General features: G+C 43.7%; 6 protein-coding genes and 2 pseudogenes across 9 annotated transcripts; 3 read left to right on the top strand and 5 right to left on the bottom strand.

The window, feature by feature from the left end:
* Nucleotides 1-659: 659 nt before the first annotated feature.
* CORO6 (coronin 6) lies at nt 660-15,547 on the top strand. Of its 2 annotated transcripts, none has more exons than XM_074189113.1 (11): nt 660-706; nt 2,045-2,244; nt 5,437-5,559; nt 6,466-6,595; nt 6,878-7,059; nt 9,826-9,945; nt 10,757-10,861; nt 11,315-11,460; nt 12,149-12,206; nt 13,033-13,263; nt 13,655-15,547. In XM_074189113.1, exons 2-11 carry the CDS (start codon nt 2,047-2,049, stop codon nt 13,787-13,789), a joined length of 1,428 nt encoding a protein of 475 aa, XP_074045214.1. In that variant the 5' UTR covers nt 660-706; nt 2,045-2,046; the 3' UTR covers nt 13,790-15,547. The 2 variants fall into 2 exon arrangements, with proteins under 2 accessions (XP_074045214.1, XP_074045215.1); XM_074189114.1 differs by having other exon boundaries at nt 661-706; nt 13,658-15,547.
* A 1,461-nt stretch (nt 15,548-17,008) lies between these two features.
* ANKRD13B (ankyrin repeat domain 13B) lies at nt 17,009-44,349 on the bottom strand. Of its 2 annotated transcripts, XM_074189111.1 has the most exons (15): nt 44,170-44,349; nt 31,469-31,604; nt 30,966-31,090; nt 30,754-30,799; nt 29,465-29,608; nt 28,653-28,842; nt 28,487-28,553; nt 27,365-27,446; nt 21,828-21,892; nt 20,543-20,673; nt 20,182-20,339; nt 18,988-19,140; nt 18,438-18,598; nt 18,073-18,149; nt 17,009-17,360 (listed from the first exon to the last, which is right to left on the bottom strand). In XM_074189111.1, the coding sequence occupies exons 1-15, from the start codon at nt 44,275-44,277 to the stop codon at nt 17,141-17,143; spliced, it is 1,863 nt and encodes a 620-aa protein (XP_074045212.1). In that variant the 5' UTR covers nt 44,278-44,349; the 3' UTR covers nt 17,009-17,140. The 2 variants fall into 2 exon arrangements, with proteins under 2 accessions (XP_074045212.1, XP_074045213.1); XM_074189112.1 differs by lacking the exon at nt 18,073-18,149 and having other exon boundaries at nt 17,174-17,360.
* A 5,684-nt stretch (nt 44,350-50,033) lies between these two features.
* Nucleotides 50,034-75,936, top strand: GIT1 (GIT ArfGAP 1). 2 transcript variants are annotated; one of them, XM_074189108.1, is made up of 20 exons: nt 50,034-50,133; nt 64,032-64,165; nt 64,715-64,827; nt 65,005-65,110; nt 65,661-65,878; nt 65,990-66,084; nt 66,462-66,504; nt 69,316-69,364; nt 69,906-69,978; nt 70,841-70,938; nt 71,325-71,436; nt 71,682-71,815; nt 72,021-72,173; nt 72,310-72,540; nt 72,615-72,668; nt 73,236-73,322; nt 73,477-73,550; nt 73,766-73,948; nt 74,107-74,170; nt 74,339-75,936. In XM_074189108.1, the coding sequence occupies exons 1-20, from the start codon at nt 50,082-50,084 to the stop codon at nt 74,549-74,551; spliced, it is 2,286 nt and encodes a 761-aa protein (XP_074045209.1). In that variant the 5' UTR covers nt 50,034-50,081; the 3' UTR covers nt 74,552-75,936. The 2 variants fall into 2 exon arrangements, with proteins under 2 accessions (XP_074045209.1, XP_074045210.1); XM_074189109.1 differs by lacking the exon at nt 73,236-73,322.
* Nucleotides 75,937-78,883: 2,947 nt separating this feature from the next.
* Nucleotides 78,884-83,467, bottom strand: TP53I13 (tumor protein p53 inducible protein 13). The gene is made up of 7 exons (XM_074189110.1): nt 83,381-83,467; nt 83,200-83,265; nt 83,062-83,103; nt 80,228-80,356; nt 79,866-80,066; nt 79,247-79,754; nt 78,884-79,145 (listed from the first exon to the last, which is right to left on the bottom strand). Exons 1-7 carry the CDS (start codon nt 83,423-83,425, stop codon nt 78,997-78,999), a joined length of 1,140 nt encoding a protein of 379 aa, XP_074045211.1. The 5' UTR covers nt 83,426-83,467; the 3' UTR covers nt 78,884-78,996.
* Nucleotides 83,468-85,240: 1,773 nt separating this feature from the next.
* ABHD15 (abhydrolase domain containing 15) lies at nt 85,241-94,831 on the top strand. Its single transcript, XM_074189106.1, has 2 exons — nt 85,241-86,487; nt 88,858-94,831. The coding sequence occupies exons 1-2, from the start codon at nt 85,556-85,558 to the stop codon at nt 89,384-89,386; spliced, it is 1,461 nt and encodes a 486-aa protein (XP_074045207.1). The 5' UTR covers nt 85,241-85,555; the 3' UTR covers nt 89,387-94,831.
* Nucleotides 94,832-97,296: 2,465 nt separating this feature from the next.
* Nucleotides 97,297-168,213, bottom strand: TAOK1 (TAO kinase 1). Its single transcript, XM_074189105.1, is given in 20 exon segments — nt 97,297-106,040; nt 106,043-106,415; nt 113,942-114,124; nt 118,146-118,358; nt 126,188-126,427; nt 126,684-126,887; nt 129,102-129,230; nt 130,152-130,388; nt 132,492-132,629; nt 133,915-134,118; nt 135,470-135,637; nt 139,299-139,380; nt 142,422-142,515; nt 144,939-145,030; nt 147,323-147,436; nt 148,311-148,407; nt 148,968-149,013; nt 151,105-151,206; nt 156,202-156,273; nt 166,265-168,213. Coding segments are annotated over 20 exon segments (3,609 nt in total). The 5' UTR covers nt 166,397-168,213; the 3' UTR covers nt 97,297-105,351.
* On the bottom strand, nt 115,276-116,374 carry LOC141487965 (protein Wiz pseudogene; annotated as a pseudogene).
* On the bottom strand, nt 115,945-117,505 carry LOC141487957 (protein Wiz-like; annotated as a pseudogene).
* Nucleotides 168,214-243,793: the final 75,580 nt, after the last annotated feature.

Below are 243,793 nucleotides of genomic sequence, written 5' to 3'. Positions count from 1 at the left end.
CTCCGGGGGACCAGGGAAGAGCTGAGGAGGGGGGGCCCCGCGGAGCTGGGGGGCTCTGGCCCCCCTTGGGCCGCCCCTCGCCGCCTCTGGGCGGGATGGGGATCCCGACGCGAGCCGGTGGGGGGAGGGTCAGGGTGACCGCGGTCCGGCCAGGAGGAGCCCCGCCCCGCTGCGGCCCGCCCGGCCCCGCCCCGCACCCCGGCCCCGCCCCGCACCCCCCCCCCCCCGCCCCGCGGAGCTAAATCGGGAGCGCGATCCGGGCTGGAATGCGGCGGCGGCGGCGGGCGCCCTCGGTCCCTGGCGGGTGGCGGCCCCGGGGGCCCCTCGACGCGGACCCCCGGACCCCCTGGGGGGGCCGGCGGCTCCGGAGCCCCCGCCTCAGTTTCCCGTTCTGATCAGGGCTGAGCGCAGCCGCCGGCAGCGGGAGGGGCGCCCCCCGCCCCCCAGGGACCCCCGGGCCGGGCCAGGGTCGCGCTAGGGGGCGGGGCTCCCGGCCCCGCCCCAGGCCCCGCCCCGGCCCGCCCCGCAGGTGGGGGGCAGCGGCAGCTGACACCGCGGCCCAGGAGCGCTGCCCGGCCCGGAGCGAGCGAGGGGCGCCGGAGCCCGGACCCCGGAGCCTGGACCGCGGCCCCGCCCGAGCCCCGCCCGCAGAAGAGCCGCAGCCGCCGGGGCCCCCCCTCCCGCTCCCGCGGCGGCCCCGCACCAGGTACCGCAGCGGCCGGGGCTCCGCGCCTCTGCTGGGACGGCGGCCCGGGCCGGGCCCGCGGGAGGAGCGGGGGGGGGGGGGGTCCGTCCCGCGCCCCCTCCTCCACCCTGGGGGGGGGCGGGTAGCCCCGAGACAGGCGCTGGGAGAGGAGGGGGCCGGGGGGCCCGGGCCTCAGAGGGGCCAAGGGGGGGCGGCAGCCCAGAGCCGCCTGGCTGCGGGGCCGGGCCCGGGCGCCGGAGCCGCTTCTGCCGCCCGGCGACCTTGGCCCAGTCACTTCCATCCCCCGGGCCGCAGCAGGGCGGGGGCTGCTGGGGGAGAGCCGCCTTGGGAGAGGGCCCGGGGGAGATGAAGGAGGCGAGGAGGAGGAGGAGGAGGAGGAGGAGGAGGAGCGCAGCCCGCGGAGGCCTCCAGCGAAGACGCGAGGCGCGGCCAAGTCCAGTGACTCGCCCAAGGTCATGCCACCGGGCAGCCGCTTTTAGAGCGCAGAGTTTTAGTGCAGTTGGGAGAGAGCAGAGCGGAGGGCCAGGAAAGACAGGGCATGAAGGGGCCTGGGAAGAGAAGTCCAGATCCGGGTCTTTGAGCCCCGGACGACATCACGCATCCCTTCTCCGGGCCTCAGTGGCTCCATCTGTAAGGCGAGGGTGGGCCGGGGGAGCTGCCTGCCCGGCCCCTGGCACTGGGCAGCCGAGAGGCCACAGCCTCCGCCTGCTCCTCAGAAACCCCCGTTCTCCGGGAGGAGGCCTGGCCTTCCGGGCCTGAGGAAGCCAGATCCTCGGGGCCTAAGCTCTGAGCCTCCCCTCGAGTCCCGAACGGAAGGCTGGAGTGCAGGGGCCGATGCCCCCCGGGCCGGAACGAGTGGGCTGTGTGGCCTTCCCACTAGAAAACACGCACACAGAGAGCAGGCCGGGAGCAGAGCCGGGAGGGCGGGAAAGCTCCTCAGATGCACAGGGGGCTCCCAGCCCCTTCCCCTTCACATAGGGAGGGAATTTCCCAAATACATCACCGAGGGGAAACTGAGGCAAGGACCTCCTCCCGCCCATCTGGATTAGTGGTTGGCTCTTTGGGCCAAGCTCCGAGACCCTTCCTAGCATCCGCACTATGATGCCACACACGTACCATCCTCATTCCCTTCCCCCTCGCCTCCCAGTGCCCATCCTCAGTTTCCCCTCTCTGGCTCCCTGTCCTGTTCGTATTTCCTGCTACCCTTCTGCCCCTCCCTCACGCCCCAGACCTGTTATAGAGCCCTCTGGCATCAGGAGGGTAGAGGAAGGGAGTGGGGCCTCCTGGGGGGAGGGGAAGGCGCTAAGGCCCCCCCACCTTGTCTCCCACCCCTCCCAGCCATGAGCCGGCGAGTGGTCCGGCAAAGCAAGTTCCGGCACGTGTTCGGCCAGGCCGGGAAAGCCGAACAGACCTACGAGGACATCCGGGTGTCCAAGGTCACCTGGGACAGCTCCTTCTGCGCTGTCAACCCCAAGTTTGTGGCCATCATCGTCGAGGCTGGTGGGGGCGGAGCCTTCATCGTGCTGCCCTTGGCTAAGGTGAGGGGGCCCCAGGGAGCTGGTTGGGCAAAACCTGGGAAGCCCGGATTGGGCTGTCTGCAGAAAAGATGAGGAGATGCTCAGGCACTGGAAAAGTCCGTGGGGACGGGCTTGTAGCAACTGCTGTGTCCCCTAGAACCTCCTCCCCCCAAAGAGAGAGGAAGGCTGTTGAAGGAGCATTTCATTTAGACTCAGGAGACCGGAGTCCCAAACCCAGCTCTGCCAATGCCTGTGTGTCATTAGGTAGCGATTCCAGGCCTAGGGAAGAGACTGGATTGCATTGCTATCAGGGACTCCTAGGAAACGAAACTCCTTCCACCCTCCACTTTGCTACCTGGTCATGTCCTGGTCAGGGAGGTCAAGTGACTTATCCAGGGTCACACAGTCAATGGCCCAGTAAAAGAATGTACTTAAACCCAAGTTTTCTTGGTTTCAGTTCTAGCTCTATCCATACACTGACTCTAGAACCTATAACTATATTCAGTTTGATAGCTAAAGATGCCCCAGTGCTCTGGAACACAAGCCTTCCCGGTCCTTTCATCCTTCAGACTTCCAGAAGAAAAGGCAGTTAATTGGCACAGTGTCGGGAGGTTGGGAGTTTGAATCCAGTCTCAGACAATTGCCATTTACTAGCTGTGTGACCTTGGGCAAGTCATTTAACCCTGATTGCCTCACCTCCAGTTGTCCTGATTCCTATCGGGCCACTGGATCCAAATGGCTCCAGAGGAGAAAGTGAGGCTGGGGACAGCCCCCCCCCCCAAATCCAATTCATGTGTTGTCATGGCTTTGTGGGCTTCTTAGAGGGAAAAAACCAACCAAAGGAGATAAGAGAATCCTCTGGGTGGTGTTACTTTGGAGGAGATGGACTTGATGCCAACCAAATTCCAACTCTCTGGGTAACTCTCCTGAGGCACCCTGGGGTCTCAGCAGTTGGAAGGGGTTAACACCAAATTCACCCCTCCGCATGTCTGGCAGTCAGGGTCCTAGGAAGCTTTCATCCTCACTTCCTCTGGGAAGCAGGGAGAAGGCGGCAGGGCTAAACCGACATCCGTGCCAGCCTGCTCTTGAGATGGCCTGTCTGTCTCTCCTCTTCCTCGGGGATTCAAGAGGAAGAGGCAGGACCATGGCATCCTGGGCACCTTTAGAAGTTTCTTTTTCCCAGTTGGAATTGTTCGATGAAGTAGAGCCCAGGGCAGCTACTGAGGCTGGGGACACTCCAGAAGACCAAAGGGAGTGTGAGGGGAAGGATCTTCAGCCCTTTCATGGTCAGAGGGTGAGAAGGCCTGGTGACCAGGACTGGAATTTCCAGCCCCTTCCCTCTTGCCAGGGCCAGCCTCCAAGCCCCAACCACAGTTAGGAACAATTGGGAAGCCCTCATCGCTGTCTCCTTTGTATAGAAAGTCCCTTTCCCGCCTCAGGGAAGTAGCCCCTGGGCCTTGGGGCATGGCTGTGCCCAGGCCTAACCCCCACCCCCACCCCGCTATATGGAGATTCAGCTTCCCAAGGGCATGCCCTTGACCAGGATTCCAGCTCTGTCCCCTTGGGGGGAGAAGGGGGGAGAGTGCAGTTGTTGGGGGGAGATGGAGAAGGGGGGATGCAAAGATCTTACAATAACCACTGACTCACATGTGGACAATGGAGTCACTGGCTCCCCACAGTTGGAGCTCAGGTTTCCATCGGGTAAGAGCCTGTCCCTTGTCCCTTCTCCCCCTCCCCCCACACCAATGTCCTGCCCAGGCAAGACAGCTGCCTCTCCCTGCCCCTCCCTGACGCCCACAGAGAGCCGCTGACCTCCCCTTCCACCCCTTGGCGGAGTCCCAGCCGAGGATGAGAACCCATCCCTTCTGGTACAGTGGTCAGGCATAGGACCCCTACCCAAATGCTTGTGTTTTTGGAAGGGACATAACTGATGATCGCAGTGGGCAGTGAGGCGGAAAGGATGCCGAACTGGGGGGCAAAAGCCCTGGTTTTGAGTCCCCACTCTTCCAGTAATTAACTACACTATATGACTTTGGCCAGGCCACTTGCTCTCTCTGGCCTCAGTTGCCCTTCTCTGTAAAGCAAGGGGAATTGGACTCAATGGTCTCTAAGGTCCCTTCAAATCCTTTAAGGGACTTCTAGAACCTGCCTACTTCTTATCCCCAATTCTCACTGGAGCTCCAGAATCCTCCCCCACTCCCCCCCAGATTACCTAGGCTTTGGGTCTTGGATGTTAGTTTGGGGGGGGGGGTTGATTTTTGTTTATTAGTTTGGGTTTTTTTATGACAATAGGGTTAAGTGATTTGCCCAAGGTCACACAGCTAGGTAATTATTAAGTGTCTGAGGTCGGATTTGAACTCAGGTCCTCCTGACTCCAGGGCTGGTGCTCTATCCACTGTGCCACCTAGCTGCCCTTCGTCTTGGATGTTAGAAGGACCGACTGGCATTATAGAGGCAGACAGTCCAAAACCTACCTCTATTAGTTATATAACCCTGACTTCTCTCCACCTCAGTTTGCTCATCTATAAAATGGGTCCAAGAATAACAATACCCACTGCGCCAGATTGTTTTGAGAAGCAAATGACATCTGTCTATTTTTCAATCCTTCGAGCACTCTCTAAATCCTGGCTGGTATCAGTTAGCTGCGTGCCAGATCAGACAAGATGATCCCTTAAGGTCCCTCAGTGTTCTACCCTTCAGTCTGATTGTGATTCCTTTTTTTGTTTCCTTTTCTGTGATGGAAAGGGTGCTCACGCCAAAGCAGGATGGGCCCCCTGAGGGAGGGAGGTGAAGTTCAGAGAGTCAGGGGAAGCTGTTTGTGACCTGAAGATCCCATCTCTGAAGGTGAAATGGAGGAAGGTGGGGACAGATGGAGCCCTCTGGGAGGGAGAATTAAAATAGATCCTGTCTCACCCTATTAATCCATCAACAGGCACTCATTAAGCAATGACTCTGTGGGCTGCGAACTGGGGCTATACAGGCAAAAACATAAAGCAGCCCCTGCCCACACGAAACTGCCATTCCAAAGGCAGAGCCGAGCTGTCTTTTTAGATAAACTGAGAATTATACAAAACGAATACAAGCTTGAGAGGGAAGGAGGCTCCTTTCTGGAGAAGGTTGCAGTTGAGGTGTCCCTTCAGTGGGGCTTCTGGAGGAAGGGCAGCAGGTGGGCCCATATGGACCAACTCCCAATTGGTTCCTTGGCTTCCACAGACAGGACGTGTGGACAAGAACCACCCAACGGTCAATGGGCACACGGCGCCGGTGTTGGATATAGATTGGTGTCCCCACAATGACAGTGTGATTGCCAGTGCCTCCGAGGACACCACCATCATGGTAGGGGCAAGGCCTCTGTCTCAGCCCCGAGCAGCATGGGAGCATGGGGTGGCAGGGCGGTGGGTGTGGCATCTCAGGCAGGGGAGGTAAGCGAGGTGCTGGGTCCAGGAGCCCCCAACAAGGCTCAGGAGCTATTTTGAGCACTCCTCCTCCCAGAGTGCTCCAGTCAGCACTAATTATATCCACAGCCATGGGGTGGGGGTGGGGAAGGATGTGTAAGGGGGAGCGGAGCTCCGCGTAACTGGAGCCAAGCGGAAGAGCTGGACAGGAGGTGACGCAGAGGAAGGCACCTGCCTCCGCTGGCATCCAAACCGTCCTCACCCAGCTCCTGGCTGGCGCCAAGGGCCCTTACCCAGAGTTCTATTCCCTCCTGGACTGGGGGTGGGGGTGATAAACAACCCCCAGGAGACCTGAAAGGTCAAGAGAAGGGTCTGTCTCCTGCCCTGCTCGTCTTCTCTTTGTCACCTCCTTCCTTAGAGGTTGTGGGGGAAGGGGGCAGGAGAAAGAGGGGAGGGGATGAAATCATTGGAGCTGGGCGCATGTCCCAGTGTCTTGGCACCAGGGAAGAAAAGGGAGCTTCAAATCCTGCCTCAGATTCAAGCTGTGTGGCTAGGAGTCAATGTCCCCATCTGCAAAATGGACTAGTGGGAGGTGTATAAAGTCCCCCCAAAAGAGCTGCATAAATATTAGCTATTTCATTTTTCACTCTAGTATTACACAGTTCATTTTGTTACTAAGTGGTTATAGGCCAGGTGACGTGGGAAATGGGGGGGGGGGGTGGACTCGAGGACTTCCAAGGTATCTTCTGCTCTCAATCCCCCTTTACCCCCGGCCTGCTCGCCTTCTGTGTCCAGAAACTGTTGGGGTGCTCACTCGGGCTGCCGCCATCCTCTCTTCTCTGCCCAGGTATGGCAGATCCCCGACTATACACCAGTCCGGAACATCACAGAGCCCATTGTCACGCTGGAGGGCCACTCCAAGCGTGTGGGCATTCTCTCCTGGCACCCCACGGCCCGGAACGTCCTGCTGAGTGCAGGTATGAGCCCATGGGAGCAAAACCGGGAGTCCTGTTGCCCCTGCCTTGGAGTAGCCCTCCACAGGTGTAGGGGGATCACTACCTGAATCAGGTAGGACCCAGGGAGCTGGGGAGGAGAGAGCCCCTGCTCATTGTGCCCCAGACTTCCCCTAGGAGAGGAACAGCCAACTAGCCATCTCCCTCTGACTTTGGTGCCTACTAACCCTGCTGCCCCCTCCCCTCCCCCATCCTCCCCCCCCCCACAGCCTTGTGTTGGTGACAGCTGTGGCTCCTCTTGGGCAGGAGGGGACAATGTTATCATCATCTGGAATGTGGGAACAGGGGAGATGTTGTTAAGCCTGGATGACATGCACCCGGACGTCATCTACAGTGTCTGCTGGAATACCAATGGGAGCCTGCTAAGCACCACCTGCAAGGATAAGACCCTTCGGGTCATCGACCCCCGAAAGGGCCAGGTGGTGGCGGTGAGTGAGGCAATCCCCAGACTCTAGGACCCTCTGACCCCCTCCCAGGCTTCTAACCCCAACCCCTAGTTCCCTGAACCCCCATTTCCCCAAGTCACCAACCCCCACAGCCAGTCCTCTGCCCAGCTAAGCCCATGATCCTTTGCACACAATGCCCTGACCCCCCAGTTCTTTATAGCCTCAGCGCCCTATCACCCAATCCTTTTCTGAAACCTCTGGAATCTTAGCCTCTAGCATCTGACACCCAACTTCTCTAACACTCAATCCCCAGTCCTCTGATCTCAGAACACCCTAATATCTAGCCTCCGGGACCCTGATATCTAGCCCTTTTCCCTATCACACTTAGCCTATAACTCCTGACCCTTGTACCCCAGTCCTGGTCTCTGACCCTCAGCTTTCTCTAGCAGCCAGTCCCAAGGCTCCTGATGCCTCCCCAGTATCAGCACTCCGACCCCCAGTTAACACCACCAGCACCCAGACACTCAGCCCTCTCCTCCTAGCCCCTGACTCTCCCCAGATTCAGCTAACTGGGCCACCAGATTTCTCTAGCACCCACTCCCCTAGGCCTTTGACCTTCTCAGTCCCTTTAATTCTCAGCTCTCTGATTCACACAATACCCAGCCTCAGATCTCTATTTTGTCATTTCTCTGACCCTCCCAGCCTTTGCTAGGGCCCCCAGACCCCAATCTCTGTCCAACTGACCCTCTGCCATCCCTCTCCTCCTGGGACCCCTGCCCTGAGATGCCCATAGAGGAGGAAGCCCAGGATAATGGAATGATCTCTGAACCTGAAATCCAGACAACCTGGGCACCCCAATCCTAATTAAACAATCTATTCTGAGCCTCTTTCCTCATCTGTAAAGTGGGGGTGCTGATGACTGTGCTCCCACACACCTTGCCCAGCAGGGTGCTGGGCGAAGATCAGATGAGACCTTGAAACATTCTCTAAGCATCAGAACTGTTGGTAGAACAAAGGAGGAGAGGTTTGCTACCTCTGGCCCCTGGCACCACTCCAGGCCCCCCAAGTATCAGGAGTGATATCAGGAGCCCCCAGGCCCCATGATTCCCTGATCCTCTAAACCTGGGACCCCCTTAGCACCTGGCCTTAGTGCCCTCCTTGTGTCAAATGCCCCTGCCCCCGGCACCCAGCCTCCTGACTGTCTTCCTGATGTCCCCAAAACCCAACCCACTGATGCCTCTAGCAGTCTTCTGCCCTCCCAACTTGAACCCAATTTTCTGACCAACAGTTCGCCGGCCCCTGACCCTCCAGCTCCCCAATGTCCTTAGTAGCCAGATCCTCCACCTTCCTTTTCCCTAGTCACCAACCCCTGACCCTCAGAGCTCCCTGACCGCCAGGTCTCTGTTTCCCTAGAGCCCAGGCTGCTGGCCCACTTGGCCCCCAGCCCCCCACCCTCAGCCTTCTCCTTTCCCTTCCTCTGCTCCCTTCCCCAAAGGGTCATTTTAGGTGAGCTGCTGGGAGGAGGGAAGCAGGATAACGGTAGCGCTTTGGGGGCTCGGGAAGGGGAGGAGGAATTTCATCAGACACCCCCCCCAGCATCCAAGTGAGGCCAGCAGCCCAGGAGAGCCTCCTCTCTGACCTGAGCACCACACGGCCTCTCTGAGGGGTGGGGGGTGCAGCTCCTGGGAGAAGTCCCCCCCCCTTGGCTCCACCAGCCCCTAGCCTGGTTCCCATCAGCCTTAGCAATTGAGACTGCCCTGGTCCTCAGTCCTGCCTGCCCAAGCCTTTTGGATAATTAGAGACAGAGCAGTTAGCTTGACCTAGAAGCAGGAGAGACCCGGGTTCAAATGCTGCCTTTGTGTAATTGTGCACCAGTCACTTAAGTGCTCTGAGACTCAGTTTCCTCATCTGTAAAATAACCAGTCCTACCTCACAGGGTTGTTGTGAGAATCAAATGGGTAATGTATGTGAAGGCTTCTTGGAAAGGCCCCAGCTGTGTCTGCTCTGCCTCCCGGGAGGTGCCTGGGTCACTGGCCTCATACATTAACCCTTCTCATCAGCGTGCCCATGTGTTTGTCCATGCATGTATGTGTAGAGCAGCGTGGCGTGTTTCTCTGGGATGTCTTCATGCTTCCTCATGCATGTCTGTGTCCGTACTCAGGGGTCTTCGGGCTTGTGTGTGAGTGTGTCTGGGGCAGATGCGGGGACTGGGGGGGCGAGAGGGAGGCAGGGCAGGCGAGCTGCTCTAACCCCCTAACCCCGCGAGCAGGACCGAACCCGGCCTCACGAGGGTGCCCGCCCGATGCGGGCCATCTTCACCACCAACGGGAAGCTGCTTAGCACCGGCTTCAGCAGGATGAGTGAGCGGCAGCTGGCACTGTGGGACCTGGTAGGATAAGGAGAAGAGGTTTGCTACCTCTGGCCCCTGGCACCGCTCCAGGCCCCCCCTCCCCGCTTCAAGGGGACCCTGGGGACCATGATAGCAGGGCAGAAAGGACAGTGCCAAGGCACCAGGAAAGAGTCTTTTGCCCCCCCCTGCACTCAGGTGAGCAGGAGGGCCATTGGGCCAAAAGGCACCCCCCTCTGAATCTGATGTTCAGGGGGATCCTGAGGGATCCCCTGCCAGAGGGACCTGCTGCTGGGGGATCCCGTGGAGTCAGCCGGAATTAGATCTTCTGCTGGGGGCTCTCTTCCCCACCCTCCTCGTCTTTCCGAGACCTCAGGGTCCTTTCTCCCTCCCCTCCAGTGGTAAGCTGGATAACACTCTGCTCCTGTCTCCTTTCCCCTTCCCTGCTCCCCCCCCCCCAGGAAAGGTTTGCTGCCCATGAAGGGATGAGGCCCATGCGGGCCGTCTTCACACGCCAAGGTCACATCTTCACCACGGGATTTACCCGCATGAGCCAGCGTGAGCTGGGCCTGTGGGACCCGGTAACGCAGCTGGTGGCATGGGGTGTGTGCCCCAGGGACTGGGCATCTTGGGTGGGCAGGCACACCTCCCCCTCCTGGGGCTCTGGGGGCTCCAGATACAAGCACCTAGATCCTCTGAATGTCCAGTCAAAGGATCTGGATTCAAATCCTGCTTCTGCCACTCTGGCCTCTGAAGTCCTGTCTGGTCATAAGCCTCTCTCTGGGCTTCAGTTTCCATTCTGTAAAATGAGGCCTCCTCGGCTCTACTTCTGACTGGCTCCAGCTTGGGCCTGGCGCCTCCTTCACATCCTCTCCGCCCTCCTTGGTCCCTTCGCTCCAAGGGATGGGATGGTGGGCCCTCCCCTTGCCCCCCCCCCAGGTCCTCTGAGGGCTCAGTGTGGCTCAGCCCTCCTCCAGGCTCCACCTGCCTGGTGATGCCGAGTCCCCAGGGGATGGCGTGATGCTGTCTGCATGGAGTGGGGCAGGGGGAGGAGGGGGCGAGCAATGCTGGCAGTTGGTGGGGAGGACAGTGAGGGGGAGACCCCTGCCCAAATGCCAGCCCCTTCCCAGGCACCAGGGAGTGGGCCGCGGTCTCCTCTCTGCAGAGGCCGGCCAGCGGGCGCTCCTCCCCGTAGCAGCATGCTCGGGGCCCTGGGTGGGGGGTGCTGCTCCATGCTGTCCTCTGGTGGTCGCTGGGAGCCTTGCAACTGGAGCTACCGCAGGTCTGGGACACCCACCCACTGCCAATAGGGCAGGGGCGCTGATGCCAAAGCGGGAACAGGTGGCCCAAGGGGCGGGGCGGGGCGGGTCACATCCCATGTGCTCCACCCAGAACAACTTCGAGGAACCCATGGCGCTCCAGGAGATGGACACCAGCAATGGCGTCCTGCTTCCCTTCTACGACCCGGATTCCAGCATAGTCTACCTGTGTGGCAAGGTGAGCAGCTGGGGGCAAGGAGATGGTGTGCAGCTTGGTTGCAGGGCCATTTATTCCTCAGGCAACGCGTGACCCCTCTTGTTTGCCTGGCACCTGGACCCTAGGGATGCAGACAAGAGCAACACTCCCTGCCCTCCCAAGGACTAGATCCCCTCCAGGGGTCAGGCTTATGGAGCTCCTGCCCCCCCCATCTTCCTAAAGACCACTCTCTGGAGCACCTTAGCATAGGGGATTCAGACCCACAAGGCTGACCTTGAACATGTCACCCTACTTGCCTGAATCGTAGAAAAATGAGAGGGTGGGACTGATGAGAGCAACCTGGGGCCTCTTACACACCCACAGGAGGGGGACAGTTTGGGCCTTCTGGGCATCGAAGTGGGCTGTGGTCACAGTTCTGTGAAGGGGGCAGCTTGGAGGGAAGAGCCTAATCCTGATCTGAGGTGGGCTTTGCAGGGGGACAGCAGTATCCGCTACTTTGAGATCACTGACGAGCCCCCCTTTGTCCACTACCTGAACACCTTCAGCAGCAAGGAGCCCCAGCGAGGCATGGGATTTATGCCCAAGAGGGGCCTGGACGTCAGCAAGTGTGAAATTGCCAGGTCAGCCCTCCCCACCCCCAGGATGCCCAGCTGGAGAGCCCCAGACTCTCTCTTCCCTTCTTTTTCGGTCCTGCTTCATCTCTCTCTCTTCTCTTTCCTCCTTTTTCTTCTTCTTTTTTCAATTCTCTCTCTCTCTCTCTCTCTCTCTCTCTCTCTCTCTCTCTCTCTCTCTCACACACACACACACACACACACACATACACACCCACCGCATGATACAATAAAATTTCAGATGTAGACTCAGGGGGCCTGGGTTCAAATCCTACCTATGTGAACTTAGGCAAGGGATTTAACCTCCCTGGACCTCAGTTTCCTCTTCTGTAAAACAAAGGGCTAGCACTAGATGATTTGAGGTTCCTTCCATTTCGAAAACAAAAATGCCCTTATTTTGTCGCCCTTCAGATTCCTCTATGGTAAAAATGGGGGTGAGGCATTGGACGGAGGTATTTGACTTAGGTCACACCCGGATCATTCAGCAGCCAGTGATTAAGTGCCTCCCATACTTCATGCACCTCCTTAGGGGCTAGCAATATGAGACCCCCAAAATGGAACAGTCCCTGGTCTCGAGGTCCTCTCGAGGGTTCCCCCCTTCCAGGAATAACTCCGTGCAGAAGCTGAGCTGGGGGATTGGGTGGGGGAGGCTCTCTGCAGCTGGTGAGACCTCCCCCTTCCCTTCCCCATCCTCCAGATTCTACAAGCTGCATGAACGGAAGTGTGAGCCCATCATCATGACTGTTCCTCGAAAGGTGAGGGGTCTGGGGGGCTTCCTTGGACTGGAGAGGGGGATTCGGACACTTTTCTCTCTGAGGCTCAGTTTCCTCGCCTGAAATACAAGCATGCCAGCTGTTTCTTCCTAGGCTAATTGGGAAGAAATGCTCCATGGATCTTTGTGATGATCACGAGGGAACTAGCCACATCACCTTGGCAGCGTTCCTCTTGGTGTCTGGGGCCACTCTCGGAGACCAGGAGCTTTTATCTTGGGACACATTTGGGGGTGGGGGAGACAGAAAAACGACATCTTTCTTTTCCATTAACTTCTCATCGAAATTTCCTGTTTCCTTTAATGACGGATTGTAAGAAGCCATGATTTTGGAAAGGAATGCATGATCCAAAAAGAAGCACCCCCAATCTAAGGAACATGGTGCTCTTCTGATGCATTCGGGGGGGGCTGAGCGCCTTGTGGGGGCTCCTTAGAGACAGCTTGACCTTGGCTGCCTTCAAGTCCCTAAGCGCAGAGTCCGAACCCTTCTGTGGCTAGTGGTCCTGGTAAGATACTTAGCCTCTTGTTGCCCAGGGCTCGCTCAACCTCTCATTGCAGAGAAAAGTGGCGACCTGCCTCGGTGGAGGGAGTTCTCTCTGGTCCTGAAGTCAGATGCCTAGTGCCCTTCTCTGCCCCTAGCCCCGTAACCCCGGGGACACTGCCCGGGGCTGTGGGACACTGGAGAGAGCTGCCCGTGCTATGCAGCCGGAGGCCTCGGGGTGATTGGTGGGGGAGGGGAGGGGTCCCGCCTTGGCATGGCCGGCTGCAGGAGCCTCACTTGCCCCTCCACACCCCTCCCCCATCCTGTGTAGTCAGACCTGTTCCAAGATGACCTGTATCCTGACACGCCAGGCCCTGAGCCGGCCCTGGAGGCAGATGAGTGGCTAGCGGGCCAGGATGCAGACCCCGTGCTGATCTCGCTGAGGGATGGCTACGTGCCCCCCAAGAGCCGAGAGCTGCGGGTCACCAAGCGCAACATCCTGGACGTCCGGCCACCCGCTGGCCCCAAGCGCAGCCAGTCTGCCAGCGATGCCTCCTTCTCGGTGAGCTTGGTCCCGTGCACGAGGCCCCGATGACTCCATCCTTATTCTGGGCTTCCCTTGGCTGGTCCCGCTTCCCTAAAAATCTCAGGAGGCAGCATGGGACGTAGTAAAAGCACTGGTTTGGGACGCAGAGGACCCGGGTTCAAATCTTGCTTCTGACCCAAATCATAGTCTTCTGACACTTTACTCTTAGGGTCTCAGTTTCTTCCTCTGCAAAAGGGGTTGGGGGGGGGGGGAGGCAGGAGCTCGATTGAAAGGGACTCGCTTCCAGGAGGAACACCACATGGGGACCTTCGCTACCAGATCTCACATTCAGTGCTCCCACAGACCACTTCCTGCCTGGTCCCTCGCCTCTCTAACACCCCACATCCTCCTCACCTTCCCCCCCCAGCAGCAGCAGCAACAGCAGACCCTGGAGACGTTGCTTGAGGAAATTAAGTCCCTCCGGGAGAGGGTCCAGGCTCAGGAAGAGCGAATCACAGCCTTGGAGAACATGCTTTGCGAATTTGTGGAGGACACTGACTAGCCTTGCCTCACCCCCAGCCCCCATCTCCTGTTCCCGCCTCCCTTCCTCTAACCCCAGGATGGGAGGGGAGAGCCTGGGATAGAGTCGGGGACTCCACCCCACAGAGGGGAGGGTGAAGACGAGTAGAAGGCTCCCCCCAACTTTCCGATGGGGAGTGGGGTGTTCACCTGAGAGCTCAGTCCCTCTCAATGGAACACGCACCCCCAACTTTGCATGGGGGGGCTGTAGGAAGGCAAAACTACACCCCTCAGGTGGGGGGTTGGGGACTTTGTTAGCAACCAAGTATTGCATAAGCAAGCAGAAAAGACAAAAATGAGACTATCCCTGCCCTCCGAGAGTCTGCATCCTTCTGGGGGAGAGGGGATATGAACTGAGGAGAAAGGAAGGACTGTGGGGGCCAGCAGTGTGCAGAGTAGAAATTTTAGGCAAACCTTTGTGCTAGAGGCAGGGGAGAGGAGGGGAGACAAGACACCAGGACGCACCTTTGGGCAATATAGTGGTTAGTGGGAAATGGCCCTTTCTGTCCAATTTTTTCTCTTCTCTTCCCAGCCACTATAGGGGGGCAGAGGAGACATGTGAGTGAGGTTTCCATTAGCTAGGCTCCAGAGAAAGGGGCTTTGCTCCAACCCCACCGAGTGAAGGGGGCTCAAAGAGGCAGGGATTTTCTACTTCATCACCGAGGGGGTTAAAAGATTATTGGGGTTCTCCCTGGGATGAGCAGGTGGAGGAAACTCCCCCAAGGAAAGGGCAGTCCCCTTACCCACATCTGAGTGCCATGTTCTCCATTTTTCTCTCCATTTATCTCCCCAAGAGCACTAGGGGTCCTATGCTGGGTTGTGAAGACTGCCCTCACATACACCCTCACTTCACACTAGGCCAGGTGTGAAGATATGGCTTGAAATGGAGCAGATACATCACACCCTCCTCTGCCCCTATCTGTCCCTCGACATACACTCTGCTCTTTAAAGAGGAAATTCTGGAGGATGGAAAAATTAAATATTTTATTAACTATTCAGCCTGGCTCTAGTGCGTATGTGTATGTCTGTCTGTGGACCAGAATTGAGTGAGATAGAGGGTTTGGGCTGGCCTAGGACTGAAGGCCAGGTGCCTCACCCCCCCCCCCCAGCACCCTGAGGATCAGGGGACTCCTGCCCTTTTGTCCACAGTTGCTGCATCCCCTAGGGAGAAATGCAAAAGGAGCCACAATACCTGGTCGTCCCCACCACCCCCAGGTGCCCATGAAATGTCCTTTCCTCCTCCTTCCACATCTGGGGCATTGTGCTGGGTCCTCCATTTTAGGGAGGACAAACTAGAGGCACACCAGAGAAGTGAGTACATTCGAAATCATGGGCCAGAAGATCCCCCAGAGGGAACAGAGGCTTGGAAGGGAGGAAAGACATTTATCTTCACATCTCTTCAAGGTTTTCATATGGAAGGGTACAGCTTCCCTCTGCGGAACCCTAGAAGTAGGAGCAGCTGGTGGCAGATAGAGCAAAGCATTTTTAAAGGGTTCAACACAATCAATCCGGTCCCAGGATCCCCAGGGGGAACATTGGGCTCCTCTTGGGTCTGGGTAGAGATGAGGACCATCTGCTATGCCGCCGCCACCACCAGCACCATTCCCTAACTGGGCAGTTAGATTGAAGGGCTTCTAAGTTTCCCTCTCCTTGAGGAAGAGGGTCCCTACACACTTGGGGAGAGTCCCTGCCTCCTCCCCCACCTCCCCATGGCTTTCCCCAGTAAAATCAGTCTCAGAAGGAGAACTATTTGTTTTAAAGCCTTTTTGTTTGTTTTGTTTTATTTGTGTCTCTTCTGCTGGAGGTCCCTGGCCCAGGGTGGGAGAATGACAGGGAGAGGAGGATGGGACAGGAGGGTTCAATCTTGTTGCTTTTTTTTTTGCCGTGTGTGTGTGTGTGTGTGTGTGTGTGTGTGTGTGTGTGTGTGTGTGTGTGTTTAGAGTTGTCTGGCTGGGCAGGCCCTTCTCACAGTGTGAGCCAGTCCTTTGGGAATGGGAAGGGGGCTGTTGTGTGCATTGGGACCCTTGCCCGGGGGTCTGTGCTTCTTGGGGCTGGGTGGGGAAGGGGAGAGCAGGGAGGAGTTAGCACCATTGGGTGGAAGGTTTCTGTGGTTGCACCCTCAGCAGGGGTGGGATGGGATAGCAGCAGCTGGTGGGGGAGGGGGCTGGGGAGGGGGCATGTGGTGCCAGGGGGCATAAGGAGAGCTGGGTGTGACTCCCTCACACACCACACCTCCACCACTACCAGGTCAACCCCAGGTCTCCTGACCTGGGCTCCTTCTGGAGTCCCCTCCGCCCATCCTCGGAGACACCAGAAGGCAGCCTGGGTCCTCCCAGCACTGAGGAGGGGACACCATGTAGGGTGGGGGTGACACTTTGCCCTCCTCCCTTGCTCTTGCAGCCCACGATGGTGAGGGCAGTACTGGCCCCCAGGCATGGGTGCCAGCGTCATGCTCCGCCATCGGGGGCAGTCAGGGCCACCCTGAGAACCAGGAGGGGTGGGGAAGGGGGAGCTGGCTGCAGCGCCCCAGGCGCCCAGACTCAGCTAAGTGCACTTGACTCAGGGAGGGGTCGAGGAGGGCCAGGCCCCTCCGAGGTGCTGGTTTGTGTTGGGGTGGAGCGGAGCTCCCCTTCCCCCAGGGGGTGGGCCAGATGTTGGAGGAGGGGCTAAGAACGTTTCCCCAGGGCAGAGAAGCAGGCAAGGAGTCAGTATGGGGGCAAAGGGGCCAGGGCTCCCAGTCTCCTGCTCGCCCATCCCTGCACCTCTCCAGGGTCCCAGCACCAGCTGCCCCTCTGGTGCTGCTCTGGGAAGGGTCTTTGAATCAGGAGTGGAAGGGGGAGGGAGAAGATGTGGGGGGAGGGGAGAGGGCAGGACACAGCCAATGAGGAAGGGGTCAGAGCCACACGTGTCCCAGGTGCCCCAGAGCCCCTTCTGCTCCTGCCCTCCTCAGCCGACCTGGCCCTCGGCCCCCTCCTCCATCCCAGCCCCCAGGCACCACCTCAGCATCCTCTTCCCCTGCGCTGTCCATGGTACCCAACCCAGGCCCCCAGGGCTCAAGCATTTCCACCAGAGGCCCAGTTCGACCCCTTCCCACTGCCCTCCCTCCCAGGGGCCCGATCTGAGCATCGGGGCTGAGGTGGGGGGAAGGTCCTTCCCCTCCCTTTCAGTCTCGTCCCCGCCCCGCCCCGCCCTCCACCAAGCCAGTGGGGAGGGCTGGTCCCGGGCTCTGGGGATCCGCAGCCCCAGCACCCTGCGGAACCGTCCCCAGGAGGCTGGAGGCGGAGGTCCCTGCCCGGGGAGTGGAGGGGTCGGGGGTCGGAGGGGGCCACGGGGGCTACTGCTCAGTCAGTGACAACTGAAGGATCCGTTTGAATTCTTCCTCCTCTTGGCGCTCCCGCCGCTCGGCCTCCTCCTGCTCCTGGGCCGACAGCTCCATGGCCAGGCGCAGCTGCTCGTCGTAGCTAGGGAAGACGTGGCCGGGGCCGCCAGGGCTGGGGTCGGACACTGGAGGGGCCGGGGGGCCGGGCTGCCGCTGGGGAGTGTGCTGGGGGGGCCTGTGGGGAGAGGAGAACGGTGACACACTCCAAGAGATGGAAGGAGGGGGACCACTGACCTTGCCCTTCCAGCTCTTTCCCTGGGGGAAGGTGAGGAGGAACAAAGACCAAGATCACAGGTGGGGCACTGCCGGGAACTTCACGGGCCATTTTACAGAGGAGGAAGCTGAGGCCCAAGGAGGTCTGGAGGGAAAGCTAGATGGGAGCTCAGTGACCAGTTAGTTCAACTCCCTGATTTTACAATCGAGGAAACTGAGTCATGGGAAGAGGAAGTGATTTGCCCAAAGTCCACTAGCCAGGAAGCAGGAGAAGTAGGATTTGAACCCAGACCCTCTGACTAGCATCCCATCCAGAACTCTCCCTTAAACGCAATTCTGACTTTTACCTAGGCTTGGGCAACTTGTCTGACTTGCTTTTAAGAGGCTGCCCCAACCTGAAAAGGTGTTTCCACCAAAAGCCTTGGGAAGGGGGACCCTACATCCCCAGCACCTGGGCTTCAATGGAGCACAGTCTGCCTAGGGTATGGAGAGGAGGTGCCCTAAGCCTCTAACCCCTTTGCCCTCCCTGTGGGCAGGGAGTCAGGCACCCTGGAGGGTCTGGGAGAGAAATCCCCAATCCCTCTCCCCGACCTTGGAGCCACCCAGGGCTTTGGTTGAAACCCCAGAATTCCCACTTGACCCCACCTGGTGCCCTCTGTCCCTCTGTCACTGACCTGTCTGGCCTTCGGCCTTCCTGGGACATGGGGTGGGTGCCAGGCTTGCTATTGGTCAGCGCTTCCCAGATGGTGACCTGGGAGAGTGGGCACCGGGCATGTTAACCTGATCCTGAAGTCACCCACCCCCCCAAAAAAAATCACTACTCCTTTTCCATCCCCAGCATAAGGCCTTCTGGGCTTTTCCCCTGGGAGGGGTGGGGTGGGTGAAAGGTGGTGAGAAGGAAAGGGCAAGGATAGGGAAGGACTGACCCACTCAGTCCCTGGGTTTCAACTGATGGCAGGTGTGGCCCCATTGGGTGCCCTGACTCCACCCTAGTCCCAGTAAGAGGCAGTCAGAAGTGTGCACTGCCAGCTGGGCACACCTGATCGTATTCACTGCCCGCCTCTAACAGGCTCTGCTGGATGGCAAACTGCAACAAATCATCTTCTTCCTCACGGCCTGGCTCCCTCTGGCTGCCTAGGACACTGTACCCTCGGGGGGCCTCAAATAGCGAAGGTGCAATCTCACAGCCTCGGCATGATGCTTGGCAGGGGTGGGATCAGGTGGTGGGAAGACAGAGAGAGAGACACACACACACATGAGTGGAAGAAGGACCAAGATGCACATGGTTAGGGATCATTCTAGTCCCACCCCTTCATTTTAGGGAAGAGGAAAAAGATCCAGAGAGGGAGAATCACCATCCCATGTTAGAGTAAGAATTTGAACCCAGTTCCGGGGTTCACTTGACTATACCACCCTGGGAATCCCTGCTGATGGGGGGTTCCTTTGGTGGCCCAGCTTCCCTTAGATCCATCCCAACCCTAGGTCTGGGATCTTCAGGGTTTTGGCCAGTGAAGACCAGGGCTCCTTAATTTGCCATGATGAGGGTGAGGCAAGGAGGAGGTGTGTGTGGGGGGGAGATGCCATCTCACTCATGGAACTGGAGCTGCTGATGCTCGAGTTGTCACTGCTGGGGGAAGGGGCTTCACTGCTGGGGCTGCCTCGGACGGACGTCACTGGCTCATCACAGCCGTTCAGGTTCCCAAAGGTGATGCGGGCATTAAGGATGTGGAAGATGGGGATCTCTGGGGAGGAAAGGGAAGGACTGATGAGGGCGTCCTCTCCAAACAGTCACAGCTCCCCCCACCCCCCACAGCTGACCAGTATGTCACAGCCTTGGCCAGATGCTGACCAGAAAGGCATTTCATCATTCATTCAGAGAACATTCCCATAGAGGGGAACTGTTTGGTAATGTGGAGGCCAAGGCAGAGATCCAAACAACCCCTGCCCTCAAGGAACTTACATCTTCCTAGGTCCCTGATTGAACTAGTTCATAAAACAAGGTGGAAGGGACCTTGGGGGTCCTCTATGAGCTCATTAAGGAAACAGACTCTAAAAAGAGAAGCAACTTGCCTAAAGTTAGAGAGGAGAAGGAAGGAGAAGGAAGAACAGGAGAGAGAGAGAGAGGGAGAGGGAGAGGGAGAGAGAGAGAGAGAGAGAAAAGAAGAAGAAGAAGAAGAAGAAGAAGAAGGAGAAGGAGAAGGAGAAGAAGGAGAAAGAAAAGGATGAGGAGAAAGAAAGAGGGAGGAAGGAAAGATAAGAGGAGAGAGAGGAAGGGAAAGAGAGATAGAGACAGACAGAGAGAAGGGAAGAGAGGAGACAGTGGATAAGAGAAAGGGGAGATGGATGGAAGGAGACTGAGACAAAAAGACAGGAGAGTAAAAGGGGAGACAGATAAAGGAGGAGGGAGGGATGGAGGAGAGAAAATAAGCAAAAGGGAGGAGAGAGAAAGAGGAGATTTGGGGAAAAGGGGAGAAAGAGGGGAAGGAAGGAGAGAGAAAAAGAGAATAAAAGAGTAAAAGAGGAAGGGGGAGAGAGAGAGAGAGAGAGAGAGAGAGAGAGAGAGAGAGAGAGAGAGAGAGAGAGAGAGAGACAGAGAGAGAGAGAAAGAGACAGAGAGAGAGAAGAGAGAGAGACAGAGAGAGACAGAGAGAGAGAACATTAAAATGTTCAAGGAATGGAAAGTAGTGCTTAGAACTCCCCATAACCCTGTAACCTCAAGCTGGGGAAAAGAGGGCAGATTTGAATGGTCAAATTGACAGGGGAGAGAGGGGAGGCATACTCACCGATCTTGACAGGAAAACCGGGAGGCAGGCGCAAGGTGATGAAATCTCGGAGCTTGGCAAAGAGGGCATTGCTGATGGCCATGAGGTCTATGATAGGAGCCACTTGCTCACATAGGGACAGTGGGTGTTCCTCACACAGCCATAGTTTAGCTTTGAACCTAGGGTGCCAGACCCCCAAGGTGAGGTGGGGGGTGGAGATCTTAAGGAAGGAAGGCTCACCCCCTCAACTTATCCTCCCTCTTCCTCCAACCCTTCCCTGCTCATCTCTGAGCCCACTCCTCTCCTGCCCCATGTCCCTTCTCAAGGAGCCAACCCCCCGTCTCCTGCCATGCTCAGAGCCTGGGAATCAAGGTGTCCTCACTTCTGGGTCTTGGTGGTGAGCTCCATGGGCCTCCCCATGTCCCGGTTACCAAGCTCAAAGCTGGGGTTGAAATATTCCTCTGCAGTGATGGCAGTGGGGTTGGTATGACTCAGCGTCTGAGTGATCAGGGTCTGTGCCAGGAAATCAATTCAATTCATACCAATTCAAACAGCATGTACATAGGATCCAAGGATCCTGATGCCAGGATTAGAAAGAACCTCATAAGCCATGTAGTCCAGCCCTTTCATTTTACTGATGAGGAAACTGAGGTCCAGAATTGACTTCCCCAGGAGCACACATCTAATGTGTCAAAGGCCGAATCAGAACTCTGTTCTCTGATGCTAGAGTCAATGCTCCCTCCAATTCATGGAGCCATTCTCAGTTCTAGATAGGACAAAATAGTCCCAGCCCTCAAGGAGTTTGTGACCTACTGTATGTGAGGACATAGAGGTAGAAGATGGAAGAAGCAAATACAAAATAAACGTGCAAGAATTTGTGTCAGCAACCAGGGGAATCGGGAGTGGTTTCTGATGGAAGTCAAAGCGTAAGCTTGAGGGAATAGGGGTTTCATCACGACGGGGACTTTAAGGAGGGGATGGCAAACAACCTATACAAAGAGGGCACAGGGCACAGTCTATACAAAGGAATAGAAGTAGAGGATGGAAGGTGACGGGTGAGGACCAGCCTATGATAGACAGCGAATGGCCAGACCGTCCAGGGCATAGATCAGTGAGGCCAGAACACAGTGCTGGAAGATGAGGAAGTAAGCATGTCGCAGAAGGAGTTAAAAGTCATAGCAGTAGGTATTTGATCCTAAAGGCAATAGGGAGCCATTTATGTCTCCTAAGATCGGTTGGGTGACTCCATGGAGGATGAATTGATACAGCAGACAAAAATCCTCCCTCCACCCACCATGATCTCCAAGCATCCCCCTTAGTTTACTCATGGGCTAGAACTCCCGTCAGCCTCACCCACTGCACAACTAATTCATCAACAAGTATTCATCAGGCTCTTACCATGTACCAGACACAGTGTTCAGTGCCAGGATACAAAGAAAAGCAAAATCAGTCCTAGCCCAATCCTGCTCTCCAGGTCACCATCAGGCTGACATAGCCTATAGGTATCCAAGAGTTCTGGAATTGAGGGGAGGGGAAGAGTAGGATCTCGGCAGGCTGTCAGGGGAGGAGAGGAGGCCTAGAAGAGTCTCCCCACTACTTCCCTTCTGCCCTGTCCCCACACTCACATGGTCACTTCCAGTCATGCCCCTCCCCAATATGGCACTCACCCCATTATTGGGCCCCCCGTGCTGCTCAGCGATGCCCAGGAAGGACTGCAGTGGGGTCTTGTTCCCTGCAAGAGACAGAGGTCTCATCACATAGGCAGGTACCACCTGTTCCTACCTGCCTCCCTCAGCATCCAGGATATGCAAGGTCCATGGCAAGACACCAGGACCAGAATCACAGCCAAGGAAGAAGATAGAAGGGCTGCCAAGATCCCTCTCAACTCTGCTATTCTATGGTTCTAGCCCATGCTGGGCAAGGCAGATCCAGGAGCTGAGCAGGATGCCCTGGGGCTGCCAAAGGGCCAGGAGAGAACTGAAAACAGCCACCTTCCACCTCCCCAGAACTAAGAGACAAAAATTATCATCATGATTTTTAATGATTGTTGACCATAAACAATGAAACTAATAACTGATGGACATAATGCAACCTGAGATAATGGACAGGATGCTGAACATGATAATCCAAAAGACTCAGGTTCTAATCAAGCCCCATACATGTGACCCTGGGCGAGTCATTGAGGAAGGGTCTCAGTTTCCGCATCTGTAAGTCAGGAATAATCGTCTACATCACAGGGTGGATATGAGCACTTTGCAAACTTTAAAGTGCTATGTATATGTCATCTTTTATCTGATGGAACTTCATAAAGTAATGGTTCTTACTACTGTTCTTTTATATTTTCTGTCTGTCCATCTATTGTGCAGCTGAGTAAAATTATTCTTTTCTATAACTAAAGAAAAATATCAGGAAGTCATTAAACCTTTTTCTTTCTCAGTTTCCTCCCAGAGTTGATTGAGGGCCAAATGAGGTAATATTTAAACAGTGTCCGATATATATATAGCAACTATTTAATAAATGCTTGTTTCCTCCCTTCATCTTCCATCAGTTCAGCAAAAGCACCCTCAGGACAACCCCAGTGGTAGAGAGGACAGGAAACTATATGCACTTGGTGTTTCTATAATCATTTGGATCACTTCTGTGAAACATTTCCATTCCTTGTCATTTGGAGATCATGAATATTCAATGAATTGATGGTTACTGAAAATGTTGGTCCTGAATTTTTATGAGTCAGCATTATGTCTACAGGATGGTGGGCAATGGTCTTATCTGGGGTGATCCTCCATGCCAGTACAATTTATTTGACTCAAGAATATTTGGGGTGGGGGCAGCTAGGTGGCGCAGTGGATAAAGCACCAACCCTGGAGTCAAGAGGACCTGGGTTCAAATCTGCTCTCAGACACTTAATAATGACGTAGCTGTGTGGCCTTGGGCAAGCCACCCCATTGCCTTGAAAAAAATTTAAAAAAAAAAAAGAATATTTGGGGGACTGTATTTGAAGTGCAGGGATTTGTCATTTATTCAACTCTCTTGGCATCAGTTTTCATCATTTTTAAAACAAAGACTTGCATTTCTATTGGAAAATATTGTGTCCAAGTGACTGTGAACAATGGCTCTATTGAGGTCGGCCTTCTAGTTTCAGTATGGCTATTTATTTATACAATTATATACCAGAAAACTGCAGTTTTATATAATTCGGGTAACTTGATAGTATCTAAATATTCAGAATGCACTAAATAGCATCTCCTTGCAAAATCTGTATCTATCTGGATAGAGCACCAGTCCTGGAGTCAAGAGGACCTGAGTTTGAATCCAGCATCAGCCACTTAATAATTATCTAGCTGTGTGACCTTGGGCAAGTCACTTAACCCCATTGCCTTAAATAAATTTTTGGGTGGTGATGCCTGAATCTTTTATAATAATTGCAGACTCTGTTTCTGAAAAAAAAATTCATGGAACTTAGCCACTTCTTTATTACTTCTTTTCTTTTCTTTTTTTTTAAGTTTTTGCTAGGCAATGGGGTTAAGCAGCTTGCCCAAGGCCACACAGCTAGGTAATTATTAAGTGTCTGAGGCCGGATTTGAACCTAGGGCTGGTGCTTTATCTACTGCGCCACCTAGCTGCCCCCATTGCTTCTTTTCTGATAATATTTTTTGACTGAATTTCTGTGATTATCATCCCTGGAAGGTCTTTTGTATCCACACTTAGATTTCAGTCATTCTAAGCTCTATCCAAAGATAGCCTATTTCTTCAAGTTTCAAACTGAATTGGCATGCCATCGGAGCACTTTTGTCAATCCTCCTCCTCCTCCTCCTCCTCTTTTTTGACAAAGACCTGTTCATCCTTCTAAAACTACCTTAGAGTGGTAAGCACTGTGATTATGAACACTGTACAGGCTTTTGTTCAGCTCATTTTTCAACCTGTTGTGCATTTTACTGTTCTAAAAGCGTGCCATGACTTAAATTGCAAAGGTGTTCATTGCTCTAAAACTGTTTTTCCTATTGAGCTTCTGAGTAAGGATAATAGGAACCAGAGATTGAGAGCTGGATGGAAGCTAAAAACCATCTTGTCTGATCCTCTCACTTTATAGATGTAAATTCTGAGGCCTAGGGAAATTTAAATGACTTAGAACTTTAGGCTTATGGATCTAGAACCAAAGGGGACCTCAATCGTCCTTGTCCATTATCCTCATTTTATGGTTACGGAAACTGTGGTCATGAAAGATGAAGTTATTTTTCCGATGTTTAGCATGTATCACTTCATTCACTGACCTCCATATTGAAGACAAAAGCTTTGAATCTCTCTTTTTCCTCATCACGCTTTAAGAATTTTTATGCTCATTCACTCCAAAGATCTTTTTCTATCGCTGAAGAAAAGGTCTATGCAACAAAGAGACTGTAGAATGGGTTTTTTCATAGAACCATATCGTGGTTCCATGTACGTCCAATTATTATTATCATTTCCCACTCTGCTCTCCAGAAACTTGAATCCCAGCTTGGGTAATCTGGGGGTAAATCACTTCATTCCTCTAGGCATCATCCATAACACGAAGGATTATGAGAAGAGATGTGAGAAAAAATGCCCATTCCCACAATTGCCGAGGTCCACAAGTGTTACATGCTTCTGCCTATGTTCCAAGGAGTTATGCTAGGAGTTTTTTCTCTTTGTTAAAAAATAACATTTGTGACATGGAATTGTTCTTTGGAAGGGAAAGTGAGGATAGTGGGAGGAAAATGTGATCTTTTTCAAAAAAAGGACACCAGGGGGCAGCTAGGTGGCATAGTGGATGGAGTACCAGCCCTGGTGTCAGGAGAACAATGAGTCCACATCCAGACTCAAACACTTAATAATTGCCTGTGTGACCTTGGACAAGTCACTTAACCCCTTGCCTTAAATAAATAAAAAAAGGACACCAATGAAATTTTTTAAAAAATGAAGGAGTTGGACTCCAATGACCCTTTTACCTTGAAGTATTTGATCATATAATTCTCTGACCTCACATATACATATACACACATGCATACTTATGTAAAATGAGGGCTTTGAACTCATCGACTCCTAAGATCCTTTCCAACTTTAATTCTAGAATGCTGTGTTGGTATCTGATTCTCAGCTTACTCTTGTGGTATAAGGACCACGAACAATAACATTTTAAAACTTCAACTACAGCCCAAGTGCTGAGGTGTGTGTGGGGGGGCGTTCAGCTAGGAGGGGGAAAAAAGGCAGAAGAAGAGCAATCCAGACTCCCCGGTCAAAACTGTTCTATGACTTGAGGAGATGGTCTCTGAAGTCAGCCTTCTGAGGAGTCTCTCTGGTCTTTGGGGGCTGGTGGTTGGTCCATGGGCCACAGTCAAGGTGACACTGGAGGCCATTGCAATTAGCAAAGACCTACCTAAATTTGCCCCCTGCCAGCATAGCCTTCCAGACCAGCCATTATTATTATTATTATTATTATTATTAAGATTTTTCAAGGCAATGGGGTTAAGTGACCTGCCCAAGGCCACATGGCTAGGTAATCATTAAGTGTCTGAGGCCGGATTTGAACTCAGATACTCCTGACTCCAAGGCCCGTGCTCTATTCACTGCACCACCTAGCCACCCCCAGACCAGGTGTTATTAACCTTTTATTGTGTCCATACTCCTTTGGCAAATGGTTACTCATGGACCCCACCTCAGAATAAGATTTTTAATGTATAAAATAAAATACATTGGGTCAGATAGGTGGCACAGTGACTAGAACTCTGACCCTGGAGTCAGGAGTATCTGACTTTAAATCCAACCTCAGACACTTAATAATTGCCTAGCTTGTGTGACCTTGGGCAGGTCACTTAACCCCATTGCCTTAAATAAAAAAAAGTAAAAGTAAAATAAAATACATAGGATTACAAAGAAAATCAATTATATCAAATGAATGTTATCAAATTTTTTAAAAAACAAGATCATATTTGTATGACTCCCTTGCTCAGATTCTTTCCATTTGGACCCCAGTGACCCTTTGCTGGGATGCTAGATTGATATGTTCTGCTGTGTAAATGGCAATGTTGTTTTTTTCCTTTTCTTATTTTGAATTTAAGTGTAAAAAAAATTACAAAAAAATAAAAGAACCAAGCTCATAGACCCCAAGATCCCTTGTTGGAGAGCCATGATAAGGGAGGGGAATTTCATGGTAAAAAGAAACTTTAAAATCTGATATCCCTTTAGCTCTTTAAGGTTGCAAAGCATTTTAGGTTTTCAGGGTTATGTTTGTTTGTTTGTTCTTTGCAAGGCAGTGGGGTTAAGTGACTTGCCCAAGGCCACACAGCTAGGTCATTATGAAGTGTCTGAGATCGGATTTGAACCCAGGTCCTCCTGACTCCAGGGCCGGTGCTTTATCCACTGCGCCACCTAGCCACCCCCACAAAGCATTTAAATACATTATCATCTTCAGTCCTAGACAAAGTCCTAGTCTGTAGGCTGAGCAGTTCTTACTTTACCCACTTTATACAAAGAGCTGAAGAGATTTGCCTTGGCTTTTGTGGTTACTAAGTACCGGAGCCAGGACAGAAATTCAACCCTCTGGGTTTCCCTGATTTCCTTTAAGGTTCCCATCTTCCTCTCCAGGGACACTCTCCCTTGTCCCTCTTTTGTTATGTCTTGTATGTATTTGTGATTCAATCTTCCCCATTAGACTGGAAGCTCCTCGAGGACAGGGACTGCTTTCTTCCCTGGGTCTTCCCAAGGCTCAGTCTGCCATCCAGTAGGCACATACTAAATGCTCGCAGACTGGCTGACCAGGCTAGGATCCCTCATTGTCACATTCCCTATTTGCAGTCAGGATAACTGAGGCTTAAAAGGGACAGTCGTCGTTTAATTCGTCAGCGGTAAGGCTGAGGCTGCGGCCAGCATCTCCCTGCATCTCCCTGAAGTCTCGCTGAAGTTGGTGTGAAGGCAGGGGACTGGACCTTATGACCCCTCCAGGTCCCTTCTAGCCCTGTAATAAGGCCACTTGTTTCCTCTCCTTCAGGAAATGAGTGGAGAGATTGGGTTGGGAGAAGAGGGTGGAAAGCCCACTTGAGGGGGTGGGGAATTAGGTGACTCCCTTGCTCAAGGTCTTTCCACTGGATCACAGTGACCCTTTGCTAGGATGCTAAAAGATACCACCAGAAAGAGCAGTGGGGACCCTGCCCACCTCACCCAGCCCCCCCCCCCCTGCTCCCCCCATTACCTTTGATTTTGCCTTTGTGCTGTTCGGACAAATGCTCTGTCCGTGTTCTGGTAATGAGCTCCACATTGGAAGCACCATATACCTGGAAGAAGTCAAAATGAAGGGTCAGAAGCAGATTCTCCCACTCCCTCATCTTTCTCCCCACAAAGTGAGCTTTCCATCCTTTTCTCCCCATCCAATCTCTCCACTCACTTCCTGAAGGAGAGGAAACAAACGGCCTAATTACAGGGCTGGAAGGGACCTAGAGAGGTGCTAAGGTCCAGTCCCCTGCCTTCACAATATCATCAGCAACTTCACTAAGACTCTAAATTCCTGGAAGGCAGGGACCTCCTCTTGTTTGTGCCCAACACTTAGCACAAGGTACCTGTGATTTCAGCAAGGTGGGGAACGCCCCGGTAATGCTTAGTTTTGTTGAAAGAATAAATGATCTAAACAATGAAGCCTCCCATATGTGGGTGCAGGAGCAGCAAGGTAGACAGTGCAAGCAGCACTGGAGTCATAAGGCTCAGCTACATTACTTATTACTTTCCTTGAACAAATCTCTCATCTTCTCTGGGCTTCGGGCTCTCATCTGAATCAATGGGGTTAGACCAGATATTTGCTAAGGTTTCCAGTTCTAAAATCTATTCTCTGGGTCATTATCCCCACTTTATAAATGGGAGAAACTGAGCCAAGAATGGGAAAGTGACTTGCTCCAGGCCTTGTATTTAGTTAGTGACAGGAAGAAGAGTCCAGGTTCCCAATATCCTGCTTACTACCTTTTTTATGAGATCATGAGATCTCCCTGCCCTTCATCATTCGATTCAATATTCATTCAACATTTATAAGAACTTACAGGTGCCTATCACTGTACGAAGCACTGGAGAAACAGTAAGAAGCAAGAGACACAGGGCAGCTAAGTGGCACAGTGGATGAAGCCCCAGCCCTGGAGTCAAGGGGACCTGAGTTGGAATCCAGCCTCAGATACTTAATACTTACTAGTTGTGTGACCTTAGGCAAGTCACTTAACCAAAAAAAAGAAGCAAAAGACAGTCTCTGCCCTCAAGGAAGTCCCTCTCTTGCCCGTGCTGAGGGTAGCCACCAGGTTCCCCTTCTGTGCCCAGTCACCTGTGTGCCCCTCACCTTGGCCTCATAGCCATTCACCATTTCGGTCTTCTCACTGCGCCAGCCCAAGATGCCTGTCTTATTCCTGGAGAAGTAGAGGGTTGTTGAGACTGGATAGAGCCCCTGAGTTCTGGGGGGGCCTGAGGAGCCCCTCCCCCTCCCACAGTCTCCCCCCCACCCCCACCTCTCAAAGGAGATGTTCTTGGTGTCCAGCTGAGTGGTGACAACAGGCGCAGTGAGGCGGCTGAGCACCTGCTCTTCTGTAGGCTGGACAGCGGCCAGTAAGACGTCACGGTCGTGGGCAGCCAGCGCCAGCGTCTCTGTGTAGACCACTCGCCGGTCATGATCAATCTCCATCACCACTGCACTTGTGTCTGTACCAGGAGTTGGAAGAGACAAAATAGCAGCTTGAGGAAGGAAAGACAAGGAAGGTGAGAGTCTTCCCCTCCTTCATTCCCTTCCCCTTGTGCCTCTCAGATACAGAAGAGGACACACACCGTACCCCTCTACTACAGAGCCTCCATCCAACACGCATTCATTATAAATTAATTTCATTCATTCATTCAGTGAACATCTATTAAGTATTTACCATGTGTCAGCCCTGTTAGATACTGGAAATCAGACAAAAATCAGTTTACCCTCAAGGAGCTTGCATTCAGGAGGGCCTGAGTTCACATTTGACCTCAGACACCTGATATTTACTAGTTATATGACTTTGGCCAAGTTACTTAATACCATTGCCTCACAAATACCAAAAGAAGGAGAAGAAAGAAGAAGAGGAAGAAGGAGAAGGAGGAGGAGGAAGAGGAGAAGAAAAGTATGTCCTAGGGATGGGTTAGCCAATAAACTTTTTTAATAAGCACTTAGCTATGTGATAGACATGTGCTAAGGACAGAACTATGCAAGTGCAGGGTCTTCTGGGACTTAACTCTAACGTTCTGCTCCTCCCCCATCTCTTTCCCTTCCTGACCCATACCACTCATCCTCTTGCCTGACCTTGGCCCCTAAAGACGAAGCTACGGTTCCCCCGTTGCCACGTCATGTGGTCAAAACCGAGGAGGGTGGTGTCCACTCGAAGGTTCTGTCCACTCTTCCAGACCTTGTAGGTGTCACTGGGGCAGATCTTAGACACCAGGGGCACTGGGGAGAAAAGGTCCGTCTTTCAGGAGGTTGAGGCTAGAAGTTTCCAAGTCACATTCCCCCTCCCTCCTTGAGTATTTCTCAAGGCACAGGGCAGTAGACTCTTCCCAGAAGTAAACAGGAGGTAGATCCTAGCTTTTATGAACCCCTCCCCACAATCCAATCCATCCATCCTGAGCCAAAATGGCAGTAGTTAGGCTTGGGGAGAGGGGGTGGGAGGGGGTCGGACTAGATAATTTCTGAGGGCCTTTCCAAAGAGGTTAAGCATGAAAGAACACCCCCCCCAAATGCACTTACATCACCTTACCCAACTGGATTGTAACTAATAGAAAATGCTCCAGAGGACAGGGAACCTGGGTTCACATCTTAGCCCTGGAATCATTTAACCCTGGGTTTAACTTCTCTGGGTATCAGATAAAATGAGGGGGTTCACCTTCTGATGGTCACAAAGATGGCGGTGGACCCAAGATGCAGAGTGAGACATACGTTTTTGAACATAGCCAATATAGGAATTCATTTTTTTTTGACAATGCATATCTACAAGTGTTTTGCTCTTCTTTTTTTCAGTTTAATGTATTAATGAGAATTTATTATTTAGACATTCATTTATTCATTTAACAAATGTTTACTAAGCATCTTCCATATCTAGACCAGGACATTCCTTACACTGTTACAACACATAACACTTATGTATTATATAGTATAATGCACTAGAATTATAGGGTCTCTTCCTTCCAGTGAGGGAGAATTTATTAATTTTAAAAAGGGGAGAATAAAATAAAATGAGGGGATTGGACTAGATGCCACCAGTGCTTTATCTCTGATTCTATGAATGAACAATGAACTTGGGGATCAGACCCAATCACGGGCTGATGACCCAGTTCTGCTACTCTCAAGTTGGCAGGTTGTTTCTGCCCTCTGGGTGATTTTACTCCCCTATAACAATAGTGGTTGGCCTAAATGATTTGGAAGGGCCCTTTCAGTTTCAATGTTCCCTGGCGCCAGGATCCTGTGATTTGATGCCCTAGCTGCCAGGAGCCCAGAAGAAGGCCTCGGGACAATGGTCTGTCCCTCGCGTACAGGAATCGGGGCAGGCAAGGTGATGGGGCCCTCCCCCACCCCCAGTCCTATATGGTGTGACTCACCCCAGCTGGTGAATTCCCATTTCATTTCCACGTAGAAATCCTGGGCCTGGGCCAGAGAAGAGAGGAAGAGACAGTGGGTTTGTTTAGATGAGACTGGCTGGTAGGAAGGGGAAAGAGGAAGAAGGGAAGGAGGGAATGAGCAAGGACGGATGGAACTGGGGAAAACTAGAGGACCAAACGGGTAAGGCCCAGGAGGGCTGGAGTGGGGTTACCTTCCGGAGTTTCTCCAAGAGCACAGGTACCCCTGCCAGCCTCTTCACGGCCCGCTGGTAGTCCCGGTATCGTAACACAAGTTGTACCAGCTCTAGATCCCGTGTGCTCACGGCTTCCTGCAGCACTGGGACAAGGGCAAGCACGAGAATCACTGGAGGTTCCAAGGATCCTAAGTCTAGAACTGGAAAGGCCCTCAGAAATCAGCTGGTCCGACCCCCCGACCCCCCTCCCCCCAAGCCTAACTACTGCCATTTTATAGATGAGAAAATGAGGCCCAAGAGGTTAAGCAATTTTTTCAAGGTGTCACAAATGGTAAGCAAGGACTGACTCCAAACCTAGGGTCGTTCCCAGACACAATTCAGATAGGAACACTTTCTGGGTCAGAAAGTGAGGGCTTTGAGGCAGAATAGTCAGGTCGAAGAAGGGGCAATGGCTTCTAGGAGTGGGGCAGTGAGGAGGCAGGCACCGTGCTAGGAAAATGGAAGGGAAGGAAGGAGCTCACCTGTCCAGCCACTGCGATTCTCTCTGCCCACGTCTGCACCGTGAGCCAGGAGTACCCGGGCACACTCCAAATGTCCCAGCGTGGTGGCCAGATGCAGAGGAGTTCGGCCCCGTGGGTCCAGCTGCTCAATGTCCACCTGAGAACAAACGTGGGTTTGGTCACCTCTTTTCCCAGTCACCTCTAACTCCCAAGTCAAGATCCACCATGTGGGGAGCAGGCCCTGAGTGTTCTAGATTTGGGTCCTAGTCCCAGTTCTGCCTTTTAATAGTTGTGTGACCTGGAACGAGCCCTTTCCCACAGTGGAGTCTTGGTTCCTTCAACTGTAAAATGAGATAATAATTCCCACCAGGCTGACCTCACAGATTTGCAAAAACCAAATGGATCAGCAGATATCTCCATGCTTTGAAGAGTTACTCAGAAAACACAAGAGCAGGTGAGCATAAATTAGATATAGACCAAATGAAATCTCACACCACATATTAAATAAGCTGCAAATGGACCCATGACTTAGAATTAAAAGGTGACATCATAAGCAAATTAGAGGAACACAAGGAAGATGTTACCTTTTTCTTTTCTTTTCTTTTTTTTAAAGTTTTTGCAAGGTAATGGGGTTAAGTGGCTTGCCCAAGGCCACACAACTAGGTAATTATTAAGACATTACCTTTCAGTGCTACAGCTAGGAGAAGAGTTCAAAACCAAACAAATAACAAAGAGGATCACAGAAAATTCTGGTAATATAAATTCCAAAAGTTCTTTTGCACAAACCTAATATAGTTGGAAGGGAAATTAAAGAAATGTTTATTTAAGGAATCAAATAATTAAGAAATCTGATTCCTTAAATAAACATTTCTATTGTTTAATTTTAAAAGTATATAAAATGATGCCATGTATGTCACCAAGTTTTTTTTTGTTTTAGAGATAGTTATTTTCGAGAAAATGTATTATTGATGTTAATATAAAATGGGAGTATTGTTATTTTAAATATTTTTTTTTATATTTTTTGCAAGGCAAATGGGGTTAAGTGGCTTGCCCAAGGCCACACAGCTAGGTAATTACTAAGTGTCTGAGACCGGATTTGAACCCAGGTACTCCTGACTCCAAGGCAGGTGCTTTATCTACTATGCCACCTAGCCGCCCCTTAAATAAATATTTTAAAAGAAATAAAATTAGAAGGGAGTCAGGTAACTGAGAAAAAAGTTTTTTCAGTTTTTCTGATAAAAGTCTTATATCCAAAGATATAAACCAATTCAAATTTATAAGACTAAGAGCCATTCCCCAATTGATAAATGGTCAATAGATATGATCAGATGGTTTTTAAAGGAAGAAGACCAAGCTATTGAAAACCATGTGAAAAAAATGCTAGAAATCATTCATAATTTGCAAATCAAAGAACTCTATGATATGGAATGGGGAACTATCTTGCAAAGATGACAAAAAAGGAACAGGACAAATGTTGGAGGGGCTGGGAGGAAATTTGATCATACTGGAATGAAATTTGGAGCTATGTCCTTGAAGTTGTGACTTTGACCCAACTATTCCCCCCTCTTAAGCCCACACTCCCAAAGAAAGCAAAGAAGAAAAAGGATCCATACTGCAAAAATATTCGGAGCAGTTCTTTTTGTAGAAACCAAAGTTTGGCAATGAAGGAGGTGCCTACCTCCTAACTAATTATGGTTTGTGAATGTAAATGGGAAATAATAATGGGATAGAGAGTTTCTGAGGAAATTGGGAAGACCTTTATGAACTGTCAAAGAAGAAACTGAGCCAAATGAGAACAATCCATACAATGACAACAGAAAAACAACTTGGAAAGATTTTAGAACTCTAAATGTTGCAACGGCAAATCCAAGTTCATAAAATTGAAGGGGAAACAGGTCTCCCACCATCCTGCCAGAGGTGATGGATTTTAAAAAACAAAAGACAAAATAAAAGAAAAAAGATAGATTTTAGTGAAGATCTGTTTTGCAGGATCATATATATTTATCAGGAGGGTTTTTATCTTGTGGGAGGGAAAGATAATAAATGCTTGTAAAAATAAGGAAACTGATTTTTAAAACCATTTTTTAAAAAGTCCATTGTATGACAACAGAAAAGATTGAAGCAAAACAATCTATCTAGTCTGTCCCTCCCCTTCACCTTGGTCATGTATCTGGAGTAATTCCCTCCCACACTTGGGACTTTTCAGTAATGGATGTGCCCCCAGATTGGGAGCTACCAGGTTGAGCCATTCATTCAGCACCGATAGTGAAGAGTTCTACGGCACTTTAAGGTTTACAAAGAGCATGAACATTAAGTATAAAACTCAGCGAGGTGGGTGCTATAATTATTATTAACATTAAGTATATAACTCAGCAAGTGCTATAATTATTATTATGATGTCCATTTTGCAGATGTGAAAACTAAGAACAGGAAGGTTTAAGTAATCTGCCCAGGACTCCACAATGAATATGTGTCTGGGCAGTATTTGAACTAACTTGAGTCTTCCTGACTCCAGATTCACTGCTTCATCCACATCAGGTGCTCATTCATTCATGTCATACATACATACATACATGTATTTAACAAATAGTCATTATATTTCTGTGTATGAAGAACCATGGATACAAAGATAAAAACTAAATACTTGTGTTTCTTTTTTGTAACCTTTGTTACAAAGGAAAGCTTGCTGTGTAGGCGTGCAGGGGTATCTTTGGAAATGATTTTGATGTAAAAACAAAAGTCATAAGTAACTTTTTCTTTTTAAGTTTTTGCAAGGCAATGGGGGTTAAGTGGCTTGCCCAAGGCCACACAGCTAGGTAATTGTTAAGTGTCTGAGGCCGGGTTTGAACTCAGGTACTCCTGACTCCAGGGCTGGTGCTCTATCCACTGCGCCACCTAGCTGCCCCAATAAGTAACTTTTAAAAACATTAATGCAGGTAAATATTGTTTCTTCCTCAAGAAACATATTCTATTGGGTGTGACGTGTATATACATACAAAGTAGCAGGGGGTTCAGCTAGAAAAGCCCCCCCACACCTTGAAGGAGATAAGAGTGGCAAGAGGTAGAGATGAGAAGGAAGCTAGGCACAGTGGACAGTCTGGGCAAAGGCTTGGAGATGGGAGATAGAATCCTGTTTACTAGGAATAGCAAACAGGATAATTCAGTTGGACCATAGAGGTCATGAAAGAGAATATTATGTAATCAGCCTAGAAATGGAGCCAATCTGTGCGGGTTTCCAAGGCCAGACAGGGGGTTTGTATTTGAATTTCGGAGCATTAGGGAGCTCTTGGAATTTCTTGAGCAGGGGGAATGACTTGGACCCATGCTTTGAGGTCACTCTGAAACCCCAGCTGGGGCAGCCCGGGATAGGACGCACTCTGCACTCTCTTCCAGGCTGTCTGGCATTCTCTGTTGTGCCCTCCTCCCACCTCTTGAGGGCCTCCTGAGGCTGAGGAAGGAACAATGCCTCCTCCACCATTTAAGATGGAAAAAGACCTCTATTCATTGCCCAAGGTCTGTGGCTAAGTCTGGGTGACCAGGATGGGGAGGCAGGAAGGAATCTTACTCTGAAGGCATAGAAGGGGCTCCCCACTACAGGATCAGTAGAAGGGGTGATGCTGGTTCAGGGTGAGGGGCACAAGAGAGGAAGGGGAGTGGCCAGAGGGCAGGAGATGCCAATGACACCCACTCTTCCTCCTACATCTGCCTCTCCCTTCTTTCTGAACAATTATTCACAAACCCCCATTGCCTTTCTGGTCCTGGCACAGCAGGGCACCAACAAAGTCCTGGAAAGCATGATGGGCATCTCCCATGTCCCAGCTGCCAGGCTGCTCTGCATCTCAGGGCAGCCAGCAGCTGGCAGTTGCTACGTTGAAGGCCAGAGGCTGATGCTGCCCACTCCTGAGGGTGCCAGGATGAAGCCTCCAAAGGACCCCTTCACCACTGCCCTAGGGAGGGCCCAGGCCCGGGCAAACATAGCCTGGCACTGCCTTCTCCATGAGCCTGTCCCTAGACAGAGGCCAAGGAAACTCTGGCTAGCTCTGAGTTTTGAAAAGATCTCCTGTCTTCCCTTGTACCCCTAGAGTCATCTAGGCTGTATCACTCATCACAGAACTCACTCCCTTTCCAGTTAAGAAGGATGACCCTGCCCCAAGCCCCTGCAGGGCAGGAGGACTATTCTTCTGTTCAGTCATTCTGCTCATCTCCAAAGGTTTTGATGTAGGGGCTGAGCTCTGCCAGGCTGCAGGTCACTAGATCTCAGCCTGGCATTTTGCAGAGCCACCACATCCCCACCTTGCACCATCCCCATCCTGCCTCGCCTACCAACCCCCTCCCAGAAGGCAAAGGTGCAAACATGAGGGGGCGGGGTGCTCAGAGGAGCCCTGATCAGACTGATCTGAGAAGAGCAGAGCTAACTGTGGAAATGCCATCTCACCCAGTGCCTAGGTGATAACATTCATTAAAGACTTCTACAAAGCCAAAGAAAGATATTTAATTGCCAGAATAAAAAGATTTCTGGCAAGATGGCACATCCTGGTCTCTCTGTTGCTGTTCAGGGGAACAAGGTAGGAGACCCAGTAGGGAGACCCTCTCTCCTGGGCTCTCAAATCATCTCTCTCCTTGAGGAAGTCAGAATTTTTGCAGTTGGAACCCTTCCCTAAGACATAGAAGGTGGGGTCTGCCCACTTACCCACACAGATCTAGAGCCAGAAGTCAGCTTCATTTTACAGAGAAGGAAACTAAGTCCCTTTCAGGGATTCAGCCAAGGCCACTGAACTGGTAAGTGTCTAAAGCAGGATTTGAATCCAGAACTTCATGACTGTTAGGGCCAGTGCCACCCACTAGGCCAGTGGAGTGAAATTCACACACAATGCCACAAACTAACATTATCTATGTTCTGCTGCATGTTTATTTCTTTTGCTAAGTATTTCCCAGTTCCATTTTAATCTGGTGCAGGCTGTATTTCCCCCTTCTCCTCCCCTTCACCAGCCACACATAGTTTTCACAATACACATATGTGTGTGGTGGGCACATGAACCTGTACAAACCACACATTCAATCCAACATGCATCGACATGGATGCTCTATGTGTGATCCAATATGCCACAACGTGGAATTCTCAGAGGAAACATGTATGTGCATATTAATGCAGCAGGTATGTGTGTGCCCTCATCACAAGGCAGAGACACAGACCACCCCATATATGTACCAGCACAAAAGACCCAGTATGCATTTGCCTAGCCCCCACACATGAAGGTTCCAGCACATGGAGTCATTCCTAAACACCTTTTGAGAACATACCTTTCTACAGAGAACACAGACTTTGAATCGGAAGCACCCTTGGAATTTTCGACTCCTCTCATTTTACATTTGAGGAAACCGAGGCACAACACAGAGAAGTAATTTGTCCAAGCGGAATCAACACCAGAATTTGAACCTCTGCCTACAAATCCAGGGCTTTCCACACACATACAGGTGTGGACCATGCACTGTCACGTGTGCACGTGTGCACTGTGTGATGACCTGCCTGTCATAGCTACACATACAAAATCCTACCGAGGTGAGTTGTGGGCCAGCCAAGCCTACACCACACTTATGGCAACACAATGTACTATATGAATACATACATGACCCACAGAGACAAGTACACATGTATATGGCCCAACATACATACAGGCTTATTTCAATAAGTCTATAAGACACAGAGAAGCATATATATAAGCACACATATCTATGACATCATGGAGCAGCAGGTGCAAGCAGGCACAACACCTGAATACAGATCATACATCCCAGAATCCACGCTGAGTGTGAGTGTGCACATAGTCACACAGGGGGTGCCGCCCTGCAAAGGACGGAGCCCTGGGCCTTGAAGGAGACACCAGGGATCTAGTCTGGGTTTTGCCACTGGTTCAATATGGTTTTGGTCAAGTCACCTTTCTCTCCTGGGCCTCAGTTTCCTCTTCTAAAAAATGAAAGGGTTGGATCATACAAAAGACAAGACCCCACCTAGATTCTTGTCTATGAACACAAAACAGCAAACATGCTTGTATGTACACTGACATGTGAACATACAATGCTCTTGACACTATATGTGATCTTGGATAGGTCACTCACCTCCCTGAGCCTCATTTTCCTCAACAATAAACTTGGGGTGGAGGGAGGTAGATGGCAGTCCCTCCTGGCTTTATTTGTGATTTGCTCCTGAGAGGACCAATTGGAGAATAAAACCAGCCAAACCCCACCCCTGAGACCCAGGCCCATCAGTCCCTGAGAGAAAGCCTCCGGGGGCAGGCTGCCAGGTCTCCTTCCAACCCCATCCTGGGCGGGAACTGACCTAGAATTGTCAAAGCTTCTATCTATCCCTTGGGAAGTATCAGCCAGCCTGGCCCCATCCCAGGGTTCCAGTGGACTGAAATACCTCAAGGCCTGGGGCAGGGGAGGGAGGGGAGGGAAGGAAACCTTACTCATCCTCTCCCAGGAGAGCTTCTCCTATCCCTCCTCACACTACAGTGTGATTGCCACACCAAAAGTACTATTGAAAGACTATTCTTTAAAGCCTAGGGTCTTGGGAGAAATCGAAGTCTGTACAGGTGAGAAGGTAACATGGAATTAAAGTTATTAAACATTTATTAAACACTTGCTGTTTGCATACTACTATCACTAATAATAAGGCTTGATTATGGCCCTATAATTAAATGGTATCAAAGCAGGTCCTTGAACCCAGGGATCATTTCCTAGTTTTGACTCTTTCCTAGAGAAGGAAAGGAGATGCTCAGGGGCACGTAATATTAACTCCCATTTATATTGTGCTTTAAGGTTTATGAGGGAAGTTGTTGTAATATCCGTGTCCCCATTTTACTAGCTCTCAGAGCGGGTAAGTGACTAACCCAGGGTCTCATGGCTAATAGCCATAACCGGAGCTTTATTGTCTCCATTTCATAAGTGTTAACTTTAAAAACAAAATCTTTAAAATATAGGTCAGACAAGAAGTTTTATTCTCTGGGATTTTCCATTAACCTAGAGGTGGAAACTATCTAAAGATGGTCACATTGAGGTAGGGGACAGGTGAGCAAACTAAGTGATTTGTCCATGGTCCTAGTCACCCCAAAGGCAGAACTAGATGGAAGAGACACTAGGAAGAATTCTCTGATTGGTCAAGAGTTGTTGTTTATAAAAACTGAAGCCAAGACTGTCTATCTGGTTTGGGCGTGACTCTGCCCTGGAGACACTGGGGGGCTCTTTGGACATGCCCCCCCAACTCATCATCCCCTTTCATCTCCTCTTAGTCAGATAGCCTGTGGCTGAGAGATGGCACCTTGGTGCAGCCTGGCCCATCTAAGAACTGACTCTGTTAGAAGGGGGGCAATAAGGAAGATTCCCCCTGCACCAGTCAAAATAGAGACCCAAATTTCTTAAGGAAAGGGAAAGACAATAGGCAGCGGGGAACTGGGGGGTATGGGTGTAGGGGGGTTGCTCACTGCTGACTTCTCCACCCCCAGACCTTCCCAGCTTTGCTATGCTGACTCCCAGAAGCACTGCCCCAACTAGGTACATTAGTCTGTTTCCTTCCTTCCCCAAGGTCCAAGGGGACATTGATTTTTGGTTTCTGGGGTTTGTGGCTGGCTCCCTCTGACCTCCTAGCTGTGGTGACAGCTCCAGACCAGGGTTGGTGATTAGGATGCACCCAGCCCCACCAGCCAAGAGTCTCATGGGTCAGAGGGAAGGGGCTGTATTGGTTCATCCTCCTCCCCCACTGTATATCTCAGATAGTTAGAGGGCCCAATCAACATCGGTCAACCTACTAAGCCAGAAGAGTTAATAACCTCTAGAGTAAGAAAATACTTATAAAGTGATTTACATGTTATCTCAACAGTCCTGGTAGAAAGGATCTGATATTATCTCCATTGTACACATGAGGAAACTGAGTCAACCAGAGATCAAATGAATTGTCCATGGTCCCATAGGTGGACGGGATTTGGATTTTTGAACTCAGGTCTTCCTAATTCTAAGGCCAACTCTCTAGCAAGAAAAACCAGTATAGGCAAGAGTTGGGGTGGGGGAAATCTGAGAGTGAGTTGAGGGCACCTCCTTAACCACCCCATTTCCAAAACTTCTTCTATGTGTGTTCAAGGCAGGGTGCTGGCCTCTGGGGAAGTAAAGACAGAAATGGAACATGCTCTGTCCTTAAGAAGCTTCTATTCTGTGTGTGTGGGGGGGAGGGAGTTGGGGTTGGGGACTAAATTATAAAGGGAGAATAAGAAAACTTAAGATAGTCTGGGAAAAAAAGAAAGAACAGCTAGAGAGATCAGGAAAGGTTTTGAGTGGGAGGAACACCTCCCACTCAGAATTCTAAGGAGGCAAGTGAGGGGGAAGAAGGGAGAGCATTCTAGGCATGGGGACTATCTATATAAAGGCAGGAACCCAGGCTAGCTCCCTTCATCCCTGAAATGGGGTGAGGGTGGGAGGCAGAGAGAAAGGGAGACAAAGGAAAAAGAAAGGCAATGAGATGGAAGGGTCAGAGAGAGGAGAAAGGAAGAACAAGGAAGAGAAAGATGGAAAGGAGAAAAAAGAGACAGAAGAGAAAGGAGAGACTGAGAGGGGAGGGATAGAGAGAGGAGGAGAAAGGAAGAACAAGGAAGAGAAAGATGGAAAGGAGAGAAAAGAGACAGAAGAGAAAGGAGAGACTGAGAGGGGAGGGATAGAGAGAGGAGGAGAAAGGAAGAACAAGGAAGAGAAAGATGGAAAGGAGAGAAAAGAAACAGAAAGGAGAAAAGAGGAAAAAGCTCTAGGAAGGAGAAGGAAGAGACAGGGGAGAAGAGACAGAAAGAGAGAATAAAGAGAAAGGGGAGAGGGGAGAGGGGAGAGGGGATAAAGTGGGGGAGAGAATGGAGAGACAGAGACAGAACCCATCCACTGTAGGCCTCCTGGCCCTTACTGAATCTCAGGAGAATTGGACCCCTTCCACCTTCCCCTGGAGCAGTCCAGTGCTCCTTTCTCCTGAGCATCATTAGGGATACAGTCTAAGGAAAGTTGGCATCTCTGTTGCCTTCGGTCCTGGGATGGGCAACTTGGCAGGAGTTAAGTCCTTGCCTTAGCTATGGTGCCAACTCTTCACTCACCCTTAACATCCATCCTGGTGCCAGCCAGGGTGAAATGGACATGCCAAACCATCCAATCAGTCAGCAAACATTTACAGCGTCACCTTTGAACTCTACCTCAGACCCCCATTTATATCCAGAATTCATTAATTTAGGAGACAATCGTGGGAGAGAGGGAACAGGACTGGATTTGGAGTCACAGGACCTGGATTTGAACCCTAAGTTCCAATACTTACCAGCTGGAGAACTTTGGACTTGTCACATGACCTGTCTAAGCCTCAGTTTTCTCCTCTGTGGACGAGATGACTTTGAAGTCCCTTCCAGATCTCAAGCTAGGTGTGAACCAAATCTCAAGACTCAGGCAACCTTTCTCTCTGCTCCAAAGCCCATCATATCTTCCCTTCCTTTTCCCTAGGGAGTTGCCAGGCCTAGCCACAGGCTGTCCCTTGCCACTTGGATTTTCTTGGAGCCAGGAGGTGTCTGTTATGCCAAATTAGAATGGGGAATCCCTGTAGTTCTCTGTCCAAAGTGGCAAAGGCAGGGGCTGTCCCTCAGTGGAAACAAGGATGGCGGAAGTTAAAATTGGAAACAAGGGCTCTGAATCAGGGATGGAGAAGTTGTCAGTCCTCACCAGAACTCTAGAGAACACCAGGAATTTCCCACTCCAAAAAGCCATCCTGGGCAAAGTGAAGTTGGAGGGAGCTACCACCTCACACTGGGAGACACCCTTGGGTGACAGGTAAGAAAGGAAAAAACCCTGGTTGTGATATGAAAGCACTTGGGTTCCAATCCTGCTCCTATCTCTTACTACTTGTATGACTTTGTGTAAGTAATTTAACAGTTTTGAACCTCAGTTTCCTTTCTTGTAAAATCAGTAGCATGGATTAGATGACCTCTAAGGTCTTTTCCAGTTCTATATTTACGATCTTTCAGACATTATGTGGCTTCTGAGGGAAGCCTGCTTCAGGTAGGGGGTCCCACTGTGTCTGGGTGGCAACATGCCAAGCCCTGATCCTGAAGGAGGCTGGGCGTCCTGCCATGTCCAGTGTTCCCCTGGAGACGGGTGAGGGTTAGCCTCCCCAGAGTCACCTCTATCACCTGCCCCATATTTAACTGGCCTTGGAAACTGGATCATCAGCTGGTGTCCATTTCAAGGAAACAACAGCTCAGAAAGTAAAAGGGAGATCTTGGCTGTTTCTGAGGGCAGTCCTGGAAGAAGGGAAGAGAGTTAGGGAAGTGCCACCAGTGGACTGTTCCCTCCAAATGAGCTCCTCCATGCTCCCTGCTAGCACTGCCCCCCAGCCCCAGACTAGGGGGGCGTCAGTCACAGTGTATGTGGTCAGAGATGAAAGAGGATCAAAAAGATAGAAGTGGCAAAGCCATACCAAAATGCTAACTATGATTCCCCAACTTGCCTTTGGTCAGTTCTTGCTGAGTCTGCCTCCCATCCCTCCCACTGCAGCTCCTACCCTTGTCTTGCCAGGCAGAGAACAATCTGGAGCCTCTATAGAACCACCCTTCCAGCCTGCTGCCCTCCAAGCTAAGGCTTTTCACCAGGAGAGCTTGTCTTCTCTAAGGAGGTCGAGGTCTGGGATAAGGCCAGGGCCTTGACCCTGGCTGGGGCCTGCCCTTATAACCCATCCCTGGCTTTGAGGCCTAGCAAAGATCACCTCCCCCTTTTCTCTCTTCAGCAGGATGCTATTAGGTAACACCCCAATTCTGGGATTATTGTTGCCCAGATGACCAATTCCACCCCCCTACACACACACACACACACACACACACACACACACACACACACACACACACACACACAAACACACACACCTCCCTAGCCTGGGCCCTTAGGGTCCTGTTGTTCATGAGTTATCCTCTCCCTGGGGAAGGCTTTGTTTTTCCTACTGGAGGAGACAAGGAGAGAGGGCAGGCCTCCACCTGGATCTCAAATGGAGCTGAAGCCCAGGGACCTTACTCTTGACTCGACTTCATCCCACAGATTGCCCCAGGAAAGGCATGACCAGAGACCTGCTTCTAGGTAACTCTTCTGCCATAGTGGGGCTAGGCTGTCTAACTTTGGGGTAACTGAGCCAAGCCCACCCATCTCCCATTCAGAGGCCTAAACAGGAGCTGCACTGACAAGCAGCTAAGGGTTGGGGGTGGTAGCAACAACTGCTCCCCCACAACTCTCTACTGTGGGGGGGGGGGCATTGATTAAAGATGTAAAGATGTGTCTAAGCCTGGAACCGTGGCCATAATCTCTGTAGGAAAGGGAGATAGATGCCCACCTGCAAAAGGGAACATACCACGAGGAAGTCAGAGACATGAGCCCCTGATCTACCCTCTCCCCCACACCTAGCAGCTCTGTGGCCTTGGTGGTCACTGAGGCGGAGTTCTCCCTCTCCGTTATTCTAGTACCCCTCTTTTTAAGGTAGGAAGAAGCGTCGCGAGAATCTGAAAGCTCAGAGGGTTCCATCTAGGACTGGAAGAGGTCTGGATCTACCCCGAAAAACCACATCCATTCACTGCCCTGGCCTTGCTCTGTCTCTGGGAGTAGGGGAATTCAGACAGAGCTGCCCTTTCCCTTAAGCACTTGAATGATGCCAGAAATCGGGGCGGGGAGGACTCCCCCTGGCCCTGGAGGGAAGCCCTAAGACTCATGAGAAGGTAGAAGGATCTGGGGTCTAGGTAGACCCTGGGTGTTCCTCTCCCACCAAAACTTGAGAAGCCAGAAACACAATAGAGGGAGGTCTCTAGAGGGACCTCCAGGAGCCCCGCCCAGTCTCTCTCTCTTGACCTCTGACCCTGTCCACACCCAGAGCATCCATCCAAGCCCCGGCGTGGCTGGGTGAGGAGACCCAGCCCCAGCAGGTCCATCTGTCTCTGGGATCTCAGTAAACAAACGGGGAGGGGTCCCCTCTGCATGAACCCCAAAGAGCTGGAGGAGGTGAGGGGACCCAAAGGAAGGGACAAAGACAGAGGAGGGCCAGGCCGCCGACACCCCCCACCCCCAACCGTTGTCGAGTTGCAGCCTAGGTGCTGGGGGGCTCCTTCCGCCCTAGCTCCACTCCGGGCTTCAGGGGGTGGGAGAGGCGAATGCAAGCCTCACCGTGGGAGATGAGGGGCACGGGGTAGCCTGCGCCTCTCACCCCGGCTTCTGATGACTTGAGGGTCGGGACCCAGACACCCGCAGACAATCGGGGCGGGGGCCAGAATCGGAGTGAGGCCTAGGGGTCCTGCTCAGAGGGCCAAGGAGAAGGTCCCCGCAGGCGCCGGGCCCCTTGGGCAGCTCCCACGGGCCACGTGGGGGCCCAGGCCGGGTTTTCCGGTGTAAATACGCCGGCTTCCCCGGCCGCCTCTCCAGCCGCAGCAGCGTGGCCCGGGCCGCTCCCCAGACAGCCCCCTCCCCCTAATAAGCGCACACAAAGACCAGTCGCTGGGGGGGGGACCCTCCTCCCACGCAGAGGGACCCCCGGGACCCCGGAGCGCCCCGGCCCCGCCCCGAGCCCCAGACGCCCCGACGGCGGCCCGGCCCGCACCCCCCCCAGCCCCCAGCCCTGCGGGGCGCCCGCACCTGCTGGCCCTCCTGCCATCCCCCCCCTCCCGCCCGGGGCCCCCACCCACCTGGCCGCCGCGGACCTCTCCCTCGAGCTCCCGGGGGCGGTTGTGCCAGACCAGGTAGTGCAGCGGGTACCTGCTCTCCGGCCCCTTCCTGGCGGCCGAGGCGATCATCCTGCCCTCCGCATGCCGGGGGGCGGCCCTGCAAGCCCGGCCGCGGACGGCTGTGCGGGCATGTGCTGGGGAGGCGCCGGCCCGGGAGGAGGAGGAGGAGGAGGAGGAGGAGGAGGAGGAGGAGGACCCGGAGAGGAGGGGGAGGCCGGCCGGGGGCGGGGGAGCGGGGAGGAGAGAGGGGAGGGGGAGGAGGAGAGGAGGGGGAGGAGAGGAGAGGAGAGGAGGGGAGGGGAGGAGGAGATGAGGGGGAGGAGAGGAGAGGAGGGGGAGGAGAGGAGAGGAGGGGAAGGAGGAGATGGGGAGGAGGAGATGAGGAGGAGGAGGAGGAGGAGGAGGAGAGGAGGGGGCGGAGAGGAGGGGGCCGCGGCCCGGCGGCCGGCACTAGGCAGCGCTGCTCGAGTTCTGCGCCTCTCCTCCCACACCCCTGCACACAAAGGCTGCGCTACCAGGATGGGGGGGGGGGATCAGGCGCCCGGAGGAGAAGGAGAAAGGAGGAAGCAAGCGGGGGGCTCAACCCCGGCGGGCCCGGGAGGCATCCCAGCGGGTACAGAGCAGCCTCTCGCTTTGCCCAGACACACGCCTCCTCTTGGCATGGCCGGCGCAAATGCCAGCCCCTGCTTCGCCCCCCTCTCTCCAGTGGCAGTGGGGGGTCGGGGAGCCCCGGGGTGTGGGTGGGGAGGGAAAGGGGACCCTAGTACTCGAGCCAGAGCCAGTCAGAACCAGGAGTCCGAGGGCTCGCTGCATCATGGGACTTGTAGTCCGCGCTGTTCCCCCTCCCCCTTTAAGCTGAAAGGCTGGCAGGTGAAGGAGGGGGGAGGGGGCAGCGGAAATCTCTACCATGCCAGCCTCTCCTCCCCTTCCCTTCCCTCCTGAAAGCCTTGCCCAAGAAGTGGGCATGGAGCTATCAAGCATATCACCGTGTGGATGGATAAACTAAGGTGGGGCCCCAGGATTTGGTCCAATATTCCAGAACATCTTGGCATAAGACCGTTGTGCCTCCTATTCCTTGGGGACAAACAACACGTTCCTCCCGAGTGGAAGTGGAAGGTCATTAAACCACAAACCTGAATCTTCATCATTTAATTCTGCTCGGAGAGATCCAGTGTTCAAATCCTACCTCTTGGTGAACCGCACTGTGTGACCCTGGGCAAATCACTTCCCCCCTCTCAAACCCCTGGGCAACTTTCTCAAACTCCATGGAGCAGAGAAGGTGCCAAATTGCTTTGATGGAGGGAGTTTCTTCCCCATTACTGAGAAAATCCCAAGTCCAAGCCTTTTTTGGTAGGCCCTGCCCTGGAAACTAAACTGAATATCATCAAAATTATTACAATCAAAACTTCTGGGGACAACTTAGATTGGAGATTTAGTACTGGAAAGCAGAATGTAAAGGGCAGATGGTCCAAACCCACATTTGATAGATGAGATGACAGATCCAGAGGGTGTAAGTTAGGTGGCAAGGCCAGTCTGTCCAGAGGGCCGGGTAGACAAAAATTTGGTCTCGATTGAGTCTGGGAGGAGGGAAGGAGAAATCAGGGTTACTAGAGTTTAGAAGAAATGGGACTGGGCTAATAAAGATGATTGGTTGGGGGTCCATCTCTAGCCAGTGTCTCAATCAGCAAGCTTATATGAAATGCCTACTGTGTTCTCGGCTACTCTTGGGGATACAGATGCAGCCCAAATGAGCTTTGGCTAACCTCTCTTTTTAGAGGGCAAACTCCAAGAGGGCAGGGATGTGGCCTATTTTTATTCTAAGTCTTCCCCGTAGGGTTCAAAGATGGATTTTTCACATAACAAGCATTTCAAATTTGTCGAATTGAACGAGATGGACAAATCAGTCCCCATTTCCAACATCTCATTCAGAGCAATGTGAGTTTGGGACTTGCTAGAAAACAACGCTGGCATCTTCCATCCCATCAATCTCTCCCTTGCTGCTCGGTACCCCACCCCCTGGTAAACCTGGCACATCCCAGGATGCCACACCACCAGGGGGAGGGAGGGAGCAGTCAGCCTCCCCATCCATCTATTTCCCTGCAGAGGACATCCTGCTCCCTGCCTCAACCACAAGGGGTCAGCAGAGGGTTGTACCTGGACCCTAAGCAATAGGAAAGGGGCTGAGAAAGGGGAGAGGGTGCCCCTGGCTGGCAAATATGGCTGGAAGTGAAGGTGTTGCCTGGGTACTTCCTCTTGACATGGTCCAGACCTAAATAAGAGACACCTCCATCAAATCCCCAGACTGTGTATCTGCTCCTTATGCCCCACCCTTCCCAAATGACTTTGTATTTATTCTGTATATTTTGTATCAGTGTAGATACCCTTTCAGTCCTGGTAGATCCTAAGTTCCCCAAGGACAGGGACAGTTTTTGTCTTTTACTTCACACAGTGGCTTCCACTCGTAGACATTCCATAAGTGTTTATTGAGCTCAATGAACCCTCTTGCCTCAATTTCAGGACAAGGTACAATTTGGGTGAGGGAAAGGGAATGGTGGGAGTGTAGGGGTTGGAGAGTGTTGGACTTGAAGCCAGAGAGGTGGTGCAGTGGATGGAATACTGGTCCTGGAGTCAGGAGGATGGGAGTTCGAATTTAGCCTCAGACACTTCCTAGCTATGTGTCCCTGGGAAAGTCACTTAAGTCAGATTGCCTCACATCTGGGGTCATCTCCAGTCGTCCTGATTCATAGCTGACCACTGACTCTAGATGGCTCTAGAGGAGAAAGTGAGGCTGGTGACTTAGCACAGCCCCCCCCCCCCATTCAAATCCAATTCATGTGCTTGTCATGGCATCACCTCCCTGGTGTCATGGTTTTCTTGGAGAATGAAGGACAAACATCAGGAAGACCAGGGTTCAAATCCTGCTTCTGACACTTCATCTGTAAGAGTTGGACTAAATAATGTCTGAGATGCCTTCCAGCACTAGTTCTATGATTCTGTGATTCCACACACCCCCCTGCTGTCATCCCAGTTTACTGAGGGGCTCCAAGGAGTCACTTCATCTTAGTTCTTGGGACGCCCTCCCCAGGAGACACAATCCAATGGGGAGGCTTTGACTGAATAGGGGGAGGCATGCCAGGCACCTGTCTGTTCTCCTTCATGCTCGCCAACCCTGGGCTGCCACATGCTCTCCAACTCACCCACACAACCCAAGAAACAAAGAAAAACAGACCAGGCAGCTGAGAGCCGAGTAGACATTTAATAAATGAAATTCCATAGCTGGGAGAAGGGTTGGATCTCCAGCTCCAGTTCCCACCCCCAGTCTTCATTCCACATACATGCACTCACCACGAAGCTGGAAGACACAAGAGGAGGAGGGGTAGGGTGGGGAAAGAGCCCATCTCAGCATCCTCAGCCTTGAATGCCAGAGTGAAGGGATGGTCCATCCTGGGAGGGAGGGACCAGCTCCTCACATGCATCAGTGGGTAGGTGGGGCTCTTCCAGGAGACAAGGAAAGCAATCAGCACAGGTGATAAACTAACAACTGAGGGACTGCATTGGGGGAGGTGGCAAGGCAGGCAGGGAATGCTATAAGCTAGCAGTTCGGGTTTTTTTTTAGTGTGATTATAAATATCCTCAGTGGACATACACACACATTCGAACAAACTTGTCAATCCAGATAGAAATAAAGTCAAAGGAGGCAGGTCTCACCGTATTTGGGGCATCATGACTCATGGGCTGCTGCTGTCTCTCTAGGAGGGAGCTAGCCTGCCCACCCACGAGCCCCTGCCATAGATACACTGAACATTTCTGGCACCTCTCCCCATGTGAGTGAATCTCTTGCCAAGTAGAATCCCCTCTTTGTCTAGACAATCCACCTGCAACCTTTTCACTTCTGGAATGACTTCAATCCCAATTCCCATTCTCAGGCCCACCTCCCCAGAGGCAGAAGCAAAAGGGATAGGGGTTGCCCCAACAGCAAGCAGAGGTTAGCCCATTTGGGGTAAACTGACAGGCACAAATGAAAACACACATGTATGATGATGCAGCCTGGGGCCAGGGCTACTGAGCTCTCCAAGGCTTCCCTCTTGTACAATTTCTGCTAGAGACCTGCAAAGAAAAACCATCCCAAGAACATAGTCTGGGTGTGTATATGTGGATTCATACAGTCCAGATATGCACATACACGTGAAATGAAACAGGTGAGGGCTGCATGTACCCTCAGCCCCTCCCCTCCAGAAACATGGATGGCAGAGGACCAGCCAAAAGACAGGAAAGGACCCATAGGAGTAGGCGGGGTGTTTACACAGTCAGACCTGTCTCCTCCTCCAGCCATCTTTAGATGTGGGCTGGATTCTTAGCCAACAGGAGCAGGAGTTTAGGTGTGGCCTCACCTGCAGGCAGTGGGTGACCTCTCTGGCACCCTACAACCTAACCTTTTAATTCAGTTCAATACCAACTGAAGCACCCACTAGGGTAATCTAGAGCTGGAAGGGACCTTTGGGAAGTCATGAAGTCTATCCCCCCCCCCCCATTTGACAGATGAGGAAACTGAGACGTGATTTGCTCAAGGTCAGGACGCTCAGGTATATAATAGCAAAGTGTGTTATGGGTGTAAATGACTCAGTCCCTGCCCCCCCCCTTAGACTACCTCCGGGAGGGAGCAAGGTGGGGGTGGGGCTACAAAGTTGGACGAGCTTCAGGAAACCTGAGTCCCTCTTCCTCACGTGAGGGTTCACCCGCCCTTCCTCCCCCCACTCCTCCTATTTGGGGGAGCTGGACTTCCAGCCTCAGACTAAGCTTAGATGGATCTAGGGTCCTGGAAGGAGCCCCCAGGAAGAAAAAAGGCCGATGGGTAACCTGAGGGCGTTGTCTGGGCCAGGGGGCACCCAAGAAGGTGCCCCCGGCTGCCGGCTCTCTAGCTAGCCCTCGAGATGCTGTCGTTAGCCCCACGTGTGGGGGAGCGCTGCGGGAACCCCCAGAGTTAAAGAACGTTCTCCCTCACGCAGATAGCAGAGTGAGGACACGGGTAGGTGAATTGTAGACGCGGACAGCTCCGAGGATCCTGGAGGGCTTCGATTCTGCTTTCCCTAAAGGAATGCCTCACCCCCATCCCACTGCCTTGTCACCCCCCCCGACATTCTTTGGCATCCTTTCCTTGGCATGGGGCAGCCTGCTAGGTCACCCCGCAATTGGTCTATTGACACATAAACCAAAAGCGTTTATTTTATAAAAAAGAAACCTTAGCGAGGCAATAAGCGGGGCCCCCTTCATTTCTCACCCCATTTTCACTGGCTGGTCCCAACGCTCTCCTTCTCTCCCCCCCCCCCCCCGCTGCTGTAAGGATGACTCACCACCAGCTTTGGAGGCAGGAAGGGGAAACTGAGGCAAGGGGCCAGGACTGGAGGCGAGTCCTCCTGTGCCCCATCCGGGATGGGAAGAGGCTGGGGAGGGGGAGGCGCCAGCTCGGGGACTGGGGAGGCGGGGAGGGGGCAGAAGAAAGGGGGGCGGGGAGCGAGGCCCTCCTGGCCCTTTAAAGCCCCCCCCAGCCCCTGGCGCCTCTTCCTGCGCCCCTCCCCGTTTCCTTTCTCCAGCTGGGAGCGGGGCGGGCCCGGGCCCGGGCTGGGGGTCGGGAGGCGCGGCCCCTCCCCCGGCGGCCCCTCCCCCGGTGGGCCGGGCCTGCGTCGCTTCCTGCAGGAGCAGCTGAGAGCGAGCCCAGCCGCCTGCGGAGAGCCAGGGCGCCAGGGGCCGGGCCGGGCCGGGCGGGCAGCCGGGACGCGCGGCGGGGAGCCGGGCCAGCCGCAGGGGACCCCCGCCCCGCCCGGGCCCCCGGCCGCGCGCTGGCCCAGCGGGCTGCGGCCGCCTCGCCGCCGAGGATGTCCCGGAAGGGGCCGCGGGCCGAGGTGTGTGCGGACTGCAGCGCCCCGGGTAAGGCCCGGGCCGGGGGGAGGGGGCCCGGGGCGGGGGCGGGGGGCCGGGACCCCAAGACCGCGGAGGGCCGGCGCCCGGGCCGGGACGCGCCCCCCCCGCGTCCGATCGGCGCGCCCTGCCTCCGATCGGCGCCCCCACCCCGCCGATCGGCGCCCCCTCGGCCCGATCGGCGCCCCCCCCGCCGATCGGAGGACCCCCGCATCTCCTTCCCCCCTCCCCCCCGCAGAGGGCGGGGGGCTGGGGGCTGCGGCCTCGGCAGCCACTGCAGAACCAGGTGTCCTTGGGAGGGGCAAGGGGGCGCGGGGGGCCTGGGAGGGGAGGGGAGGGCGCAGCCCGCTCCCGGCCCTGCGGCCCCGGCCAGGGGGCGTCTTGCCCCCCCCCCGGCCAGCACCCCCCTCGGCCCCCCGGGTCCGAGCTTCAGGAAGGACGTTTCCGGGTGCCTTCTGCGTCCCTGGGCAGCCCCCGTGAGCGGCTTTGCTAAGCTCCCCCCCGACGGTGGAGAGCTGGGGGGAGCCGCCCCCCCTCCCAGCTCCCAGGCGCAGAAGGGCTGTGGGGGAAGCGCGAAGGAGCTTTCCTTGGGGGTGGCAGTGTGTGTTCTGAGTTTGTGTCATGGAGTCTCGGCCGCCTCCTCCTGTCTTACACCTGCTGCTCACACGTTCCCCGCCGCCCTGGAGGGCATCTGTGGGCAGAGGGGGTGGTCAGGGGCTCCTGCCCTCACCCCCTCCTCCGGGAGCCCCGGAGCCCAGCTCCCAAGCCACTGGCCTGGAGAGTTGGCACCAGTGGTGCTTGGGAGGCAGGGGTTACCCAGGGAGCCTTGTCTCATTCGCCATGCTGGCAGCCCCGGCCTGCAGCTTAGAGCTGCGGAGGGGCCCGGACCCCCCATTTCCCTCTTCATGAGGACCCTCCGGGTCCTGGGGCTCTCACACCACCATGGCAGGCCAAATGGAAGCCTATAAACAAAGCCTGCTGCCGGGGGGAGGATGGACAAGTCGGGGGCTGCCGGGGGCTGCTGGGGGCTGCCAGGGGCTGGGGCTTGAGTTGGGGTTATCCTTCCCCCAACCCCCACTTGGTGCCCGAGGGAACACAGGTCAGTCCCTATGCAGGTACCTAAGGTCTGTGAATAAGCAAGAAGGGGAAGCATGGTATGGAGGACCCTGAAATCAAACCACACCTGGATTCAATTTTCTCTGTAGGTCCACTAGTCCCTTCCCTTCCCTTCCCTTCTCTATAAAATGAAGGGATTGGTCTTTGATGGCTTCCAAGGTCCCTTCCAGCTTTACCAGGGAGACATGGGGTCTGAGGCCAGCTGCCTCGCCTGCCCCCCTGCCTCTGCTACCATGTTGACTGGTGTTTCCCCTTCTGCCCAGAGACGTGGAGTTCCATTCCATATGGGAGTTCCCCACCTCTACCTGCTTTGGCCCCAAGGAGGAAATGAGGGGACAGAGACCAGAGGAGCTATTTCCTTCTGGTGTGGAAGGGGTGGATTAAGGAGGCAGAAGGAGCCCTTCAGATCTGAGCAGTCTGTTGGGGTCATTGGCTGGGGAGTCCTGATAGTCAGAGGAAACCTCTCTGAGCCTCAGTTGCTTCTGGAAAATGAGGGAGATTGGACTCCAGGACTTCCAGAAGCTCCTATCATTTCGCCATGTTAACCCTCTGACTTCTTCCATTGGGGAGAGAGATCACCACGTGCTGCCACCCTCTTTTCCAGTTCCCACTTAGGTTCTGGGTTACAGATCCTTCTGGAAAGTTTCCAGAAAAGCCCAGAAGGCATGTTTTGAACACTTTGGGCAGTTGGTGCCCAGTGAGTCCTCTAAACTGGCAGAAAGGATCTGGGGTGGGGGGAGGCTTGTTTATGAATTTCCCCCTCCTCACTGGGAATCGCCATTGTTGCCATTAGCTCCAACGATCATTTCGAGATAGGGATGAGGGGCATCCTGGCATCCATGTGGTTGCCCAACTCTGTGACCCTCTGTTGACCCCATTAGTATCAGAGGGTTGTCTTTCTTCGTTGACTAAGTTATCCCCAGGTTGGCATGGGACTCTGCCCTCAGGGCCCCTGTTCTGCCCTGATCATCTCTTCTGGAGAGGCAGCCTGGCATAGTTCATACAGGGCTGGGCTTAGAGTCTGGAAAAAAAGGTTTAAATTCTGACTTAGGCACCAACTAGCTCTGACCCTGGTCATACCAATCTCTTTGAACTTAGTTCCCTACTCTATTAAGATGTACTGATAATACCCATAGTACCCACCTCCTAGACTTTTAGATTCCAGGAAGATAATGATCACGCATTAATTAATCACCTGCTCTGTGATCCAGGTGCTGAGAATGTAAAGACAAAAAAACCCTGAAAACACTCCCTGCCTTCAAGATGTCCCTAAGAGGTCTATAAGGAAATAATAGAAATATTTACAAAGCAATCTCAGAAAGAACTTAGCTGCAACTGGAGGAATTTCCCTTCCTCCATAGGAAAGGTCTTATGGAGAAAGTAGCATGACATTTTAGCCGAGATTTGAAGGAAGTTAAGGAAATTAAAAATGCCTAGGGGGAGGAGGGAGAGCATTCCAGGCTTGGGGAACGGTCTGTCCAAAGACTTGGCGATGGTGTGGAAGGATGCCTAGAAAGAGCTTTGCAAACTTTCGAGTGAAGGAGAAGTAGCCAAGCCAGGACTCAGAACTGCCAGGAGCTCCCATCAGTGACTGTATCAGACCCCTGAGAACCCAAGGAAGACCAGCTTCCTGAGTGGCTCCAGGCAAAGTTCAAATCTGGTTGTTGGAGCCCTGGCCTGGGTACTACTCTGCCACAGATGCACGATATGGACGACCTCTAAGAAGATCTCTAGAATTCGGGTTCTTTTCAGGTGGGTTGGATTAGGAAGTCAGAAAGCATCCTCTTTCTGTCCTTGGCTAAGTCAATCACTTACTAAAGGAAGGGCTGGGTGTGAGATGCTCTCTGTTGTCCATTCTAACTTTCATTGCTCTGATCCCCTGAGTCCCTGATTCTCTGGTTCTGTTTTTGGAATGAGGGGACATCATTGAGGTAGATGACTAGAGCTAGAAGGGATCTCGGAGGCCATCGGATCTAATCCAATCCCCTCGTTTTCACAGATGAGGAAAACGAGGCCGAGAGATTCAGTGCTCAAGGTCACTCAGATAGTGAGCTTCAATTCTCCTTTCTTGGTTCTTGATCTCCCTTTTTTCTGTGACCTTGGGGACTCTTGGTATAGTGTTGGGAGACATTTATTTGGAATGCTAATTTGGAGGGTTTTGATCATGATGATGGTAGTGGTGGTGATGATGATGATGATGATGATGACTAACATTTATTAAGCACCTACTTTGCACTGTGCTAAGTATTTTACAGGGTTTAATTCGGCTCTTTAGATCCTCATAACTGCTCTGGGAGAGAGTTGCTATTATTATCCTCATTTTACAGTTGAGGAAACAGGAGACAAACAAATTAAAAGGCCTGCCTGGGAGCACATAGCTAGTAGGTATCTGAGGCTGGATTTGAACTCTGGTCTTCCTAGCTCCGGACCCCAGAGTCTATCACTGTACCATTGAGGATCCCCAAATCAGTTCTCACTTACTAGCTTTGCGTCTTCATTCTACTAGGCTTGTTTCCTCCTTTCCACAATGAGAGGGGCTGGACCAAGTGATCTAGGTCCAGGATCCTATGAGTTGGGGTTTTTCTCTTCCCCACCCCATTCCATCTTAGTGGTTGCCCCCAACAGACAGAGAGGGTTATAATAGTCACTGCCAATCTGTGTTTTGGTTGCTCACCTTGGGCATGCCCCATGAGTGGATGGAGGAAAGAAGAAATGACATTGAGGATGAGGAACAGCCAGGGTGTCAACCTGTGGCAGGAAGTGAAGCCTCTTCTTGCCATTGCTGATGCCAGAGGGACTGCTCCAAGATTCCCCCCCGCCCGCCTAGGTTCTGACTTGGAACCAGTTGGTCTTTGTCTTGGTAGTCCCAGGATAGTTCTGATGGGCGAGATTGCCACATCGTAGCTTATGGGGAAGGAGGAAGGGGCTTTGGGGAAATAGTTTCTAAAGTATGCAAGATGTGATAGGAAAAACTCTGGTCTCCAGTCTAACCATCTGGGCCAAGTTCTTTAGACAAAAAACTTTGCCTTTGGGAACCTCCGTTTCCTTGTTTGTAAAACAGAGATGAAAATACCTGTACTACCCACCTCATAGAGTGATGGTCACAAGACTCAGATGAAAGTATATAAAGTGTTTCAGAGACTGAAGCACTATACAAATAGAAGTTATTTAATATGACATACATTTTTAAATGATAACAGATTCACTTGCATGTAGCACCTACAGGTTTATAGAGCGCTTTACCTATGATTGCCTTATGATTCTTTGGAAATCTGAAGCCCAGCCTTGAATTAGCTCAACTCCAGTCAATGAGCCTCAGTTTCCCCACATTTAAGGAGGGAGTTGGTTGGACTAGATATTTATGGCCAGCCCCAGCTACAATCCCTAGTCTGACAATGTCCTGCCTACTGAACATTTTGGCAGTCTTACCTCCTCAGGTTGCAGCTATTCCCCCCCCCATCCTTACCTTCTCTGATTCCTGAGGGGAATGAATCCCCTTCTCGTGTCACCCCTTTCTTTCCCTTTCCCCTGTAGAGAGAGTGCCCGCAACCTTAACTAAAGGGACATGCGTGGAGATGGTGTCAGCGCAGATGTTAAAATGATATCATGAATGAGGACTGGAAGGTGGCAGTCAGTCGTCCCCCTTCTCCACAGAAAGGGGCTCTGCCTTTGTCCCTTTCTTCCCCCAGAGAGTACCATGGAGCGGAGGCAGCAGGCACCAGTGCCAAACTGTGCAGCTGGACATGGCGTAGTTGGCCGTGCCACCTCTTCAGGAGCCATCTGTGCCCATGTCCGCCCTTGGGGTGTCTTGGAGATGGGCAAGGGATAGACTGGAAGCAAAATGGGCCTTCCCTCTTTTCCTTTCTTTCTTGATGCCATTCTAAGATGGGACTTGGCTCTGGCTGAGGGTGGCCCTGGCCAGCTCTTTGGAACCACCAAGGCCAAAATTGCTGCCCATTTTCAGGTCACATGCTTCAGCAAGCTGGGATGGACCACATGTCTGACTCTGACTTGTCCTCCTCCCCTTCACCCCAGCCCCTGCTGTTCACCCCTATGTCCTCCTGTAACCATCTGCTCCTCTGGCTCCCTGCCCCCACAGCCTAAGTCATTTCTGTCTTGGGCATAGAACTGAAGGGCCCCTAGCAAGAACAGGGCATGGACCACGATAGGAAAACAAGCTGGCCTCTGCCCACTTTCTGCCAGCTCCTCTGGCCAAAGGGAAAGTGCCAGTGGCCAGTCATACTATTTGGCAGAGGCTAGATTTTTGTGGCCCTTCCTTTCCTGTTCGCATTGCTCAGGAAAGGGAAACTGAGGTTTGGAATTCAGTTTCTGGAACATAAACTCCTGTCACATCTCCCTGGTCTGTTTTCAGATGGGGAATGTAGTTAATAAATACACTCCAGTAAATGACCCTGCCCCTCTCTCCATCTAGTATCTGGTTTCCACCCTCTTTCCCCTTCCCTGCTTACCCACACCCAGAAGCCTGAACCCTGCCCTGATTAAAAAATGCCAACTCCCCTTCCCCCCAGTTGCTCAGGTGAATGCCTATTCTGAGGGACAGGATAGGAAAGTGGGAATGGGGGAAGGGACAGAGAGGAGGGGATCCTGGGGAACGGTAATGATTGACTTCCCAGATCCCCCCCCCCAATTCCTTTCCTCCCTGTTCCTTTTCCCTGCACCATGAGCAATGTCTAGCCTCATTGAGTTGGGGGGGGGGGAGATTTTATACATACAGACTTAAATTCTGCTGAATGACCTTGGGTGAGTCCCTTTGCTTGGAAAGAAATGTTGATTTGCAGAGAGGCTAAATGTGGCACCCCTATGAAAACCTCACCATATAATATTTACCATCACTAACCACTACCCCCCCCCCAGTTTCAGAGCCCTGGTCTAACAGGTCTTATCCCAGATTTGCCTTCTTGAACATCCCCTGGGCTCTGGTGCACTCAGAATATTTTGTTTAGGGATAGGGATGAGATGAGAAGGGGGTTAAGGGGCACAGTGGATAGAGCACTGGCCCTGGAGTCAGGAGTGCCTGGGTTCAAATCCGGTCTCAGACACTTAATAATTGCCTAGCTGCGTGGCCTTGGGCAAGCCACTTAACCCCATTTGCCTTGCAAAAACCTAAAAAAAGAGAAGGGGGTTAAGGGATAGGAAGTGGGGGGCACTGGGGGGGCTTGGGAAGAACTGAACTGGCAAACAATGGACTCAGACTAAGCCTTCCGCTTGACCATTGTTCAGTTCTGAGGCTTACGTCTCTCATTCTGTCTCCCTCCCCCCACAAGGGACAGGAGGGACCGCAGAGACCTCCTCTGGTCACCCCAAGCTCATATTCAGAGTGCTTGTGGCCAGTGTTTATGGTTTTGCCCACCCTCCATTCCTCCCCCAAGGACACTTTCAGACCCAGACAGAGCAAACCGGGGACTGAAGGTATCTTATGTGCCAGTCCATCATGTTCTTGCCCTTGGATCAGAGTTGTGGGTCATCCAGCATTAATATGCAGCAGAAAGTAAATGTGGGGGCAAGAATTCTCAGAGGATTTGGGGAGGACCCCCCCCCTTGGACATAATCCCTATCTGCTCTCATCTTTTCCCCCTTACCCTCTTAAACTGACTTGAAAAAAGTGGGGTAGAGGCTATGATCAGTTAGAGTGTATGGTTTGGGTGGAGGACCTCGCGGTTCCTATAAAACTGCCCCTTACTGTTGGGGTGCAGGAACCAGGGGATAAGACCATTAATCCTCTTGGCTCCACATTATGGCCAGAGAGTCCAGATGGGTGGACATAGATGCCTGTCAGTTTTTCCACTGTCTGGGCTTCATTCCCAAGTATTAGGTGTGTTGGGAAGGGAAAGGGAGGGGATGGCACCTATTGACACTGAGGCTCCACAGCTTACCTGGAAACCAAAACTAGCCCTTCTTACCCCGAGCAGCTGCACAATATTAGGCTCCACCAAGCATGTTCATTGGATAATGCTCAGGGTGGCATTCTTTGCCACTTTTCTAAGTATGTCTGTGTATGTGTGTGTATGCGTGTGTGAGAGACAGAGGCAGAGAAAGAGGAGAAAGATGGGTCATTATCCTAAATCCTAGATGGGGAGAGCTGATGTCCAAGGTCTTAGTGGTGAGTGAATGGCAATGGGCAGTAGGTGCTGGACCCATTTATCAGCCATTCACATGTGACATCTCTCAGGTCTCACCAGAATCGGTGACTCTGCAATCAGTCCCACCCATCACTTAATTACTGGGTGACCTTGAGTAAACTACTTTCTCTTCCTGAGGCCTCAGTTTCCTCATCTGTAAAATTGTCTCATTGGCCTCTGGGGTCCCTTCCAGCTTTCAGTGGCTGATCCAGATCTAGGTGGATCTAGGTAGTAATTCTGAGACTGAGACCCTGGTTTTCTGGAAGCCTGCCGGAGAGGAACTCTGACTGAGTCATTCTCAGTTTCCTGAGAATGGGCTGGCGGCTGGCCCCTGACCTTGATGGGCTTTCAGAGTAGGGCTCCACCACACCCAGATCAGCCCCCTCCCTTCCCCCCTTTGCCCCCTGGGACTGGCCGCTGACAGTTTACATGGTTTACATAGGACCTGCTCTTCTACCTTGGCTGAGATCACTGTTGTGCTTCCATTGTTGCCTCCCTGGGATACATTGGCCTGGATGAAAGACTGTTCCAGAGGAAAAACGCAAGCTGACCATGTGTCAGCAGGGCCGGTGACAAGGGCTTTCCAAAGAATATCTCATTTGATCCTCTTAACATCTCCAGGAGGCAGACGCTGATACCCATGAGGAAACTGAGGCATTCAGAGGTTAAGTGACTTTCCCAGGGTCACACAGCTAGTAAGTGCCCGAGGCTGGCACTTGTATCATCCAACAGTTTTGTGACAAACAGGAACTACACCCCTGTGTCTTTTGACTCCTGAATGAGGACTGCCTCCCTGCCCTGCCCTCGAAGTCAGCCTAGCCCTGACCTAGCACAAAAAGGAAGGGGATGAGATGACAGGAGAGTGTCTGACCCACTGTCCCCAATATATGGAGGCATCACCAATGACAGAACTGCCTGGCTCTGAATTCAGAGGATGTGGATTCCAGCCTCACCTCTGAGTCTCGTGACCAGTCACTTAACTTCTCTGTGCCTCAGTTTCCCCATCTATAAAATGATGAGGTTAAACTGAATGACCTCTGACAGCCCTTCCTGTTCCAGAGCTCTAAGTCTCTTTCAGAGTCACTACATTGGGAGGTCTAACCTGGCTCCCTCCTGCTCCCTTTGGGAAAGAGCCCCCCATTCTAGGTGACCCATGTCACATCTTCAAGTGTTCCTCCCATTGTCAATCTGAGTAAAGTTACACTGGGGGAGAGGGAGAGGAAGAGATGGGGGAGGAAACAGAGGGAGAAGGAGGAGAGAGAAAGGTGAAAGGAGGTAAAGAGAGGCAGAGAGAAGAGAGGAAGAGAGGTGAGGAAAGATAGCAGGATCAGAAGCATAGGAGAAGAGGCAAGAAGGAGAGAGGGGAGAAAAAAGGGAATGAAAGAAGAGAGCATTGAAGGGAGAGAGAGACCAAAGAGTCAGGGGTCCAGAGTCCTCGTCAGACCTCATTTCTCTGAGCATCCCAGCCCTAGAGGTTCTTAATCTGGGCCCGTGACTTTTATTTAATATTTTGATCATTGTATCTCAATGGAATTGACTTCTTTTGTGATTCTGTGTATTCCATTTTAGATATTTAAAAACCTGTTTCTGAGAAGGATTCCCATAGACTTCACCAGATTAGTCCAGGACTCAAAAGTGGATCTGAACTGGTCCAGATTGGACTGTAGTCTAGCCTGTGTCTGGAAAGTGCTTTGAGATCCCCGGATCCAGTGTTGTGAGGGAAGGTCAGTCAGGGGTCCTTAGCCTTCTGTGTGGTGTCAGGGGAGAGATCTCTCTCCTTCCCCTGGAGGGAGAATTCCATGGTTTAGCCTCTTTGGATTTAGATTTAAGAGTCACATCAGCCATTGGTCTAACTTGGCCCATTTTTTCCATATTAAGTCACTTGGTTGGAGAGGCCAAATCACTTGTACAAGGTCCTAGAGGCAGGAAGAGATAAAACAAGGCATGGAACCCCGATCTCCTGGCCCCTCTCAGCCTCTTCATGCTTCCCCTTCTCTCCTGCCTGGTCGCTGTCCCACAGGAAAGGGATTTGGCCATGGGGAAAAATGCAGGGCCTGGCAATAACAACTCATTGTTCTAATTGTGTTCTAAGGTTTCTTCTGACATACATTATCCCCATTTTACAGATGAAAGAACCAAGGCTTTTGGGGGGTTGAGGGCTTGCTTGGAAATTCAGTGTGGTAGATTTGGGGGGTCAGGGAACAAAAATCTTGTTCACCCCTCCCAAGTCTCCATTTTCTCATCTGTAAAATGGGGGTGTTGACATTTGCCTTCATCTGCCCTTCAATCTGGAAAGGATTGAAGAGTGACTGGGAGTCAGAAAAACCTGGGTCTTCGTACTTACTAGCTATGTGGTGACCAGGATTGGAATCTCCATTGTCTGTTTATTGTCTGTGAGCCAATCACTTCACTTCCCTGGGTCTCAGTTTCCTTTTCTGTAAAAAGAGGGGGTTGGACTTTAACGAGCTCCAAGGTACCTTTTGACCCTAGGACACCCCCCAATGAGAAATGTAAGGCTGATTAATTAGCCTGGGACATTTGGATTTTCTCTTTCATGGAATGGGGCTATGATTTCACTGGTGTAGGGAGCAGCTCCCTTTGCCCAGCGACTTTCAACAGGGAGAAGTGAGGTGAGTGGCCCAGGGTCACGTAGTCAGCAGGAGTCAGAACCAACACTTGGACCCAGATCTCAAGTCTTTTTAACACGGAGGTCTGCTCTTGCTATGGGAACTGCGCCTCCCTGTCCCCCTTCCTCACCGGCTCCTGGGATCTGCCATTTACCCATTAAGAGGCAGAAGGACTGAGGCCCAAACCCGGCCCGCTGAGTGAGTCAGAGGAAGAAAGGGGAGAACGGGGCCTCGCCTGCTGGGTGTCTTTGCAGGGAGGGCACTGGCTGGCTGCCTGGGGGAGGGGCAGGAGGCAGAGTGGGGTGACCCTGGATGGGGAGGGAGAGGGGGGACAAGAGAGGCCCTGCCTCTACTCTGGGCAGGCACACAATGGTGGCTTTCTCCCCTGTGACCTTTTCTCAGCTTGTGTTCAGTGCAGCTGTTCCAGCCCCCGCTCCCTGAGGGCCTGGAAGGGGCCTTCTTTGGAAAGGAAAGTGGGGGGGACCCCCAAACCAATCCTGACTGTCCCCCTCCAGGCAGCATATCCCGGGGATGTCAGCACTGGTGTGCCTTTCAGTTTTGTTGATAGCCCCCACAGATCTTGGTAGGATTAGGTCCTGGGCCTCCACCCCCGGAGGGGTCCCCAAGGCTCCTGGGGGGAGGCAGAGGCATGCAAACAAAGAGGGGATGTTGGAGCTGAAGTATGATGAGAGACTGTGGAAGGGTGAACTACCCTTCCTCCCCATGGAAGTGTCTTCTGGGGGTGTTCTGCACCAGAGACAGGGTCCCACAGACCAGCATCTCCTCCTTTCCCATCCTGCACCATCTCTCTTAGCTGGCAATCTGGGGTCAGGGGAGTCGGGGGAGGCAATTAGGGCGATGACCTGGTCACAGCAATGCTTCCATCCGAGACCCCAACCCAAAGGGTCCCACCCCTTCCTACTCATTCCCATTGGCCAAGATACCCACAAGCTGGGCTCCTGGACTTCCCTGAAAAGAGGACTTTAGATTCCCTACACTTAACACAGTCCCTGGCACATAGTAGGTATTTAATAAATGCTCATCCATTGGTGATGCTCCTAGGTCTGAGGAGAGTGCTTCGTACGCAGTAGGTGTTTAATAAATGCTTATTGGCTGGTTGTGCCTCTGAGTCTGAGCACAGCACTCAGCACACATTAGGTGTTTAATGAATGCTTATTGGTCAGTTGTGCTATTAGGTCTGAGCACAGCACTCAGCACAGAGTAGGTGTTGGTCAGGGGTGCCCCCAGGTCTGAGCTCAGGACCTGGCCCTGCCATGGATGACATGACTCACTCATTTAGTTGCCATCATCTCCTTTTGGTTTTCTTCTCCAGTGTAGACCCTTGATCTCTTTGGGGTGTGAGAATATGGGTAGGAGGTCATCGGGAGAAGCAGCATAGACCTGGAAGGAGCCTGACAGGCCATTTTAGAGATGAAGAACTGAGGCTCAGAAGGCTTGCGACTTACCCAGGACGTGGCTTGGTGTTTGAGTCAAGATTTGAACCCAGGTTCTCACAACTTTAAGCCGCCTGTGGCCATAGGGACTGTTCCCTTCCACGAGGGGCCAACCCCAGGACAAGGGGTGTGTGAGTGTGGGTCTCTGATTAGTGTACTTCCCAGCCCAGTGGGATTCCTATTTAAAACCCCAATGCATTGGCATGGGTTGGGGTGCCCTAGGCTGTGGAACCCTCTGTATTCTGAAGCAGGTCATAGAATCCTAGATCTCCAGCTAGTTCAACTCCCTCATTTGACAGATGAGGACACGGAGGCACGGCCAGGCAGTGTGACTTGCCCAAAGTCACCCAGATAGCAGCCATGCAGCAAGGATCATAGATGGTATCAAATTTGAACCCGGGTCTGATGACTTTTTTTCCTTTGCACCAGTTCTTCTGGAATCTCCAAGTCCCAGAGACTCAGAGCGTGCCCCAGGATGTGGGAATGGGGGGAGGAGGGAAGGGGCCTGGGGAGGCTGGTACGCCAGAACTTGGTAGAGCAGAGGGATGATCTGGAGGTGAGGTGACAGCTTCACGCCTTTTCCCAAGAGAGAAGAGAAGGGAGGAGTGTGAGATCTGTGTGGTGTGGCCCATCTGCTGGCCCGGTGGAGTGGCCACCACCCACCCTCCTGAGTTTCCCAGGCCTCCGAGCCTAGGGAAGCAATCCTTCTTGGTTAAGGTACGCGGGCCGATACCAGGGACAGGGAGTGGAGGCTGCCTTGTGGAACGTCCATTTACAAGAGTTACCGTTGCTATCTAGGGGTCAGAGTCTGAGTTGGAAAGCAGAGGGATCCCCAGAAGTATCAAAACAATCAATTGTCTCCCAATCTCTGGAGAGAGGAACTCTGGGTAGAGAACGCTGTATACGCTGTCAGCTATGGTTGCTATGCTGGCTTTGCTTGTTACTCTTTTTCACTAGGGAGGGCTCACTGGAGGCGAGGGTGGGGGGAGAATGTCCGGAAATAAGTGATAGAAAACAAAAGACATCCATAAAACATTGGGAGAAATGGAAGGCGTGCCCCACCACAATGGCAAGCTCCATTTTGGGGGCCGTTGCTCATAGTGTGAGGTCAGGATAGGGTGCCCTACTTACCCACCGGGGCTGTGGCAAGGGAGGGGCAGGAAGGAAGGGGACCACCTAGATTGCTGGCTCCCTCTTCTCTCTCTCTCCTCTGAGGAAGAAGCCCCCTGAGGCCACTGAAAGGAAAGGGGGATGTTGGGTAGACTAGATAAGTGGATGGATGCGAGCCTTACTTTGGAGGGTGGTTCATTGGCATTAATTAATCATATCACTTAGGGAAGGAGGGGAGTTCAGAGGCCCTGTGGGAGCTAGGAGGAGGGGAGTGGGGTTTCTCTCCTATGATGCCAGAGCTGGGAGGAAGGGACTTGAAAGCTCAACCAGCACGGCCCCCCTCTTCACGATAGAGAAGGAAGCTACGGGGAGGGGCTTCCCCACGGCCCCTCAGCCAGTCTGGGGTTGAGGCAGACCTAGAAACCCGGGCTTCCTGGCTTCCCAACCAGGATTCTCTCTTGTCTCATCCGCAGCTCCTCCTTTAAAAAGAGGGATGCTGGAGGTCAGCCCAAAGAACCGGCCTTTGAAGAGCTCTGGAAGGAGAGCCTCAGTCTCTTCTGAGATGAACCCACTCCAATCAATAGATATTTATTAAGTACCTCCTATGGGCTAGGCAAGGTAGCGGGGATTTCAGAGGAAGAAGACCATGCCAGGGTGGGCGTCCTGCCCGTATCTTCACTTCGGTCACTCCAGGGAAAGCTTTGAGAAGAACTGACGTATTCCGGGGGGGGGTGGCAGGAAAAAGGCAGGAGCTGGCGCCTGGGCAGAGGGGTAAGCGTTAGACCCTGACTCAGCTTCCCAAAAAGAGGAAGACCAAAGGTCCTTGGGCTGAGACACATGTCCCTCCTACGGAAGAACTTTTCTTGATGTCCCTTCCCAACCACTTAGTGAGGGCGCTGTCTCCCCCCTCTCACACCCACAATTCCTTTGTATTTACATTGCGTATGTTTTAGATTGACTTATACACATAGTTTTCAATGGAATGTAAGCTTGAGAGCAGAGTGATTTCATTTCTGTCACCATATGTCTACCACCGACAGGAACGCCTTTTTTAACTCGAGCTATGATTTCTTTGGTGCAGAGATGTCCCCATCCCAGCACTTTCTCTGCGAGTTGCCTGGGGCTCCAGGGGCTTGCCTGGGGTTCAACAGCCAGGCGATGTCACAGGTGGGCTTAGATCTCTGGCCTTCTCGGCGGTGAATTCCCACTCTGCCACGCTGCCTGTCTCTTGGCCTGTACTAGATCCTTAATAAATGACGGTTGATTGATTTCCCAGTCTGGGACTACCAGGGGACTGCAAGGACGAGATCTGAGCATCTTGAGTCCTGGCTTCTCAACCCTGCGTTGCCAGGTCCAAGAGGGTGGCCCGGAACCAACCGAGAAGAGGCATTGGGCTCTTGGATGACTTCGTTCCCTCTGTTGTTTTTTTTTTTCCCCTCTGTCACTTTTGGAAACTCCAGATCCTGGTTGGGCCTCCATCAACCGGGGTGTGCTAATCTGTGATGAGTGTTGTAGCGTCCACCGGAGCCTGGGCCGCCACATCTCCATCGTTAAACACCTCCGACACAGCCCCTGGCCTCCCACCTTGTTGCAGGTAAGGGTACGCCGAGGAAGGGAAATAGGGAGATGGGACATTAGGATCGAGTCAGAGAGAAGTCATGAGGCAGATGGAGGAACAGGCTACGTAGGTCTGTGTGCCCTTAAGCCCCGACTCCTTACTCCTGCAGGAAAATGCCCAGTGACCATGGGCCCTCTATTTCCTGGAACCCTCCTCGTCTGGGCATGTCCAGTCTTAGGATCATAGATGGAGAACTGGAAAGGAACTAGGGCCATTCATTCAGTCTAATCTCTTCACTTTACAGATGGAGAAACTGAGGCCCAGGTAGGCCACATGAATTTAGATTCCTAGATTTAGAGCTGGGAGAAACTATAGGGAATAAATTTTCATTTTACAGTTGAAGAAACTGAGGCCCAGGTAGGCGAAGTCAGTTGCTCAAGGTCATATGGAAATAGGCATCATAGGCTTGATTTGAACCCTGGTCTTTTGTTTCTAGAGTCAGTGCCTATTCGGATATTCTGTGCTGCAGAATGTAGCGCCAGCCTGGGAAGTGGCCTAACTTAGCTTTTTTTTCTGCCACCCCAGATGGTACATACCCTTGCCAGCAATGGGGCCAACTCCATCTGGGAGCATTCCCTTTTGGATCCTGCTCAGGTGCAGAGCGGCCGGCGAAAGGCCAACCCTCAGGACAAAGTCCAGTGAGTGTGGGAGTTGGTGGGAAGGCAGGGGGTGAGCATGGTTGAGGGGAGGAGGCCTAGAGCTGACGTTGGCCAAGGAAGGGAAGTATGGAACAGGGTTGGGGACATTGAGCTGGGGGGAAGGTGTCCTTACTTGCTCTCTTCCTTTCTTCCTCCTCTCGTTCCCCGTCTCCCCAGCCCCATCAAGTCAGAATTCATCAGAGCCAAGTACCAGATGTTGGCATTTGTTCATAAGCTACCATGTCGGGATGACGATGGCGTCACCGCCAAGGACCTCAGTAAGGTGAGGAGGAGGACAGAGCTTGGGTTTTTTTTTTTTCCGTGAGGGGGAGGGCTTCCCTGAATGGTCCCTGCCAGTCTCAGCAAGATGGTTGCCAGTGCTGGGGCGGCTAGGTGGCACAGTGGATAGAGCACTGGTCCTGGAGTCAGGAGGACCTGAGTTCAAATCTGGCCTCAGACAATAATGACCTAGCTGTGTGACCTGGGCAAGTCATTTAACCCCCATTGCCTTAACTAAATAACCTTTTTTAAAAAATGTGATTGCCAGCAAACCAAGTTTGCCCATCCTCTTCCTGTGACTTTGAGGCATCAGGTTTAAGAGCATCCCCTCGTACCTGTGGTTGATCCAGTCTGGGACCCCAGATGAGGACATCTCATGATGTTCTCCTCCCCAGCATACACCTTTAACTGGCTCCTCATCCTTTCCAGGGGCCCTTTGCTTGAGGGTGGATGGAGCAGGTTTGCCCTTCATGGTTGTCCTACCCTTGGGATGGGCGTGGAATTGGTCCAGAACCCTCAGAATCCCCTGAATCTTTTCTCTCCTCTTTGGGCAGCAATTGCACTCTAGTGTGAGGACTGGCAATCTGGAAACCTGTTTGCGCCTGCTGTCCCTGGGTGCCCAGGCCAACTTCTTCCATCCTGAGAAGGGCACAACCCCTTTGCATGTGGCAGCCAAGGCTGGGCAGACGCTGCAGGCAGAGCTGTTGGTGGTGTACGGGGCTGACCCGGGGGCCCCTGACATCAACGGAAGGACTCCCATTGACTATGCCAGGTAAGTGTTGGGGGCTAGAGGGCCTGGCAGAATGGACATTTGGGAAGGGAGGGAGGATTCTGGGTGGAGGTGAGAGGTCCTGAGCCTTGTTCTCCATGTGCCCCCCTGCAGGCAGGCTGGGCACCAGGAACTGGCAGAACGTCTGGTCGAGTGCCAGTATGAACTGACTGACCGTCTGGCTTTCTACCTATGTGGACGCAAGCCAGGTGAGTCTGGGGTGGTGAGAGTTGGGGGATGTCCTCCCTGGTCCTCACCCCAGCAGCTGGCTCCATAGCAACAGAACCAGCTGGGGAGTACCGTTGCTCAGCAACCAGCTCCTGTGAAATTGCCTTGGGTCCAGACTCCCTGGGAGGATCAGAGATGAAGGGGAAGGTGGGGGGGGAGGGCAGAGCAGTGTGGTAGGTACAGCTTCCCAACCTCCCTGGACCCTCAGGGCCCCAGCAACTGCTGCTCCTTCACCTTCCCCCTTCCGTATCTCCAACCTCTCCTTCCCCTTGATCTGTTGCCCCCCCCCAGAGCCTTGGGGTCCAGGGCCAGCTGTCCACACCCCCACTGGTAACTTGGCATTTCTGGTTTTACCCAGATCACAAGAATGGGCATTATATCATTCCACAGATGGCTGACAGGTGAGTATCAAGCCCCTGTCCGGGAGATGAGCCACCCTCTGGGAGGAGGCTGGGTACTCTCTGCCCCAGGACCCCTCCTCTTTTACACAGGAGGAAGCCAAGGCCCAACAGGTCCCATAAGGTCCATAAAGACTTAGAGGGATAGGGAGGAGGCTGAGGAAGGCCCAGACTCATAGACTGGACCTAGAGGCTTCACTTCCTTGTCTAAGGAGGCGAAAACGGGGGCTTAGGGCCCTGGCCTCCAGCTCAGCTGCTTCTGGACCCTGACTTTGTGCAGCTCCAGTTTTATTCTTCTCTGACATTTCAAGATAGTAAAAGTAAATCAGGCCTTCTTCATCAACCTTGGGCACCAGGGGCCCTTCCAGGCCCGCCCAGGTGTGTCCAGTCTGGTGACTGCCTGTGGGCAAGTCTGCTTATCTGTGAAATGGCCACTTTCAAATGAAATGATAATAGCTAGCATTTCTATTGCATTCACTGTGTCCTAAGCATTTTATAATTGTCATCTCATCTGATCTCCCTCCATTTGGAGACACGGCTAGTATGTGTCTGGGGCCAAATTTGAACACAGGTCTTTAGACTTCAGTCCCTGCACTGCATCCTCTGTGCCACCTCCCTGTCTACATATTGCCCATATAGAGGGCTATGTGACATGTCATGTAGAAGATGATATAAATAAAGCGCTATTTAAATCTGAAAGTGCTCTAAAAATTGGAGTCATGACTGGGCTGTAACCTGAGAGGTAAGTCGGGTCCTGCTCCTCTGACTCCCTCTGTGATCCACCTGGGGCAACTCTTTCAGTCGCCTAGGTTAAAATGAGAAGATTGGACGGGTTGACCTCAATGAAGTATCTTGGTATAGCAGAAAGAACCCTAGCTGGAGAGCCTGAGGACCTGGGTTCAAATCCCACCTTTGGGGCATAATAATGTTTGTCCTTCATTCTTTTTTTTTTGCTTGTTTTTGTAAAGCAATGGGGTTGTGACTTGTCCAAGGTCACACAGCTAGGCAATTATTAAGTGTGTGATGACAGTGATTTGAACTCAGGTCCTCCTGACTCCAGGGCCGGTGCTCTATCCACTGTGCCATCTACATCAGGGAGGTGATGACATGACAAGCACATGTATTGGGTTTGAGTGAGGGGGATACTGTGTTAAGTCCCCAGCCTCACTTTCTCCTCCCGAGTCTTCTGGGTCCGGCGGTCAGATGCGAATCGGGACTGTAAATGGATGTGAGGCAGTCAGGTCCAAGGTCACATGGCTAATTAGTGTGTCTGAAGATGGATTTGAACTCCCGTCCCCCTGACTCTGAGGCCGGTGCTCTCTCTACTGGGCCACCTAGCATAATTACTATCTGAATGACATTGGATAAACCACTTAATCTCCTTGGACCTCAGCCTCTATACAGTGGGGTTGCTCTAGAGGACAACTTAGTGGCACAGCGGATAGTGCCAGAGCCAGAGTCAGGAAAACCTTCCAGGCTGAGTGTCCCTGGGCAAGTCATTTAACGTGTTTGCTTCAGTTTCCTGGGTATGAAATGGGGTGTTGTGAGGACCCAGTGAGTTAACAGATGGAAAGCACATTGCAAATCTTAAGACGCTAAATGCATGCTAGCTTTTATTATTTTTGTTGGTATCTATTCGCGCTCCAGTGGCCTAGGGGGTGACTTTGGGCAAGTCACTTCCTTTCTGGGCCTCCCTTTCCTCATCTGTGCCACGTCAGGTCAGACTCACTGGCCTCTGGGGACCTCCTAGCTCACCATGTGACATCTCCTAGCCTGGCTCTGCCATTCTATCCTTTCTCTGCACCACCTGGAAGCTTCTCCCCATCTTGGGCTCTTCCTCTCTCGTCCCAGTGTTAGAAGGCCGCAACATCCCAGGGTTTCTTTCCATTTGCTCCCAGAAGCCTCTCTTCTGTACCCACCTAGCACAGACCAGTCCCTGGTGGTCAGGATGCCCCTTTCCTCCTCCTCCTCCTCCTGGGCTGCTCCAGAGCCCATGAGGAGGATGCTCCTGCCCTCTCGTGGCAACTTTCAAAATGGCAGCCTTCCCTACCGCCTTGGCTTCAACTGCTGATCCCCAAAAGGGGAGGGGGATGCCCTGGTTGCCAATTAGTGCTCTGATGCCCCAGGCCTCCTTGGTAAAAGGATTTTTCCCCAGAACACCCCATCGGGTCATGGTGGGGCGGGTTTGTTGCCCTGGGCTTCCTTGGTATAGGAATATTTTCCTAAAATGCCCCATCAGGTCATTGGGTGCGGGGGGTGTTTTTCCTTTGATTCTTCCATTCAGATGTGGGCATCTTGCCCCTGACCTTAGTGGGTGAGAATGGCACCCTCTGCCTCCCAGACCGCACCCAAGTTCTTCAGTGGATCCCCTTTCTCTACTGCCTCTTACTCCCTCCTCTTGTGTCTACTTTGTGTTGGGGGTGGGGAGAGTATGTGTGGCATGGATGCGCATGTGGCATGATGGGAGAAGCCTTCGCCTTGCCGCTCTGTCCTCTGCCCGGGTAACCATTGCCTCTGTCCTGTTCTTTCCTCTACTGCCTTCCTTTGGACTTAGATCTCGCCAAAAGTGCATGTCTCAGAGGTATTGTGCCCAAGGGCCAGGCGTTTTGCAAGGGACTGGGTGGAAGGGTGAGGGAAATATTTGGGGTTCCCCCTTCCTTGGGTCTAGACCTCCCCACCTCCTGCACTTCCACCAGGGCCCCTGCATGTGAGGGAAGTCAATGGCAGTGGGGAGGGTACTGGGCTGTGCCTTAACTGTCTGTCCTTTCTTTCTCATCCTCAATCTGACTTCCATTCCCCACCTTCCACTTGAAGCCTGGACCTGTCGGAGCTGGCAAAGGCGGCAAAGAAGAAGCTGCAGGCAGTGAGTGAGGACGACTAGGCCTGGCCTTGCTGTGCCCCCTCTACTTCCCAGGGCCCTTCTGAGCAGCCCACTTCCTGCTCCCCATCTCTAGCCCCCTAGCCCACCCGTATGGCTCCATCTCCACAATTGGGGGCCCTTCTTCTTTCTGATCTTTTTTCTTGTGCCCACTTATATCTCTAGGTCTCTTCTAAACACAGAGCTGCCCTTTTCACCATCTCCACCTTCCTGGCTGTATAATCTTTGCCCCACACCTTCCTCCCACCAAGGATGCTTCTACTGCTCGCTTTGCCCTCATCCATCCTCTGCCTCAGCAGTTAGTTGCCTGGCCCAGTGGGCAGATGCCAGGGCAGGACTGGTGGGGCCATAGGGGTCTGTCACAGTGGGGTTGCAGGAGACCTGACAGGCAAGCAGGCAGCTATTTGCTCTCCCATGTCTAGCCGGCTACTTCCTTGCCTACCAGCAGTTTCTGGTTCAGCTCTCTGGGTGGGGAGGTGGGGGTCCCTCTGGCCTCTCCAGCCTGGGACCCTCTTTTTGTCTACAGCTGAGCAACCGCCTGTTTGAGGAGCTGGCCATGGATGTCTATGATGAGGTTGATCGAAGAGAGAATGACGCAGGTGTGTCTGTGCATCCTGGAGGGGAGAGGAAGTTTTGGGGCGCTCAGGCAGAAGTGGCAAAGAGTGAGAAAGGAATGGCCCAGATTAAAGCTGAGAGGGCTCTTAGTGACTGCCTCATCTTTCTAGAGAAGGAAATTGAGGCTCAAAGACTTGAGGCTCCCGGCAGATGGATGGGGGACATAGCACTAGAGAAGGGGCCCTTGTGGCCCTTATGTGATAAATGAGGAAACTGAGCTCACAGAGGCAGTCATACAGCCGGAATTGGAATCCAGGCCCCGGGACTCCAATGCCAACATACATTGACTCCATGTGATTTCTGGGAAGCTGTGGGTCAGCTCTGGTCAGGGGTGAGGGGTGGGCCAGACGACAGCCTCATCGGGCCACCGCAGAGGCCCTCGGATAGCCAAGAGCTCTCCTCTGGAGCCCGGGCCAGCTGTGGGGATAGGAGAGGGAGGCTGGCCCCAGGCAGGCGGCCAGACTTCTGGCCTTCCCCGCCCGGCTCCCTTGGTTCTCCCTGGCTCCTTCCCCAGCTCTTCCCCCGCACCCCCCCATTCCTTCATTCCTTCCTAGCCACAGCCATTCCAACCCAGAGCCTAGGCCGGGGAGGGAGGGAGGGAGGGAGGAGGAGGAGGAGGAGGAGGAGGAGGAGGAGGAGGAGGAGGAGAGGAGGACAGCCTCCATCCTGCTCTGTTCCCACCCACTCGTACACATATACCCTCCCCTCGGCCTCACCCTCACCCAGATCTTTTCCTGTCTTGCCCGGCTCTGGGGCCCAGCTCTGCCAGCCCTAGAGGCACGGCGGGTCCCTCAAATGGCAGCCCCCACCCCCAGCAGTGACTGACGGTCCTCTCCCTCCCCCCAGTGTGGCTGGCCACCCAGAACCACAGCACCCTAGTGACGGAGCGGAGTGCGGTCCCTTTTCTCCCAGTCAACCCAGAGTACTCAGCCACTCGAAATCAGGTGAAGGGGCTGAGCAGGGTCGGGCAGGGAGGGAGGCTGGGCAGGGCTGGGGGCTGGGTTTCTCAAAATCTCCCCTCCCCCTCAACAACCCTGGGTCATGCCAGCCTCGCTGCCTCCCAGCCAAGTGTGGCTTGGCCTCTCGGCTTTAAGGGGAGTGGGGCCGGGGGGAGAGCCTCCCCTCCGGCAGCAGGGTGTGCCAGCCTGTGAGCCCGCCTCTGTCTCTCCTGGCATTCGAAGGGTGTCTGCCAGGCCCGCCCAGCAGGCATGCCGCTTCTCTGTCTGGAGAGGCTCTCCAGGCCTCTTGGGCTCCCCCACCCCCACCCCTGGAGGTTCTAGCTTGCTCTGGGGGGACCTCTCCTCACCCTGAGTCTCTCTCCTCCTGGCAGGGGAGACAGAAGCTCGCCCGCTTCAACGCCCGAGAGTTTGCCACCCTGATCATTGACATCCTCAGTGAGGCCAAGCGGAGACAGCAGGGCAAGAGCTTGAGCAGTCCAACAGGTGGGAGGGGGTGGGGCGAGGGGCTGCCTGCTCCATTAGGTCAGCAAGCATGACTGCGGAGTGGAGTTGGGACCCTGGGTGGGGCTGCTGCCGCTGCTTCTGTGTACCCCTGGGGGCTGCCCACCTCGAGGACCCCCCAGTCTGCTTCTCACCCAGGCCCACTGGTGCCCACTGATTAGTGGGAGGCTGGGCCGGATTGGAGCGCCAAGGGGCATGCTGCCATGAGCCCTCCCTTGCCTCCCCAGACAATCTCGACTACTCACAGCGCAGCCAGAGCGACTTGGACGACCAGCACGATTACGACAGCGTGGCCTCGGACGAGGACACGGACCAGGAGCCCCTGCGAGCTGCCGGTGCCACCCGCAACAACCGGGCCAGGGTCCGTGTAGAGGAAGCCCTGGGGCCACGGGGGGGTTGAGTGAGGCTCTGCCCCGGGCGGGAGGGGACAGGGAGGAATACCGGGGTGACTGTCCCTCCCTTTTCCTCTCTTCTGGTCCTTTCCCCTTGGGGTCCCTCCCTCCCAGCTGGACGCTGCTTCCTCAGGCTGCCTGCTGACCCTTTCCTCCTCTCACCCCCCCCCCCAGAGCATGGACTCCTCGGACCTGTCAGACGGGGCGGTCACCCTGCAGGAATACCTGGAGCTCAAGAAGGCACTGGCCACCTCCGAGGCCAAAGTTCAGCAGCTGATGAAGGTCAACAGCAGCCTGAGCGACGAGCTCCGGAGACTGCAGAGGGAGGTCAGGGAGCGAGCCCCGGGTCTCCCACTCTGTCTGGGCCGGTGCCCGTGGCCCGGGCAGCAGAGGGTGACCCCTCCTTTTCCTCCGCCCAGAGTCCTTTGTGGGCATGGTGTGACCTTTGCCCTCCTGTCCCCAGATCCACAAGCTTCAATCCGAGAACTCGCAGATCCGGCAGCAGACCGGCCCTGCCCCAGCAGCCCCAGTGCCCAACGAGCGAGCGGAGCATGGTCACGGGGGTGCCAGTGTGGCAGCCCACCGCCGGGACCGCCAGGCCTTCTCCATGTACGAGCCGGGCTCTGCCCTCAAGCCTTTTGGGGCCCAGCCTGGGGACGAGCTCGCCTCCCGGCTCCAACCCTTCCATGGCAGCGTGAGTGCAGGAGACACCCTCGGGGGGAGGGTTTGTGTCTGATGTCCCCGTACCAACGCTGCTTCTGTCCACAGGAGCTGGAGGATGATTCTGTGTACTCTGTCCACGTCCCTGCGGGCCTCTACCGGGTGAGTGGGTCTGGAGCTGGAGGAATTTAAATTCAAAGGCCTCCAGGAGCCTGCAAAGAGGCACTACAAGAGCTTTGGAGTCAGAGGAAATGGGTTCAAATCTCCCTTCTGGGGTTTACTATTGGGGAGACCTTGGGCAAGTGGCTTTGGGCCTGGGTCTGGGTTTTCTTATCTGTAAAATGAGAGGGAGCAGCTAGGTGGCACAGTGGATAGAGCACCGGCCCTGGAATCAGGAGGACCTGGGTTCAGATCCAACCTCAGACACTTAATAATGACTGAGCTGTGTGGCCTTGGGCAAGCCACTTAACCCCATTGCCTAGCAAAAAAAAAAAAAACAAACCAAAAACTAAAATGAGAGGCTTGGACTGCCGGGCCACATTTCTGATCCCCTAGGTCAGCTAGCCCCCCGGCTCCAGTGAAGGGATTGAGCTCCTGGTTGCCGGGGTCCTGTCAGCTATGGCTGTGACCCTGCAAGACTTTACTTGGGCCAGTGATGTTGAGAAGGGGAGCGAGGGCTGGGGAAGGTATAAGAGGCAGCCACTTAACTGCCACTGATCTGGGTTCCAGATCCGCAAGGGGGTCTCTGCCTCATCTGTCCCGTTCCCGCCTTCCTCCCCGCTACTGTCCTGCACGCAGGATGGAAGCCGCCACATGGTAACGCGTCTGGACTGGATGGGGGGAAGCTGGGCCCATCGGGATGGAGCCATTGGTTCTTTGTAAGGACCAAAATCTCCACCCTAATGAGAGGAGGAGGGATGAGGGCCTAGTGGGGGCAATTTCTGACAGTCTTTGTCCCGTCCCCCCACAGAGCAAGCTTTCCCGCCATGGCAGTGGGGCTGATAGTGACTATGATAACACTCAGAGTGGGGAACCGCTGCTTGGGTGAGCACCCCAACCATCCCCATCACCCTAGAGTTGGGAGACCCCGGGTTCATCCTCGGGAGTTGGACCCTCTGAGGTCCCTTCCAGCCCTGGGGTTCCCCTCAGCCGGCCCCGGCCCCTTCCAGTGCGGGCAGAGTGCGAGATCCTGAGGTGCTGGGCTTGGGTTGTTCTCGAAGGAGATGGTCTGGAAGCTTTGCCTTTTGGTCCCTTCCTAGGCTGGAAGGAAAACGATTCTTGGATCTGGGAAAAGATGAAGACTTCCACCCCGAACTGGAGAGCTTGGATGGCGAGCTGGACCCCGGCCTGCCCAGCACGGAGGACGTCATCCTGAAAACTGAACAGGTCACCAAGAATATCCAGGAGCTGCTGCGTGCGGCCCAGGAGTTCAAGCATGACAGGTACCCCTGGGGCCCAGAGCCCGGCACAACTGCCCTGCCGTGCCTTCAGAGTGGCATTCATGAAGGAAGGGGGGAAGTGGGGACAACATCCCATGGACATGCTCACATACACACTAACATACACTTACGGTGAACTCCTTTCTCTTTCTCTCTCTCAGCTTTGTCCCCTGTTCAGAGAAGATTCACTTGGCAGTGACCGAGATGGCCTCCCTCTTCCCGAAGGTAGGCAGGGAGGAGAACCCAGATGAGGAGGGGACTCCCGTAGGGGAGAAGCCTGTCTCACTGGCCTTTCGAGGGGCTTCTCTGGCCAAGTTGAAGGAGGCAGGGATTGGGGCAGGGCCAGGGCATTGACCTGGTGGGCACTCAGGCAGCTGCCCCTCCTTCCCCCAGAGACCCTCTCTGGAGCCCGTACGCAGCTCCCTCCGACTTCTCAATGCCAGCGCGTACAGACTGCAGAGCGAATGCCGTAAGACGGTGCCCCCCGAGCCCGGTGCCCCCGTGGACTTCCAGCTGCTCACGCAGCAGGTGATCCAGTGCGCCTATGACATCGCCAAGGCGGCCAAGCAGCTGGTGACCATCACCACTCGAGAGAAGAAACAGTGACCCAGCTCCCCTCCCCCACCCCCTCCCTTCCTGGGCGGGGAGCTGAGCCCACCCTCACTCCTCCCCATCCGAGTAGCCGCTGGCACAAGTGCCCTTAGAGCTTGCCGAGCGGGCAGCCGTGAGCCTTGGTGTCCAACACCCTCTCATCCCCCCCTCCCAGGAAGGACTGGGGGTGAGGAGGGTGGCAAGGGACTCTCTGCCCACTGGAAGTGAGGTGTGACTCAGGGACAGAGTCCAAGCAGTGGGACCCAGCCCCCTCCCACCCCCCGGTTGTAAATAAGCCCTTCCCCTAGCAGAGTTCCGGGTCGGGGGTGCAAACACTAAGACCGCTCCCTCCATCCCCCAACCCCTCTCCTTCCCCAGCTCCCTTAGGCTCCTGCAGCAAAGGATCAGGGGGAAGGGCCACTCCCTGCTGGGGCCCGCTCCCCGCACACGCACACCCACCCCCATGAGCCAGGTTAGTGCCCTCGTGGGCTGAGCGGGGGCATCCCCCCACCTTGTACATAGTCTCCATGGATGTCCCCTTTCCTGTAGCCACCAGCCCCTCTGCTGCTCTCTCTCTAATGCCAAACGGCCCCTGCCCCTGGGGTGGGCTCAGCTCCTGCCAGGGGGCTCCCAGCAGCAAACACTGGAAATTGGTTTTCTTAATTTTAACTTTGTGGTAACTGAGTGTCCCCGTGTGCCTGTGTATGAGTGAGGGCGGCAGTGCCGTCCTGGAAGCCTGCTCCCTTTGGGATTTTTTTTTTTGATGGGGGTGGGGGGGAAGGAAGGGGACAAAACAAGGACAGAGATGGGGACTATTATTACCCTGGAGCCTCCCTCTTCCCTGCCCTGGGCAGAGCCATGCCAACTTGATGAGCTGTGGTTGAACCAGCTATGATCCCCAGCCCTAGACCCCTTTTCCCCCTATTGCCCCCCCAGCTTCCCCTTTTTTATATGAAGAGGAGCTGTGGCCTTAAAACTCCAGTGCCCCGCCCCGCTTCACTTGGGGGACCAGAGGAGGATGGGTGCTGGGAAGGAATCCTCTGCCTTGCCAGAAGAGTGAAGGACCCTAAGCCTGGGGCTGGCTCCCCCAGGGTCCCTAACTCATCCGCTTGGCCTATGTCCTTACCATCTCAGTCCCTTCCCAAGCCCCTAATCCATCCTGAGGGCCCAATGTGGGGCAGGGGTTCCCACGTTTGGGGCACCTGCCCCTTGCCAGGGCTGTCAAAGCACGCCATATTGTCCTGGCAGGGGCGGGACCCTCCAGCTCCTCTCCTCTCTCCCCCCAAACACTCCACCCCACTTGGGGCTGGGAGCTGGGCCATGTCTGTGTGGTGGAGGGTGGGATGACTGTCAGATGTGTGTCCTGTACATTTGTATCAAAAATAAATAAGTGACCATTCTGTTGGCCTCATTCTTGGGGGGCAGGGGGGCACAGAAAGCCTGGCAGAAAACTTGGGGCTGAACTTGTCTCTGAATGCTTACCTCTTCCCATTCACAGAAAATCTACTGCATAATATGGAGTAGCTGAGCAAGCCCCAGGCCCTCTCCCAGAGTCTGCTGCCTTGTCATACAAAGCAGGAGACTCCCGTGTGACCTTTTTGATGTAGACATGCCCCCTTTGCCTTCTGGGTGTCCCCTTAAAAAAGTTCATCTTAAGTACACTCAGAATCATGTTCAAGGTAGAAATAAAAAAAAATAGGTGGATCAAGGAAACCAATTCTATTAAGATCATTGTCAAAATAGTAAAAGAGGGGTGGCTAAGTGGCGTAGTGGATAAAGCACTGGCCTTGGAGTCAGGAGTAGCTGGGTTCAAATCCGGTCTCAGACACTTAATAATGACTGTGTGTGGCCTTGGGCAAGCCACTTAACCCCATTTGCCTTGCAAAAAAACCTAAAAAAAAATAGTAAAAGAAATTCACAGACTGAGATAAGAACTGCTTTTTCCAAACCTTAACCCATAAATTGATTTGCATTTCTGATTGTCTAGAACAATATTTCATGTAGTTATTTATAATTCTTTTAAGAACTATGCACATCTGTTATCCACTCTTCTATCAAGGAATTTCTATTGAGGCTTTCAGGTTTATGTGTTGTGTCATATATATACATATATATATATATATATATATATCTTGAATATCAGAACCATGTCAGAGATAATTTGGTAACAGGATTTTATTTTCCCACTCAATGGATTGCTTTGTCATGGTTCTGTTAGATCAAAAACTTTCTTCCAAAAACTTTTCAGGGGGCAGCTAGGTGGCACAGTGGATGGAGCACTGGCCCTGGAATCAGTCAGATCTGAGTTCAAATGTGACCTCAGACAATAATTAAATAATTACCTGGCTGTGTGACCTTAGGCAAGTCAGAATTTTTTTAGATTTTTGCAAGGCAATGGGGTTAAGTGACTTGCCCAAAGCCACACAGCTGGGTAATTATTAAGTGTCTGAGGCCGGATTTGAACTCAGGTACTCCTGACTCCAGGGCCCGTGCTCTACTCCCTGGACCACCTAGCCACCCCTAGGCAAGTCACTCTTGGCCCCATTGCCTTAAAATTAAAAAAAAAAACAACTTCAGGGACACTTAGATGGCACAGCGGATAGAGCACGGGCTCTGAAGTCAGGAGGACTTGAGTTCAAATGCAGCTTCAGATAATAATTGCCTAAGTGAGCTTGGGCAAGTTCATTGCCTTGCAAAAGTCAAAACAAAACAAAACTTTTCAATTTTCTATAATTGTCACAGAGAATGTACTAGTAGAGAAAGCTCATCAGGAGCTTCCTAGGCCAATCCCAGGTCCAGTCTTTAATAATCATATTGATAGTGTTATTACCATTTACCTGGGAAGTAAGAGCTATTATCTCTATTTTAAGAGGTGAAGAAACTGAGGTTAACAGGTTAAGTGACTTACCCAGGGTCACACAGCTATTCTGTGTCTAAGGCTGCATTTTAACTCGGGTCTTTTTGAGTTCAGGACCATTGCAACACCTCTATTTTTTGTGATAACCTTTACATCATGTTTGACTCAGATTTCTTCCTCTAGATCTGAAAGGATCCTGAACTGGTTTGATATTTTAGTTTTTATTTCTGCAAGGCAATGGGGTAAAGGGATCTGCCCAAGGTCACACAGCTAAGCAGTTAAGTGTTTGAACTCAGATCTGCCTGACTCCAGGACCAGTGTTCTAACCACTATGCCACCTAGCTGCCTTTAGCTTGTTTTTTTAAGCGTTCTTGAACATCCAAGGTAATTCCAAAGCAACATTCCAGCTATCCATCCTTTGACCCATTACTCTTGTCTCCTGACTCCATCTCTTCTGATCTGATATTCCTTTAAAATGATTCCCTAGATTATAGTAGATTTTTAGATATGTTCCTGGGCGGGGGCAGTGTGACATTTTGGAGCAGAAGAGTCCTCCTGATGCCCAATCCTGGTCTTAACTACTTAGTCAAAGAAGACCTGGTCAAGGCAGGTAAGGTTAGTTCTGCTGTCCCCTGGGCTGGTCAGGTCTTGTTTCTGGTGTTGGGTTTTGATAAACTAGGTCCAACTAGAATGATGAAGGGCCCCAAGATACTGTGAACATGTGGTTTAGCCTAAAAGAGGGAGGGGAAAATAGGGTATCTTGAAGAATTCATCTGGAAAGCTAAGGACTCCAGAGAGAGAGATAGGGGCAAGTGACTTGACTTTCCTGCCCTCAGTTTTCTCATCTGTAAAATGTTGATAAACCCATGATAACTAAGTCACAAGAGTTGTAAATTCCAAAGAAAACATTCTAAACACTTGACAAACTTTAAACACCGGAGGGAATATCAGCCAAGCTATCCCCAGTTGTCAGAAAACATAGGTTCAAGCCCTTCTTAAGAAGGGCTAATTTCGTCTAAGCTGGAGAGATGTTTATCTGCACCACCCCCATCACAGGTCAGTTAAAGGGGGGGAAGGTAACTAATGTTGCTATGCATATGCACCCCTAAGGACTAAACCTGGACCTGGGGCTGTGTGGCCCTTGGAAAGGGACAAATTTAGGTTTAAATGCGTAAATGGAAAGAAACACTACCCAAAAGTGAAAAATGAAAACTCGGTATTTAGAATGGGCACAGAAGGGCAGATGAAGTGCATTTCTCCCCAAAGGTAGGGGACTGTCTCAATGGACAGCAGTAGTGGTTAGTTTGGCTAGACTGGCCCCCCCACACCTCATCTTTCCCTTTCTTTTTCTTCGCTGCTACAAGGCTGGCCTTTCTGGGGAGGAGACTTTGAGGGTGGTATAAGGTACTTTACTTCCCTCCCAACCAGTGAAGGGGGGCTCGCACCCCGGGGCGGGGGGCCACGAGGGCAGAAACGAGGAAGCCACGGGATTCTACTAAAATAATTTAATAAGAAATCGCAGGCCCGGGTCCCGCCCAGGGAGGAGCCGCCCCGGCGCCCTGCCAGGCTCGGTCCACGTGGCAGCACCCCCCCAGCCCGGGCTTCAGTCCGAGGAGCTGCCACTGGCCCCGGCCCCGCCCGCCGACCCCAGGCCGCCTCCCTCGGGGTCCGGGCCGGCCGGGAGGAGGGGTCTCCGCCGGGAGCGCTTGGGTCTTCGGGGGCCAGCGGCCAGCAGTCTCCGCTTCAGCACGGCTGGGGGAGAGAGTGGGGGTGAGCGGGGGGCCATGGGGCTGCGAGGGGGCGCCCGATGACGGGCGCAGGGAGGGGTGGGATGCCGGGGCAGGGGTCCTCACCGGCCACCGTGTCCTGGCTGTCCGCGGGCGGCCCCCAGTAGATGCTCTCCCCCCTTCGGAAGCGGCGGTGGAGCCGGGTGCAGAGCGTGGCCAGCGTGAGCAGCACCAGCAGGAAGGTCAGCGCCGTGGCTGCCCAGGCCGCCTCCTCCGAGCGCGGGGTGGGTGCCCGCACCGCCCGGGAGGGGGCCGCCCGCGGGGCCGGGGAGGGCTGCCCCGGGCAGATGCATGCCCCTGGGCTGCCGGGCCCTGGTCGGGAGTCGTTGGCCTGGCCACCCCTCGGGGCAGCGGTCACCGGGTGGGCATGGCCGGCCTCCCCCTGCCCGTCTGTGGCCCGCTTGCCCATCCCTAAGGAGCCAGGAGGGAACCCGGTGGCAGGGGCCGTGGGCAGGAGGCCAAGGGCCGCTCGAAGGCCCCTCCTCTTGGCTCCAAGAGTGTACTCTGGACCCCAGGCCTTAATCCCCTTCCCGGGGGGACGCCAGCTCCGGAGGGCAAAGGCTGTAGCCAGGGCCTGTGAGAGAGCCACAAAAAGAGAAGTCACCTCTCCCTGATGGCAGTTGTCCAGAGGTCAGGTGCACGGAGGCCCAGCCAAAACTCCCCTCACCTGGAGGGTTCCCCTCACCTGGATGCTTCCTCTCGGGCACAGCTGATCCTTGCCTACGGTGGCTTCTGCCCAGCGAAGCCAAGGGGCACTGGAAGGAGTGGGCCAAGCTCTCCTCTTTCCCCTTCTCCTCCTCCTCCTCCTCTTCAGCCAGTGGGCCACCCAGATGGGCTCTACTCTTGCCATCTCCAGTGCCGCCCCCCACGCAACCAATAGGAGAGGCTGTAAGCAACAAAAATGGGCGGGGCATTTTAGATACCCACTTTACCAACTCCTCCATGTAGTGAAGGGTCTCCCTCTGCCTCCTTGAACCCACCATTTACAACCACCGACACCCTCCCTTTCACCAGCACCCAGACCACTCAAAATCCTGGGCTACTCACCCGCTGCTGAGTAAGGTTCAAATGAGGGATCAGTCTGGGTCGGGATACACAAACATGGGCCAGAAGGACAAGTTGGAGTTTCAGCCAAGGGTGGACACAAGGGTGGTAGAGGAAGGTGATGTTGCCATCCTGGTGGGAAGGGCTCTGGCTCAGGCTCCAACCTACCCTGCTTGGCCTCAGCCCTGGACACCAAGAGCCAGTGCTCTCCATTCCTTATGGCCCAACTAAATATGGGTAATGTTGTCATTTCTCCTACTTTTCCCAAGACAGTGACAAAGGGGGTTGCTGCAGTAGAGGAGCTACTTCCTCCAGGGTATGGCCTTGCCTCTCAGCCTCTCCACAAAGCTCCTTCCCTTCTACCTGGCGCTGCCTCCCCATTCCCCTCACTTCCTTCTCAGACTCTGTCACTTGCCTTCTTCAAAACTCCATTTTCTCCAACCCATCAAACTCAGATCACTCCTTTACTCTTTCCATCCTTGGAACTGTTCCAAATAAAATGTCTTCATTGGACAGTTTATTGCATCTCCTTCTAGAATTTAGATTTTTAAGGTCTCCACAGGCTCATTCATTTTTTTCCCCTTCAGTACTTCCCAAACACCTGCAAGCTAGGCTTTATTTTTGGTGGGCATACAAAGATGGAGGAGGCCCAGTCTCTGCCCTGCAGAGGGCAAAAAGTTCAGGAGAAAGAGTAACAACATGTGCAATAACAGGATGGACAAGAGCATATAGGGCTACAATGTAAATGAGGTATGAAGTCCAAGGATGGCCTCACAAAGTACCAGTCCTTGAGCTGGGATTTGTAGGATGGATAGAATTTCAAGGGGGGGGGGGGAGATGGAGGGAAAAGGCATTCCAGATGAGAGTGAGGGGTGTATAAATCGAGGAAGCAAGAAAACATATAACAACCACAGGGGTGGAGTCCAGGATATGAGGACAAGGAAAGGGAGAGAGAAAAAATTGGAATGGTATGGACGCATCAGTTTATATGTCTTGAAGGTCAACCTAAATCTAGACTTTATTCTGGAGGCATTCTGAAGAATTTTGATGAGACTAGAGGCACCCTCAGGTGTGCACATTAGGAAGATTAATCTGGCTCCTTTAAGAAGAGGAGACCTAAGTGGGCTTCATCAGGAGGTCATTGCACTTGATCAGGGAAATCAGACCTGCCCAGAGATATGGCCAAGGTTGATCTGCCAGAGCTTTGCAAATGATTAACTGTGTAAATTAATGATCAAAGCTACAGCTCAGGGGCTGGGCTTAACTTTTATTTATTCAAAAGTCCCACCAACATTTGAACAGAAGGTTCAGTAAGATATCAGGTTGTCCAACCCATGGTGATGACTTCGACACCCCAATAAATTAAAATTTACTCATTAACTTTGATGGGCCCAATTCTATACTATTGAAGAGAAAAGCTGTCTCAGACAGGAAGAAAGAAGATTCTAGGGAAGAAGACAAAGTTAAAATATGAAATATGAGGGAATAGATAGAAGGTAGAAGGTGTATGAAATTCTCTAGGGCTACTGGGTTCAAAAGAAAAGAGAGAGCAGTGTGGACAGCTGTGGGGTGCAGGGGGCCAGAGGAAGAACTGAGGTCCGGTGTAACCGGCTTTCTAACTGCCCTGTCATAGAGCTCTTGAGATCCCCAATTTCCACTCTACAGTTCTACTCTCTTCCATTCCAGCGGTGAGACTGTGCTTTGACCTAGTATATGGCATCAGTTCTTTTTCCTTCCTTCCTTCATCGAGGGCTCGACGGAGAGTTGAGAAGAGCATCAGTAACGAACAAAAGTCACAGGATAAAAGTGAGTCTGACTTAATAATGACGGAGCTGTGCGGCCTTGGCCAAGCCACTTAACCCCATTGCCTAGCAAAAACCTAAAAACACCCAAACCTAGTGACTAAAAATGAGTCCGGTCCGGTGAGATGGAGGGTTCCGTGTGGGAATTAATAAAAGCCTAATTGGGCAGCCAGGTTAAGCCGGGTCACACTAAGCCAAGCAAAGCTGCAGCAAGAAATGGGGAGCCTCGGCCCGTCGGAGTGCAGAAAGGCAAGATAAAGGCTTCGGGGGCTTAGATTCCTCCAGAGAGACAAGGCCACTGGGGCGCCCCTGGGAAACGCCTGGGGCCTCCATTCCGCAGTGCTACAGCCCAGGGAAAAGTGGGGAAAGTAATCGAAAAAAGCTCCAGAAGCTGCTGGCTGTGGGGCAGGCGCCCGCACTCCGGGCCCCACGCTGCCAGCTCCGGGTGCGCTTCTTTTTCAAAGAGCCCTGAGCCGCGTCGGGCACTCGGGGCTCCCGTCACAAGCCGCGGGGCAGGTGGCACCGGGGAGGCAGAGCCGGGGTGGCCCGGGCCCGGCCCCACTCCCCGGCCCCGCTCCCCGGGCCCGGCCCCACTCCCTGGCTCCGGCCCCGGCTCCGGCCCCGGCCCCGCTCCCTGGCTCCGGCCCCGGCCCCACTCCCCGGCCCCGCTCCCCGGGCCCGGCCCCACTCCCTGGCTCCGGCCCCGGCTCCGGCCCCGGCCCCGCTCCCTGGCTCCGGCCCCGGCCCCACTCCCCGGCCCCGGCTCCGGCCCCGGCCCCGCTCCCTGGCTCCGGCCCCAGCCCAGCCCCGCTCCCCAGCCCCGGACCCCGGCCCCGGCCCCCGACCCCCGGCCCCGGCTCCGGCCCCGGCCCCGCTCCCCAGCCCAGCCCCGCTCCCCAGCCCCGGCCCCGGCCCGGCCCCCGCCGTCTGGCTCCCTCCTGTCACTGTGGGGGCGGGGCGGGATGCGGTTAGTTACGGGCAAGAGTTAGGGGGGCAGGGGGGCGAGGCGCGCGGGCGGCCGGGCTCGGCCCCTACCTGCCCCGGGGCCCGCCGAGTCCGGGCGACGCTCGGAGCAACCTGCGGGGGGAGGGCAAGCTGAGGCGCCTCGGAGCCCGGCCCGGGGGCCCCCGCTGCTGGGGGCGCGGCCCGGCCCCGCCCCCCGCGGGGTCCTACCTCTGCGGGAAGAGGCCACGGCTCCCCCGGGCACCGGGCCCCAGCCCGGGCCGGCTCGGGCGGGACCTGCGGAGCCAGAAGCAGAGAGCGGCTGGGGCGGCGCGCGGCAGGGACCCCCGCCCCAGCCCCCCGCCCTCCGGCCTCGGCGTGGGGGCGCCGCGAGGCGGGGGGGCAGACTCACCGCGCCGGGCGCCGGGGCCCGCAGCGCCCCTGCCGGAGCCGCCATCCGGGCCTCTGGCCCCGCCCCGCCAGGCCCCGCCTCCGCCGCGCTCCTCGGCCCCGCCTCCTCCGCTGCCCCGCCTCCCGCGCGCTCCCGGCAGGCTCCGCCCTCAATGAAGGAGGCCGCCCGAGCTTCTCCGCTCCGCCCCGCCCTCTGGGCCCGACCGAAGCTTCGACTGGCTCCCCCCAGGCTCCGCCCCTTCCGGGCGCGCCCCGGGTTGGACCTCGCGGGGGAGGGAGGGAGGGAGAGAAGCGTAAACGTGTGCGCGCGCGTGCGCGTAGGGGCGGGGGAAGGAGCGCCGGCCGCCGCAGAACATCCGGAGGGGTCACGCGCCGTGACGCCAGCTCGGCGGGGTCACGCAGCGGGGAACTGGAGGAGACCGGCGGAGTGGCGAGGGGCGCACGCGCACGAGCTGTGCGCTACCACGGCGGGGGGCGGGGCCGGGCCCGGGCCCTGGCGCACGCGCAGTCTCGGGCGGCACTGGGTGACAGTTGGCGGGGCGCCCTGGGCGGGGCGGAGCTGGTGGGGGGGGAGCCCCGCAGGCGCAGAAGCGGCTCCAGCCCGGCTCGGCCCTCTGGGAGCCCCGGTCTCCTCCTGTGACGGGGGGTTAGGTCACCCCAACACACGGAGCAGCGAGGACGGGGTGCCACCTACGCGCTCACTTGTCAGCCACGCCCGCCTCAGGGGCCTCATCCGGAAAGTGGGGGGCTGGGGCGCCCCCTCCCCCGTGGCTGCCCCACGCAGGCCGGTGCAGCGCCCCGACTCTGGGGGGGCTCCCCGGAGACCCCTAATGAGCCCACGTGCTTGGCCCCGGCGCCCCCAAAGTCTCAGGGCAGGGCTGAGCCGAGCTGGGGCCGGGTGACGGCCGGAGCCCCCCGCCCCAGGGTCCGGAGCGGCCCCCAAAGCGCTCCCCCCACTGCCACTGCAGCGACGCCCCCCGACCGCCGAGCCGCCGCCTGCAGGGGTGGGGGGCGGAGGGGGGCGGGCGGGGCGCGGGCAGCCCCCCTGCCCTGGCCCTGCGCCCGGTGCCCCTGGGCGCTCTGTCGCGGCGGGAGGGGCCGGACTTTGTCCCCCGCGGCCTGCCGGCCTTTCCCCTACATGGCCCCGACCTCCTCTGCCCTGCCCCTTGGCCCTCGGTTCTGCCACCACTTCAGCATTTAGGGCAGGCAGGGTCCTGGTGGGGGACTTCGGGGGGCTTAACCCCCCAATCCGAGTTTTCTTGCCCTCTCCACCTTGGTTCATTTTGGTTTTGGTTTTTCTCTTTTTAAAGAAAGCATTATTACAATAATCTTGTTATAAGAGTAAACATAACCCCCCCCCCCAAGAAGAGAACTCGGCGAACAATTCTGTGCCCATCCTGCAGGGACTTCGGGCTCCGAGGGGAGCCTTTCCTCTAGGGGGCCCAAGTTTGCCAGAGATCCTGCTTGCCCAGGTCTGGGGGGGCTCCCCCTCACCCAAGGGGGGTCCGGGAGCTGGCTGGGAGACCCTCCCTCTTCCGGCCACGCAGCCGGCAAGGCTCTTCCCGGACGGCAGGGTCTCTTTGGGGGATCCTGTCCCCAACGTCTGTGTGGGCGCTGAGGCCAAGGTCACCCCCCGAGGGTGGGCCCCTTCCCTTCCAGGCCAGCCCCGGTTCCCCCCACCTCGGCCCAAGTCAGAGCCCCAGGCAGGGAGGCTGGGCCCGGGGGGACCGCTGAGGAAGGGGGCGGCCAACGACGGCCCGGGACGGCGGGCGCTCAGTGGCGGGGCGCGAGCCTGGGGTCCCCCGCTCTTTCGAGTCTCCCCCCCCCCCAGACCGAGCGCATCCGACCCAGCCTCGCGGGCACGAGCGGGGCCGCCCGCCCTCTGGAGCCCCCTCCCTTCGCCGCCCGGTCGGTACCCCCCTCCTCCCCCCCCAAGCGCCTTCCAGCTGGCGGGGAGGCCGCCCCGCCCGGCTCCAGCTTCGGGGCGCCCCCGGACCCCACTCCGGCCATCCGCAATCACTGCCGGGGGTGGGGCGGAGGGGGGCGGCCCCGAGGCCGGGCCAATGGGGAGCTGCGGCCCCAGGGCGGGGACAGTGGGCCCGGCGGCCGGGCGCGGAGCCGGGGATGCCCGAGGGGGCGCACGCTGCTCTTCCCTAGCGCTGGGGCCGCCTTGGCCATGGCCGCCTGGGGCCCCGGCCTGGCCCTGGCCGCCCTGGGCTTGCTCTGCCTCCTGGCCCGCTGGCTGGGGCGACTGCCCGGCAGGAGCGGCCGGGAGCCCGGACCCGGGGAAGAGGAGGGAGCCAAGGGAGCCGCGGTGCAGGAGGGCGACGAGGGCGAGGAGGGCGAGGAGGGCGAGGACGGGGAGGCGGCGGCCGGCGCGGCCCCGTGGGGCGGCTTCGAGCAGGGCCAGGAGCTGGCGCCGGGGGGCTGCCGCCTGATCTACAAGCGCTCTGCGCTGGCCCACTGCCTCCTGCGCGCCTTCCGCGGGGCCCCGGCCCTCCGCGCGCCTGGCCCCGGCTCCTGGCGCTCGGGGCCCCATCTCCAGACCTTCTGCCACTTCCTGCTCCCGCCGGGCCCCGGGCTCCGGCTGGCCAGGGAGCACCTCCAGCTGGCGGACAACGGGCTGGTAGCCCTGGACTGGGTGGTGGGGCCTTCGGCGCCCAGCCCCCAGCTGCTGACCAGCGCCCACAGCTCCCCTCCCGTCCTGCTGGTCATCCCCAACTCCTGGGGCCGCCTCACGCAGAACGTGGCCCAGCTCTGCCTCCTGGCCCTGGAGAAGGGCTACTACCCAGTCATCTTCCACCGACGAGGCCACCAAGGCTGCCCGTTGCTCAGCACTCAGCTGCAGACCTTCGGGGACCCCTCAGACCTCAAGGAGGCCGTCACCTACATTCGCTTCAGGCAGCCGGCCGCGCCGCTGTTCCTGGTGAGCGAGGGCTCCGGCTCGGCCTTGCTGCTGTCCTACCTGGGCGAGTGCGGGTCCTCCAGCTACGCCACAGGGGCAGCCTGTATCTCACCCATTCTCCGCTGCAGGGAGTGGTTTGAGGATGGGCTGCCTTGGCTCTACGAAAGGGCCTTCCTGCTGCACCAGAAAATCACTCTGAGCAGGTGGGTACCCCTGGGAGAAGGCATAGGGAGCCCCCCGAAATCCTAGCTGAGGCAGCGGCAGAGTGGCTCTCACCCCGTCCCAATCCGGGCTTCCGGAGAAATAATTCCACCGTGTCTTTACCATGTATTAGTCCGCAGGGAAAATTTGAGCAAAGTTCTTTTCCTTTGGGAGGAAAGAAAAAGGTTTGAAAATGCTTTTCAACTGGGGCGGCTACAACTGTGTGGGCTGCCTCTCTTCTCCCGTCAGTCCACAGTGGTCTCACCCCCAGAGTAGCCTGGATACTGAAGAAAGGGAGGCCCAGTACTGTCCAAGGTGACATTACCTCTCCATCCAAAGCTGGACAGGTTCAAAAAGGGATGCTAGAACCACCTGGATCCCCAAACCCAGACAGAGGACTTTGACTGAGCTTGGCTTCACAGCAAGACAGGAAAAGGGTGAAGAATTGGACAGGGGGTCCCAGCTAAGCCGCTTGCTTCTGTGTGTGACAGTAAATCACTTCCTCTCTCTGGTCTAAACATCCTACCTTGGAAAATGGACCAGATGATCTCTCAAATCTTTTTCTGGTTTTAATGAGTCTTTTGAACCCTGAAAAACTGTGGGGAGTTCTCAATAGAGAGTGGTACATGGCCTGAACCTTGCAGGAAGGGAGTGACACTTTCCATAATGAATACCCAGGCCTGTGTCAATATGGTGATGAGGAAGTTAAAAAAAAAACCAAACTCTTTCTGCCTCCTTTTCCCCATTTTCTTCCTCTTATCCCCTCCCCCCAATACTGAAAAGAACAAACATTACACTCAGCAGAGCTGCCATGGCAACAGAAAATCCAGTCTAGGAGCCCAGGTGTCCTTCTTGGTTGCCATGGTTTTCCAGGCCCAAATGACTGATAACAGAGATTACCCTGTACTTACACCACTGAGGTGACTCAACCAGTCCAGACCCTGAGCTGGTATCCCAAAATCAGGGCTGAGGTAATGGGGTAAAGGAATTTGGAGATAAGGGGAAGTACCTAGTGGTCAGTGAGTTTAGGGGTTGAGGAATCTAGGCAAGCCATTTTTTGCCAAGCAGATGGCATCTACTTTGGGGCATCATCCATGGTCCATGGGAAGTCTGGTGCTAGTTGAATTTTAAGATGCTATTGACCCTTGATTCGTCCTGAAATTTGCTATCACACTGTTGGAAGTCAGAATTGGGAACAAATGTATGATAATCTCCAAAAACATTCCCTTGCATATCTCATTGAAAGTCCACTTTCAGATCTACTCCCTCACTACCTGCAGTGAATTTTAAATCCTGCCCCAGTTTCCTCTGCCACTAAGCACCCTCTTGGAATGCCCCCCAAGCTGTCTAATCCATGTACAATCAGAATGAGCAAATGATAATAGGCAAACAACCCAAACAAAATGGCCTGAGGAAAGTTAAGCTGCTACCAAAAATGATCCTATATTCATAGAATGGTAGGATTCTTGGAGATAATTTAGTTCAATACCATATCATAGAGAAGGAAATCAGAGAAATAGAGTGACTTGCCCAAAGTTATTAACAGGGAGTTATTCAAGACAGGAGAAAGTCTAAAACCAAGTGCCCAGATTTCCAGGTCAGAACAATCCAAGAGTCTGTTCAATGGCCCAGAGCTGGTAGTTAAGCAACAGTGATATAAAAACAAACAACCAAAGACCAAGGATACATCGTTTTGTTGCACATTGGAGTTTTCTCTCCTACACCAAGCCACCCCCAAAGGAAATGATCTATCACTTGCTATTTGGGTTTACCAGAAACCTGGCTCTGGGTGATCAGGAAACACTAAAACTCCTTGAACAAGAGTTCTTACCCTCTTTTATATCTTGGACTCTTTGGACAACCTGGTAAAGTCTTTGGATACCTCATAATCATGTTTTTAAAGTGAATAAAATAGAAAGATTTCTGAAGAAAACAATTCTCTTGAAAACAAGGTGATTTTTTCCCATCCAACTTTATAGACTCCCTGAAATCTATTTCCCTTGCGGGGGGGGGGGTCCTGTGGACTCCAGGTTAAGAACTCCCATTTTAGAATAATATCCTAAGAAAGAGGGAGGGGTGGCTAGATGGTGTAGTGGGGCAGCTAGGTGGCATAGTGGACAAAGCACGGGCCTTGGAGTCAGGAGTACCTGGGTTCAAATCCGGTCTCAGACACTTAATAATTACCTAGCTGTGTGGCCTTGGGCAAGCCACTTAACCCCATTTGCCTTGGAAAAAAACCTAAAAAAAAAAAAAAAAAAGAGGGAGAAACTCCAAGCTGGAAGGAATAATATCCCCAATAATCCACTATAATGTTCTTTTTCTTCTTTACCTTCTTCCTGCCTCAATTTACAATTTTTGTCTATTGTTGATAGATATGCTACAGCCTTAGATGACATAGTGGACACAGACAAACTGTTTATGAGTCGCTCTCTGCGTGAATTTGAGGAGGCCCTTTTCTGCCAGACCAAGAACCTCCCCATCAGTTGGGACACCTACTGGGATGAGAATGATCCCCTTCGGGATGTGGATGAGGCTGCAGTCCCTGTACTGTGCATCTGCAGTGCCGATGACCCCGTGAGAGGCCCTCCAGATCAAACGTTGCCCACCAAACTCTTCCAGAACAACCCCTACTTCTTCCTCCTACTCAGCCGCCATGGGGGCCACTGTGGTTTCCTCCGGGAAGATCCTTCCCCAGCTTGGAGTCATGAGGCTACCCTGGAGTATTTCCAGGCTCTGAATGAATTCTTCAGATCAGAAGAGAGGGTGAAGGGGCTCTCCCGCCACCGCTCTTCATTTTTGGCAGGCCGCCGTCGCCGATTTACTTTACAAAAGCGAGAAGGAGCACCAACCTCCCCTCGACTTGAGGAGATGTTTAGCTGGAAGCGGTCATATACAAAGTGAGGTCCACCGATGCCCTACATTGTTCCTGCCACTGATTCTGATGGATGCCTTATGGGAAAAGGAAGCTGGCAGTTTTATGGAAGCATCATCAGCTCAGTTCTCAAATAAAAGAATCATGCTAGCGTGGAAAGGAACTATTGGAATGGGCAGCCACCATCCCTTAGTTTAGTCACCTTGTTTGTTAGTAGGGTAGAAATCTACAGAGTGTTCAGGGGATTGTTCCTACATCCTCAAAGCGGCAACAGGCCCTACAACTGCCCACCATTTTTTTTCTCATTGTCATGGATTTCAAAAGCCAGAGAAGGGCATACATTTATCAGATAGGAAAAGTGTCCAAGCACCAGCAAAACCTTTGTTTTCCAAGCAATAGCAGTAAGGATACACATCTCTCATGTCCCACATGCAGTGTCCTTTAACTCTGAGTTTCATGCTAGGATTCAGCCCTTGAGTCATTTGGTAGAGAGAACTACAGAACCTTAAATGCAGACATCCTGTGTTTATTAAGTCCCACTCTCTGGCTGGCAAACTCTATTCCAAATACCAGTAGCTATTTTAGGTTTGTGTACTGGATGAGCCCCTCATTTGTATTGGTATTGCTCCAGTATCGGAAAAAATTGGGGTTCCCTTAAGTGGAAATAGGGTCTATGAGCTGTTATTCCTTCTAGCCTGTATGAACCTGATGAGTAGGAGGAATTATGATCATAGACAAGAATCTTTTCCTTAAGTCTGCTCTCATCTCCAGTTTCAGACTTTTTCTTGCCATTCCTTTCCTGAAAAATTGTCCATGAAGAAGCTGACAAGGAGAATAGAGGGTAGGAAATGTGGGTGCTTGGCTCAGTAGCATAAAAATCCATAGTAGAGCTGGGAAGGAGGGGTCAAACAGGCTGGTTTGATAACCATTAACCAAAGGCTCAAGGACCAGGTCTGCTCTGAGCAGGTCTCTGGGATGGAATCCATAAGATCAAAAACTTCTGTCTCTGACTCAGTTTCTCAGATAAGTTTTCAAATATGTTTTCCTGTGTTGGGGCAAGACTGCTCGATCTACTCCAAGAAAGCTGAACCATAAGTTCCCATTTCCCTCTTAGAGGATAAGTGCGTATAAGGATGTATGTAAGTTTTATGGAAGGACGGACAGACAAACGCAACACTTCTCCAGGGTTTTCTGGACCACTTGTCTAGGTTAGGAGAAAAGGGAGGGTATCCCATGGACTGTGAATGGAATGGCCAGGAACCCTAAGGGGGTTGCTTGCTGCTTACCCATTGTCTTACTGCTTGATTTTCTCCTTTTTTTCCCCCTGCCAGTTATTTGAGAGTCCATTCCCACTGACCCTGGGACTGCTTGGAGGCAGCTCTGCTTCCTCTGATTTATAATCACTCCCCACTGAAAGAATGGTTAGTTCTGTGGAGGAGGCAGGATGAGATGAGTCCTAGATTGCAGATATGAGGACATCCTTGTCTACAGAGAAAATAGCCCACAAGGTATATCAAAAGGAGTCCTGTGGCATACTTCACTAAGATAGGAGGTCTTATGACTCATGATTTTATTTGAATCTGGTCATGTAGCAACACCAGACTACAGAGCATTTGTTCAGATGTGACAAAGCCACATCCTGGTGTATTAAGCAACAAAGACGTTTTTTGAGGTTTGGTTTTTATTTTTATTTTATTTTTAATTTTTTCCCCCTCCAGCTCCATGCAAAAGTAAGTTGCAATATTTCTTTCCAAAATCTTGATTTCCAAATTCTCTCCCTTCCTCCCACCCTACTCCCCCCACTGAGACAGCAAGTCACTTGTATAGCCATGAAAACCATCAGTGCAATTGTCATATTGTAAAAGTTAAAAAGTTTTTAAAAGGGAAACTTATTTGTCAAAAATTATTCATGATGCATGGCCTAGCATCTGATAGTCCTAACTAGTAAAATTTCTGATCTGTGGATCGGAAAATTGCCATTTGGAGGGTAGGCCTAATGGATTCTGCATTTGTCTAGGCCTAAGAGACACCTCCTGAATTCAGCTTGAGACAAGGCTTGACAATTCAAAAAGAAGTTTGGGGATTATATGGGCCCTTGTTCTTCCTCCTCTTCCTCTTCCATGTGCTATGCCAGCTCCTAATCTTTGGCTAGTGCTAGTATGGGCAAGGAAAGGCAGCTTTCACACTCTATTGGGGCACTAATGTCTCTTTGCTAATAGGCTGGGTCAGAAGGTAGGCGGTCCCACCCGGGCCAAATCCCAGGAAAATGCTGAACCCATAGCAGGTGTTCAAATACTTCAGTGAATGAATGAATCTGCATTTCCTCGATCGAGACTCCTTTTTTTCTCCTTGGCAAACAGTAATTCAGAGCTAGTGCAAAGTCAGAAATAGCCTGGTAGCTTTAGCAGCAAGAAAAGCTCATGTTGATTTTGTGTCCCATCTCCAAGCCTATACCACAGATTTGGAGTCATTCAGGTCTTCCAATATTTTTCTTGGAAGAATGAGGAAAAGGAGAACGAGACCAGAAGAGAAGGTAGGAGAGGAGACTGAGAAAGAAAAATGTTTAATTGCCTTCAGATTTCCCAGGTAGTTGTAGTGACAAGTCATCAGGACAAAGTCCAAAAATAGCATTAGATGGCCCAAACCCAGGGGTAGGGGGGTGGGGGTGGGAAGGGGGAGGCAGGAGGACATGGGTCAGAACAATAGAGCTAGGAGTTATTCTCAGACCCAGAGAAAGGAAGGTGGGAAAGGCCTGTAATGAGTTCAGACCCAACAACCATCCACACCAACATGCCAACTGCACAGCTCGGGGAAGTTGCCTCTTCTCCATATCTCAGGTTCCTGACATCCTTTAGGAAGATCAAGGTCCTTAAGTCTACCCGCTGCTAATTTTGAGAGCGTGACTGGTTAACAGGTGGCCTTGGCAGTTCCCATGGGTAAATGAAGTTTGACTGACTCCATCCTTCAGCCTGAAGAGGTCTTACTCGCGCTACCCTGCCTGATAAACAGCTAGCCACCTTGGAACAAGTTGGGCAAACTTGAGGCAAATAATTTTGAATGTCTGACCCTTTTGGGAGAATGGAGGTGGAAAACATTTTGCAGACCAAACACCAGACAGAAAAGTCACCACCTGGGAGTTGATTGGCAATACACCTGAGGCTGACAAACCTATTTGTAGGTCCTCTTTGAGTCCCTTGGAGGCTTATAAGCAGAAAAAGGAAATAAAATGAAAACTTAAAATGAAGAGACTGGGGGAAGGAAGCAATGGCATAAACCCCAAAAGGTAAATTGGATTGTCTATTTACGCCCCCCCCCCCCCATTGCTGTTGGGATTGGAGAACTGGCTGGATTAAAGGGTGGATCTAGCTCTGATGACCTCAGTTTGTCCCCAAGCCAAAAATTAAGATTTTATTTTCAAAAGCCTAGAGACCCACAGGTTTTAAACTTACCTTGGAACCTCAATAAAAAGAGAGCATAGACTCTTCCCTTTAAAACTGACAGACTTGGACTCCTCTACTTACCCATGATGGGATTCCTTCCTCAGAGTATGAGATGTAGATTCTACAAGAAAATTTATTTTCATGGAAAAGGGCTGGGAAATAGGAAGAACATTCATCTAAAGAGTCAGGTGGTCTGGATTCAAGCTCATGCTTAGCGACTTCTGAGAGCTTCAGCCTGTCATTCACCGTGCCAACCTAACCTCAGGTAGCCAAGGAGAGGACGATGGGAGACCCCCTGAGGAACTGTCCAAATGGCTCCTTAAAGATGGCTCGGGGGCAGTTAGGTGGCGCAGTGGATAGAGCATGGCCCTGGAGTCAGGAGGACCTGAGTTCAAATCTGACCTCAGACTCTTAATAACTACCTAGTTGTGTGGCCTTGGGCAAGCCACTTAACTCCATTGCCTTGTAAAAACCTAAAAAAAAAAAGATGACTCAGCCAGAGCTTTAGAAGGCATTTTCATATACACTTTGCCTAATATCAAAGCTGTCAGATGGTAAAGTGGATAGTGTCTTTAAGAGTCAAAAACCTGAGTTTGAATCTTGCCTCAAATATGCCTTAGCTGTGACCCCCTAAAAAAATTCATCCTATTCCTCAGTTTCCTTCACCTGTAAAATGGGGATAATAACATCTACCTCACAGGATCAAAGGAATTAACATGTGTAAAGTGCTTTGCCAACTTTAGAGTGTTATAACGGCCATTTTCCCAAAGTGGCCTCCTACAGAGGCTGGTGTAGCTTGAGTCCTGAAATGGGAAAACAGATTATCTTCTGCTTTGCACCTGTAGTCAGAACCTAGAGGAATTTGGGGAAAGAAAAAATGCCTCTAGAGCTTAAGTCTAAATGGGATTCTAGAAGCAAAGAAAGGCTATGAAGATTAGCTTTAAAAATGAGTATATTCTAAAAAAAAATAGGGGGCAGCTAGGTGGTGCAGTAGATAAAGCACCGGTCCTGGAGTCAGGAGTACCTGGGTTCAAATCCGGTCTCAGACACTTACTAATTACCTAGCTGTGTGGCCTTGGGCAAGCCACTTAACCCCGTTTGCCTTGCAAAAACCTAAAAAAAAACCGAATATATTGTCCCACTATTCAATGACTATTTTACAATCTGGCCAGGAGAAGCTGAAAAGACCTCAGGGGCAGGAAAATAGCTAGCATTTATAGAGATTTTTACAAATATTTTCTCCTCATTCTTTCAACAACCCTAGGAGGTAGGTTCTATTATTACCGTCATATTACTGATCAGGAAACTGAAACCAAAAAATTAAAAACATACCCGGGATCACACAGCTAATGAGTGTCTGAAGCTGAATTTGAACTAAGATCTTCGTGACTCCACACCAAGCATCCTATACACGGTGGCGCCTAACAGTTACTGAATTAGCTGTTGATAATTAACTGTTAAGAATCATATAAAAAACTTTTCAGATCTATTCCTCCTATATTTCCCTCCCCCACCCCTTAATACAACTGATCATAATTATATATATATATATATTTCATTAAATATTTCATTTTTCAAATTACAGTGATAGTTTCTATCTTTTTTTTAGTTTTTTTTTTTGGCAAGGCAATGGGGTTAAGTGACTTGCCCAAGGCCACACAGCTTAGGTAATTATTAAGTGTCTGAGGCCAGATTTGAACTAAGGTACTTCTGACTCCAGGGCCAGTGCTCTATCCACTGCGACACCTAGCCACTCTGTTTCTGTCATTTTTTGCAAGATTTTGAGTTTTACAATTTTTCTCCCTCCCCTCTCCCCCAAAAGAGAGCAATCTGATACAGACTTTACATTTGTAGCCACGCTGAGCAGAGATCCAAATTGAATGTATTATCATAATTATATTCATCAGCCTTGCAATAAATGTTTGTGATTACTTTTATTACATATTTTGTTTTCCAATTATATACAATAGTAGTTTCTACCAATGATTTCTTTTTGGGCAAGGTTTGAATTTTACAATTCCCCCCTTCCCCCCCGCCCAACAGAAGGCATTCTGATAGTCTCTAAATTAGTTTCCACGTTTTCTTCATTTTTTTCTTTCTCTTCCTTTTCTTTCTTTCTTCCCCTGTCATCTGAGTATGGAGCAGAGAGGAGTACATATTAGCCACCTTGGGATCAAGACACCTCATTCCAGGGCCCCAATACGCAAACATTGGCTGCTGCCTGTGGTTTGTGGCTCTAATTTCTCTCCTCAGAACCCTAAGCAGCTGCATTTCTGCTTAATTAATAACCAAACCTTTTGCCTCAGTTAATCATTTCCTAGCAGTCTGAAAACTTCCCAGCCTATCAGTGCTGCCTGGTGGGTAGTATGCCGGCTCTCACTCTGTCCTTTGCCATGATGGAGCTCTTCTGTGCTGTGCTGAAAAGAACACTGGGGGCAGTCAGATTGCACAATGGATAGAGCACCAGCCCTGGAATCAGGAGGACCTGAGTTCAAATTCGACCTCAGATACTTAATAAGTACCTCCTGTGTGACCTTGGTCAAGTCACTTATCTCCATTGCCTTGAAAAAACCAAAAAAAAAAAAAACCCCAAACCTTAAAACATTGGATTACAAGTTTGGGCACCTGAGTCCTGGCCCTACCTGCCACTGTTTCCTACAGAGATGCAGGCTCTCCAAGGGATGTAGATTCAAACAACCCATGCTTTCTCCTGAGCAGGACTGGTCCATTGTCTTAAATACTCCTTAATCAACTTCTTTTTCTAAGTACATATAGTCCTGATTAATATCAAGGTATTTTATAAAGCATGAAGACAGACCTCCAAGGACCTTTATATGACTCCACCGTCAAGCACTTTAGATCTCAAGACAAACACATCCTAGTCCCTATCCAGAAGCAGTATCTTTAAGGATATCTTTAAGGCGAAGGCAGAGATCTGTGACTCCTTAGGCTTGCTCTTGGGGAGAAGAGATGCTCCAGTTAATGTCCTTGAGAAGATAGGTGAAAAAGTGTTCTATAACTTGAGGTCCATTCTGATGTTCTATTTTTTTTTTTAAGGTTTTTGCAAGGCAGTGGGGTTAATCGGCTTGCCCAAGGCCACACGGCTAGGTCATTATTAAGTGTCTGAGACCGGATTTGAACCCAGGTCCTCCTGACTCCAGGGCCGGTGCTTTATCCACTGTGCCACCTAGCCACCCCACTTGATGTTCTATTGAAACCACATTTAATCTAGTTTTATTAAAAGGACTTGGATCCAAATCCTCTTTTCCCCTGTGCTAATGGGGAAGTCATATCACATCGGTATCCTTGGCTTCCTCATCTTTTCTAGTCAGTTGGTTTGAAGACTGAATAAGGTCTCTTGTAACTCTGAATCCTATTATAGTTTATAAAACTATACCTCAGGAAACATGTATTATCTGTATTTTGGTTTTGTGAATGAGAAAACATTTTTAGTGATGTCAATGACATATCTAGAGGCTCACACAGAGTTTTTACATGAGAAAGGCAGGGTTAGACTCAAGTCTTTGCCTCCAGTCAGTGACCTCTCATGTTTCCAACAATGTGGAGCCCCTTCTGGGGGAACATTGATATACCATGTTAATACCTACCCTACTGGATCTGCACTTCTAAATGTACCTTTTGGTGAATGGCAGGCTACAGGCTTGAGCATGACCCAATCAACGGGTGTTATGTTGAACTAGTGGGAGCAGGAGAATCTTACATTTTGGACTCCTAGATTTAGAGACAGATGGGAAGTTAGAGGTCTTCTAAAGCCCAGAGGTGCTGTGACTTCCCCAAAATCACACAGGTAAAGCCAAGACTTGATCTGAGCTCCTCTGATTTCCAACTTAGCAATCTTTCTCCGTCTTTTTCTGCCCCAACCAATACTGACGGACAAATCTCCAAGCACCTTAGTTTACAACCTGCTGCTCTCTTCAATGAGAAAGGCAGTGTAAGATTTTACAGGTGAGGAAAATGAAGCAATGATCTGCTCTGTGCAGCAGCAGGGCCCGGATTCAGGACTTGGTCAGATCTTTCTCTTATACTGCCATCTTATTGACAAGGCTCTTGGGTTAAGTAATGGGGTTACCATTTACCTCATGTCGTGGAAAGAGCAATGAACATACTAATTCTGGCTCTGTATTAACTAAGTACAGGAATCTGACCCCTTTCACTTTACATTGCAGGATTTCAAATGCAGGGGAAAAGTATAGGTGGATGACATCTCTTTACAAGCCTCTGGGTGCAAGAATAGCCTAAGTCAGGAATTCCTATAGTCCTGAATATGGTTTACAAGTGGAGAAGGTCCACTTAGAATCTCTATCTTCAGGCACAAGAGAGCCAAGGAGGCCATGTGATTGCTTTGGTGAAAAGGGTACAGTAGCAATACTGGGGAAGTGGAGATTATAGACCCAGAGGCCTGACCAGTAAAATATGTTCATGTAATATCTATAAGGTTCAGGAATAAAACTTTTTTAAAAAAGCTCAGTGAGACTGTGTGTACTAAAATTACTTTATTACAGTTGATTTTTTTTAACTTTTCCTTTGCTATGATACAAAGGATACTTACAAACAAAATATTACATATGACCTTGTTTTCTCTCATTTTGACAACTTGGTAACAGCTTTAAATGCACAATCTATACAATTAATACAGGTTATATATGAACTATAATGTATGCAGAACCAGAAGAATACTGACAAGATACTGTACAATAAGCCTCACCAGGTAGTGCTGTGGACCATCTTTACCGAAGAGAAAATGCACACTTGTATCATCCATACCAACTGGTGCTCCTGTCAAGGGAAGGGCCTCATTCCCCATTGCAATCCTTTGTAAGCCTCCACTGTGGGCATCTGTTGGGTCTGAAAACTCAGAGGATGATGCAACAAAGGTGTGGTTAAAAAATGAAATTCTTAGTTATGGTGGCAGCACAACACTCTCAACATGATTCTCTCTCACCCGAAAAATCAGTCCTAGTTTCCAGAACCAAAAGTCCTTCACCCACCATGAAAATGTGACAGGCTCAAGAGCTGGGGGAGAGGAGAGGACGACTACTGTGGGAAAGGCAAGTGATCTACCCAAATTTTTGAGTCCTGTGGAATTCTTAAGTTTCTCATCACCATGGGAAACTAGCAAGTCACAAAGGCTTTCCTGATAAAACCCAACTAGACCTTCTCAGGTCTTCTTTAAATATTCATGGAAATTCCTAGGAAATGTGTACCTAGGAAGACATCCTAGGCAGCAACATATTTCAATCAAGAAAGTCCCTTTGGGCCATTAAAAGTATTTTCCCTTTAGTGGGGCACCAGAGCTGGTCCTGGGCTGTTACAAGTGTGCATCCAACTCCCAATGGCCTACTCAGAACTGATAAGGTCACAGCTTTTTATTCCTTTCCTTTATTATTATTATCATTTTTTTTGTAAAAAGGCAACCGACTGAGCATTTTTTTTTGATGAATGGCAAAATAAGATTAAAAAACCCCTAGCATTTGCATGGATAATGCAAATGTATAAAATGGCCTTTAAGAAAGGAGATGGGGAAAGGGGAAGAAAGAAGTAATGAAAATCCAAGATGGAGAAAAATGGATTTTTTTTTCCATTTTAAAACTTCTACAATACCTGTGCAAAAAAAAAAAAATCATGCTGGAGATGAGGAGATTCAAGGGAAAGTGAATATACTGTATAAAATTAAAAACATAAATAGGCTATCTGAATGATGGGTAGAAGCAGAAACCAATCTGGGTTACAAAAAGGATTATACATTCAAGATGCTCTTAAACCCAGTGGGATAACTTATGTTAAAATTGTGTTAATAGTTATGTTAGAAATCTCAAGTTTGTTTTAAATCTTCACAATACAAGCAAAGCTGTTTTAAAATATACACTATACACATTTCTCATAGTCTCTCCCAGCCTCGTTAATGCACATTATACTATCTTTCTTGTATACAAAAACAAGGGGGTTCTTATAGCTAAACTGCTCAAAGTAACCCAACCATTTATTACCTAAATGTTTGCCTTAAATTTTAAATGGGTTATTGACTTCTGAATAATCACATAAATAGGATTTAGCAAAACAAGTGTTAATAAAAACTTCTTAAGCATTTACAATTGATCAAGTTGAAATAGTCTGGGTGAATTATACACACTATACTGTAAAATGTCACTTATTTACATCAGACCCTCATCCTGTTTTATTTTTTATTTTTTGTTTTTAAGAAAGAGTTGGGAGAATGTCCTTAATTCTCTAACCTAGAAGAAAAGGGTCTTCATAAAAGCAAAGTTAACATGACCATAAAATTCTCTCCTCTCCCAGAAGTCCCTCTTCTTTCCCTCCCCAATTCTGCTATCCCTTCTCTCCATGAAAACTGCATTTTAAAATGGACTCCTCTCTCATTTCAAATTTCAAGGGAACTTGGTAAAACTACTCTCCCAATCTACTTCTGGTCTATTCTGTGTTTACTGAAATGTTCTCCCCCATCATGCCTTGGTCTGTCTGGGCTCCTTCATGGACATGTTTTTGGTTGAGAGTGGGAAGACACACACACACACACACACACACACACACACACACACACACATTAAGTTGGCACAACCACCATCTTAAATGGACTAGGAGGTTTAGCACACAACATGGTGGTGGAGGGAAAGGAGGATGCTCACTAAGGAATAACAAGACATTTGGAATGGGATCTGAAACGAGCCATCTGTAGCACATCCACACTGATGGAAGCCAACATACAACACACCAAGGACAAAGAATGGGCCTCACCCTCTGGTCGGCCACAGGCAGCTGTAGCCTTCTGAATTGCGCAGTTTAAAGTGTAATGCTCTTGGGCTCAGCAAGTGAGAAGCTGTTTCCATTACATTCATCTCCACACTTTCTTTCAAGTGACCCTAATATGGTAAAGATGGGAAGCTAAACTATTCAAAAGTGAAGATTTTAACTTTCCCTGAACATGGATGTCTCCATTCCAAATGTGAATCACCCAGAGCCTCCATCATGGAGACATGTCAGGTGGGCACTGAAAGCTTGCAAACCTGGCTCCCTGGACTAGAGGGTTTTTGCTTTTTGTTTTGTTTCTTCTTCCTTTCTCCTTTCAGTTCATCAGCCTAGAAGGGCTCAAGCTACTATGCACATGGTGGGAAGGAGAGGCAAAATTATCCAAGGGATCTCTGTACCGACAAAAGAATGCTCTGCATTTCACTGGAAATTCCAGCTGTAAGGGAGCCCAAGGAACAAAAGCACCAAACCAAAGGATCTACCACCTGCATAATTGATAGAATAATGAAAACACTTGTACTTGAGAGACAAAACACTTCTGGAAACATGGACACTGGGGAAGGGAGCTCACCCTATCTCAACCATTACTGAGGACATGAAAGAAAATTATTTTGCTTCAAGTGTAGAACCTGGAAACACGATTAAGCCTCATAGCCCCCTGCATATGACACTGATGTGTTAATTCTAAGCTTCACCTAGGATATTTATAGGGTCAGATGCTAGGGCCACAATGGCAACAACAGCAACTCCTCTCTAGCTGGCACAGATCTATAAACTTTAGTACAAAAAACTCCAAAAAAAATTTACAGAAACTAGGTCCATTTGTTACCTACATATTTACAGCTAATTACACGGTTTTCACTCACAATTGCTAAAATGTCAGCAAAAAAAGTCAAACTGTGCAGGTGGAAGTACCCGTTATTGGGCATGAAAATACCCTTTGTATTTGTTCATTTAGAAATCTCAGCTTTTCTCTGCTCTTTCCCGGCAGACCACCTAGAGACAATCAAATTGGCTTGTCCAGTGATCATCCTGCTACTTTCAAAGGGAGGCTTCAGAGAGAGTTCAATAGTTTTGATTAAAAAAATAAAAGGGGTGGGGAGAGGTACACAAGTGGGTTAGGAGGGTGATGGGGAAGATGTTCAGGAAATCCTGATGCCTGGCATTCAGCGAGCAGGATAACAAAGATGGCAAACAGCTCTCCAATTTGACCTGCCTGTCTCTTTGGGAAGGTAAGAAAGGCAAGTGTTCAGAGACCCACAAGATATTAGATAAGGTGCACAGTGAGTCTGGTGTTTCCTTATTTCATTTCCACCTAAGGACTATCATCAAGTCACAGATACTCTCTGCCAGGGAAATGAAGGTCTGGGGAGTGGTACATTCACTAGGGAGGGAAACTGTTCTCCACAGCCTTTGTAGACAGTCTGGGAAACACTGGGAGTCAGTAGGACACACACATCAATGCACACCAGGGGAGATCTCAGCTTCACCTTCTCTTCTGGACAGTGTTGAACAAGACAACTTCCTTCTTTACAGCATTAACAAGTATCAACAGAGCCCACAAACACCTCAACAAACATTCCTAATGTAGTTCTAACTGTAGTGATTTCCTAAAAGTGCAGACAATGTAACCAGACACAGCAAAATAGACTTCAATCAGTAGTCCCTGCATTCAAGGGGAAGCTCTACGAAGCTCACAGCACATTCTTCATGAGTGTTTGACTGAGGATGGGGAAAACTTAATAGTTCCTCACAACCAAATGGGAAGCCTTCAAAAGTGAAAGGCAGAGTCTGACTCTGAAATGGCAATGCTGTGAGCAGTGCCATGCTCTTCGACAAGGGAAATGGATTCTTGGTGGGCAAGAAGCTTGAGGCAAATGGATGACCTGAGAGTAGGAGTCTGCTGCTGCCTGGGCCAGCATCTCTTGTGCAGGAGGCTCCTAGCAAATCCAGCCCTCCCCATGCTTGAGAGAATCTTCATGCTGTACACTTGCAGGATCCTCTGGGATGTGAAGGAGCAGAACAAGAACAAATCTCTTACAGAAACAAAGGTTTACTGCTTGGAAAGCATCATGAGGGAGCTACCCAGTGGGCCAGTCTCAGAAGGCCATTCGTAGCACCAGCGGTCACCACTCTTTCCCTATGGATGCCACTTTCCAGAGCAAGAGGACCAAAGCCTCCCATCCATGCCCTTGCACTAACTTGGGCCTAAGCATAATGAATTCTCACTCAACAGCAAAGGGTCTGTGGCAGTGCCCCCACCCTGAAACACCGGAAGCTCGTGCCAATTGTGCAACACAGTTGTGGTCCTTGTGGTCTCTGGAGAGGAAGCCCTGTCTGGTCCTTTGCTCTTGACGCTGTATTCCTTCCCCCACGCCATGTCCCTCTCCAAGAAGCAGGAACCCAGGCTGGCTTCTGCCCTGGCACTCATTTGCTCATTTGTGTAGCTGATTTTCATACTGTGGCTTTACTTTCTCAATCCCCATAGACACCAGTCTTTCCCTTCAAGAGCCTGAAGCACTTCTGGCCTCAGAGGGCTGCCTAGACTGATCCATGCTCTCAAAAAAGATCAATCCTAAGAGCAAACACCAATGCCGCTCTGTGAGGGACCTATGCATTCCTGCCTTAACTAATATTTGGAAAAAAATATATGCATATAGAAATATATAGAAATACACACACACACACACACACACACTCACTCATATGTGTATGGATATGTGTGGATATGTGTATACAAAAGGAACAGGAGCCCAAGTGCTTGGATGCGAATGTACAGCACTGCCGACACGTCTCATCTTTCTCTATTTATATATATATATTTATATATATATGTATGTATGTACACATTCATTTGTATATACAATATATACATACAAATGATAGAGCTATCCCAAGAAATGTGCATATTTAACATAGTGTTTTGTTTACAAGCCAGTAGATCGTGGTATAATACAATTTATTTCCACTAGTGAATGGCACACATGGAGGAATGCAAAGGAGGTGTTTCAAGTATAATCAAGTTATCTTCACAGGTGAAAATAAATAGTATTATTCCAGTGTCCAACACAATGCATTCTGCAAAGAATTCAACACACCAGACGCTCGGTACTTAGATAAACCTTCACCAGTTCTAGGTCTAGAGAGAAAACAGGGTGAGTAGAGTCTGTCTTCCAACCTGACAGAGATGCCCAGAGTTTTCATTTTCGGTCAAAGTGGGAGAAGAGACAGGAAGAAGGGTGCTACCCAGCTTCTTTAGTCACAACCCGCTGGCCACCAGGGAACTGGCTTTGACAGCCTCCCCAGGAGTCCCGGAGTCTCAGAGCTGGAAGAAACCTGAGAGGTCACATTAGCCCCATTTCCCAGTTCAACAGACAGAAGCCCAAGGGGTGCAAAGATGGCCTATGTGGTGATGAGGCCAGGGCAGGAGCCTGACCATCAGGCTTCCTGGTCCATTGCTTTTCCCACTGTAGCCCAAAAGACCAAAACTTCTGTCACACGACTCAGCAAGTAAGAAGTATTATCTGTAAACTGTAACTTGGGGCTGTTTTCACTCTGGAAGGACTTAAATGTGCAGACTGGCAGGGGAGGGGGAATAAAATATTTTAAGGTACAAAATTAGTGATTCAATGTTAATAAAAGAAAGATCAAAGAGAGAAAACTCATGCCATTTTCTACTACCAGAGGTTCTGATCTTGCAGATTTCTGATGAATTTTTGACAAATTTCTCATAATTGCTAGGTTGCATCATAGTTCAGAGAGGTAGTATATAATCTGATTACAGGTTAGCATTTGCAAACTGATTCAGAAAGGGATTGCCTCACTCAAAATCATTCAAGTTTCCTTTTATAAATTTTATTATGGGATGATTCCCACCATGGAGAATATTTTAGAGAAGACTTTTTTTCATACACACACACACATACATACACACACACACACACAATTAAAATCTGAATCAGTTTTTGCAAACTATCTGTTTTAATTAAAACATTAACCTAATGGAAAAATCCAGGTCTGCACATGACCACCCTATCAGGTTGGCTACAAAGCCCTACTGAAGAAGAGATCTGGGGTCAGTGGGGTCAAGTGTCCAAGTACCCAGGGAAGTAAATGAAACTCATGAGGCCACAGCTCTTTTCACTCAAGTCTACAACAGGGAAAGAATAAATGACTTCAGCTTAAAACGGATCATTGGTGCAACCAGGAAATTTAAGTTGTCTGGGCTGGTGATCCACAGTTGATTTTGCCCCATTAGCCCTTACATACAAGTTCTGGATGTACACCGGCCCTCAGCTGCCACTATTATGTTAAATTCCAGTGGGTATGTGAGAATTCCTGATTAAATTGTAACCCTCTCAAATTAGGAAAACAGCATCCAATTAATCTCATTTTTCTGGAAGCATTTGAATTATGTTTTACTACAACAAATGGGTAACAAGCTATATAGCTATTCAATAAACAGGTATGACAAATAAGTGTGACATTGATCTTTGGACCTGGGAAGAGTTGCAGTGAGAGAGGTACATTTCTAACTATGACATGGCTCACTCCTACTTTCATGAATGTCCCTTTCATAACCTCCTATGGCAAAGACTTCCAAACCATTTACATACACATTTTTTTCTTCCATTTGGCTTTATTAAGATGCCCAATATCATTTAAAAGGAAAAGATCAGTGAGAAATTGGACACCTTGGCAAAAATGGTCATGAATTTGGTAGGAATGAAGAGGTGGGCCATTGACAGGGATTGAAAAGAGAGAAGGGGGCTTTGAGGGCCCTAGGAATCTCTGAAAGGTAAGTTCGAGAGTTAGCAGCTAGGGTTCTCTTCAAGACAAGTTGGAAAGGGGAAGAAAAAAATAAGTTATAAGAAACTTTGGTGATGGGAAAGAACATCTACCTCGAGTCAAACTTGACCGACCTGGTTTTATCTCCAGGATTCCCCAGTACCAGTTTGGTCAACTGGCAATGACCAGAGTACTGGGAAATCTCCTGACTCAGCCCTAAAGGTTGATCCTTCATCATAAAAAGAAAAACAAACAAAAGAACAAACACAAATAGAAAAACTAACAAAATAGATTTTTTGTCAACAGACTCCCTGACCAGTATAATTTATTTTTAACATTTTGCCAAACTTCCCAGCTCCTTTTCAGTAGTGCTGTTGACACAAGAATATAGAGACTTCTGGAAGTGGTGTCTCCTATTTGACAAGGGGAGGGGGCTTGAACCTGCTACCAAAAGATCACAAAGTCTCACTGGTTGGGAACGTTGTAGAGCAGTGCAGCAATGGAAACGGCAATGGAAAAGAGCAAAAAGGGGGCTGTCCCATGCAGCCCATCTACAGTGGTGATGGGGGTTAGTCAGCAGCTGGTCAAAGTCATTGGCTCAGCGACTCCTGGGACGCTCATATGGCAACTAGACACCGTGACAATTGGCTAATGCTACATGTAAACAGGACTTTGCAACAAGCCAGAAGGGGGAATCACATCTGTGTAATGTGTAGTGTGGAAGAATTCCAACAGGTGGCAGTTTGCAAACATAGTATCCTTCAAATACGTCTGTCCTTGGGCATATATTGGCTACATGTCTTTAGGATGAGCCATGGCTCCAGAGTAACGTGGGGCCTCAGCTACAACAGGAAAAGCAGCATATGGGCTGTCCTGGCAGCCTTTACCTGTCCCCACTCATGCTGGCAAGCCAAAGCATGAACTGGAAAAGGAAGAAAGATATCCCAGCTCCAAGATAGGTGGAACAAGCACCCCCTGCTTTAAACAAACATCTGGACATAAGAGCACACCGGAATGGACTGGACCACCAACAAGCCCCTACAACCCACCCCCCCCAAATAAATAAACAAACCCAGGCAAACCTGCTTCTGACCTCTGGAAACCTTTGGTGTCTGTGGATATGCCCCCTTTCCTCCTGCTTGGGGGCTGCTGGGAGGCCAGGCCAATTGAACAAGAACCCTAACCTGGGGAGGGGATGCAGGTCTGGCCCCATAGCTCGTCCAGTTCAGCACACTGGTTGCCTGCTGTGAGCAGAGGAGCCTTTGAGACTGGGAGCAGTCAGGAGTGACGATGCAAGCCCAACTTTCTGATGAATACCTCCCATTACACGCAGAGGGGATTTTCCTCAAGCCCAGTCCCAGAGCCCCCCCCCCCCCCACAAAGTAATAAAACAAAACAGAACAGAACCCCAGACCCTGCAGCCAAAGACACTGACACCCCCTTAGTAAACACAGAACAGAACGCTTTACAAAATGAACCACTACTCCATACGCACTTGGCTCCCGCACCGCTGCGCCCTGGGACATGGGGTGGTGACGACATCTGGAGGCGCGGTGGCTTTTGGCGGACAGCTCCAGTGGAGTTATGTGTAAGACATGTGTGAACCATTGGATATTTGTGAAGTGACACTTGTGCTCCTGCTCATGCCCTGCTCTGTCCGTCCCCCCGATGCCGTCCGCCTCAGAGCCTGGGGGCTGTTACGGACCCCCATGCCGCTGCCTCGCGGCACCCCCTGCATGGGCCCTGAGGGATGACCCCATGGCTGGGGCCCACCCTGCATCGGATGGCCCCATGCCTGAGGAGGGCCCCCCATGGGATGACCCCAATGAGGGCCTGGCCCCGCAGTGGGATTGTGGGACCATCCTGAAGCTCCAGGGTAGCTGTGACTGAATGCCTCAGGGGAGAGATTGGAAAGGACCATATTACTAAAACCTAGCCTCATGCTCTCAGAGTCAAAAGCTTCAATTTCTCTGGCTTGACGCTCCAGCAGACTTCGTATTCGTTCTGTGCGTTCATTCTGCAAGGCCAACATTTCTTCTTCAATCTGGGTTGGAAAAGGAGGAAAAATGCAACTTTTAGAGACCAAATCTTTATCAACTCTCCCTTTCTTTTTTACACGTTGCCTCTACTTTCCCTCCCTTTGGGGCTTCTTAATATTCTCTTACAATTGGAATGCCCAGTTCTACTTAAGGAAATATTTTTCATTCCTTTGAAATGTCAACTATCAGTGATCAACGATGGAAGGGAAGTGGGAAATCTGGGACACTAATACATTGTTGGTAGAGCTGTGAACTCATCCAACCTTTCTGGAGAGAAATTTGGAATTACACCCAAAGGCAACAAAAATGTGCATACCCTTTGATCGAGCAATACCACTACTGGGTCTGTACCCTGAAGAGATGACGACAAAGGGTAAAAACACCACTTGTACAAAAATATTCATAGCAGCCCTGTTTATGGTGGCAAAGAATTGGAAATTAAATTAAATGAATGTCCTTCATTTGGGGAATGGCTTAGCAAACTGTGGTATATGTATGTCATGGAATACTATTGTTCTATTAGAAACCAGGAGGGATGGGAATTCAGGGAAGCCTGGAGGGATTTGCATAAACTGATGCTGAGCGAGATGAGCAGAACCAGAGAAACACTGTACATCCTAACAGCAACATGGGGGTGATGATCAACCTTGATGGATTTGCTCATCTCATCAGTGCAACATCAGGGACAATTTTGAGCTATCTGCAATAGAGAATACCATCTATATCCAGATAAAGAACTGTGGAGTTTGAACAAACATCAAAGACTATTATCTTCAATTAAAAAAAATGATATCTTATAATTTTGCTATCTCTTATACTTTATTTTTTTTCTTAAGGATATTTCTCTCAACACATTCAACTGAAATCAACGTATACCATGGAAACAATGTAAAGACTAACAGACTGCCTTCTTTAGGGGTGGGAGGAGGGAAGCAAGAGTAGGAGAAAAAATGTAAAACTCAAACTAAATAAAATCTTTCTAATGAAATGCCAACTCTTCCCTGGAGTCAACTCTGGTTCTTCTGGCCATCTTCTTCACCCTCTGAAGCCTCATAGGCACCTTACTCTTGCCAACACAATCAGAATAGAAATATTACTTCCATGTACTTTTCATTATAAGGCTCTCTAAGGGCAAGGCTTGTGGCTTCTTTACTTTAGTTTATGTCCCAGGCTTTCACAAAGAATCCTGCACATAGCATGATACAATGGGTTTTAGATAAATTAAGAGAAGCAGCTTCTTCAGCTCTGAAATACTCTTATAGGCCTTAACTAGAGCTTTTGGAAAAACATTTAAAAGCCAAATCAATACCATATGATAAACACATTATACAAGAGAGTTGTAACTTAGCATTGCCGAAATGTTCAAGATGCTATTAAAAAAAAAGAGATTATGACAAGAAACAATGAAGTGCTAAAAGTCTAAATTTTATGAGGATTGACCAAGCCACCAAAGACAGCTTCCAGAGGCCACAACCCTTGCTACAAAAAACTGTAGTACATCTCCTGAAACAGTTTGCTCCCAAATCATATCCAATGTGTCACTTCTACATATTCACTTTATTTTAAAGTACAAGTCAAATTTGGAGGACTTCTAGAGGTCATAAATAAATAAAGGACTTTAGATAGCCAGAATAGCTAGATGGGGAATTAAGAGGGAAAACGATCCTGTTTATGTAGTGGAATTTATCCAAGATTCCTTGAGTGAAAAGGTAAATCAGGTAAATAATGTAAACAATGACATCTAAGCCACATTATGGTCCAGTAGAAAAAGCCCCAGTCCTATTGCTTGCAGAGCTGACCACCAGAAGCTTGCTCCCACTCTTGGGAAATTAATGCACCAAGAAATACATGAGCCAGAGACCCAGAAGGGCTTCCTGCAGAGGGTAGGAGGTAAGAGACTGTGCATGTGTGTGTGTGTGTGTGTGTGTGCGTGCGCGCGCGCAAGCGTGTGTGTATGCTGCCTGCTGGTCGGAGCAGCAGGGAGGCCAGTCTGGCTGGACTGTCCAATGGGAGGAGTTTCATTAGACTGGAAAGGCAGGGAGCATGTGTGGGGGGGGTCAAAGGACATCCAGGCCTTTTGGACGCATTCTGGCTCTTCCCTAAATGCCTGCTTCTCATTGAATGGGCTGCACGATGGCTCAGGGCAAGTCCAAGAAGGCTCAAGGTGGGTTAGCCTCTCACCTCGTGGCAGACCACAGGCATAAATACATGTCCTTGTGTATTTGCAGCTATAGTCCCTGGATTGTCGAGTCCTGCTTCACTATCCTTCTGTTACTAAGGAGAGCTCGACTGGGGGCAAGCTCATTGTGAAGAGCCAGTATTATCAAAGAAACATTGATAAAATGCTTTTTAAAAGGCACTAACTGCTTCTTTTCATTAAGCCATCACAAATGTGATAGGTATTAAACATGAGTAATCGACTCTTTGAAAACATCCTTGTTGAAGATAAGAATGAATTAATCAGACGATCTACATTTTCACAGGAAATGCTAAGTTTTATTAATGTCTACCAGTTCCAAAGAGAAGTGAACAACTTTTCAGAAGGTTTCCATCATTTAAGTAAGGCTACTTTGAGAATGGCCTGAAGAAAATTCAGGATCATTCCCATTTGGCCCCTAAGACCCTGGATCATGTTGATACAATGAAGACTGAGAAAAATAAAAATACAGCCTCACTCATGGGGGGAACTTAGGTGGCTCATATGTTTGATGGCTTAGTTTATGACAACTTGTATTAGGCTTAAAACAATTCCATATCACAAATGAATAACCATCCAGAAAAAACTAAAATCCATTTTTGTTGAGTCACTGTTTATTTCTAGGAGAATATTTTTCATTTGTAAGCCCAACATGAAAGATCATTTAATAAATGCTGCTTTGGTGCTTGTTTAACCTAAGGCTTTTTTCATTGGGCAACTGTGTTTCAATTCTATTGGAGCTTATCCTTGGAAAACCAAGTAGCACTTGAAAACAGATGCTTCTAAAACATTTGATGTGTCTATGATACTGACTGATCTTTAAGAAGCCATCCTAGGCCTGCATGTCAGGATTCCAACAGAAGACAAAACAGACACTTGTGCTATGTCAAGCCACTGGGAGGGGTGGGGGTGGGGGGCGGCTTAACCTCCAAGTGGGCAATCATCAGGTCAACAATGTTTACAGATCTTGCTGCTGGGAAGCCAGGAAGACATTGTTCATACTTTTGGATCATTTTTTTTTTTTTTAGGTTTTTGAAAGGCCAATGGGGTTAAGTGGCTTGCCCAAGGCCACACAGCTAGGTAATTATTAAGTATCTGAGACTGGATTTGAACCCAGGTACTCCTGACTCCAGAGCCGGTGCTTTATCCACTGCACCACCTAGCCACCCTGGATCATTTTTCTTTTAAAAAATTTTTTTGGGGTTTATTTTATATTATTACAATAATCTTGTTGTGAGAGTAAAATGTATTACCCCATCTCCTCCCCAGAAAGAGGAGAAACCTCAAGAACAGTAAGAGAAGAAAAAAGTATACTTTAGTCTGTGTTCAGATTCTAATGGTTCTGTCTCTGGAATGAGTTGCCTTCTTTATCCTAAGTCCACCAGATACATTGCTTCAATATTTTTTCCACAGTTGCTATTACTAGCTGTATTTCCCTCCACTCTATTCCTTTCCACTCTCATTTATTCTATTTTCTCTCTCCTTTCATCCTGTCTCTGCACAGAAGCATGCTGTATCTGAGTACCCTCTCCCACAATCTTCCTTCTCTTCTATCCCTATTCCTCCCTCCCCCCCATTTCACCTTATCCTATCCTTTTCCTCTCATTTCTCTCTAGGGTATGAGATTTCTATACCCAATTAAGTGTGTATGTTATTTCCAATTTGAGCCATTTCTAATGAGAATGAAGGCTCACCCACCCACCCTTGCCTTCTCCCACTCCATTGTAAAAATTTTTTCTTGACTTTTATGTGAAATATCTTAGCCTCTTTTTCCTGTCCTTTCCCATCCTCCCAATACTCATTGACTCCATCTTTTTACTATATTATACCATTACATTCAACTCCTTCCTTCACTCTGTCTCTGTCTGTCTGTCTGTCTCTCTCTATATATATATTTACATATACATATACATATATATATATATATATATATATATGCTCCTTCCAACTACTCTTAAAAATTATAAAGTTCTATGGGCTATCAGTATCTTCTTCCTATGCAGGAATACAAACAGTTAAACATCATTAAGTTCCTCATATTTAATCTTTCTCATTCTTCCCCTCTATGGTTCCCGAGTCCTGTACCTGGAGATCAAACTTTCTGTTCAGCTCTAGTTTCAAATAGCAAAGTTTGAAATCGCGTTTCATTGAAAGTCCATCTTTTCCCCTGTAAGAGGATGTTCAGTTTTTCTGGACAGTTGATTCTCGGTTGTAAACCAAGCTCTTTTGCGTTCTGGAATATTATAATCCATGTCCTATGAGCCCTTAATGTAGACGCTGCCAGATGTAATCCTGACTATAGAGCCACGGCAGTTGAACTGTTTGTTTTTGGCACTTTTAGTATTTTCTCTTTGACTTGGGAGTTTTGGAATTTGGCTATAATATTCCTGGGAGTTTTTCTTTTGGGATCTCTTTCAGAAGGTGATCGGTGATTTCCTTCAATTTCTATTTTGCCTTTTGCTTCTAGGATCTCAGGGTAATTTTGCTGTATTATTTCTTTTTTTTTCTTTTTTCTTCTTTTTTTAAGGTTTTTGCAAGGCAAATGGGGTTAAGTGGCTTGCCCAAGGCCATACAGCTAGGTAATTATTAGGTGTCTGAGGGATTTGAACCCAGGTACTCCTGACTCCAGGGCTGGTGCTTTATCCACTATGCCACCTAGCCGCCCTGTATTATTTCTTGAAAAATGAAGTCTAGGCTCTTTCTGGTCATGACTTTCAGGTATCCCAATAATTTTAAAATTATCTCTCCTGGATCTGTCTTTGAGGTCAGTTATTTTTCCAATGAGGTATTTCACATTTTCTTCTAATTTTTGTTTTTTTTTTTTTTGGTACAATTTTATTTCTTCCTGATTTCTCACAAAGTCATCAGCTTCCTTTAGTTCCATTCTACATTTGAAGGAGTTATTTTCTTTAGAGAGCCTTTTTATCTCCTTTTCCAGCTAGCCAATTCATTTGCCTTCTGTGTTGCTTTTTCCATTTGGCCTAAACTGATTTTTAACATATTATTTTCTTCAATTTTTTTTTTGTATTTCTTTCACCAAGCTTTTGACTTGGTTTTCATGATTTATCTGTATCGCTCTCATTTCTTTTCCCAATTTTCCCTCAACCTCCCTTAATTGCTTTTCAAAGTCTTTTTTGAGTTCCTCCACAGCCTGAGCCCATTTTCTATTTCTCTTGGAGGTTTTGGATACAGAAGCTTCAACTTTGTTGTCTTCTGAGTATGTATTTTCGTCCTCCATGAGACCAAAGTAATTTTCTATGGTTCGATTTTTATTCTTCTGTTTGTTCATTTCATTAGCCTAGGACTGACTTACCAAACTTCCAAGGCTTTGGGAGGGTTGGGGGATAATCCAAAGGGACCTTAATTCCTCTAAGGTCTTCTGAGAGGCTCTGACTGCTCTCTTGCTTGTGCTCTGGTATGTGGATAACCACAGGCTCTCTCCTCTGTCCTGAAGCTATGAGGAGGGTCCCTGCTTGGCTATGGTGGTGTGGGAGCCCAGACTGCAACCTAGATCTGCCCCAGGGAGAGCAGAGAGAGACCTCTGTAGTCTCCCCTGACTCCCTTATTCTTTGTGAACTGGGAGCTCTGGAGGTGCAGGCAGGCTTTCCCAACTCCCACTGCAGGTTCTCTCACCACCCCTTCTGGCTGACCCCAATGATCCCTGAGCCAGGAGGTCTGGAAACCACCCCCTCTACGATGGACCCAGGTGCTTGGTCTGGCTGTGCTGCTGCTGGGGCTCTTTCTAACCCTGGTCCCAGTGAAACAGACCTTTCCTGCAGAACTTCTAAGTTGTCTTGGATTGGTTTTCTTTTTAGGTTTTTTTTTTTTTGCAAACGGGTTAAGTGGCTTGCCCAAGGCCACACAGCTAGGTAATAAGTGTCTGAGACCAGATTTGAACCCAGGTACTCCTGACTACAGGGCCTGTGCTTTATCCACTACCCCACCTAGCCGCCCTTTGGATTGGGAAATTGTATCACTCAGTCTTTCTATGGGTTCTGCCCCTCTAAATTTTGGCTAGAGTTGGGGGGAACAAGTTTCCAGGAATTTCTGCCTTCATGACACCATCTTGGTCATTGCCCCCCCAGGTCATTTTTTTTTTTTTAGTTTTTTGCCAAGCAATGGGATTAAGTGGCTTGCCCAAAGCCACACAGCTAGGTAATTCACCAATCAGATTTACCAGTTTGTAAATGGGGTGGTTTTTTTTTTAAACATGCATTTGGCTTTGGCTTCACTGAATTGAACAGCAAAAAAACAGTAAAGAAAATTCAGAGAAATAGCTTTTAGGGGCAAATGAGAGCAGACTTTTTTATTTTTTAATTTTTTTTATTTAAGGCAATGGGGTTTTAAGTGACTTGCCCAAGATCAAACAGTTAAGGTAGGTATTAAGTGTCTGAGGCTGCATTTGAACTCAGGTCCTCCTGACTCCAGGACTGGCTCTCTATCCACTGTGCTATCTGGCTGCCCAGAGAGCTGACTTCTTGAAGTACAAACCATAACAACTGGGAAATCAGAAGAGTGAACTAAGGAGGCTAAAAAAAAAAGTTTTACTTCATCTTAACCAGGCATCCTGTCGTTGTTCCACTGGCTCCAGAGAGAAGAATTCTCCTGGGAGAATCAGGACAATCCGTGGAAGAGAGGCTAGATCACCCCGTGTGTCCTCCTGAGAAGCATGAGAGACCTAAGACCCTACAGGAGCACCACTTACAGTACATTTCCAAAAGAGAGAGGGGGAGACTTGAGTTCTACTTGGGAGGGTCACAGACAGCATCTGCGTTCTGAGGCAAGTTCTTCTCATCTCTGAGTTGTTTCTTTTTTGTTTTTTGTTTTTGCTTTAAAAAATGAAGGAGCTGGCCAAGATGTTTTCAAAGATCCCTTGAAGGTCCAACAACCTATGTTTCTAGGACCACTGGTGGCGCTCCTTCAAAAGCAACACACACACACAAGATTGCTCAGTTGGATCCTATAGGGGAAAAAAATTCCCAGTGCCAACAAAGAATACAATAACATAAGTTCTTTTGGGCTGTGGGAACAGCAAAGGGCCTGGTAAGAGCAACACTTCTCTCTGACCGAGTCATCATTGGGGCTGAGACAAAGGTAATGCCAGCCAGGCACAAGGGTCTGTTCTCTACTGTTGAAACTGTCCTAATGTAAATCTAGAGGCACCTGCCAATCTTGGTGCCCTGCTTCCCTGAGTCCTGTCCCATCTTAACAGTCAGCCCTTGAGGCTGTGAGGTCACTTACTAGCATCAGCAACATGAATTTATTACAAGTTGCTAACAAAAGAAACTGGTTCTAAGACACTATGGTGTAAGTAAGAGCCAGTGTCAGACCTACCTTTTGTTCTAGAAGGGCCCTGCGGAGGGAGACCCTCTGCTCCAACTCCCGGAGCTCCCGGTCATGCTGGGCCTCAGCCTGCATCTTGATCTTGCTTTGATAGGCATTGAGCAGCTCCAACTCCTGCTGCAACTGCATCTTTAAGACCTGGCATTCTGCTTCCTGGGCCTCATCCAAACGTAGCTGGAAAGGAGAAAAAAGGTCTGACTTAGTGGGGGGGCAAGTCGCTGAAGACCCCAGGGCAGGGGGAAGAGGAAGCAGGGAATGGGGGATGTTTTTCCAGAAGAGAAATTTAACCTAATTTGCATAGTTCTAGGGACATTAATAACCAGACTATGACTACTGAAAAAAGTTATAAGGTCTTTACATCTTTACTCTAAGATGAAAACCAATTTTCTACACAAAACTGGTTTAGAAAAGTAGAAGGTCTAGGAAGCTACACATAAAAAGCATTAGTATAAAGGGGGAGGGGGAGAGGACAGGGATCCCTAAAGTACCCCCGTTAATCTTTGAGGACATGATTTGGCAGGAAAAAACTGAAAGATGAGCAAAGGGCAGGGAAGAGGAGATTGCCCTTGAAAGCAGATACCCTAGGAGTGCAGAGATGGTGGGTTGTATTTGGGGGGAAGCTGCCCTGGGGTTATCAGGAGCCCCCTGGTGTCCGAGGCAGCAGACAGGCAGGGGCTTTGGGAGGCTACCCAGAAGGCACTGAGGGGAAGCTCACTCCCATGCTCTGGTTCCATCCCTTGAGGTCCCACCAGAGGAACTCTCTCTCCACAGATTTCTAATCTGCTTGGACACGGAGAGAAGGAAGCAAGAAAGAAGAAAGAGCTTTGTTCTAAAACCTGTGGGGAGAAATGTCCTCTTTGAACCATCTCCCTCCAGGAGGATTCTTTCCAAGTTCAATGAAAAGAGGAAGGGAAAGCTAAGAGGGCAAGTCCTCATCATCTGGAGAGTTCACGCTTAGGACCCTAGAGCCCAGACCTGACTGTCAAGGTTGCGCCTTGCTCTAGAGGAGGGTGGTGAGGACAGAAAGAAAGAGAAGTGGCTCTGGAAGCTTCAAATTGCCTCCCATGACTGAGCTTTGGCTGCTGCCTGGGCCTCACAGGCCTGGGGCTCTACTTTGAAGAAGTACATTTCTAGAACATGCTTCTGGACATGCTGTATCCCCTCCTCCTGGATGGAGAGGGGACCCCGAAATGTCACTTTGCAGAGCCTGCATTTCTGAGTGTAGATGTTACCCACTTCATCAAAGCTATCTAGGAAGTCAGGGGACCAGCGAGAGGACAGGCCTTACTCTGGGAGGTGGGTGTTGTGCTTCTTCCAGCTTCTATTCAAAGTCCCTGACCTCCTGGCCCAGAGAAAGGTTTGTGGTCTAAGTTATGGAACCTTCTGGTAAAGGGCCATCCACCCTGGATATAGCTGCAGTGAACCCCACATTTTGGGGTCTGTGCTTGATCCACTCAGGGTCTTGAGAAACCATTCAGATCCCATTCTGTCACCCCAAATTGTGGCAGGTGAGCCTGAGAATGGCTAGTCAGTGCCTTACGATTCTCAAAACAGAGACCACACAGCTCCCAACAAGCCTCACTGGAAGCATGTGAGCTTCTGTTATGAACAGTCTTGGTCTTGAAGGGCTGCTCTATCTGTATATAGGTCTTACGCTTCATTTCACCAGAAGTTGATCTTCAAGAAATGGCCTCTTTGCCACCATAAAGGCGATGAAACTAGTAGATGACTTAGTGGCAAGAAGAGAGAGGCTACACTGACAGATTCAGGCCAGGCCCAGATTTGCCAGGACACCAACCAGTGGGGTCGGAGACAAGGTTTGAAGTACCTTTTGGGCCCATCCTCAGCCAGGGTTGAGGGCAGCTCACCAGCTTAATAAGATACAGTTTGGCCTTCTTCAGGACCTCTCTTGCAGAATGTTAACGGGCAAACCATTAATTGACCATTCTGTCACTGTCTCCTGAAGGTGGAAGCATTCATGGCTTGATAGGCTCTTGTGGTTCATATAAAACAGAACTCAGCAGATATCTTGGACCAGTTCAGCCAGTCAAAGTAGATTAAGGGGTGACACAACCTCAAGAGGTGACCAAAGTCCATCAGATAGTTAACCTTCACTGTGTGGGCTTCCAGCTAACATCTCCTGTTTGATATCCATTCACATCTGGTCAGGTTTCACTTCTGGAAGTGGGAGGCTGCAGACCAGAGTACATCTTCTGAGTAGGTGGGGATGGAAAGGTGGTTCATGGGTGACCTGGGGGTTGCTAGAAGGCTGCATCTTCTTGGGAGGGGGAAGGACATACTGCACTGAAGCATGTCAGGCCTCCAAGAAGCCACCAGTCCTTTGGAATCTGTTAAGTTTGGGCTAGGAGGTCCTCTAGCCCCAGGCTGGGTCCAGTGCATCAGGATTTCTTAAAGGGTGTCAATGGGCAAATGGTTGCTGTACTACTCTGGGCCTGATGGAAGCTTGAGGAGACAGCTCCATGTGTGAGGTCCAAATATGCTGGCAGAGAGAGATTCTACTTCTCTCAAAGGCTGGCATCTGACACTCTTTGGTTTGGGCTTCTTGGCAGATTGGGGGAGAGCAATGAGAGAGGCATAATCAAGGGCTGGAAGGCTGAAAGACCAGGCTGGCCAGGCTCTGCCAGCAGCTTCTATTCTGCTGGAAACAGGTCTAAGAAGCTTGATGAACTTGATGAAGCAGGTCTATGGGGGATTCCTTGGCATCTGGGAGTGCAGGTAGATTCTGGCACGACTGGACAGGCCTTCTGGTCTCAAACCAGGCCCCACACAACCGGCAATTAAGCTCTTTGCCTGAATCACTATCTAAAGTGAGGTTCAGGGGCATCTTGTCCTTTGGTTGGGGCCATTTGTGTTCTGGGAGACTCACAGGAGTTTGGGGGCCTGCTTGGGGCTCTTGTCCTTGAAGTTCTTGCATGGGGAGGGGCCCTGACAAGGCAGGCAGCACCTTCTTGAGGAGAGGGAAGGCTGGTTGTGGGAAAGGACCTTGGATGAGAAACCAGGGACTTATTAATGGGGGCATCATGGGGTCTGACAACTACCTGAAGACCAACAGGTCTGGGGTGGGGAGAGGCAGCAGCTGCCTCCTTTGGGGAACTGGATTTTTTGACCAGGGATGGGGGCAGGGGTTGCTGTCACATTTTCCTTTCTGTTTCATCATCTCCTACAGAGGGCTCTGCTTCTTTCAGACTCAGATAAACTTTTCTGCCATGGATAGAAGTGAGAATGGCTGGAAAGGCCTTTGTGGGTTTCAAAACAGGTCCCACACACCTCACACAGGTGGTCAGATTTTGAGCCTTAATATCTGGGAGCTCTTATTTGCTCCCATAGGGGATCTCTGGAGACATCTTGTTACCCACCCTGCTGGTGGTCTGCTCTAGTTGCCCAGGTGGAAAGGCACTCTTGTTTGGGAGTGTGTGTGTGTAAGGGGGCATGGGGGACGGGGTGAGACAGCTTCACAGCCATCATTCCTTCTTCTTCAGAAGCCAGAAGAGGCAGCTCCCAGATCTGGCAGTGGTGGTGGTAGTAGTGGTAGCAGTGTCATCAACAACAGTAGGGAGGGAAATGGGAACAGGGGCACTTCCTTTTTGCCCCTATCCCCCCAACACCTTCCCATCATTTCTGTCACTTGGCACTAGGTGGTGGCCATCTTGGGTCCAGTATACACAGGGCCAGGGAGGGTTATTTTAAGCATGCAATTATTACCTCTTGTAAACAACTGCCTATTAGCTAGCCTGCACAGTGCTTGAGAAATCTGGAAGCAAGCCTCTTTATTTTTTACTCACCAAAGAGAGAGAACAGAAAAGGAGCAGCATTCCATTCAAATAAGATAACGGGAGAACAGTGAATGTGGTATCACTTATTGGCCCACTGAGGAACCTGGCTAAAACTACTGACCTTAGGCAGGTAGAAGGGACCCAATTCTGTTCTGTGGCAAATGAAGTGGTTTAAGGGGACAGAAGGAAACTGGGACAGCAAAATTCTGACTATCTTTTTCAAAGCTGAGTCATTTTCCACATCATAGCTATGCTTGAGGAAAGGTCCCTCTGAGCACTGACCAGGGAGCACAGCAGGAGCCTTTTGTTTTCTATGGCTTATTCTGGCTGACCACATGTCATGTGGGGAGTCATAGGGAGGGGCAGACCCTGCCAGACCCTATGCAGATCAAGCCACTCACAGCTTGTGTGGAGAGCATTTCGTTGATGCTGTGATCATACTGCTCAGCAAGAATGGCCAGTTTCCGTGTCTGCTCCTCCTTGAGCCGTTTGAGAACTGCTTTGTGCTCACTCTTTGGTGTAGTCTCCAACAGGTGGTTCCTCAAGGCTTTGTACTGTCTGGTCTGGATCTTGCAGGTATCTTGAAACTGCTTCTTTATTTGCAATTCTTTAGACTAAGAGAAGAGAGAGAAAGGATGCATTAGTTACAAAGGTTTTAAGTTCCTCCTATCTTAAGAATCTGAGACTTCAAGATGCTCCATGACAAGACTAAAGGAAAAGAAGGAAGAAGAGCAACACACACAAATGACAGATGGAATACCAGGCTGCAGCTGCCTTCTTTACTACTTGGGACATTGGCAGTTTTTTTTTAGTTGTTTTTTTTCCAAGGCAGTGGGGTTAAGTGACTTGCCCACAATCACACAGCTAGGCAATTATTAAGTGTCTGAATTCAAGTCCTCCTGACTCCAGGGCCAGTGCTCTATCCACTGCATCACCTAGCTGCCCCATGGAACACTGGCATTTTGATAAGAAAAGCTCCAACTTCAACCTGTATCAGGATACAAAGATCCTCCTGAAGATCCAGCTCTCACCAGGCCTCTTTTCTTTTTTGGCAACTTGGCCATGACTTCAGGGATGCATCCAGTGAATCAGTATGATGTACTTCATGATGCACTCTGAGGTAAAAATTCAAGGAGCCTTATCAATTAATATGCTGTGAACATCAAGGTTTCTGTGAGCCGGGCTTTATCAAAGGAGACCACATCAGCACATGGAGCCCTGACTGCCACGGGATGCTCTGCCCTGGCCCCCACCCAATGTTAGGTAGAATCGCCTTGTAGTTATGTGATTGGCCATATACCTGCAAGGAGACAAGTGGAGTGGAGCACAACTCACTAGTACTATGGTCTTTCTCCTTGAGGGGATAAATTGAGTATAAAGATGCCTTGAAAAAGGCTTAGTCTCTGATAGCACAAACAAAAGCAATTAAAAAGGAATTGGTGATTGCCCCTTCCTACAAGGGCTGTAAATCCTGTCCTGTCCCCCCCCCCCCCCCCCCCTTAGCTAGCTCTCTCCTGCCTTCTGATCAGACTCCCTCTACTTAGCCCTTCAAAACAAGGCTCCTAGGGATTCACAGACACAACTGGAAGCAAGAGCTCCTTTTTTTTTTCTTTTTTTTTTAGGTTTTTGCAAGGCAATGGGGTTAAGTGGCTTGCCCAAGGCCACACAGCTAGGTAATTATTAAGGTCTGAAGCCAGATTTGAATCCACTGCACCACCTAGCTGCCCCAAGAGCTCCTTTCAATGGGATGATCCCACCCCTGCAACTCTGCCTGCCCTCATTCTCCAGGATCAGCATGCTACAAATTACCTCCTATTCCCCTCATCCCAGGGTGATGAAGATGCCCCTCCTTCATTTCCCCTTCCATGTGACTCCGCCACTTCTCTAGGTTACCTACCTTTAACCATTGGCTTTTTTCACTGCTTCCATCTTTTGGCCCTCACTAGGATCTGGCCCCTTGGGAACAAAATCCCATCATTTCCCATCTGGTTGCTCTCCTGGACTTCATGAGCCCCAGAAATGTGTTTCTGCAAATCCCAGCCCTCATAGTAGGTGGGGATGGGGGCTGATGCCTCACCTTCTCTGCTTAATCAATGTTTACTGACTCTGACCCCCCCCCCCCCTTAATCCTTTCCTGTTCCTAGTCCTTTCCTCTTCTAGCTCTGGAATCTGGCCAACTCTTGATCAAAGAGTCAACTTTTCTTCCCATCTCTTCCAGGCTTATTGCCTGTGGTGCTGGTGAAGCTGCCACCATCACTCTCCTTTAAGGTCCTGCTACTCAAACTCTTCACCCAATCAAGATCCTATTAGCTGTTATCTACTGACTCCTGGGACATCCTCCTTTCCTCACTGAGTTCAAGAAGTGTATGACTCACACCTGTCCTCCTTATATAAGAATTTAACTACCCAGATGCTCAGTCTATTCATTTCCATGACTTATTCCTCCACTTCACCTCAGCTACATATCAAGATGGTCATCTTGGAAGTCTGAGTTTTGTTCACAAACTACAACATTCCTCTATCTGAGCATAATCTTTGATCAGCCCATCTTTTGCTATGTTTTGTGAATCCTCAGTCTATTCTCCCTCTATCACTCAGTTATTTCCTTGGGCCAATGACAATACTTCCCTATCTCTATCCAATAGCAAATCAGCTCAATTTTATGCTTGAGTTCTTTGTCCCCATCTCCAACCACATGCTGCCCAACTCTAACACTGAATTACTCTAACCATCTTGTAAACGTCATTCCTATTTATGTGCTACTGAATGAAGCTGAAGGAAAATTGTAAAGCTGCTCTGATTGGGTTCATTACAAATTAATGTCATGAAGTCTCAGTTGGCCCTCACCACAGCAAGGCAATCCTTTTAAACCTTGCAAGTCAATTTGTTCTATCATTTACCATAATGGCTGTTTTAAATCTTTTCATTTACTTTCAAGTCTCTCATTGTATTTCCCATTTCTCCCCAGTCCCTTACTTCATACTTCCATAAAAAAAAAAAAGGCTAGACTCAGTGACAGGTCTCTAACACTCAAACATCTCCTGACACCATCTTTTCCTTCCCTCCTATAGAGGAAATCCCTCTACATGTACCCTTGATCTTATCTTTTCTCATCCTCACCAGTAAATTGTCCCCAGATTATCAAGTTCACTCTTCTCTCCCCTGTGTGTCTTCCCATTCTTAAAAAAAAGTCTCAGGTGATCCATCTATAGCCATTATGTAGAGTCCTATGCTGATTCTCCCCTTCTCAGTTTAACTCCTAGAGAAAATTGCTTATGCTCAGTACCTCCAATTCCTCTCAGCCCACTCACTAACAAGCTCTCTGAAATCTGGTTGCTAGACTCCCCATTCAACTAAGATTGCTCTCTCCAAAGTTACCCAGTAATCTCTTAATTGCCAAAACGAAGTCATTTCTCAGTCTTCAGCACTCTTAGTAACTCTGTAACTTTTGGTAATATTTAAGCAGTATCTCCTCTAAGATGTTTTCTTTTCTCCAAGTTTTCATGACCTTGCTCTCTCCTAATTTTCTTCATCCTTAAGCCTTCCCAGTCTCCTTTGCTGGAACTGTAATTCAAGCCAAGTCTACTAACTTCCTCAAGGTTCTTTAATGAGCCTTCTCTTTTGCTTCTGTATACTTGATGATCTCATCAGCTCCAATGGATCCCATCATCATCTCTCATTTATCTCTTGAGTTCCAGTCTCATATAATCAGTTGCCTCTTTACCATCTCAAAGTAATTAGATGCCTTGATTGACAGTAGATTGTTTGAGTTTTTTTGACCTTTCATTCCCTAACAGTACAATGTCAAAAATCTAACAGACTCTTAATAAAAATTAGTTGACAATAGATTGACGACAGACATCTCAAATTCAACATGTGCTCCTAAAACTGATCTCTTTAATACAAGACCATCCTCTTACTCATACTTGCAACCCTGATGTCACTCTCCATTCCCTTCACTCACCCCAAAGTTGATACCAAGTCTTATCATTTTAACTTCACAGTGTCTCCCCTTCTCTCCACCTCACACAACTACCAGATTAAATTAGGTGCTCATTGCCCCTTGCATAGATTTTTAGACGAGCCTTACAGATGATATCCCTGCTGCCTCCACCCCACCCCCCATGCTCTACTAGGCTGCTAAAGTCTATTTCATAAAGAGCATGTCTGCCCTTAAATCCTCTACTTAATATGCTCCAGGGTAGAGGTAAGGAACATTTTTTCTGCCAAGGGTTATTTGGATATTAAAAACCTCATTTGATGGCCATATTTGGTCAAACATTTCATTAATTCACCCCTAAAAAAACTACTAAATTTATTGTATTTTGAGTCCTGTCTGCAGATCAATATGAGGTTCCCCATCTCTACTCTAGGGACTCTTTACCCCAGGATTGAATCAAATCCTCCAAATAAAGTCCTCTGTTTGACAAATAAACTCTTCACCACCTAGTCCCTTCCTACACTTCCACTTCCCTTCCACATACACAATGACCCAGCTACACGAACCTCCTGGCTGCACTTTGAATGTGCCATTCCATCTCCCCCCAAATGCCTCTGGACTGCCTAATCCTCATCCCTGCAAAGACTCACCCTTCCTAGTCTCAACCTCCTTGGTTTTCCTGACAGAAGATCTTTTCTAAGTCCCTCTTTTGCTGATGCCATCTTTCTGGGATACTGTACCATATAGATTGTAGACACTTATAAGCATCCTTTAATTTGTCTGTTGACTGCTCCATTAAAACAAGAGCTTCCTGTGGCCAAGCCCAATAGTTTTTCCTTTCTTTGTATTCTCAGTCAATCTAGCACACAGGAAGTACTTAAATGTTTATCAACAATAAAGAACAAGAAAGAAAAATAACACTCAATTTTCCTACAGTTTAGAAAATAGCCAAAGTCAATGGAGGCCCAAGATACAGTTATTGTGCTTCTGGGATCGATTTTGAAGATGATGTAAACTGAGTCTACAGACAGGAAAGGTCCTCATATCTGGTTTGTGTTAACAGCTTGCACTGGTTTCTCAGCCCCAAGCCACATTTCCTTTTTTTAAAAAAAAGTTTAACATTCATTTTAAAAATTCTCACTCCCTGCGGCAGCTAGATGGCTCAGTGGATAGAGCACCGGACTTGGAGTCACAAGTACCTGGGTTCAAATCTGACCTCAGACACTTAATAATTACCTAGCTGTGTGGCCTTGGGTAAGCCATTTAACCTCGTTTGCCTTGCAAACCCCCCCCCCAAAAAAAAAAAAATTCACTCCCAAATTCCCTTCCTTCCCTCCCTACTGAGAAATGCAAGATCCACCATCCATGGAGAGTCTTGCCCAGTTCTTGTCCACATTAGCTATGTTCAAGCTATTTCTGTACTTCTACAAAACCCATTATTCCCTTTCCTATCTGCCACAATCCAACTAAAGTAGCCACCATGCTGGTTCTCTCAGATGACATTTCTTTTCCCTTTTCCATGCTTTTGACCTGGTCATTTCCCATGAAGCCCATTCTCACCTTTTCAGAGAATACCTCCTAGTGCCACATACCCCTAATTACTGTGTATTTGGCATATCCTAATTAGCAAATACATAGTCTCCTTCAATAGAATGCAAGCTCCTCAAGGGTCAGAACTGGCTCATTTGTGTCTCTCCAGTTTCAAGGTACAGCCAGATGACTGACCACTGAACTTTAAATAGAGAAGGGCACATAGTGGGGAGGATGCAAACACCAAACTATCTAAAAGTAGGCTAATCTCTGTCCCTATTCCTACACATATCCACTTGTTGATTCAATGGACATCACATATATAAAACACAGGAGTTATATGATACTGAAAGTGTAAGAAAAGATCTTTTTGGTTTGTTTTTGGTTATCCTTGGAAAAAATACATTCTTAAATTCTTTGCACTAGGAGTCTGATCTAAGGAGTTTTCCTTTCTACTGAGAGAAAAGTATTATTGTGAGTGTTCAGCTGATATGCAATCTGATTGGTTTAAGTTGAACCCCCCCCCCCACCCCCCCCCCCGCTTAAAGGCCTGATTTCTGGCAGGGTGTCCTTATTCACAGGATGACATCAAGTCTATTCTTTAACTCATTTTCCACCCACTCTCTTGAGACTCCATGTCACAATCACATGTCTTGATTCTACTGGAAGACTTGAGAGAACTTCTTTAAGTTATGTGAAGAATTTCCACACACACACACACACACACACACACACACACACACACACACACAAATACAAACGTAAGTACATACAAACATAAATAGAAACATGTTTATGTATTATGTATAAAATGGGGAGGCAGAGAGTCATATCCCTTAAGCAGAATCCTTACTCCTTAGAATTCTCTGTTTCTTGCAGTTAAAAATTGAGCTAAGAAAAGAATCAGTCTGTTGTCATCATGTACCATTCTAACAAGCTTTCATTTTTCAAATGGTGTATGATAAAAAGTATCCAATTCCTCTATCTCGGTAATCTAAAGTAGAAAAGGAGGACTCTCCTTGCAGCCTTGAGAAGGAGAGTTTATTTGGAAAGGAGGAAAAGAGAAATGATAGAATGCTACTAAATCATCAAAAATACAAATGAGATATCATAAAAAGTTTAACTTTGACTAAATTTAAAAATCAAAGAGGAAAACTTTCAAAATAAAAGCTGGATTTCTTTAAATGGAAGAATCATCTTCAATAGAGAACAAAAAGGCATTTTTTACTCATAAAAAACGAGTAAATTACAACATGAAGGGAAACATACTGATTACTATCCTTACCAAATTAATATATCCATTTCCCTACTGGAAATTCTCAATCTATACCATCACCATTCTCAACCCACTCTCAAACTACTACCCCAGCTTTGAGGCGGGAGGGATTTTCTGGTTAGGCCTTTCTATTAAAAATTTAGCCCCAGTTAGTGAACTACAATGATTTTTTTTCCCCTAACTTTTTTGGAGGGTTTCTTGAAACTCCAATCCCAATGACTTCTTCCAAATCTGAAAGAAGTCACAATAGGAAACAGAGGGGAGGAGTTAAGTTCACTGCTAACTGTGTGACCACTATACATTGATCCATCCTTCCCCAGGTATTGGGGGAATGAAAGGCTGGTAGTCCATGGCTGAGGAAATGACAAAACCCTTAGTGGAGTTAGATGACCCTCCAGGGGTTGCCAGTGTAGGAATCACATCTTATTTGAGAAACTTTTTCTCTTTCATTCATTCAGCAGCAGCAGAGCACAAAGAAAGTTAGAAAGTATATAGAACAAACCTGTCAAGTCATTGCCAAACTTAAATTTTTCAGTCACGTATGAAGTAATGCTAGAAGTTCATAGTTTAAGTTAATGGAGACAACATTCATTTACCTGATCTATGCTACCCTCTGCTGGGTAATTCCTCTGGAGACCAGAGGAGGGATAAGATACTGTGGCTGTGTCTATGTTCCAAGGAATTTAGGTCCAATAGGTGGGCCATCCTCATTCCCTTCCACCAGGGTTATGAGATAAAGAGAATGTATGCCCTGCTCTCCAAAGAAGAGGTAGCAGCAAGGAAGTCCCTAAGATACTCAACGTCTACTACACTTTGAGACTGCCAATGAACATGGAAAGAATTTTAGGTAGAAATTATTTAGAGTTCCAATTCCAATAGTGATACCATGGTGTGTGACAGGTAGGCAGCTGTTTTAGATTCAATTTTTCTACCATTAAAATTCTCTTCTTTTAATCCTATGCTTTGTCTTAATAAGCAACACATTCTATTTCTCTTTACTAATATCAGACACCATCAATCAGCAATTTCTTTTAACTTAAATGCTCATATAATTAGCAAAGGAGAAGAACTGAATAAGGCTTAACTACTTATAGACCAGATCAAAAAATTCACAATTTGTAAAATAAAAGAATTTTAGGAAATGTTGCCTTGCCTGACATTTATGGAAAAAAAAACTGCCACACATGAGAATTAAGTTTGCTCTTTGGTTTCCTGTGATGAGCCCGTAATGACATGGACTGGCAGGGTCAAGAAGTTAACATGAATAAGGAGAGGAACTTTATTTTTCTCTGAGATGGACATGGTGGTGTCCAGAGAGAAAAACTGTTCTAGGGTTTGTGGCAGTCATTTTTAATGAGGTATATGCCTTTTTTTTTGTAGGTTTTTGCAAGGCAGTGGGGTTAAGAGGTTTGCCACACAGCTAGGTTATTAAGTGTCTAAAGCTGGATTTGAACTCAGGTACTCCTGATTCCAGGGCCAGTGCTCTATCCTCTGCGCCACCTAGCCACCCTGTGTATGCCTTTTTCTTGAACTGTGTTCACACCAGAGGAAAGTACATGCCAGAAAGCCACAAAATGGTATTATTTGGAAGAGGGGAATGGGCCACAAAAAACTCTCACAAAGAAATAGATTGCAGGCCTGGGGAGGACCCTTTCCCTGATTCCTTCCCTCTGGCCTATGGAGGATTACCCACATACCTTAAGACTCTTGGGTTGCTGCCGAACCTCCATGACATGCTTGCGCCTCAGCTCGCGCTCCCGCCGCTTGTTGTACTCCAGCTGGTTGGTGAGCTCAGTCTGGTGCTGCAGGCGGATCAGCTCACAGCGCATTTTCTGGATGGTGCTGAGGTGCCGAAACTCAAGTTCTTGCATAGACTCGTGCTGTCGCAGGAGCATGGCGTGCTCCAAATCCTTCTGGGTCTGCCTTTTATTTAACTCCTAGTGCAGAACAGGAAAGGCAACGGGGCATGAACTGTTGCCCTGGCTACCTGCACTCCCTAAGATATAGGACTAGGGATCCATTTAAACTGTACCTCTCTGACTTCAACAGGGTCCCAGAGGAGACCCAGAGATTTGGGGTCTTTTACTAGTCTAAGTGATACCAGGCACCAGCTAAGACCCATTGCCTTAGGCTTGGGCTACTGGTCATCACCCAATTGATCATTTGACTCCCCGCCCCACCCCTACCCCGCACCTCTCGCACTAGGTCCTGCTCCAGATTGTGGCGGCCAAGCAGCATCCTTCTCTTGAAGCGCCGGCACTCCAACTCCAGATACTGCCTCTGTCTCCTCAGGAGGTTGGCCTCCTCTTCGGCTTGGAAGTGCTGGATATTCTCTTTCTGCTTGGAGAGCCACTCCTGCTTTTCCTTCTTTGGGGTACTCTGGTTTTCATTCAGCTCCTGATGAAATAAAACAGATCAAATACTATTAGCCATGTGCAGTCTGAGTCAATGACAAGCACACCAGGTTTGTCTTTCTGTGTCCCTACAAGAGAGACTAAAGACAAGGCCAGAAGTGGCCAAAGACTGTCCTCAAATGTTATTTTAGCCCCACACTCTGTTCCTTTGTGGCACAGTCAGTAAGGACAGGACAATGCCCATGCACTTCTTGCCTCTAAAAGGCTCCATTTTTTAAGTGCTGCAGGATCAGGAGGAACAGCCAAGAAAGCCCCTCCTGGTGAAGATGCATTACATGAGCCTGTGCCAAGAACCTAAGAGCTCTGTCTTGAAAGAACTTTAGAAGGTGGTGCTCTAGAACTACTATGAGAATAGTAGTAAAAAATGTGGAGCTGAAGCAGTTATTAAGCAAGGTTGTATCTCTTGGCTCTACAGATTATAAATACTAGTGGTGTAGGAGAATTTGAAATGCTTTTGCATCAAATAAGAGGGTGAAATGGGCAAAAATATAAACGACAGAATGGTCAATAGACTGATCTAAAGTCTTCAGTAGTTTCCATGGTCTAAACATAATATCAAAATTCTTTATGACATGACTGAAAATTCCTTGGAACTGACAAGCTTTAAATAAAATTCAAATAATGCTGGTCTGAGAAGATAACTACAAAGTTTTATTTCTCAATATCACTTCATCTTCTACCAAAATGATAATATATGAATAACAGAAAAGATGACTTCTAAAAAACAAAATCAATTAATAGGTAAAGTTATCAAGAAAATATATGTGGGAAATCATCAAATTTGACTTAGTAAGTTAGCTACTTTAAAACATCATTTCTCTGTTACTTTATTTACCTGAAGAGTAGTCACTGTTTTGATAATTTTTATTGTCAAACTCAGATAGCCCAGATATACTTCAGTAAATATAATCTAATAATGATTTTACAGTTTGTGAGGGGGGAAAAGTTATCTGCCACTAAAAAGTGTTATAAGAGCAGTGGTTCTCAATCATTTGGTTTATGAAAATCCTTTTTAATTAAAAAAATTATAAGTTGTGCTATTAGGATCTATTAATTGAAGCTTCAAATATCCAATTAGATAACTTTTCTATCTAGATACTTCATTTAAATAATCATTTTCATGAACAATTCATTTCACTGCCACTTTAGTACTAAAGGCACTTCCTCCCAGGGCTGTTGTGAGGATAAAAAGAGATCAAAAAATGTAAAAATTCTATCAGAATTATCTGAGTGGTGGCTCTCAATTTTAATAATTCAAAGAGACAGTTATCTTTCGAACAACATATCAAAACACATTCTATTGCTGACAAGCCAACGGCAAAGCCAGATAATCTTACCGGAGTCAAAAATAAAACTATTTTTCTTAGCACAAATCCATATCCTTTCCTTAACTTAAAGTGGCTCTTGACTAATGCATAGTTATATATATCACATTTGATTCACATTCCTAGAAATTATTAATAATTTCTGCCCATAGGAGAAATGAATAAATTTGTAAGAACATATAAAAATATAGGTATGAAGCTGGTTTGACTTTCGAAAGACATGGAAGGTATGGAGGAGGGAAGGAGAGATAAAACTAAAAGCATTATTGGCATCTAATCTGGAAGTAGATTAGAATCTATGTTGGAGATTTCTTGTATACTGGGGGGGGGGGATTAAAAGAACAGATGGCTTTGACTCTGAATATAAATTACTTTACAGAGAGCTAGTCATTTCTCCCTTTATAATGGGTTTTCTAAGATTCATCAACTAAATGACACCTGGAACAATAAAGTTAAATTGTTTTCTCTAAACCAACTGTAGTCTGACTTTTGAATCTTTTCTACCACTGAAAGCCAAAAAGCTATAGCATACCATAAAAAAATAGGAAATTATTCCTGATGTTCCATTTAGTTATCTGTTCTAAAATGCTTGCATTATTCCTGATGTATCATGCTTTCATTTCTCAGGACAATGGAAGGAATATGTAATCAAAAGTAAAAGAAAAGAATCAATATCAAAAAAGTCAAGGAATGCTTGTAAAAGAGCTTACACAGCTGGGAACCTCCATCTCCTAACTTGAGCTTGCAGACTGCTCTTCCCACAGACCTTGAATCCACTTAAGAACTGGTCACCCAAGCAAACTCTTTCCTCCTGGTTCAACCAGCTGCAGAGCCAAGGTCTGGTCTGAGCATTTGTATAAAAAGAAAAATACCTCTTTAAGCTGCTCTTTGCGCAGTTTGTATTCTCTCTTCTGTGACTCTAAAAAGCTATTAAGTTCTTTTTTCTGCTGTGCTTGAATATGTTGCTGGAATTTCTTCTCTTCATTGGCCATCACTTTAGCCTAGTAAAAAACAAAAAGAAATGAATTATACAACTTTCACCTTAATTCAGTTTCTAGTGATATAACATAGATCTCAGTTTACGTAAGATGAATCTGCTCACTTAAAGTCACTATTTCTCTGTCACCACTTTTATATGAAGAATGTGTTGAGAGGATAGCAACACAACCAAAGGCAAAGTAAAAGCCTCAGCCCAGTTACTGTTATTCAAATCATTAGTTGTTTATTGACTAATCAGTCACCAAATTAACATCATGTAGGCAGAACCTATTTTTTACAACAATTTTAAAAAGTCCAATGTAGAAAAGCAGTAAATACCACACCAAAATGTCGAACTCAAAACTTTAAAATTGATCATTAAAAATTGTTTTTACGTGTAATTAGAAAAAATAAAAGTACGATTTTTTTTTAAAAAAAGGAAATACTCCACCAAGTGGAGTAACTGATACAGATGAGTTTGAATGGTTTACTCCAAAGTTAGTGAGTAAAACAACAGAAGTGCCAGGAACTGAAAGTGACACCCCCCCACCCCCTCAGGCCCCTGAAAACTTGAGCCAATATCTTTGGGGGCCATTTTCTGATCTTCAAAAATTATGAAAGCTACAAAAGAGAATTTCACTACTGCCATGGATGGTGACTCACAAGCACTGCTAATCATCTAAAATGAAGGGAGAACACATAGGAAAACCATTCCCATCTTTCTGTGCTTCATCTGCAACCAAACAGCAGAAAGCAAAACATCTTCTTCCTGAAGTTATAGAAATTTCTTGAGAGCTACTATACAAGAAAGGATTTTCCCCCTAATTATCAATTTGCTTGGCTCCTAGGAATAGATATCTAGGAATAGATATCTAGATATCTAGGAATAGAATCTCCGTGTTAAAAGATGAACATAAACTGAAATGATGACAATGCTTTCCTACCTCCTTCTCCATTGCTGCTTGGTGTTTCTTAATAAGTTTCTCCATTTCTGCGGCAAAATTGTTCCGCTGTGTTTCAAGGTCTTTGTCTAGTCGGAGGCGATGCTCATCCATCTCAGCCTTGAGCTTGTTCTCCAGAGCCATCAACTGCTTCTGGTGTTGTCGCCTCATGCGCTTGTAGCCAGACATCTGCTCTCTCAGCTCCGAGTCTTGCTCATGTTCTTGCATTTGTCTTGTAACCTAGGTGTGTCAGGGTAAAAACAGAGATGGGATAAGAAGAGTTTTTCCAGTTAGTCCTTTGGAAGTAGATCATTTTTGACCTGATTGGAAAGCTTCATCCAAGCCGTAATATCTGCCTCAAGTAAAAGTTGGTATTTGGTTTTGTCAGTGGCAGCAGGTGCTCTGGTTTTGAGGTCAAAGCACCCAGGATGAGACCCCAGTCCCCAGTCCCCCAGCCTCTCTGGGCCTCTGTTTGCTCCTCTGTAAAACGGCAGATCTGGACTATACAGCTGCAGATCTCTTTCAGTCTAGAATGATGATCCTCAAAAGTGTCATTCTAACAGACTAGTTAATGTTCTTTAACATTTATGGAGACAGAATATTCATTAAACTTGGTCAGCACATGAGTTCAGTGGCCTGGCTAACACTTTGGCTGACAAACACATGGGCAGAAGAATATTAACAAGAGCAACTGCCTCAGAAAAATAACTGGAGGAAAAAAGAAATGGCCCAGATAAGAAACAATAGACTATAGGGAAGTATGGCAGAAAGAGAGAAGAGACAGGAGACACCAGGCTAAATATGTAACAACAAAGTCTGTAGATGATAAGAAAAAGAAATTAAAGTTTGAAATTCACATGAATAAATATGAAGGGCATGGAGAACAATGAGGCAATTCCCCCTGAAATGTTCAGTAATGGCCAGGAATTTATTGGTATACTACAGATTTGCATGGAACTAATGATTAAGAGGCCCCTGGATTTAATTTTGCTAGCTATATACTGATAGTATATAAAACACTCAATACATAGGTTTATAAATATGCAAGAATTTAACATCTCTGCAGTGATAATATGACAGGCTTTAGGTCCCCAGACTTAAAGAGTATAACTCAGGCAGTTTAAGAAAACACTTATCAGAAGGCTTTAAGGCAATATAAAAGTAGTGCCTGGTGATCCAGGAAATCTGTGGGCAATAAATATTATCAATGGTCTGCTTAAAGAATGTATTTTTTAGATGAAATTTTGGAACAGGAATGATCTCTTGTTTTCTGAATGGGAAAACATAAACAAAATTCCCAAGTTTAATATATTTAAAAAACAAACAAACATGTTGATAGCATCTATACAGACTCTTGGCATTAGACAAGGAAAAACTATTTTGCTTTTGGTTCTGCTGAAATTTATGATTTAAACCCAATTTCATAAAAATCTAAAATACCCAAACATAGTAGAAGGTTGCAGGATATCTTTATAAAGGAACACACTAATTCTCACACTACTGTTATAAAGTACAAAGACACACACATACACACACACAAATAAATGTTGATTTAGGTAAAGGGTGCATTAAAGCATCGGCATTTAAGGTACAGAACAAATAGTAATGTCTCCATTTCCTAAACATGTTTCAGTCTTTCCTACTTAGACCTTTACTTCTACACCCATCTAACTTTCTAGATCCATTTTGGATGCCCCCTTCTTCATAAAGTACTCACTGACCTCTTAATCTCTTTGAACAGAGCAGCAAATTGATAGGGTTCTTTTGCTAATTTTAGTCTACATTGTATTGTTCAGGGCTGTCCAACTTGATTGAAACAATACAATGCTATTTTAGTGAAAGCTCTGCAGTAGCTCGGCTTCATTCACTAAAGCATTAAGTAAACCCACAGGGGGCTGGATGTGTCCCTTGGGTCGCATTTTGGACAGCCCTGAATTACAAGATGTTACCTTTAACCTTATATCACAGGCTTCCTGAGGTTATGTCTTACTCAGAGGCGCCATACACCTCTGGGGAAAACTCTGGAACCAGACTGAAATACAATTGGGAAATATGTAGCAAAATAAGTAAAAATACAATATAACAATATTAATACATGTTTTGCTAAGTTATGTGGTTTTAGTGACCCCATTTCTATTTGAGTTTAACATCACTAGATTTATTAATCTTTGCATGAATAAAGTGCCAAATACTTTGTAGACACTGGTGAAATGTTGAAGAAATGAATTTATAATCATATTTGGGGGTATACCTAGAGGAACTCAGAAACATAACTGAGGATACATCAGAGCCCAAAGTGAGATGTACATGCCTTAAAATCTCAAAACCCCCAAAATAACATACCAGTGATGCTGTGCGGATAGTAGCAAAGTGTTCTCGATTACGGTAATGTGACTTTTGGCGAGACACTTGTTGGGGAGGAGATTGTGGTTCAGATGCCCTGGTTCTTGAATCTGCCTCTTCTCTATAATTTTCTTCCTCCTGATAAGTGAAGATAACACCAATAGCACAGCATAACTAAATTGCAACTTTGAGGACAGAAAAAGCTTGGAGTGTGACTGTCAAAGACAAGTTAAATCAATAAATTACTTAAATAATCACCTGTTAACAAAAACATTCTCACAAGCCTAAAAACTAAGAATCTCCTATATTTCATCTATAATCAACTTGAAAACCAAGGAAACTTCCCTGAACATATAATATACGAAGCAGATTAGGATAAAGAAATACTTAATTATATCCTTCCTACTATGTTGGGAAGCAGTATCACTTTTAATACAACTAGACTGTCAATAGTCACAGCAATGTGCAGTTGTTCTATTATTTACACTATGAATCCATGAGTCATGATGAAGTACATAGTAACTAAGGATGCTGTCATGCTAACCAATTGTCTCTGAGAGGCATTTCACCATTTCACATAGGATAATGACACACAGGAGCCACTATTTTCACTGAAAGAAATATGATTGTGGCATGTATATTAGAACTTCAGTTGTCTTAACAGCAACATGGCTATTGCACAACTTTCCTCATATCAAGAAAAGTCAATGGAATTTTCAGAAAATGTTGATGCTTTAAAATCAGTGTCTTGGAATTCTTCATTAGAAACATTAAATAGAAACAAGTAGCCTTTTAACTGAAGGAGTAAATTATTTTACTACTGTAGTCCACCAGGGTCTGAAAATGTATACAAAAGCTAACTTTTGTGCTGAAAACTAAAAGCCTTAGCTCAAATACATGACTAAAAGTAACATTACATAATAGTCAAAAATACTTTTAAAATCGAACTACCGTCTAGGTTCACTTTAGGTACAAGAGACAGAAGACTTTGCAAGCAGAAATATCCCTGATATTTAGTTCTCCCTAAGTGAGACTGGGACTTCTTTCTCTTGTTTTAGTTGAGATATCTCACTCCCAGTAGCAGAGCTAATTCACTCTGTGTGTTTTAATATCTCTGATTTGTATTTGCTTAAAAACAAAAGTAGTAAAATAAAAACAAAATTTAACCAATGCAAAGTGAAACCTAACGTTCAACATATTTAATTAGAACCACAAATTTTCATCTCTGAATAAAACAACCATTTTCCCAAGTGTGGTTTATTAAACAAGAAGTTAATTTTGTCCATTTCTACATCTGAAGCAAGTTAGATGAAGAGCTGCCAATCACTACCTAAAAAGTATTATAAATTCCATACCTTCTACATGATTTACATAAAGTGAACCTTTCCACAACAACTTTTTATTATATAACACATATACTCACAGGTTTTAAATGGATGACAGAGCTATTGGACATCACTGTATGGTCCCCCTCCATCATATCTAGTTCACTTTTGTCATCTGAGGCATCTGGAAGACTGTTAACACTACTACTTTGGCTACTGGCACTGATAGACATACTGGGAATGGACTGATTACTTCCAACACTATTCACAGTTCCTGTTCGGCCAACACCATGATCCTGCTCCTAGGAGAGAATTTTCATTTAAAATCTTTACATTATTAATGAATCATTGATTGGAAGTTACATAATTACCATTTTTCTTTGGAAAGATTTATCAAAAAAGTCTGTTTTATTTAAAAATACTAAGATTTGAAAACTTCCAAATTTCATTTCTCCATTATTAAGAATATATATATTTGTATGAGAAAGTTAGATGAAAAAGTTTAGCATGAGGCTTGCTATACAAATCCTTGGACATCATCATTATAATAGCAGGCATTTATAAAGCACTTAAAAGTCTGTGGGTTCCCTATTTTTTTTGGTATGCATTTCTTCTCCATTCATGGTTAATAATACCCTTTAATAAAGATCTTTGCTCTTTACTACATGTTTCTTAATTTATAGCCCCTAGACTTTGCTCCTTCCATAAATACTTTTAATACACAAACTTTTCAATGTTAGTCCTTTACTTTAGAACCTCAGATTGCCTAATCTTTCCTACTGATACCATCTTCTGATTCCACAGGTATTCCAAAGAAACCTCTGTGTGTGTGTGTGTGTGTGTGTGTGTGTGTGTGTGTGTGTGTGTGTGTATTTTAAAATATATTAATTACAATTTCCAACTTCATTCCTCAAAGGATATTTCCCAGAATAAGAATTCTAACACTCTTTAAAAACAAAAAGTTAAGTCAGGAAAAAAAACTCTAGCTAGTGAAAGAATCCATCACTTTTTTTTTTAGTTTTTTTTTTTTGCAAGGCAGTGGGGTTTCTCGGCTTGCCCAAGGCCACACAGCTAGGTAATTATTAAGTGTCTGAGGCTGGATTTGAACTCAGGTACTCCTGACTCCAGGGCTGGTGCTCTATCCACTGCGCCACCTAAATCCATCACTTTTTAGGATCACTTTCCTCTCAAAAAGATGAAAGAGCTTTGAGATTTTAATAAGGAATAAGATGGAGAAGATGCAAATTTAAACAAAACAAGTTGATGTTAAAGAGCTAATCATATTCAATCTTTAATTCAGTGGATGGAAAGTTCCTTGAGAGTAGGCACTGGTTTTTGCCTCTGTATTCTCAGAATGTGGCATAGTATTTGGCACAAAGTAGGTGCTTAGCAAATATTACCTGAATGTGAATGCTCCGGCAGTCTACAACACCAGGCCTGCGGTCCTGTGTGCTCCACAGTATTAGAGCAAACAAAACTAATCTTTACAGTTTACAGGAGACAACCTAACAATATGTCAGGAGGTCTTTTTGTCAGAGGTCCCAGTAATGATTGTTTTTGAGAGCAGCATGCAAGGCTTTTAAGTTTTTCTTAAGGAGAAAAATACTGGCAAGAGCCAAATCAATGATATTTATTATTGCTTTTTCCTCATACCTCTTCTTCTTCCTGTGCTTCTACAGCAGGCCCATTATGTGCCTCCTGGAAAAGGAGTTTTTTCATTTTCCGATACTGAAGGTTGTCCAGCTCTCTTACTGCATCCTTGGTCCTCTGAATGAGATCTATTAACACTGTTTCAGGGCGCTCACGAAGAACAAACATGTGCTGGGTTAAAAACAGAGGGAAACAAGATATAAAATTTTAAAGGAATTATTAACAACTGTGATGGAATCTTAATATTTCAAAGTTTTTACTTAATGAAGATTCCTAATAAAAAAGAACCACATATTACATGAGAAAGTCCACTCATTTCATTTATTTAAACTTTGTAATATACAAACGTGCCTATTTACATCCCTTCTGAAATCTTTAGGTTTTCATATCTGTGCTTTTTTTTTTTTTTAGGTTTTTGCAAGGCAAATGGGATTAAGTGGCTTGCCCAAGGCCACACAGTTAGGTAATTATTAAGTGTCTGAGACCGGATTTGAACCCAGATACTCCTGACTCCAGGGCTGGTGCTTTATCCATTACGCCACCTAGCTGCCCCCCCGTGTTTTTTTAAAATAAGTTTTTATTGATTTCTTCATTTTTTTACATCATCAATTTTCCTCAGAATTCCTCTCCTCTATCCAAAGAGCAATCCCGTAGGACAAATATATGTTTTTAAGACAAAAAAAAGAGGAAAAAAAATCAGCCCAGTTTATCAATACAAAGTTTAAAATATATGTGCAATATGCAACGCTTTTAGACATCCCACTTCTGTAAATGGGTGAAGTGGGAGTGTCTTCTCATATCTCTTCTTTCAATTTATGCATGTTCTTTATAAATTTAGAATGTTCCCCTTTAATTTTTTTATTGTTGTCCTTTCTGTTGATACAGTGTCATCACTGTGTCTACTGCTTTCTTGGCTCTGCTTCCTTTACTCTCAATCAGAGCTCTTTCCAAGCTTCTCTGCATTTCCTCATCAACAGATATATTTACTCAGTTTCCAATTCATGGCTATCACAAAAAAATCCTACTACAAATACTTCAATGCATATAGAAAGTATCTTCTTATCAGTCGTCTTTGGATATTAAGAAGGATATGGACTAAATTTTAGTCACTTTTTTGTATAATTTCAAATTTTTTCCAATATGCATCTATCTCTGAATTAGTAGTATAATCCAGTTGACTATACAAAGGTAGCATATATATTTGGCAGTGTATTTTACAAATAACACAAACTTTAAGCCTTGGACTTTTTCTTCCCTTTATTGCTACTCATATAGAGAAGCATTTTAGCATATAGAGAGTATTTTAACAAAATTATTAAAGTTTCTTCTGATAGAGGTTTGGATATTATGTTTCCAGATTATTCCCCCTTCCCTTTACTTCATAGGAATAGTACAGCACTGCCATGTACTTTTAAAACGAAGACATGACACTGATACGTTATCATTCAATGCTCACAATGACTCTATATTGAAAATACTGGCTTCATGTTAACTATCAGAGAAAAAAAACAACTGATGTTCAGAAGTGAAGTTACATGACCCAGATCCCATAGTTAATGGGGAGAGAGAGAGAGAGAGAGAGAGAGAGAGAGAGAGAGAGAGAGAGAGAAAGGCCCTCCTTCTTTTGATTCCAAACCCACTTGCCTTTGCCACAGTTACTCCAATTAGTACCATTTACCCTTCAATGCAATACTGCTATAATTAGTACAATCGCCATACTTTCAAAGTTATTTTTCAGGTCTAAGATTTGAATCTCGAAGAGATCTTAGAGTTCACTTAGCGCATTCTCATTATTCTACAAAACCCTAGTGAGATTAAAAGAAATATACAAGGTAATGCAGCTATTAGTTTATTCAAACTTATAGACCACAAAAACCAAATGGAACTCATTTCAGAAATTCCACTTAATAATTACCTAGCTGTGTGGCCTTGGGCAAGCCACTTTAACCCCACTGTCTTGCCAAAAATAAAAATAAAAATAAAAATAAACCTAAAATAAAAAAAATAAAAATTGGGCTTCAGTATTGGCTCACTGAATTATTTAAGAATATATTCTGATTTTTTTGTTGTCATTGTCTTGAGTTCAACTCCATGGACCATAGCACAATAATACTGTCCCTGGAATTTTCTTGGCAAAGTGGTTTGCCATTTTCTTCTCTAATGGAACAAAACAGAGGTTCAAAAAAGACTTGTCCAAAGTCACAAAGCCAGTGAGTGTCTGAGGCTGAATTTTAACTTGGGTTGTTTTTTTTTAAGGTTTTCGCAAGGCAAATTGGGTTAAGTGGTTTGCCCAAGGCCACACAGCTAGGTAATTATTAAGTGTCTGAGACCGGATTTGAACTCAGGTACTCCTGACTCCAGGGCTGGTGCTCTATCCACTGCATCACCTAGCTGCCCCTTGAACTTAGTTCTTGCTGACTCAAGGCCTAGAGCTCTATTCACTGGGCCACCTAGATGCATGTATATTCAGCTGAATTTTAATTTTGTTTTTAACTGCAAGTGAAAAGAGGATGGCAAAAATTATAATAAAAGAAAAAGGTCACTGAAACAGTTTTAAGTGCACAGAGAAATACAGAAAGAAGCATAAGCAAGCATGTAAGTTTTGAATGCAATTGGTCAAATTTATTAAGTAAATTTTTAAAATCAATGAGTAATTTCACATACAATCCTCTCATGTTGTTGACTATACAGAAATATGCTAAACACAACTGTACACATGTGTAATTAGAGCAGAAGGAAGGAAGCAAAGGAGAAAAATGTGCATCAAAAGTTTACAAAAAGATGGATGCTGAAAACTATCTTTGCATGTAATTGAAAAAAATTAAATAGAATGACATTAAAAAAAAAACCATGTTGACATTAATACATTGTTAGTGGAGCTGTGAACTCATCCAACTTTTCTGGAGAGCAATTTGGAATTATGCCCAAAGGTCAATAAAAATGTGCATGCCCTTTGATCTAGCAATACCATTACTGGGTCTATACCCTGAAGAGATGATGAAAAAGGGTAAAATCATCACTTGTACAAAAATATTCATAGCAGCCCTGTTTGTGGTGGCAAAGAATTAGAAATTAAGAAAATGTCCTTCAATTGGGGAATGACTTAACAAACTATGGCATATGTATGTCATAGAACACTACTGTTCTATTAGAAACCAGAAGGGATGGGAATTCAGGGAAGCCTGGAGGGATTTGCATGAACTGATGCTGAGCAAGATGAGCAGAACCAGAAAAATATCATATACCCTAGCAGCAACATGGGGGTGATGATCAAGTTGGATGGACTTGCTCATTCCATCAGTGCAACAATCCGTGACAATTTTGGGTTGTCTGCAATGGAGAATACCTTCTGTATCCAGAGAAAGACTTATGGAGTTTGAACAAAGACCAAAGATTATTACCTTCAATTTAGGAGGAAAAAAACCGTTATCTTATTATATAATTTTGCTATCTCTTATACTTTATTTTTCTTCCTTAAGGATATGATTTCTCTCTCATCACATTCAACTTAGATCAGTGTATACCATGGAAACAATGTAAAGACTAACAGACTGCCTTCTGTGGGGGGTTGGGGGGAGGGAAGCAAGACTAAGGGGAAAAATTGTAAAACTCAAAATAAATAAAATCTTTCTTTAAAAAAAAGCCCATGTTGAAGGTTACTTAGGGTGAGACAGATCTTTTAAAAAAAGAAGTGCTACATAAAGAGCAGTATATAAAAAGCAAGTCTTTCTTAGGACAGGTTTTAGGATAATGAGCACACAATTTTAAAGTTTGTTTAAACTGGCAAGAATTATTATCATTTGAGAAAGGACTTAAGGATGAGAAAACTGACCTTGAGAAGTTCATCTGATGTAGGCCGATCTTGAGGAATTTTCTGGAGACAAGAATCCACGAAGTTTCGAAAATAATCAGACCTATTTCAAGAGAAAAAAACCCATTTTTCACCATGAAGCTAACCAGACAATTATCTCCATTAGCCAAGATTCTAATATGTAGGAGGAAAAAAAGGGGGACATATAGAGGCATCAAAATAAGAAAGAACCTAAACTTTTAAGATGTAGTCAATTGTTCACAATCAGAATTAAAAATTCAAACCTAGGGGCGGCTAGGTGGTGCAATGGATAGAGCACCCGCCCTGGAGTCAGGAGTACCCGAGTTCAAATCAGGCCTCAGACACTTAACAACTACCTAGCTGTGTGGTCTTGGGCAAACTACTTCATCCCACTGCCTTGCAAAAACCTAAAAAAAATATTTCAAATCTACCTACCTATGCATAATCATAGAACACTTCTGTTTGGGATGAGTAAACTTGGGAATATTGTCATTTACTGGTTCCTATTTTAATGAAATTGAATGATCTTCTGAATATGACCTGGTAACTCTATAATCGAGGATATTTTTCCTGACTCTTTTTCTCCCATCTTTTTGTCTCTCTTGTAACTTTCAAAAGCTCATGAGTCTAAGCAACATTTCATATACTCTATCACTGTGATACTGGTAAATACTAAGACTTACTCTTAAATTTAATGGGGACCATACCCATGTTCTTCTTTGCACAGGTGAATTCTGCTTTTTTTTTCCACATCTCTACATAAAGAGTCTAAAAATAATTCTCTAAACAAGCTGAAAATGTCTTTGGTGATGAAACTTATGGATATAATTTAATTGTACCACTTTTAACAAAATATTACACAGAATACTTTTTTAAGGTCTCTACCTGAGGTCTCTTTTGATGTCTCCCCACAGCACAGGAGTGGCCACAGGCTTCTGAAAGCATAAGCTAGGGCAGATGCTGATGGGCCAGAGAGGCCTCAATAGAGTAGCCTCAGATGTGTCTGCCACCTCAGGAACAGTCCTGTTAAGCTCGGAGAGGCCTAGTATCAAAATGCTGGCCACAAAGCAATGAAGTATGTTGGCCATAACATTTAATGAAAGTTATCCGCTACAGAATGAAGGATCTGTGGTCTGCTTTAGTGGAAAGAGGACCCACATGGATGGACTCTTAAGAGTCTTTTGAAACATAGATTAGTTTATACAAATATACATATATAAGATATGCTGGACTTTGCTTTATGGTTTGGGTGATCTTAAGTGAGTCATGTGGTCACTTCTCTGGGACTCAGTATCATGCTCAGTAAAATGGAGACTGGCTCAAATGATCATTGACTCTAAAACATACAAGTACATTTGAGATCTTTTTTCCTGTTAGAAATTTCTAACACTAATGGAATGTGTTTTAAATGTTTCTAAAATGGTCAAACTCTCCACAAGAGTACACAATTATATAAAATCCAAGAATCTAAGAGAAGGAAGATCAGAGCAATATGAATGACTTGATCTCTAGCTTTTTCATGTGAACAGATAAGTACATGTTAATTTGAGGGGTCCATCTTTTACATAACCAAAACATTGTTCCTTCGTGTTTATTAAATAGGCATTTTTCCAACTGTTCTTACAAGCTGATTCAATCTTAGGCTTTGAGATTTTCATTTAAACTACATTTAAAAAAAGTTGTTCTATTCACTGTTACAAAATGAATTTCAAAATAATACTAAGAATAGTGTAATTTAGGAAAGGGACCTCCAACTTTCTGATTTCAGCATATTCTATTTCTAGATCTTCTGTTTTACAGATGTTATGCAATAATACCACTTTTTTAAAAAAAGGTGATATGATATTTGTCCTAGCACACAAACTGGATTTGGGTGAGGGGAGGCTGTGCTAAGTTACCAGTCTCACTTTCACCTCCACAGCCACCTGAGTCCAGTGGCCAGATATAGATCAGAACGACTAGAGATGACCCTCAATGTGAGGCAATAAGGGTTATGTGACTTGGCCAAAGTCACACTGCTGATAGGTGTCAAGAGTCTGAGGCTGGATTTGAATTTCCATGCTCTTGCCTCCAAGGTCAGTGCTCTATTCTTTATGCCACGTAACTCAATAAAGGACCCAGTCTACTTGATGTAAAGAGCTTCATGTTACCCAACATACTTCATTCCTGTGTCCAATATAGTGCTGGTCACAGAGAAGGTAATCAATAAATGTTTGCTGTACTAAACTGAATTTCTAACATAATGTTGACCAGAAATACCATTTGTCAAGAGATGTGGACAGTCTTCAGAGAAGATAATCAATGTAATCTATTTAAATATTTTTTTCAAAAAAATGTCCTACCTCATTATTGATAGGAGAAATGCGAGTTGGAACAATTCTGAGTTACTACCTTATACCTATTGGATTGGCTAACAGGACAGAAGGAGAAAATGACAAATGTTGAAAGGGATATAGGGAAATTGAGATATAGATGCAATATTGGAAGAATTGTGAGATAATTCAACAATTCTATAGAGCCATTTGGAATGGCCCAAAGGGCCATAAAGCCAGGGCTACCCTTCAGTCTTGCAGTGCTTCTATATTCTACAAGAGATAAAATATGGGAAGAAAAGGGATATTTATAGCAGCTCTTTTCTGGTGGTGGGGAGCTGGAGATTGAGGAGATGACCAGAGGTTGGGGAATGTCTGTGGTATGAGATTGAGATGAAAAGCTGTTGATGACCTACCTTTTCTCAGCAATGCTGTGACCCAAGAGAACTCTGAAGGACTTAGGATAAAGAATGCTATCCATCCCAAAGACAAGAGTTGATGATGTCTGAATACAGACTGAAGCATGCTTTTTTATTTTCCAACTTTATTTTTCTTGAGGTTTCTCTTTGTGTATGTGTGGGGGGGTGTTATGTTTACTTTTATTAACATGACTATTGTTTATTTTTTTTTATGCCTACATATTTTTAACCTGTACCAAGTAACTTGCTTTCTTAATGAGGGGAAGTGGGATGGGAGGGAGAGAATTTGAAACTCAAAGTTTCAGAAGTAAATATGGAAACCTGTTTTTGCATGTAGCTGGGGGGGAAAATAATAAAAAAAATTTTAATTTAAATTAAAAGAAAACACTCACCATTCATTAGACTGTAATGTAGGGGATTCATTCTGAGCTATATGATATAAGGCACTCATTGCATTCATATTAAATAAAGGAGGCTTCCTTTCCGCTGAAGAGAAAAGAAAAATTTCATGAGAAAATACAATATAATACAGTGAGTGCAAACAACAGTATGACATGCATTCTTAAGACCTCTTAACCAAGATTTATACTAGGTTTCAGTCTTAGGGGATAAATTCTATTGGAGAACTTAGCTGAGATTCCATTTCTTTAAAATTTATGTAGTATCTATGGAAAGTGTCTATGATAAGAGCTATTAAGAGTCATAAGCCATCTGAGGATAGACATGAGGAACTAATTCCTTATGACTTAAGAGTTTATGGTTCTCAGTTATCTTTTTCTTAGTTTGCAATACTCTTTGTTTTAGGGGTTTTTTTTTGCAAGGCAATGGGGTTAAGTGACTTGCCCAAGGCCACACAGCTAGGTAATTATTAAGTGTCTGAGGCTGGATTTGAACTCAGGTACTCCTGACTCCAGGGCCGGTGATCTATCTATGCCACCTAGACGCCCCAGTTTGAAATACTCTTAATAAAACCAACATGAAACTTTCCTATGTGGAAAGTAAAATCAAACTGGAACATTAAAGATAAAGGGCTCTTGGAGAAAATTTAGAGGGTATAATTCAGAAGACTGACATTTACAGAAAAAAAATTTAGCTAATTGTTGAAAATTATTCACATTGAAAAAGAATACAAAAAAATAGCAATTAAAAATGTGAATAAGTTCTAGTTTTTTAGCTTTTTGTGGCTCTGATAATTTATACCATAATGAAAAATCTGTTTTTCTAGAACTATGTTTCAACTGATAAAAAAAAATACTTCCTATCTTCTTGCTAATGCAAACTGTTTTAAGAAGCACACATTTGTTTGTGAATGACTTTAGTACATAATAAGCAACTTTAGCAAGCTCTGTAATACTCAGATTGACTCATGTTATACTAGCTGCAAAGTAGGTGCTAAATGTTGAATGATGATAATAAATTTAGTAGTAGTAGTAACCAAAACAATATATTTAGAAATATTTGATCCTTGTCCTAGGACTTTTGGGAAACATGGAATATTCCCATCCCAGGGTTAGAAAATATTTAGAAATATTTCTCATTTTTATGGAACAGTTTCATCCAAAGGAAAAATAGGTTGAGATAAGGAAAGAAGTCTGTGGAGGCCAGTATGGGAGAAGAGAGAAAAGCTGAACTTGATGTGGCACCTCTCTGCTCCAATTCCCAGGTGAGCCCTGAACCTCACTGTCAGATGCTAAAATTGTATTACTCTCTATGCTGTAACTGTAACTCTCTTTGTAAAGTTCAAAAGATCTTTTTTTTAAAAAAAAAGAGAAAAAGTCTTCACTCATCACACTTTGAAGCTAATTCAGAGCAGCAGGAGGACCCTAAACTAGCTCATTAGAGATAATGTCCATCCTCAATTTTCCTAGGGTAAACATAAGGGAATACCCATTGACTTCACCCTCATAGGATTCCATTATAGCCAAGGCTATATTTATTCAGAGTCACCAAAATCTAGTTGAAGACCCAGAAGATTTAGCTACCATCCTTTAGGTTACTACACTAAGAAAAGAGTTAACTTTCATTACTTACTATTTTCATGATTATTTTAATTTCCATTTAGAGTAAAGATAATTTGTTTTTCAACAAAATCATGTTCATCTTGAACTGACAATCAGCCAGCACTCACCAGTTCTTCTTAGTAAGATAAAAAAACACATCCCTTGTCCTCACATAGGGAAAGTCACCACCGAATAAAAAAATGAAGTAAGTATCTGGTTTGAATAGGCACCAAAATCCCACCTGCCCAAAGTTGACACAAATAATTATTTAAAATGAAGACACTGTGAACTGTTCATGTTCTTGGTGTCTCTCTAAAACATTTTCAGCATTTTTTCCCCAAATACTTGTAAATATTTTTCTTTATTTTAAATAAACTCAAAAACAGAAAAACTCAACATTACAAAGGTTGGGAGGTGGTAGAGTTGGTGACGCTGGGGGTCAGAAGGGCCTTACTAATTTCACTTTTAAAATAAAGGCATGCTGTCTGTGAGGAGCTAAAAAGCTAGGACAATCTGACACAACCAAGCCTGGTGGTAAAAAGCAGTAAGCAACTGGACTTGGATCACCTGGTTCACCCCAGGCAACTAGGTGCCAGTTTCACAGCATTCCATCAGAGTTTTATCAAACTTCATGTGAGACAATTCTACAGTTTTGCCCACACATTAAGTGCTGAATAAATATTTGCTGATTCCTTCTAAATACAGATATCACTAGTTTAAAAATGTTACTTTATTTTAGGTCCATTAAAGTTATACTAATTGACATGCTAAAGTATGAAACAGAGAATCAAAATGGAAACTTCATTTATTGATCCCCTAAGGGACTGGCAAAAAATACAGGAAGTTAAACGCACAGGACATAATTGGGGTTAAAACCACCTATCAGATAGCAATAAACATGTTGCTTACCTAATTCAATACATGTTATTCCAAGAGACCACACATCTACTTTGCCATCATATTGCCCTTCATCCATGGCTAAAATCACTTCTGGGGCCATCCTAAAATATAAAATATTAATTCTTATTTCTTAAAATTTTATAAATTTGTTAAAATATTCCATGAGAACTATATCAACTAAATATCAGAACATATACTAGCTTAAACTTTGAGCCCATTTATTGAACAGTAGAAATATTATGATGACAAAGACAAAAAATATGGGAAATATTATGATAAATATGACTGTCTTATAATTTTATTTGGAGATGAATGCCTTTAATGCTAAAACCAAACTAATAATTGTTCTCTCTCTTATTCTGGATCTCAGGTAATAGTTTGAAGATTCTGATTTGCACACTCCAGAAAATAATATATTTAAATCAGACAGCAAATGTGGGGCATTCTATATTGATCCTTCAATTTTCCTCTAGATTCTGACCAGTGATACTTATCTTTTGTTTGCAGAGGCTTAAAAATGCCCATCAACTAGAGTCAGTGATTTATAATCATTACATGTAAGTTGCTCGATCACTTTGGATGATCTAATGCTTTAAAAGAGGTGATCCCTCCCCAAAAAACCCCAAATCCATTTAATACCAATAATATAAAAGCAACTTGATTTAAAAATTTTGATTTTTCTTCAAAATAAAAGTATACCGATCACCCTTTGACTACGTACATTGCTTTTACTAGACCATAAAAAGGCATAAGAAAAAAATTCTCAAAGCCTTTGATTCCTAAACACTCAAAATAATATCAATATCCATTCATAACTTACAGTATTTTTGAGTTGGACTCATAACGGACAGTATTTTAGCTCTAGTATGTGGAGAAGAAGGACTCCTAGACTGGACTCTATGGCAGAGACTCTGTAGGGTATCTACTTGAAATCTAGATACTAAGACCCTACAGCCCTGAGCCCACTCAAACGAAGTGGCAGTGAGGTGGAGGTAAGAGGATTCAGGAAAGACTTGGGTTCAAATTTTGCCTCTCATACCTACACAAGGCATTGGTTAGCCAAGATCCAATCACTTACCCTCTCTTTAATCTTAGTTTACACCTATAGAATGACAAAAATAATACTTGTAATATCTTCTTCTCAGGTTTGAGGAGGGTCAAATGAAATTAAGAAAGTAAAGTGCTATGGAAACTTTAGCATGCATATAAATGTCAATATTAACATTATTAAATGCTTCATGGAAGATTCAATGCATAAATACTATTACCACAGCATGATGGAATGATGAGTATATACTATTTTGAATAATTAAAAAATTTACTCCACAAATATTCACAAAATACAACTCTAATACAGCCATTCAGGAAGAACAAGGATATAGCATTAAGTATACGTAATCCAAAAATAACCAACCCCGTGCAGTTAGGATTTCCATTTCCTCCCTGAGGAAAATTTGAGTCAAAGCAATTTGCTGATGTGTTTCACTTACTTTTCTTTCTTATCCCCAAAGTTTATCGAAAGTGCTACCAGACTGAACAATGAGGAAAGAAGCAGACAAGTCAAAGGAATAAAAGAGCATTCTGGGGCAGCTAGGTGGCATAGTGGATAGTGTACCAGTCCTGGAGTCAGGAGGAACTGAGTTTAAATCCGACCTCAGACACTTAATAATTACCTAGCTGTGTGACCTTAGGCAAGTCACTTAACCCCACTGTCTTGCAAAAAAAAGAAATTATGAGGGATGAGACTTCAGAATAGCCTGGAAAGGCCTGCTTGAGCTGATACTGACTGAAGTGAGCAAAACCAGAAGAACATTGTATACATGAACAGTAACACTGTATGATCAAATCAACTATGGACTTGTTCATCTCAGTACAATCAATTCTAAAGGATTTGTGATGGAAAATATCACCTGCAAACAGAGAAGGAACTATGGAGTTTGAATGTAGATCAAAGCTTATTATTTTCAAGTTTTAAAATTTGTTTTGGTTTTTACCCCCTAAGGATTTTTCCTTTTTTTTCCTGAGTTTTCTTTCACAATATGATTAATAATGAAAATATGCTTAACATGTATAACCTATATTAGACTGCTCTGTCAGGGGGGAGAGTGGAGAGAAGAAAGGGAAGGAGAAAAATGTGAAACTCTAAAACCTTACCTAAAAATTATTGTTGAAAACTATCTTTGCATGTAGCTGGAAAAATAAATAACTTATTTTAAAAAACAAAACATAAAGGTTTTCAATATATATACTTTGAGGAAAGATAAACAATATTATCCATTTCTCCTGGGTGTTCCCAGGCATCTCTCCAGAATGAATAAAGTTCAACATGTCATATTAACTAGGCACACTGACTAGTCCAGTTAAGACCATCACCAAGAAAAAAATATTCTTACCAATATGGCGTCCCCACAAAGGAATTGGCAGGAGATGCTATGGAAGCAGATCCAAAGTCAGCAAGTTTCACCTGGCCTGGTTCTGTGAGGAGGATATTTCCTGCTTTGATATCTCTGATTAAAGAATATAAAACAATTATATAGCTTGCTTTTCTTAGTGGGGGGCCAGGTTAAGAACTGACAGATAATTATTTAATTGGTAGAAAAAGATTTATATTTTGAATCTGTTTACTTGTTACAAATAATGGTTAAGAATAAATTGAATTAGAAACTAAAAACATGCATACCCACAATTACCAAAAAACCTCCATGGGAAAAGGTAAAAATATTTTTTATCTCTACAAGCTATCATCATATTACTTTCTAAATTCTAGACAGAAATTAAAACCACAATTTCTACAACCAATTGATCAGTTTATACTGACTGCTCTGCCTAGCAAATTACATTCCAATATACTTCTTTAGGAAGGCAGAACCCTGCTGCAAACACATTGCCCCTCTATGGACAGTGTATTCTAATATGGATGGTTCACACAATAAGACTGTATACTGAATTCTATTCTAAAAATCAAACATTTATGAGATCCTATATACACATACGCTATCACTTAAAATATTTGTCAAAGATGCTCTCAAAAATCTTGAAAAAATTATCCTCCTTTAAAAGCTTTCTATGGATACATGGACATTATTTCTGCCTCCCAAAGTAACATAAATAGTGGGTTATTTGGCCATTGAAAAGTTCTAATTAATTTTCTTTATTTCTATTTAATTTTCAAAGATCCAATTATCACATTCAAAGATAATTAAATGGCCTATAACAAAATCACAATTAAAATTTTAAACTCTCTAAAACACTGAATTTGCTTTTTTCCAACAATGAATTTACTACAAAAGGTACTTAGGCTATGATAAACTGAACAAACTTATCATGTGTGTATGAGAGTGTGGGAGGGGAGTTGAGGTAACTAATTCTCAGAACACTTACCTATGGATCATATTGTGAGAATGTAAATAGGCCAATCCCTGGAGAGCACCATGTGTGATTGCTGCTATTTCTACTTCTTGTAATGGCTTTTTGTGAACTAAAAAGAAATGGTTGAAAATGAATTATTAAAAGTACTGTGTAATTCACATATTATAACATTCCCCCCACCCAAATTAAACCTGAAAATGTAGAGGCAGGGAAGGGGGAATGAAACATTTCTAATATGACAAAGCAAAACCAGACAAGCATATGAGTAGAGAATCACAAGTCAACTTGCAATTTTGTAACTCTTCAAATATTTTACTTGCTAGGAAAATGCTGGGGGGTTCTTAAGAAATTTAAGTATGAGTAAATATACCTCAAGTTCAAAGGAAAAAGCTAGTTCTGCTGTTAGTGCAATATTCTGAAAGAGGGTCTTCAAAGTGTGAGGGAAGAAACTAGCCTAATGGTAATTAGAAATGTAATAGCTGGAAACAGTACAATTTTATGATACTAAAATGGACCATTCTGTAAATCTAATAAAAAGAAAAGCTAAGATTTTTCTCTATTTTCCATAATTTCTGCAGTTTTTATTTTGCCAAATTAAAAATTCAATTTTGGCAAATCTACTAATGGAGTTCTTCAATTCCAGCACTTTAAGAATAAAAAGAAACTTACCTTCTAGTAAGTCAGAGGCTGATCCTAAACAATATTCCATTACAAGCTGCATAAAAAAAATTATAAGATCTATTAAACGTCAAAAAAGTTAAAAGCAAGTGGAATGGGTTTTACACTGTGAAAGCTTCAAGGATAGTCAAAATTTACCCCCAAAAAAGAAAAAAAGAAATATTTACAAAGGGGAGGGGGAAGGGGGGAATGGCCTTAGGGTCCCTTTAAACTTGTTCAAGAACACACTTACATACAGCCTCCTGATCCTATGAGGTATGTATGGCTTTTATATAGTTTTTGCCATAGTTTGCATCAACATTCTTCAATCAAGTCTCATATCTCCTAATCAAATGCCACATAGCTAACAGTCCATTTCTAACACTATTCCTACAGAAGAAATTATTCCTTCTGATAGGTTAGTCTATTTTCAGTGGCTTTCATTCTGCTTTTCCAGGACACTTCACAATGAAGCTGGCAATGCCCTTATGGGTCAACAACTTGGACATTATTTAATGATACCCTCTATTCAAGTAGCTTCCAGATTCAAGGGGTAGATGCCAGGGCTCAGACAAATGATTTCTGTAGTATAGGGAAATTTCAGGGAATGAACCCTTCTGCATAGAGCAGAGGTGTCCAATTCACTGGCTTTAGTATGGCCTCCAATAATCAGAACAAAATACAATTGGAACGTTGTTTAATAAGCTAAATAAGAAATGCAACACAGATAATGTTAATTTGTAATTTTCTAAGTCAACCTGCAGTCCATAGGGATCATTTCTATTTGAGTTGGGACATTGAGTGGTTCTGTGACTTGCCTGGTGTCATACCTCTAAAGATGTGACAAGAGATGGAACTTGAGGCAAGGCTTTCTGGTCTGTCTAGACTGTGTATCACACTTCCTTTCTGGACACTGAAAACACACCAATGAACTTTTCAAATTCAGTATTTGGGTTTGGTAAATCTTCAATAGTGATTGACAATGGTCTATACAGGAGGAAAAATCCCTTGTGGTTCAAAAGTCACTGGAAAGCATCACTAGCATGTCAAAAACTATTTCAACAGCAACAAGAGGACAAAATTCACCACTACAATCAAGTTTTTCTCTAGTAATAATAGGAATCATAATAATAAGAATGGCCAGTTTTTACACCATGTTTTAGGGTTTGAAAAGCACCTCATAACATTTCATTTCATCCTCCAACCACCCTGGAAGGTATGTGTCATGAAGATTCCTGCTTTATAAATGAGAAGCTGTTAAGTGACTTGCCCAGGGTCATAAAGTTACCAACTATTAAAGCTAGGATTCAAATTCAGGTCTTTCTGACATCGGTCCCCTGGCCATCTAGCTGCCAATACAGCATACACAGACAAGAAGCCATGCTCTGCCAAGAGTTTTCCCTACTGGTGACTGATAAACATATGGCAAGTGCTTTCCCTTTCTGACCACTAGAGACTCTGCCTCTTTCCACTTTCTGTCCCGAAGTTTCTTCCCTTGTGCACACACCTCCAATTCCTCCCACTCATTCACTTACCTCTCCAGCCCCACTGACCAGCCCATTTCTGGTTGTACCTTTAGCCAGGCCTGGCCACCCCCACCCCTCTTTGGCTCTCTCTCCAGGTGCTGCCTTCCAGAGGAACCTGGCCTGATCCTCCTAGACTACTTCCCAAATGACTCCACACAGATGGACGTGAATGATGGGGTGTTGAAGCTCCCTGAGGGTTTTCCTCAGCGTCTTTGTTTCCCTAGCACCAAGCACAGTCTCTAGGACATCTTCAGGATTCAGTAAATTCTTGTGGAATAGAGCAAAATCATTTGAAAAACTCATTTCTAAGAAAGCAAGATAAATGGATCTTGAATTTTTGGAAACTCTGTAGAAATTCTGTTGAAGTTCTAACTGTGCCAGAAACTTGTTCTCTTCCTCTCCCATCTACAGGTCCTACACATCGCCCTTTCTGAAGAGTAACTGAGAAATCAGAAATCTCAGAGGACGTGAAGATAAAAAGGGGGGGGAGGAAGCTGGTCTGGAAGTAGTAGATCTCAAAATATAGTTCTTGTTGGTGTTATTTAAAAATAGTTAACAGAGTTTTCAGGTGGTTAGTTCTGCTGCCCATTAGCAGGACAGGGGGCAAAGGGGGTAATGCTCACCCAGGCTGTGTGCTCGCGGAGGTAGCAGCCTTTGTACTCTATACTGTTGGGATGCTTTATTCTCTGGAGAAACTTGACTTCCTTAATAATGTCCTGCCATTTCTGTAGAAAAGGAACAAAGACTGTCACTACTTCAAAGTAAGTTAGAATGAAACAAAAAAATACAAAACTTCCCTAGAAGGAAGACTAGGAGAAAATAACTACATCATAACATATTTTTTTTTCATATAGTTTGGTACTTTAAAGACATCCAATTAAAATTGGCTCACACAATGGTTTTAAAGTTCCAAAGTATTCTCCAGTTCATCACTTTACCAATAGTGAATCAACTACTAGTGAAATAGTGAAAAATTATTTTGTCTAAAAAAAGAAAACCTTACAAGAGAGGAACTTAATTGATTAATTAGCAATAGAATTATGATTAAAATTATACACATTTACTTAATACTGAAAAAAAAGTCATGCAAAAGTCAATGCAGTCAAAGCACGAGGGAAAATAGGAAACTGGGAAATATTTTTATTATAAGTTTCTCTGACAAAGGCCTCATTTCTCAAATATAAAGGAAACAGAGCCAAATTTATAAAAAGAATTGTTCCCCAATGATAAAAGGTCAAAGAATACAAAAGTTTTCTGAAGAAATTCAAGCTATCAATAGTCATATGAAAATATGATCTATATCACTATTGATTAGAGAATGCAAATTAAAACAATACTGAGCTATTATCTCACACATCTCAGATTAGTTAACATGACAGAAAAGGAAAATGATAAATGATGGAGAGAATATGGAAAAATTGGGACATTGATTCACAGGTAGAGTGATGAACTGGAGAATACTTTGGAACTTTAAAACCATTGTGTATAAAATCATTAGGGTGTGTGATTGTAAAGAGATCAAAGAAAATATTTATAGCAGCTCCTTCTATTGGTGGCGAAAACTGAAAATTGAGGGGAAGCCCATCAATCAATTGGGGAATGGCTGAACAAGTTGTGGTGTATGATTGTGATGTAACACCACTGTACATAAGAAATAACAAACAGGAAGGTTTCTGAAAAACCCAGAAAAATAAACCAACTAATACAAAATGAAGTGAGAAAAACTAGGAGAACATTATACACATTAACAACAGCAATTACAACAATCAAATGTAAAAAACTTGGTCATTCTAATCAAGATAATGATCCAAAATAAATCAAAGGACCCATGATGAAAAAATGCTATCCTCCAGCAGAGAGAGAGAGCTCTAATGAACTCTATATGAAGACCAAAGCATATTTTTTTCACTTTACATTTCTTAGGGTGATTTTTTTTGAGGGAGCAACATGGCAAAAATGAAAATGTTAGGCAAGACTTCATATGTATCTCTGATATCATTGCTTACTTTCTCAAGGTGGGGGCAAGTGGGAAGAGAATTTGTAATTCAAATTATTTTTAAAAATTGAATGCTAAAAATAAGTAAATTTTTTAAAATAATGAAATGTCAGTATATGGGGATTTAATTGTTTTCCCCCAAAGATCACTCAGTCCTTTAATTTACCATTATCTCTTTTAAATAAATACTACAAAAATATCAAAATTTTACATGACAATGAAGTAATGCCTTCTATAACTTACAGGACCCATAACATAGTCTCCCCGAAAAGTTAAGGAATCTTCAAGTACACAAGACAATTTTGCACAAGAGGAGAAAAATTCAAACTAGGTTTTCCTAATACACTTTGCCATAAATTAAGAAACTAAATTCAGGTAAACTTACTTTTAAGTAACTGAAACTTAAAACTAAGTGTTCTGCAAGGAGTCAGGCAAAAGACATTTAAAAAGGAAATTAAAATTCACTTTTCAGAGCCAACTTCTACTAGCCATGGCTAATGATCCTAAACAAACTAACCTGAAACAGAGTGACCTAAATCTTATTTTGTCTTAGGAACACCCTAGGAGATAAATGCTCTTATTATCTCCACTATATAGAGGAGGAAAACTGAAGTAGACAAGTTAAATGACTTATCCAGGGCCACAGGTTTTAACTCAGTTCCTAACTTACTGTATTATACTGATATTTAATGCATTCAATAAAAAACTCTGTAAATTCTAATGAACTCTACTAAGAATCATTCTGTGAAGTTGTCTCTATCCTATTTTTACTACTACAGAAACTGTTCTGCTATTAATCACAGCCTCCCTACCATGTAAAATGTGCTATCTGGAACTGGTAGAGATACAGACTCAATTAAGAATAGATGTTATACAAACAATGGAATATATAAAACAACCCAAATTTTTTTTTTTGGGGGGGGGTGAAGATTATTTGTTTAAAATGTAAGAGTGTTAAATTTTCCACAATTTTAGACTATAGACAAATCCAAAGAATGGTTTCTGAGAATGATTCTAAAAGGTGGAATCTATGCATCATTTTTTTTAGGGTTTGTTTTTTTTTGGCAAGGCAATAGGGTTAAGTGGCTTGCCCAAGGCCATACAGCTAGGTAATTATTAAGTGTCTGAGGCCGAATTTGAACTCAGGTCCTCCTGACTCCAGGGCCACCCCCTATGCATCATTTTTAGAAGTCACTTTGGGTGATCAGGTACAGAGAAAAAAAGGAATCCGAGGTATTCTGCTTAACCTTGATGTGGTTATCTTTTTTTTGCCCTGCCCTTCAGTTTTCTTCTATAATGAAAAAAAAAAAATTAGATTTCATATGATTTAATCTTGATTACTTCAATTTCTTGATTAACAACTTGGCTTACAAAAATAAGATTTCTTAGCTTTCTTTGAAAGGAATTTTAGAACCTGAATGTAAATAAAATAGCAGATTATAAATAAATCAGAAGCAGATTCAAAAATTCCCAAGAAGAATGGATTAATACACAGAGGTTTTTCTGCAGGAGACCCATATTCTATTGTCTCAGTGCTATACCTATAAATTTTGTATTACTCTCCATGTATATGAGCAATCAAAATGTTATTAAAAACCAATTTCTAGATTGTCCAAACCAAAATCAAATCTGACTTGTTTTGCACTCTAATCCTTTCACCTCTTTTTTGTAATCACAACCAGTCATTAATTACACTGAGGACAAGGTTAAGAAATTTACACAAATAATAAGGAAGACAGGACAAAGTTCATCCAGACAAAGTGCTGTGAGAAATCTCAGGCTGTGATGACTTTCACTTAGAAGAATCAGGAAGTGACATCTGAATGAAAAGGCAGAGAATGGGAATAAAGCAGTTGGCAGGGGAAGGCCCATTCTAGGACTAGGGGACTGCAGAAGGCAGAGAACAAAGGTCATTGAGTGAACAGTTTAATCTGATTGAAAAGTGTAACACAAGAAAGAAAGCAATAAAAGGAGAGTCTGAAAAGCTAGAAGGGCACTAGACTGTGAAGGGGAGTGAGAAGCAGGTTATAGAATATTTTATTTTATAATATTTATTAGGCAATTAGAAGTCACTGAAGGGTTTTGAGAGGGGTGGCATAAGCAATGCCTTTGAAAAGTCACAAAGACAGCAATGTAAAAGCCTGAAGGCAGGAAGATCAGGGAGGAGGCTGTTATAAAAGCCCAGGTGAGAAAATAGAAAACTCAAATTAAAAAGAAAAAACAAAATAGGAAGGTCTGAAATGGGGGGGGGGGGAGAATGGAGTGGAAGCAGAGAGGATGAATTTAAGACATATTATAGAGTAGGACATACAGGGCCGAACAACTAATTAGATATTAAAACTGACAATGTGTCAGATCAAATGGATGAATTGGTAACAGCATCATTAAAAATAGTAAAAGTGGGAAAATTTTGTTTCATTTTAGTTGGAAGAATAACCATGATTTCAATTTTATAAATGAATGGTTTGAGTTGAGCAAGACATCTCAGTAAATCCATGTCTATTTGGCAATTAGAAATATGGGATCTCAAAAAAAAAAAAAGAAATATGGGATCTCTCTGAGGAGAGGTCTGTATTAGAGAGAGATTTGGGAGTTATCTGGGTAGAGGTGAAAAATTAAACCTTGGAAGTAAATGAGCTAAATTCAAATTAACATTTAATTAAGTACTAAGAACGTACCAGATGGGAGATAAATACTTGGGGGGGGGGGTGGCAGGAGGGGGAGAAATATAAATCTTAAATAGTCAAAAGATATGAAAAGGCTGTAAAAAAAGGCAATCAAAGATTATATGAAAATAAGCTCTAAATTATGAATAAAAAGAGAAAATACAAATCAAAACAAATCTGTAGTTTCACTTCTTGCCAGAAAATTGATAAAAATGCCAAAGTTCATGCTAAAGGGGATATGGTGAGACAGGAAGACTACCAAACTGTTGTTGGTGAAGCTGTAATTGGTCCAACCATCTTGGAAAACAACAAGGAGTGGTTAGTCCAAAGTGTCAAATGCCAGATAAAACTGGGTTGGGCTATAAGGAAGTGGTTAACAACTTTTACTACTACAGAAACTGTTCAGCTAAAGATGTAATGGTTTGAGAAGTTAGTGGGTTTTAAATTAAGAAAGTGAAGGCAGATTGTCCATTTGTCTTCGTTAATTTTTTTCTTGTCCTCATTAATTTTCAAATGTGTCTGTCCCACTGTCAAGTAACTAAGAAAGCAACTATTTCCCCCCATTCTTAAAGTGACAACAAGAGCTGACTTTTCAGGTCTCCTATCAATAGGCTGTTATTACTACACATAGTGTTATACTGGCAGTATAGTAAGTGACTATTCAAGGGGGTCCCTAAGGCAATCTCCCAGTACTAGCTGAGCCGTCAAGAAAAACATAACATTAAAAAGGTATTCTCAGGCAATCTGTTTACAGGATCATAGAATCACAGGAAGGGCTAAGAAGGATCCTGGAAGCCATCTAGTCCAATTCTCTCGGACCCATAGAGGCTGCAAGATTTAACCCAAACAACACATGGTGGCATAACTGAAATCAGAGCCTGAACTCCGATTCCAAATTCAGGGCTCTTTTCACCACATCATCAGGTTATGCTGCAGTATTCTAGTCTTTGAAAACTATTAAGTTCTGTGATACACACAATGTTCTGTGAGTATATCCAAAATATTCCCCCTCCTCAGCAGTCCAGTGTCAGTGTATAATCAGAACTTCTTAAACATACCTCATTGGATTGCTTTCCACTATAAGACATCTTCTTGATGGCCACCACTTCATTGGTGCGCACATCCCGTGCCTGAAATATCATAAAAAAGGGTTACTATGCCATTTCATACATTTTTCAAATAGAATCTGTGAAATCATTCCATTTAAACACTGTAAATTAACTCTACAGTGGTCCTTCTCTAGTTCCTATTCCTGTAATCAAGGTTCCAAATATCCAATGTGCCTACTATGCCAACCCACCCACTCTCCCCTACTGTGAGGGATGTTGCATTTTTACTTTGAGGTTTTTGAAAAACAGAGGGAAGGAAGCAGGGGGGGGGGAATGGGGGAGGGGGCGTGGGGGTGAGTAGGTGATCAGTCGGTCAGTGTAGTGTAGTAGCTGCTACACTAACTGTATGTATTTGACTAGTAGAAAGACTAGTCAGGAAGGGAGGAAATTCCATAAAAGTATTAAATAGAAAGTATTATTTAAATTTATCTTTTATTTATATGGTTACTTGGTTTTTGCCCCCCCCCTTCAGAGTCTACCCCAATGCTAGGCACAACAGTAACTTAGAAGACATTGGGTGCCATCACAAGATTTTGAATTCAATTGCTTGAGGAAATGCAGGGCTTCCGTTCAAGGTTCAATAAAATTGACTTTTAAAAAAATTACCTCTAATTTGACCTCAAAAGAAAAAGGTTTCCCATTCCTAGATAAAGATATATCATATTGCTTACTGTTATGGTTATCATCTATGATTAAGACTTTGAGATGTGAAGGCTCACAAATGGTATAAAACAAATAGAGTAAACTAGGAGATACAGGAGTGTTTTTTTTGCAAGGCAATGGAGTTAAGTGACTTGCCCAAGGTCACATAGCTAGTAAAGTATCAGTTGTCTGAGGCTGGATTTGATCTTAGGTCCTTCGGATTCCAGGGCCCATGCTCTATCCACTATGCCACCTAGCTGCCTCCACATGAATTCTTTTAAAATGACTAGAATCAGACCATAAATGTCAGAGTAGGCTTCTGAGAGGGTAAAGTGACTTTAATCCAAAAGTCATACAAATAGTAGGTCGGCTGAGCACAGGGCTCAAAAAAAAAAAAGGAGATAAGCATACAAATCATTTAACCCAGTTCTTTTTTGATTCCAAGCCTAGATTAATTGCTAAAAGTCTTTAAAGAATTTGCTATGAGACATATGCTATGAGACACATTCCAGTGAGGACAAGAAGAGAGGCTGGCCCTGGCCATGAGCTACTGCTGCTAGCCTCAAACAGCAGAGATCCTTTTGGGCTGGAAGCCACCATAGTAGTCAGAGGAAAGGCTGACTTGAGATGGGAGATGGGAACTCATCTGTCATTAGTGTCTATAATATATATATGCAGGTCAAGAATTCAAAGCCTGATGACTACCAATAAGGACTGAGGTCCTGGGGACACTACATTATAAATAAATTAAGAATGGTTTGTACGAGGAATGTAGGGCATTGTTGGTCTTCACGGGGTGTGGAGGGGGGGTCCTTAGGGAATCCATTACAAAGGGGAAATGGCCCCAGTCAATCACAAAACTGGGAGAGTTCTCCTAATCCCAATCCAAAAATGACAAATCCAAGATTGGAAGAAACTAGTCCTTAACTGGTCAAGAGTAACCTAGAATCTTGACCTTCTCCTTTGCACATGCTCAAGAGATCTATCTGTTCTTGCTCATAATGAGCAAGGTGGGGAAATGTATAGGCACCCATGTATCAATTAGATTTGTGACCCCAGTCTAAGGTTGGCATGAAGGGGCAGAAACAAAGCCTTTCAAACTGCATAAAAGAGCTTGTATTTTGGGGTTTTACCACTTCTCTCCCACCATGAGAGAGGTGTGCCATTTTGTTAAGATATCTTAATAAAAAATATTTTAATCACTCTGGATAAAGTATTCTCAAGCCATTTATAATAGTTTGTAATAAATATAGTAATTAAAATTCAACAATTCTGAATATTATTTAGGTTTAAACTTTTAAAAGTTTTGCATGAACAATATTTTAAGGGGATAATTAGTCTGATTTCTTAATAAACAATGCAAAGTATGTTTAGCCTAGCCCCTTGATGACATGATTCCAATTAAATGGAAACTCTTTCTCTAAAGAGTTTATCCATTACATGCATGATCCCACCTCCCTTCAAGCTAACTAACTAGGGGGGCCAGATTATTCCAATGTTAAAGATGGAAAATCAGCAGCACAAAATGATCAAGTGACTTAGCCAAAGTCATACAATACCTGTGACATTTGTCAACAGGTCACTTGACTCCTGCTTTAGTGCTCTTTCTGCCCATTTATCTCCTGGCTATCTACTACCATCAGAGACTCAATGTCATACTTCTCAATCTGGTGATCTAGAGAGGCAGTATCCTCTGCTATACAAGACTCTTGGGTTCAGTTTCACAAACACATTCTGATACTGTGTTCTTGATTACTTTGCCTGGTTGAAAAAATTTCCATTTTTTAAAGTAGCACACATATCCCTTTGGAACTCACTTCATTCAAAGATGAGTCCCCACTCCTACTTAATAATATTTTTAAAAAATGGGTTGAAGAAAAAGCACAATTCTCTGTAGTTAAGATATATGGAAGCAGACACAATGATCAAAAAATATAGGCAAGGCAAGGGTAAAGACTAAAAAATAGAGTATTTTAAAAGAATGAATTCTTTAACAATGACCAACATTGCCTAACCTAGTAATATATTATTTAAACTAATCACATGAATTGAAAAACAGGAGAAAGTTTCATTTTCAATGACAGAAATGAAAAAACTTTTACATTATTATTAAATTCTATTAAGTAGTGAGGTAGAAAATCAACCCGAACTTTGTACACTAGCTCTGCTGTTATCTAAGTTAATTTTATATACCAACATGCATACACTTATAACTAATATTGATAACCAACAAGTTATCAATATTTGTGAAACATATATAAAATTATTTAACAAGCTCTAATTCTTGAATTAGAAACTTCTACACCTTTTTCTACTAAGTATGAAAGGTACAGAAAGCTAGGCCTTAAAGAGGGAAAGTAAAGATATAGTAAAAATTGACAAAACTGAAAATCAAATCTATGGCTGAATCTGTTGCCAATTTCATAACACCACAATATTCTTGCAAAATAAAAATTTCTGAAGCAGGCCACAAAGTTTCCTCATCTCACTAAGATGCAGCTACTTATATAGCTCTTGATATTGTACTTGTGTCTGAACAGCTGTTAAGCTCATTTTGTTTTTTAACAACCATGAATAATGCAAAACATTTCTGCATTTTAGACATTCTTCCTGCTCTTAGAATTAAAGAGAAAACTAGCCATGATTCAAATTATTGAAAGAACTCTATCTAGAGTTATCCAGGATTATCTAGTTATCTATAGTTATGATTTATTCAACAAAGGAACAGTTCCAGAAGGATTTAAGCATTTTCAAAAAAAGCCAATCAGTACTTACTATTAGGGCTCATTTCAGAGAGTTTCACCCTCTCATACATCTAACAGAGGTGAAGTTGTTACCAGTAATTAAAGATTTAGAGATTGAAGACAAATTTAAGGCCATTAAAAAGGCTCTCCCTGGGATGTTAAAACTGCTCAGGATTTTATCATAGCAAATTATTACAAACATACAGGTTAAAATACCTAGAAAGACAGTAACCACTTTAAGAAAAAAGCTAGGTAAAGTGAGAGAGAGAGAGAGAGAGAGAGAGAGAGAGAGAGAGAGAGAGAGAGCCAGCCACATGGCATGGGGGCCCCATGCCTAGGAAGGAAAGAGAGATGTAGATACCCTGCAGGATCAGAAGATGGAATCAAGAAGAAGAAACCAGATGGGCTGGCCCTTCCTGTTAAATAAATATCCTTCTGTGGTAGGTTGGGCAAGGGGTAGCTCTTGTGGCATCCTCCAATGGCAGGCTACACATAGGTCTTCCAGTCCCAAGGTGTGCAACCTTTAAGAGTCAATTTACATCTCAAGAGCAAAGACCCTCCCATTCATTTAACAAGATTTAACAGTATTTAGGGTTGCAGAATTCGTTTTTGACTATAAATTTTTTACATTCATAATTCTCTACATCAAAGTGACTTGCCCAAAGTTACTGGCAAAGCTGGCATCCAAATGCAGATCTTCTGACTTGCATTCTCCAGAGAGCTGTATCTTGCACAGAAACAACCACTTTCCTAATAATTGCTTACAAAAATATTCTCCCTCTTTTTTTAACAGTGAAGTATAAATGTGCAGCAAAGTTCCCCTCTGCTGTCCCAATGGGAAAAGGCAGTGAACCTTGTATTCTCAAACATTCTGCCAATGGAGCACAGGCTTTGCACAATTCTACCACAGTGGAAAGACGTGGAGCATGGGTGTGGTATGAGCCTCTGGTCAAAGCCACCAGTCTAGCTTAACCATGAGATATTCTTCATCAGACTGGCTGCAAAGTAATGGGTTTTTTAAGTCACAGAACATAGGCTAGCTAGGCTTTGAAGGCATGTGAATTCTAATTTATGTTTGTTTCCTTATTTTATAATCACAACTAGAGTTTACTGTATGTAAAGTACTACAAAGTGCTGGAGATACAAAAAAGGAAGCCTCAGACATAAGTCCTGAAGTCACTGATCTAAAGAATTGATGACATAGAAGAATACCTAGCTAAAGTTTCAGAACAGTAAAACTCAAATCTAGGAATCTGAATTTATTTTATTAGGACAATGATAAAAGCTATTTAGGAATTTTGGCTAAATATTAATTGAAAAGATGTTTGCAAAGAAATCTTTTCACATGATCAACAAACATTCATTGAGCACCCAATTCCAATTAAATGGCACTTAGTCAAATTCCCCTACAGTACCTGAAAGGGCAAGGCAATCAATTCAATTCAATTCAAACACTTACTAGCCTTGAATTTCAGTCTAAGGAGTCCACAGGCAAAAATTACAATAAAATATTATTGACAGGATCTGAATAAAAGTAGCATTGTAATTAGGTCTGTGCATGCTGGGTATATCTAGCAACTGTGTGAAGGATAGAAGATAGAACTCTTCCTTCTCTCCCCACCTCCATGACTCTACAATGTTCCAAACTCCCTAAGGGGCAACAGTTAGAATTCTAGTTTGAGTCTTCCTCACTTCCTGCTTGGACTAGTGCAATAGTGCCCTGAAGCAGGGCCACCTCCAGTCATCCTCATCTATAAAGTGAGGCTGGTGACTTAGTACAGTGCCCCCCTCACTTAAATCTCATTCCATCAGTGTAATAGCCTTTCCACATTGCTCATCTACCTCAAGTCTGGAACCTCTATTATTCAGGAAATTTTCTTTTCTGACCAAGTCACTGCCCTGTTCAAGAATCCCGAATACTTTCCTATTAAAACTCCAGAATCATATGCAAAGCTTCTCTGTTTGGCATTTAAAGCCTTTTATAAACTGGTCTTTCCAGCCTATTATATAGCATATCCTCTATAGTTCATACACTATAGAAGTCCATCCAAACTGTCCTGGCTTTCTTGCTGTTCTTTATGATATTACTCCATCTCTCCTTTCTGTATCAGTAAATATAATGGCTGGTTTCCATGTCCACCTGGACTCTGCTTCTTAGAATCTCTAGTTTCTTTCCAATTTCAGCCCAAGTGACTCTCTTTTATCCCACTCAATTGCTAACCTGACCCAATCACTCTGAATTCATTAAGTATACCCTGGTCTATGCCTTTGTTGTCTCTCTGAGGAGAGTTAGTTGCTTTGAAAGCAAAGACTGTTTCATTTTTATTTTTGTCTTTGTTATTTTTGTTATTGCCAGTGTTATCTCCAGGCTAAGCACAAAGTGGGAGCTTAACAAATACCTGCTGACTAACTGTTCACTGCCTTGGCAAACCTGTGTCCACAAAGATGGACCACAAGACCAAGAGGAGAAAGTACTCAGTTGTAAGGGAGCATGAACAATGATGTTTCAAAACTTTATACCTACGTATTCACCATCTAAATGTGTTCTTTGATCCTAACAGAGACTTGCTATCCCTACATATGACAAGTTTTTCAGTCAAACCTTCACAAATGAGAAAATGCCTGCATAGACAGGATCATCCTTCTTTATTGTCTCAAATCAACCTAGGTTATGACACAGAACTATAAATGTACAGCTCTGAAAAAGGACATCTAACACATGAAAAATTATAATTTCTAAAATTTAATTTATTCTAAGAATTAGCCATAGGATTGCTTTCAATAGCAAATTCCTACAATACTATAAGGGATAATATACAAAAACTGGCCTTATATAAAAACTTATTTTTTGTGGTAAATCAAAATATAAGCATTACTAGATCTATTTTTCTTCTGTACCTAATTCTAAAAAAGCTTAGGAGATGACTCAGTGACTAGTAATGCTGGTTGGTTTAACTTGTTGGGATCTAGGTTCAGAGGAATATGTGAGTAGATGGGTAGAATTTCCTTATCTTAAAAAAAAAAGAATTTTCATACTCATATAGTATATATATCTTTAGAAAAGAAAATCTGATGGGAAGGGAAATCAATAGAATAGGCTGGTACTGTCAGGAACATTTAATAACTCAGTAGGTATATGGCAAACTAAAACTAGAATAACTATACTTCCTTTATTAAGGTAATTAGAGGTGATTTCAATGGTCATCTTCTTAGCCCACTGGCCTGCTATAGTTGATTTTCAAGAAACATTTCTTGATTGAATTGATATAGAACTTTAAACCCCTGGAACCAAAGTTTCAATTGAATTTAATTAAACTTTATTATCTCATTGGCTTTATCCTCTACTGATTATAACTACTACTGTAGGTAATCCCTTTCAGCTGAATATTTGGTAATTTCTATTTCTGCTCCCCCCCCCCCAATAAAATAGCAACTTTTCAAACTTTATAAGGAAATTAACTTGAGGACAACAGAAAGTAATTTCCTTGGCTTTAAGATTCTAATAGGGGGTGGCTAGGTGGTGTAGTGGATAAAGCACCGGCCCTGGAGTCAGGAGTACCTGGGTTCAAATCTGGTCTCAGACACTTAATAATTACCTAGCTGTGTGGCCTTGGGCAAGCCACTTAACCCCATCTGCCTTGCAAAAAAACCTAAAAAAAAAGATTCTAATGGGAGCTAAGTTTTGGAGGAACATTTAATAGGAACTGGCTAAATTAATTAAAGAGCCTCTTCTATAAGGTTAAAGATTACTAAAAGACAGAAATGAAAACAAAATGTACACTAGATATCTGAACAAGAAAAGATATAATTATTGTTTTAACTACAACTTAGATTGGTAAAACAACATTTGAAGTTTTTTTCCCTCCCAGAGATATGACCTTAAATACACTAGCATGGTAGGAAAAGCTATAAACTGGAGACAATTAGGAGGTGCTAGAGTACTGAACATAGAGTCAGGAAAAGCTGAGATCAAATTCAGATTCAGATATTTACTACCTGTGTGTGACCTGGGCAAGTCAGAGGATCAAATAAAAAATGTTGGTAGGTGCTCAATAAATGATTGTTCTTTTCCCTAACAGCCATAAAGGTATTAGTTTGGAACCTATTATTTACAAACCAAATGACCTGGGCAGGTCACTTAAGCTTTAATAGTCGATATGTCCTCGTCTGTAAAAACACAGGAACTGAAGATAAAGACTTCTTATATCCTCATCAGCATTAAGAGCCTGTCTATAGACAATGAAGAGCAGTCACTTGTTTCTAGTTATCCCCAAGGTCCAAGAGGCAAAAATCCAGAACATTAAGACACCACCATTCCATTTCCATTATCTTCACTGTTCACAATTTATCAGCAAAGTCATTCTGAGAAAATGATACTGACTTGATCATTTATTTCTAAATGCAAAGAATCTGCCCTATCCTTTGTCAGAGTTCAGGTCTGGTTAAGTGGGAAAGATATGTTGATCTGTGCTGCATCTATGTTATACTGAAATTCTTCTTGTAAAGTCACTATACAGATTTTTCCTTAATAATGAAACCTTAAAAGATTGATGGTATTCCATTTTTAATTTTAAACAAATAAAAATTTTCTTAAAAAAAGCAGAATACAGAAAACTGCAGAGGAATGAAACTAGGGTTCTAGCTAAATGAGGGTAAGGAAAAGAAGGGAGGGAAAGGAATAGAATTTTTGAAACATTTACTCTGTGAGTCAGGCTCTATGGTAAAGCGCTTTATAATCATTATCACATTTGATCTTCACAACAACCCCTCAGGGTAGAGGCTATTACTATCCTTATTTTATAGTTGAGGACACTAAGGCCCAGAGAGGAGAAGTAACTTGGTTGGCATCACCAGCTGGCAACAGTCTAGTCCCTGGCTTTGCTACTTCCTGGCTGTGGAGTTCTGTATTTGTCATTTCTCCTCTACCTGTCACAGTTTCCTTCTATATAAAATGAGAGGATTAGACTTGTATGTGTTTTCTTTGATGGTATTTTGGTTAATGTTACAAATTTGATCCCAAAGATGGTAAGAAGGCACAACCCTGGGTCTGATTTAATCAGCACAAACTTTCCATTTTGCAGAGCTGTCATATATTTGAGTTTCTATATTATGAAGACCCCTTATTTCATTCTGATTCTGATTTGAACAGGGGACGACTTTGAAGATAATCCTTATTACGGGTGGCACTTGATTTCATGCCATTATATAATAATTCTAAGAGATGATATTACCAATCTAAAGATCTCTCATTTGGCTAGCAAGAGCCTTCTTTTCACTGATTTGACCTATTATCCTGACAACCAACTTTGGAGAGTTGTTCTTGCCAAAAGACTCATACCACTGCAGTCAGCACAGTAATGACTCTTTTGAAACATTGATAAAACCTAAATTTATACTCTGCTGGTAGAGCCTCTAAGACCTAGGGCAACTCCTTGAGATCCAAATATGACATCAAAGCAGGACTTAGTGGAGGAAATAGTTTTACTAGGAAAATAATAATCATATATTGAATATATAAGCTGAAATAGGTTATCCTCCCTCCCCAAAAATGCTCTCTCCAGTTAGCTTTTAAAAAAAAGTCATGAAATTGTTACTTACATATTGTTATATAGTTTGTTATATTCTATCTTGCAGATTTTTTAAAAATACAAATTGAAGGTTTGTGATAATCCTGCTTCAATCAAGTCTATTGGCGCCATTTTCCCAACAGCATATGCTCAAATCATGTCTCTGTATCATATCTTGACAAATCTCTCAATATTTTAAATTCTTTCATTATTATTATAATAACTACTGTGGTAATCTATGATCATTGATTTTTTTTTAGGTTTTTTTGCAAGGCAAACGGGGTTAAGTGGCTTGCCCAAGGCCACACAGCTAGGTAATTATTAAGTGTCTAAGACTAGATTTGAACCCAGGTACTCCTGACTCCAGGGCCGGTGCTTTATCCACTATGCCACCTAGCCGCCCCCAATCATTGATTTTTGATGCTGCTATCATAATTGTTTGCATTGTCTGCTCCAAACTATTCAGTGTTCTCCTATCTCTCTTCCTCTCCTCTGAGCCAAAACGATATTGAAGAATATTACGCAGACTTAATAGCAACAGCAGGGTTTGAGAGGATTGACTCCAATTTTGAAAGTTCTAATTGTGGACAAAATGCTATGAAGCAGCATCACATGCTACATAGAAATGTGGCAAAATTCACTGTTGCCACAGTTGCCTCAATCTTCAGCATTCATCACCCTATCAGCCAGCAACTGTCAACATTGTTAGATGTAATAATATTGTACACTTAATAGACTACAGTATTTTACAAATATAACTTATATATGCACTGGGAAACCACGTGCCTGCTTTATCGTGCTATTCACTTTATTGTGGTCACTTACAATTTTTCTGAGGGACGATTGTATACATAAAATATCAACCCTCCCCAACCAGCCCCCCTCCCCCCCCAAAAAAAACCACAGTCATGGGATGAACCTGTATTCTCCCTCAGAGCACAAACTTCCAGGGCAGAGGAACTATTTTGAATTCCTGTTTTATTTCCCACATTATTTTATGTGATGAATACTGCCTTCTCAGTAAATACTATTGATTGGTATGATTCTGAAATTACTTACAAAATATACTGCTCCAAAGCTGCCATGTCCTATCTCTCTTAGATCAGTGAAGAGCTTCTCTGGATCTTCTTTGAAGAAGAGCTCTGCGATTTCGGGGTCCTTCAGGCTGCCCGCTCGGCTGGTTGATGGCATCCTGCTGGGCAGTCAGCTGTCTGACTATCTGGGCTTACACTGCTGTCCCAATCCTTGGTTCATCTGTATGAATGAAGCCACTTCTGCATTGACTACTAGAAGAGGAAAGAAATTACATGGTAAGAAATATTAACCAACAACTACAAGAAGACTTTCCCAGCATTTGGGGAGAACTGCATGCTTGTTTACCAACTAACCTAAAACGCTGAAATATCTCTAAATTGACTTTTCTTTTTATGATTCAAAAGTCAAACTGAACGCCTTGCCCAAGGTCAAAAAGCCTGGATGTTTCAAAGGCATATCAGATCTTGGTGGCCCAAAGGCCCTCTAACCACTGTCACACTGCCTAGGTAAAAAAGGGTTTTGAATCCTTCCCACTTCTCAAAATGAGCACAAATGCACCAAATGTAAAACATTTAAAATATTTCTGTTTATTTTTAAATTCCTTTGCCAACATGCGCTACTTTTATTTATAAAATAACATGATATCAGAAAAAATGGGGAGTGAAGGAGACCTGAAATATGGTCTAAACTCTGCCACTGCCTAGTTCTTTGAGATGGGTAAACTGTTAAATCCCTTGGGATCTCTACTTCTTCACTTATAAAATCAGGGCCACAGGTATCCTGAAAGGCATATTTGAAGAAGAGATCATCAAATTTTTGTGGATAAATTGCTAAATTATCATGCTGTGTTGGGGGGGATCAGAGTAACATTTATGTACCAGGGTTCTTGTGAAGATCAAATGAGATAATATTTGTAAAGTGCTTAGCAATGCCTGGCACATAGTAGTGTCTGTCTGTCTCTCTCTTTCTTTACAAGGCAATGGTATTAAGTGGCTTGCCCAAGGCCACACAGCTAGGTAATCATTAAGTGTCTGAGGCTGGATTTGAACCCAGGTACTCCTGACTCCAGGGCCGTGCTTTATCCACTGCGCCACCTAGCTGCCCCCCAATTATCATTCTGCAACTATTTTTCTAAAATGACATTCTCTGTTTCACTCACCCAGCCTGTTACAATTATTGCCTTAAAATTAGCTACATTTAGAATTTTCTAATCAGTTCCTACCAAATATTCATTTTTTCCTTTTAAATTCCAGAAACATTTTACTTCTTTTCTTTTCTTTTCTTGGTACCTACCATTATAATATAGATGCTTTCAGTTTTCATAACTGAGAAAAAAATTCAAAAAAATCTACCCTAGTTCACTTTTTATTACTATGATATTCACTCTAGTCTTGTGTTTCAGACATATAAGAATATTTCTAAGAACTTCAACGGGCAGAGCAAAAAATGTTACACATCCTTTTGAAAAACTGTACTTTACTTCTTCCTGTTTCTTTTGGGAGGGCAGTAGCAGCAGTGTCTTAAAGTGGGGAATTAACTGCAGCTACAAATTATATGGGCCATTCATTCTATCAGCTAATACAATCAACTCTATCACTTTGACTTCCAATTCCTGACTCTCCTAGCAGAAATTTAATTCCCAGAGCCAAACAGTCAAATGAGATCTGCTCCAAGAAGGTACTCCACAGAATGCTGTTCCAGCCACAGTGAAACTAGGAGCCTGACAAAGGCACTTGAGGCTCACTCAGTTTAAGCAGCTGCCACAATCCCCTGCAGGGACCTTGCTCCCATGAAGGAGCTTTTAGAATTAGGTTGGCTCTAAACTACACAGTCAATCTTCCCTTTCACCTGAAAGGGAGGGAAGAACCATTTAGAGTCTAAACTCAAGTCAGAGGCTTTGGTTGAAGAAAGCAAACATTTTAATCTGATCTGAAAGCCATCTCTAGAATTGCACATGCAAACTTCTATAAAATACAAGTATTAAGATATATATATATATATATATATATATATATAATTTCAAATACTTAATATGCAGTGGGCCAAAAGCCTTTAGCTAAGTACAGTATTACTTCATTCTAAAAGGAAATCAGAAGGGAGAATGAATCCTCCTGGAATTATTAAAGGAACATTCTGAGCAAAAATCGATATTTTAAACATGCTGAATTTCACTGAGGCAGAAAACAGGAAGGGGCAACAATAAAATATATTTTAAAACACTAGGTGAAAGCTGGGTAATTTTGTCAATGCATGAGTAATTATAGAAAACTAGTTGAAATAAGTTGGGGCTGGGGGAGAGGATAATTGTTTTTTCATCTCAAATCAAAATAATAAATAGGGCTGGTTTTTTTAAACTAAAAAAGGCAACTGTTTCACATTTACAACATGAAGCCCAACAATGGACAATAACATCAGTCAAATGCAATTGAAAGGAGATGGGGGAGGGAACTAATAATCAGAGTTCACTCAGTATGACTAAAGGAATGCTTCTTGGATCAGCAGTAATGATGTCATGTTGTTCATCTTTTAAGAAGCATCGAATTCTTACAAAAAGGACATTGTTCAAAAGCAACTGCTCCAATCCCATAATGCCCTGTTCCCTACATCTGTTAATCAGACAAGAGTCCAGGCTTGGAATCAGCCATAATCACAAATCATAATTCCCTTGAAAGGAAAAGAAAAATCATTCATCCCCAAAGATACACTGTCCCTCATTTTTTGACTTTCAAAATAGACTAGGAAGCCATGTTTTCACCAATACAGAAATACATATATATCCAGTTTACCAACAAGCATTGATAAGGTGATTTACTGCTTTGTTTTACCAGATTTCAAATGATAAAGGAAAGTTATTTATTACAAAAAAAACGATCTAGAAGAGCTATTTCAACATAATTTAAAACATACAAATGACAGTTCTCAAATATAATTTGAACTTAATGTATTCCCTGCTCATCTTTGTCTCTCAAAATCCTTGCTAGACTGTCAATGCCCTCCACCCATTAAATGACCTTTATGTCCTTAGTCATTGGGATGGGTGCCCCCCTAGAAGAACCTAAGTTTAAGGATGAGGGCACAATTCCAGTTTTGTCTTCATAACCCAAATACTTAGTGAGACTCCTGGCACTTAACAAATGCATGATTACTGACTAAAAATCAATTTCAGGACTTCAAAAAAAAATCTAAATTACTTCAGTGGGAGAAAGCTCCATGTTTTCTTAGTGTCTGTGACTAAAAAGTCAGCACCTGGAGCAGCTAGGTGGCACAGTAGATACAGCACCAGCCCTGGAGTCAGGAGGACCTGAGTTCAAATCCAGATTCAGACACTTAATGATCATCTAGCTGTGTGACCTTGGGTAAGTCACTTAATCCCATTGACTTGCAAAAAAGAAAAAAAAAGCACCTGAAAGTCAACTCTTTGGAGCCTCTTTTGTCAAGAGACAACCCAAGTCTGTGGCTGAGCTAAGCCTCCTCAACTTGGTGGGACCTTTCATTCAAGCTTGTGCTCTTGTAGATCAACTCTATTTCTCAATGCACAAGAGTGGAACTTTGTTGGAAGATGCCTACCAGAGTCAGAAAAATAAAATTCTAATAAAACTGAACTGATCACATGGCATCAATTTTGCTGGAATCTTGAAATTGGGCAGTTTTTGTAGAGTGGGACATAAAACTATAATCCAAATATTCTCCTAACTCTCCACTGAATTCCATTTATATTCAAGATACAAAAATGCAGTAAAAGGGAAAAGAACACATGCTAGGCCTATTAATGCCTACTACCCCACTCCTGGATCTCAAACAGAAACAAAGCTTCCTTACTGTGTCTGATATACACTGGTCAGAAGGAAATGACAAAAGGAGTAAATTCAAGCCTGCATGATTACTTGAAAACTCAAATATAACCTAATATTTTTTATGTAATTCTTCATGTGATCCATAGGTTTTCTTCTCTTAATAATAACAAAATTAAGTATACTGAGTTGCTGCAAGTATTAAAACAGTCCAACCTTTGAAAAAGAACATTTATAAATAGCAATTAATCCCAGTTTAAAAAACATTATGGATGAATGCTTAAACAAGTTCAAGCCTCTGATTAAAACTTATACTTTTCACAAATATTCTAGGACTTTAAGATTTGAATTCAAGATAGAATTAGCAGCAACTATAGAAGAAAGAGCACTGAACTTGGAATCAAGACCTGGTTTCAAATTCCACTTCTGACATAAAAAAAAATGTTAGAGCTGAGTAAGGTCTTTGGAAATCATTTCAATGAATTGAAGACAATCTGACAAGCACAAAACTAAGTCTCTTGTATACACTGCCAGGCCCTGGGAATACTGGGGGACTATAACATGTAAACAAATATGTGTCAGAGATCTTTTGAGGAATGCCTGAACACTAAGAAAAAAGAGGGAATCTTCAAAGGTCCCTCATAGGAGATGTCATTAAGAGCTGAGTATGGAAGGAAGCTAGGTGAGGAGTAAAGAATTTTAAGGCATTTTAAGGCACAAGAGACTATCTGAACAAAGCCCAGAAGTGGAAGATGATGTGCCAAGTTCAAGGAAAGAAAAATGAGCATGTTCATATTTGGCTGAAATATGGAATCTATGAATGAGAGTGATGTGCTGGCTTAAGTCACAAGATGAAGGGTTTTTAAATATTAAGATGAGTTATTTGTATCTTGTTTAATGAGAGCACCTAAAATTTCTTGAACAAGGGAATGAAATCAGATGTATGTATGGAGGATGGTCTACAAGGTGGAGTTCTGCTGGGAAGACTTTTTTGAAAGAGTCTAGGTAGGAGTTTTTGAGGGCTTAATAATAGTATGGTTTCAGAAAATGGAGATATGGGGGTAGATACAAGACAAATGATTGTACATGGGGAACTGCAGGGTGGGGGCAGTAAGGTAATAAATAGGAGTCAAGGATCACCTTCACTTTTCGAACTTTGTGACTGAAGGGATGGTGGGGCTTTCACAAGAAACAGGGAAAATTGGAGCAGGTGTGCCCATGAAACATTCAGGTAGAGATGTCCAACAGGAATGGTAGTGAGAGTAATATGGAACTGAAGTTCAGAACTCTGATGAGGGCACTCTGTAAGGATATTAGTAACATAAAGAAAAAAAGAACTTACTGGAAGTAGGAGGAAACTGAGGTACCTAGTTTTGTAAACATGGGAAAGTTAGCCTCCCTGAGACTTAAGTTTTCACTATTTTGAGGGATTAGCTAATTACTTGCACTACCTCCCTAGTAGGGTTGTGAAAGACTATTTTGTAAACCAAGAAATAGGAGTTATTGAATCATTTAATCTCTAGCTGCTCCAGGCCATTCTCTAAAACTAAGTTATAGATCTGTCCCGGTAGAGGGAGTTGCCCCCCACAAAATCCACTCTAATGATGAAAAGTCTCACAAATCTATGTTACTGAAATCTGATGAGATATTTGACTGAATTTTCCAGTTTTCACTTCTAGCATCATTTCAATACTTCAAATTAAAGAATTATGCCAGGTGTGTGAATTATAAAGTTATCAGTATTAGAGAAAAACCCACAGACTCCATGCTTTGGTCCAAGAATTCTACCACCTTTATACTGCTCTCATGACACCAACTCTATGTGTGCACATAAAGCATAGAAACTGTGCCAAAGGAAATATGCTAAATACATGTTGATGTTATTTATAATTAATTTAAGCAAACTAATTTTGTCCACAAGGTTGGCATCGAAACTACTGTCAAGGGCCTTACTGAAATCCAATCTGTGCCACACCATGAAACCTTTCAAATTGGGAAATTTTAGGGTTAGTCTAGCATGGATAGGGATGAACCTGTAATTTTAGTGGGATCAGGATCAAATGTAGAATGACACCTTCCTGGGAGATGAGAGACTGAGGAGCTTGTCCAGAAGCCCAGTCAGGACATGTCAAGGGCAGAACTTCAACCCAGGACTTCATGATTCTAGACTGGCTCTCCTGTCAAGATGCAATGATGTCTCTAGGGGGCAGACCTATACAACTAGAATCTTAAAGGAAAACATTAACAGTTAAAAGCCTAAAGAAAGATTCCCACCTCCTCAACAAGGTCTTTAAAGACACTAGGGAATGAATTCAGAAACTGTCATCAGGTGTCAGAAGAACACGAGGTCAGGAAAGCAGAGCTCCAGGAGCCAAGTCATGATTTCGGAGAGATCATCTTGAATTAGTGCCAAAACCTCAAGCTTACCCTCAAGGCTAGCATGGAGAGTTTTTTTTTTAAAACTCTAAAAGAGATCACCAAATCTAGGTAGAACATTTGATATTATTTTCAACTATGCTTTTTGATCTCTCCTGAGATAGGGGTCAATTAGATGTCATTGTGTGTTGAACAAGACCTATTATGATCTCTTCCTTTATGAAAACTATTATCTTTGACCTGCATTCTAATATATATTAGGTCTGTCTAGCTGAATCTCCCTTCTCTACTGTGTTAAGTAATATCAGCTATACTTTGGTATTTTTATAATTTTTCCCAAAAGAGTATATATAATACATATATTACATTTATGTCTTCTGAGTCTTCTTTTTACCTGCTTTTTTAACAACTAATCTGAAATTAATTTTCTGAATTATACTGTGGGTTTTTCAACTAACTTTTCTTAGATCAAACATTTAGTGAAGAAGTTCCTTTTCTTGAATTCAAAGGGCATTATTTATACTAGATTGCTTTCTTTCCCATATCACAATAACATATATATGGCTTGTATATAAAAACATGTACATAGTGAAATGTGTACACAACCAGCAAGGGCAAAAGAAAATATATAAAATGCAAACACATTTTTAAAGTAGATTTATGGAATGCAAGTATATTTTTTGAAATGAATATTTTGAAATTCAAGGTGTAAAAATGACAGGATGAGAAGAAAACTTGCATCGCCACTATCTGGGCCACATCTCTCACTGTATGAGAAGAAACTGAGAAAAGACCTTATCCTGTGCTTTTTCCACTATGTATGTCACATTACTTCCCTTCCCTTATAAATATACTGTATGTCCAATATATAATAAATGTATATGAAGTTATTAAAAAATCCTCTATATATATTTTATTTAAAATGAATACTAAATGTTAAATAAAAATAAAACACTGAATTAATATGTTTGTCTTTAAATTTGAGGAAATGGGGGCAGCTAGGTGGCACTTAACCCCATTGCCTTGCAAAAACCAAACAAAATAAATTTATTTATCTGTTTGTTTATTCATTCATTCATTCATTCATTTGAGGAGATAGTTTTGTTTATAAAATTTCCCTTGACAAGCAAAATATCTTTTTTAAAAAAGTTAGCCTGGGACAAAAGCTTGAGGTACCACTCACACTTATCAGATTGGCCAATAACAGAAAAGGTAAATGATAAATGTTGGAAGAGATATGGGAAAACTGGGATATTAATATACTGTTGGAGGAATATGAACCGATTTAACTTTCTGGAGAGCAATTTGGAACTACACCCAAAGGGCAATCAAACCATGCATATATCCTTTGATCCAGCAAATACTACTACTAGGTCTGTATCCCAAAGAGATCAGAAGAAAGGGTAAAAACGCCACGTGTACAAAAGTATTTATAGAAACTCTTTCTGGAGTGGCAAAGAATTGGAAATTGAGGAGATGTTCATTTAATTGAGGAATGGCTGAAGGGAATGTGGTATATGAATGTGATAGAGTATTATTATTGTTCTGTTAAAAAAAAATCATGAGGGACAGAACTTCAGAAAAGCCCGGAAAGACTTGCATGAACTGATGCTGACTAAAAGTGAGTGAACCAGAAGAATATTGTGCACATTAACAGCAGCATTGTGTAAATGATCAACTATAAAGGACTTGTTTTTCTCAGTAGGTACAATAACCAAAGACATTTCTAAAGGATTGGAAAATACCATCCACATCCACAGAAGAAACTATGGAGTCTGAATGCAGACCAAAGCCTACTATTTTCAAGTTTTAAAATTTGTTTTGTTTTTTCCCTTTTGTTCTTATTCTTCTTTCACAACATGATTAATATGTTAATATGTTTAACATAGTTTTATATACACACATACATGTATAATCTATTACATGGTTCTGTCAAAGGAAAGCAGGAGAAAAAGGAAGGAGGGAGAAAAATGTATAACTCAAAAACCTTACAAATAATGATTGTTGAAAACTATGTTTAACATGTAGTTGGAAAAATAAAGAAATTTATTTTATTCTGAAGGGTAGAGTCTCAAATCAAATGGTTTTGTTCATTTTTATTTGCTATCTCCTCCTCTCTGCTAAGCTCCTCCTCTAAAAAGGAAAAGAATGTCATCATCAAGGGTGGCTCCAAACAGGAAAAGGCACATGAGAGGTGAGGGACAGAGAAAGGTAGTGATATTTTCTTTCCCCCGACTCTACCAGGGATGTTTTTCTTTCCCTTTATATAATCCAACAAGTCCCTACTACGTGTGGAAGGCTCATGAGCTCTTTCTCATCTAAATTATCACAGCTTCCTAAGAGTTTCCCTCTTCCCACTCACTGCCAGCATCTCCAAGTCATTCTCCACAGAGCTGGCAAACTGATATTCCAAAAGCCCCTGACTGACCCCTGGCCAATTCTCTGACTAGTTCTTATGAGAAAAGACAAATTCCTCTGTTAGCATTTCTAGCTCTTCACAATGTGGCATTGGGACTCAAGTCCCTTTGAACTCTGTTTACTGCTCCCTGCCATCTCCATGGCCCAGCTAGGACTAGCCCCTCTACTCACAATTGCTCCTTCCTCACACCAACCTCCTGAAACCCTGGTTCCCCCTTCAAGGTTCAACTCAGGAGTTGGCTCCTAGACAAGAGCTTTCCTAAAGCTCCTCCTCTGATCCCCCCATAAACTACTTGTGTTCACTTTATACAGGGCAGCTCTCTAAAGACACAAAGCTGCAGAAGGACTGATGAGCTTCATTCTCACCAAGAGCTTCCCTGGATTGGTAAATCAGATAGGGACATACTTTGGTCTTGCTTGTGCACAAAGAAAAGAGATCAGAGAAATTTAAACCCTGGCTCTCTTCCTGTTTTACTTTGGGCAAGTCATTCAAACTCTCTGGACCTCAGGCTCTTGAGTCTCAAAATGAAGGTGCAGTACTAGGTGGCCTTTAAGGTTCTCTGCCTTTAGGGTCCTTGTGCAGTTTGTCACAGAACTGCCAGTGAACCCTTCAGCAGAATGCAAGAAATGTTGGCTTTTTTTTCGATGAGATAAGGACAAAAGAAAGTTATAAAGCTGGACCTTTTCTTAAAGTGGACGAGAAGGGATATTAGACAAGTTCTCTGTTGTTGAACTGAACAAGGAGAAGGAATCCAAGAGGACTAATGGAGCACCTGACTCTCCTTGATAAATTCGACTCACCTGAAAGCTGTGATTGCTGATCCAGTAACAATGATATGGGAAAATCATAGAAAAAGGACAAGAGGCTACAAGATTGCAAAAGGGCAAATGTCTCAATTTTCAAAAACATGTAGAAAACAGTCTACAACTACAGGACAATAAGTAAGACTGTTCTACAAGAGTCCCAGGAATTGAAGTCAAACAGATCATCAGAGAGATGATTGGTGAACATTCAAAAAACGGAAACAGTGATTATAATGAGCCAGTATGACTTCATCAAAAACAGGTCATTCCAGAATAACCTCATTTTCTTTTTTGACATTATTACTAAACTAAATTAAGAGAAGGCTATGGATATAGTTTACCTAGATTTTAGTGAAGCTTTTTAAAGTATCTCATACAGTTTGTAGAATATCGAAATGTTAATCAGTTAATAATATAATCAGATGGATTCACAGTGATTGAATGGTAGCCATTCAAAAGAATCATCATTAACAGTTCAAGGTCAGGATGGCAAGAAGGCATCCATGCAGAACTCTATGATCTGTGCTTGACCTTGTGCTGTTTAACACTTTTATCAAGAACCAGAATAAGGCACAGCTGGTATAGTACACTGATCAAATATCCTTCCCACCTTTGTGGCATTGCATAACTCTCACATTGGATGATGCAGATGCTGCATTGCTTATACAGTCCCAGGGGAGAGGGGACCCTCATCATAGATCCAGGGCAGAAAAAAGGGCTTGAGTTCCCTCAAAGAACTAAGACCAGAAAAGTAAAAAAACCCACATAGATTAGATCATACTACTTTAGAAGAACTGAAAACTTACATTCATTCAGAACTAGCTCTGAAAACAGTTTCAAAAAAAAAAACCAACTAAGGTTTGGGACAGTGCTCCTTCCACTCCGGGAGCAGAATCAAACTGTAATATAAAGTTAAACATCAATAAAAAGACTGGGGAAATGAGGAAACAACAAAAGAACCTGATAGAAAAAAAAACTGTGGGGGGGCAGCTAGGTGGTGCAGTGGATAGAGCACTGGCCCTGGAGTCAGGAGGACCTGAGTTCAAATCCAGCCTCAGACACCTAGCTCTGTGGCCTTGGGCAAGCCACTTAACCCCATTGCCTTACCAAAAAACCCCTAAAAAAACAAACAAAAAAACCTATGGTGACAAGGAAGAACAAATCACAAACTCAAAACTGCTACATCCAAAGTCTCCATGAAAATTTATGAATTGCTCTCAGGCTCAAAAAGAATTCTTAGAAGCATTCAAAAAGGATTTTAAAAATAAGATAGAAGAAAAATTGGGAAAAGAAATGACAGTTATGGTAGAAAATCATGGACAGAATCAGAGTTTGATAAGAAGAGGTACAAAAATCCACTGAAGAGAAGAAATCCTTAAAAAGCAAAATTGATCATATGGAAAAGGACGTTCAAAAATTTACTGAAGAAAAGACCTCCTTAAAAAGTAGAAGTGAGGGGCGGCTAGGTGGCATAGTGGATAAAGCACCGGCCCTGGAGTCAGGAGTACCTGGGTTCAAATCCGGTCTCAGACACTTAATAATTACCTAGCTGTGTGGCCTTGGGCAAGCCACTTAACCCCACTGCCTTACCAAAAAAAAAAAAAAAAAAACAAAAACCTAAAAAAAAAGAAATATGATATTCTAAATCTAAAGGAGTTATGATTATAACCAAAATCACCTAATCACCTATCCCAGTGATCCTTGGGGGGGGATGGACATTAAATGAAATTAAGGGCTTCTAAGCATTACTTGAATAGAAAATCTGACTTTCAAATATAAGACTCAAGATTAGCATGAAAAGGTAAACAGGAAAGAAAAACCATAAGAGACTCAGTAAGATTGAATTGTTATATTCCTATATAGGAAGTTGCTATTTGTAAGCCCTAAGAACTTTCTTACTCTTATGGCAGTTAGAATGAATATACATAGCTAGAGGGCACAGGTATGAGTTGAATATATGGGATAACTAAAAAAATAAGATTAAAGGGTGAGAAAGAATAATGCACTAGGAAATGAGGAAAACAAGAGGTATAATGGAGTATAAATTATCTCACATAAAAGAGAAATGAAAGAGTTCTTACAATGGAGGGGAAAATGGGAAAGGTAGAGGTGAAGCAATTAAACCATGCTCTCTCAGAACTGCCTCAAAAAGGGAATAATGCACTCACATGTAAACAGAAATTTATCTTACCCTTCAGGAAAGTAGAAGGTGATGGGGGTGGGGAGAGTGGAAAATAGAAGAGAAGATGGGTGAGGAGAGGATGTAGTCAGAACAAAAACTTTTTTGAGGATAGACTAAGTGAAGAAAAAAATAAGATGGGGAAATACATAGTAATCTTAACTGTAAAAAATTTTACAGCAAATTTCTGATAAAGGGCTCATTTCTGATATAGAGAACTGAGTCAAATCGGTAAAAGTATGAGTTACACTCCAACTGATAATTGTTCAAAGGATATGAAAAGACAATTTGTAGATAATGTAATCAAAGCTATCTATAGTTACAGGAAAAAATGCTCTATATCACTACTGATTAGAGAAATGCATATTAAAACAATTCTAATCTATTATTTCATACCTATCAAATTGGCAAATATGACAGAAAAGGAAAATAATAGATGTTCAAGGGAAACACAATGAAGTTGTGAACTGATTCTTTGTGGAGAGCCACTTGGAACCATGACCAAAGGAGTATAAAACTGTGTATAAGGATATACTCTTTGATCCAGCAATACTACTAGGTTTATATCCCAAAGAGATAAAAAAAAAAGGACCTATATGTACAAAAAATATTAATAGCAGCTCTTTTTGTGGTGGCATAGAACTGGAATTTGAAAGGATGCCTGTTAGTTGGGAATGGCTTACTAGTTGAAATTGTGATGGAATACTATTGTACTTTAAGAAATGATGAATAGGGGTGGCTAGGTGGCGCAGTGGATAAAGCACCAGCCCTGGAGTCAGGAGTACCTGGGTTCAAATCTGGTCTCAAACACTTACTAATTACCTAGCTGTGTGGCCTTGGACAAGCCACTTAACCCCATTTGCCTTGCAAAAAAATCCTAAAAAAAAAAAAAAAGAAAAAAAAAGAAATGATGAATAGGATGTTCTCAGAGAAACCTGGAAAGATTTTCATGAACTGAAGCAAAATGAAATGAGCAGAACCAGGAGTCTATTGTACACAGTAACACTGTACAATAATCAATTGTGAATGACTTAGTTATTCTGGGTTATATAGTGAACCAAGATAATTCCTAATGACTCAACAAATGAAAAATGCTCCCTACTCCAAAGAAAAAATTGATGGAGTGGGGCTGAAGATCAAAGAGCACCTTTTAAAATTTTATTTTGGGTTGGGCTTTTTTTTATTCTTTTCACAACATGACTAACATGGAAATGTTTTGCATGACTGCACATGTACAATTGCTTGCCTTCTCAAAAAGGGGGAGGGAACAGAAAGAAGAAATGTAATGGGGGAGGGGGGATATAAGATAAGGAGGGATAATTACTGTTCTGAAAAGGACCTGGAAATTTAGTTGCCTAATAATCATCATCATTGGTGCTCAACTGATTTTTAGTCACATCTGATTCTGAGTGACCCCATTTGAGGTTTTCTTGGCAAAGAAACTCCAGTGAGTGGTTTGTTATTTCCATCTTTATTTCATTTGATAGATGAGGAAACTGAAGCAGACCAGGTTAAGTGACTTGCCCAGAATCATACAGTTAATATCTGAGGCTGGATTTGAACTCAGGAAGACTTTCTGACTCCAAACCCAGGGCATTCTACACTATGCCACTTAGCTAGCTAGCATTATCCACCTACCATGAGTCAAGCACTTTACAAATACTATCTCATTTTATTTTCACAACAACTCTAAGTGGTATGTGCTATGATTACCCCTATTTTATGACTGAGAAAAGTGAGGCAATTGAAGGTTAAGTGACTTTCCCAGGCTGACACAACTACCAAGTGTCTGGGCCTAGGGACTTGGGCCTTTTCTGCCATCTAGTTGTCTCAAATCTATCTATACAAGTCAGTAATATGATCAGGCAAAAAAGCTAATTTCATCATTGGTTGAGTTAAGAGGCTTCCAGAAATGAGGTGACAATCTTACTGTGTTCTGGAATACCATATTCTGAAATACTGACTTCAGTCCTGATCAACAATTTAAGATAGTCTCTGCTACATTGGTCACTGTCTAAAAGACAACATGAAAATGATAAAGGACTTAACTTCATATAAAAAGGATCAGTTGAAGGACTAGGTAAGTAGTCTAAAAAATACAAGTCAGGGTAGGAGAACCTCAAATTCTCATCTACTCAATAGTCTGATGGATACCTTTTACATTTTGTGGGTACCTGTGCAGTATTCAAGTTTATTTTTTAGCCTGGTCTCATGACCAGGTCATTTCCTTTTCAAATTATACATTTCCTGGAATGAGTGTCATAATTTGCAATTTTAGGACTGAACCACTCAATATGCCCAAGACAAGCAGTAATAAATACCTCTCAAATCAACTTAGTAATTCATGCTGTGAAAATAATACAAGAAATAATTAAGACAATTTCAAATAGGGAAAGAGATTAGTTTCTAAAGAAGCTTCTATGTGCAAGGAAATGAGTATGAATGTTAAATGTTATTTCCTATAAGGAATATATAGCTAGAAAGTCTCCACAAAGACCATGAGATGAATAGTATTCTCCTCTCCTTCACTTTTTAATGAGGAAATTGAATATAAATAGGCTATTAAGTGATTTTACTCCAGGGTCAGACTTAACTAAGAATTGAACTCAGGATAGCTACCTGACTAAACGCTAAAAATTTAATCACATAATGTGATGATTCTATTCAATAATTTTTCTGAGTTTTATAGATATATATATATATATATATATTTATATTTATATTTCTGCTGGGTAACACTATCTGTATGATCTGATAATTTCCAGGAGAGCTCATATGACAGATATGCTACACCACGGGTGTGTGTGTGTGTGTGTGTGTGTGTGTGTGTGTAAAATTACATAAAATTAAATTAGTCAAGTATGCCTGAAGCTATCTTCTGTTTTATTTAGTCTGGCAAAAGGATGATCTTTGTAATACAATACCAACTGATTGCCTGACAGAATCCAGAATGATTAATCAGACAATGATGATAAAATGGGTGAATTTGAATATACCTCCAAACCTTTATATAGTTTATAACTTGGCCTCTCCTTCCCCCTTTGTTCTTCCAAATTGGGGAGGTGAAGGGTACCAGAGTTTTGTTCACTGGACTTTTTTTTTTTTGGCAAGGCAATGGGGTTAAGCAACTTGCCCAAGGTCATACAGCTAGGTAATTATTAAATATCTGAGGCTGAATTTGAATTCAAATCCTCCTGACTCTAGGGTCTGTGCCAATCTACTGTGCCACCTCCCTTGGGTGGACATTTTTAATATGATTATTAAAAATATTATTTCAAGTCAATTTATATAAATTCATTTGTTGTAATGCATTTTGTCACTATGTCGGGTGTTTTGGTATGTTTATTTTTTAACAATACAACAGAATTAAATTATAATAATGAACAAAACAGGAAAATTTCAAAAATTTGACAATCTTGAGCAATACAAACATAAAAGGAAAAAACATCATTGAGTCCATCCAAACTATAATTTACTTTCTTTCGCACTCCCTAAATTTTTAGTCTCTACTTAAAAATTTTTTCAAGTCCTAGTTCAATTTTTTTGGTGGTATTGTCAGGGGAATCTTTTAAATTCCTATTTAATGGAGATAGAGCAGTGAAATAGACCAGACAAGGAAGAAAACAACAACTCTGTAGAATACATGAGAAAACATAAATTACACAGAAAAAACTTATTTGATAAAAACTGCTAGGAAAACTAGAAGCTATCTGGAAGAAACTAGGTTTAGATATCAACTCCTTCTGTTACATAGCACAACACATTCTAAATGTAATGGTCTAGATATTAAAGATCAAACTATAAAAATGGATAGTTTTATATTATTTAATAGTATAAAATATATACTATAAAACTATCAGCAAAAAGCAGATCATATATCACTCACAACCGGGAAAGGAGATATATTTATTTTATATTTTTTGAATTATAAAGATTTTTTTTTTTAGGTTTTTGCAAGGCAAACAGGGTTAAGTGGCTTGCCCAAGGCCACACAGCTAGCTAATTATTAAGTGTCTCAGACCGGATTTGAACCCAGGTACTCCTAACTCCAGGGCCGGTGCTTTATCCACTATGCCACCTAGCTGCCCAATTATAAAGATTTTATTTGAGTTTTACCATCCCCCCCCATCTTACTTCCCTCCCCAACCCCCCCACAGAAGGCAATTTGCCAGTCTTTACATTGTTTCCATGGTATACACTGATCCAAATTGAGTGTGATGAGAGAGAAATCATATCCTTAAGGAAGAAACAAAGTGTAAGAGATAGCAAGATCAGATGATAAGATACCAGTTTTTCCCCTCCTAAATTAAAGGTTAATAGTCTTTGGTCTTTGTTCAAACTCCACAGTTCTTTCTCTGGATACAAATGGTATTCTCCATTGCAGACAGCCCCAAATTGTCTGATTGTTGCACATCACCCCCATGTTGCTGTTAGGGTATACAGTGTTTTTCTGGTTCTGCTGAATTCCCATCCCTCCTGGTTTCTAATAGAACAATAGTGTTCCATGACATACATATACCACAATTTGCTAAGTCATTTCCCAATTGAAGGGCATTTACTTGATTTCCAATTCTTTGCCACAACATACAGGGCTACTATGAATATCTTTGTACAAATGATGATTTTGCCCTTTTTCATCTCTTCAGGGTATAGACCTAGTAGTGGTATTGCTGGATCAAAGAGTATGCACATTTTTGTTGCCCTTTGGGCGTAGTTCCAAATTGTTTTCCAGAAAGGTTGGATGAGTTCACAGCTCCACCAACAATGTATTAATTTCCCAGATTTCTCACAACCCTTCCAACAATGATCATTGTCCTTTCTGGTCATATTGGCCAGTCTGAGAGGTCTGAGGTGGTACCTCAGAGAAGCTTTAATTTGAATTTCTCTAATAAGTAATGATTTAGAGCAATTTTTCATATGACTATGGATTGCTTTGATCTAGGAGATATATTCTTAATCATAAAAGGGATACAGGCAATTACAAAAGATAAAAAAAACTTAATTATATAAAACTAAAAAGCTTCTACAATGACATAGAAATAATGTGTTTCTCTCATGTGAAGTATTTTATATGATTCTCTGAAGAGATTTGAAAATTTTGATGATACTGAATGAACTCTTGTCCTTTTGAAACTCAGAATTTAATAGAAAATGAAACTCAGATACCTGACTATAAATCATAATAACCTGATAAACTGATTAGAAATTGTAAGGAAAAAGTACCTCCCCATCTTTGGTACATTAAGTTAAATGGGAATTTTATTTTTATTGAATTGTTCTGATAAGAGTTTAGTATTTAAAATAGTGAAATATTGCTTTATATATTAATATATGTAAATGAATATATTATATGTGTTTCTGAATGTATATAAGCAGAAGTAGGAGGTCCACAAATGTTGCATAGTGCACACATATTCAAACTTTTTCAATGTACTGATGGATTATGCAAGTTGTTTCATGTTCTTTTTATTTCTTTTTGTCTTTAATATATACTATGTGTGGGGCAGCTAGGTGTCACAGTGAATAGAGGACCGCCACTGGAGTCAGGAGGACCTGAATTCAAATGCGACCTCAGACACTTAATAATTACCTAGCTGTGTGATCTTGAGCAAGTCACTTAACCCCCTTGTTTTACAAAAAAAAAAATAGTGTATATACACACACACACACAATTTGTTATTTAGCATGGCTCTCTGGGGAAGAGGGAGGTGGAGGGATATCAGGGAAATTTCTCCTAGTGATGGTGACATTAAAAAACCAATATACATCAATAAAATCTAAAAGGCCAACTCAAATTCTACTTCCTAATTTAGAAATCCTTCCCTAAAAACATTACATCGTACTTTTTCTTACAATTTCTAATCAGTTTATCAGGTTATTATGATTTATAGTCAGATATCTGAGTTTCATTTTCTATTAAATTCTGAGTTTCAAAAGGACAAGAGTTCCTTTGGTATCAAAATTTTCAAATCTCTTCAGAGAATCACATAAAACACTTCATATGAGAGAAATTGATTATTTGCTGATTTGAAGACCTCATCATCTGAAAAGACAGAGGTAAGCTATATAAGTTTTTCAATAAATCTGTGTAGTTGATCAGGTCTGTAAGAGGACAAAGCAAGATTATTTCACAAAAACCTGAAATACATGAACTGAACAGAACCAGCAGGATGTTGTACACAGTAACAACAATATTGTGTGATAAAGAATTGTAAATGACTTCTCTATTCTCAGCAATACAATGATCTAAGATAATCCTAAAGGATTAATGATAACACATAATATCAGCCTCCAGCGACAAAACTGATATTATCTGAACACAGACTGAAGCAAGCAAGCTCTTTTTCACTTTCATCCTTTAAGTTTTTTTCCTTATTCTAGTCTTCTTGTACAGAATGACTAATATGGAAATGTTTTACATAATTGAAAATGTATACCCTATATCTGATTATTTACAATGTCAAGGAGGGAGGAAGGATTAGAATTTGGAACTCAGACCTTTAAAAAATTAAAAATAGAATGATGAATAGAAGAGAACAGAAGAAAATACACAAAAAGCAACACAAGTATGATGAATGCTACACGATGAAGTTTTTAATATATATAAAAAAAGAAAAGATAAATACTTTAAGGGGTAATGTTAAACAAGAAATGCTATCTTTCCTCCTTCAATTCACAATAGGTAATCCTTTAGTAATAAGACACAAATTGGAAGGATTTTCAAATTTTCTGGTATTCTATAAATATGGGAAAAGTCATTCAATTTGCAGCATTAAGGAAAGAGGAATCAAGTTAGTAAACAGATCATTTCAATTCCATTCTCTGATTATTCAGATAAAATACTTTATTTTTTATGCTATGGTAGCTTACCTACCTGGAGAAGGCAAATCACTCCAGCAATTTTGTCAAGAAAACCCCAAACGGGGTCACAGAGAGTTAGACACAAGTGAAAAACAACAAGGTTACCTATAAAACAGTCAACAGCTACTTTGAGTATTTCCAAGGCAAGCACTGCCCAGCTAGCAGAAGCGTCATAGTGGTAGAGCACTGGACTTGAAGTCAGGAAGACCTCAGTTTAAATCTGGTCTTAGCCACTTATTAGATGTGTGAACCTAGGCAAGTCACAATCCATTTCCATTTTTTGTGAAATAAAGATAATAATTGTACCAAATCTCTCAGAGTTGTGACGCAGAGCAAATGAGATATCTGTTAAGGACTTTGAAAACCTTAAAAGAGTTATATACATGCTAGTCGTTTATTATTGTTGTTATTATTATATTATTATTTAGTTCAGCCTTAGACACTACAGTGTGACCCTAGCAAGTCATTTTGCCTCTCTCTCTCTCTCTGCCTCCATGTCTTCATCTATAAATTGTGAATAATACCAGCACCTCAAAGGATTGTCCAGGATCAAATCAGATAATATCTGTCAACTGCTTAGCCCAGGGTCTTGAACACAATAGTTATAGAAATCTTAATGATGATTTCATTCTATTATTGACTGTTCCCATCTCTGCTTCCACCTCCTCCTGACACCTCCATACAAGCAGCTTTAGCCTTTATTCCAATATGGCTCAAGAGGTGAGCATACTGAACTAGATCAACAAATAGTTCTCAAACTTTTTCATCTCAGGATTCATTTACATTCTTTAAAATTATTGAAGACTCCCCTTACAGATTTTGCTTATTGATTATTTTATTGCTATTTACTATATTAAAAATTAAAACTGATAAAATTTTAAAACATTCATTTAGGGGTGGCTAGGTGGTGCAGTGGATAGGACAACGGCCCTGGAGTCAGGAATACCTGAGCTCAAATCTGGCCTCAGACACTTAATAATTACCTAGCTGTGTGGCCTTGGGTAAGACACTTAACCCCATTGCCTTGCAAAAAATTTTTTTTTTAAAAAAAATAAACTCATTCCATGTTAAGGTAAATAATATTTATTTTTAAAACTAGTGTAAAGTATCACTGTTTTACATCTTTCTGAAAATCTAATGTCCAACATAACAGACAAGAGCTGGATCACCAAGGGTATTTGAACACACTTTTGAGAAATTATATGATATATAGGAAGATATGCCCATTTGAATTCTTGAAAATGCATGGGTATGGAAGCATTGTTGTTTACCTTTGATAATATCATATGGCATTTGTTTTTCCAGTCACTAATTATTTAGTAAGATAAACCTAATTAGGAGTCTAACTATTTCAGGGTTATTTCTGAAAGCCACAAAATCTAAAAACTATTTGGGGGCAGATTAATAAGGTTATCCTGCAACTGAGCACTGTGCTTTCACTAAATGAAGACAAGTCACTTACTCAGGGGATACTTTATTTAAAGACACAGTTCAGTGCTAATTGTTCTCTTGGCTTTGCTTCTGACTCTCCAAACTTTTCCCCAGTCACCTACTCATCTTGAAACTTCCCTCAGTACTTGCAATCTCTTCTCACAAAGGGGAACTAGGGGAAGAGGGGGGGAAGAAGGGAGCATTGGCTCCATTTTGTGAATCCCAAAGCTGACATCCTTCATTCCTCTTCAGGCCTTGTTTCTAACTCACCTTTGCCCACATGCCCTCTTTCCTTATTCCCCTCCCCCCACTCTTTTTCAGGTTCCTCCATTAGAATCTCAAAGTTGAGAAGGCAGGGTCTTCTTGCCTGTATTTGTAAACAGGGTAAGAGCTTAAGAAATATTTGTTGATGGAAGTTTCTAAATATAAAGCATCATCACTATAGCACCATTTGGCTCATTTTTCTCTTGCACTTAAATTCAAAGAAATGAACCTATAATTCACTAATACCAACTTCAAAAATACCTAAAGGTATACTGACCTGACTCAAATGATCACCTGAGTTCCTTTAAGGAACTTTATTCAAGAATCACAAAATATATTTTTTTCAGATGCCAGACAGTTGATATAGGTTAAATAGATCTCTGCCTGACATCTTAATTTTAAAAATTCAGTTACTTAGTAATAAATGACTTTGGGGGAGAAGCTGCTAGGATCATTTATACTTTACAATCATATCATTTGCACAAAACTGCTTTCTCAGGGAACTTCAAAGACTAATAAAAATACAATTCAGTTTTCAACACAATTATTCTCAACTTGGATAATATTAAAAAGGTAATTGACATTTTAGGGAAGCAAACTATCATTTGATTACTAAGAAATGAGTATACTCCAAACTCATAAAATATGATTTTTATTTCAACTTAAACTTATTTCCTAGGATTTGTTGTTGGGGGCAGCATTCTCTTTTCACAAGCATTTTGGCTGCTTTTCTGAGCAGACTTCATATAGAATTCTTTCCCAATGCTTGATAACAGTAGTAGCTGGCTTTGCATTCTTTTTTTCTGATGAGCAATGTAAGCCACATCAAAAGATAGCAAGCTTAACATAGTATTTACTGTACATTTGAGATGCACTAATCAACTGGGTTACTAGGACTTGGGTCCAGGAAGCCTACTTTGTTACTGTAATACTGTATCAAGTGTTAACTTCTGTTGTGCTATATAAAATGTTACTAAACTATATTTACAAGAAGAAAATTCCTTTTCCACTACTGAATTTCTCACAGCAGAAAACAAAATTGCTAAGTAAATGCTTTTCTGAAGTACCCAGGAGAGGTGGGATCAAAATTAAATGCTAGTGGAACCAACGTAAAGACTAACAGAATGCCTTCTGTGGGGGGTGGGGGGAGGGAAGCAAGAATGGGGGGGGGGGGGTTGTAAAACTAAAAATAAATAAAATCTTTCTTAAAAAAAAAAAAAGAGGGATAGGGCGGCTAGGTGGCGCAGTGGATAGAGCACCGGCCTGGAGTCAGGAGTTCCTGAGTTCAAATCCGACCTCAGACACTTAACAATGACCTAGCTGTGTGGCCTTGGGCAAGCCACTTGACCCCAATGCCATGCAAAAAAACTCCCCCTAAAACAACAACAACAACTAAATATTAGGCTAGAATCAAGGCTAGCCTTGGGAGCCAAATATCAACTACTTTGCAAAGGCTCCACTAAACATGCTCTCTCCAAAGCTGCCAATGATCTCATAAGAGACACATATGACTGGCCTTTTCATAATCACCCTTCAGCATCTAACCAATTGCTCACCACCTTTTCCTTATAGATGCTGGCTTCTTAGGTTTCTTGACTTTTCTCTCTTGACCCTCCTCCCACATGTCAGACTTCTCAGTCTCCTTCCACGCCATGTAACCTACTAATAGCTGGGATTTTTTTCTATTCTCTCTTACTTCATGGACTCATCAGGAATCACGCATGTAAGATGTATTATCTTGCCTATATTACCTGCAAGTCTATATACACAATCTCATTCTCTTGCATTCTAGTCACAAGGTTTTAATTGCCCATTAGATATTTCAATGTTCTATAGGAATCTAAAATTAAGCTCATTATCCCTTCTCACCTTTTCTAACTTCCTACCTGTTGAAGGCACTATTATCTTTTCTATAACTTGGCATTTTCCTTGACTGCTCATTTTCTCCTACTCTACAAAATCCAATCATTTCTCAAATGTCAATCATTTTGACCTCAGAAATGCCCCAAAGCTCATACAACTACCATCCCAGTCAAAGGTCCTCATCAGCTCTTTCCTAGACTCCCCAACTAGAGAGATAAATTAGAAGGCTACGACAGAGTCACTCCCCACTCCAATCTAATCTCCAGGGAGCTGCCAAATGTTTTTCCCATAGTACACTTCTGATCGTGTCACTTCTTTACTCAATAACCTCCAATTACTCCCAATTGTCTCTAGGAGCAAAGTTGAACTTTTTAAAGGCCTTCACAACTCAGCTTTCGAAACTTACCACGGATCGCATCACATCACTATTGTGCCTACACGCTGGAGTCCAGCCAAACTTGCAAATTTTATCTTGGGTATATTTTTAGGAACATTGTATGTACACGTTGTTATTGTTAGTCAGTTGATTCAGTCATGTCCATTTCATGATCTCATTTGGGGTTTTCTTGGCAAAGACACTGAAGTGGTTGTTTCTTTCTCCAGCTCATTATACAAATAGACACTGGGACAAATAGGGTTAAGTGACTTGCCCTGGGTCACACTAATAGTATCTGAGGCCAAATTGGAACTTCCTTGCCCCTGGGGGCAAGTGGCTTTAATTTTTGTCTTTGTATTCTCTAAAACCTAAATCTGGAAATGCTCGGCACATGATAAATGTTTGCTGATTAATTATTAATGCAAAACTCTGTCCAGGTTTTAGGAGGAGAGGCATCAGCAGGTATTCAGTATAAAATATACCAAAGGAATTCTACAACATCTGTTTGAAGACTTTCAAAAGAGAGGAACAATGTCTTTCCAAGTCAGCCCATAAAACTTTATGAGAAGTCTTAATCATCAGGAAAATATTTCCTTAAATCAAACTTAAATTTGTCAACCTTAAGGGCTAGACACAGCAAATCTAATCCTTCATAAAATAATCCTTCAAAGACCTGAAGAGAATAATTAAACCACCTTTTTTCCCGTGAGGCCTTCTCTTTTTTAAACTAAAATTCCCTAGTTCTTTCCATTTGTCTTGAAAGATACTTTACCTTAGATCATGTTCTAATAAAGATCTTGCTCTAGTCCATGTCTATTAAAATGTATGTATTAAAGTTAAAAGGGGTTCCCTTCCTATCACGATAATCAAATCATGGGTCCTAAGGTCATGGAGGTCAAAGCCAATCTATCTCCTCCTTGATACCCACGTGGTGTCTGAGGCAAAAAAAGATGATTCTTCTATGGGAAACCTCTGCAATGGATACTGGAGCTATTCCCTGAAATTGAACAACAAAGGGATTTTACATTCTGGTTATTGTCACCAATAAGCACTGCAGCGCAAAACTTGTCACATGGCTGTCACCTCAGCCACCTGATAATGACACTTGTAAATTCTAACACTGTCACACTATGTCACAGAGACTTTCTCCATTCCCCTCAGTCAATCCCTAGGATGCCAAAGTGCCAAGTTCACTATTCAACTCTCTTAGAGTCAATTAATACAGTGAGAGTGCTATTTGAGGTACAGTAATAAAGGCAATATTTAGATGGTGCTATAAGATGTGCAAAGTGATCTGCCTGAAGTATATTATGTCCAATAGAAGCAAATTAAAGGTCTAAAAGAGGTGATCAGATCTTAAGCATTTGACATCTCATTTAAGTTGCAGTCTTTCCTTAATTTATCTCCTGTGTGCCTTCACTAAAACACCACAGAGAGTACTCTCTTTATATTTCCTAAGTTATGCTAATAACTTGTAATATTATTCCTTATTTGTGTTTCTTCTCTCTCTCTCTCTACCAAACTGTAAGCATCTTGAAAACAAAGGACATGTCTCATTCATCTTTGACTCTCTCTTCTCCTACCAGGACCTGGCACAAAATGTTCAGACAGTAACTGAGAATGAAAGACTATCATTGACTGGTAAACATTTCTGGTGTCCTTTTGCTAGATCAAGTCACAGAAAAGTGCAAATGAGTCTAAGATGGGAATGTTTCCTAAACAGAGAATAAAGATCTGATTAGAAGAAAAGGTAGAATCTTGTAAAATGAAGTTCCTAAGGATAAAGATAAACCCACACTTGGGCTAACAAAAAAACAAGTACATGAATATAGGATAAGGGAGCCATGACTGGACAACAGTTCATATGAAAAAAGGTGTGGGGTTTAGTGAGTATGACAAGACTATTGAAATACGCTTACATGAATTTATTTAGATTGTGAAATATTTCTTAAAAGAATATCTTGCTAAGTATACAGGCTCCTACAGAGAAGGTTAGCAGACTTCAGGAATTCTAAAGTAAAACAAAAAAGTCAATAGGAATGTTCATAAATCCAGCACCAATAGAGTAAATCCCAAAGAACTAGAGACCACCAGGCAGCTAATGGAGGTGCAAACTGGCTTAGCTGGGAACAGAGTGGCCATTGCATTTTCAATCAGGATGAGATTAGGGAGAGGGACAAAGAGATGAAAAAGGAAGAAGGGGAGGGAGAGAATGGTAGCACCCTCACCCCATATTTAAAGGAATTCATTTGCATGTACAAAGTAATTTATACTGGTTTTACCTTGCCCAAAGAGAAATAGGAAAATGTAGAGAGGTAGATTTTGGCTTGATGTAAGAAAAAAAATCCCAACAATCATAGCTTTATCCAAAAGTAGAATAAAATGACTTTAAAATGTAGTGCACTCAGGGGAAGCTAGGTGGCACAATGGATAGAGCACCAGCCCAGGAGTTGGGTGGATCTGAGTTCAAATTCAACCTCAAACACTTAATAATTACTTAGCTGTGCGACCTTGGGCCAGTCACATAACCCTTTTAAACCTTTTGGTCTTGCAAATGTAAAAAAAAAATGTAATGGCCTCAAATTATTGAAAAGTCAACAGACTGAATGATCAACTGTTGATGATATCATGTCCTATAAGACTAGGTGGAATAGACATTCTGGGATTTCTTTCATCTCTGGAGATTCTCTGATTTCAAGGTATTTTAAATACTTAATATATGATTATGCTTGTATTCCTAAATGTAATACTATTGGTATTAAACATAATCATCTTTAAATGTTACAAAGGGAAAAAACTAGCCCATCCTTAATACCTCTGCTAGTCAGAGAATATGTCTACTATCAATTCTAAAAATTACCTTTAATATAATCAGCTACATGGTACTTCTTTAAACAAAATTTACTGAACAGAAAATAATGCATCAACAGCAAAAATGCCAAAATTCTTAATTAAAGCTACTATTTGCTAAGAATTTCAATTCCAATGTATACCTATTAAGAGATGCTAGAGAAAGCAATACATATCAAAATCACACATGCCATATATGAGAAGCAAGAGAACAAAATCAGTGGGAACACTGATGATGCTTATTCACAAAGAAAACTATGACATCCAGCAGGTGCTGTCATGACATGAGTGGGGGAGTTGGGGGTTGGGGGTGGTGTCTGTACTAAGTCACCAGCCTCACTTTTTCCTCCATCTGGGTCCAGTGGCCAGATTATGAATCAGCATAACTGGAGATGGACCTGGATACAAGGCAATCAGGGTTAAGTGACTTGCCCAAGCTATTAAGTTATCAAGTATCTGAGGCTGGATTTGAACTCCCATCCTCCTGACTCCAAGGGCAGTGCTCTATCCACTGCACCACCTAGCTTCACCATTATGGTGAGAAGACTCTAATGAGAATATATAGCTAAAAAAGAAAACTTTCTTAAGTTGAGAAAAAGTACAAACAAGCCTGTGCATAGTGTTCCAGATCTCAGACAACTTTCTGAAGGGGAGAAATGAACAAATGAATGTCATCAGGCAACAGGTTTCCTTTCTTCAGAACTTCCTTCTATTCTCTTCTGTGCATTTTAAGACATGTTTCATTGATTCCTTTTTTTCCTCATTGATATTATCAATCCCCACCCAACTGAAATATCACCAAAAAGGATGGGAAAATAATCCATTGTTACAAATGAGCATGGTTAAGTAAAAATATGACTCTGGCCAAAAACATTTTTTTTATGCCTTAAGACCATCACTTCTCTGTCATAAATTGCAAAACATGGTTCACATAGGAAACATGGTTGGTCATTGCATTCATCAGAGTTCTTGGAAATCTTCCAAAATTGTTTTTCTTTACAGTATTGCTGAATTTGTATAAATTGTTCTCTGGTTTCTTCTTACTTCTCTCTGCTTCAGTTCCTACTACCCAGAATTCTTGGCAATGATCTTGTCATTTCTTACAATGTAAAAATATAATATTTCTATACATTCATATATTATATTTTGTTCAGTTATCCTCTTTTTTTAAATTTATTTTTATTAAGGATATTATTTGAGTTTCACAATTCGCCCCAATCTTGCTTCCCTCCCCCCACCCCCCCCACGGACAGTTATCCTCTTATTGAAGTGTACCTCCTTGTCATTTTTCCCTCCTTTAATATACCTTCAGAATCCAGGAGTTTGTTTCTTCCCTCTTAACTTCCTGGCCATTTAGCCTCCCTGCTGCTGCCTTTCTCCAGTCCCTGTGTATTTTACCTGCTCCCCTTTCCCATCCCTTTAACATGTTTGGATAGTCTCCTCACACAGTCCATATCACCCTTATGTTCCTCCTTTTAGCTCTTAATCCAGAGCAGAACTAGCATACATCTCAAACAATTGCAAAAAAAAAAAGGCTTAAAGGAAAGAATGATTTTTGCAAAAAGCCCATATGAACTCTTAGAAGAAATGAAGCAAAACCAGAAAAACCTGGATACAAAGCTAAGTGAGAAGAACCCGAATATTGTACACAGTTGCAGCAATATAGTTCAGATGATCAACTGTGAATGACTTAGGTATTCTTAGCAATACAGTGATACAAGATAATTCAAAGGACTCATGATGAAAAATGCTATCCACCTTCAGAGAAATAACTCATAAGAGTCTAAATGCAGATCAAAATATACTATTTTTCATTTTATTTTCTTTTGTAGTGATTTTTTTTGGTCTGTATTTTCTTTCACAAGATGATTAATATGGAAATATTTTGCATGACTGCATATATATATAACCTATATCAAATTGCTTAGCATCTCAGGGAGGTGAGGAGAGAATTTGGAACTCAAAAGTTTTAAATCTTGGTTATTTTTACATATAACTGGAAAAAATAAAAGGTTATTCTATGGTATTAAAAAAGGAAAAAATGAAACAAGAGATAAATTTGAAATAAAAACACAATAAAGTTAAATAAGAGCTCATCTATCAAAAACAAACTGGAAAAAAAAAGTCAAGATACTATTTAAGATAGAAGAGCAAGGCTTAGAAGAAAGCAGCTTGGATTAAGTACTTAAGACCCAACCCCCACAAGTTACCTTCATACCAATAAAGAATCTGAATAGGAGTTCAGAGGAAACTTTATCATTACAAAGTAACATGCTGACTAGTTAAAATATGCAAATTATACAAAAGTCAAGAAGATGAGTTTCCCACTCTGGTATCTTTGTATACATGTATTCAACTAATCAAGTAACCCAACTCCAGATTTCTGATTCCTTATCCAGTCATTCTTCACCCAAATATTATACCTTCCATGCAAATACCAAAAATCAAACCATTTCCCATGCCGCTGTACAGTCTGTGTCAATCATCTCAATACCTCCAGTCTTGTCTAACCACTAGCCACTGTTTCTACCTGGTGCAACTCAAAACTGGTGTATGGGATCAGCTGCCATGCTCTCTGGCTAACCATTCAGTTAGTTATATGCAGAGAAAGTGTACATGCAGAGAAAGGTAAACAAAGATAAAGGGTCCAGGCAGCATGTCTCATTTATGAGGGACAGCTGACAAGCATGATACAGTGATCTTGAAATACTTGCCATCATCCTCTCTGGGTTATTTTACAGATGAAGAAAATGAGGCAAATAGGATTAAGTGATTTGCCCAGAGTCACAGAGTTAAGCAGGTATCTGAGGCTGGATTTGAACTCATGAAGATGAGACTTCCTGACTTCAGGTCCTATTTTCCATGCCATGACACCTAGCTGCCTCCTTCAAATGAGTTTTTAAAAACCTACTTTATGGCAACATTTATGTTAGTTTTGGTCTGATGTTTTAGCCTATCAATCCTGTCCTTCTGTGTGGGGGACAAAGACAAGAGAAGTTCGAAAGGGTCAGAGGGTCAATGAAAGTGTCAGAGATGTTCAAAAATGGAACGGGCTAACAATTCATAGGTACTGAGTTCATTATTACCAGGTCTTCAAATACAAACATGTTAAGTAATTAGCAGAGAAGGAATGATTTGGCAAGACTGCCATTAGTTGCTCTCCTTACCAAAAATGATGCCCCGAAATCTCCAATCAATTCAACAGTAAAATACATACCTGAACTACTACACTTTTTCTTGAATCATTTACATTTATTGATGCAAACACATGAGACATGAACCCAATTTCTATCAAGATGCTTCCAGATACAGCTTTCTATCTTCAAGAAATAGCTCTTCAGTGTTATATTAGTAAGTTTGTTGAACTGCCCCAGACTAAGTCATTGGTATTTTTATTTCATTCAGAATAACTTCTGAATGATATGATGACAAATGACTAGTTTATCATAAAAGAGTAATCATAAAAAAGTTAAAAACTAAGATTTTGGTTCAACCTTGAAAATTACTGAACAGTTCAAATAGTTCATTCAGAGAAGTACAACTTGATGAATAATAGAAGTAGATTCATACTCCTGATAACTATAATGGCTTTTTATTGTGATGTTACAGTTCAAATCCAGGGGATATGCTACAATCTATATTGTTGACACCAAATTTTGAAACAAATCTACTCCAAGAAGAAAACTCAATGTGCTAAACTCCAGCCTAAAGAGAATTCTTACAGTAACATTCACAAACACTTGAAAAGAGATTTTTGTCTCAGTAATGTTGGTGCGGTTTAGAAGTACATTGGTGTTACCAGATAATATATTTTAAAATATAAAATCCAATGACTTAATCCTTTGAAATCACACTACAAATGTAGGGTCTTTTAGACAATTATCAGCATAAGGAAAATTATTAAATCCGCAAAAGAGACTTTTAGACATTACCACAAGTCACTTCTCTTGGTAACTTTTCAGTATTTGTATGCTGTACTTTATTATTATGTCAAGATCCCAGCACACTTGGAAGGTTTTAGGTGGAACATTAAGAATGGCTTATAAGCTGTGTACAATTCCTAAAGTTTTTAGGGTATGCTAGAAAATCTCTTTTTAAGCTTCCCATTGTGATTTTTATTTAAAATTTTAATTTACTCAGAAAAATATTTATTGTTGGATAATACAAAATGGTGAATTGGTGGAGTAAGAAAATACCCTGTATATTGTATTACACTCTTGTGGGTATGTTGTAAGTATGACTGAAAAAAAACACAACACGATACTTTGCCAAGAGTTTGCCTTACAGGACTCTTTTATGGATAGAGAGGCAATAAGATGGAATCAAAAGAACACTAAGCTTGGAATCACAAGTCTTGGCTCTATCAGTACCAGCTGGGGGAACTGGGGGCTGAGGGGTTCAATCTCTTTAACTTAGGGGGTTGCAGATTCCTTATCTACATATTTCTGCTAGAGGGGTAAATCATTACTGTTTCCTTTTAACACTTTCACTACATAAGTCAGGGTGGTTCTAAGATAGCTCTATTATTACCTACTACATAAGTCTATAGAAAGGAATAAATGAGACAATACAAGTGAAAACATTTTGTAAACCACTGTCTGCATAACACCTATTGGTAGTGCTGCTGTTTTTCTAATCAATAACCTAGATGTATTTGCTTAGCCCAGAGTCACTGCTCCTTCACTATTCCCCAAAATGCCACCTGAATGGAGTTGAAATCTTGAAATGAAAATAACTTAAAACTGTTCTTCCAAATGTCCCAAGTACCGTCTCCCCTCCTGCACAATGGCACCTATCCTCCTACGGTTTCTTGGGTGTCTTGCTGTCGTTCATCCTCTCTACACATGCCCCACAAGTCAGTTTGCTTGCTTTTTTTCCCCCTTAGTTTCTTTGTATCCCCAGAGCTCATCACAGTACTTGACTCATCAAAAGGATTTAATAAATGCTTGTTAAAGTTGGTGATGACGTGAACCTCTTCAAGACTTATAAATTTTATAAACCTTAAACATTACCCTTCTGAAATTAGATTGTGCATTTTACCACAAAACACATCTAATTTCTATATTTTCTCAACTTCTCTCCTTCCTCCACAACAAAGGTACAAATTAGGTAACTGTCCCTCCAAGAAAATAAGGAAAAACAAGAAAAGAAATGGCCAAGGATAAGTAATTACAGGGCCTTAGCATCAGTGGGAGGACAGAAGGAAGGAGGGACAGAAAGGTAGTGAAGATCTGGGATAGTGGCAGAGGTAAGTAAGTACTTAGGTCTGAAGATGTCTAACAGCCAAAGGAGAAGAAAAGGGACACGGTATCAGAAGGCAGGAACAGGAGAGAGATGCATGGAAGAGAAGCAGAAAGACTAGATGGTGAAACACAAAGGCAAAAGGGAAGGCCAAGTTCAGACAGAGGAGATAGCTTCACATGGAGCCAAGGACGAGTCACAGGACATGGGGAATGGGTTATGAGGGTCAGAGTCACAGGAAAGAAAAGGAGACAGAAGAAATAGATGCTAAGGAAAGGAACAGAATTTCTTATCATAAAATATGAAAAGTATCATTTGGATCTTGCTGCTTATAATTCCTATTATATAAGTCAGACACTCTGACACAAAATATAAATTACAAAAACCTGCATAATTTTGAGCTATCAATCTAACTCTATAGAGCACAGAACTGGATCCACCCATGAACTGAAGGAAATAGCAAACACCTTCTATTTTATGTTTGCTAGATTTCAGAACTGAGTTGTTTATAATTTGTTTTAATTTATTTAATACGCTTTGTTCCATTTATATACTAAAATTTCTTCAAGGAAGGCCACAGTAAGATAAATGTAAACATGTTCATCTTAAAATGTTTGCTCACTAATTTATAATTCCCATATAAATCATAAATTTAAAATAATTTCCGAAAGTTGCACTAATTTTAATTTTAAACGAAATACTAGCCACCTGGTGTCACAATGATAGAACATGGAAACCAAGGCAAAAAAGAAAATATGGTTTGTTTTAATAGCTTTTATGTAATGTGCCATTTTAATATTTTAAATACTAAATTGGATAAAAATCATCAAATTATAATAACAAGAAAAAAATTCATTTGGGAATGAAGGTAGATCTTACAGAGGAAAAAAGGGGTAAAGTTGGACATGCTGAGCTGCTTAATATAAAGGGCACACCAAAAAAGGCTCAATCCAGTAAGAGGACTGTGATGGCAGATTGAGCAGCATGTCAGGTATTCTGTTTTCTTAGCCCAGAACTATATCCAGATGCATATGGGGTGAAAGGACACATATACCCCTAAGAAATTAACCTATTTGTGACATATTTTAAGAATATTTTTGTTTCCCAAATGCATGTAAAAATAACTTTTAACATTTTTTTTAACTTTGAGTTTCAAATTCCCTCTTCCTCTTTCATGAGATGGTAAGCAATTTGATATAGCTTATACATGTGCATTCATTATGCATGACAAACTCAATGTCAAATACATTTTTTATTGGAGGCATCTTTAAACATGCTATCCCCTCACTGGAGCACAAGTGAAACTTGTCAAAACTGTTACTATATTTGGATATCTTCACTGAACAACCTTGTCAAACACTTTTTGGTCATTAGCATAATGAAATTCAATGAAGTATCTAAATTTCTTCTACTTATAATGACAATGTTGACATTAATTTTTAAGCAAAAATTACAATAATCAATCTGACTTGTGGGATATATTATTAAAAAGTAATATCCCAAATTTAATTATTCTGACCCAATAATCTACATCTATATTTAACTATAGTACGGTTTATAATATATAATATTTAGTACATAGTATAGTTTTGAATTGTTTGTTTTTTAAATTGACTGCAAGGAAGAAATCACAAAAAAAAAAAGACAAAATTTATCATTCTGATTACCCGAAATTAAAAAGCTTTTATAGGAACAGTCAATGAAACTAGAATAAAGAGGAATGCCTCTAATTTTTTTAAAAGGTCTTTACATCAAGTATCTCTGATAAGGGTCTGATATCCAAGACAGAGGGAATTAATGTAAGTATATAAAATTAAGAGCAATTTCCCAATGGATAATTGTTCAAAGAACATAAACCAACAATTCTCAAAAGAAATTAAACCTACTAAAAACTATATGAAAGATTACTTCAAATCACCATTAAGAGTAACATGAATCTAAACAACTCTTGAGTTTTCCCTCCTGACACCTAACAAATTGGTTAAGAAGAAAACAATGATAGAGGGGCTTATGACCTGGTTCAACCATCTATAAAAGTTACTTCAAATAATATTTTGAAGTGATCAAAAATGTTCATTCCCTTTGATCCTATTCCCAGGCAAAAACCCTTAGTAAATCAAAGACAGACAGGTTTCATAAACACCATAATATTCATGATTCTGTGGTAGGCAGAAAACTAGAAACAAAGCAGATATTCATTAGGGAATGGACAAAAAAGCCAAGGTAAAAAACTAATAAGGGGGCGGCTACGTGGCGCAGTGGATAGAGCACAGGTCCTGGAGTCAGGAGGACCTGAGTTCAAATCCAGCCTCAGCCACTTCGTAATGACCTGGCTGTGTGGCCTTGGGCAAGCCACTTAACCCCACTGCCTTGCAAAAACTAAAAGAAAAACTAATAAGTATCCAACTAATAAGTAACAACTAATATGAATTCAAAGAAGGTTGGAAAGATCAATATGAACTGATGCAAAGTGAAGCAAGTAAAACCAAGAAAACATATATTACAACTACAAATGTAAATGGACAGAAAAAATAAAAAAACTGAATGCTATGTGATTACAATGATGAAGTTATCAAATATCATAAAGCTTATCAGACAGCTAAGTTACTCCCATTTCCTTTTTTTTTTTTAATTTTTTGCTTTTTTTGTTTGTTTGTTTTGGTTTTTGAAAGGCAATGGGGTGAAATGACTTGCCCACAGCTAAGGTTTATTAAGTGTCTGAGGCTGGGTTTGAACTCAGGTCCTCCTGACTCCAGGACAGGTGCTCTAACCTGTTTCATTTTTTGTTATGAAGATGAATGGAAAAAGGGGGAAATCTGTATTTGTAAATGAAATTGATAGAAAAACGAAAGGTTAATCAAATATTTGTCCTTCATTTTCAAAGATCAAAACATCAGGAAGATAATGCCATGACAGGTATGTGAACTGGATTTGAGTGAGGGGAGGCTGTGCTAAGTCACCAGTCTTACTTTCTCCTCCAGAGTCATCTGAGTCCAGTGGCCAGATATGAATCAGGATGACCAGAGATGTCCCTGGATGTGAAGCAATCAGAGTCAAGTGACTTGCCCAAGGTCATACAGCTAGTAGAGTCAAGTGTCTGAAACTGGATTTGAACTCCTGTCCTCCTGATGCTAATGTCACTGTGCCACTTAGCTGCCCTGGTAAATCAAATATTAAAAAAGAATTTATTGGTTGTCATTCGAAATGGCTTTCATCAAACAAATAATAATGATTAGGTTCTCAGATCAGTCTTTAGACACCAGTTCATGCACATGTTGTTTGTGGTTATTTTTCAATCAGGTCTGACACGTTGTGACCCCATTTGGGGTTTTCTTGGCAAAGATACTGGAGTGGTTTGCCATTACCTTCTCCAGGTCATTTTACAGATGAGGAAACTGAGGCAGAGGAAAGTGACTTGCCCAGAGATACACAGTTAATCTCTGTGTGGTCTCTGTGAGACCAATTTTTCACCCAGGAAAATGAGTCTTCCTGATTCTGCTGGCCAGCACTCCATACACTTGCACCACCTAGTTGCCTCACTCATATACAACCTTGCTAAATTAATCATGGGATCTGAGGTGAGTTCTAGTGTTTGTGAGCTTGGGGAAGGAAGGAGAAAGGAAAGGGTGTAAAGAGGCCAAAGGAAGAGCTCTCTAGTTTTTGCATAGCTCCCCTAAAACATTGAGACAAGTTCTAGTTTTAAGGGAAGAACAGAAGGGTAGGATGAGCAAAATAAATTTAGTTCTGCTATAATGAATGTTTCAAAAATGTAAATTTGTTCCAGTGTTATCCATATATTAGGGAACATTTTGAGTTTCCTTCTGTATGATTTCTTCTGTGAGAAAATTATAATACGAAAAACAACACAATAGATTCACAATAACTAAGGAGTTACAACTTTCCCAATGCACTTCTACAAGCAAACTTCAGTTCTTTGTCAAAGCCATGTGCCATAGTTCGTTTATCTTCCAGGCCAGTAAGAGCTGCACTTATATCCTTTAAACCACCTGGCCTCCTAAGTTTTGGCCTGCCCAACTTCTTCCTGCAGTTTGGGGCTCAAGTTGAGCAGCAGCCTCTATTTATTTTATTTATTTTAGGCTTTTGCAAGGCAAATGGGGTTAAGTGGCTTGCCCAAGGCCACACAGCTAGGTAATTATTAAGTGTCTGAGACCGGATTTGAACCCAGGTACTCCTGACTCCAAGGCTGATGCTTTATCCACTATGCCACCTAGCCGCCCCCAGCAGCCTCTATTTAGAGTATTCCTGTATTTCTTAACCACTTAACTCACACAGTTCTCTCTCTCTCTCTCTCTCTCTCTCTCTCTCTCTCTCTCTCTCTCTCTCTCTCATATAAAATATAAAACTTGTGTTTTTGTTCCCATTTTTTAATGTACCACTAATGAAATTTTTGACCATTATGCCCTTAAAATCCTGTTTTTCTCATAAGCCCTTTAGCTTTTCTTACTTTATTTTATACCTTAACAATAGCAGAACTGCCTGTATTTGGTATCTCTCATAGCAATGAAGAAGAGAAGGCTCCAGGGGAAGGCTGCAGCAATAGCAGACTTTAGAAAGATGTTATAGAGCAAAGTACTGCAGGTATTGGTGGAGGAGACAGAGAACTGTTAAGTATAAGTAACATCATGTCATTGTCATCATTAACATTTGGTTCAGTGGGTAGTGCACCAGCCCTGGAGTCAGGAGGACCTAAGTTCAAATCCAACTTCAGACACTTAATAATTAACTGTGTGAACTTGGGCAAGGCCCCCAACCCCATTGCCTTGTAAAAAAAAAATATCAAAGCATGAGAAGTTCCTGAAGTTCCTTCCAAATTACTCAAATTTGAATTTTTCAGAAAAAATTTCAACTGAAATATATTTTATTATACATACTTATGAAAATTGGTAAGCAATATAGATAAAGTAATTCTCAGTTAACCAGAATACTCTCTCCAAAGCCCAACTATTTTTCCTCAACATTTTTAAACTGTAAACTTTAAAGCTGCTTATCTGGTTCTGCTATAAAAGTCCTGATGACAGGGTTACATAAAGAATTGGTCTCTCTGCTCTCTGCCACATAATAGTTAAGAAAGGAAAACTAACCTCACACCAAAAGAATACAACTTTTTTTCATAAAGACACATTCCTTTTTTCATATAGACAAATCAACAAAGAACTAGAAGAGTGTGAGACAACTCTTTATACCTAATTTCTACTAAGTCCAATCAGGTGAATTTGAAGATGACCAAAGCAAATTTTCTAAAACAATACCATGATGTACACTTTCAAGAGTTACAGAAGGTTGGTGGCAGGGGAGAAATGTCTATTTAGAGCTGGAAAAGAATTTCAAGCCCATCAAGTTCAACTCATCATTTTATACATGAAGATCTTGAGGTTCAGAAAGTTGTGGTTCACCTGGATCATATAAACATCTAATGAGGTTTTTGAATCCAAGTATTCAGGACTTCAAGCCTCATTATTCCTTTTCCTCCCAGCAGTTTTTTTTTTTTTGCAAGGCAGTGGTGTTAAGTGGCTTGCCCAAGGCCACACAGCTAGGTAATTATGAAGTATCTGAGGCCAGATTTGAACTCAGATACTCCTGACTCCTATCCACTGCACGACCTAGCTGCCCCCTTCCTCCCAGCAGTTTTAATCTTCTTTTAGCAAAATCCCCTCAAGAAGAAAGATCCATCTAATAAGGCAAATAAGAATTTCAAACAAAAAGTTGTCCCATCTATTCACACCACAAGAACCATCATAATCCATTATATAGGAAGATCTGGGTTCAAGTTCTCCCTCTGATCCATCCTGGCTGGGTGACCCTAGGCAAGTCACTTATCTCTGGTGACCCAGTCAACTCTGAAGATAACCAGCAGAGTGAGTGAGGATCTGCTGGTCAGTCCATAAGCATAAAGGTACCAGCTAATATGCCAAATCGCCATCCCCTCCCCACCTACTGAATCATCTCCCGCCTGAGTAAACATCTAGTTGGTGACACAATAGTACAAATCAAGGAGAACAGAGAACCAAACTCTTAGGGCAAATGTCAAAATAAAGGAAGAGAATAGTTAGATTGCACTCAATTGCATGCTTGCATAGCTCACAATTACAAAGTAGAGAACAACCAGCTCCAATTAACCATCCTGGGCTGTTCCTATTCTTCTAGGGAACTGGATTGAATCTAGCCCCAAATCAGGCTGTTTAACTTACCTACCTTGCCTCTTTTCCAAAACCAAAGCAGGTCCTGAACATTAAGACATCGGACTCCTCATATAAAGCAGTGGTTCTCAAAATTTTGATCTCAGACCAGAGAGGTCATTCTTAAAAATTTAGGAACTAACCACAAAAATAACTTTTGTTTATGTAGATTATATCTTTGGATAATCTATTAGAAATTCAAAAGTTTTAGTGTTACTGTGAAAATGGTTTTGTCCTCACTGACTCCCTGAAATGAACCCTGGGGGCATACTTGGAGAATTACAATATAGAGGATGAATGCACTACTCCCTTACCTCCAGAACCAGTTCTCACCTCAAGGACCCAGCCTAGGATAAATACTGCATTAACAGGAAAGGTCACTGACATGAAGTTCAGAATCACTTCCTCCCCAGTATTTTTTTTTAATTTCCTAGTATTCAAAAAAGAACTGGCAAGGTGCAAAAGCCCCAGGCAAAAGGTATTAATATCCTTGACCTTGCAAACTCCCAGTAATGAAGAAGGCCCTATAAGCCTAATGGAAAACCCATTTCCCTCTTGAGTCACCATCTCCCCTCTTTTTAGACTCATTCACCATACCTCTTCTTTGCCTAAATCCCAATCCACCACTGAAAGCCCTATTCTACCAGTGCCAAAGTTCAAGGACTTCGGTCTTCCCTGGAGATGCTATATCCCTCTGAACTCTCTTTAGTATGAGAAACATCCTGAAACAATGGACTAGGAGGAGTAGCCAAATTTCCATTATCAATTCTCAACTCTCCCTCTGATACAGACTTCTCTTTTGAAGTTCACCCTATCCAAATCCACTGTGGCATTTATGTATTGGCTTCCAAGTTTTTTCAGTTTAGTACAAGATAGTCTTCAATATACATTCCCTCAAACATTAATCTCTTTAACTCCCCAGACCTACAACTTTTATAAACAGCTCAGCTAAACTCAGCAAACTCACTCCTGTTCTACTTCTATGATCCAGAATTCTCAAATTCCTCTGTCCAACCATAAGGTTTTTCTTCTTCTCCTCTACCTTAGACCTTAAAAACCTCTTGCCATCATTGGCAGGTTCTTCTCTTTTACTGCAGGATCTGATTAAAGCAATGACATCTCACTAAGACCAACCCACAGGACTGTACCTATGATCCTATTTACTTGTCCATTTGCCACTGCCTGAATGTCCCTGTATCTTTCCCAATAATAAAAAAAAAACTTCTAACTTTATTCAACTATCTCCTCAAGCTTTCAATCTATATGTCCTTTCTCTCAGCCAAGGTCAAAGAAAAACTCTCTACATAGCTACCTCCACTTCCTCTCCTCTTGTTCAGTTCTCAAACTTAAGCAATATGGCTTCCAATGAAATCAATCTCCAAATTAATGCTTTTTTGTTTTTCATTTTAATTCTGAACTTAAATATCTATAGAATGAACATTTGTATACAACAGGAGATCAGAAAAAGGATTATATACAAAACTATGGGACATACAGCTTGCTTTTCTTTTTAGATACCTACATAAAATCAACCTATGACTTTCAAAGTTCCTCCATTTAACTTGTCTTTATATTTCTGTATTTCCATGAAAAGACACCTCAATAACCCTCTTTTCTTTAATCTTCTTTTGATACTTTATTCTTTCCTTTTCCTACCATTATACCGATCAAAATTCAAGTCTTCCAAAGTTCCAAAGTTGTTTTTCTTTATCTTATTGTTATCAGATGAACAGTTCTCATGATTCTGCTCATTTCACTCTGCTAAACTTTCTATAGGTCTTCCCAAAGATACCTTAATAAGCAAAGCCTAAGGCCCTTTTCTCTGAAGCACTCAAGAATCATCTCCTTTTTAAAAAAATTTTTTTTAGCAAAGTTGCAGGATATAAAATCAACCCTCATAAATCCTTAACTTTTCTATAAATGACTAGCAAGGTACAGCAGAAAGAGCTTAAAGAGAAATCCCATTCAAAGTAATCTCAGACAATATAAAATACCTTGGAGTCTATTTACCAAGGGAGACTCAGAAACTTTTTGAAAACAATTATAAAATACTTCTCACACAAATTAAATCAGATTTAAATAACTGGACAAACATCAACTTGTTCATGGATAGGTAGAGCTAATATAATAAAAGCGACAATTCTACCAAAACTAAACTACCTGTTTAGGGCTCTACCAATCAAAATTCCAAAAAAATTACTTTAACGAGTTAGAAAAAGTTGTAAGTAAATTCATATGGAGAAATAAAAAATCAAGAATTTCCAGGGAATTCAGTGAAAAAAGTGCAAAAGAAGGGGGTTTAACTCTACCTGATCTAAAGCATCAGTCATCAAAACTCTCTGGTATTGGCTAAGAAATAGAGTGGTGGACCAGTGGAACAGATTAGGTGCAATAGCAGAAAATGATTATAGTAATCTGCTGTTTGATAAACCCAAAGAGTCCAGCTATTGGGATAAAAACTCTCTCTTTTTGATAAAAAAAAAACTGCTGGGAAAATTGGAAGTTAGTATGGAAGAAACTTAGATTAGACCAACACTTCACACCCTATACCAAGATAAGATCCAAATGGATACAGGATTTAGACATAAAAACAATACTATAAGCAAGCTAGAATATCAAGGACTAGTTTACCTGTCAGATTTATGGAAAGGGAAGCAGTTTATGACTAAGGAAGAGATGGAGACATCACTAAAAACAAACTAGATGATTTCGATTACATTAAATTAAAAAGTTTTTGCACAGACAAAACCACTGTAACCAAGATCAAAAGAAATGTAGTAAACTGGGAAATAATCTTTACAACTAATGTTTCTGACAAAGGACTCATTTCTAAAATATACAGAGAACTGAGTCATTATTTAAAAAAAAAGCACCATTCCAACTGACAAATGGTCAAAGGATATGCAAAGGCAATTTACAGATGAGGGGATCAAAGTCATATGAAATATTGCTCTAAATCATTACTTATTAGAGAAATGCAAATAAAAACTTCTCTGAGGTACCACCTCACACCTGTCAGACTGGTCAATATGACCAGAAAGGATAATGATCATTGTTGGAAGGGCTATGGGAAATCTGGGACACTATTACATTGTTGGTGGAGCTGTGAACTCATCCAACCTTTCTAGAGAGAAATTTTGGAACTATGTCCAAAGGGCAACAAAAATGTGCATACCTTTTGTTCCAGCAATACCACTGCTAGGTCTATACCCTGAAGAGATAATGAAAAAGGGTAAAAATATCACTTGTACAAAAATATTCACAGCAGCCCTGTTTGTGGTGGCAAAGAATTGGAAATCAAGTAAATGTCCTTCAATTGGGGAATGGCTTAGCAAACTGTGGTATATGTATGTCATGGAACACTATTGTTCTATTAGAAACCAGGAGGGACGGGAATTCAGGGAAGGAAGCCTGGAGGGATTTGCATGAACTGATGCTGAGTGAGATGAGCAGAATCAGAAAAACACTGTACACCCTAACAGCAACATGGTGGCGATGATCAACCTTGATGGACTTGCTCATTTTATCAGGGCAACAATCAGGGACAATGTGGGGCTGTCTGCAATGGAGAATACCATCTGTATCCAGATAAAGAACCATGGAGTTTGAACAAAGTCTGAGGGCTATTCCCTTTAATTCAGAAAAAAAAAAAACTTGTATCTTATTGTCTGATCTTGTTATCTCTTATACTTTATGTTCCTTCCTTAAGGATATGATTTCTCTCTCATCAAACTCAATTCGGATCAAGGTATAACATGGAAACAATGTAAAGACTGACAAATTGCCTTCTGTGGGGAGGTGGGGGAGGGAAGTAAGATTAGGGGAAAAATTGTAAGACTCAAATAAATAAAATCTTTAATGGAAATTTTTTTTTAATTTTATTCTGAACTTAAGAAATAAAACAAACATTTCCATAACATAGCAGAATAGAAAAAAAGATGACTGTACATCAAACTGCAAATCTATCATGTATAACTTACAACTCCTTTTAAATATATACATTATCATGTAACATTTTTCCTTTTTCTCCACTCTCTCCTCCATGGCTACCATTAGACACACACACACACACACACACACACACAAAATGTAAAACCATTCTACACACACACATATACTCATCAGTTCTTTCTCTGGCTGCAGATACCATCTTTTTTTCACTTACTCTTTGTAGTTAATTTGGTCTTCATAATAGTCAAAATGAGTTAGTCACTCATAGTTGCTCTGAAAACAAAACGTTTGGGCAGCTAGACAGTACAGTGGATAGAACACTGGCCCTGGATTCAGGAGGACCTGAGTTCGAAGCCAGGCCCAGACACTTAATAATTGCCTACCTGTGTGACCTTGGGCAAGTCACTTAACCACCTTGCCTTAAATAAAATTGTTTTTAAATTGTTTAAATTGTTGTTACTGCATACAGCATTTTCTTGGTTCTGCTCATTTCACTCTTTATTTTCATGCAAGTTTATCCCTGTTTTTCTAAGGCCATTCAGTTCATCATGTCTTGTATATTGTACAGTAGGATTACATCACAATCAAATAGGATAATCTGTCCAGCAGTTCCCAATTGATAGACATCCCAAAATTTCCATTCCTTTGCCATCACCAAAAGCTGCTATTAATATTTTAAAACACATACATTCTCTTCTTGAATGTTCTTTCTTCACTAGTCTTTTAAAACACCATTTTTTATTTCTTTTCCTCCCAGTCTAGAGGTTCTTTCACAGTATACTTAAAGGAAAGGGCATCTCAAAACTCCATCCTGGTCCTTCCATCTTCTCTCACCTAACTAAACTTGCCCTAGATTGAGTCAGTTCCCATGGGTTCAATTCGCATCTCTTTAGCAGATGACTACCAAAGCTCTAGCTTTTTCTTTCCTGAGCTATCCCACATGTTAATTGCTTACTGGGCATACCAACTGTATATTCTATCTCAAATTCAACATATACAAAATGAAATTCATTAACTTTTTCCTAACTTCTTTATACTATCAAAGGCAACACCATGCTTGCAGTCACCCAGGTGAGGAAGCTCAGAGTCATCCTCAAGTTCCCTTGCCTTCATCTCCATCATCCAATCAATTGCCAATTCTTGTCAATCTTAGCTCTCCAGTGTGTGTGTGTATACATATATGTGTGTGTATGTGTGTATGTGTGTGTCTTTCCTTGTTTCTACTTACATTCTAAGCCAAAAGTAAGCTATCTCATCATCCTATAAACTTTCATAATACTTAGCAGAACCTCACACTCCACAAATTCAAGGTGCAGGTGACAAGAACCTGTACAAGAGAAGTTTGTATTACTGAGTCATCTTCAGGTTACTACTACTGGAAAACCAACTTAAATTAACCCTTCCTGCTAATGTCACCTGGGCCATTACTGCTAATTATCTAAACCACTACCCTACAATAATTATTTCAAATTTTAACATTCAAACTGACAAAAATCCTCAAATCAACCCCAAACCTAAATGTTATCTCATGCTATGCTACAGAAGACCTCTCTCTCCCTCTCTCTCTCATCATGATACCTTCCCTTTGATCATATTCTGATGTCACAGAACCAAACTAAAAGAAATAAAAAAATCAGCCTGAGCCCTCACTACAATTAAGACAAATATACTAGTCCTCCCTAAAAGAATTACTGTCTCATTCTCTACAGTAGTTGTTTGAAACCTTCTAGTATCTCCTAAAATCTCCCCATACTCTTAGCAGCTAAGAACCACTACCTTACTTTAGCCCTTCACCACAAAGTTGAAACCATTTACCAAGACCATTTTGCCCCTAGTCTCCTTTTCCTCTTCCTTACCTCACATCTCACATCAGATCTTTCCTAACTAGCTCCTCCTTCCAGTTAATTTCAAATAAAGAGGTGCCATATAAACCCATCTACTTGCACTCTACAGCAGATAGCTCTTCCCTTCTTTTCTTCTCCAGCAGACTGCCTCCACCAACATTCTCACTCTCCAATGTCTTCCTAGCTACTGACCATTTCTTTACTGCCTGCAATATCTCCCATATCCAGGAGGAAAAAAAAGAGAAGGAACAAAGGAAAGAGAGGAGGGAAGGGAGGGAGGAAGGAAGGAAAGGAGGAAGGGAGGGAGGGAGGAAAAAGGGAGGGAGGAAGGAAGGGAGGGAGGGAGGGGGCAGGGAGGAAGGAAGTATTTAAAAAAAAAACCTCACTTGATTCTTCCATCCCTGTATCCCTATAATGCTACATCTCTCCACTCCTTTACAAGTAAACTTCTCTACAAAGTCTCAGTATTTGTACTTCCTGCACATTCCTCTTTCTAAATCCTTTGTAATCTGGCTTCCAACCTTATCATTCAACTTAAAGACCAATGGTTTTAACTTTCAAAACTAATGGTCTTCTCCTTATTAATTTTCATCCTCAAACTCTCCTTCTGGATATTCTCCTCTTTATGTTTCCAGCATTGCTCTCTCCTAGTTCTCCTCCTTATACATCTGATCACTTGAGTTATTTTTGTTTTTTGCTAGTTCTTCAACCATATCACACCAACTACCTGTGGAAATTCCTCCCAGGGGGGAAAAAAACTTTGTCAGCCAAGTTTCTCTGATAAAAGGCCTCATTTCTTATATGTATAAGGAAATGAACCAAATATATAAGTTTACAAATCTATAAAAATAACAATCATTTGCCAATTGAAAAATTATCAAAGGCTATAAACAGGCAGTTTTCAGAAGAAGAAATCAAGGCTATCTACAGTCATATGAAAAAATCCTCTAAATCACTATTGATTAGAGAAATGCAAATTAAAACACTGATATACCATTTCACACCTATCATATTGGCTAACATGACAGAAAAGGAAAGTGATAAATGTTGGAAGTAATGTGGAAAAATTGGGACACTAATTCAATTGTTGGTAGAGTTCAAGAACTGATCCAAACATTCTGGAGAACAATTTGGAACTGCCCAAAGAGCTATAAAACTCTGCACTCTTTTTGACCTAGAACTAACACTAGTAGGTCTGTATCCCAAAGAGATCAAAGAAAAAGGATGGGGACCTATAAGTACAAAAATATATCAGTTCTTTCTGAGATGGCAGAGAATGCTCATCACTTGGGGAAAGACTGAATGAGCTGCAGTCTATGATTTGTGAAGGAATACTATTGTGCTGTAAGAAATGATGAGTAGAATGGCTTCAAAAAAATCTATATGAACTGATGCTAACTGAAGTGAGTACAACCAGAACACTGTACACAATAACAGCAATATTTTAAGTATGAAATGTGAATGACTAAGCTATTCTCAGTAATACAATAATCCAAGACAATTCTGAAGGACATAGGATGAAAAATGTTACACAGCTCCTATGATAACTGATAAAAATCTGGGTGCAAATTGGAACATAATTTTTTTCACCTTTATTTTTTCTTGCTTTGGGTCGGGGGGAGGATACACACATGACTAATACAGAAATGTTTTACATGATTTCATATGTAAATTAATTTCACATTTCTTTCCTTCTCAATGGGTTGAGAACAGAAGGGGGAAAGGAGAGAATTTGAATTCAAAAAAAAATTTAAGTAAATGCTAAAAAATGTTTGTTTTAAAATGAAATTTTTCCCAGGCCCTAACCTGAGTCTTCTGGGTTCTCTTATGTATTTCACCTGGTGATCTCATAAGTTACTATGGACTCAATTATCCCTATGAAAATAACTCACAGAGATAACGAGATACAAATATCTAGATAGCTATATCAAGCCCTAGTTTCTTGGCTGAGTTATAGTCAAGAATCTCTAATTACCTCTTATGTCTTATGGTCTTCACATGTTTAAAACAGATCTTTCACTAGTCTAACCCTAACCCATTCTGAACTTCACTATTACTTTTTTTGTTTTCTTTTCTTTTTGCTTTTCCAAGTGATTTGCCAAGACCACACAGCTAGGTAATTAGTGTCTAAGGACAGATGTGAACTCAGGTCCTTGTGATTCCAGGGCTGGTGCTCTACCCACTGTGCTACCTAGCTGCCCGTTCTCTATTACTTTTGAGAGTACAATCATCCTCAATCACCTATAAGTCATGGTCACAATAATGGTTTTATCTCAATTCCACTCACCTGAATTCATTCACATTCATCTCATATCTGAACTACAATAAGAGTCTTCTAACTGGTAACCCTGCCTCAAGGTTCTGCCCTCTTTAATCCAGTCTACACTCAGGTGCCAAGGTGATTTTTTCTAAAATATAGATCTGGCTACATCACAGCCCTTATTAGCGAGGTCCAATAGTTCCCTATTACCTCCAGAGTTAAATTATAATGTGAGGGGGCAGCTAGGTGATGCAAAGGATAGAGCACAGCCCTTAAATCAGGAGGACATGAGTTCAAATCCAGCCTCAGACACTCAATAATTACCTAGCGGTGTGACCTTGGGCAAGTCACTTAACCCCACTGCTCTGCAAAAACCCCCCAAAAAAATAATGTCAGAATTTTTTAAAAGCCCTTTACTGTGACCCTGGAAAAGTCATTTAACCTCTGCTCACAATAAAACCTACCTCACAGGATTGCTGTGAGGATCAAATTTGTAAAGCACTTAACCCAATCTCTGACACATAGTCATTAAGAGTTAATAATAACATAATAATTTTTTTAACCAGACATCCTCTCTCAAAACTGGAAACAAACTACCTGTCCATCAAATTGGGAATAATAATAAAACTGTGGTAAGGGAATGTAATGAAATATTACTACCTTGCATTAAGAAAGAATGGATATGGGGAATACTAAGACACAAAGGAAGTCTTGTGTAGGATTTCAACCAAATGAATCAAGTGGGTTTTGTTTGTTTTTTGCTTTATAAGTTATATAAAGTAAGAAAGTCAAAAAGGATCAATTAATACAATAACATCAATGAAAACAAAACCAAAAAGCAGCTTGGTTCCCAAGAACAGAGATAAAACCAATGACTATCCTGTAAGATAGAAAGGTAGAGAGGTAGGAAGCTAAAGGCCCCAAAATGCTTTATGCACATTATGTTGTCAGTCATTTTTCTTTGTAAGAGGGTTTGATTCAAGGAAAAAAACAGGGATCAAGAAATGACTGTGAAGTTTATTACAATAATCCTGCCCCAAAACACTGGGGATGGGGAATTCTTCTTCCAAAATTGCTTTCTGAGCCAGTTTGTGAACCAAAAAAGAAATGTGCCTTCATTACAGTCACATATCCAGAAAGAACACAACTTAACTGGAGGCCTCCAAATCATCGGTGCCAAATTTCCAAAGACCAATTCTCCCTCAAAAGAAATAGACTTTGCACTGGACAGATTATATTGTAAAATATGCTACATACTCTTACAGCAATTCTGAAAGAATTTGGAATAGCATTTTGCCTTGGAATAGTATTGCACCTACAAACCAAATAGGAAGAATCAAAGAAATAAGGGAAGACTTCTGTAAAGTTCTACACTTTGCATGTGCACAGCATTTAAAAAGTAATGCTTCCTCTGAGATACTCTTACAGCAATTCTGAAAGAATTTGGAATAGCATTTTGCCTTGGAATAGTATTGCACCTACAAACCAAATAGGAAGAATCAAAGAAATAAGGGAAGACTTCTGTAAAGTTCTACACTTTGCATGTGCACAGCATTTAAAAAGTAATGCTTCCTCTGAGATACCACCTTACACCTCTCAGACTGGCCAATATGACCAGAAAGGACAATGATCAATGTTGGAAGGAATGCTGGAAATCTGGGACACTAATACATTGTTGGTGGAGCTGTGAATTTATCTAACCTTTCTGGAAAGAAATTTGGAACTTCGCCCAAAGGGCAACAAAAATGTACATACCCTTTGATCCAGCAATACCACTAGTCTGGGTCTATACCTTGAAGAGATGATGGAAAAGGGTAAAAAAATCACTTGTGGGGCGGCTAGGTGGCACAGTGGATAAAGAACCAGCCCTGGAGTCAGGAGTACCTGGGTTCAAATCCGGTCTCAGACACTTAATAATTACCTTAGCTGTGTGGCCTTGGGCAAGCCACTTAACCCCATTTGCCTTGCAAAAACCTAAGAAAGAAAGAAAGAAAGAAAGAAAGAAAGAAAGAAAGAAAGAAAGAAAGAAAGAGAAAAAAAACCACTTGTACAAAAATATTCATAGCAGCCCTGTTTGTGGTGGCAAAGAACTGGAAATCAAGTAAATGCCCTTCAATTGGGGAATGGCTTGACAAACTGTGGTATATGTATGTCATGGAACACTATTGTTCTATTAGAACCCAGGAGGGATGGGAACTCAGGGAAACCTAGAGGGATTTGCATGAATTGATGATGAGTGAGATGAGCAGAACCAGAAAAACACTATATACACTAACAGCAACATGGGGGTGATGATCAACCTTGATGTTCATCCCTTCAGTGCAACAATCAGGGATAATTTTGGGTTATCTGTAATGGAGAATACCATCAGTATTCAGAGAAAGGATTATGGACTTAGAACAAAACCAGACTATTACCATCAAATTAAAAAAAATTATATTATGTAATTTTACTATCTCATTTTATTTTTCTTCCTTAAGGATATGATTTCTCTGTTATCACATTCAACTGAGATCAACGTATAACATGGAACCAATGTAAAGACTAACAGAATGCCTTCTGTGGGGAGTGAGGGGAGGGAAGCAAGAATGGGGTGGGGTTGTAAAATTCAAAATAAATAAAATCCTTCTTAAAAAAATAAATTTAAAAAAGTAATGCTTAATAATTGTATTAAACTGAATGGATTGAAATGATGCAGGGCAAGGAAAGTTGACACAAGAAAACAACATAAGAAATGACAGATGGTAAAGACATTAACTGGCAAAAACAAAAACAAAACTGCTTATACCTCAGGTAAAATACAATGGCCTAGGTTAACATTATAGCATAAACCTGAAGGACAGGGCAAATTATAAGCCTGGCATTTCTTGCATTTACAAAGTTTGATTTATAAAATCAAAATCACTTTTTATTATTTTTGTTTAACTCTTGGGAGGATGCATTTTGATCATTTTTAATGTTTGCTTTGAGAAAATGAAATTTATGACTAAACAATTAAAATTTTTTTTCAGTGGAGACATCATTAAAATAAGGATAAAGTTTGCCAAGGATTCTGAAAGCATCCAATTTGCCTATGATGTGAAATGTTTGTAGGTACACCTAGAATCTGAAATCTAGTCTACTGGGCACTCCAGTTCTTTCCATCCTGGATCCTGGTTCAGAACCCTAGTCCTAAGTTTGCAGCTGCAGATCCCGATGAGGCAGAGACAGTAAGGACACATCCCTAAGAAAATGGGCCTCAAGCCTGGAAAAGTTGGTCTGAGTTCTAGTCCTACCCTTTCCACAACATGCCTCATGTCTTCTCAGTACTCTAGGCTCACCTGCTATGTTCCATGGAAGTTTTCTCTGTTAAAGAAACCAAAGGATCCAACCCTTCTGGAGAGCTATTTGGAACTATGCCCAAAGGGCAACAAAAATGTGCATACCCTTTGACCCAGCAATACCACTACTGGGTCTATACCCTGAAGAGATGAGGAAAAAGGGTAAAAACATTACTTGTACAAAAATATTTATAGCAGCCCTGTTTGTGGTGGCAAAGAATTGGAAATCCAGTAAATGTCCTTCAATTGGGGAATGACTTAGCAAACTGTGGTATATGTATGTCATGGAACACTATTGTTCTATTAGAAATCAGGAGGGAAAGGATTTCAGGGAAACCTGGAGGGATTTGCATGAACTGATGCTGAGTGAGATGAGCAGAACCAGAAAAACACTGTACATCCTAACAGCAACATGGGAGTGATGTTCAACCTTGAAGGACTTGCTCATTCCATCAGCGCAACAATTGGGAACAATTTTTGGCTGTCTGCAAAGGAGAGTACCATCTGTATCCAGATAAGGAGCTGTGGAGTTTGAACAAAGGACAAGGACTATTGCCTTTAATTCGGAAAAAAAAAAAAACAAACCCAGATGTCTTATGGTTTGATCTGGTTACCTCTGAGAATTCTGTTCTCTTTAAGGATATGATTTCTCTCTCATCACACCCAATTTGGATCGAGGTACAACATGGAAACAAAGTAAAGACTGACGGAGTGCTATCTGTGGGGTGGGGGTGGTGGGAGGGAAGCAAGATTGGGGGAAAACTGTAAAACTCAAATAATATCTTTAATAAAAATTAAAAAAAAAAGAAACCAAAGGATCAAATCCCCTATTCCCAACCCACTCTGATGGTATGACAAATTCAACATGTCTTTATTCCTTAAAAACAGTTCTTTTGAACTTTGGAAATAACCCTTAGGGTCAACTGCTCAAACGTCCTCACTCCAGTTCAATTGGATTACACATATTCAGTAAGTTTCCAGCTTGGTTCAATCCAACAATCTCCACAACATCTCTCTATTCCCTTCTCCCCATTTAAGAAGACCACTCTGGTCTAGTCACCTTTCCCCTTGATCACCTGCAAGAGCCTCCTGGTTGGTCTCTTTTTTACTCTAAATCATTCTTTACATAGCTGACAAAATAATCTTCCTATTGAACAGATCTTACCTTGTCATTTTAGTGACCCCAATCTTCCAGTGGTTTCCAAGTACTGACAGAATAAAATACAAGCCCTTCTGTTTGGCATTTAAAGCTCTTCCAAATTAGGTTCCAACTTATGTTGTCAGGCTCACTACACATTATTAGCCTTTCCTAACTCCCTAACAGCAATAATTATACATTATTTCAGAAAATTTTCAGTTCAGTCAACTGTTATCTTTGCCTTTCTTGACACATTCATCTTCCATCTCTATACCTTTGCTTGAAGTGCACTTCCTCCTCATTTCTACCTCTTAGATCCCTAGCTTATGTCAAAACTCAACCCAGTCATTATCTTCTTTATGAGACCTCACCCCTCATTCAACCATCTCATATTTGCCCTTTATACTTATGGGTTTAAGTTCCTGACTTCCTCAACCTCCATCCCCAAAATAATGTAAGCCTCTTGAGGTTAGGGACTGTTTTATTTTTATCTTTGTATTCACTATATCTGGTAGCTTGCTGACACATGATAAAAGTCTTAGAAATGCCTGCAGAATGACTGATCACTTGGCACTCCTCCAAAGACTTTACATTTCCCTACCTGGAACCTTTTGCTCTTGTGAACTCCAATAATTTCAAAATCCTGTTTTTTGAAAAAACAAACCCATTCTTCAAGGCCCAACTCAGATGCAAGCTCATTCATGAAGATTTTCCTAACTCTTAACAAGAAAATCATCTACTTTTTTAGCTATGCTTTCAGTTGCATTTTATAAATACTGAATCTGATGGCCTTTTCTTAGATCTCTTGATCTCTCTGTACTTTATGATTCTTTCACCACCTTGAATGATCTCTGCTTTCTGGGCTTCTATGATACTACTTTTTCACATCTTCCTACCTACCTAACCTCTCACTAAGCTTTACTTGCTAGGTATTAGCCATATGCATGTCCCTTTCCACCAAGGCTCTTTCTGGGATCACCATTCTCTCTCTCTCTCTCTCTCTCTCTCTCTCTCTCCATGAAGAAAGAATCACAGAAGATGCTGTTGGATGAATGAACCACTATGGGTGATCTCAGAAAGATTATGGAAATTAGGAGACATACTACAGACTAGAAAGGCACAAATATCCTCAGTTTCAAAAAAAGAAGAAAAGTCTTTAAATCAAAAGACAATAAGCCTAACTTTAGTTTGTAGAAAAATTCCAGAAATGTATTATTAAAAGAATGCTCAATAACTATCAGGAAAGGTAGCGGTGATCACATGGCTTCAACTACAACAATGTAAATGGAAAGAGTGACACCCCCTTCAAAATCAAAGTAAACGTAATAAAATTAAAAAGCTCAAACAGGAGTGAAGAAATCAGGAAGCTAAGAAGGTCATAGGTGTTATAAATTGCTTTTATCTTCAGATTTTTTTCAAAGTATTGACCAGTTATGCTGACTTCTTCCTCCTCTCCAAAAAATACAGTTTATCATATAAGATGTTCCCTGGGATCAGAAAAGAAAAGGATAGGTGTGGCTAGGTGGCGCAGTGGATAGAGTATTGGCCCTGGAGTCAGGTGTACCTGAGTTCAAATCTGGCCTCAGACACTTAAATAATTACCTAGCTGTGTGGCCTTGGGCAAGCCACTTAACCCCATTGCTTTGCAAAAACAAAACAAACAAAAAAAAAAAAAACAAACCTAAAAAAAAGGAAAGGATATATGAATACTATGGTGATCTAAGAAACAGAAAAATCAATAAAAATTTATTTTAAAAACCTTCAAGATATGAGAAGTTTGTCATATTTTGTAAGTTTTAAGATAGGAAAAAAATGGAGGGAGGAGGGTAAAAGAAAGACAACAGGAAGAAATAAGCACCTTTTTTTTTTACCCTAACTGTGATACGCTAAGAACATATAGATTATCTTCCTCCTCTGAAATTCTGTGAAAAGTCACAGGTTTTCTGAGCCTCTGCCTTGTTGTGTATAAACCAGGTTATAACCTCCCCATACCAACTTAAAGAAGTTATGAAGGATGAAACATCAGGTGGTATTATTATCACTCTCTCCTCTTTCACCCTTAAGTAACCCTAATGCTTCACACAGCACCTGGAATATTTTAAGGGCTTTTAAAAAAAATGTCTCTCAACTATTTAAAGGAGACAGTTTACTGGCAATAAAATAATGTTTGAAAGTTTAAAAAGTAACAAAGATAAATTTAAAAATCTACAACATAATGAAACTTAAGACAAAACAAATTGAGAATTCTTGAGTATTTAAAAATCTCCTTTATACTAGGAATGAGAAATAAGTTTAAAAATTAAGTAGTTCTCTATATTGATATATTTTAGAAAATCATATTACTTTTCCCTCAATTGATATATATGTGTCTATGTCCATTTTCATGATTCGGCTCTGTAGTAGCTCATTCTCTTTAAAAGAGAAAGCTATAAAAATGTTGGAGCTTCCTATTTTTCCTACTTCCTATTTATTCATAAGAATTCTGCTTAACTATCTAATGAATCAAAAGGAGTGTCTTCCAGCTCATGTTAAAGCTGTGTGTTTCAGTGCCAACACTCATGTGCTTACTGCTCTATTAATATGTGACTCAGCACTGCCTCACTGAGTCTCTTCATCAGACTCTTTGTGAAGGGCTCAGGCAGGAGCGCCCAAGAGTTCTGGGTGTGCCCGCTCTAGAGATTTGCATTCACGTGGTATTTGTTCAACTGTCGAGCAATGCAGCAGACATTTTTAAAAGAAATGTTCTGGAATTTTCAATTCTTCAAATGAGAGAAGGAAAGAGGGGGGCCTGAGCAGCTTCAGCTCACAATGTCAGTATACTTTCTTTCCACTGAAACTGGGAGAGTCGAGAAGTCTTTGAAAATGATCATCAAGAAAGGATTGGAAAATAAGTACTGCCTCATATAGTGAGTCATCTGTGGCCTTTAGTTGCTGAGCATATTTAATAAGCAAGGCTGAAAATTCTTTTAAGAGATTGTGATTATGACCTTCTCATTAGCAGTTGCATAGGCCAGAACTTAAGCAAGTAGAAATAATGAGGCAAAACAAGTTCCATATACAGCTGACCAGATATTAAAGTCCTTGGTACTTGATTAGAAAAAAGTAGGCCCACCTGACCCAAGTACCCCCCCACCAAAGTATTGTCATAGATAACCTGAGGGAAGGTTATACCTTCCAACCAACGAAGTCACAATGCTCTTCCTCTTTCCCTGTTTTCCTTGAAGGTTCTCAGCCCCTGCAAACCATATCACTATCATTTGACATTACTTTCAGAGAACCCATATTTAATTACTTTGTATATAATCAAATGTTCCCTTGTCGTTATTAATGTTGTTATCTATATTATATAGAGTTCACATTCAACATGTTTGAAACTGAAATAAGCATTTTCATCCTCAAACTTGATTCACTGCCTTCCCCCCCCAAAATTCCCTATTCCTATAAAGGATCCAAATATTCACCCAGGCTTGTAACCATGCTTATCTTTGACTCCTCTCCTCTTCCTCACACAGTAAATTCCCACAAATAACAGTTGCCAAATCTTGCTACTTCTACCTTTGAAATATCTCACATTGTCTGATGCTCTTTATTCTTCCTTCAATCTTATTTATACAGTTCCAAATCTTCCAGCATTGAATATATCCCTTCCCATATCCATTTTTCACACTGTACTTAGGCAACCCTCCTAATCCTCCTACTATTATGTCACTCATCAATTCAAAACTCTATTGCCTACCAAATGAAATTTAAATGATTTCACCATTCAAGGTCCTATAGTTTGCCTTCAACCTACCTGTTAACTTCATTTCCTATTAATTTCTCTCATGAGTCAACTAAAGTACTAACCATCTCCCATTCTCTCCTTATGCCTTCTCCCATTTGTACCTTGTTCGTTGAGACTCTACTTAAAATAAGACTCTCAAATCCCAATTTGGCCCTTGATGCTTCTCTAGTCCAGGGGTGTTCAGTCATTTTAGCTCTACTGTGTCTCAAAGTCCAACAAAAAGCCCTCCAGAAGCACAAACAGAATTAGAATTCAATACCACAGATTGGACCCACTGCTCAAGATTTTGCAGCACCATCTCTAGAAATTTCTCAGAAAAAAGGAGGTTTCCTCACTTCACATATTTCCTAAGGACATGCCAAGAGCTTTTCCTTGTACCTATTTATTAGACCTGCCCTCCCCCTCACTCAGCTTTTCTCCCAGAGAAGGGGCCAGATGTCATTCATCTTGGTACCCCATGTGACTAGTAGGGGACAACACATGTAGAGGAAGCCTTCATTTTCAGTTGAGTGGAATTTATTAAATACCCGGGGTCAATTACTGGGTCCATACCCTGAAGAGTTCATGATGAAAAAGGGTTAAAAACATCACTTGTACAAAAATATTCACAGCAGCCCTGTTTGTGGTGGCAAAGAATTGGAAATCAAGTAAATGTCCTTCAATTGGGGAATGGTTTAGCAAACTGTGGCATATGTATATCATGGAACACTATTGTTCTATTAGAAACCAGGAGGGACAGGAATTCAGGGAAGGAAGCTGGAGGGATTTGCATGAACTGATGCTGAGTGAGATGAACAGAACCAGAAAAACACTGTACATCCTAACAGCAACATGGGAGTGATGTTCAACCTTGAAGGACTTGCTCATTCCATCAGCGCAACAATTGGGAACAATTTTTGGCTGTCTGCAAAGGAGAGTACCATCTGTATCCAGATAAGGAGCTGTGGAGTTTGAACAAAGGACAAGGACTATTACCTTTAATTTAGGGGGAAAAAAAACCTGATACTTTATTGTCTGATCTTGCTATCTCTTTTACTTTATGTTTCTTCCTTAAGGGTATGATTTTTCTCTCATCACATTCAATTTGGATCAATGTATACCATGGAATCAATGTAAAGACTGGCAAATTGCCTTCTGTGGGAGGTGGGGGGGAAGGAAGTAAGATTAGGGGAAAAATTGTAAAACTCAAATAAAATCTTTAAATAAAATAAAAGTAAATAAATACCTGGGGTCAGTGTTTTATTTGAAACTAGAAAGGACATACAAAAAAAACCCAAAACACTGGGTTTCCTGGAAAGACTTGCTGAAGGAAACGAGCAGGCCAGAAGAACATTATCCACACTAACCACAATATGGGGTGGTGATCAACTATGGACTTATTCATTCCATCAGTGCAATAATCAGGGACAATTTTAAGGGACTGGTGATAGAGAATGCTATCCATACCCAGAGAAGTTTATTATCTTCAATTTTTAAAAGTTGTCTTATGTATTATGTAATTTTGTTATCCCTAATGTTTTCTTTTTTTCTTTTGGATCTGATTCTTCTTTCACAATATGTTCAATTCCGATCCATGTTTATCATGCCTGCAAATATAAAGACTATATCAGGTTGCCTTCTGTTGCGGGAAGGGGGAAGGGAGAAAAATTGTAAAATGAAAAACCTTGCAAAAAAAAAAAATGACTGATGAAACTACCATTGTATATAATTGGCAAAACAAATAAAATATTTATATATATAAAAAATCACATGGTTTCACTGACTAATCAAATCCTACTACTCAGCAATTTTTCCACCACATAACTTGTCATTCAGATTAGCTGTGTGCTACAATACTGTGGTAATGTGGGGTGGGGGTGGGGTATAACCACAGAGAGGACCAAATGACTAAAAGATTCCATACTTGATCTCAAGGAGCTCATCATAAAATAAAAAAGATAAGCTATGCTTTCAAATGAAGTTGAACTGAATGAAATAAAGCATTTACTATGTATGCATACAGCATTGATAGCATTCACATATTCCCAACATTCTCCTCCTCCACCCTAGACCTCACAGGCCAACTGGGCTGCGAAAACTGAGCCCACAAATGAGGAGTTTCTACCCTTTTTTTTTTCTTTCATATGTCAGATCCCTCTAATATTTCACCTCTTCTCCTCCTCTTTGCTTTAGTCCCAACCCTTCCATCAAAGCAACCCTAGTCCTCTATTTGTGCCCTTGATCATGGCTCAACCCTCCCCCCATTCTAGATCTATCTAGTGACTCCTTTTCACTTTTCATTCCCACTATAAACATGTTCAGGTCTCCTTCACCCTTCACCAAAAACATCACTTAACCCTGTAAATCCCTCTAGTCAATCTCTCCTCATTACTGAAGGGCTCCTAGAAAGAAGCAGCTTGCTCTCCCCTTCTCCACACTTTATCATCCCCATTGCAATCCAGCTTCTGACCATATGCCATGCTACTGAAAACTGGTTTCTCAAATATTAACAAGAATCTCTTGTAACCACTTACTGTAGCCCTATCTGATCTCTGTATTTTTGACACTTTTGACTACCTTTGATATTCACATTCTGCTTCTCTGGCTTCACTGACATTGTTCTTCCTAGATTCTCCTACCTACCTGATCTTTCCTTTTGAAGTCTCTCTTGCTGAATCAACATCTATATCCCACCCCCTAAGTGTGGGTGTCTCCAAAGACTAATTAAATGATGATTCGAAGATCACATTTCTAACTGCTTTTTGGCTATATCTACCTGGATATCCATCAACATCTGAAATTCTTTAAGTTCAAAATTCAACATTTCCCCCAAAACATGCCCTTCCCTCCAAGCTTATTTCTACTGAAATTTCTACTACCTCTCCCCCCCCCCCAAGTTACCCTGGTTCAGAATCTTCAAGTTATGCTTTTATTGAGATATTCAATCAGCTACAAAGTCTTGTCAATTCTATCATTTCACATCAGTCTCCTTTTTTAGTTACATGGTACTCCTTATCACTACCTAATACAACTGTAATAAACTCTAAATGGTTTCTCTGTTCCCTCCCCAACTCTGCCTTCATATAAGTTCCCTACTACATAGATCTGACTGTATCACTCCTATTTAAGAGGTGGCACAGTGGATAGAGCACAGGACCTGAAGTCAAGAAGAGCTGAATTCAAATCCAGTCTAAGACACTAATTTGCTGTGTGACTTTGGGCAAGTCATTTATTGTTTGCCTCAGAAGGAAATGGCAAATCACTCCATATCTTTGCCAAGAAAATCCCAAATGGGATCATGAAGAAACATACACAACTGAAAAAAATGACTAACCCTAGGAATTTCAGCTGAGCATTTAAGGTTCTCCAAAAAATATCTGACTCTACCTTTCCAGGCTTGTTTTATACTCCATTTACACACAATGATACCGTCAGACCTGAACTCAAGTGCTGACTGCCCTTCAAAGCTTTTCCTCCTACTCCAGCAGATATTATTTTCTCTGCACTCAAATTTCTTTTGTGTCTACATGGAGCATGCCCCCACACAAGCAAGGAAAGCTTGGGTCTGTTTCATTTTTGTTTCTACTCAGAGTGCCAAGCACTGTGGACCTCCTGTGGACATGATGGATGGTTAATAAAACTTTGCTAAAGTGAAGCGGTGAGGACAGAAAGCTGAAAGACAGTGCTTGCTCTCCATCTAGCTGGAGAAATAACCAACATATCCAATCCCCCCAAGCATACCTTATTAAGTACTGGACACTGAACTTCCTCTGGGGGTACAAAAAGAGGCAAAAACAGTCCTGCCCTCTAGGAGCTTGCGATCTAATGGGGAGACACAACAGACAAACAAATATATTCAAAGTAAGAAATACAGAAGATAAATAGAAAATAGTGAAAAGGGGAAAGCATTGCAATCAAAAGTAGACCTAGGGATTTTAGAATCTGGGATTTTAGATGGGACAGAAAGGAAGGGGCAGAGAGAGATGTCAGCAGTTGGGAGTGGAGGGGGGGAAGTATTCCAGGCCTGGGGAACTCAGACAAAATGCTTGGAGCCAAGATATGTAGTGTTTGGTTTACTCTATCAAACACAAGAGTTGCCCCTCTAAATTAATAAAAAAAGACTAAAATTAAAATACAATTTTCTGCTTTCAAATACAGAGGTTTTTGCCATTCCTACAAAATGCACTATAGAATTCTTACAAAAGTGTACTGTACCAAAGTTTATAGGTTCACATATAATTTTTAAACTATTGCTCTTTGCGTAATGAAATGTTTGTGTTTACTGATGATTAAGTTAAAATAAAATGGAAAATTAAAACTATATTGTATGTCTAATAGGTAAAGAAATATCCTTATTTAAGGACCTAATTAAAGGTCTAACTCACTGATCCTAATGTAGCTAACCAAGCTTTCCAAACTTTGAAATGACAATGTTCTGTTACACTTACTTCCATGGAACAAATAGCAGTCCTGGAGGGATAAGAAATTTCTAATCATAAAACTAAAAGTACCTTCCAGCCTAAGCACTGAGGAAGGTATGTTCAAGCAGAGGATGGATAACTGCTTATATAATTGATGATATAGAGGAACACATACATTATCTAGGTTAGGAGATCTAAGTTCATTTCCATTTCTATGAACAAGAGCCTTTGAAAAATTAGATAAGGTAGGAAGAATTTAGCTCTGTGTACTTCCATCACCTGTATTATGGCACTTGTTGGTGTACCAATGATCCTGTGTTTCACCTTGTCTCCCTGAGATCCTGCCTTCCCTACTTCCTTGATCCTCTTCTATTTAATGATGGCACATAGGAAATTTTCTTCATTGTTTTCCTTTCCAGCAATTTTCCTGACTTCTAGTATCTATAAAAACTCTTCATTCTGCAAAATGAAATCAATTCCAAAAGCTTTATCCCTTCAGGGCAGTGTTCCTGAAGGGCAAGTACTGTCTTATGTCTTTCTTTGTATTTCTAGTGCTGAGTAGTATCTGACAACATATAGCAGGCCCTTAATAAATATATTTACTGATTGATTAACTATCATGATTAGTATTAGCCATTATAAATAATAACAACCAATTTGCACATACCAATGGAATCCTATCACATACACACAACTTACTAAATTCAACTATATATTTGCTAGAAGAAAAAAAGTGAGAAAGAAAATAATAATTTAAACTATATGGCACCAATTTCCATTCTACTCAATGAGTTTAGGCCCCGAAGCGAACAAGATAAGGGAAAATGAATCTCATTTTCAATTTCATCAATTGGTTTAGTTTCTGTTGCTTCTCAGGAGTGTGTCTGAGCACCTCCCCATCTGAGTGATTCTAAAATTTTCTTTTTGCCATCAAAGAGACAATTTATTCATTTTGTTAAGGCTGATGGAGTTCATTAGAGAGACAACTTAATGGTCCTTTTCTAGAATTCCTGGTCCTTCATCATTCTCTCTGACTTCCTCATATCATTTCATGCCTCATGATGAAACAGGAAGATGAAAGAATCATGAGTGGTGAGATCACACTATAATATAATCATTCTGCTCTATGAAGTTCTTTCAAGAGTGCTTTATCTTTCCTTAATCATTCAAATTTTCCTGCTATTTAAGTCTTTGCCTGTCTTTTCTTTTCTTCTATCTGAATAAAAATTCCTATAGTCCACCTCTCCCCATATCAACAACTTCACTTGGAGATTTGACAAATAAAACACTAATGTTTCCATAGCAACCATCTCTGACCCATCTGCTCTCTGCTATGAACTTCTTTCTTTAATTTTTTTTGAATTGCTTTCTTTAAAAATACCCTTCAAGTTCTAACAGTTTAAAAGCACTGTACTATTTTTTACAGGTACATTTTGACTTTTTAAAGGTAATTTTAACTACACAGGATTTTCTCCTTACCAAACCTGATCACCATTTCAAGTTCATAAAACCCAAGGATGATTATTCCTATTTTACAAAATAAAGCCCCAAAACACCTTCTTAGATGCTTGACAATCATAAAGTCTTCAAATTCAGCTCTCCTAACTCCAAATCTAGTCAGAGTTTTTCATTATATAATGCTGCCTCATAAGGTAAAAGGGCTCTCTGCTTAAATATTTAAAATGTAAAAGTATTTACAAACTGAAAGTTCCAAAAGAGGTGTCATCCCCCCGCCCCCAGTAATAGTAATAAAAAAAATCCTATGTATTTAAAAGGCACTTTCCTTTTTATGCTGGTTTTTTTTGTTAAAAACTGGTTACTCAAGTACAAAAATAATTTCAAATTTGATGTCTCTGAATTGGTCCAATGTTCTTGTTTCTGTAAGTTTCTTTACTCTAGTTAGCTGGACATCCTTTATGATCTCAATATCTCCCAAATTAGTATGGCCAAATCCTGTCCTAAACCTGCATAGAATGTTTTTTTTTTTTTGGAAGTAGAAGGATTTCTCAAAGACAAGATACTTGTCAAATCTCCTCATTTTCAAGATGAAGAAGCAGAAACTCAAACAGTGTTTGATGAAACAGGACAGCCTGGTCTTCTAGTCCCTGTCCCAAGCTGTTTTTCTATAACACTGTACTTAATGCCACTTTTGGAAACAAATGAAATTTAGGAATTAAATAAACTCCCCCAAAATGGAGCCTTCCTCAAAACAATGCCCATGGCTCACTTAGCCAACTGTGACATAGTTCTCTACTTTGTTTCTATGATTGAATAGTCTTTTTCCTACCTTGTGGAATTTGTCATTTCATTCATTCAACCAACATATATTAAGGTACTGGCAAAACTCTAGCTCCCAGAGGACCCTAAGGAAAGAGGATGAGATGGTTTTCTGGCCATCAATTAAATTTCCTTATAACCTGGTAAAAGTTGTTTAGTGTGATATATGAGTACAAGTAGGAAACAACTAATAACTAACTATCAGGAGGATAACTATGGGGGAGAAGGTAGACCTCCCTGTCTCATTTTTTCCCCACTGCAATCCAGCTTCTCAACTATCAAATGAATCTTCCTGAAGTGCAGGCTTGTCCATATTTATTCCTTTATTCAATAAACTCCAATGGCTCCCTATTATTTCCAGGATTCATTATAAATCATATAGGGTGTTTAAAGCCCTTCTTAACCTGGTCCTAATTTGTCCTCCCCCTCCCTTTCTAGTCTTCCTTAGAAGACTGCTCCTACTCTGTGACCCAGTGACAGTGGCCTCCTGGTTGTCATCACACAAAACATTTATTTCCTCCTCTCTAGACTCCAGGCATTGCCACTGGCTACTAACCAGTCACTATGTATTTAATTTAATGTTTGTCTACTCCAGGCCAGTCATTGTGCTAAGAGTTGAGGATACAAAGAAAGGCAAAAAACAAGGAGCTCACAGTCTCATACATCCAAATAAAATAAATGCAGGAGAAATTAGAAATAATCAACACAGAGATGCACAGATACCAAGGGAGATCCAGAAAGGCTTCTAGTCAAAGATGGCCTAGTCCAATGCCAGGAATTCTCCTCCTCTTCATTTCAATCTCCTGCCTTCCCTTAGCTTCCTTCAAATCCCAACTAAAATCACATCTTCTAGCACAAGTCTTTTACAACTGAGTCAAGTTACTTGCCCAAGATCACACAGCTAATAAGTACAAATGTTTGAGGTCGGATCTGAACTCAAATGCTCCTGATCCCAGGGCTGGTGCTCTATACACCCAGTTGCCCCTACAATCCCTCTTAATGAAAGAAGAGTTAATATGGAAGTAAAAACAGTAAAAATTGACATAGGTAAAACACTGAAGACCTCAGTTAGTATGCTTTTATCCCTTCAGGGACTTCCAAATGACTACAAGCTAGTGTGAGAGCTTGCCAAGACCTTTCCAGGGTTACTTATCTACCTTTGGTGTCCATTATGATAAGACACCACTCACTCCAAGACTGAGTCTAGCTCCAAAAAGCTGTAGCACCCCCAGTGGCCAAAACTCAGTTAAGCGGTTTTGCTAGACCGGCTAAACCAGGTTGAGGATAACCAAGAGGCTATGTTGTTAGTCTACCCCAAACATGTTTAGACTTCCCTGGAGGAATTTGTCCAAAGGCCATGAAGGCAGCAGTGAAGTCCTTAGAGCTTAGTCAGACAATGAAGACTTCAAGGTCATCTGCTGCATCCCAGAACATCTCTAGTTGTCCTGACTTTTGTCTTGCCACAGAACTTAGATGATTCTCAAGGAAAGTGAGGCTGACAACTTTGTGCAACTCTTCCTCACTTAAATCGAATTCATGCATAAGCTATCATTCTCCCTAAAAATCAACAGCAAGGGGCGGCTAGGTGGCGTAGTGGATAAAGCACCGGCCTTGGAGTCAGGAGGACCTGGGTTCAAATCCGGTCTCAGACACTTAATAATGACCTAGCTGTGTGGCCTTGGGCAAGCCACTTAACCCCACTGCCTTGCAAAAAAAAAAAAAAAACCTAAAAAAAAAATCAATGGCAAACAACAACAATTGACTAATGGCTAAAATATCAACTCTGCAGCAGATGAGCCTCCACAATCTAGCTCCCACTCACTTCTCCAGCTTATTTCATAACTACTCCACTTCACATCCTCAAAAGTTTTCAACAAAGTAGATGCTAATTTAATTTATATATTCTCACAGGTAGTCCTCCCCACATTTGGAACATCCTTGCTCCTCACCTTTACCTGTTAAAGCCTAAATCAAGGTTTCCTCCCATTTCCTTCCATTACAGTTTCCTCGATCTCTTCATCCTTATCTAATGAAAGTGATCACTAATATCTGTACCATTTCAAAGTTTCCTACAATACTTCATCTGGCTCTCTCTCCTCCTTCAAGTCTTATTGGGTTCTCATATTCTGTATGATTTGTGTACAAACTATATCTACCTATTAAACTGTAAGTTTCTTCACAGAAGATTATATTGTTACTTATTTTGTTTAACACTGTCTTAATAAATGTCTATGGAATATATATGTTCCTGATAATTGTCCCATAGTAAGTTAACAACAAATCTGTGATAGCAATGGGGAAGGAGAAGATTTAAAACAAATAATTATTGCCTGACTTGGATATGGCAGACAATTGTAATATAAAAGGAATTAAATTTGACTTCGAGAAGGAAATGCCACAGAGTCACAGAACATCAGGTTTGGAAGAAATCTCAGGGGCCATCTATTTTAACTGTATCAGAAAAAAATTCCCTTGTACAACTTGTACAACCATGCCACCTTTAAGTCTATAATACCATCATTTGCCTTTCTAGATTTCAAAATTGTTGATTTCTTTTTTCTTCCTTCCTTTTTTTTTTTTTTTAAGGTTTCTGCAAGGCAATGGGGTCAAGTGGCTTGCTAGGTAATTATTAAGTGTCTGAGGCTGGATTTGAATTCAGGTACTCCTGACTCCAGGGCCAGGTTTTATCCACTGTGCCACCTAGCTGCCCCAACATTGCTCATTTCAAAACAGTAATTACCAAAACTAACTGAAATTCATTCTATTGATATAACTACTATAGAACATGCATCACTGGGGGAAAAAAACAGTCCTGACCTTCAGGTATTTTATGTTCCACTAGGGGCCATCACCAGCAAAAGTTTGATGAAAGAGCTACTGCTCGAGCTGAATCTTGAAAGAAGCTATGGATTCTATGAGGCAAGTGAGGAAGATAGAAAAGAGCACTCAAAAAACAGGATAAAAAGCAAAAAAAAAAAGAGATTTGTATTACAAAACAGATCAAATACTTAAAAAGACTGAGGAACAGAATACTTTGCTTAATTTTATAAATAGCATTGTGACCAAAATAAGAAGCCTCATAGTATTTATTACAATTGCGTCCAAGTGGCTGAATAATTTCATAATTTTTCATTGAAGCCATACTCTCAATTTTCAAGAAAAAAAATTTTAACTTCTTCCAGTTTCAAGAACTTCGAATACTGGAATACTGCATAGCAGAGACTTAATAATAAAGGTTTATTCAATTAAATGTCTCTAATCTAGTGATAGTTTGCCTGCCTCTATAGTCTCCTCTGGTTTTCCTATAGTTGAGAATTCCAAGAAGTTGGGAATGTTCATTCTCATAAATGCATGCCATCTGCAGTATCAGAACTGTTCTATTATAGGATGTCTAAAAATCCTAGAAGAAATTTCACAGGTCTCTAATTCTCTAACTACCTGTCTCAGAATTACAAAGTCACAGACATGTACAATTGATTCAAAGAAAGTTTAACTAAATGGCTTTACTAGAATGAAGTATAATCTCAAATGTCCCTATCTGAACTCCTATCTACTTTGTATATGTGTGTGTGTGTGTGTGTGTGTGTAAAAGAGAATACATTCATTATATAATAAAGTTTCAACCACTGTACATGTGAAGTGCTTAGATATTTTATTTGTTGCATAAAGCTAAGAATAGTTAAGTCTCTGTAGTATTGTGTAGTCTTACTAATCCACAAATATACAGACCTACTTATTGAATTAATTCAAATTAATTAATTCAAATTGTCTTTTATATTTAATTCTGTGGTAATACATTTTGGTACAGTGTAGAGAGAACACTGGCCCTAGAATCAGGAGGATCTGAGTTCAAATTCAGCCTCAGACACGTGACACTTAGTAAATAACTGTGTGATCCTTGGCAAGTCACTTAATCACCTTGGCAAGTCACTTAATCCTGACTGCCCTTTCCAGTCTTCCTAGTCTCTATCTGACCACTGGACCCAGGCGGCTCCTGGGAGAAAGTGAGGCTGGTGACCTAGTACAGTCATGTCCCCTGCACTCAAATCCAATTCATGTGCTTCTCATGGCATCACCTTCCTGATAACATGGTCTTCTATCAGAACAAAGTACAAGCATCATAATCATTAGCACATTTTAACAAAACTTATCTGCTTGAAGGCAACAAATATTTATGATATTATAAACTAATAAGAGCTTCACCAGATTGCTAAAGGGGTTCATGCCACCAAAAAGAATGTCTACTATAAAAGATCCTGCATAAACAAGATGAACTTTCTTTGAAAACATCGTTGACAAAGTTCCTAATTTTGTAACATATTCAAATAATCTCTCCACCAAAAGATGATTCAAGAAAGAAAATACCAATTCTGAAGACTGAAGACATGATAAATCATTGACATACTTTGTATTTCTAACAGTCTGTGTTCTAACAAGACAGGGTAAGGGATAAAAACAACAGCAACAACAACAAAACTTAATTATTCAATTAAATTGGTCTAATTCCATATAGGAACTACCCCAACCAATCTGTCTATCAAAATAACCATAATCTTAAACAGTTTAAGATATTTACTGAGCAACTACTGTACATAGGCAATTGTGCTATGTGTTGAGGGAGAAGAAGAATATTTCAAATAGAATCCTCAACTTTATGGAGCTAACGTAAGAGCTCATTTTCTGCCTTCAATATCCCAAACATGATGTTTAACACATGAGCAGCAAGTACACCTGCTCAGGAGAAAAAAGGAAAATCCAGATCAGTCAGTAACAGATTACTTAGCTTCCAAAGTAATTACAAAGCAGACAAGAAAATTATGTTTTCAGGAAAAAGAGATTTCCAAACTTGTTGGTATTTACTGGAACAAAAGAAAAATTAATCCCACAGCAATATGTCCAAGTTGACTGCTCAATTCCACAAGACATGCTATATCATGTCAAAACTGTATCTTTAAATACAAAGACCAAAAGACAAATGGCCAAAAGCAAGTAAATTATCATAGGATAATTTAAAAGTAACTGAATCCAGATGAGATTTGCTTAGTCTTCTAAATTATTATTCACATTTTAAAAAAATACAAGATGAATAAATCATATAATATTAAAAATCTGGAACAATTTATTTAAAAAGATCAAAATGAACATCTTTTTACAATACCACAAAATACTGGCAGTTTGATAATATAGTTCACTAATTTGGGGAGAAAAGTAATATTGTAAAAAATAAACCAATTAGGGGCGGCTAGGTGGCGTAGTGGATAAAGCACTAGCTTCGGAGTCAGGAGTACCTGGGTTCAAATCCGGTCTCAGACACTTAATAATTACCTAGCTGTGTGGCCTTGGGCAAGCCACTTAACCCCATTTGCCTTGCCAAAAACTTAAAAATAAATAAATAAATGAATGAATGGATGAATGAATGAATAAATAAACCAATTAAATATAATCAGTAACTGCAATCTTCAAAGAAAAAAACAAACTTCACTTTTCTAATCTACATTAAAATAATTCAAGAAAGTTGATACTATGAAACATAAGTTCATATTCCAGGGTTCATGAACTTTTATATTTTGATAACTATAGCTTAGTATTTAATTTAATTTATGCATCTAAAAAACTAATTCTGAGAAGAGCTTCACCTAGACATTTCAAAATCTCACTCAGTAATACTATGATTTAGGGGCAGCTAGGTGGCGCAGTGGATAGAGCATTGGCCCTTAAGTCAGAAGGACCTGAATTCAAATGCGACCTCAGAGACTTAATAATTTACCTAGCTGTGTGACCTTGGGCAAGTCATTTAACCCCATTGCCATGCCAAAAAAAATAATATATGTAATACTATGAATTATATGCTAGAACCCACATAAACCAAAGCTCTTTGGGGAAGTGGGGTAGGTGTCATAGATTTCTATGAGTGTACAAAAGGTCCTGGGACCAAAAACTTTGAGAACTACTGGTCTAGAAAATAAGGAAGGTTAAGAATTAACAAAAGGAGGGGGAAAAAAGGAATCTTCTGAGAAGTAGGAGAGAATAAGGGAAAAATGTCACAGAAGCCAAGAGAAGGGGGTGAAAAATGCTATTAATGCTACAGAGACAAGGAGGGGGAAAAAGGGACTAAGATGAACTTTTGTCTAGAGTTGTTTTCTTCTCTCTAGTCCCAACTATCATATGTATGCAACAGTAAATAAATGTTTAGTGAATTAAAAAATTGGTAACATTGAGAAGGATAGTTTCAGTAGAGTAATATGGGTAGAAGCTAAGGAGCTCTGTGGATAAAAGCTTCTGCATGTTTAAAAATGAGGAAACTAGTTTTAAAATATCAAGAAGGTCCTGAGAATTAAAATTTCACATTTAAATCTTGAAGGTGACTATTTGAGGCAATAAATTTTTTCTGGTAAATTATTTGGTATTATCAGTGAAATTATCAAATTACCAAAATTACCAAATTACCAATATTACCAATTTTTATTACCAATGAAATTTTAGAATTTATTTTTGAAATTTTTAATATCTTATAATGCCTAGGACACTTTATGTTCTATTTTATAATAGTGTAAATTTCACATGAAAACATCTCTTACTCTATGTGATTTCTCTGAATCACTGAGCCTTCATTATAGCAAGATTATCCTTTACACCTCCTTAATCAGTTCACGATCCCACTCTCCACAGCACCTTTTCATCATTCATCAAAATCTCCCAAGGCATTCCCCTCATCCAAATTTCTTAGCTAAGAACCTTGTCTCCCATTTTAATGAAAAAAATGGAGAGTTCCCTCTTCTCATTTCACACTACCCAGAAAGCCTTCTGCCACTATCTCCTCCTTCCTTGTCTTACACGATGAGGCATCTCTTCTGGCCAAGGCTAATCTTCTCCAGAAAACTGTCTTCTCTGTATCACCATCGTCACTAATCTTCCGCCTCTTCCAGTCTAGTGGTTACTTCTCTGTTGCCTATAAACACACCCAAGTCACCCCATCCTCAAAAAAAAAAACAAAAAACCCCCCTCATTTGATCAGTTTATCTCCCCAAGCATTTTTATCTCTCCTCCCTTTCCTTGCTAATCTCCTAGAGAAAGTAGTCTATAAATCAATGCAGTCACTTCCTTTCCTCTCACTCACTTAATTTTCTGCAGGCTGGTTCACAAAACCAAAACTGCTCTCTCTCAAAGTACAAATGATCTCTTATTTTCTAAGTGTGCTGTTTTTTCCTCTTACCATTCTGACAGTGTCCATGACACTGTCAATAACCTTCTTCCACTTTACACTTTTACTCTCTTCTCCCCTAGGAGAATGTAAGCTCCTTGAGAATTCTTCTTCTTCTACCTGTATCCCATAGACCTCTGAACCTAGGAAGCACTAATAAATGATTCCTTCATTCATTCTTTCTACGTTTTCTGTGATACTGCTTCAAAGTTTTCCTATCTGTTTGACCATTACTTTACAATTTACCTAGTTGGGAAATTTACCTTTAGCTGCTTGTCTCAGACTGGAAAAAAAAAAAAGTCTGAGGGACCTACACTTACTAGGTGAGATTCTGGTCATTTTTATAATGGCGTCAGTCTCTAATACTCATTAACAAATTGTCTCTATTCTCAGAATCACAGTAAAGAGCTTTACATACAACATCCTTACACTTATCTACAACACTCTTTTGAGAGAAACTACAAGTCTACCTTCTGGAAATTCTCTTCTCTCTCAAGTTTCCATGACCTTACTCTCACCTGGTTCTAATCCTTCTGCTGTCTTTGCTGGATCTTAAATTCTAGAGCATATCCACTAAGCCCAAAGCTCTATCCTGGGTCTTCTCATCTTCTCTGCTAGTTCACCTGATTTCATCAGCTTCCAGGGTGATCATCTCTATGTAACTCTCCTGACCTCCATTCTTGAGTCTTCAAATGTCTACTAAACATCTTGAACTGAATTTCATAGACATCTTAAAATGAACATGTCAAAACAATGAACCTGTTATTTCCACAGTTCTCCCCTTCTTAACTTTTCTATTATTGTCTTCAGTACTACCATCCTCCCTTGGTACCCTCATCACCTAACCCCTGAACTACTACTGTCTTCTAGTCAGGCTCCTTGCTTCAAGTTTCTTCCCACTACTGTCCATTCTCCATTCAGCTGTCAAAGTGAACTTCTCAATAAAGCAGAGACCATACTAACCCACAACCATTAAATCAATTTCAGGGAACCTCCAGAATCAGATATAAAATGTGCTGTTTGGCTTTTAAAGCCCTTTAGCACCTGGTCTTATTCTACCCTTTGCAGGCTTCTGATAATTTTCTGGCTGTGACTGAGTAACAATTCATCTCCAGACTCCAGACACTTTCTCTGACTGTCCCCCACACTCGGAACTCTCTACCTCCTATCCACCTTCTTGGCTTCCCTGGCTTCCTTTAAGTCTCAGCTAAAATGCCACCTCCTACAAGAAGCTTTTCCCAGTCCCTCTAACACTAGTGTCCACCCTTTGAGATTCTCTTTGGTTTAACCAACATAATTTTTTCTACACTATCTCCTCCCATTAGACTAGAAAGCAAGGACTAGGTTTTAGGGTTGGGCTTTTGGAGGTTTTTGTCTTTATTTGTAACCTCAGCACAGCAGCTAGTACAGTGGGTTCTTTTTAAGTTGACTCACTCATGTGTATGAGAGAGAATAAACTGCACAAAAGCATTCCACTTCAAACCTGTCTATATATTTGTTTAGGGTTTATTTAGGGCACAAATTACTCCAGGTCTCATCAATATTAAGTTTGCTTATCAATAATGAGGCTTTCCAACACAAAAGAATTATTATGACATGAAAATCCCCTATTTTTACCTCTACCGTGTGACTCATCACTCCTAGACTAATCTCAGTTCCCTCTAGCTTTAGCATTCTATGGAACTATTCCACCCCACTCACTTAAGAAGCGGAGAAAACCTGCATTTTTAAAAAGACTTCTAAATTATAAATATGTTTCATTAAATTCTGCTATTTTAAAAATAAAAGTATAAAATTCAATTTAAGATTAGGAATAGATTAATGTTGCATTTTAAAAGGTAAAATTTTAAGCCACCTTAGAAAAGTGATGCTGCATTTTCAAAACTGCAGCAGTCTAAAAGAATAAGCTTTTGTTTAATGAAAATAACAAAATTTTGCAGTCCTGATTGTACTCCTACTTTCCTCAAAATTCAGTTGTAATTGTGTATTTCTAAATATCTATCTTTCAAAATAAGTTCAGTTTATCTCAATTATCATCTAATAAGAGCCTCTCACAGCAAGTACCAGACCTTGGGCATAGAAAACCAAAAATCAGTTTTCTTCCCCACTCTCCTCAAAGAGATTACATTCTAGTTTATCTATTTACTGTTGCTAGTGCTTTCAAACCCTTTCCTCCTTCCTTTCTATACAAAATTCATCCAAGTCCATTCAGTTCATGTTACAGAATATTTATTATCAAGAATAACTTGCAAACCACAACAAGCATAAAAAGAAATGAAAAATGGACACAAGCTACAGAAGAGGGGCCTGGTTTATCTGAGAATGATGATGAAGAAGAAAGGGACAAGCTGATGGTTGAAGGAGTAGCTAGATACCAATAAAAAAAGGTAGGAGGGCTTATAGGCCATTAAGAGGAACCCATTATTCTATCATTTATGGAAAGACCTCAGCAAGAACTCAGAGCATAAGACGACAAGACTTCAGGACTGAATTAATTACTAGTAGTGTGACATCACTAATTCGTTATTTTATATTGCCTGGGAATCCATTCCTGAAGGCTGACCATTTAGATCTCAACCCTGCTACTTAATACTGGTATGTCCTTGAACAAAGCTGAAACCTCTGTAGACTTCAGTTTCCTCAGTAAAATAGGGGGTTGCCTAGATGATGTCTACAAAATCCTTTGCAGTTCTAAATACACAAAACTATGATCACCAGTTTCCTGAGGCAAGAAGGCACTGACACCCAAAAACACCATTAACAACCAAAATTCAGCAAAATGATCTTAATGACTCATTTAATTATTACTAAATGATAAGCAACATCCATGCCACATAGACAGAAGGACTAAAACTTTTCATTTGGCATCCAGAACCTGTGATTTCATTGATACAGAAACATGAAGATGAAGAATCTACTCCTACTAGTAGAGATCACCATCTTCTCTGAAACTTAGAATCTTAAGAGAGTTACTACCTCAAAAACTGAGAGATAAATGTTAATTAGCTTACCCAGGCTCAAACACTCCCTATGAGCCAGATACCAGTCTTGAATCCAGATCCTCCTGACTAGGTCCAGGTTTCACCTAAGTCCTAAGGAAACACACATAGGTCCATCCCTTTAAGGTTTCTGTAGGGATCCTTTTTTATTACAACCTGAATACTGACTCTTTACTGAAGCTCAGGTTCTTCTAACTTGCCAGAGACAATAATCACCTCTTTTTTTTTAAATAAACAACATGTGTAGGCACATTTCTCCTTTAAAAGTATACTACTGGGGCAGCTAGGTGGCACAGTGAATAGAGCACCGGCCCTGGAGTCAGGAGTACCTGAGTTCAAATCCGGCCTCAGACACTCAATAATTAGCTAGTTGTGTGGCCTTGGGCAAGCCACTTGACCCCATTTGCCTTGCAAAAAAAAAAAAAAAAACCAAACAAAACCCAAAAACCTAAAATAAAAAAAAAGTATACTACTTATAGAATGCTATTCTGATGAAGACTAGATCTCTTTACTAGTTTTTACTTTACCAGTGAATTAACTTCAACCTATTACAAGTCAAAGACATAATCAAAAAATAGGTAAATATAACGATTTTCTATTTCTAAAAACTAAAATAACCACATTTGTATTCCAAAGAGAAATCTAAAAAAGAAAATTTTCAATGACTTTCCTTTACATAATCTAAATATGATTTTTAAAAGAGCACTGATTTCTCATATTATTTTACAGAAATGGAAACGCAAAATTATAGAAAAAATAACCTATAAAGATTTTACACATACTGAATATATATTGGATGAATATTTTTCTATAAACTCTTGTCAAATCATCTCGGCTTTTCTATAGGGTGAAGGACTTAATTTATTGTCAGCAACAACTAAAACAAGGACCAGAGTCAAGAGGTTCAGAAACTTCCAGTCCAGTGGAGACAAATCTACCAAACTATCCTTTGCTTTGATGGTGTCTAAAAGCAACAGCAACATCCCCACTGATTTTTGCCTTTATATGGAATCGAGGGATTAAATGCTATTTGATCATCAGATTTTGTGTGAAGGTAAAGGGCAAATTTTGCATATATGATGCAGAACTCTTATTCACTAGTGACTGTTTAATATGATTCATACAAAGGTAGAGTCATAGTTCCTTATGCATGAATGGCTTTCATGCCAAAGAGCACCTTAACACTAAACAATCACCCTGCCCTCCTCCTGCCATCTATCCCACCTTAATACTAAACAATCACCCTGCTTCCCCTCCTGCCATCTATCTCATATCCAGCCAGGAAAAAAAAAAGAAAACAAATTATTTTGGCAACACTGTAAGACCTCCACTAGAAAATACCTTGTTAACAATTCCCGGTCACCTTAATTTTTTTTTTCTTAGGAACTTTGTTGATGACCTTAACAAAAAAGAAAAATTCAAACAGCCAAACCAAAGAAAAATTAGCACTGCTGCTGAGTAAAACATAACAGTCCACACTCAAGATTCATTGTCAGTCACTGTTAACTGAAACTTAAAGAAATTAAAAAGAGTCTTAAGCAAATACATATTCAAACCATCCTCATCTTAATGTAAATGTGATAAGGTTTCATTCTGAAAAGTTCTGGAGCAAAATGGGGAAAAAAATCGAGAAAATCTGAATTCAAATTCAGCCTTTAGCACTTAGTAGCTGAGAAAGCCTGAGCAAGACATTTAAATTTTCTTGGACTGAGACATTTAGAATTAACCTACTGGTTCAAGTAGGTTGGTGGAAGTTCAAAATAACAAAACCTTCAAGTATTTGGTAATATTTTAAAGTTAATGCCATACAATAAATTCATGCAAAAAACTTTCACATATCCAAATGAACAAATCTTTCATTCTGAAGCTCCCCCTTGACTGCCTCACTAGATGATTACAGCCTAGGAGCAGTTGGACATTTGGGAAGATACAAATTTTACATAAATAAGATAGGGTCCCTGTCCCTCATCCTTAATCTATAAGGGAAAAAGTATATTGGAAAAGTACAAAACAATGTACTCCCCGGAAAAGAGAAGGAAGGTATTTGAATTTGAATTAAAAGATAGTTAGAAATTTAACAGTCAAAGAAGGAAAAGGAAAATTCAGAGAAGGCACAGTCCTATATGGGGAGTCCAAGTCTCAGCGGATGTGGAGGGAATCATGTGATGGCCACAAGTCCTTGAGGGTTTCATTTTTGTCTCTGTATACCCAGAACATCTGATAGGTGCTTGGTGAATGATTTTTGAATAAATGCATAAAATGAGGTTGTAAACACAAGATACTGACAGATTATTCGAGGTCTTGAATGCCAGGTACAGCAGCTTGCATTTTTTTTTTTTAAAGGCAATGGGGTTAAATGGCTTGCCAAGGCCACACAGATAGGTAATCATTAAGTGTCTGAGGCTGGATTTGAACTCGGGTACTCCTAACTCCAGGGCTGGTGCTCTATCCACTGTGCCACCTAGCCGCCCTGCAGCTTGCATTTTTACTCTTCAGGCAACAGACAGCCACCAAAAACTTTTGAAGAGAGGAGTGCCAGCATCAGATTTATGTATGAGAAAGATTAGTGAAGGAGTGGAATGAAGGATTATGGGAGGTAAGAAAAAAAAGGAAGTCTACTACAACAGCCCAAAAGCCTAAGAGTGAGGAAGGCCTATACTAGGGTATGGGTAGGAAAGGGGAAAATGGATAGGATATCAGTAACAATTGGATGTGTGAAGCATGAGAAAGAGGGACTGCACATGAGTTTCCAAACATTGGAAATTGGATAAACGGAAGTGCCACCAACAAAATCAGAAGGCAGATTTATGGTGAAAGATGGTACCACCATCCTCCCAATCCCCTAGACTTGCAACCTAGAAGTCCTCCTCCACTCCTCACTATCTCTCACCCTCCAGGATTCAATATGCTGCCAAGGCCTGTCAACTGTAACCTTTGCAATATCTCTAGATCTGCTCCTGCTGTCCTCTGCCACTGCCACTGCCATGGCACAGGCCCTCCTTGCCTTGCAACAGCCTGCTGTGGGGTTTGCCTGCCTCGAGACTCTCCCTCCTCCAAAGCATGCTCCATTCAGGCACTCAAGTGATAAAGGATAAAGTGAATAAATGTCAATGGTTCCCTATTACCTCCAGGGTCAAATACAAAGTCCCCATGGGGCATTTCAAAGCCCTTTCGGCTCTTTCCCTCTCCTACTTTTCCAGTCTTCTTACATATCATTCCCTGCTACTCTTTTGTCCTATACTAGATCCATGAACAAGACACTCCATCTCTCAGCTCCAGGCATTTTGGGGTTTGTTTTTTTTTGCAAGGCAAATGGGGTTAAGTAACTTGCCCAAGGCCACACAGCTAGGCAATTATTAAGCGTCTAAGGCTGGATTTGAACTCAGGTACTCCTGACTCCAGGGCCAGTGCTCTATCCACTGCCACTTCCATGTCTGGTGTGTTCTCTTTATTCTCTCAACCTCCCAGCTAAAATTCCCATCTTCTCTGAAAGTTTTTCTCAATTCTATATTCTAGTGCCTTCCCTCTGTTGATTGTTTCCTATTTATCTTGAATATAACTTGTTTGCACATAGTTATTTTTATGTTGTCTACTTCATTAGACTGTGCACTCCTTAAGGGCAGGGACTGTTTTCTGCAGTTAGCATAGAAGACACTTTAAAAAAATCATCTATCCCACTGCCTTCATTTTTAGATGAGGAAACTGAGGCCTAGGAAGCTAAGAAACTCTGTGTAAGATGATATCACTAGTAAGTCTGAGCCAGGACTTTTCAGCCTGAATTTTCTAAATATACCCTTAAAGAATTTTCTATATACACAATGTCCTGTAAGGTCTGTCATATGGGTATTCCTCGACCTAGAATTCAAGAAACCAAAAATGGCTACAGCCACGACAACTCCTCTCGTAACACAAAGGTACCAATGGACTGCCAACCTCCCCCAAGTCAAAGTGATTACAGAAAATTAGAAATGCAGATATGAAATCTGTGTCACCAAGATGACTCCGGGTGTACACATGTGCCAGGGAAAGAAGGGATTATAAAGAAAAAAATAGGAGTTTTTAGAAAACTTCATAAATAATATATGGAAAGAGTCTTTGGTCAATGACTTTTGAATGAATGCATAAACGTAAAGATAAGATGGTAACAAGTTATTCAAGATCTTGAATGAAAAACACAGATTCTAAGGCAGGATCAGTAAGATAGCCCCTGGCCCAAAAATCTTATTCCCTGACACACAGTCTGAATTTTTTCACTTGATATATTGTCTTAAGTTTTATTACACAAATCAAGATCCATTTGGGTTAACAAGCATCCTTTCTTAAAAATACTTCCACCACTTTTGGGAGACATCTGCTTTCCTGCTAATACTTAAGCCAAAATCACCAAGGAAATGAGGACTTTTTATAATATTGGAGATAGAGGGAGAGGAAGAGGGGAAAAAAAGAAAGGAAGAAAAAATTGGGAACGATAATTAATTCTGGTGTTCTGTGACTGGTTAGGCCTGGGCTATATTGAGTACCTTAGGGTACAAAGTATCAAGGAGTTATCATCATCCTATCACTATTCTAATTTTACAATTGAGAAAAGTGAGATCAGAAAGGTCAACCCAATGTCCTGTAATCAATAACTGAGGCAGGATTCGATTCTAGCAAAGGTAGAAAGGAAATGCCCAGCAAAGTGCCTATACCCAGAAAAAGAAGTTCTCGGCTTTCATGGTCTCCTCCTGACTGCACTGTGGCCCATTACAGTCTAAAACTCACAACCAGAATCGTTAGTACTAGCCCATAACTATATTACTAGTTAAAGGGGTATCTGTAGACTGACCACCATGTAACAATGTTTCTATAGGAATACACAATGAAACTTAGAAATGAAATTTTGGATCATAACTTATTCTTAAATTGAGAAATACTTGTATTTTACTATGGACAATTTGACTATGAGTAATAATCCAAATCAAAGGATTGTAACTTTTAGGGCTAGAAAGGATGTAAGAGATCTACTCCAATCCTCTACTACAACCTAGAGAGATGAAGTGAGATATCCAAGGTCACCCAAGCCACAAAGTCAGGATCCGAATTCAGGTCACTGACCTCAAAATCAGCACTTGCCACTGAATCACATTGTCCTCAATTACAGAACCATAAGTAGGAGGATTCAGCCTTGATTTCTTGTCATGGCATGGCATGAATTGCAAACTTAATGGACTTATTTATTAAGTTCCAGATAAATTATTTTTAACAAAATAAAAATTTCTCCCTACCCCATCTCCAAAGGGTAAAATAGCTTTTAAAAACAAACAAGAAAATAAAGTAATGATTAAATGGTGACATAAGAATTCTACATACACATTTTATTTAAAGCATAGTTTTTGGCATGGGCAAAAAACAGGACTCCATATATAATTGAAAAGGAACTCTCCCCTCTCAGTCTTAAGTGGATGCCCAATCAGATCTCAGAGTGGGATTTATCCTTCTGATAAGAGGGAACAGTAGTGAAAGAGTCAGAGCAGCCTAGTTTAAACCCTGGTACCAAACAAGTGTTACTAGGTAGTAACCACAGTACTACCAGGAGGAGTTTAGACTCATCACTCTGGATTTCATTTATAAACCTCATTTATAAAATGAGAGTGTTCCAAAAGAGAAAATTAAGCTCTTCATACTAAGAATTCCCAGTTTCATACATAATCTTCTTCTGTCCCACAATGAATATGGAAATGCCCATTTGATTATGTTCAAAATAAATGGAAAAATAGGAAAAAATGAGCAAGGTGGATTAGATGACTTATAAGATTTCTCTTTAAGCTCTAAACCAATGCTCTGATATGAAATTATAACCATAAAAAGTTTTTTTTAGCCTAAATTGATTAGAGTCATGAAAATCAGTACCCCAAAATAGTCTTTCAAGTAGTAGAAGGTATGTTTATGTACATATTTTCATTATTAAACATTAAAAACCTAATTCCTATAAATAAGCTTTGGAATCAGAATAGTAATAGGAATTTTAAATTAAAATGTAACTTCAAGCTCATCTTTATGAATTACAATATGTTCACTCCATGAGAGGAATGTTACTGAATCATAATGATCTATGGTATACCCTCTTCACTCAATCACACTCATATTTGCCTTCTTATAGACTTATAATAAAGTATGATCATCAGCTTAAGGAATCAAGAGCTGGAATGGTTCTTCAAGGTCACCAAGCTTTATCTTTTCATTTTAAAGATGCAGAAACTGAGGCTGTGCATGGTTTGCCAAGGGATCACTCAGTGAGACATTCAGATGTTTAAGTCTGTAACAAGTTTTCTTGACTCTTAGGTCTGACATATCAGGCCTTCTAAAACAAGTACAAGAATCTGAAGGTATGTATTTTGAATCTGAAGGTATTAGCAGCTTCTAAGGAATCTATTTAATGAACTACTACAACACTTTCAGTTCTATGAACTATATAACATTTACAGAAGAAAGAGGTTGGGTTTATTCAAGCATAACCCTGAACTCTGCTGCCAAGTGAAGTACTTGTAAGGTCTTAAAAGTGTCTCATTTCCACAAATTTCAATTAAGTGATACTGCAGTAAATTATTTTAGGGAGCTTATAAGAAAATGCTGACAAACATAGGACTGTCAAAAAGGGCTCCTGGTTAAAACAACCCCCCCCCCAAAAAAGTACAGCAACTTAGAAATACAACTTTTTAATCCAAATACATGGTTCATTTTGATACATTCCTAATAACTGCTGACAGATATCACTATGAGGTTTACTAAATATTAATGTTTGTTAAGAATCAATAAATTACTAGAATGAGTTACATACTGTGTAGCTAGTCAAGGGCAGAATAAAGAGGAAATTCTGGCTTTTTTTCTGTTGTGGAGTGCACAACAAAGTTTCTTCCTATTTAACAGTGGAAGAGAATGACAATATAGGTCAGTGACCTACCTTGTACTTGCTTTGACATGTATTAAAAAACATACATACAACTAAATCTTTTGTCATAACTGACACATATTCACAATTCTTTGCTGGCTCCATTGTTCTCCCCAGATCCTTATTACAGAGAATACAACCATCATTTTGTTTTCATCTCATTCATGCTATAGATAGCCATATAGGTCCTTTACCCTACAGTATTGTTTCTAAACATTCTTTCCGCTTAAAGACTTCTGCCTAAGTTTAAAAATAAACCAAACGTTTTCTAAATACAAATGATATTCCAGGTCTTTCAAAAAAACCCTCTTGATATCCACAACTGAGTTAAGATTTTGTTTGACTCTTATACAGTTTTCTTCTATCTACACAACATAAGAATCATAACCGAAGTAGAGTTTGATAAAAGAATGCCAAAAAAATTAAGTCATTAAAAGGGAATTCTGAGAAAAGAAGTTGTTGTGGAGAACAGGAAGTGCTGTCCGTTGCCATTTTGTTCATGAACTATTTAAGAACATAAGACCTATAGTCCATCTAGCCTGGTTTGTCTTTGAAAGCAGCACTAAGGGTTCTGCCTTCAAATAGTATTCCCTATTTGAAACGTTAACGTTTTCCAGCCTGAACCAAGTTTTGAGCAAAACTTTTACTTAAAAAGGAGTATGTGAGAAAGCTAACTAGAGCAGGGATACTAAAACCAATTAAGTATTTTGGCCCTGATAAATGAGTAGCCGGCCCAAGGAAATGCAAAGAGCAGGGGGCAGACTGAATACAGCTAAGGAGTTGGAGGCAGTTGATGAGGC

This window comes from Macrotis lagotis, chromosome 5 (assembly GCF_037893015.1).
Source record: "Macrotis lagotis isolate mMagLag1 chromosome 5, bilby.v1.9.chrom.fasta, whole genome shotgun sequence".
In the NCBI taxonomy this organism is placed as follows: Eukaryota; Metazoa; Chordata; class Mammalia; order Peramelemorphia; family Peramelidae; genus Macrotis; species Macrotis lagotis.
The sequence above is the reverse complement of the archived record's forward strand: the minus strand, read 5'-3'. Positions and strand labels throughout refer to the sequence as shown.

Bases quoted from the DNA above. Each gene is read 5' to 3' on its own strand.
- TP53I13 (XM_074189110.1), bottom strand. From the start codon at position 83,425: ATGGCGGCTCCGGCAGGGGCGCTGCGGGCCCCGGCGCCCGGCGCG. The intron at 80,357-83,061 runs GTAGGGGCCGAG...CCTTCCCACCAG, and splicing joins CTCGGCGGGCCCCGGGGCAG to GATGGCAACATCACCTTCCT. The intron at 79,146-79,246 runs GTGAGGACCCCT...TCTCTCCCCCAG, and splicing joins CAGCCAGGACACGGTGGCCG to CCGTGCTGAAGCGGAGACTG.
- ANKRD13B (XM_074189111.1), bottom strand. From the start codon at position 44,277: ATGATCGCCTCGGCCGCCAGGAAGGGGCCGGAGAGCAGGTACCCGCTG. The intron at 27,447-28,486 runs GTGAGGGGCACA...GACTTCTTCCAG, and splicing joins TGAATGGCTATGAGGCCAAG to GTATATGGTGCTTCCAATGT. The intron at 20,674-21,827 runs GTGAGTGCCATA...TTCCTGGCACAG, and splicing joins ACGGGGGGCCCAATAATGGG to ACCCTGATCACTCAGACGCT.
- ABHD15 (XM_074189106.1), top strand. From the start codon at position 85,556: ATGGCCGCCTGGGGCCCCGGCCTGGCCCTGGCCGCCCTGGGCTTGCTC. The intron at 86,488-88,857 runs GTGGGTACCCCT...TATTGTTGATAG, and splicing joins CAGAAAATCACTCTGAGCAG to ATATGCTACAGCCTTAGATG.
- GIT1 (XM_074189108.1), top strand. From the start codon at position 50,082: ATGTCCCGGAAGGGGCCGCGGGCCGAGGTGTGTGCGGACTGCAGCGCC. The intron at 66,505-69,315 runs GTGAGTATCAAG...TTCCACTTGAAG, and splicing joins ATTCCACAGATGGCTGACAG to CCTGGACCTGTCGGAGCTGG. The intron at 70,939-71,324 runs GTGAAGGGGCTG...TCCTCCTGGCAG, and splicing joins ACTCAGCCACTCGAAATCAG to GGGAGACAGAAGCTCGCCCG.
- CORO6 (XM_074189113.1), top strand. From the start codon at position 2,047: ATGAGCCGGCGAGTGGTCCGGCAAAGCAAGTTCCGGCACGTGTTCGGC. The intron at 5,560-6,465 runs GTAGGGGCAAGG...TTCTCTGCCCAG, and splicing joins CCGAGGACACCACCATCATG to GTATGGCAGATCCCCGACTA. The intron at 10,862-11,314 runs GTGAGCAGCTGG...TGGGCTTTGCAG, and splicing joins TAGTCTACCTGTGTGGCAAG to GGGGACAGCAGTATCCGCTA.